Source organism: Gymnodraco acuticeps, unplaced genomic scaffold (assembly GCF_902827175.1).
Source record: "Gymnodraco acuticeps unplaced genomic scaffold, fGymAcu1.1, whole genome shotgun sequence".
Taxonomy (NCBI): Eukaryota; Metazoa; Chordata; class Actinopteri; order Perciformes; family Bathydraconidae; genus Gymnodraco; species Gymnodraco acuticeps.
Window position 1 is genome coordinate 82,646 of NW_022989891.1, and position 288,358 is coordinate 371,003.

General features: G+C 40.5%; 1 protein-coding gene across 4 annotated transcripts; it reads right to left on the bottom strand.

Moving 5' to 3' along the window:
* Positions 1-28,001: 28,001 nt before the first annotated feature.
* LOC117537615 (cadherin-18) lies at positions 28,002-211,350 on the bottom strand. Of its 4 annotated transcripts, none has more exons than XM_034202897.1 (12): positions 211,248-211,350; positions 98,808-99,361; positions 83,816-84,110; positions 78,190-78,309; positions 68,986-69,153; positions 67,676-67,863; positions 66,549-66,802; positions 60,642-60,778; positions 57,974-58,095; positions 56,198-56,315; positions 38,945-39,196; positions 28,002-28,791 (listed from the first exon to the last, which is right to left on the bottom strand). In XM_034202897.1, exons 2-12 carry the CDS (start codon positions 99,039-99,041, stop codon positions 28,286-28,288), a joined length of 2,394 nt encoding a protein of 797 aa, XP_034058788.1. In that variant the 5' UTR covers positions 99,042-99,361; positions 211,248-211,350; the 3' UTR covers positions 28,002-28,285. The 4 variants fall into 4 exon arrangements, with proteins under 4 accessions (XP_034058788.1, XP_034058779.1, XP_034058796.1 ...); XM_034202888.1 differs by lacking the exon at positions 211,248-211,350 and adding an exon at positions 119,824-120,030; XM_034202905.1 differs by lacking the exon at positions 211,248-211,350 and adding an exon at positions 119,572-119,615.
* Between the last annotated feature and the right edge of the window lie 77,008 nt (positions 211,351-288,358).

Here is a 288,358-nt window from a genome sequence, read left to right on the forward strand (position 1 = left end):
GAACCAGGAAGTACATGGAGTAAAGCCCCTTTTCTCTCTCCTGAAAGTGCACAACAGACACAGCCTGTTTTTGCAACAGGGCCTGAATCTCTGTTGAAAGGAAAATCTCCTCCTGGGATGATAGATTTGCCTCTCTTAAGCCCCTGAATGGAGGAGGGACGCTGCAAAACTGGAGTGAGTGAAATTGCATAAGCTACAGTATTGCAACTAAGCAGACAGCGCTGCTTCTCACACACACACACACACACACACACACACACACACACACACACACACACACACACACACACACACACACACACACACACACACACACACACACACACACACACACACACACACAGGGCCCCTCCCTGTCACTCTATTACGCACAGGGTACCCCTTGAGAGTCAGTTTTCAACGGGTAGGGTGTCCCATTGACTTGCATAGAGCTCCCTGAAAAAAAGAAAAGCCAGAGATTATGGAATTAAACCAAAAGCAAGGATAATTGTGTGTTATTGGTGAGTAAATAACAGTGTGTTATTTTGAAAAGAATAACAAATTAGAAGGAAAAAAAGATTTAAAAAATACAGATTTCAATATTCTGAGGCTCTGAGCCCCATTTATTTTCCTCACAGATGGCAAAAAGTCCGAAATTATACGATTTAAAATAAAAGCAATAATTGTGGCTTGATATTGAGTAAGAACATGTTTTTATGAACCACACAGCTTCCAGTCTTCCACGACCTGACCGGAGAAAAAGACGTGCTGCAGGCACGAAACACATTACCAGTAGAAATACATTGCTTTTAAAATCGTGCTGTGCAACACAAAAAAAAGGGGAACATCGTGTTGGTGAACACGAAATGCCATGAGACTGGGTTGAGTGAGCAGAGGGTAGAGTTGTCGATTCTTGTTATGTTTTCTGTGATGTATCTTCCTCATCCTCTCAGACTTTCAGTTGCGCGCGCTACTAAAGAGACGTGCTACCATGGAAACCAAACAATGGTGTAGCTGTATTAAAGTCCGAGTGGAAACAGTCCTAAGTAAATCTGATTTTGTCAGAAATCGGGAGAAATGCGGGAGAAATATGACCCCGGGAGGAAACCGGGAGAGGGCAATGAAATCGGGAGTCTCCCACGAAAATCGGGAGGGTTGGCAAGTATGTGTTAGCATCTGGTGCTAGCTTGGAGCTAACGGAGATTAGAAGCTGTTTCAACAATAAGGAGAGGGAGAGTCCTCTCCTGTCGGACTGAGAGAGATAACGTCAGCTCAGGGAGGTAAAGGACTCGCTGAGCGATTAGGTTGTAAACTTTAGTCTAATTTATCTCAGTGGGTCTCAAACGGTTTGGTCATCTATGTAAACAAATATTTCCATCTATGTAATATTAGTTGTATATAAAATAAGTTAAGAAATCCTTCCAATGTGTAGGCTACTATAGGTCAGTACAAAAATAAAAACACAGTTTGAAAGGGGAGTGATTAGTCAAATATGCATAAATAAAAAGAAATAATGCAGACTAGGTAAGATAAAGATAGGAGAGAGGAGTTTATAAATGATATGTTATTGGTTGTGAGCATATTCTAATGGTTTTTTGATTATTGAAATATATACAGTTCTGTTTCATATGGGTGTTGAGAACTGTATCCATAAATCTCTTAATGTTGCCCTCAAAGTGCACCAGATTGATGCATTCAACTTCAATTTAAAGAAAAAAATCTTCCCGGGGGTGCATGCTCCCGGACCCCCCTAGAGGATGTGAGGTCATCACAAATAAGACAGGTTCACATGGATAGGATACTAGATAAGTGTGCACACTCATTATATACACTACACATTTGTCTTGGATTTGTTAACACGATAGTCCCTAATATATTTGTAGAAAGGCAGGAAATGGAATTAAATTGAGAAAATGTTTCATTGCGGAGGACCCCCTGTTTTGTGTCCCCCCCACTTCTCAAACCAAAGTTACACCCTTGGATATCTCAGTAGGTGAATGCTCGCAGAGCATGATTGAGGGTAGTAGCCTACCCATAGAGTCCAGTAGAGGGCGGAGCCTGTGTAAGATATAACAGATATTAACGTGTTGTTTAAACACTCTATGAAACAAACTGCACCACAATTCATGTTTAGCTTCAATGTTGTTTCCATATTATGACTCAAATCTTAAATACACCAAGTCAGAGGATTGACCTTGCAACTCAGGAAATGGGATCATCTGAGGAGCAATTGAATGCACCATTGGCTTTGGTGTAGTCTCCCAGTGTAATTTTAGTTACAAATTGCTATTATTTGGAATTTCACATGTCGATACAATTATAATTGAGCCAGCCCAGTGTGTTTCATTTTGGGGAACAAACACATGGTGTCATCTATGAAGAAGTCCCAAATAAAATCTGTCTTTTTCAGCTTGGAAATACATTTTTCCGGAAGATGTATTTATGAAAACTGATATTGCTATGGAAGCAGCCTTAGAAATGTTTACATGCCTCCCAATCTTGACTGAATAAACTCAGTGAACACTGTCCTTATATGCAAATGTGTATAACCCACCTAGAAACCTCTCCATCGCTGAGTCTGTGTTCATTTTAAGTTATGCAAAGTTTAACAATTAGGTTCAGGTGGCTCCATAAACCTGGTTAGAAGGCCATGCAACATCCTGACATTAACAGTGTAATTATTCCTTAGGCCCCGGCCACACGAGGATGAAAACGGCTAAACGCATAGGATTAACGCAAACGCAATCGCAAAAAAGCTTCCGTCCACACGCAATATTCACCGGATAGTGTCTGTCCACATGAGACAGCTCCGTTTAGCTCCAACCGCTGGAGAAGCTGCAGTACATATGCAGGAGCCTGTATGTGGCCAACCCAGTCTCATGGCATTTCGTGTTCACCAACACGATTTTTAATCTATTGATTCGTGTTCACCAACACGATTTTCCCCATTTTTTCGTGTTGCACAGCACGATTTTAAAAGCAATGTATTTCTATTGGTAATGTGTTTCGTGCCTGCAGCAGCACGTCTTTTTCTCCGGTCGGGTCGTGGAAGACCGGAAGCTGTGTGGTTCATAAAAACATGTTCTTACTCAATATCAAGCCACAATTATTGCTTTTATTTTAAATCGTATAATTTTGGACTTTTGTTGCCATCTGTGAGGAAAATAAATGGGGCTCAGAGCCTCAGGATACTGAAATCTGTATTTTTAAAATCTTTTTTTCCTTCTAATTTGTTATTCTTTTCAAAATAACACACTGTTATATACTCACCAATAACACACAATTATCCTTGCTTTTATTTATTGGTTTAATTCCATAATCTCGGGCTTTTTTGGCGTCCGTCAGGAACTGAATTTCAAAATAAAAATAACCGGAAACAGACGTAGGCATTTCGAGCGATTACCCAAGATCGTCAGCTATGGTTTAAGCTCGCAGATTGGATGTTTTAGCCGCAATGCATGCTGAGATTTGGTGTTTATATGATATGAAATCCGGAAAACATTTTAAAAGAATAAAATAATTACTAATTCCGAGCGCTCTTGCTTTTCTCTTTGAAAGTCATCACATAACGGCATTGTAATACACGGTTTGGCTGCATTACATATTACAGATCTGCCGTAGTTCTTTATTTATAGAGCCCTGATGAGAAGACCTTTGGAAAAACTGAAGAAATGCCGCCGAAACTGAATACTTGGATCATAAATATATCAACAATTAAACAACATCTTCAATTTCTCTTCACACAATACGTCTCCTTGCAGTATCAACACTAATTCGGCTGACTTTTATATTTGATCTAATTCATAGATAGGTTATATTTACACCATAACGGTGCACAGCTGATATAAAAGGACTGTAGTTTTTAAAGATATTACTGATTTTCTTTGAATATAAGAATGTAAATACTGAGTCTGAAATAGTATAGCAATATGCTGTAAAATTATGTGAAAACATGAATAAAACAACACATCAGATGTTGTACATACATAAGTGTCCTACACTAATAATAAAAAGTTATTATGGGCGTGTGTACCTTGTGTGCACCGCCTAGTGGTTAAAGCATGTTATTGAATTATTGTTTTTATGTGTTATATTTGATAAAAACAATATTAAGAGTACATACTTTCATAGGGGGAAAGTAGAAGGTTTGTGATAGAAATATAGAATATAAAAAATCAAGAAGATACTGTAAGTGATCTCTACAATAAAACAGTTTAGTGCAGGATGTACAAAGATATTAATAGGAGGAGGTGCAAAACAGAAAAACAAATTAACCTTTATTTAAACATTAAATAACAGATTAAGGTCTTCTTTTAAATAAGAAAAAAACTTTGGGGGTATCTATCTACAGATAAATATTAAGCCTGACAAAGTACTTAACGTCTAATATATTGCTTTCCTGCAATGTTAACTATGTTGAAGCACTTATTTTAACTGATATTATACATATGAATTATACTCTTATGTATGTAGATAGAATAAGAAATGTGCAGAATATGACAGTTTAATGGTGGAGGTACACCAATGCTGCCTCCCTGGACATCTTCAAATCATCACTAAAAACACACCTGCTCACCCTGGCGTTCGGGCCCAAGCCCTTTTCTGGTCCCCCGGCTTCCTTTATTTATTTCTTTGGTTTGCCCGTTGATTGTCTGTTTGTTTTGTTTGTCCACCATGTACAGCGACCTTGGGTCCCGTGCTGGCGCTATATAAATATCATTTATTATTATTATTATTATTATTATTACACACATATTGATAGATGTCTTGTAATGCACTGTTGAGGAACCTGTGACCCAAGTTTTTCATTCATTGCATACACCGTAGTTGTGTATATGATATGTCAATAAACCTTTGAACATCTTGAAATCTTGAAAGGGATGTGCAAAATAGCCATAATATACAGTCTTTAACTAACTATTAGTAGAGAATAACGAGTAATGAATATACTTTATTACTCGTTTCCATTCATGTCAATTGCAGATACATGTTTAGTCTTCTCAAGCACCAACTATCAAATATCTCTCCTGATTGTTGGCACTTGACAATCACCTTCCCTGAATTTTACTCAGGTGTAACTAAAGTCTGATTTAAGGGTTGTTTATATTTCACATCATTAATCAGAATCTGCAAAGTAACTCAAATAAGTGTAGTGGAGTAAAAATACCAGGTTAACCTCTGAATTGTAGTGGAGTAGAATTACAAAGTAACAATGAGCTGTCATGTGGGTATTAATGCTGCGCATTATGGACACAAGCGATTTTCACCCATTTATTAATTATATGTTTTACATTTGATAACACCAATGTGTTTAATACTGGCAACTTCTAATTGTGGGAAAAACGAAAACGTTCAGTTGAGACGTCCCATAGAACATTTTGCGAAACACAATAGCCAGCATGTGTAGTTCTGGGGGGGCGTTCGATTCCAGTTTTGGATAGTCTGGCGTGGTTTCGTTTCATTTCACACAGCTGTTTGACGCTCGGCGTAACCTTGGCGCACTGCCACTCCAACATCCAATCCCAAAGTTTAAAGATTAATCACGGGGACTGTAGTCCTAAACGATAGCTGGGGATTATGGGTAGTGTAGTGTCTTCGGCCATCCTAAACTCAGAAATGTTGACAATCACAATGATGCTCGAAATGTCCCTTATAGGCCTACGTCTGTTTCCGGTTATTTTATTTTGAAATTCAGTTCCTGATGGACGCCAAAAAAGCCAGAGATTATGGAATTAAATCAATAAATAAAAGCAAGGATAATTGTGTGTTATTGGTGAGTAAATAACAGTGTGTTATTTTGAAAAGAATAACAAATTAGAAGGAAAAAAAGATTTAAAAATACAGATTTCAGTATTCTGAGGCTCTGAGCCCCATTTATTTTCCTCACAGACGGCAACAAAAGTCAGAAATTATACGATTTAAAATAAAAGCAATAATTGTGGCTTGATATTGAGTAAGAACATGTTTTTATGAACCACACAGCTTCCGGTCTTCCACGACCCGACCGGAGAAAAAGACGTGCTGCAGGCACGAAACACATTACCAGTAGAAATACATTGCTTTTAAAATCGTGCTGTGCAACACGAAAAAAAGGGGAAAATCGTGTTGGTGAACACGAATCAATAGATTAGAAATCGTGTTGGTGAACACGAAATGCCATGAGACTGGGTTGACGTGGCGCTGTAACATCCTCCAAAAAAAGCAACGAAGAAGCATGGTTGTCATGGTTGTCCTTCTGTTTATTCTCCGCGAAGGGGGGCCGAGGGAACCTGGGCAGAGTTTTTCGCCAGTCAACGTGTATTAAAGTTTAAATCTTCCGGACAAAATTATAAAAGTGCCGGTCAAAGGTCTTCTTTGTTATTTATTGAGCTTCAAAACAAAGGAATAACGAATCTATATAATATAATAATAAAATACATGGAGCCTCTCTTTTTCATCCTTCTCTTCGGACAGCGTCAGTGTCTGTTTCATGCAGCAGCTGATCCAGTAATGAGTGGCCAACAGTAAAAATAATCATATTTATAACTAGTTTAGGTAGTTTGAGAGGTGTCTCCGTCCTGTCAGATTAGACTTCACTCGCGTTTATGTCCATATCGAGAGAAAGATAAATAATCTGAATTCAGTGTGCAGTTTACTTTGACGCGGGGTGAGCAGCAGAGGTGGGGAGAGGCGGGGCTATTGCCTCATCATTATCAGAAAATGATCGTATAGGGCGTACACACAGAGCCGTTTGACCCCCCAGAGCGTTATATATGCCGTTCTATCCACTTTGGGACCCGTTATCGTTTCCGCAGTCGTTTAGTGCCGTATTCGGTCGTCCTCGTGTGGCCGAACGGTCTATATGACACTAAACAGTAACGCAAACGACCGTTTTCGTCCTCGTGTGGCCGGGGCCTTAGATGGATAATTGTTTATTTACAAAGGCCAGTCATTGGTAGGGTCTCGTTTAGTCCGGATAAAGCAATTTGGTTTGAAAGACACTCAGAAGCTGCTTGTGCATGCAAATGGCAGCATTCATTAATATGTCTGTGTGGAAAAGAGAGAGGTTATTACTACCAGACAGTGGGAGCCGTTATCAGACAGAAGAAAGTGAGATAGATAGACTTTTCTCTTCACACTATGCGTGGTTGATTTTATTAATTTGGGACCTTGCTTGTGGGAGTGGTGTGTTTTTCTAACAACCCCCTCCAAGTTGGTAATTGGCTGGGATACCTACTGCTGACAAGTTCTTCCTGTGGACTGTGATGGTGGGGGTGTGCTGGTAGACGAGCTAATGTGTGATGGAGTGCTAAGAACGCGAGCACACACACTCGGTGTCGTTGACATGAGCTGAGATGGCCCCCGGGACACAATGACTCATTCATCATAGTGTGTGCTGAAAGTGGGTGGCCAGACAGCTAAGAGTGTACAGACACAGAGAATCAACAGCGTAATGAACGTAATTCCACAGGAAAGCCTTGCTGCTTTATGCTCAGCTTGAAAATGTTGCAGCTGAAGTGTTAACAAGCAGAAATTAACCCGATAGCATCGATGTCTGCCGGGGGTTGACATCAGTATCAGGACACACGCTCACTCATTATATATGGCTGTATTCACAAAGCCTCAATCTTAGGTTTGTGACATTTCAAAATGAGTAATACAGCAATATATTCAGTGCTGTTTTATTTACTTCAAGTTAACAAGAGTCTGTCCATGCAGTTCAGTTCATGCAAGGCTACCTATAAATGTGGTAATTATGAGTGGGATAAAGGAGGAAATAAGGTGGTGTGGTATAATGAGAAACAAACACAGGATTTCTTTACCCAGGAGATTGCTGTGTCCTGTGAATACGTTGACTAATTTCAACCTCTGTACACAAGTTCATTTACGTAATGAAATTAACTTATGATGAGTATCTAGCTTATATCACTTATGTCAAATATTGGTACTTGTGTTTCCTCAATCTTACATTGAACACAAGTAATCAAAACGTTAAAAAGTGACACTGATGCGTCCTGAGAAAGCTTCTGTATTTGAAGAGTTGGGAGCAATAACATGTTGGTTCACTTATTTACTCGTTGAGTCATCGTTGTTTTTATAAAGCCCTCTTCAGGATAACCATATCATTACTGACAGACCACGTGGAAAACAAGGCTTTCACATGTTTTAAACTCATCAGGGTTCACAAATTGCCGGGTAAATCTTAGTGATCTATCATCCTGCCAGGTTACAGGTTTTGTCGGCAGGGGTGTATCACAATGAATCCGACTGCAGCCTTTGTTACTTCACTTTAAACCTGATGGAGTGCCTGCACTGTAATGTAGCCTCTCCTGTGCTCATACCAATTAAGAACATATTAATCAAAACTATTTTTGGTTTATGTTATCTTTCTGGTCAAACGCAGGTGTTCAATGTATATTTTATCATATATGTCTTAAAATGTTGTGTACATTTAATTTAGACACACATAACAACACATACATAATGTTTACGGTCTGCATATTGCACAGTATTTTATTTAGCAGTGTTTAAAATCAATGTACCTATTTCTGCATTTTATTGTCACCACTCTCCAACACTATTTTATTTCTGTTTCATCTTGTACTATTTTATTTATTTTTATGTTTTGAATATATTGCATTTTTGGTGGAGCCTAAGACTTCAGATTTGCATTGCCAAAACAATTGTGTAGTCAATAAAGCCTCTGAATCTTTTAGCTTAAACCAAATGAAACTGGCTGTGCGTGACAGCCAGTTTATTTCTTATTTTTTACAGTTGTTCACATAAGGGAAAATAGTGCATCACTGTTACTGCCCCTTTTTTCACTCTAGTATACAAGTCTCCCCATGCTGCATCCATAGCAGAATATTCTGTACTGTAAGTCAGCAATCTCAAAGCAGTGTGCAGGTGGGGAGCCAGACAGCTTAGCTTCACAGGCAGGGTGAAAGAGGAGACAGAGGTGTGTGTGTGTGTGTGTGTGTGTGTGTGTGTGTGTGTGTGTGTGTGTGTGTGTGTGTGTGTGTGTGTGTGTGTGTGTGTGTGTGTGTGTGTGTGTGTGTGTGTGTGTGTGTGTGTGTGTGTGTGTGTGTGTGTGTGTGTGTGTGTGTGTGAGAGAGTGTGTGTGAGAGAGAGAGAGAGTGAGAGACAGAGAGAAGGAGGGAGGAAGTACTTAAGAGAGGAGAGACACGGTTGGGCAGGAGGGGGTAGAAGAGATGGGTATTTCCAAGACCAAAAACGGATTGAAGTCGAAAAGCAAAAATAAGAGCCTGCAAAACCAGAGGGAATTTGTAAAGATAGTCATGGGGAAAAAATGATAATGGGGAAAATGTTGAGTAATTTCAAGTAAAGTCGGTGAGGCAGTGGTTATATATATATATAGCCGATCCATTGGTGTTGAGAGTAAAGAGAGGCATGAGAGGGAAAAGGAAATCAGAGTGTTCAGAGATGTGAGACAGAAAATATATAACAGTTTGGAGGGACATCACAGCACAAGACAAGTAGCCTTATCCCGGAGTGTTATCCAAAAAGGTTAGGATTGTAGAGATTGTGTTCATGTGCACTGAAAACATTTGATCAGTTTCAAAAAGTAGGGAAAGGAGACAAGTAGCAGATAAAACAGAGCTATCGAGAGCTAAGATTGAGGGTTACCCAAACGGAACTAGTTTTTACTAGTACTTTTCTAGTAACATTACACTGTAGCTTAGCATATTTGTGTCAATAAGATGTAATTCTGACCTCTAGAAATGCAAACAAATATTGGGTTTTCCTGAAAAAAAGTAAGGGACATCACAATTTTCTCCTTTTGAAATTGGTGTCATTTCAGGGATGATGTTTTCCAGATTTTAAATAACCACATTGTTATCATAATCATGTATATACTGTTTATATTTCCATGTGTCTCCCTGATCTTCATGAGGCTATAAACCAAATAATACAGCTATTTTCACCTTTTTATACCTTCCCTTAAAAATGAGATACAATGACTCAAATTCAATGTTATTTAATCACTATTATATGCACTAAGTACCTGCTCAAAAACAGAAAAAAGTATGGCTGTCAAACCAATCACAGACTATTATTGTGAATATCACGTTTACCTCTGAGAATGGATTGACACAAAGTCTCTGGGTGTTGAGAGCGACATAAGAGGAGTAAAGAGAGGCAGGTGAGACACTAAAAAAAAGAGTAGCAGTTGGTGGGGAGATCACAGCGGCAGACCGTGTCAGAGATAGCCAGTGTGCAGATGTTACAGCGAACAAAAGGTCCCCGTCCCCCATGATCTGGAACAGCTTGACTACGGCTGCCCGGGTCCTTCATGGAGTGGTCAGATGGGCCAGAGATAGATATAATAAGATGGGCTATTGTGTTTGGATGGGTCTGTGGCGAGCATGGCAGTAAAGGTCTAATGAGGCATCGTGTTCCTACAATCACACATAAATACGCTACAATGTGGCCACCTGATCGCTGCCGAGCCTGCTGGAAATAATGGACTGTAAAAACCCTCTGGCCTCAGATATAAATACTGAAACAATTGTATAAAAATAATTTATAAAGGACTGACTGACACGAAGGACCAGGCCCGGTTCTACGGGGGTGCATAAGGGTGCATTGCACCCTCAGTTGAGTCGTTATGCACCCTCATTTGAAAAATGAAAAGTGAAAAAAAAAGAAAAGTGAAAAATATTACATCCATCCATCCATCCATCCATCTTCTCCCGCTTATCCGTGGTCGGGTCGCGGGGGTAGCAGTTCCAGCAGAGAGCCCCAAACTTTCTTTTCCCTGGCGACATCAACCAGCTCTGACTGGGGGATCCCAAGGCGCTCCCAGGCCAGCGAAGAGATATAATCCCTCCACCTGGTCCTAGGTCTACCCCTTGGTCTCTTCCCAGCTGGACGTGCCTGGAACACCTCCCTAGGGAGGCGCCCAGGTGGCATCCTAACTAGGTGCCCGAACCACCTCAACTGGCTCCTTTCGACGCGAAGGAGGAGCGGCTCAACTCCGAGTCCCTCCCTGATGACCGAACTTCTCACCTTATCCCTAAGGGAGACACCAGCCACCCTGCGGAGAAAACCCATCTCGGCCGCTTGTATCCGCGATCTCGTTCTTTCGGTCATGACCCATCCTTCATGACCATAGGTGAGGGTAGGAACGAAAATGGCCCGGTAGACAGAGAGCTTTGCCTTCTGGCTCAGCTCCCTTTTCGTCACAACGGTGCGGTAAAGCGACTGCAGTACCGCTCCCGCTGCTCCGATTCTCCGGCCCATCTCACGCTCCATTGTTCCCTCACTCGAGAACAAGACCCCGATATACTTGAACTCCTTCACTTGGGGTAAGGAAAAATGAACATAATGACTCGGCAGTAGACATTACAAAGGAGAAAGCTTGTAACATGCCACCTTTTTATTGTATTATAGTTATAACAAGTAATGTTTACATATTCAAATGTCTAAAATGGACTAGATTTACGTTTTAAATGTTGTTGAGTGGTTTAAGTAATGACAGTGCATTTAATTTGGTTTCCTGAAATGATGTTGTTGAGTTAATGTTGTGGTTGTATGCCAGTAGTTGTCATATCATTTGTATTTTTTATCAAAATTCTAGCCACATTTTTACAATAGGTTTTTTAATCAATTTATTTTAACCAGATGAAGGATGTAAAATGTAATTCAGTATCTCAGGTTATCACAGAAACAAGCAAAGCAAACATTAGCAGTAGCTGGACTGCATCATAGAAACACTCATTTTCAACGTGAAACTGCTTAATTTCCTGTTTTACCGGTTTTAACCCCCAGGTCCATTTATTCTAAAGAGGAAGAGGATAATTTGGCTCTCTCCTCCTCAATGAAGAACAATACAGGAACCCTGTAATGACAGAAAATGGGTGAAGCCAACTGTGTGTATTCAAGAAGCCTCAAACCAAACTGAGTGACTTACATGTGGACATGTTTAACCATTTAAAAATTAACAATATCATCCCTAGTTTTTTTAGGACACTCCCAACACACTATAGCATTCTTCTCTTGGCTATAGTTGATCTGTAATGCAATGATGAGTCCTGCAACAGGGGCTCAAATGATATATGACCCCCCCCACCTCTCATTATTACAGCACCATTAAGATGCTACATGTCACTAAATGTGACCATAGGCCTTTTTCCCCTGTGCCGGGCTAAGAGTCACTGCTGGTATTTTCAATCTCGATTCAATGAGAGCCCATGGGTATTAGAACACATTAGTGCTTTAGTGCTGTTCGCATGCCACTGTGTTTGAACTCAGCAGAAGAAAGGTATTTCTTTCTGCATTTTTTGTTGCAGGTATGGTAATATCTCTGGACTGCAGTGAGCTGTGGTGGCTTCAAAGAGATGATGGGATTTAAGGGTCAGGTATAATACATTCACAGGTTAGTGTCAGTGCTTAGCTGCATTTATGTGATGTAGGTCTGCTATTCACAGTAACAGCCCTTTAATGTTAGCAGTAGATTTATTATTATCTCATCCAGAGTGACTACAAATCAGTTAGTTGAGTGTGTGTCCCTCTGCAAAAAGGAGCCATTGTCCATTTTTTATATGAATACACCAAATGGCAAAGTAGCAAAAAATAATCTTGATGTTCTAGTCCATTTTTCTAATAATGTATAACTTTAGCTATACATGGAAGTATATTTTGTGTCATCAACTTCATCTTATATATTGACATCTTTCAAATTAAAATAAATGCATTTGACCCTCTGGTTTTTCTGATATTGATCATCTCCAGGATGATATTTTCCCAATTTTAAGGTATGAATGATATGAAAGCATACAAAACATTTATTTCTCCTAATTGAACCTCCCTCACTTAAATCCAAAGTAGTTTACATTATCTTCACTTAGAAGCTGCTCAAAAACAACACCAACTGATTTCTACTAAATTTAGATACATAAGGACACTAAAGATGTGTCAACAGCCCTATGTAAAGCTTCTCAGAAATGTTGCTGCTCTCTTTTGGAAGATGAAATACAGGTTTTGTGTTTTCTTGGTTTGTTTGTTTCTCTGACAGGTTACTTACAGTATAGCTGTCACAAGTGAACACCAGCTGTAAAATGTGGAAGTTATTTATACAGCACAGATGGCAACGCACATATCGCTACCGGCCCGACTTAATCAGTGCTGGCAGTAATACATGAGTCCATTCTTCATATTTTCAGCCAAAAGTAAGTGTGTCAATATTACTAAGATTCTGACATGCAGATTGTCTTCAGCCCGCTGTGAGGAGTCGCATAACGCCAGGGCTCAGTTTATTGTTTTGTCAGACACAAGATGGCTTTTTAAAAAATGTGCCCTTTGTGAGTTGGCAGCCAGCGTTACGAGTCTCTTACAGGCTGTAATAGATTTTAAATTATTTTCACCGGTATTCAAATATTTTTTATTGGATTTTAGAGTGTTTTATTGAAACATATTACAAGCAGTTTTACCAGTGTTGGCTTATACAATATGGCCAGTTGAGTTGGACACAAAATGATGGGAATTTGGAGAGCCCATTCCAATCAAATGTGCATTAACCTTCTACCATTAAAGTGGACCTATCATGCTATATCTGAATTATATATTGTAGGGCCATACAACATGTCTGCAAGTTTTTTTTTCAAAATACCAAACAGATCATGCATTTTAGCCATGCCTCATTTCGCTCTATTTACTCTTTTTTAGCCCTGTTTTTGCAAGGGCTGAATCTGTGAGAAGTCTTCTTCGCTGCTTTTGTGGCAGACTACAGCGCCACCTACAGGCCTGGCATATGTACTACAGCGTCTCCAGCGCTTTCCAACGGCAATGGCCGTGGCTGTCTCCTCCTACGGAGAGTTGCCCATATAGGCGGAGCTCCTTGTTTCTGACGTCAGAGATATTTCAAATCTGTATCAGTCTGTATCAGATCCGTTGCAGCCCCGTTTTTAGAGATTTGGGTATGGAGGAAAAGAGAGAGGGTTGTGTTTTCTGACACTTGGTGAGTTCCCTGACACACCGGGGACACATTCATGTATAAAAGATGTACAAAAGTGCATTTTGCATGGTAGGTCCCCTTTAAATTGGAATTTAAAGGCAAAATAATCACTTTACAGTGTCCGGAATATGTAGAAACGGTTGAGCGAATACTCTATATGCTAGATATGGTGTGATGGAGCTGTATATATTATGTATATATATTTTATGTTAACTGTTCAGAGTATCCAGAACTAATCTATATTGAGAGATTGCTAAACAGCTCTCTTATTAGATGAAAGCTATAGTGCTAACAGCGCTAATAGTAAAAATAGTAACATTTTTCACAGAGCAAACAGTCTTAACCTTCAACATTACAAATAGATAATTGGTGTTATATTAGTGCTCACTTATCGTATTGCCAGCCTTAACATTTGTTTCATTAATGTTTGTTGAATGTCAGAAATATATAGTGTTATGCCAATTCTTGTTTCCTTGCTTCTGACAGATACAGTTTTTTGTATAAAGCAAAGCTTTTTCTCTTTATGTGTCTCACAGCGGCTTCATTCTGCCCTTTGTAATGAAAGAAACACATTTCTGTTGTACAGATTTATGTCAGCCATAAAAAAGCTTCTCCTCAAACCCGCTATAGGTGGCTTTATGAGCAACCAGTTCCCTTGTGGTGATATTGAACACATATTTTCCCATGAATGCAACTGATGAGGGCTACACAGCCAAAACAGTATCACTCTAAGTGCTACAGAGATGTAGCCCAATTATATTGTTACACTTTTATCTGCCATTTCAGTTTTTACACATATTCAAGGTTTAATTTAGTCTTCCTTTGGTCTGTGAATAGAGCTGAATGCGCTGCCTCGTGCATTGAAGGCCCTCGATGAGAGATTAGTTTCTCAGACACGTAGAGTTGAGCAGGATTCTGAGTGGGAGGCCAACATCCTGCAGTAGAGGTATAATGCAGCAGAGGAAATGAATTCCTTTCCTAATGAAGTAATCAGACCAAGGACGATGTTTATAATGGCAGCAATCACACGTCTTTATCCGTTGAGAGACAGCCAGATGAATGACATGAAACAGCCACCTATATCAGCAGCATTTAGTCTCACTTTTTCTGGCAGCTTTGATGTCTCGGTGCTTCTTTTTCTTAATCTGCTTGCTTTCAAAATATGCAGATTGGATTGCTAGCAGCTCAGTTGAGTAGAGTCAAAGATTTTAACTTCTGGCTTTGCAATGAAGGCTTTGCTTTTCGATTTTCGACTCGATGATACATACGATGCAGACGTCTATCGTAAAAATTACGCAAGTAACACATTCACCACTGATATTATCTGGGGTTTATGCAGATCATTTTACAGTTGCAGTTTGATTTGTTTCCAGCTTAACTTGATACATATAAATATTGGAGGGGAGGATTTGGCTCAGGGGGGTAGTGTGTTGATCTTCGTATCAGGGGAGCCCTGGTTCAATCCCCACTGCAGTCAGTATGACTAACAATTAGCATGTACTGTAAAAACAGATTGAACCCTAACCCATTCAAATGAAACCAAAAATCTATATATTTATACTAAGACTTCAATTTTGCTGCCAACTGTGCTGTGCGACTGCCCACATTCACATTTTCAAAAACTCCAAAGTTAAATTGACACTTTAAAGCTTTACTTTGTAAAATGTAAAGGTGATTTATGTTGAAATATCAAAGACAATCCGGAGACAGTGGATGCTCTACCATCAATTGGATACGTGTTTCCTTTTGTTCTTGTTTTGGTCGCAAACCCTATCACCTAAGGGAATACAATTTGGTGGCAATGATAATGAAAGTGTTGTATGGCAGGGTTTCATTTATTCAAACATAATATTAAATACACTTTTGCCTCGTCAGCGGGGACATGACTGTGCTAAGAGGCAGCCACTGTGATAGATCCTCATATTATCTTTCAATTTGAGATAAGATTCAACACTACTGTATGATGTTAATGTCATCCACACATCTGGGTCACAAACATCACCCCTGTGCTTTGTAATTGCAGTGACGAGAAACAATTGTGTTTCTCACGGAACACACGTGTATAAAAATGATCTTGCCTGGTTTTCCTTGGGGAAATCTTCCAAACTAGATTGTTTTGTCCACATCTGTAATTGTAGATTTTTCGGTTTCCTTCTTGCATTGTAAACATTTGCAAGATATTGAACACTTGAAGTTGATGCGAGAGAATCGTTTGTGTGATATTCCCATGACAGATGCCTCAGGCAAGAGAGAAAAAAAGCTGAGTGAAATACTCCTCACATCACTTTTGTAAACAATTTCTCAAAGCTTAACAATCACCATCCCATTTCTATCCGTTTGATGTTTCGTTCTTAATCCCTGTATATGTAACGCTTCTCATCTTGTGAGGTTCTTGTTCATTTTTCAGGCAGTAATAAAAAGGTATTATATTAGCATGGATGAAGCGCCACCAGAAACTGACAGCAGAGGCAAAACCCATCCCTAGAGGGGTCAGTTCTTTTGTATATACGTATCAATATAATGGTATTCACTTGAACCCTTATTAATTATACATGATCATGAGATTGAAAACAGCAATGTGCGTGTCGTTTGCATTACTGTACCTATGGCGTGTTATTGCAGGTTTTCACTCTGCCTGTCCCTGTTACACTTCTCAATTCTACAAATAACGAAAAGGAATTCTTCCCCCTTCTTATTTTTATTTCAAATTTTGCCCATCATATTATTTGTTTGTGGCCCAACCGTGTTGTCTCATGGAGGTAACATAAATGTGCTTTACTTTGTAGAACTGTGATGACACTGCCAAATAGAGACCCTGAACTAAACACAGGTGTTTTAAGTTATTCTGGCCGATTAGACTCAAGGCCAGAGCTTTCATGGGATTTTATTACTAATCTTCAGAAACCATTAAGAATCTAAAAAGTTTAATTTGTCCCCTTTAAACAGGGGAAGCATAACCAACAGGAGACTTAGGAGGAAGTCAATTAATTACCCCATACAAGCCCAAACAGTCCTGAGAGGCGTAATCAGCCATTAAGTGAAAACACCTGTGTGTGTGCGCGTGTGCGTGCAAGAGACACACTGCAGGTGAACAGGATGAACACGTAACTACAACATATTACCATAACATTTCCCGAGTTGATTTCTTACATTAAGACAATCATTTTGTATGACTTATTTTCGGAAATGTTAAATATGCAAATTAAGTATTATCTAATCATATTTTAGAGAATTTAGGAGAAATATACAGTCACAAATAGATGAGTGAAGTAACTTAACAACTTAAATTCATAGCTGAGATGTTTTCTTTTTGCTAAATAACACGTTATGGATGTGAAATAACCCAAACTTGCATGAAAAGCAATGTGTTGCCTTATAGTTGTCATGGAAAAATCAAAACTGTCACCATAGTTAATCAATCAATCAATCAATCAATGTTTATTTATATAGCCCAATATCACAAATGTTACATTTGTCTCAGTGGTCTTCACAGTGTGTACAGAATATCAGTATGACAATACGACACCCTCTGTCCTTAGACCCTCACATCGTACAAGGAAAAACTTCCGGAGAAAACCCACAGTTTAAAGGAAAAATGGGAGAAACCTCAGGGAGAGCAACAGAGGAGGGATCCCTCTCCCAGGACGGACAGACGTGCAATAGATGCCGTGTGTAAATTGAAAAGATAATACATTTGCAACATAGGTAGTCCAAATGTTTGGAAATGCATGTGTGTATAATAGGAAGATGAATCCACAAGGATATCCATCCAGGACCTATGATCCAGGACCACAGCCACGACTCAAGATCCAGGGCTCGCGATGCAGGACACAGGACCGCAGGATCATCCATGACTCCGGATCCCGGCGTATATAGACACCAAAAAGAAAGAAATTTGGGGAAGCTGGGTTAATCGGAACATGAGAGTACACAGGTATAGACAGAGCGAAGGAAGAAGTAAGATGTCCCCCGACAAACTAAGCCTATATCAGCAAAACTAGGGGCTGAATCTAATCAGCCCTAACTATAAGCTTTATCAAAAAGGAAGGTCTTAAGCGCACTCTTAAAAACGGATAGGGTGTCTGCCGCCCGAACACAAACTGGAAGCTGATTCCACAAATGTGGAGCTTGATAAGAAAAACAAATCTTATCCATCCAAGATTTTTCCGGCCTCAATTGCAATTTGTTTTAATTTCGTGCAGTTGAAAGAACTTCCTCTAGTTACTGTGCAGCATTTAATTGTGGGACCAAGGTCTTTCTCACAGCAGACATTTTTGATACGGCGTAATAATAGCATTAATGATGACTGCATACTACTTAAGGTAATCATATGTTTAAGCACCCTGCTCTGCGTTCCCACTCTCACAGACGGCACAATTATTTTTGTTTGATTAGTTCCACTCTGAATTTCCTGCTATGATAAGTTAAAGTAAACTTTAAGAATCCTTAAGAAAGAAACACACTGAATCAACCCAAAACAACACTGCCTCTGTTCATCCAAATGGAGTGTAACCCCTAATTTCCACCGGGTCCGTCTGCGTCGCGGCGTTCGCAAAGATCGCGGCCACTCAGAAGTTACGGCCCAGAAGCGTCTCGTCACAGGGCTCCTCTAAAATTAGGATGAATCCTATTTTTGACGCGACGCAGCTGTAAGGTAATGTCGGGCAGGCAGGAAGTGGAACGTTCAGAGCATATATATATATATATATATATATACACACACAAACACATTTTAAGTCTTTCAAGTAGGAGGAGAAATGCCAGCGTTCTCCTCCAGTTTACAGGCACTGTGTAAATTATATATATAGAATAATCAGGGCCGCCCCTGGCCAACTTGGGGCCCCAAGCGACATTGTGAGATGTCGCTTGGGGTCTTCCAAGATCTTCACCTGCACTAGTGGCCGTATCAAAGCCGTGATTGGTCAGATGTTGATTCATTGCAACGGTGTCGGGTTACACACGTGCTCCCCTTGTCTCACCTCTCACTCTCGCGGGGGGTGCGCGGAGAACTGAGCGGAGAACTGCGCACAGCAGCTGAGGCCCTCTGGGCGGGGCCCCGTGCGCAAGGCGGGGCCCCATGCAGCCTGCGTGATTGGCCTGTAGGGAGGGGCGGCCCTGAGAATAATTATGATGATGAATGCATTTTTTTACCACTAAAATACAGCAACACATATTTGATTCATGTCGTTTATAACTGGAATATTATTATTGTTATTAACTTTGTCTGTACAAAGTAGCCTGTCCAGGAAATATGCCCAAATCAACAAAAACTGCGAGCCGGCAGGCAAGACGCTCCGCTTCTGAAATGCTTCTGAAACGTGCCCGGTGGGTTATGACGCTAGAGGAAGTCGGACCAAAACCGTGGCGCGGCGCAGACGGACCCGGTGGAAACTAGGGGTTAGATATGTTTTAGGGGGTGGGGCGGATACCTTGGTTGGTGAAAAATTGTTATGACATCATAAAGTGGCCAAAATCTGATCAGACAGGTTTTTATATAAATGGATCAGGACAAAAAGTGAGCAAATCTTTTTTCCTGAAACTTTCAGAATCTCTTTCCACAGAGGGGACACATGTTTAGGTATAAAATACATGAAAAAATGGATTTTGCATAATAGGTGACCTTTAAAACTTCTTTTATTTTTTGTATCTAATCTAATATTCTTTGCCAATACAGAAAGAATGGGAGCTGGTGGCTCTACCCAGTGTTAATGATAGTATGCAGCGCTAAAGGGCACTGCTGCTTTATGTTGGCACTTCCTTTTGTTGGTGGCTCATTTGTGCCTTGGTCACCAGGTGAAGGCCATTAACTGTTAACGAGCTGTGAGGAGAGAAAAGCAGGACTGAAAACCCTTTCTCTTCTGTTTCACAAGCTGTTTTGCATTCCACAAAACACCTTTTGATGTGGGAAATCATACTGCAACACCTCTTTAAGAAGCTAGGTAAATAAATACAAATTCGAAATAATAATGATACGCCTATGAACAAGTGGATTAATTTACCAAGCCACGTTGTTTGAACACTTATGCTGCTATAATGGGAAATCTTCCATTCACCTTGAGCATTCATAATAATTGTTATTACGAATGCCGCAGTGCTTCAGAAAACTCCCCTGCCTTGTCTCCTGTCAAGGCAAATCAAAGTGGTATATACCGTATGTTCTGTCACTCATACAGCTAAATGTCAAAGAAATTCACCAGTGCCTCCCCGAAGACCTAATTATCCTCAAGACAAATGAGTACACCTGGCATCCAATCAAAGCTGTCAATGATGAACACTGGAGACTGAGCCATCCTCCCGTCTGAGAGAAATGGGCTGAAGATCAAACCTTTTTTAATATGAATTTCCTTTTTTGTGCTTCTCCAACTAGGCTAGAATTCAAGTAGGACCTCCTTCTCATGGATTGTCCTTTTGTTCACATTACAGAGAAGTGCTCCATGCTTTCCGCCATGTCCCTGACACACTTTCTGTGGTTTCTGTCAGAAGGGGCTCTCTCAGGAGTTTCCAAACATGTGTTGAGGCGTCCATGTGGCGCAGCAGTTCTCACAGCATGTAAGCTTTAAACTGGCACATTGTTAACACCCGCCACACACAAAGTAAACACAGTTAAATAAACACATATGTGCAGCGATGTAAATGCACATATTGAACAATGAGTTGAAGCTGAAGGAATCACATTTTTGGATAAAGCATATCTTTGTTTTAAACAGTTAAAATATGCCTTAGTTTAAATGTGATTATTTATTTTATCCAGACTTCTTATGATACACACATCCTCAAATAATCACAATTGTTCAAGCAACCTTGAGAAACCTACACACTTGTCTAGTGTAATATTTCCTGGGATGAGATACTCATTTGCTGGTTTGGGACTTTATTCATATTTGATTAAGTTTTGATATGTTACCGCCTGAGGGGCACAGGAGTACAGAGCCTGGAAGGTTATGAGAGTACTGTTTTTTGTATCATGCCTGCGTGATAATTAGTAATTCATTCCTTCTAATAAATAATTCCTGACCGAACCACATGCTTCAAAACGTCTTTAGGAAACCTGGGAGTGATGTCACAGCTTACCTGCTGTTTGAATCATTTTTTGCATGACTCACTGTGTACATTATTCATTTAGAATCTCACATTAATAATTGACCTGGTGTTGCTTTTGAGGAATTATAAGGAGTTGGTTAGAGAGGGAGATGTGTAGTTGTGGGTACCATCATAGATGTTTAATAGAATTACGCCCCAGGAACGTAGATCAGAACGGGGAACACTCACACTGTGCTAACAGAGCACCGGCTTAAGTTAAGCCCACAAGAGGCACAAATATTATCAAGTCAAAACACGCCTCATTAGAAATCAGCGAAGTAAGGCATGATTCCATCCACTGAGCAGTGCACTGGTAGAAATGTTGGAAGGCATTACTGATTCCATGTGTGCCGTGCATGTGGCTTACACTTAATCATTTAAACTACTGTGACTTCGACTGTCAGAACAGAAGTACCAGAGCACCTAGACGAATTGTAAATGTTCGTAATGCATCTGCAACAATCATTTGTTTTATTCATCCGGCTGTTGCCAGTAGGGAAGAAACAACACGTTCTTATTATTAGTGAAGAGCAGGGAAAATGACTTGCAGCTGCCATCACTCATGTTTCTATATCTAACAGAAGATGATAAACTTGTGGAGTAACTCAAGAGCAACGTTTTTACTTCAACTAGAGGTTCCCGCTTCAAAGCAAGGGATCTAATTAGGTTTTTTAGATTCAGGATGCCAAATCCACATATTCATGGGGGGAAACACATGCCAAATTAAAGATGGTAAATGTTGGTGGCAAATGTGCATCTTTGTATCTTACAGTAGCATTCGCACAAGCTGTGAATCACGAATACATTCCTGCATTGGCTATTTCTTGCCGCAATTGTTTATAGAATAATATTTTTGGTATTGTTTGAACGTTTTGATCTGGAGGCCATGTTGAAAACGGTCGAGCCAATATAGCCTAAGTAGGAAATGTTCACTCTTCTGATTCAGACATGTGACCTAAAACATCAATGCTTCATTACATGGAGTATAGATTAAAACCATGAATGTGTTTATAGAAGGGAAACCCCAGCTGTCGCCAAAGGTCAGTGTCTACGACACCCTCCGGTAGTGAAATGACAAATTATTTCCTTAATGACACATACTGCAGTGCCAGAAAGTCCTGTTTTGTAGATACATCGAAGATTGAACTTCACAATTTAAATTGGAGAGCTTCTGCGAGAAGGAACCCTCATTAGGGACTACTTAGTGCATTTAAACCATAATCGTTTGAGTGTTGAAACAGTCACATGATTTGCACAGATACAGTCCTTGGTGGAGAGAGAATTGCTCCTTCATTCTGCCATGGCCCATCTTCCCCTGAGGCAACACGCTGTGTTACAGAAGAGTCCTTCTCCAGGAGGACAGTGACTGTAAACCAGAGACATTAGGAACGTATTAAGGGTCTAAGCAAGACTAAGGAGTTCAGACTTGCATAGCTTTTCGTATTATTTGCTAACCATGGGGATATGTTCCAGCTAACACAGACAGTGTTTTTATGAAGCAACTTAAAAGCCTTGTTCGAGCCCTATCAAACCTCGCAGGGCATCTGCAGGGCAACCATGATTTTTTTTTTAATTGTAAGTCTAAATTGTTCAGAATGATTGAACATGAAGGGGATATGGAGGCAGAGCAAAGACAATAATGTCTTTACAGTGACCATCGATCGGAAGGAATTTTGCTTAAACTCTTGTGAGACTTGCTGCCCAACCATCTATCTTACCGATAAACACCAACAGTATTTGTGCTCTTCCTCTACTTTAAGTTTGGTGGCAGTAGTGAAAACAAGTGAAATAGTGAGGTTCTAGTGAAGGTAAGGAAGTAGAATGCCGCAAGCTAGCTAACCAGATATGATGTAACCTTCCTCACAATATCACTAGAACATTCCATGGAGTTTTCTACACTGTTTTACCATTTGAGGTTCATCTGCTGTTCTATTTATCATATATCTGTATCTTATCTAGTTGCAACCTCTTTTTCTGCAAAGGTATAATGGTTTTCCAACTGGATAATGGTTTCACCCACTAAGTATCCAAATTAACCAACTCTGAATAATCCAATCACGGTAGGGGACGGAAACAGGTATTAATTCCCATTTGCTTTTGATGATTTTATTACATTTAAGGTACAGTTTGATTAAGATGCATAGCTGGTTATCTAGAATAATAAATATATTGGTGAATATAAGAGGGAAAACGCCAGGTCAATTTCCAATAAATGCCAACTTGGAGCAAACGAGTTCCAACATTCATTTAACTTTTTCTGAAATAAATTATTACAATACTGTAGGCAATTTCAATTATCTACGTCTAGCTAACATACTGACGAAATTAAACAGTGTTCGGAGACATATAATTTGTCGTAGCCTACATTCCGTGTGCATTAAGCAGCACATGAATCCATCTTATATTCATGAAGGGGTTTCAATTTCATGATGTAGCTTTATATCAGTCACAAGCTGGTGAAAAAAGTCTGCAGCAGCCTGTCCTCACTCCCCCCTGCATAACTTTTCAAGGCTATGTAGGTCAGCTGTCTCAGTGAACATTCAAGATGTTTTAATTCCTCATTGTTTATTCTCTCATGTCATCTGAAATGATGTATTACTGCTGAGGTGACTTGTTGGGGAGACAAATGCTAATCAACACATTTATAGCCTTAGTTCCTCTTTCCCTTGAAAGCCGTCGAGGCATGTTCAGGCTTCAGCAATCAGAATTATGTAATTGTACTTTCTAAAACGACTCATTATCAAAGCTTGAATTCACAGGCATACAGCTCTCCCATTATGTCCCCTCAACAGTCATCAACTTCAGTGGAAAAACTTGTGACACTGATGAAGTCATTTTGCATCTATGAGTTGAAAGATGAAGTTTTCCAAATAATTTTTGAACAGCAAACAAACCTCTGCAACTAACCTAAACTTTTGGGTAAAACAACTTTAATGATTGCAAGCTTGAATTTTTAAAGGATTTTTAGTCTCTTTGATCTTTTATTTCCAATTCACCTTTGCATACTCCAGAGTCATGAACATTTATAATATGCAAAGCCCTCCTTCTATTAAATCATACTCGATGTGAAAGCTTCAAACCTTCTGAGAAAGCCTCTGACCTCAAACGGTAACGAAAGCAGCACTGGCCCTGAGGTCTCGGCTTACACAACCCAGTGAAAAAACAAAAAATGACTCCACAGCCCTCTCAGGCAGTAAGAGACACACATAAATCTACATCCATCCTTGACCTGCAACGCGCAATTAAATCTGTTTTGGTATGCAAGCCTGCTCTGTAAACAAAGTGCGTGATGCGTGGCTGCTTATCCAACAGATACAAGGATGTTATAAGTGAAGAGTGCGGTAAAATATCACAGGAACCATCACCACTTGCAATTGGGCTGGTGTTTTCTTAGATAATCCATTCTGCTTCTTTTTAGAAAAGATAAAACCGTAGGAGCTATTTCCCCAACACATATCCTCGTGCACCTGTGAGATATTACCCTTGCCTTATCGGGGAAACATATGGGCCGGGCTTTGAAAGATTGTGGCTCTAAAAGGCAGAAATCTTTATTCAGGGAGTGACGGTTCAATCCATGTAAACCCCTCTCGGTGTCTAACACTTATCTCGCCATTCATTTTCTGAACAAAAGCGCAATTTGGCACTCTGGAAACTTTACACCACTTTTTAATTAATTAACATCTTAGTTCATTCCTCAGTTGAAACTTGTTCTGTTAAGTGTCACCTATGCTTAATTACCGAACAAGTAACTAATTGCCGCAAGATTAGTTTTTCCAGTCATGGATGAAAAATCCCTCAACCAAACTTCCTTAAAAAGCTTTATTCGCCACAAGATTTATCTTCGACACAAATTGCATGCCCATTGGTGTGATGAGAACATGCTGTGTACAATAGACCAACACTGCATCTGCTGAGGATATTATGTTTATTTCCCGTCATTAGTCTGGCATGAAAACACTGCAGGGTAGTGTCCATTAGGGGTCACATTCAGTGCCTTTAAATCAAATAGGATCCTTAATTATATATAGTGAAATTGGCTAGTGGTGCAAGTAAATCATTCAGAGGTAGTTAATGATTTCCTGCTTCAGTGCTGTTTATTGACTGGAACATCAAAAGTCGTGTTTGGATTTTTAAACCATGCTCTACAATATTAAAGTTCCTGTTGCATGCTTAAAGGTGGGGTAGGTAATTTGGGAGAAAGCAGCTCGAGTGTGCTAGAATTTGAAAATACACAGCCGGAAAAAATCTGCCACTTCCTTACAGAGCCCCTCCTCCAACACACACGAATGCGCACATTACCAATGAGGGCACGAGATAAGTTTGTGCACAGATGGAAGGCTGACAGGCAGGTAGGCCATCCAGCTACTTTAGCCGCGCCGGCTCAGATGATTGGTCGTGCTTTTTACAGCGCCACGGCTTCCACTGATGGATTTTTTGTCAAAGCATTTAAGATATTCATTGCTATGGGGATGTTAAGAGCATTCCATGGAATATAACAAAAAGTATATCTCAAGCCGGTTTCTCAAACGTACCTACCCCACCTTTAAGGATGGATTGGTCAAAAATAAAGCAACAAGCTGAACTCCTGTTTAATACTAGAACACACAGACTTTTATAGTGTTATTTACCGACTTGGTAAAGCTTCTCCAAAGCCATATATTAAAAACACTACAACTCTTCACTCTTATTCATACTGATTGCATGTGTGAAATCAGTACACTGACCTTCTTTCACTTACACCAGTGTACAACTGAGAGGCTTTCCTCAGAAATCTCCTAACAAATGCTTTGCGTTCTGATTCAGGTCACAGAAATGGAATAATTGTCTTTATTTCTTGCCAACAGATAATTTTAGAATTTAGGGCACTATCTCTATAAGGAGGCAGCTCTCCATCTCCCAGAGCAAGTCTCCCTTTTTCCAAAACTGCAAAATTCCCAGTTTCTTTTTACAAAAATGCCCTCCAGGGCAGCTGCTCGTATATTTGTAGCCTGAGGTAAAGAAAGACACTTTAGGGGCCTGACAGATATCAGAACGTTGCAGTTTTGTGAGCAAGGTTTCTCTTGAGAGAATGAAAGAAAGATAGAATGATTTTGTAAAAAATGGGATTAGAAAAATACTGGAAGTGAAGGATCAAGACTGATTGCAGCTGCATGTATATGATAATTAATCTAAACACACTTTTAAAAATACACAATGTCCTGAATAAAAAACAAAAGCAAATAAATACTGAATGTCAGTTCGAGAACTTCTATGCTTCATGGCTCTGACTGTCTTATATGACCTTTGGCTACTGACAGATGTTGAAGAATTTCTATGCTCGTTTCCTGGTTTCAATCCAATTGTGAAAAAGAGAAAAACACAGTCATTCTGTGAGCAGAGGGAAATAATGAGCAAGAAAACGAGGAAGAAGAATGAGACGGAAGATTTTTACGAGCACAGAGAGCCGTTATGTCAGGAGCAGTGGGGGGTCTGAAATATTCATCATCTTCCCATCTTATTTCTTAAGACCAGCATCAGCATTTCTGACGCAACCAACACTGAACAGGAGCATGACAGGACAAAAGAGTCCGGGCTGGGTGGAGATGACTAATCAGAAGGTACAGAAACACTGTGTTCTGTGTGTGTGAAAGTGTCTTTATTGTTGGTGCCCGGGCACTTCTTGTTTCCTTTCAATGTTACACAGAGAGCTGAGTTGCCAAATGAGATATTAACCTCTGGTGGCAGCTACTGAACTTTCCAGACATGACCCTGTTTAACTAGATGCTTAATAGCACAAAATGAAAGTGAGTCATACCGTTTGGAGGTGAACTGGATATCTAATTCCCCGCTATGAAAATGACATCACATGGTTTTCTGGTCTTTTAGACATTTCACAAAGTCATCAATAACATTGTGAATGTGATGTTCTTACACCTGTTTTACTTGGAAGGTAACAAGGAAGTAACTACGGTGGCTGACGGGCAAACGCATTACCACAGTCAAAAACACATACATTAAGAGAAACACGCTACATGCTAGAACGATGCAAATATAAACAACACAAATGTGCCAAAAGATAAGAAACATCTTCACCAACTTGACAACAGGTACGCAGCATTTAGAAAGCTTTCACCAACTTGATGAAACATGCGCAGGGTGTGTGTTGGCACATTAGTGTTTGAATATTTACATCGTTTTTGAAAGTGTTTTGGGGCCGTTGTAGCCACCGTAAGTGACCCACTTTTGACACAAATTCAATTCATCAATACTTTTTAATATGTAGAAGTCAAGTGTTGTAGGAGTACTATTAACATGTAAAAGGGTTTCGTTGTTGAATTACAGTTACAGTTAACATCAGCACACTAAAGAAACTAAACTAGTGTAATATGCATACTGAGTATTTTCTTTAACACTCATCATTTGTCCTTGTAAGACTTCACACTAGAAAGCCTGATTGAATTTAAGCGTTGTATTCAACTTTGGACAAAGCATTGTTGTACCTCTGCACCTTCGTAAGAGTTTATACCATATCTCAGGGCCAGTGGTCCTATTGCAAGAACCTTCAAGCACGAACAAATTAATGAAGCGCAGCAGCAAGGCTGGCTCCTATAGAGGGCTCACACACACCTCTTGAATCGGAAAGCTCAGGCCCATGAGGAGATCATGGGGAAACTCCAGGGTACCAAGGTTGCATAATTTACAGTAGGTCTGTGTGCTGGAAAAGCAGATGGGTATAATGCTTGAAATGAAAATGCTACTTGTTAACGTTAGGTTGCATTGTATAATAATCCTCTGCTTGTGTTGGCTTGCCTACCCTTTTGCCAAAACAAAATGTGCCTTACAAACATGTTATGGACTGGAGGTGTCATTATTGTGCATATGGCAGGCTCAGCATTATCCTCTTCTTGGTGGAACGTACACACTTTGGAGATGCCTCCCACCATGATAATCTTAACCGAATGCTGCACTGCGTATCCATTTGTGGAGGAAGAAGACAAACTTGCAATATTTTTTCACACATCCACTCATATGGATTTCAGGACTTTATTGAGCAATAAAAAATATACACCAAGGAAAATATCCTTTTCCCCCCCATATTGTTGTTCTTCACTCTCAAAATCTGATTCGATACTTCCAGATGAATGGCTCAAATTGACAAAATGGAAAAAAAAAATAGAGCAGTCTTTTTAGTTCAACAGTTGTAAACCACCGGAACAGTTTGAAAGCATCTGTTTGTTCGTATAGTTCGCTTTTTGAAAAATGTATTTCAAACAGGAGGGATATCCCAGACTAGGCGGTCACCTCTGACTCTGCCTCTGCGTAGAGTTCTGCCAGTTTCTGGAACTGGGGCCCCCAGTTGTCTAGGTAGTTATAATCCTGCTCTGATTGTGTTCCGGGAGTGTCTAAAGGGCTGACGGAGCCCGTGGGGGAGCCCTGGCCCTCGTAGGCGTAGGTCTGGAGAGAGTCGTAAGGCGGCACGCTGGTATCCATGTCGGCCTCCACCAGTCTCTGCCTGATAAACTCGTGCACATCCGACTCGTCCTGCTCCACTGCTGCGGCCCGGTGGCTGCGGGGGAGCGTGCAGTGTTTTCTTTTCTCCGGCCGAATGTCCCGTCGGAACTTGAATTCCTCGGCGGCAGCGGGGTTACGAAGGGCGATGATGTCGAAGGCCTCGGTGTCCTCCTCGCCTCCGCCCTCATCGTCATACGTGACTACGTTCTCTCGGATGTCCTCTTCAGAGATTATAAGCGGCTCCTTCTTGCTCCGCCTCAGTGTGATGAAGAGAACCACAATGGCTGCAAAAGAGAAGCGTTTTTTGTTTCAATGAAAAGTGATGAGGATTATATCCCTCAAACATCAATAGGTTACAACGTATGAGCATTATTCCAGTATTTAACTTCGTACAATAAACTCATATGTAATAAATCTGGATTATAGTCAACAGTAAGAAAATTGCTTTTCACAAGAATTAAATTGACGAAGTGCTTAGCAGAAGACTATCACATTACAGAAACGTTGGAAGTGAACACAAGCTGACATTTTGTGCATATTTATCTATTTTTCCATCAGGGCACTAAAACTAGCCAAGCGTTGAAGATTTGGAAATCGATAAAGCACATTAGCTGACATTAGCAACGGCTGTGATGTTACTTTGAATTCAAGCTGTTGAGATGATGACAATACACACATTTCCATTATCTGTGGAACATTTCATCTAACATCCAGCTTAAACAGCCAGTGAATATCAAGTGAACATGTGACAATATATGGAAGAATATCTCATCTTTGAGTTTTACGTGGAAATAATGAGCCTGTTGTGCCACATTAGAGAAAATATAGCACAATGAAAGCTAAGTAGCTTCCAGTGTGAAATATATGTTCCAACTGCTAATGAAGTCATGAAGCCGAGGAATATTTGATGACATGCTACATACAGCTTGGAACTTGTTCGTACATCTAATGAGAGTTATCTTGAAGGGCTTTTTTTGTTAATAATGACCTTTCTGCAGGATGTTAGCAGTAACATATATCTAATGAAATGGCTTATAGAATCAGAGTACATTTGTACATCAGTGCAATATCTAAAAGGAGTTCAATATGCTGCATTAACAGACAGAGCTATATCAGCGTTCCTGCAGGGGTATGAATAAAAACAGATGAATATACACTGTTATTGAATAAAAAACTGTTATAAGGTTTATTTATATACTGTAAATACAACCCGGTATCACGGTGAGACGTGAACATGTGACGCTTTACCATTGCTGGGAGACGGGAAGATGTCACGGTTTCGTCTTTTCAAAACGTGAAAAGCGTGACAGCTACACGGTATTGTTAACCCATGTTAACCAGTGGAGAAATAACCGGAAATACCAAGCAAATGCTACCCCGACGTAATGATTTATTTTTTAATAGTCACACTCGATTACAGCGATTTTCTTGTTGCCCCAGCTGGTCGACACCTCTTTTAGCAGAAACAAAGGCTACATTAATGTATTAAATCGATGTTAATCCATGCGTGTGGATGTGGAATTAACGGACGTGACGTTGTGCGATTGAGTTGCCAAGCAACAGCTTCGGTTCATGTTAATTTACAAACTATTCAACTACAACCGTAGTTATATTTAAAAACATGTTAGAAGGCCTCACGAAATACTTTAATGCACATTAAAATGTAAATGTGAAGGAATGTGTGTATAACAAAATACATCGGTCATTAAACGAAACCGGAAACAGATGTAGGCAAGATCCTCAGCTCGATGATTGGATGTTTATCCGCAATGCATGCTGGGATTTGGTGTTTATGTGATGTGAAATCTGAAAACGTTTTTTAAAAATACAATAATACTTTATTCCGAGTGTGCTTGCTTTACTCTTTGAAAGTCATCACATAACGGCATTGTAATACACGGTTTGGCTGCATTACATATTACATATCTGCCGTAGTTCTGTATTTATAGAGCCCTGATGAGAAGACTTCTAGACAAACATGAGGAACTGAAAACGTGACGTGGATCATAAATATATAAGCAATTAAACAACATCTTACATTTATTTTCACACAATACGTCTCCTTGCAGTATCAACACTAATTCGGCTGACTTTTATATTTGATCCAATTGGTAGATAGGCTGTATTTACACCATAACGGTGCAGAGCTGATAGAAAGGGACACCTGGTGGTCAAAGCACGTTATTGAATTTAATTATTTAATTATTAGATATTAATAGGATCTCTATAAAGTATATTCATTACTCGTTATTCTCTACTAATAGTTCATTAAAGACTGTATATAATGACTAGTTTGAACATCCCTTTCAAGATTTTATAAGCTAAGGTTTATTGACATATCATATTATACACAACTACTGTGTAGTTATGCAATGAATGAAAAACTTGGGTCGCAGGTTCCTCAACAGTGCATTACAAGACATCTATCAATATGTGTTTATACTCCACCATTAAACTGTCATTCTGCACATTTCTTATACTATCTACATACATCTTAGAGTATAATACATATTAGGGGTGCACCGAATGGGAAATTCTTGGCCGAAACCGATACCGAAAATAGGAAACAGTTGGCCGAAAACCGAATGCCGAAAGACCGAAAATGATTAATAGAAATATATATAATGTATACATTTTTTACCAATGTTGTTCAGCTACCTGATTATGGAAATAGACATGATTATGGCAAAACTTAACTTAAATAATAATCACTATTATGGGTCCATAAAACATTTATTCAGCACTTTTGAATGCATACAGTACATTTATATATGTCATGTATTATTGCTAAAAAACATTATATCGCAGTCTTAGTGTCGCCAACTCGTTTCTAATATGCAAAGACAACAAATTCGTCTATGATGTATTTTTGATCAGACGAGATCTCTCCCCCGTCTGTGTGCGAGGGGGCGGGGCAGTTTACACACACGCAGCTGCTACATGCAGCGGAGCACACTGCGGAGATGGCGGAGAGAACGCGCTCCGAGGTGTGGTTAAACTTTACCCGTCTCGATGTGGAGAATACTTGTTACCATAAGTGCAATAAGAGTTTAGCATGTAAGCACGAGCAATTTGTCTAAACATTTAGCAAAAGTGCACCGCATGCAGACGGAGGAATGCACCGGGTTCGACCGTCTTTCTAGCAGCCCTGTAGCCCCATCCACGAGTAACGTTTCCATGTCAGGTGTTATGTATGCTAGCAGCAACACACGGAGTTAACTACATGATACAAACATGGGTTAATGATTAGAGGTAACTGAGTTATTTAGTTTGTTAAAATGTCAGCTATTCTGTTTACAGTCTGTCATCAGATTATTTCATACGATTTGTTAAAGGCTCAGGGCAATCTCGATGACAAGGTCAATGTCCCCCCCCCCCCCCCCCCCCCCCCCCCCACCTGTGAGCCAGCCGCGAGCATGGTCGCCGCGTCTTTATTACGTCATCACAACAACACGTTAGGTTACCAACGTAAACCTGTTCTGACATTCGGTGATATTTTTTCGGTGCTAAAACCCTTTCGGCCGAAAGGGGCCTTTTTAACCATTTTCGGCCGATAATTTTCGGTGGCCGAATATTCGGTGCATCCCTAATACATATGTATAATATCAGTTTAATAATAAACAAATAATAAACAAATAAGTGCTTAAACATAGTTAACATTGCAGGAAAGCAATATATTAGACGTTAAGTACTTTGTCAGGCTTAATATTTATCTGTAGATACAAATGTCACTGTGTGTGCTGTGTGCTCTGCATGTGTGACCATTAAAGAATCAGAATACCTTTATTAGTTCCACAGAGGGGAAATGTGCAGCGTTACAGCAGGAAAGAGCCACAGACAGCTTAGTGTTGCATATCTTACATGCGTTAAAAAAGTACTAAGTTAGAATAAAATAAACAATATGCTAAAAAAGTACTAAGTTATAATATAATAAACAATATGCTAAAAAAAAGATAAAAAGTTACATCATTTTCAAAAATACAGATCAAAAACAAAACGGCATATATATTGATTTAGTGGCCAGGTATAAATTACACAGTTATTAATGGCATATATATATAGCACATATTGCACAAAGTTGGTTTGTATTTAGCAGCAAGGGGTGTTATAGTCTGTGTTGTGGTGTGTGTAGGAGGGTCTACAAGGGGCAGTGCTGGTTGTAAAGTCTGACCGCTGCAGGAAGGAAGGACCTGCGGTTTCAAGAGGGTTTCATCCCTCCATATTCTTCTTAAAGCTTTTTTCTTATTCAAAATAAGATCTTAACCTAAAGTACTCTTTAATGTTTAAATTAAGCCTTATTAGTTTGTCTGTTTTGCATATCCTCCTAAAATAATACAATTCAATAACGTGCTTTGACCACCAGGTGTCCCTTTCTATCAGCTCTGCACGGTTATGGTGTAAATACAGCCTATCTACCAATTGGATCAAATATAAAAGTCAGCCGAATTAGTGTTGATACTGCAAGGAGACGTATTGTGTGAAAATAAATGTAAGATGTTGTTTAATTGCTTATATATTTATGATCCACGTCACGTTTTCAGTGCCTCATGTTTGTCTAGAAGTCTTCTCACCAGGGCTCTATAAATACAGAACTACGGCAGATATGTAATATTTAATGCAGCCGAACCGTGTATTACAATGCCGTTATGTGATGACTTTCAAAGAGAAAAGCAAGCACACTCGGAATAAAGTATTATTGTATTTTTAAAAAACGTTTTCAGATTTCACATCACATAAACACCAAATCCCAGCATGCATTGCGGATAACCATCCAATCATCGAGCTGAGGATCTTGCCTACGTCTGTTTCCGGTTTCGTTTAATGACTGATGTATTTTTGTTATACACACATTCCTTCACATTTACATTTTAATGTGCATTAAAGTATTTCGTGAGGCCTTCTAACATGTTTTTAAATATAACTACGGTTGTAGTTGAATAGTTTGTAAATTAACATGAACCGAAGCTGTTGCTTGGCAACTCAATCGCACAACGTCACGTCCGTTAATTCCACATCCACACGCATGGATTAACATCGATTTAATACATTAATGTAGCCTTTGTTTCTGCTAAAAGAGGTGTCGACCAGCTGGGGCAACAAGAAAATCGCTGTAATCGAGTGTGACTATTCAAAAATAAATCATTACGTCGGGGTAGCATTTGCTTGGTATTTCCGGTTATTTCTCCACTGGTTAACATGGGTTAACAATACCGTGTAGCTGTCACGCTTTTCACGTTTTGAAAAGACGAAACCGTGACATCTTCACGTCTCCCAGCAATGGTAAAGCGTCACATGTTCACGTCTCATCGTGATACCGGGTTGCAGTGTTTCCCACAGATATGAAATATATTTGGGCGGGGGGGGGGGATGCGCGAAAAAAAGTTTTAACAACATTATTTATTGAATTTTCACTCCGGTATAATCATTTTACGCAAAGATGGCACTGTTTGTCAGAGCACTTCATCCTTCTGGGATTTCATGAAGAACGCCTGTGTGTATGGGAATGCCTCTGGTGCTGGTCCATTAACTGCCAGTGTTTCCCACAGATCTGAAATATACTTTGTGGGGTGGTGGTAGCGGGGGGGGGTTGAGGTGACGTGCAACAACATTAACCTTTCTGTTGGTCGCTTGTTAGCAGACCCTTCACGCGATGGCAGAGCGAACAGGTACAGGCAGGGTCCATAATGATAGCCCTATAGTTTAAATCTACTACCCACACATGAACATATGGAAATGGGTTACTATTTAAAAAAATAAATGTATTTATTAATGTATTTAGGAACCTATCCATGTGATTTTTAGTGGGGGTCGACCTCAAATCCTCTAGGGGGGTCCAGGGGCATGCCCCCCCCCGGTAAGATTTTATTTTTTATTTTGGAGTTAAATGCATCAATCTGGTGCATTTTGAGGGGAAAATAAAGAGACTAGATCTATGGAAACACCTATATTAAACAGAACTGTATACATTTCAATAATCATAAAATCAAGGCCATAACCAAAAACATACCATTTCCAATATGAAAAAAAACACTGAAACTTGTTTATTAATTTAGTTTTGGTTCATTTATAGTTGTGAGTGTGTCTGTGCTCCTGAATCAGCCTCTCCTGTCTCCCTCCTCTCCCCCCTCTCCATCCTCTCCCCCTGCTCCTCTTTGAGGCAGCAGCAAAGACTAGTTTTCTCTCAACAAGTTTTAAAAGTGTATCTTACCTTTTTTCACCTAGTTAACTTTTTATTTATTTATTCATGCATATTTTACAAATCAAATTACATTTCATTTAGCTGACGCTTTTATCCAAAGCGACTTATAATGACCGATTACAGGGACATTCTCCCTGGAGTAACTAAGGGCTAAGTGCCTTACTCAAGGGCACACTAGTGGTGGTGTTCCTGGCGGGATTTGAACTCACAGCCTTCCGATCTTCAGCCCACCTCACTATCCATTAGACCAATCACTACCCTCTCAAATGGAAATATGTGTTTACATAAATGGTGACCACACAGTTTGAGACCCACTGAGAACTTAGACTAAGTTAACTATCTAAACACTCAGAGAGTCCTTTACCTCACCTGAGCTGAGGTTATCCCGAGCTTGACTGACACACAGAGACCAATCAAGGGCTTTGATTTATGATCTGTATGACAGTGGCCATGTCGGCAGGCCACATCATGTGGACAGCCAGTCACCCTGTGTGAGGCAGGCCACTTAACGAGGCCAGAAGGAGGCGAGATCAGAGCAAGGGAGCGAAGGATCATTGTCTACAAGTTAATCGATCGCAGATGGCGTCGTGGTCACGGACGAATAAAAAAAATATATATAAAAAAAAAATTTTATAAAAAAAAAAAAAAAAAAACTAAATGGGTCGCGAAATATACTTGGGCGGCCGTTAATATACCTGGGCGGCCCGCCCAAGTATAGTCTATGTGTGGGAAACCCTGGGTTGTGTAAAGAGCACCACAGTTCTGATCAGCCTCTGGGGTGAGATGCAACACATTCAAGGTGAGAGCTAAACAGAGAGACATGAAGGTGGTGTTGGATTAAGAGGAGGTAGAGGTAGAGGCTTTCATAACGTCAAGGATGCACTGATGCATTTGACTAATCTACTGTATTTATTCAAGCAACACATTTGTGGTATACATATTGTAGAGAGTATGGAGAGAGAGGCATACTGTAAAGCAATTTCAAAGACGACTTAAGCCTCGGAGCACACTAAAGGTGTGTTTACACCAAGCTTCAGCTGTTTAGTTAAACCCTGCAGTTGATTCTTTCTCAGTTCTCTGAGGCAGGTGTGAAAAATCCCATTCAAACTGTGGCAGAACTCATGCAATGTACCAGAATAGACTGAAAACGATAGATGTAGTCCACTACTACTTTAAAGTAGGTTTAGGAACTTCAAAACTGAACAATTATTTGTTTATTCTCCTTGTGATTTGTATCATCTTCAAATGTAATTATTTGGCCAATTTATAAAGTCTGGGTTCATACACCCACTGCTACTTCTTCATGCTTTAACCGCAGGGTGGAACCCCAAAACTCATCCCAGTAACTGCACCACTTGAGGCCATGATGCATTTCCCTCAAAACAAGAGTGGCAGTTATATAATGGGACATTACACTTGGAATGCAAGAAAGTAACATTTTCCATTAGGCACAACGATTTGTTTGACTGTTCACTTAAACACCTTATGACTAAAGTTATTATGCACACATCTACATATATTTCATTGTTCAGTGCGCTTCCTCGTCTGTGTTTTTAATGAAATGTCCCCTAACCTGCATGTGATTAAACTATACAGAAAAACAAAAACAGATTCACTTTACCTCAAGTGGGGTTGGAGAAGGTGAAAAACACAATTTCTGTGGGACAGTGCCTATTGTTTAACCAGTTATGGGAAACCAATTAAACAATGTTAGGATTTGAGAATCTGATGGGTAAATCATTGTCAGCAGAACTAGGAAATACAGAATTTTGGCTTTTCAATTAATTTCTCAGCTACTTTTTATTTGGCTATTCTTTTTGGTATGAAAATAATGACTCACTTAATACCGCCTTCATATTTAACAGCATTTCATATGCCAAACTGCAGTTTCCAAAGTTTGTGGTCTGCTTGTATTTGCTGTCTATTTTAGATTAGATTAGATTACTTTATTGTCATTACAAAAATGCAAGCACAGTGTAACGACATTTAAGGATGGTCTAACCAGAGTGCAAAACAGTCAGTTACATACACAATTATCAGAAGTATGTACCAAAATAAATGATACAAAAATAAAGGTAAATAGATGGGAAATGTATAAATAGTAATAAATACACAGATAATAATAAATACAGTGAATACAGAATTGCGCTTCAGCACAGCACACGACAACAACTAGGCAGTATGGGACAGGATATTCCCATCCACTGTGCACACCATATTGTATTACACCCTTTACATTAATGCTTCCTCGATGGTCCATTCAGGTCATTTCATTTGCCTCGCCAAGGCTGGTGGAGGTCTAACTGGTACTCACTACACCACTTATGGCACCAGACAGTATTACCCCAGTCAGCCGATATATATTTCTGCAGCAGGAGCCATTGCAGGAGTCTCATTCATGCTACATGTCTCCTTGTTATGGAAGATTAGACTGAGGGACCAGTTATTATACCATATTAAAGAGGATGTGATTACAAAAACTCACTTTTTCAGTGCACACTTACTGTATGCACATAGCTATGGGTAATTTCCTAAAATTACCTTTTTATTAAGATAAACTATATTACAATTGCCATTAGTATTTGGTCTGTGTTGGTACAAAGTCACTTGAGTTAATTCATCATATTTTTTCTTGACAATATTTGATGTTGTGCAAGTCATGTGTGAAGGCCATTATTAACTGAGTCAGCTAAGATATTTATATTTGTATCCCTTTCTGGGTTGCTGCAGGCTTAATAAGGGGGACCCATGTTAATACCAGGTGTAAATGAGCCCATTAAGTATTGAAGGTTGATACTAAGCCTTGCAGTGCAGTGAGAGAAATGCATGACACGCAAACAACTGGGGACAGTGCAGATAATAAGCAGGCGTTATCCCAAGACACCCACATTCAGCTATTTCTTTCTGCTATGAACACCAGAGATGGGGAATAATGGTCAAGTCAAATGATGGGGTATTAAATGAAGTGAAATCTGATTTATTTCGCCTGCAACCCAATGACAAAATGTGTAATATGAGGCGACAGGGTTTCAGACCTCTGTCCAGTATATGAGCCGAGTGTGAGACTCCTCACTTGTTACTGGAAAGTGTGAACTGCAATGTAACACGAAAAAAAATAAAATAAAAAGTGTGATCATATCCTGCCTCTTGCTGTTTCTCTCTCTCCATCCGAACTAGTATCTGTTGGTGATTACAGATTCAGCGTGTGTCTCTCACTCCGAACAGCGGTGATGGCCTTTTGTTCGCCGCAGCCAGAGGCTTTGGCATGGAGGAGGAAACAGCCAGTATGAATATGCATAACCTTCACGCGCTAATGTCCAGAGACAATCACTGAAGAGAGGAGGGAGAGCAGATACGCTGAGGCGTGTTGTTCGACAGTTTTGTCAAATCATGTCCTGCTGCGGTTTGGTTAGCAGAGGAAGGACATGCTCTGACAGGAGATTTGTTTGGACTTTTGCTATATTTGACCTTGGATTTTGCACCATCTTTCCAACGTCTTCCACCCCAAAAGCTGACATTCGAAGTGTCAAGATATTTTGAACGTTTATTTATAATCACTTTGGCAGGACTGGTTGCTATGGTAACAAGACTGAAGGCGTGTTTACTTGCTGCTGCCAGTCCTGCCTAATGGAGTCATGGTGCAGAACAAGTCCAAAATCAGTGTCTTTATTGGCTGTCACCACATTTCCGCATGCTTTTCCTCAGTCACAACATGAGATGTTAAACATGTGGGAGGAAGATTGAGATGCGTAGTAAAAGAGCACATATGGATCGAATTGCCAACAAATGTGATTTAAGTATAATCTGATTTCCTGATTTCAAGCCGCCTGTCTGCACATGAATCCTGGCTGCTCTTAAATCCAAGTTCCACCCTCCAACCACTGTAGGTTTATTCTTTTTCAGTTGTGTGAATCACACATTCAACCCTGCAGTCTCCATTTTTTGCTGTCTTTGTCCCCACCTCTCCTCCAACCTACTCCTTCTGTGTCCTTCTCCTCTGTCCTTCATTTCCTTTTCTTTTTCTTCCACCTCTGCCCTCTCCAACTCTTTTCACCCTCATTCTTAATTCTCCCTGTGTCCCCGCATGTCTTTTCATCCCTCTCTCCTCCTCTGCCCTTGTCAAAAAAAACCTTCCACCCTTCCCTGCTCCTCTATGGTTCACATCCTCTGTCCATGCCCTCAGGATATTTGGCCCCGGGCGCCCCCTCCCCTCCCCTGCTGTGGGTGTCCTTACTTACCCAGCAGGATGACGATGCACAGCAGGATGGCGATCAGTGCTCCGGTGCTGAGCCCCGCGGAGGAGAGGAACGCCTCGCCTTGGCACATCCGGACCTTGCCGTGGCGCTGGCACGGGCACACCCGCAGGGTCAGGGTGCTGGTGCCACTCAGAGAGGGCTCCCCGCCGTCCCACACCACGATGGGCAGCTCGTACAGCTCCTGGGTCTGCTGGTTGAAGCGCCTCCGCCTGGCAATGATGCTGGCCGAGCTGTCTATAATTATAAAAAAAAACATGTTTAGGAAAATTAGACCCCTTGGCCTAAAGGTCTAATTGTTGATTTCTTCTTTCTTCTCAATTGCGTCAGTCTGAGAGCAAAACCTGCAATTATCTTTTTCTACAAGGCAAGGCAGGTTTATTTATACAGCACATTTCAACATAAAGCAATTCAAAACATTAAAAGCAGTGCAACAGAAGCTTGATTTGATTGAAGCCAGCGGAAACAAAGAAACAGACAGACTGACATTGGATTCAAGGGTACCAATCTTCAGCCAAACAATAATATAATAATTCAATAAAGCACATTTCCCATTGTGAATTGTGCTTTTTGCTTTTGAAGTATCTCATGCTGGTTTAATTCTCGCCAAGGCTAATTCATTTCAAAGTTGTTGGTTTACTATTTGAATGCGCTGCAGAAGAGCAGTTCACCTTGGCCTCTGTTAAGGGAACATGTCAGGTAGATAAACAGAGATACAATTGCTACATTTGTAAAGAAGAAAACACAAACAAGGGAACCCGAGAGCAAGGTTTTATGAGATGATTCTGCAAAGGAAGAAGTAAAAAAACACAGACGCAACTCTTGTATACACAAAAAAGGTGGAATGGAAAGGATTGTGTTGCTTGTTGTCCTCTCAGAAGGACTTTTATAAAGCTAGGACATCTATAACATACAGACTTGACAATGTCCTCTATACCAGTGGTTCTCAAATGGGGGTACGTTGGAGCAGAGATGTTCACAAGTCTTTTTTTGCAAGTCCAAGTCAAGTCTCAAGTCTTTGGTCACGAGTCCAAGTCAAGTCTCAAGTCTCTAAAAAATAAAAGTCTCATGTCTCTTCTGGTTGTAATAAGCCTTCTATTGTCTGCTGCTATCCAGTCTGTTAAGAATACTGCACAGCTATATCTAAGAAATTCAAAGCATTTACTGTATTATTATCACTCCTATATCTATTAGCATACAGTATCCGTACTGATTAGTTGTTTGTTATATGATCACTTTAAACAGGCTATTGCAATGCAACATCACACTTGAGCTAAATGCAAACAACTTATAAGCAAAACACTTCAGAATCAGAAATCAGTATCACAAATACTTTATTAATCCCCCGCAGGGAAACTGTGTTAAAAGTACTTAAAAGTAAACATTTGTTCTGTGCCATTTTTAACTAAAAAACTATTGCTGCAATATTATCTGAAATATACTGAACTGGTGATATTAAAACATGACCTGTTCCAAAAGAGATATCTACCATTAACACCATTTACCAGCCAAATGCTGGTAAATCATGCAAGTGGCTGGTACTGTATGTTGCACACACCAGCCAAACATAACAATGGCAATCTATTGAGTGGCTGGTAACATTTCAACATTCACTAGGCTAGCCATTTGGCCAGTGGACAAACATGTTAAAATGTGACCTCTGCAACCGTATTGTTTAATTACACTGGGTCTCTAATGACATCTTTTAAGTCTACTATAAATAAACATATTCCTCTATCCTCTCACTCAAACCCAGTGTAATGGTAACCTGATAAACCTGTAACATTAACGTTACGTGATCAACAATAAACCTGTAACCTGCCTATAAACCGACAGATGTATTTATGTATGTATTTTTCTACGTTTAACGTTAGCCAGTAGATGGTGGCAGCGGAACGTAATGATTAACGTTACCGACCTTTTTTATGTCATGTCAAGAGTTGGATGTCAACGCCACTCAACGCAAACAAGTGTGACAAGCAAACATTCACTCATCTTTTCAAATATTCAGTTACAAAGCTAGTAGAAAGCTAAGTTAACATTACATAGCTGATGCTGAGCTAAACATGTTTGCTAACCGTCCATATGCGTTAATGTGACTGACCTCTCCGGGTGAGTTTTCAAGTGCCTGATGAAATTTGACGTTGTTGCACCAGCATCCTTGATTTTAATATTGCAGACTTTGCAGTGTGCGCTCCTTTTGTATGGAGGACGGAACATGACTTAAGTATAAATAAATAAATGTATGAAGAAATACAGGAATAAATAAATAAATACGTAAATTAATAAATAAATACAGGAATAAATAAATACAGGAATAAATAAATGACGAAATAAATACAGAAATAAATAAATGTTGAAATGAATACACAAATAAATAAATAAAAGAATAAATGCATACATAAATGCATAAATAAATATGGAAATAAATACATCAATGTATAAATAAATAAATAAAAGTCGAAAATAAAACAGAACACACGTTATTATATATCTTTCATTTATTTCTACATTTACGCAACATACATTTATTTATTTATGTATTTATGTGTCCGTATGCTAATGAGGTGGGCGGTCCTAACCTCAGTCTGAAGCAGGATTGGTTACAGGAGTGTGTGATCATTTCTGGCAGAGGGCTCTACTACTAACGCCTGGATAACCGCGCTGATTCGAATGCAGGAGCTTTACTGTTTAGCCCTTATCTTTATACAGCCATGGTTTATCCACAGTTGTAAGGTTTATTTATGGATATTGATTTAAGAGCCATTGGAGATCATTTACGATCATTAGCGGACCATTTAGAGAACGGAGAACCAAAAGATTATGTCCAGTTTCGTGTGGAACGATGTATAGAGGACTTGGCTCAGCTCGACATGATGTGACTTGCCACAAATCTATTGCTTCTGCCTGGCTCCAACAATTGGCGAATCCTGCTTCAGACTGAGGTTAGGACCGCCCACCTCATTAGCATACGGACACATAAATAAATAAATGTATGTCGCGTAAATGTAGAAATAAATGAAAGATATATAATAATAACGTGTGTTCTGTTTTATTTTCGACATTTATTTATTTATACATTGATGTATTTATTTCCATATTTATTTATGCATTTATTCTTTTATTTATTTATTTGTGTATTCATTTCAACATTTATTTATTTCTGTATTTATTTCGTCATTTATTTATTCCTGTATTTATTTATTTATTTACGTATTTATTCATTTATTCCTGTATTTATGTACGTAATTTATTTATTCCTGTATTTCTTCATACATTTATTTATTTATACTTAAGTCATGTTCCGTCCTCCATACTTTTGTTGGTGCCGCCGGCGTTTTGTTCGAAGTTTTTATAGTTGAACCTAATTAAAAGCGATACAGCTGCAGGTGTGCCGCCGGTCGCCATGGTGTTACCATGATGTTAATGTTAAAGGTGGGGTAGGTAAGTTTGAGAAACCGGCTCGAGATACACTTTTTGTTATATTCCATGGAATGCTCTTAACACCCCGATAGCCGGCCCGGCTAAAATAACTGGATGGCCTACCTGCCTGTCAGCCTTCCATCGGGGCACAAACTTATCTCGTGCCCTCATTGGTCATGTGCGCGTTCGTGTGTGTTGGAGGAGGGGCTCTGTGAGGAAGTGGCGGATTTTCTCCGGTTGTGTATTTTCAAATTCTAGCGATCTCGAGCCGGTTTCTCAAATGTACCTACCCCACCTTTAATACGCCAAAAATAGAAAACACAATGATTGTTCACGAGTCCCAAAACACGAGTCCAAGTCGAGTCCGAAGTCTTTTGAGCAGGAGTCCAAGTCAAGTCTGAAGTCTCTGTGTGTGCGACTTAAGTGCGACTCGAGTCCCCATCTCTGCGTTGGAGTACTGGAGGGGGTACGTGAGATTTATTTTATGGTAATGAAAAAAACATAATTAATTCATTTAAACAAACTGCTAATAGTAGATTAACTACTTTATTCAAAGGTTTACAGTAATTCTGGATAATAAACGGGGTGCTCTCTTTTCCTCTCCCTCTCCTGACAGCCCGTCAGTCTCGTGCAGCTCGCTGAACCTGTAATAAGTGACCCGACAGTAAAGAATACATATATTTATAAGTAGTTTAGCTAGTTCCAGAGTATATAAACTAGCTAAGTGTGTTCTAACTCTTAGTGTATTTTTGCTCGGCTCAACGGTCCGTCACAGCGGCGGAGCTGTGATCATGCAGAGCTGCGTGTTCTCCGTCAGCAGCAGCTGATCTGCTCTCCGATCTCTCTCTCGCATCCGGTTATACTTCACTCGCATCTATGTCCAAATCTATCAGATCTAGCTAGTTCTAGTTAATTATATGACTGCCTGCTTATCAAAGGACACCTAAACAATAAGCGTTGCTTGGCAACGGCGTGTGGCCGCAGAGTATAGCGCAGCATTATGCATATGTTTATTCTTTCACACACACATACGGGTTTTGGGCCGAGGGCGACACCGTACTTCCGGTATCAACCATTTCACGCGAGGTGCATACAGAATATCATAGTCGATTGCCTTAATCAATATAGTCAACTCTAAAATACCACATATATGCATTGGCATGATAATATTATTGTGACAAGTGGGTATTACCTGGTGTTTCCAGAAGATAGACGTAGATGCAGCCAAAATCGACCGAAGGCCACTTTTGAGGGTCATAATTCCATACATTGTACATCCAACAACCCACACAGCTCTAGTTTACGCTGGTAACGACCTAGAGCACACCCCTCAAGTCCAGAGATGTAATCCGAAGACATGCAGCGATTTCTTCGGTCGTTAATTCAGAAAAAAAACCTAGTGCGCTCTGCCTGGCTACGTTAGCTAGCTGTTTATATTAGCACCTCCAGGATTTTTGCACCTCCAGAAAAATGGCGTCTTTATAAAAAAATATATGGCGCGCGTTGCATTGTGGGTAGCTGTGACGTCACTGTGTGTGAAAGAATATGAGGGGTCAAAATCCCATGCTCATAAAATGCTCATATATATTTTTCTCTTCATTCCCATAGCCCCAACATAAATAAATATACTAATATACCAATTTTAGGAAAAGTAAGGAACTTTGAGCAGTGTGGGATTTATATTAACAGTTACACATATCTCAAAACGCAAAGTGTAATAACTGCAGGTTGCCTCGCTGTCAGAATGACAAAGATCCTCAGTGAAGCACAAGCCCATGTTTCTCACTACTGTACATTGTAAGTACAACTTATTAAAAAGATCAGTTCAATGCAGCTAATGTCGTCTCAGTGTTATTGCATGATGTTAAAATTGGTTTGCCATGAATTTAGTGATGGATTGTAAACATTTGAAATGTAGCATTTAAGTGTTTCTCAGTTACAAGGTTGTTGTTTTAATAAATCAGACACTGATGGTGCAGCGCTGTACCTCTTTATATAGGCTTTTTTTCCTTAACAAATAGTTTTTGCGCTGATCAGGCTGAATCTTTTTTTCAAAGGGGGTACATGAGTGAAAAAAGTTTGAGAACCACTGCTCTATACTGTAGCCAACGTAAGCAGCCTTGTCTCCTTCAGACTCAGATTGTAACAATAACAGATGCAAGACACATTTTGGCCTTTGATTTGGCTTAAAAACTGCAACCAAACAAATGGTCTAATTTATAACTGCAGCTGTTCAATATTTTTCTTCGCAACAGTACAGACTAAGCTTATTTCACTTTGGTTAAGAAACACACATTTTGCTAAGAAGCTTAAAGCAACACTTCACACTGGACTGCGGGTTAGCCATTAAGAGTTTGACATACAATCTTTACAGGTGTGTGTAGGCACTTAGCGAGGGGTTATCTCAGCAGGAAATCACCATGTTTATATTTGAGAAGTGTCCAAATAGCTGGATTATGGACCGCAGAGAGTATTACCACAGTACGTACTAGAAAACAGCAACATTCAAGGCAAACTGTTCCTTTTTAACTTGGCCTCACATGACTGACTGACTAGATGACACGATAAATAAACACACAAGATATTCCGAGTTGTGAAATGCTGAATCGTGCACAGGGCAACATTTTACTTCCCACCCGGCGAAAACACCTCTGCATCATTCTGCTGCTCTGAGACCTCACCTCCCACTCCAATCTCTGCTCTATCTATGAATAATTACAATGATCGACAGTTGGAATGACAACATGTACTTCAAGCTTTATTAAGTCAGACTCGCAGTATCACCGTATCAGCAAGCAGATGGGTGGAGGGGGGGGGTGTGAGAGAGAGTGCAAATTGCAAGGAGGAGAGATGGGGAGTCGGAGGATGAGAGGAGAAGAGGGGGGTGAATGGAGGAGGTTGTGTGTGTGTGAGCTGAGTCAGAGAGAAACAACCAGGCGGTGTGTTCTCCGTCACAGCCTGCACTTTGAAGCAGAGTCCCACGGCAGCACAGGTCCTTGTACAGAGCACCACGAGGAAGTGCACATCAATTACGACTAATTTCACATTCAGCCACGCTCGGCGCAGGTGGCTGCAGGAGAGCTGTGTGTTGATTAATGCCGCAGTGAGACGGGCAATCTGCAGCCTCATAAGAGCAGACTGCAGGAGGTAGCGCGCTTAACGTGTTCTGACAGCATGTGACGCTACCTGCAGTGCGAGGCAGGTAACCGCCCAGGAAATGAGGGGAAATATGCTTTTAGGAGCATTTCACACTTCATTTGAAACGATCCTGCACATTCTGATCCGTGTTATTTTGCACATCGCTAGCAATCAAATTTGGAGTCACATAAAATGGCATTAATATATGCATGTTTTGGAGGTTCTAGTCAATCATTTGGAATTCCCTGTGCACTGAGTTTGTTTGGGGCGGTGGTGGCGAAGTCGATAGGGACTTGGCTTGGCAACTGGAAGGTCACCAGTTCAAGTCCCGGCAAGACCAAGTGCTACCGAGGTGTCCCTGAGCAAGGCACCGTTCCCTACACTGGTCCCCGGGCGCCGTTCAAAAAAATGGCAGCACACTGCTCCTAACACAGGATGGGTCAAATGCAGAGAAACAATTTCCCCACGGGGATTAATAAAGTATATCAAAAATCAAATCAAATGAGTTTGTTAAGCCAGTAACTGGAAAATGACCTCAATACAATGTTTTTCACGTTCTTCAGAAGAGCATGACCACTTGGATAACTGTTTGATCTATATGCATTCCTGTATCTCCATGTCAAGATATGAAGTGAAGTGGGATTTCACAGCATGAGATTATAAAATTGGCAAATACTTGATTTCATTTTATTACTGTTATGAAAAGACAATGAAGCCGTTATAACTGCATCAAGCATAAATAAACCATAACTTCCCTTATTTTGAGTTGCAAACGATACAATAAACGAAGCCGAACAACATTTAGATTTAATGAATTCAAGAAACGTATTTTATAGTGAATGCAATTACCCTTTGACAAGAAGCCGACTCATTGTTGAACATGTGATGTGTGATTTAAAAATGGAATCCAAAAATACCCCAACAATAGACACACGACAGCAGCATCTCTGCAGACTTCACACTTGCCTACACATGCTCTGAGCTGATTCTATGTGAACCTGGGTGGGTGTGTGTAGGTGCCGTGTATGGGATTCAACACGAAGCTATTCTCCAGTTGCCACTTAGAGCACGACATACACCGTGGAGCAGAATATAAAGTTGGTCAAGTTGTAAAGGTTCTAAACTAATGTGGGGGGGTGTTGTTCAGGATGCAAAGGAACAAATACATTCCACTGTGTAGCTGCTGCAGGTATTCCTCACAAACACAGAATATATAAATGTTTGATGATACAAAACTGAGCAAATCTCTGTTTTTGAAATGCTGAAAACGGCATTCAATAACATTTTGAAATGAAAAATATTTTAATTTATCAAAATAACTAACAATAATTGTTATGTCCGACGACTATTTGATTAGTTGCAGGACGTTAATTGTTACGACGCTATCATTATTTGGTTAATAGAGACTTGTATAACCCAACAAGTAATATACCAAACAGAATGTTTGAAGAGAACAGGACAAATACATGTCATTTTTTTGCATAGTTTTGAATGTAGGTCTGTAGTGCAGTGTTGTCCAAACACTTATATATACTTTTGTGCGGTAATAACAGGCCTTTCATGCAGAATAACAATCAGCAGATTAAAGACAAATGCAGCAATCTCCTTTTTAAAAGAAGCTCCTGCATTCAATAAGGATTAGTCTGACTCAGTAAGGCTTAGTTTAACAAAACACCCCCAAGCAGTGACTACAGATAGCACTTAGTGATCGGAAACAGCATAATTACACTGTCACAGTGTGGCTTGTTTCATAAGGTTGTGTTTTGTGTATTCAGTTAATTATGGTTTGGACAGTACAGTATGTTGTGCTGTAACAATCAAAGAGGTCTGCAGAGTGCTGTTATTATTTTCCTCTGTTGTGCGGAAAAAAATTGGTTCACACCTTCCGTGATGCACACAAGGCTGCTGTGGACACACACACACACACACACACACACACACACACACACACACACACGCGCTGTGTATTCATTAAAATGTTTTTAGCACATTAAAGTTTTCAGTTTAATCGTTAGCGCAAACATTCTGACAGCCCTATCATAAACAAATATATATTTATTTATAATAAAGGAATCTTGAAATCATAAACACTGAATAACTAGGGACATTGAAATAATAGGAAGGCTTATCAAATACTATGAAGTGGAGTCTGACAATAGTTAGCTGTCTGGAAGTTTAAACGAAAGCCAGCTGCTCTGCCCTTTTCACCCAATCTATGCCGTTTCAGCACATAACACACTGTTTGGGAATCTAGCAGAAAAACAGCCTACTGTATGCAAGTCAAGTGTGAATGGCATAAAAGCTAATTAAACATCCCACATATCAATGGCTTGACAGCGCTTCTCTTAACAACGCTGATTAACTGTAAAATGATAAGGACTTCTGCATGTACACTGGACGCCTTCAGAAACCAATTGATCTATTTAAGTATGTGGGTTATTTAGAGATCGCAGCCCCTGTTTAATTGCCTTTTTAGAAGCAAATGTCATCACAACGTGACAGATAAGAAGATCAAAGATGTTTTTCGATTTTCAGTCATTGTAAAGCAATATATATTTAAAGGGCTTATACCAGAACAGGTTTGTTGCAAAGTGCTTTCCTGCAGAAGCATCCCGCTGGTTTTGCAGCTTTAGTGGTGCCTATTATGCTGAAGGAATTTGACCTTCATTTAATGCAGCACATCGAGTACTTTGACTGCATCAACTGTCTGCAAGATAACTCTGAAGAGCATTGACTTCATCTCCGCAAACAAAGATCACAGTTCTGCAGAAAGAGACAGGCCTTGATCTTCATGCGACTGGATCTGTGTTTTCAGTTTTTAGCCTACAATGGATACTCAACAATGAGGCTGATCTGAGTTTGGTAAACACACGATAGCTGTTAACACATTTGATATCTGTATTTCCTACATTCTGGTCATCTTTTCTGTGACCATTTTAATGTCTTTATGCAGATGCAACTTTTCTTATTTCAAGTTCTCCCTTCTGAGTCAACACACGTATACTATTTTCTTCCGCTCTCTTTAATTGTTTTCTTTGATGAGAATATCTCTGCAATTACAAAACTACATATTTCACATTGAAGTAGCGAATGCATTTACTACAGCATAAATAGATTATTTTTTCATAGGCATATGAATAATTGTATGAGTGTTCAGTTTTGGCCAAAACTGCATTTTGGGAGGCCCCCTTTCTACATCAAATTATTTCTATTTTCTTGAGTAAGGTGGATGTGTGTCAAGCTAAATTCTTAGACATTTTCTTGCAGGTGTCCCTGAGATATCATGTTTAGGAGAATGGGAAGGACCTATGTATAACCTTGGAAACAGCCCTAGTTCATATAATAGTCAATACTTTCTTAAACTACCAAATATGTATTTCCTTCTGCAAAATCTGTGGACAAAGCAACCCAACTCCAAGTTCCATGAGTCCCATTGTGAGCTTACTGTGAAGTGAGCAGGAAAGGAGGTCATGAGAGAGTTAGTGGTGTGAGTGACAGAGGGATTTTTGTCAGTTGCACAACAACAGAAGGAGATATTAGGCTCTGGCACAGAGCAGCTGTTGGTCCACTACAAAGAAAGAAGCAGCTCTGAGTGTGAAGAGCTTACTTTAATTATCAGACACAGGAGTCAACAGTATGGTACATTGTGTTCCTCTCTCTCTCTCTCACAAATATATTGTGAACAAAGCAACTTCTCATACCCAAGTGCAGCCGAACGCTATATGACTCCGACACCTCTTTGGAGTGTGAATGCAAATGCAGGCACCAAGTAACTGGAGATGGCAGTAGCTTCAAATTCAGGGGGATTTTGGTGTTTGGAAAAGTATGGATATGCCAAGAGAAACTTAGAGACAAGTAATTACGAATTATTGTAGGTGGACAAGAAATATATAGAAACTACATGACCTCATGACTTCACCGCCGATAAGCTAAGGGTGGCTAATGTTTGGCGTGATGATGTTTCGTAGACTCATTTAGACACTTTTTGGCAACTACTGTGTTTGTGACACATTAAAGCTTCTGACATTCATGAGTGTGGCTATACTACATATGTACAACAGTATTTTAGACTAACCAAAAATAAAGATAAACCGGAACTAGTACAATGCTAATTTCTTGGTTTTAACCTGTTAAACCCCAAGCCTGTTTTTCCGGTCTCAGGCTCGAAAATGACATGCCCAGGACAAATGACTATATCTTCACTTCTAAAAGGGGTAAATTAATAATCTTTTTTCTTAAAGCAATGATACGCCTGTGAGTTGGATGTAGAAAAGTCAGAATAAATATAGATGTTTTTATTTGAAAGTAAATTCAGATTGAACATAGTAAAAACATTTCAATTTAAGTTTCTGTCCAAAAACAAACATTACTTATAGTGAAAACCACCCTTGAATGATGGGATCGGAGACTAAAAGATTTAGGAATCCAAAGTACAACATATAATAAGTAACCTGTATCAAGATTGATGCAAAACAAGTTCAATCTGACCTTTTTAGAGAGGTTTAAAAAAAAAAAAAAACACTTCTCGGGTCATTTGGGTGTATTTGCCGTTTCTCTGGAGCCCATCAGTCACTTTTAAACCGTTAGAGCCAATAGAATCGAGGGGAAGTTCCTAAATCCATCTAAACATTACCATTGGTGAATGAGAGTGATGCGCAGCCAGCATGCCCAAAACCGGAAGCTCCCATACACTCTATATGAAAACTACTCTTATTGACATAAATGTTTGTTGTAAAAATGGTTCATATCGTCAGTTAGCTGAGTTTCTTCCCGTTAAGTGGGTATGACACATTAATAGGTGGCAGTGGCGAACCGTGTATCACAACTGGACTTTCTGTAGACACACACCAAAATCAACGTAACACTGTAATATTACAGATCAACAACACAGATACGATTCTCATTTATTCATTTTATTACATTTTATTTATATAATTAAATCAAATGTTTGTTTTATCTGAGTGTTCCAGGGTATTCTCTGAATACCTTGAAGGCCCTTACGGTTCGCCACTGATAGGTTGTTAAATGTTAAGAAGCCCTGAGACACAGTTTCGTGAATATTGTTGTGTTTTGTTCCCGCCCCCCGGGGCATGGGGTTTAACATGACTCACTGCAACAAGGTAATCACTGTAATATAATGTTTTTACTCAATAATTGTACTTTCTTTTATACATAATCTGCTGAATGTAGCATAAAGTACATGTGTGTTTGATAGAGTGGCGTTTGTGAAGCAGAACTCACTTTCCTTGTGTGAAAGCAGCTTAAAGAGTGTCCTTGATCAAGACATTTAACTGCTCCAGTGCAGCTCACTCTGTGGCCAACAGAACAAACTGGAGGCTTTGCAGGGCAGCTGCTCCCTTTCATGTGGTCAACTTACCGCCCGGCTCTGGCTCCAAATCAGAACATGCTCTCTAACAGCTCTCTTGGTTAAAGAAAGTATGCCTTATGAAGAAACGGAGAGTAAAAACTGTTAGTTACATGGCCTATTTATTCCAGAAGGACAGTTTATCCTTAAGGGAATAATTTAGACCACAATATCATTCTTAAACTTCACTTTTCTTTCTAAGTTCTCCCTTGGAAATTATAAAAGTTTGAACAATTTCTTATATCCGTGTCATGACACATCATCGTCCATCCCACATGGGATTATATCATAGATATATTTTGAGAAAAACTACATTTTGTGGGATGATATTCATCCAAACTGAAAGGCACCATTACTTAAACATGATGAACAAAAAAAACATCTATCACTCCTTCAAGAAAGAAAAGTTTCCTCCCAAATGCTTTGGGAATATTTTGCAGCAGATGGCTCTTTTGACAGAGTAAATGGTAAATTGACAGTATTTATACAGCACTTTATCCATGGTGTGTTAGTGGATCGCCGGAGCTGTATTAGATTAACATTAACATGCTTATTGTAGTTGTAAGTGCACTGCCTTGCGGCCTGTAGCACCATCCTTGATGGAGCATATGTGTGGGCTGGACCTGTATTTGACAGGAAAGGAGTGAGCAGAGGGTCGAGTTGTCGATCGCCGGAGCTGTATTAGATTAACATTAACATGCTTATTGTAGTTGTAAGTGCACTGCCTTGCGGCCTGTAGCACCATCCTTGATGGAGCATATGTGTGGGCTGGACCTGTATTTGACAGGAAAGGAGTGAGCAGAGGGTCGAGTTGTCGATTCTTGTTCTGTTTTCTGTGACTATATGCCTCACCCTCTCAGACTTTCAGTTGCGCACGCTACTAAACAGACGCGCTACCATGGAAACCAAACAATGGTGTAGCTGTATTAAAGTCAGAGTGGAAACAGTCCTGAGTAAATCTGATTTTGTCAGAAATCGGGAGAAATGCGGGAGAAATAGGACCCCAGGTGGAAACCGGGAGAGGGTAATAAAATCGGGAGTCTCCCGCGAAAATCGGGAGGGTTGGCAAGTATGAGCATGGTTAGTAGCTGCTACATCATACAGCAGTGAGCAGCAGAGGTGGGGCTATGGCTTCATCGTTATCAGGAAATGATCGTATAGGGTGTACACACAGAGCCGTTTGGCCCTCCGGAGCGTTCCGTTTGCAGATCTATCCGCCTTGTGACCCGTTATCTTATGCGAGGTCCGTTTCCGCGTTTCCGTTACGGCCTCGTGTGAACGAACGGGCTATATGAAAGAGAAAAGTAGCGGATACAACCGTTTGCGATCTTGTGTAAACAGCACATTACTATCCAGAAAGCAAAACAAACAAGGAGCAACAGCTCTGAATCAACATGGCCAGGTTGTTGGCCAAGTACAAGTACTTTTTCATTGTTAGCTTCTATTAGCTTTCCATCAAGTCCACACTGTGATTTCCTCACACAGCATATGGCAAATCAGTGAAAGATGTTCTGCATGCAATAGTGGAGGTATATCTCAACAACACCCCGAGAGAAACCAAGCGAGATATAAGATATACAATATGAACACGTGGTTTTCACAACCCTGAAAGAGATGCCAAAATAGCAGTCCTCCAATAGCTGGGAAATACATGGTGTCAATTTGGCTCCAGGTCTTATACGAAGCCTAAAAACACCCCCAAAAAGAACACCAAATATTCCACTCCTCTTCACAAAAATCCCATCACACTTCTATGTATTGGGTGTGTTCTACTGAGTTTTGTGTTAAACAGAAGCAAACTGCTGCTGAATTATCTATTCATAGCATATTTAACCCTCTCTAATGATAATGTTTTGTCCTGCAGGAGATGTGGGTCTTTGAGGCTGCATTGTAGAAGTCGATATTTGCTTCGTTTAAATTCCTCCGCCCCTCAAGACGAAAGGTGGGCAGGAGGCAGAGGTGTGGACTCGAGTCACATGACTTGGACTCGAGTCACAAATTTGATGACTTGAGACTCGACTTGACAAAATCACAAAACACTTGCGACTCGACTTGGACTTGAACACCAATGACTCGGGACTTGACTTGGACTTGAGCCTTCTGACTTGAGGTGACTTGATCATTTAATTCAGGGGTCTCCAACACGACGATCGCGAGCTGCCGCTAGAAGAGAAGACTCCCGTCGGGGAGAGCAGAATCTTCAGCCGCTCCTACTCTTGCTGAGAATCCTTGCAGGCAGGGGCGGGTCTTTATTTAGCTGGGCCACCATGCGGCCAATCATATGCGAGGACACACTAGGATCATACCATTATGTGAAAGAAGGGTGGGGGGCACAACATGTGTAGTGGTACAGGCCAGCTGCACGGGGAGACGGGAGCCGGATTTAAATGCAAGCTCGTCGGAAAAAGTCAAGAAATGAGCGAAAACCGAAAAAATAAGCAGCATCTGGCTGCTTTTCAATGATATTGGAGAAAGCAAAGCTGAGTGCAGGATTTGTAAAATGAAAATAACCTTCAGAGCAGGGTTTTTTTTTGGTAACCACTCAGGATTTATTGTCAGAGGTGGGAGAAGTTCAGACAATTAAAACAAGTTACAATCAGGGTTCCCGCGGGGTCTTAACAAGTCTTAAAAAGTCTTACATTTGATAATCTGAATTTAAGGCCTTAAAAAGGTCTTAAATATGATTTAAAAGGTCTTAAAAATTATCGGATTTGAAAGGTACTTCTGTGTTGCGATAGCGTCTAAATGTGTTTTGGGGGAAATGTCCGGGCTGCAAAGTAACCAGTACGGTAATAGCCTTTCAGTTCCCCCCAACAATTTGTATTGAATTAAATCAACATGGAACCAGTAATCACTAACTTTGTTTCCCCCGGCCCCTTATTGGAGAACACCCAGCTAGTAACCTAGCAACCAAGCTTCAGCTCATGTAGCCTATCTTCGAATCTACTTACAGATGAATATGGGGAAGTGTAAGTTCAACCGTATTTGGTTGGAAAACATCTAATTTAGTGCTTGGTTGAAACCAGTGGAGGGGAACGTGTTTGAAGCCCGCTGCACCTTTTGCAAAAGAAATTAGCGTTTGTTTTTGCTAATGCAGCGTTAGCTAATGTAGGGTTAGCTAGTGCAGCAGCTCCCGCAACAACACCGGGGGACCTCCGGGCGAAGTTTGGGTCGACGTCAACCCTAAAAGCGGAGGTGCTGTAGACGCTAAATACCGTAGATAAACACCAATCATACAACAGCAACGATGAAATAGTGTAGCCAAGGCAGCAGAGCTCTGCATATCTGAATATATGAGCTCTTGTTACACGCACACGCACACGCACACACACACACACACACACACACACACACACACACACACACACACACACACACACACACACACACACACGGGCTGCTCGATGATGGCAATAATCAAGATTATGTTGGTCAATAATTAATATCACGATTATTCATTGACTTTGAAAACATCCATTTATTGAACTTTAAAACAAATACTAATTTGAACAGTATCTTTTTAACTGTTGATTACCCTGAACGTATAATTCAACTGAAAAACCAATACAAAAATTAATTAAATGAATAATATAAAAATAATAAATACCAATAAACAAGATCAAAAAATATTTTTGGAGCGCACTTCCACAAGCTACTAAACATATATAAATATGATAAATAAAAACAAATTAGACTAAAATTAATTAGATAAAATATGTTGTAGTGCACTGTCACAACCTAGCAAAGCTAAATAATCGTTTTTTTTCGATTATGTTGTTTTCGTAATTGTGGCAGGCCAAAATCGTAATTGCGATTAAAATATGATTAATTGCACAGCCCTAACACACACACACACACATACACACTTTTTGTCTAACACGCTAATACAGTTCTGTACTTATGTTGAACATGAATACATTTACTTTGTAAGTGATTATGGGACGTATTTTTTCTTTCATATCAATTTTCCTTTATACTTTATTGCCGTGAAATAGGTCTTAAATTCTATTCAAAGTGGTCTTAAAAAGGTGTTAAAAAGTCTTAAATTTGAGTTGGCGAAACCTGCACAATAAAAAGTCCTGCATTCAAAATGTTACAAGTAAAAGTACAAAAGTATTAGCATCAAAATATAGTTAAAGTACCACCTGCAGAGGGATCTAGATGCAGGTGTTCTTTTCCCCATAGAGACCGCCTGGCTGCACATTATCCCTTGCATAAAGATAGATTGTGGGTCCCTTATAACATGTTGTACACAGTGGAAATAAACATTCTGGTTACCTTAACATCAGGGATCTTATAAATTAAACTCCTTCTGAATCAAACCGTCACGGTAGCCTTACCTTACTGATCCCTCTTAAATTAGAAAAAAACATATTACTTTACCAGCAGAGAGAAAATGGATTATTAAATTATTAATGTGACTAATAAAGAGCAGTTTGATTATTAAGTATTATTCTGTTGATCGATGTCATTACATTTGGTGAAAAGCACATAATGACTTGTTTAAGACTCATTTTGTCAAAGTTTAGGACTTGAACTTGCCCATCCTGACTTGAGACTTGACTTGGACTTGAGCGCAAAGACTTGAGACTTGACTCGGACTTGAGCACAAAGACTTGAGACTTTACTCGGACTTGCAAAACAATGACTTGGTCCCACCTCTGGCAGGAGGTGAGGGAAGTCTCCGAGTGCCACTTATATGAACACAGCCAAACTTAACTCAATATGGTCGAAGAAGGCAAGGTAAAGTCTTCCTTTGGTGGGAAGCAACTGGACCAAGGGCTAAAACAGACTTATCTCCTATTATCAAATTGATTTTTTTGATCTCTCTCACGCTCCCTTCCTCTCTCTCCACCTCACAGACCTGAGCGATGTGTACTCCTCCTCTCAGTGGGCATCTGTGATATCTTTTGGCTGAAAGCTTTCAAAAAGCCCCGTGATTGCAGACCATCTTAGCGGCGAGAGAATTCACCTGAGACTGAGACGGTTGCCATGGTAACACCCACTGTTGGCCTTGCGCCGGCACAAAATAAGGCACACCGGAGTGGGGGAGTAAAAGAGGTTGAGCAAACACGCCAAAACTTCTATGACTCTTATGTGTCACAAGACCCGACTTTGAGTAGGTCCCGGTGGCATTTGAATCTCTACATGTCCACCGGTTGACATATTTCCATTGCACCTCGAAGGTATGAGGGAAATCAGTACAGCTTATTGGAACTTGAAATGTGAGCAATGAGTGTGAAGCCCTGCCCTGGAGGCACAGTGCAAAACTCATAAGAAATGCAAACAAACATATTGATTACTTTGATTACCTTCGTTGTCCTTCAGGGTGAAGTTGGGATTAACCGGCAGTTGGCTGGGCAAAGCGAAGGAGAAGCGCTGTCCATTGGCAAAGTCATCCTTATCCACTGCAGTGACGGTCTGGATCACCTGTTGTTCAGAAACACATTTAATTAGTGGAACACTTGTCACTGATTGCATTCAGGACAATGAGTTGATTTATTGTCTGACACATGCTTCATGATTAGTTGCTCATAATTGGTCAGAGGTCCTTTAACCTACAGACAACTGGTCTCGTGTCATTTTCTCGTTGCAACACTCGGATTTCTGAACAATTTGACTTGTGTAAGCTTGCATCTAAAAATGACAGAAGTGCTTTCACGGCAACCTCGCTGCCACTTGTGTCAGCTGGTAGTTCTTAATTGGTAAACCTCAAAGTGACAGTGGGAAAGGGAGCTAGCCTTGAGAGAAAAATGACACGATAGCTTCTGTTTTAAAGGAGGGTTTTCATCTCCAATGTGAGATTTGCGGTGTTGTTGTGCTGCTGCTATACCTGCACAAGCTTCTGTCTTTCACTCTGATGTATTAGGATGCCCTTTGTGGATGCTTTTGGCTGAGTATGACAGAGTTATCTTTCTTCTAGTGTGGATTCAAAGTGAATTTGTTTTTTACATAAATGTATAAAGCTAACTGCCTCTTGATTAGTCTTTGAACTCACGATAATGGGATGTCTGGAAAGAAAGGAAGCAATACTGGTTTTAAATGCTTGCCTGAGGATACAACACCCATGGTTGGCTTCTGAGTGGTTGCAAAGTTCTGTATAATGTAAGTTTTGGTTTAGAGCGTAATGGCAGTTTAATGTGTCCTCGGTCTCATTTGAGAAATCTGTCAGCTTAGAGGACTTTCCTTTCTCTAAAACATGAATTAAGAAATTAACCGTATGCCATGACATTTATTGGTTAAACAAAATTATTTACAAATATGTGTATAAAGACGTGTCTGTACACCTCTAGTTAGCACATATCAGTGTGATTACACATTTGATTCAGACACATCTACGCACCTGCTGTTCTATTAACAGTTAACATGCTATTAACATTGGCACCGGCCACATTTAAAATAGGGCAACGTATGAATATTCTGAATCAACATTCCCATTGCCAGTAACATCATTGTTTAAGGGTTAGGGTTATATGATACAATGTTGATGTCACCTGCCAACTAATGGGAACTGAATGTCTCTGGTGTAAAATGCAGACAGATTCTAAAACATCAATTAGCAGCTCTATCTTTTCACATAGGTTGTCAGTTAAATGGCTGTATGGCATGCCACTGTCTCATTACAGACGTTAGAATTCTTCCCTCATGGGCCAAGAACCCTGAGGCTAAAATGCAACCTTGTTGTGCCTTCCCGGCCTACTCCATCATCCTTTGCCAAAGCGCCTTTTTAGCCATTTTCATGCTGCTGATTGCTCTATCTCAAAAACCTTCCTAATTTGAATGAATCAAAGACTACTGAGAGCTAATTGGAATGAGTTTCGATTGAATGCTGTCATGGTTTGCTGCTGAGATACAAATTTTGGATGAGAGATGATTAAGCAGCTCGCTCACACGCCTTTGCTGTTTCTTACTGCTCAGCTCTGTGAGGGGCCAAACTACCCAAGGAAATATTAATTTAGAGGAGAATGCATGCAGGCAGGGAGGAGAATGAGGTAACTGCACAGCGGTGGACAGATTTGAAAATGTGGAGAGTTAAGGGAGGAGAGATAGTGGTTGCAGATTGTTCTAGTTGAATCCTAGATGCTCACCTGTCCCGGCCTGGAGCTCTCACACACAATGACCTCCTCGTCTGTAGCTATTTCTGGCGGATTGTCGTTCACATCCAGCACCTGGACGGTAACAGGAACATGGCTGAGGAGGCTGGGGTTGTCTGCAGCAGAGGAGATGAAAGTCAAATGTAAGCCTTAATAACAAAGTAGAGCATCACCACTGTAATTCTAAACTGGGACACTGTGCTCTTCTCGTCGCACTGCTTATGGGTTTTTACTTTACTATAAAGCACTAAGGGACGTGAAATGCAGAAGGCAATTTTGGATATTAAAGCACATCTGATCATCTGTGTGCAGCATATTCCCATTGGTGTGCTTGGTCGTGATGCATTATTTGCCCCTTGCGCTTCACAAGCAACTCATGAGGCATGTTAATCGGAAGCCTTACATACTCTCATTTACATTTAAAGTTACAGTCTGAATGGAAACAGAATAGCCACCACTGGAATTAGAAATACATTATGGAACAATGATTTGCCCTTTGGAATACAGATGTATGATTTCAAATATACAGTATGAGGCTTGTATGAAGTAAGTACAATATTGACATAATGTGTTACATTTTGCACACAAATTATAGACAGTTATAGATTTATGCTTAAATATTGGCAAATACAATAACCTAGTCTTCCATCAGCCTAAAAACTCAACCCACCATGATTTTTCTCTACTACTACTACAATAGTACTGCCTTGCTCAAGGGCACTTCAACCTTCGAAACATTGGTGCACCTGGGTCTTTTTTAGAGAAATAACCTTTTTACAGCTTCCAGGTGTGAGTCTGTTGTCCAGTATGAGAAATAGCATGCTCGCTCAGCAAAACCCTTCAATATGAAGAAGTCGTGCAGGTGCGGCAGTCTTTCTATTAAATTAATGTTTCCAGATTTGTATTGACTTTATCTTGTGTATCAAGGTTTACATGCATGGTGTTTTGTTGGTGTCTAGATAAAGTCTGCCATTGGAACTACTGTATTATAAACAGACCGGGGTATCGCTGAGTTGCATTAAATATAGGAATGTATAAGGACATTTGCTATTGGCAATACTATGCAAGGAGTCATTATTTTCTAGATCTGGGTTTGAAATCAAATGCTGTATTGTTTATGAAGTATTAGTACTACTTAGTACAGGCTTCTTTTGTTTTTTTTACCTGGACCTAATGACAAGAGTATTTTTCTTCTCTTTTTACCATAATATGATTTTAAAACCAACAGTTAAATTCAATCATGCATTCATTTTCAAATTGGCTATAAGGCGGCGGCTAAAGTCTTTGAATTGACTTCTTTGTGTCTCTGACTCTGTGTCCTTGCTCTTTTACATACAGTAGTGCTAACAATTATAACCTTGCATTTTGACAGTGTCTTGGATTGTAATTGTTCCCTTGAAGGCTAAAGGGTGGTGGAGAGATAAAGAAACATTAGCATGCAGCACCTCTGTTGGTAGGAAAGAGATTTGCCTAATTGTGATTACAAATTAGCCAAATTACCTGATAGCAATTCTTGAAGTTAGCAGGGCCTGCATTGATTTAATTAATTTAAAATGCAGGAAAGGACATTGAAACAATTGGGACTAATTCGATGTTGTAGTTAATTATAAGAAAAATACACTGTAACCTATTTGAATGCATTCCAATAAATATGCAAATGAAGTCATTCCTCCTTGTTTTCTCCAGATGTTAATTGCTACTCCGACTATAACTAATAAGTATACTGTGTTTAAATACTGTTGTAGTTTGGATATTACTGATACAATGAATTGTGCCACAGTGCAATTGATAGAAGGTTAACAATTGACCATTTTATTTGCTTATTACGATTAGTTGACCAGATATATTTCCCAGAAATAGGTCATTTGGCGTGGAAAAAGCTTTACAAAATGACCAATAAATCAAGACAATAATCACTGATTAGTTGACTAATAAGGGGCAGTCCTTGATAATCAATTATCTGTGCTTAAAGTGTGCTTTTATTCTGATATTAAACAAAGAGGTTCGCAGTGCAGATTGATGTAGTATTTCCTTCTTCTTTTTTTAAAGTTCCATTTTGTTGATATTGATTTCATCTCCTATCTTACACGCTATGATTTTGATCCAGGACTGCTCTCTGGTTATATGACCCCCTGAGGCTGTCTTGTTATCTTGTGGGAAAGGGGTGAAACCTTTTTTGTATGACTCCAGCACCTACCATCATTTCAGAATTTGTTTTCTTTAAATCACGCTGTTGTGGCACAAAGCTCACCATGATTTCAATGCCATTTTGCTTACGATTTAGAATGTCTCCTATTAGCCCGGGGCTAAACAAGATGAGTGTGGAAAGAAAGAGCAATCTCTTTAACTGCCTCTTTACGGCAACTGGATAATAGCATTTCATGTGTTTACTACAGTCCAACATGGGTATTTAAATATGTAGATGTCAGAAGGTGAAGAGAATATCTTGTGTGGTATGAGCGTAACTCCATATCTCCTCATTAACTTACCCTATTACAAAATGTCCAAACTATTTTTATGTCCCAATGCATCAGTTGGTCTACACTTATTTACGATAAAGATGCTGCCCACTCGTGAAAAACCACAGAGACGCAGCTGGTGCATTATGTCCCCTCGCCCACTTGTAAACATTTAGTTAAAGGAAAGAAGCCTGGGTACCTACCAACCTCCGAGGCCATCACAGTTATATTGTGCCAGGACATGTCTTCTCTGTCCAGAGACTGAGTAGTCCGTATTAATCCACTGCTCTCATCGATCCTGAAGTACCGCACTCCTTCCTCTTTGCTGTCCAAGAAGTACCTATTAATGCAAGGAAAATGTAAAATAATGTATCCACTCCATATGCAAAAATCACAGTGATGGCAAGAAAAAACGATTAAGATGACATTGGATATTCTGCAGGACACTGTTAGTTGGAAGTGCCCAGTAAGCATACATTATGTTGTCTAAAAAGTGTCAAGATGGTTGGTTAAAAACTGTCCTTTTAGTTCTTAGTGCCAGCATGTTTTTGTCAATTGTTTCCATTGTGGAGAGAGTGTTTCGAAAATAGTGCTTCACCATAGGGGGTTCAAAACACTCAACACACTTTTGGTTCATATATCTTTGAATTTGTCAGAAAATTGCTACTGACGTTAGGAAATGGCCGAAAAGTTTGTTTTGGCTGTGTCTGTCCATTGTGAGCTTTCGATGTCAGACACAGACTGGATTTTCCCTCTTTGTTCTCATTGCGTCTGTCCATCTGTTGGAGCATATTGACGGGGCGGAAACTGAATGTTGACGTCGGTAAATATTGTGCTTTTATCGCGTTGACTCTGCGTCGCTTCACGACTGTCAAATTGATCAGTGACGAGCATGTTCTTACAAAGTGAGAACAACAATGTAGAACAAATGCATAGTAGTCCAAATAGAAGCAATGGGGTGATGCTGGTCTATCACACTAAAGTGACGATATGTACTCAATATATTGTTATAACACAAACCCTAACTTCTTTTTTACCACTACACATATACAGTGGTTTCACTCTTCCTCCTGTTAGTAGTTAGCAGTCTACAAGCCCAATGCGAGATGTCATTACCTTTTGGAAGCTCTTTTTAGAGAGCCACATAGCACATTATAAGGCTGTTTTCAGAAACTGAAAAATACTGCTCATTATCAGTAAACTATCCTTTGTGTTAAATCGGTGCCCTTTTCAGCCAAATAGAACTTAAATGCCTCAGAACATAATGCAAGTACTTGATGTGTTTCAGCAATGACTGGAGGCATTAGAAAACATATTTGCTTACTTATATCATACAGCAAACTGAAATTCAGTCGACCAAAACTAAGCAGTGTACTGTAAAGAACCAGCAAAAAAACAAAGAGGATGCTATTATGGTTCTGTGGTATTCAAAGTCTTATCCTAAGAACATTCATAGTTTAAACCCTACTGCTTTGAAATAGACTTTCAACACTTTTCTGAAAATACATATTTATAAGTCAGGAGCAGTTACCTTCAATATTTAATAACGACAAAAGGCGAAGTTCTGCTGGTAATGTTTACACTGTAGTAATGGCTTTCTCGCCATGCTGTTATCAAACTAAAAGAAAAGCAGCCTATGAAAGCATAGCGGAAACATTACTGCTGCTCAACTCACAAGTTCAAGCACGAAATGAGCATTGACTGTGTGTTACCTAAGTTATCTCTTAATTACCTATTTACACCTTTAATCCAACATGAATTCTCCTGAGTAATAAGGCCTCAGTCTGCAGTTAGCATGAATGACGGAAATGGTATAGGGATATTAACACCAGGATTGTATTTATTTGAAATAATGAACGTTATATTTTTTGAGTGTGTTGAAACGTACCCAGCACCCTCGGTAGAAATGTTGTCAAGATGTATTAAAGGCTCTGGAAGGAATGATAAGAGCATGAAGGCTGTTGCAGTAACAGTGAGTTTAGGGGGCAGAGAAGAAGAAAAACATGTTTTATGTCTACTTTAAAAACTTGTTGTAATTACTGCTGCTGGAGATACATCTTGGTTCTTATTGCATTTGTTTTTTGGTTGTTTATTTTCTTATTTCTGCAGAGAACTAGCTAAAAGAACACAATGTTGCATCATGCATTCATTATGTTCCAGAACAGCTTAATAGAGGGAAATATTGTATTTGTTTTGCAACAACTGCTTCATATTTCCATATGCACAATAATAGCCTCCATCTTTGGCATAGTTTGTGTAAAAGTATGCAAACATCAAGACAGCTGAAAGCCTATAGTATAGCAGATCAGAAAGACGCTGCCTTTAACACAACAACACAATTGCTAGTTCAATAAAAAACTGAAATGTAACTTTCATGGGTGTGAGACACATGTTACTCAGTTAATACAAGCTGAAGCTGACTCGAGTCCACGAAGTGCTTCAAAGTCAACTTTTCAAACGGTTTGATTATGATTATGATAATGTATAAGAGCAACCAGAGGTAATGAGCTGTCAAGTCTTTGTTAGCCTATTTAGATATCAAGACCAGACTGAGATTATATATGTCACTTCAATAAGATGTTTATTTTATTGCATTCATTGGCAAGACTTGTGATGATCAAAGAGAGCCACATACTGATCCCTGCTGCATTGTATTCTGATACTAACATGGGGAGCAGTGGCTCAGTTACTTTTTTCTTTGGGTTCAAGTGTCTGTCATGGAAATATGTTTCGTTAGCTTCCTCTTTATGAGCTGAACATTGGGAGTGATGTTCTGTAGGAATGGCCGAGGACAAGGTATCCCACAAGGAGTGCAGGGAAACCCTTTCATATGTAGATGAACTTCTTGTTTACGTCAAATCCCTCACAAAGTCTTAAGATACCGACATGATTCAAAGAGTCATTTTACCCCGAGTCTTTCTCCCATTTGAAATTGAGCTTCTTGCAGAACTGAACAGATCACCAGGACATTATTACAGGCATAAGACACTGTTCTTAACCCTTATGCAACACTAGTAACATCTGTGGCGGTTATTTGTGTTCAATCGTTTTGGCTGGGATCAATTTCCTTTTTTGGAATTTCAACTTCAGCCCCTATAATAAGCCTATAATAAACTGTTTTTCCAAAATAGCCACTCTGGCCCTTAATGATACAAATGACCATATGTAGCCACAATCAACCACATGTGTTGTGCCAAAAGCCATTACATTAACAGAATTTAATTCTATTATATCTTCAAAATTGCACCATTTATTATTTTCCCCCAGAGCCGTTTCTCATGTTTACTCTAATGGGCACAAATGGGCTATTTTCTGGTTTCTAGTATCAACATCAAAACTGTGGCTAATCAATGACATACCAAACATTTATATATCTGCTAGGGGTGCACCGAATGGGAAATTCTTGGCCGAAACCGATACCGAAAATAGGAAACAGTTGGCCGAAAACCGAATGCCGAAAGGCCGAAAATGATTAATAGAAATATATATATATAATGTATACATTTTTTACCAATGTTGTTCTGATTATGGAAATAGACATGATTATGGCAAAACTTAACTTAAATAATAATCACTATTATGGGTCCATAAAACATTTATTCAGCACTTTTGAATGCATACAGTACATTTATATATGTCATGTATTATTGCTAAAAAACATTATATCGCAGTCTTAGTGTCGCCAACTCGTTTCTAATATGCAAAGACAACAAATGCGTCTATGATGTATTTTCGATCAGACGAGATCTCTCTCCCCCGTCTGTGTGCGAGGGGGCGGGGCAGTTTACACACACGCAGCTGCTACATGCAGCGGAGCACACTGCGGAGATGGCGGAGAGAACGCGCTCCGAGGTGTGGTTAAACTTTACCCGTCTCGATGTGGAGAATACTTGTTACCATAAGTGCAATAAGAGTTTAGCATGTAAGCACGAGCAATTTGTCTAAACATTTAGCAAAAGTGCACCGCATGCAGACGGAGGAATGCACCGGGTTCGACCGTCTTTCTAGCAGCCCTGTAGCCCCATCCACGAGTAACGTTTCCACGTCAGGTGTTATGTATGCTAGCAGCAACACACGGAGTTAACTACATGATACAAACATGGGTTAATGATTAGAGGAAACTGAGTTATTTAGTTTGTTAACATTTCAGCTATTCTGTTTTATGTATGCTAGCAGCAACACACGGAGTTAACTAGGCCTACATTATACAAACATGGGTTAATGATTAGAGGTAGGCTAACTGAGTTATTTAGTTTGTTAAAATTTCAGCTATTCTGTTTACAGTCTGTCATCAGATTATTTAATACGATTTGTTAAAGGCTCAGGGCAATCTCGATGACAAAGGTCAATGTCCCCCCCCCCCCCCTGTGAGCCAGCCGCGAACATGGTCGCCGCGTCTTTATTACGTCATCACAACAACACGTTAGATTACCAACGTAAGTCTGTTCTGACATTCGGTGATATTTTTTCGGTGCTAAAACCCTTTCGGCCGAAAGGGCCTTTTTAACCATTTTCGGCCGATAATTTTCGGTGGCCGAATATTCGGTGCATCCCTAATATCTGCCATTAAGTAAACAAACTTACATTTAAAAAGGTTAACATTTTGAACATATATTCATATTTGGTAGTTGTGATTAGGGCTGGAGTAAGTTTAAATATTTGTAGACTAAGTAAAAGTGGAAAACAATAGAAATGTATAATTCCTTGTCAGATTCTTGATATTTGTAAGAGAGAGCAACTTCTTTTTATAAAGATGCCCAGAGTTTAATGCTTTTAAGGATTCCTGCGCTGCATCCTACAGCAAGGCTTTGAACTGTGGCACTATAACATGTAAAAGCACCAGATAATGACTTCTTATTGATATATTAGTAAAACCTAATCTCATGAGGAGCTTCATGTTTACAGCCACTCCATCATTTACACTGAGGCTATGCAGGGAATTCAAATTAACACAAGCAGTGCACGAAGCGAGCTACCTGTGCAGAGCGAACACCTAGGATTAGTCCATGGCCTCAGGGTAATATCAATCTTTTTTCAACAGTCCACAAGTATGTGTTTTGAATGCATACTAATGGGCTAAGCAGTTGTATTGCCTCAGGTTACTTTCAGACTTGTAGACAAAACAACCATCCATCAGATGATGCCAAATAATGAGACAGGTTCACTATGTATATTGCTGATTTTTAGAGGGTACGTGAAATGCTTAGGGCATGTAGAGTCGCAGGAACAAACAAAGGAGCTATTAAATATAATGCAGCACCATTTTCAATCTATTTAACATAATGTTTCTTATTGGTAGTATCTGAAAAGTCTGCAGTCTGAATATTAGGGAAATGGCCATATGGTGCAAACAGAAAGAAAATATTGCATATGATATTGAATCACAAATAATGCATTACAAGTGCATAGTGACACATACCTAAGTAAACCAAAGTGTTAAGAAATAGATTCCAAATGAATGCTACAAAAATGCAAATATCGAAAAGTAAACATTATCTGGGGCAGAGATATGACGTGCAAATTGGAATTTTAGTTAGACAAATATTTCTCGGAGGTAGAAATAATCTCATTAGACTTAAACCTCAAAGGACAAATCAAAGGCACCTCTGTTTTTATGCAGAAAACACATCCAACTGGTAAACCAAAATGCAGGAAACTGATTAAAAGCTGAATGAATAAGCAAGCAATATCCTGATGATTTCAGCTATGCAAAATATGGACCAACCCTAACCCTAATAACACAAATGATTGCCTGGAAATGGTAGGCTTTACCAACTAAACAAATCCAAACTGATATGGTGACCAGCCTTTTTGGACATTTCTAGATACCAATCTGGCAAAGAAAAAATATGACATTTGCGAGAGCCAATTAGTTGACAAAGTGACATGGTTCCATTGGCCGCATGAAAGACCCCTGAGCCTCTAAATAAGTCTCATAATATTAACAGCCCCCTCTCTACCCCTTTGCTTCCGCAGTGTGTGATATTCCTACACAAAATGTAGATCTTCAATTATATTCAATGATGCACAACTAATAAGAAACAGGATGCCTATAAAGCCACTGAATACTTGTAATCATTTCTGCAGATGTAGGAGTTCAAGAGTCTCACCTAACAGGACTGTTCCTGCTGTCGGGGTCTCGAGCCGCTACGGCGCCCACCTCCGTGCCGCTCGGCGAGTTCTCGTACACGTCCATGATGTAATGATCTATGGAGAATATGGGCGCTTCGTCCACGTCCCCCACTGTGATTTTAAGGGTGGCGGTGTCTTTGAAGGAGCCGAGATAAGAAAAACGAGGATCCACATGTGTATTGGTCCCCTCGATGTGAAGAGTGTAGGTCTTCTTTCTCTCATAGTTCAGAGGCTGTCGGGGAGGGGGGGGGGATACATTAGCACAGTACTAAGTAGATACACTTTATCGGGATGGAACTAGTGTAGAGAAGTGAATGCTAACTCATGGCTAACAGTATGTGTTTCTATTAGACAAATTGGACATCTTAGTGCCACGTGTTTTGACAAGAGATCCAATTATAGTGCATGCTTTTTTTTAGCTGCATATAGAACCCTCATTAATGATTTGATTTAAGTTAAACAGTTCTTCAAAAGTCATTATAAAATATCTTTTGGAATAGGATGTTTTTTTTTATTAGAGCATTACCACCCCTATTATACTGTTTTTCATCAATATGTTACAGGTCTCAGATATATACAAAACATGTCTCTGAAGTGTTTGGCTCCAAACACCAAACAGATCATTGTAGCATCCCATAATCCCCTCTGTTTCAGCCCTGTTTCAAAAGTGCTGATTCTCTGTCTTTGACTTTAGATGAAAATCAGGAGCCCCTCCCCACGCCCCTCTGAGAGATATTTAGTTAAAAATAACACAATGGTGCTCTAGGAGGAGATTCAGGTGATAAGGTGTGGGGGGGGGGGGTTACCTTGGTTGGTGATTGGCTGATGGTTACACAAGCCAAAACATCGTTATGACATCATAAAGTGGCCAAAATCTGATCAGCTTATTTTCAGACAGGTTTTTATAGAAATGGATAAGGTCAAAAAGTGAGCGAATCTTTTTTCTGAAATGTTCAGATTCTCTTTACACACATGTTTATGTATAAAAGACATGAAGAAGTTGATTTTGCATAATAGGTGACCTTTAAAGTGCATTACTTCTATCAGCTGTTAGCACACTCTGCGGTCTCTGAAAGCACACATTTTTGTTTTGTAGACAGCCTACCTTTTTGAGGCTTATGATCCCCTCTCTCGTGTCCCTCTCCGTGGAAATGGAGAAAGTGTTGGCCCCTTCGGAGTTAATGATGCTGTACTTGATGTCTGCATTGATGCCAAGGTCCTCATCAGTGGCTTTGATCTTCCCCACCGGTTTTCCTACTTGAGCCGATTCAGGGACGTACAGCTGGTAATTTTCTGTGGATGAACATTCATGTGTTAAGAGACAGCAGAACACCCTATAAACAGGACTTGACCTGCCCCGCATCGTTGTCTGAATGTTCTTCCAAAAAGGGCTACACTAAGCAACTTCATTCTGTCACTATCTGTCCCCGAGGAAATGTCATTAAACTTACTCTGCACAGTTCAATCAACATTAAATGCTTAACCAAGGTTCATAGCACTGCAATGGAGCAGATCAAACTCCGAGGCGGATGATTATTCAGATGAATTAGATGTTTTTGAAATAGTTTCTAACTGCAGCAAGACATAACAAAGGCAGAGCCCTGGGGGATTTTTCTTGATGAGACAACAAATCACAACTTTGTCATTACTTAAAATTATCATTAAAATGGAGATAATTCAGACTGCAAAACAGAAGCTTTTAATGAATGTTGGTCTCATATAGCTAATTATGGAAACTTTTATTGCAATATTAAACTACTGACTCATAATAATGGAGTATAACAGCGAGGAATGTCAAAAAGGGCTGAGAGGGAAAGCCTTAATTAAAAATGCTTTGCTCGCTAAAACCTAAAGATTGATCTAAGGTTAATCATTGCATGTACAAAACAATATATCATTTAAACACTGGAAATACAAGAAATATTGATTTTTTTAGTCTTTCAAATGAAGAGTCCTTTACAGTTCATTAACTTGTCTTTAATATGTAATAATAGCATTGTCACATCCATTTGTTAAGCATCTCCACCAACAAAACACAGTACAGTCTCCTTTTAGAAATGACTTGGTGTAATTTGACTGCCTCAGGCTTCTGTGGTGGAGGTCTGCTGCTCAAGGCCAAACTGGCTGAGAACAAGCTGATACGATTTCCATGAACGACTTGGCCATTTAACTGAATATAAACTATGTATTCAGGTTAATAGGTCTACATAACCATTACATTGGTTATTTTCCCGAATGAGCCTTCTGGCACCACATTTCTTTCTCAGGGTCTTTAAATAGAGGCTATGGTCAAACCCAGTGTAGCCTAATTATAATTCAATTAACTGTTGCTTTTTTGTTCTGTACAAATGTGAACTACAGTTTGTGTTTTGTTAGCTAAGCTGTTGTTTTTAAGTAAAGAAAAAGTATACCCACTTTGGGGGAACATTGGTGGGTTGTCGTTCACATCCGTCAGCGTGATGTTGATGGTGGTGGAGCCGGAGAGCCCCCCCACCTGGCCCGCCATGTCTTTGGCTTGGATAACGACGGTGTAGTGTTCTCTGGCTTCCCGGTCCATCTCAGATAAGGCCGTCCTGATGATCCCTGCATGAGGGAGAAAAACAAACCATCAGGTCTCTCATGGCAACGGACATTTTGCGAAAGACAATAACTACTTTGCAGACGACAGCGAGGAAAATACATATCCTGTAAATATATAGTTAGGTATTTTGAGAAACAAAAAGACAAAAACAGATGGAAAAACCTTTTCTACAAGAAGCTCTGAGAGGGAAGATAACACTGTTACTGTTCTCAAGATGTTTCTGTTATTGTACTAATATGTTACCCCCCTAAAACCTTTTTTACGATTATAGTCTTCTCTTACACACCACTTTTCTTTAAACACTAACACCATAAAAGTCTGCTTCTTGTTCCATCTTTTGTTATCCCACATTTTCATCGCCAAGGTTAGCCTTTCACCACTTTTCATTATATCTGAAATGACTATGCAACCTTGGATCGGGGCAGAATGTAACTTTCTAAGGCGCCCCCTCAATCACATTTATTACTACAATAACACAACCATGAACTTTCACAATGCTAACTCAGAGATATATTACTGCAGCTCTGGCCACGTCAGGGAAACTGTACAGAAGTAAATTGCAACACAATAGCAAGCCAAATACGGCATTTTTCTCGTTTGGGTTATTTATTGAATGTAATAGCCGCAAGTCTTGCACATTTATTTGTCTGTATGTCTTTCTGTGACATGTTAACGTTGCTGTTTGTCTATATTTGTTTTTAGGGTGTGCTCGAGGGTTAATTCGCCATCCAAGCTCCTTAAAACACAGCACCACATGGGACCTGATTTAATATGTTCTACCAGTTACATCAGTGTTCTGTGTAAATATCGTTTTTCCCCCGGGGATAAAACCCTGTGGCAACCATTGAACTTGTGTGTTTGTGAACTTGTGAACCCTGCAATAATACACAAAGACTGGCGGTGAGCGGTGAGACCTGGGAGGAAATGGAATGGTGTTGATCATGATGGTTTAAATGGACTTCTGTCGCCTCATGTTGCAAGTGGAAATCACAACAGCAGGCGACGTTTGATAAAATGGCTTTGGAAAATGAAGCAAGGCATCAGTAACATCACTATAGCCAGGAGAAAACCCTCATTTTGACTATTATTTACACCAAATTGGGTGTGGTTGTTTTCTTGCTCCACTCCCACTGGGTATTCTCAATCTACTCCCGGTAAGTGAGATGATTTTACTGAAATTGGTGTTGACAAATGTTTGAGTACTTTGTCCTGGTTGGCAAAAAATAAAAGTTTCTGTTAAAAGGCCACTCTTTCGGACTGTCAGTTACGTCAAAGTCCTAAAAATGTTTGATACCATATCACATAAGTGCTTCAAAACCCCATGCTGTGTTTGAAATAACATACTAGCATTCATAGTCAATTACTATGCTGCCAATTAAGTGTGATATTTTACCAGATGTTTAATTAACACTGTATACTCAAGGTAACTGATCATGTGACTGAGGGCAGATCTTCACTTTACAGTTATGTCAATGGTCTTTTAAGTTTCCTTAGTATAGATAACTTAGTATTGCATTTAAAATGTAATACTTTAATAGCTTGACTTTCACAACAAAATACATTTTGGAGCGACTAAATGGAGTTATATGATTTCCTTATTCTGCCAAGGAGGTAGCTAAAGGCTGTGCTTTTACAATAGGTCCATTTCCTCTTTCTTTCTTCCAGACTCTATAGACAGAAACTAATCCACTCGCCTAAGGCAGAATAATCATTCAAAGTGGGTCAAGGATCAAAGCAGCCAACAGTATTAAGATCCAGGGGATCTTAGGTTACACATCATCTGTCACACTGAGCTGGGGCTCAGGTCCCATACACCTCTAATGGACCTGAACTCATCACGAGAGAATCAAGACAAATTGAAAATATATGACATAAAGTAGCATGAAAGACCAGAATTGAAAATATATTTAGGCATTATAGACTAAGAAGAGTTATATGAGCAGAAGTTTTTGAACAGGGAGTCAGTGCACTGCTGAAAATTGTATTTGAGCGTTGACCTAATGTCAGACAATTTCTGATCACCAGAATGTAACCTTTAAAAAATAAAGTTGACATGGCGATGAAGCTTCTATGAATGGTCTGTGAATAGTTTCTGCCGCAGCATCCAGAGTGTTGTGAATAAACTCTAACCTATTGATTCCTGTTGCTCATATTTTTCTAGTGGATGATGTCTATCTAGACTTTTTCATAAAAAAGACAGAATCAGTTGACTGGTTCAAACTGAGTTTTTACATGTAAAATGTCAGTACACTGTGTGTAAATTCCCCTCTTGGATTTTTTGAGATAAAGCAAAACATTATTTAGCCACTTCTTTGGAGGGTACTTTCAAGCATATTGCGGGGATTCAGTGTGTTAGATGTATCGACTCTGGCAGTGTCTCCTCCTCGTGTGCTGTGATTTCATGTGTGTTAGTTCTCCCCATAAAAGAACAACCGTTAAATGGGGCAACAAGCTACACACACACACACAGAAATATGTTGCACAGCTATATTCACAGAAATATAGATTTACTTTGACTGCCAGGTAGATCATTCCCTGGCACTATTTAACAATGTTTTATAACAGCTGCATTATTATGTTCAGGGTTGGGAGGTTTACTTTAAATGTTTTTAGGTACAATCACTGTATAGCTACCTTTAATCAAATGTAATCTAAGCATCACAATGTAAAAATAACTGATTACTTTCTGGTATTTATGGATTCTCTTTATTTCAAATGCAATGCAAAAAAAATACCAAAAAAGGAATAAGACTTTTGTAATTAGTGGTATTATTGGTGTTTTAGGACTTATGAATTGTCACAAGCATTTTGTTCTACATTTTTAAATGTATTGTAACATTGTAATTCTGCTAGTAATCCCATATTTTTAGAAACATAACAGTAAAGTCATTAAATATTTTTTTGTGTGACCTGATTACGTAATACTGTTACATTAACCCATTACTACTCATTGTTAATGTTGTTCCAATGTATTCATTTAATTTGAAAAATGTCTTGATTTAAAAGCAATCTTAGTGGTATTATATTAGAACTCTAGGTCTAGTTGAATGATTAGCCTTATGAAATAGGAGCATCCTGACCTGTGAGGTGGTGCTGAATCCTACTTTGGAACATCCAGCCTTTCAAATGCTAAGCAGACAGTGACACACTGTTCTCAGTTTGAACTCTGCCCGAGTTGACGGGACTGATTAACACGCTGCCCTCTCCATTTGAAATGCCAGAACGACGAGTTTAACGCACATAAATAAAATATACCAATATGTCATAGGGCATTCAAGACTGATTTTAGTAGTCATCGACAATACCTTAAAAAGCTGTCTCTTTGACAGCTTGAAAATATATTAAAGACATAACCATCTTATTCCAAGTGGCCCAAATAGAAAAATGAACAAAAAGCCTGCAAAAAACACATAATGTGCGTCTATTACGTTCCCATAGAGACATTCTATTTCCAAAACTCAACATATGTCATAAAATATTCCCAAGATCTCAACACGAGCATTTCCATTTGCTATGCTGTTCTTTTCAAATGTCAGGTCTCAGCATGGAGCCACTGCGTTTCTGTCTTTATAAACTAATGAAAGTGCTCGCAGCCACTTCCCTGTAATGATACAGGCTCTGCAAACTCTATTGGAAGTACTTTGTTATTAACTTGAGTCTTAGCATTACTTAACCTGGGGTCTTTGAAACATACAGACCTTGGCAAATGGCTACACTTTCCATTAAAACAACATCAAGACAGAGGATCTGACCTTTCAAGTCTCTTATTACCCCTGTACTCATAAAGGCGCATCGCTCCAGAGCAATATTTCACAGCAGTCCGTTTTAGGGACCAATGAGCACACACTAAAAGTATTAGTTTTTATTGGTTGGCTTTGGGAATTGTCTACACTGTTGTCTACTGCAGTCATCAAACAAACAAATGCTCTGCTGTTTCGGACAATTCAAAAACAAAGACAACAGGTTTACGGTAAAGGTTTTGGGGGAAACCCATTCACAGGTGCACAGAAATGAATTTAAAATACAGAAATGGCCCCAAGGGTATTCTTTGGCGAGTATCTGAACGGTGTGTCAGTGCTTTGACACAAGGATCAAACCCCTGAACTCCCTTTCCTGACCATTCCTCAGCCGTAATACCTCAGATAGTCTCGGCTAAATCTCTATAGAGCTTGTCAGTTAATTTAGAAAATAATTGAGAGAGAGCTGAGTTCCTTGAACCTGCACCCATTTGACAGAATAAGGTGGCTAGCCTCCTCCTCACCCTCCCCAGTCTATTAGTGTTGATACCATCACACTATCCAGCTCTTTGTCTGGCTGGAAACTTCTAAAGAAGGACAATCTCCTGGGCGAACAAAAAGGATTATAGGAGATTACTGAAGCGCTCTTCAATCTCTAGCTTCAGGAATCTTGGTTTTTGGCTCATCCAATAGGATGTTATCCCTGTGTGTCTGCACTTCTGAAGAAAAGGTAGATAACACCAACGAGAGCAGCTTTCCAATTCAAATAAATCATAAAAGTAGTCCTTTTTATTTGAAAAAAGATTGTTCTGTATGGATCAAATATCCGACTGAGAACAATTGGTTGTTCTCCTCAAGATTACATTGCCAAAGTGTCAGCTTTTCCCTTGATTTAAGCAGAGGTAAGACTTAATCCATGAACGTCTTGATCTGTGTCAGCTCCTTCAAAACAACTCCCAAATCCCAGATCAGCAGAGAAATTAGCCCATTTAGAATGCAAGAGGGACCTCGGCAGTGTGGTGTGTCTTTGCATGTGTGTGTGTGTGTGTGTGTGTGTGTGTGTGTGTGTGTGTGTGTGTGTGTGTGTGTGAGCGAGTGCTGATAGGGTAGGGTTGTGGGGAACATATCGCCCATACCACTCAAGAGGAACAAGCTGACGTCTCTGTGTGTAAGTGACAAATGCACAGTAGCGATGTTAAAGACAGGAGCTATACGATCCGACTATAAAAAGGATAAATGAAGAACATAGGATGTAGTTCTGATGAGTTATGCGGAAGAGATTTTCAAATCTTGTAATCAAGTCAATCCATTACAGAGAAGGCTCATTAGTTAGACATGACATGCTAACTGTAGTCTGGTACTCCATTTGTTTAAGGGCATGCTGGGAATAGCAGAGCTTTCCGAACCAGTCAAATGTACATGCAGGCAACATTCAGGTTCAGTTAGCTAGTCTAATATGCTGTTGCCCTTGTTCATCCGCTCTAGTTATTGACCAACATTACTGCATAAGTGCAAAACATTAACAGAATCTAGCCTGTGAGCAAGTTCTGTCAACATTGAGCATCTTCGTAAAAATCAACACATGTTGAAAATATAAAGGAATAGTTAGAGATATTGGAAATTAAACATATTTATCTTTTGTGCAAATTTTGCGAGAAGATTCATACTATCTCTGATTTGTTTTATTCGTGCTAGTTGCCTGCTAGCTTTTTATTTTAATTGTGTTATTAATATTCTCAACTTACTCTCTGCAACAAAACAATAAGGGACATTGCCCACATTTTTTACCCAAATATTACAATCTATTTAGTTGATTATATTAATTATTCCAGTTTATTAGAGATTTGCTTTGTAAAATGCCGACAACATTAACTCCGGGTAGAAAGGGAGTGCAACAATTGTAACTGAATAACAAGTCTGAACATTGTATAACCCAGCCACAGACTGCACCAAGTTATTTCACTGATTAGGCTCTTCACTCTTTCAATGTGTTATAGCAGTGGCCTTCATGCTGTAGTGTGTAGTTAGAAGAAAAACCTGCAAATCAGTGTGCTTCAATAGGAACCACCTCTGAATTACATTTCACTGGTTCATATGGAACACTCTTATTTGAATCTGCACAAATCTGCACATGGTGGCAAAGGTTTGCATGCCATGTTTTAGTGTAATATGTGTGAATATTGTGTGGGATTGCCAGGTCAATTGGATTTCTTATGATATAAATGTATATCTATAACTTAATCAATTCTTACACAATTACTCTATGGAATTGCACATAATATGGCTGGCAACAATCTTATCATTCAAATTTCAATCACACATACAACTTCGGAAACATTATTAATGAAAAATAAAAAAGGCCATGTAAAAACTATGTTGGCATTTGTTTTCATCTTCCCACATTTCCCCCCTAGGCCTTCCATTATCAGTTGTATCAGTTACATTTCTGTATTTACAAAGTCTGTGTCATAATCATTTGTTTCTGCAGCCAAGTAAATCTAATCCTAAATTCATATCTCTCCCCGTATGCATGGTGCATCACACAAGCGTAGATGCATCAATTACAAGTTTACATCCATCATTGAGTCTTATTTCAAGCGGAGACTATGAGCTGCCTTAATGCTGTTCCCTGAGTTAATTAGTCTGTTAAGAGATATGACCTCAGAGTTATTTTCAGCTATTGGCATGTCCGTCTTAAAACACAGAATGTCCACTGGGATTTGCCTCTGGTTTGGTTAAAAGTATTTTAGAGAGATATGGTGTTTTGGTGTCTTGTGTGAGGCAAATAAACCTGGAAACCATCAGTTGTCCCAATGTGAAAACCAAATACCTTGGGCAATCGTCCAACCGTGATTCCTCTATATTTAAAGGGCCTGATCAGCGTCTTAAAGAGCTTTGAAAAAACGGTCTGCTGATATTGTCTGTGGACATTTAGTTTAAATGATGTAGATAACACAACACTGAGCAGATAATAATAATCTTAGTTTCATTGATAAGGCTCCTTAGGATAAGCAGCATAAGTGGTATGGTCATGGGCTGTTTGATTCTAATATTGCTAAGAAAGACAATTTCAAATGCTTATTCCATGTGATTTTAAATGATGAGACAGGGTATTTAGTTTCAATTTAGCCATGCAGTATTTATGGAATAATGTAATTCAAATACTTAAAGGAGTATTGGATGTATCAGGATGATATACACCATAACTGTGGTCAATTGACCATTCAATAACATGTCTGAACAGTCAGACAGGCCTGTCATATTGGTATCTGATGGGTTTGAGATTATGTAATCCTTACCACTTATCCAGGGGCAAACAGGTACATCTGCTCGCTGAGGATTTGGGTCAAGTCTGAGACGGTTCTTTGGGGATTCCTCCTGCACCATATGTGCCAAATGCTATCATGACCACCTGTCCTTAAACTATCTCTTTACCTCATGGATATCACTAATCAAATATGTCCCTTGTTATATCAGGGCACCACACCAAGGTCAAAAGGGAGGAGGTGGATTTGTCTGTGTGTGTTAGCAAACTGGTGTTTAATAATACATGAATTCCCCAAGATGGTGTCTCTGCAGTTTTAGCGTGCTGGGAGCCAGGTAAATGTGGATATAAGGAGGTGTAAGTAAGCTAATGCTCTGTGAGACAGATGCAGGAGCAGCTTCAGCTCCCCAGTGTTCAGCTCAACTGGGCAGAGGGCCAACATAACTGCGTTAAGACTTTGCATATTAAGGATCACATGCAAGTGCAGCTTCCTCCATGTGCGCCGTTTCCACTGACCGCTGGAGTTCCTTGTCCTAATTCCAGGGAGGAGGCTGCTTTGCCAGTAGCGAAAACAACAGCCGACTTGTATAAATGAATACTTGTGGGTGGAATGGTGTTGTGCAGAGTGCAGCTGGCTAGGCTTTCGATCACCGCCCTACTCCTCTGCACGCCCCCCACTGAATTACAATGCAGACAGGATGCAGAGTCAGCTCAAGCAAAACAAGCCATCTGACGTGTCCAAAGGCATGTGGAAAGAAAATGACTGCAGCATAATCACTTTTGCGGTCAAAAGGTGATGTTAATATTTAAACTGAAATAACATACAGTACAGTCGATTGAAGAAAAAATGTTGCGTGGCGTGAGAAAAACCCTGCTTTCATTCAAAAATTGGCATTGCTTCTGCCTCACCACACTGCTGTGAAATTGCTTCATCAATCCCCACTGCCTTTCCCCCTCGGGGCAAACTCAAAATATTCAGCAATTCATTTGTGTTGCTCATTCAGCAAAGAATTCATGTTTTACATGGGCGGCATGGTCTCAAGGGGGCCAATAGTTGTTCCAGACTCCAATGAATCAATTGTTACAAGTGAATTGTTCAGGTTAACCGACAGCAAGGGAAAACTTGGTGTCGGTCCAATCTTAGGGAAGATAGCTTTTAGATGCGCAGCTCCTCTGTCTTGGAATAGTCTGCAATTGAAATGGAAACTGAGCAATCTGGTGCCACTAAATGTTTTTAAAGCTCGGTTGGAGGCTACTCAATCGGAAGTTGTTGGTACCTGTTTATGTGGATAGTTATTGTAAATTGTAATCCCTGTAATGATGCTGTAAGATGTCCTTTTTGTTGTTCTGTTTATGTTTTTATGTTTCATGTGGAACCTACTTGAGAAGGTCTCCCTTGAAAAAGAGAGCAATGATCTCAATGGGATACACCTGGATAAATAAAGGTTAAAAAAAAAAAAACATTCAAGACTTCAGAATCACTATCGCATCTTTTTTGAGATGAAGAGACATCAGAAATAAACCGACACGCACACACACACTCACAACAACACATCATATACAAGTTATATCCCTTGCACTTTAGACTCTTTATAAAGATTTCATAGATTCCAGCAGTGGCCTCCTCAGACAATAGATGAACTTTAAAAACACTGAGCACTGCATGCCGTGCTTTTTCCCTTCCTTTAAAAACAATAGCTTTCCGAAGGCATCTCTACAAATGTCTTCTCTGACCCCTGAGGAGTTAGTTATGGCCCACAAAGAGTGCGTAGCGTGTTCAACAATATAACCGTCTTATGAGTAGCCCATAACGCTACTGCGGCTGCTTTAGCTTTTATGATGTCAGACCTGCGTCAATAACAGAACAGGATGTCCACTGAGAGAAGCGTCGGTACACATTTTTTAAAGCATCACTTTAGGAGACCAACAATAGCCTGAAGAACAACGTTATTGCAGCCATTTATAGTTGTACTTACCATGCTTTCAAGAGCATGGAGGCTGACTTTGTCTAAGCATGCAGTTACTGTATACCACACCTGTTTTGGGGTCGATGGAAAAGTATGGCTGTCCTTGTAGAACACTGTAGACTATTCTGGCACTGTTTCCGTAGGTGGGATCGTCAGCATCAGACGCAGTTACTTGCAACACCGAAGTGCCTAAAAAAAAGAACACAGCATAGTTATTTCATGGCATTTACTGACCCTCTTAAATGCTTTTCAAATGTTAACAACCCTTTTTCCTACAGAATAGCACTCTAAACTGCACTCCCAATTATGTTTTGAGGGAAATAGATTATCTCCTGGGTAATGGTAACAGTTTTAAACTTTGGGAACCAGCACGACTTTTTTGTAGTTAAGAAAAAAGATCATGGTTTGTCACAGTTTTTAAACTACGGACGTCAATTAAAAATAATAACAAGGTGGACTTTTGGTTTCACATGAAACACAAAACATAACAATTCCAGGAGAAAATACGTGTTCATCAAAGTAGACGATTTTAGCACACACTGCTGCAAGATAATTACATTGATGTGATTGAATGTGTAATGGTTCCTTCTAGAAAATAACCATGTCTGGTACATTTAAAGCAAATGAGAATTACTGTGTGCCAAATAATAAACATATTACAGAAGGACAATAAACTAAATACTTGACACAAAATAAATAAATAGAAAGTCCTCATACAATCCAGAGAAACAATTGGCAAACCAACAAACATGCATATTTATCACAAAGACTGATAAGATATGATGCCAAATAATCAAAACATCTCTTTAAGAAAGATAATAATGGGAAAATATTGTGGTTAAAGACAATTGTTTTGGTGTTCATGATTGATAATTCATATAGAAACACATTCACTTATTCACAGTGTGATTCATGTGACAGGAAAGTGGACATTATTCAGCTGTCAAACCTTCAAAGGGAGACATGAGTTACAATCCACATATTGAGTTTAAGTGGTTTTTCATTGCAAGAGATTTCAAAAACAAAGACAGCTGATTTGAGAACTAAGAGAGAGGGCTCATGTATAACTTATTCAAATACATCTGTGTAAAAGCATTTAGGCTTCAATATAACAATTTACATTTACTTAAACAACCTTGCATGCTTCATTAACCCATTATCATTGCATGATGAGTGCATTGTAATTGCCCTATCAGCGTATCTAATGCATGATTATGTGTAAGAATTAAAGTAGGATTATGTTAGGAGACATACGAGCTATATGTTACTTTACTAGGCCTGTAAATGATATGGACACAAACCTCTAGGAATAGAAATGACATTAAGCAAGTGAAATTCCATCGTGTCTCACCAGATATGACCTATTTAGTTTTCTTGGAAACCTAAAGGAGCAGCGTGAAAAGACACCTATAATGAACCATGTACTCCACTGAGTCTGTCAAACTCGCAGCAAAATATGCAGTTGGAACTATTTTGACTTTTAAATCTGGGATTGCTTTGGAAGTTGGGTCGTTTCCAAAATTGTTCTGTTCTTATTTGCATAAGTAACGAGCATGATCATTTGTGACCTTGTATGATACATATTTATATACAGCACAGACAAGAACACAAAATGTTCTATACCAGGGGTTCCCAACCCCCGGTCCGCGGACTGATACCGGGCCGCAGAGGTGTTACTGCCGGGCCGCGAAATAGCTGTGAGTTTATCGTAATATTTGCAGACATTTTTTATTTTATTTTCGCACCTATACCATTCATATTATTTCATCCAAAACATACAAAATAAATCAAAATTGGTTAGCATAAGGTCTCAGTCTCTCGTGCGCAGATAGTTACCGGTGCGCCAATAGGAAGTGGAGCACACAGGAGACAACCGTTTAATCGCAGACTGTTATGTTTATGTGGGGAAATGGCAGTGCATACATTATTTGAGATATATTTCGAACTCTTGACTTAATTTTAAGGACATTGCGGCCAGGGGTGTAAAGCTATTTTTTTGCTATTTGTAAAACCTCCTTCACTTCATGAAATGGCTGCAGCATCAGGAGGCAGCCTCTGAGAAGTGCAGCACCAGCGCGTACACACCGCCTTCACTGTGTTCCCAACTGCAGGCTGCTACGTTTCAACCACACACACCTCTACACACACACACATCGAACGGCCCGATTATTCCCCCCATTACTCGTTGTATGAAGGAAATGTCCGGTCACAAAGGCGCATGATGTGTGTGTGTATGTGCTCTGCTCAGCTCCGCTGTGTGTGTGTATGTTTGGTGTGTTTGTGTGTGTCCAACAACGGCATTTGTTTTCAAATGACCATGAACAGTAATTTACACACATCTGGCCAACTCCATAGGTTATTATGGCTGGCAAACAAGCCCAGGGGTCTCACTGACATTTCAGTTCTATCAATATGTGTACAGTGGTCCTAATTTGTTTGAATTGTATCCTGGTTTTAAATGTTGTTAATATGTTTTGGATGCATATTGGTATTTCTTCAGGCTGTTAAATACAAGCCTCTGTTGCCACCTGGTGAGTAAATATTCAAATCAGTTAAAATTGACAACCAGTCCGTACATTTTTTTTAATGTATCTGTCGGTCCTTGGCACAATAAAGGTTGGGAACCCCTGTTCTATACAACTTATCACTATATATTATCATCTTCCAGGTTTTCAAATTGTAGAAACAGATCCAGATCATTACATAATCTACCTGATAGTGCACCCACTTTGCACTCAAAAAGGACGGCATAATGTGCTTTCAATTGCTCTCAATTTACTCAATGTAAGTGTTTAAGTACAGTAAAGCTTTAGAAGGGATAAGAGCAGCATTAAAAGTGGCAATAGACATGTTTTTCGCCTTCACTCACCATAATAAAGTCATTTCTGATTGCACATTGTATTCGCTATAGAATAGTCTCGCATTCACGATGTAAAGGAATATTTTAGTCTGATGCTTAGCTGACCTGAGAAACTTCACATGAGTGACTACTCTTTCTCTGTGTGGGTGAGGGGCTTGGGGCACTTAAGGAGGGGCAATATATGCAGTCTTTGTCCTTGGTGTCTGGTAATGATTAGGGGAAAGGGCGGGCTGTTTAGACCCCTCCTTTGAAAGATATATAGAGATGTTTCTGTCTTTTGTGTTTAGAGTTAATTTTGGCAGCTTGCATTTCAACAGTGCGAGTTGCTTTGTTAATCCTCCGGCCGTTTTGTCTCTCAATAAATATCAGTGTATTGACTAAGGCGAATCCAGTTTCCCTCATTTCATGATTGGCTCAACATTGCTGCAAAGAAGTTTTTACTTCACACACGATGCAATTCTGTTGGTTTGATATTAGATATGTTGCCCGGTTCTGAAAGCACCAGACATGTAATGTTCTGGTTCTATAGTCTACTTCCCTCCAAAAGACATTGAATGTTGAACCCAGTCACATACTGTTTCCTTCAATTCATCTACTTCAATTTATCTGTATCTGAGGACCTCACTGAGTTGATTGCCGTAACCACAGGACATACTATACTTAACACAGATCAAGGCGGATAACCACCGGGAGGTTCTTTTCATCATGCCTCAGCGAGCCTCGTGTCATCCCCAATTGCAGGAATAAAACTAAAAAAGACATGTACTTGATGTGTGCTGTAATGAAGCAGCAATTAGTCAACAAGGTGTTGATGCTCATTGGGTTGAAGTAAGATGGAATACAATATGTTGATACACAGCCAGGTGTGTGTGTTCAGCAAGGACTGCCAACAGCTATGAAAACTGATTTGATAATGATATGGGTTTTATGATGGATCTCAGCAAACACCAGCAAATAGGGCAACAAAAATACCTGTTCAAGCCTTATGCGATCCTAAATGTCTTTGGATTTGTCAATAAACAGTTTTATACATACCCATGTGTGCTATTCCGCTCAATTTCGGTGCATTAGTTCCGATAACACTCATTTAATCATAACCTCTCGTCTAAACAAGCACCCGCCTCTGCCTCCGGGGTTTTGAAACCACAATTAACAAGAGATTTTCCCAGAAGTGAATTGGTTGACAGGAAAAGCAGTGATACCATCTCCATTATGTCCATTTAGAGACTTCTCAACTGAGAGATAAACAGCAGTTAGAAATTGATACTCCTTTTATCTAGCACTCTAGAAAATATGATTGTACTTTTGAATAGGAGGTATGCAACGGTAACGTTGAGTTCCTGGCACGTGCCCAGCTAATCAATTTAGACAGGAAAGAGGAACAACGCAACCAATTAGTTGCCACACTCCCAGACAGCCCTTTCTGCACTTGGGAGCACAAGTATTGACAAATGCTGGGGGATTAGTGCTCTGGGGTGTGAGGACAGTTGATTGTTACAGCCGATTTGACGCTGCAGATGCTGAATCAAAGAGGAGTTACTTTAATGGACAAGAGGAAAAGAGGGGGCGGGAAGAAAGGGCTAATTATTTTCCCCTTCACAGTCCTTGATTTCCTCCCTTGGGTCTTCAATGGTGATTGATTCTTTGTGTGCAACTGATGATGAAGTTTGCAGACAACATTGGAACTTTTTCAGCTGCAGCAGTAGCTTAGACCTACACACATATTCAGTATGTTATTATTCCACATAGAAAGTGTCAGGACATACAGTGTAGCACTCTGAAGAGATTAAGACATGTACTTGACACATCCAATTTAGTAACAAATACACAGAGTAGCACAGTTGCATGTGGCTGAGGCTTTTCTGCTCATGAATATTCATGAATTCAAGGAGCTATTGACTGTTTATAAAGAGGGCGCCTACAGGTCTATTGGGGTTTGCATATTTAATCGCTTTTGCACATTTCCATCTAGCTGCAAGAAGCTGATGAAGCTGTTTTCTCTTATATCTTTTAATAAGTAGCTCTGCATCCTTTCAGCAGCTAGAGGGATTATTTAAGACGGACAGATATGAATGGAATGCTTTCACCATAGTGTCAATGTCACAAATTATACGGTATATCGGAAGAAGCAAAAATGGCTCTGACAGCAGTTTGGCTAGCTTTTATGATTGGTCACAACATCCATATGTTCGGAGATATTGTCCTGAGAGGCAGAATCCACTGGACTGAGAACAGGGGGAGCTTTTGTTCACACGGCTAAAAACAGAACTGTACAATAAAGAAATAAAAAATAGATGTTTGCCACATGATGCTGGGCTTACGAAGAGAAGCTGTCTCAGAGGAGGTGGAGAAAGGCTTTTCTCTCCTCTATGATGTGGAGGACTCCATAGTCTTGATGGCGGGGATTGCTGTGGAGGCACTATTGAGTGCTTTATAAAGATCTGCCCACCCGGGAAACCATCACAGCAACCAGCAAACAAAGATGAAAAAGAGGACTCGGCTGGCTTACAGAAGATCAAGCCTTCCGGAGAACATTATCAAAGAGGAGACAAACCAGAATAGTGCACATGGTAATAACATGTTTGATCACAGCTCTTCCTACTAATACATTCTTGGTTCAACACTAAGTCATGTGTACATAACATGGGTACATTGATTCGTCAAAGGTCTTGCCATAAAAGTCTTGTCAGTACCTTCAGGATAAAAGGGATTAGAAACATGAAAAAGAAAAAGAAACCAAAATAACACTCAAGTTCCAACGTTTTTCTTTCAACCCATCCAACACAGGCTTCCTGCTTCTGACAATCACAATAAACATTTTTTAGCAGTACTCACCCAATTCAGACATCTCCGGCACCGTAGCTACAACGGGTCCATCTGGAAATGTTGGTGCATTGTCATTGATGTCTTGTACTTTGATGATGAATTCCGACTTTGGTTCCAGCGCCTCCTCGGTGTTGCGGTCCAAGGCTTGTGCATGCAGGACATAATGTGATTTGCTTTCTCGATCCAAGCTTTTGGTGGCGGAAATATCCCCCGTCACTTCGTCGATAACAAATATATTCCCAGCTCCATCCCCGCTCAGAATGTACCTGACGGATCCATCGCCTTTATCCGAGTTAGAGTGAAGCTGCAAACCAGAGAAAGAGTGTGTGAATACAGGGGATAGAGCGTTGAGCATTGACAAATAATTTCTTAGAGTTGTATTTAGTGTGACTCAAAGAACACCGTGCACTGATGTACAAAGGCTGCATGAGTAATGCACGGAGAGAACACTATGATTTCCATAGTAACACATTTTTGATTAAAATATCGAACATTATCTACTTTTTATCTTCTCAAATGTAATGAGCTTCTGTATATATTTCTTATATGAATGTAAATTGAATATCTCTTAGTTTTGGACTTACAAACACAAGTCAATTGCCTTGGAATATTAGACATTTTGACTGGCATTTCTCAATTGTTGGAGCCTTATCTCACACACTGATACACTTTAATATAATCTTCATCAAGGCCATCAAATATGTGCTTTTTATTATTAAATTACATGTCATTTGTTAGACGCTTTTATCCAAAGCGATTTACATACTTATTACTGTGGACAATCCCCCCCAGGAGAAATTTGGGGTGAAGTGTCTTGCCGAGAGACACAACGACATGCTGACTGCAGTGGGACTCGAACTTGCTATCCCCTGATTCGAAGTCCAGCACACTCCCCACTGGCAGCCATTTTATAGCAGTAACCTTTGTGGCAATAATGCACTGCAGGGTGCCGAGGTTTCAGTTTCACAACATTTAGGTCTCATATACATTATTGGATATTCCATCTAAGGCCTGGCTGTACCTAAGCAATCATTAACGAAATTCCTCTTTCAAGATTCAAGTTTTGGGGAATTCCTTACAAGACGCTCTGGCTCTTTCTTACCAGGAGAGAGGGGAATAAGGGCCATCATTGACACCAAGAGGATTAAGACTTTCATGTCAATTTCTCAGCTGGTTTTGTAGTAAAGTATAAATCAATCAATCAATGTGTATTTATATAGCCCAATATCACAAATGTTACATTTGTCTCAGTGGTCTTCACAGTGTGTACAGAATATCAGTATGACAATACGACACCCTCTGTCCTTAGACCCTCTCATCGTACAAGGAAAAACTTCCGGAGAAAACCCACAGTTTAAAGGGAAAAATGGGAGAAACCTCAGGGAGAGCAACAGAGGAGGGATCCCTCTCCCAGGACGGACAGCCGTGCAATAGATGCCGTGTGTAAATTGAAAAAATAATACAGCGTAGGTAGACCAAATGTTTGGAAATGCATGTGTATATAATAAGAAGATGAATGCATGAGGATGTCAACTATTAATATTTAAAAATAGATATTACAATAGTGGATTTTCACTCATGAATAAAACATGTTAAGAATCTTTTTTTTAACTTATTTTCCTCAGGGAAGTGTCACAACTGAACATAACGGAACAATCTATTGTGCATGTTACGTACTAGTTTGTTTGTGTTTCATATGCTGTGAACACAACCTTTGAATCCCAACTCGGTCTCGTCTCAAACATGATTTATGCAACTCTTTAGAGAACAAAAGATACACATACAGCAAATAAATAATGCATGTTCTGTTTGTATGGAGGCAATATGTTTCCCTCCCACAGTAATACCTTCACAGTATGGATAAGCAGACATATTATGAACATCAGTGTGCGAAGTGCAAAAAATATGTAAAATGACACCAGAATCACATCAATTAAAACCCAACTACAAAGCTGGGTCATTTTCTACTGAATGCTCATTTGAGGTATCTGTCGGGTATAATAAAGGTCTGGCAAGTTCTCCCACAACATCAAACAACTCAACGCACACACAGAGGGCAAATCAGTCAGTGTATTAGTCAAATGTATTAATAAAGAATGTTTAATTATGTGTTTGAAGTTGAGTAGGTTAAATGAATTATGACAGAGCATGGACAAATAGGAGCAGCAGTCAGTCACATTGGATTTGAATTGTTTACCGGCAAAATCTTCAATATGTGTTTAATATGTAATACATCGCATTCACTCAGGTCAAAATAAAACTTGAACACACTCTCTTACAGGGTTATTCAAAGCGTAGATGGGTAACATCAACTAAGTCTTCAGACTAAGATGACTTTTCATATCAACCAATGATTGTAACTGCTGATTTGATTAAGAGTAATTGTGATTTTGTAATATCACTGCTGATACATATAATTAGGGCGATATTAAAAAACAACATTATTATAAAATGTCCTAAATAGGACAACTATAATCCTCAATATACTGTTAGAAGTTATACTGGCCGACAATGGCAATGATAAGATTGAATTGTGTTATTTTGTTTACATAATTCACTCATCTAAATAGATTCCAAATGTACTAATGAGCTTTTTTAAATTAAGGGAATCTTTAAGCCTATAGTGAGATAGTGACCTAATTTATCTTGTTCTAAAGTTTTTAATCATATTAACTGATATCAAAATACACATAGATACTGTATAATCACAGTGAATTATTTTTCATTATCCTGCCCTACTTCTACTTGATAGGCTACATTATGATTTACATATTGTTCCCATGCAAATCTTTAAAAAAAAAGATTTTGTTATAAACACATTATACTGGTGCAGTCCAGAATTAGGACACAGCTTTTTGAAGTACAGACAAGAGCTGAAGATCCTCTCCTTTCAATGTGACCCACATTTAGAAACAATCTCCTTATTTAAAACATTACACTTTGCAACCGTTATTGACTGTTTCATTGATTGGTTGTCTGTTTGTGACGTGATGAATTACTGTTCCGGCACTGCTAATCCTGCACTGGGCAACTATCAGACATCCCTGCTGGGAGATAAGACTTAAGCAGATAGCCTGTAAACCTGCAGTGTATTATGGGTATATGTGCAGTGGGGAAACTCTTGTGTTACCTAACTGACCCTGAAACTTGGGTTTAGCCAACCCGTGAGCATTTCCCAATGAAAACAGCCCCAAAAGGTACATATTTATATTGAAAGAGAGCAGTATAGTAAACACACTACCATTAACAGAAACAAGTCATTAAACAAGTCGGACGAAGGAGGTCCTCAGGCCACTTAATCAAACCAGAGCTAGCGAACACATTTCTAATTAGAAAGCCGCTGCTGATTGCACACCAAACTCTTGATTGCACACCAAACTCTTGATGAGGGCCATCTTTCCTTCCCGCTGTAAATATCAGGCCTGTGATTAGATAAGGTTTCAAAGATCCTGTTGAAATAGCTAGTTAATCAGTTGCTACACTGTACCATTATGAATCACATCATTCAAAGTGACAAATATGAACAGGAGAAAACATCACAGCAGGGTGGAGGGGAACAATTGCTCTGTTGGCCCATTTCTGCACTCTTTGAATTTTTAATGTCAGCAAAGACATTTAGAAAATTGTAGATTACAGTGTTGGCTCTAGCTTGATGATCAATTCCTGCTTATAAATGAAATCATTTAAATTCAGAGAACCAGAGTTTCTTGACAGACCACTTCCATAACTACTACAAGGATATATCCACTTCTGTCCAGCAGCACTCAGCTCATAAATGGAATTTCGCCTGCAGACAGAGTGCTAATTTAGCCATTGACTTCTTTCACAGGAGCCAATAAATCATGCCCGGCAAAGTGTGAACCAATGGTGCATATGGCGACTACTTCCTTCAAAAAATCTATCAGTGATAAAAGTGTCAACAGGTTGCGGGCCATTACACAAACATCGTGGGCTAAAGTACAGCAGGGTCAGGCCAGATGAGATTGAAACCTATATCAGGTTGCTCGCCACTACAATCAGAAAAGAGCAATAAGGTATCATGCTAAAATAAATATTTGAGGGTGTTTTCAATGTGGTCTTGCTTGGTATTACAATCACCCATATCGTCCATAGTAGCCTATAATGGACTATCCTTGTAACCTTCAATATGTTGTGCCTGTCTACTGTGACATGTTTCCATGCTTTAATGTTCAAAAGGTGCTTAATCTTTCTCATACTGCTTGTTTGCCTCTGTCTAAAACTAGAGTCCAGTCTGCTCTGATTGGTTAGCTGGCCTGCTCTGTTGTGATTGGTCAATAATTAGAGATGTCCTGATATAGATAAATCTTACACAGAAATACTAGACAACATACGACAACCAACTGCATTAGATCTTAAACTGATTTACCTCCTGGCTTTAAGTTAACTGACAACCTTATCATGTTAATCACCATCTGTGACTGCTTGATGATACCAAATACAGGAAAAAGGCCAGTTTGAGCATCCACATTTCCCTGGACAGAGACCTCCCTCACTGCTGTTCAGAGGAGAGTTTGTGTTTTCACTTCTTATTCAAAGCTGATGGTACAAAACTGGGCTCAGGGAAAATTGCTGTTATCATTTCAACAGCAGGGCTCCATTATTCTGCAGAGGTTGCTGCTCCTGCATCTCAAATTCAGCTTTGGAATATTTTATTCATATTTAATTAAATTTGATCACCGAGAACATTTCATGACAACTTGCCTTAATGTAATAAGTGTGAATTTTGTTTCACCACAGAGCAGGCCTGAATAAGATAATAACATGCACCAGCTCTATATGATGCAATGTGGGAGAGGGGAATGAAAATGGCTTAATGTTTAGTTTATAATTAGGGCCGGGACTTTAACGCGTTAATTAAGATTAATTAATGACACAAAAATTAACGCGTTAAAAAAATTAACGCATTTTAATCGCACTTATTTTTGCACCGTGGAACGTTTCTCACTGGATGAGTTTCAGGCGTACCGATTATACTGGAGCACCAACTAACGTTCATGACTTCAGACAACAACAAACCACAGTGAACAACAGTGGGAAATGTTGTTTTAAAAAACGGACGGATGGAAGCGTCGATAAGAGCACGGTTGTGTGCAAATTATGCAAAAAGGAATTCGCATATCACCGCAGCACATCAAGCCTCAAGTATCACCTCAATGCAAAACATATAGCAGCTAGCGTGGAAGCTAGCGTGGACGTTAGCCTCTTTTATCGCGTTCACACCAAAAAGAGCCGGTACTAAAATTAGTTAATGAGAACCTTTTTACCCCCACGAAAGTCCCTGCTAGAGAGCAGAGAGCTGCTAGAGAGCAGGGACTTTCGTACGGCTCTCTTGTGAGAAAAGAGCTATATTTCTGATTGGCTGGGCGGATTGCAAACCACGCCCCGTAAAACTCCCAAAAAGTTTTGTGAAGCCGCCATTTTATTATCCTCGCATTAGCATTATTAGCATTAGCCCAGCGCAGAAACGCAGAGAGACTAACTTATGGCAACACAAAATAAACATGGGAGCGGTGGAGATGAGGAGGTGTCGGCGTTCTGGCGATTTACTCGGAAGGCTTGAGTAGAAGCTGCTGGGACTCCCAGCAGCTTCTACTGAAGCCAGTCCCCAACTCCGGGGACTTCCGGCCGGGGACTTTGGGCGGCAGTATACGCCGTGAAGTGGTTTGCGGCCTGCCAGTAAACCCAAAGCAGAAGAAGAAGAAGTGACGTCAGCGGCCCATTTGCCTAATCCACCCCCAGGTTCAAAGAGTTCTCATGAACTAAATTCTCATGAACCTTTGTGGGAAAAGTACTGCGGTGTGAATGCGCCTAATGGTATACTAAAATCCATGTGAAAAAAATTGCTTCTCACTGTTCTTAGGTCAAATATACTTGTGTATATATGCGATTAAAAATGCGATTAATTTCGATTAATTAATTACAAAGCCTCTAATTAATTAGATTAATTTTTTTAATCGAGTCCCGGCCCTATATTATAATATATGGACATTTAAGAAAATCTCTCATAGACACGATCAGTGAAGTCCAGGAAGACATGGTAATAAAGGTGAAAAAATGACCTTATTGTTTGTCATCCCCCCAAAAAAAGATTTGGAGGGATCCCTTTTCTCCACTGGGCATCAAAACAAGGGATTGTGTTTATCTCTCCGTCTCTACGGCTGACTTTATTAAAGTGGAATAGATGACAGGCATGTGGCTGGCGGCTGGCAATGCACTTCTGAGTTTAAAGAGATCAACAGAGACTCGGGCTCTGAAGTCGTCGCCGGAAAAACTCCAATCTCAAGGAGAACCTCCCTTATAATTTCATCATACGTCCCAGAGGAGCAACCCCAGAGAAAGGGTAACTTCACTTTATTTTTTCAGAAAGCTACGTGTTGTCAGTGTTTGGTGTCCGTGTGCTCATTGCCGAGAGCAGCCATAAACTGTTTGTGTTCACAAGCTAATTGGGGCTCACAGTAAAAAACAACTCTATGTTTGTCTCCGTCTACTTGTCAGGCGTCTCAGCCAATTAAAATGGAGAAGCCAAGGAAAGCAATCCTCACATCTGAAATGTATCTGCCACTAAGACAGTAATACATTAAATTGTATTTTTTACACGTGTGGTAATGCTTGATAACAAAACTAATGAAAACAAACCTGCTTTGTTACCTATGATTATAGTTTTTCTGTCAATCATTCGCTCTGTCAGATTTGATTATTAAAGTCAACTCACCAATTATGTTTTAGTAGAGCACAGAGGGAAATTTGCACTGATGAATAAGACGACAAGGCGCGAACAGCTCCTGTGGTACTCAACACAATTAACAAAATTCGAAGCAATTATTTAGTTTTCTTATGATTGGTTAGCAACTAATCTTTCCATCTCATACGAACTCAAAGAGACAAAAAGATGCCCAGAAGTGTGCACCCTGCGACTGTGATTTATTTAATCAGGTTTAACTGATTTAATAACCACACAGACATATAATATTGATGACCAGAATGACCAGAAGAATGCATTGAGATTGGCTTTCATTATGTTTGAAATTAGACAGATTTTTACCAAGCTGACTGGAACGATTAGATAAGGACATATTTTAATGATATTGTATCCGTAAAGGCCTCTTTCCACATATTTTACTATATTTAAACCCAATCACAGGGATGTTTTATTACATATTAACTATAGCCGTAACTAATTATTCATCGAGGCATTAATCTGGTGATTGCTTTCTTAATTAATCGTTTAATAATTATGGCTACAAAATGGCAGAAAATCACCAAAATGGCCATTACAATTTCCTATAGCCCGAGGTAAAATATTCACATTGCTTGTGTTATCCAACCGAAAAGTCAAAGATATTCAGTCATCATTTATGACAAAGAAGAGCATCAAAACCTCCCACTGACTACAAGGGAACCAGCATATGCATTGTATTTTTGCCTGATAAAAATACTCAAAATTACGTTTCCTTTGAATAACATGCCCAGCAGCTATCTGGTCCATCAACCATCTATACACAACAATCCAGCAACTATATACACAACAGGATATCCTACAGACAGGTTTTGAAAATATTAGAACATAACTTCTGATCAAATGCAACCACCTTTTCACCCATAATGGAAAAAACAAGTCTCAAAAGCTGAATTTCTGAGCCAAAACAACAACATGCACAATCAAAGGATTCAGTTTTGGTTTAGTAGTCACCATGCCAATTATTCTACTCCTGCCAATTTTCCTGCTGAACAGATATAGAGCTGAGTGGCCACATGGTGCTGTGATAATCAGCCAAAATGCTTAGAAGTTGCTGCAATTCAGTCATAAATCATGTCCTGTTTTAGGTAGAGTCAACCAAAAACGGCTTCATCTTTCTATGCAACTGTAATGAAGCAAGGGACATATCAACTTTTTGGAAAAGTAGTACAGTACATGACATGTAATAATAATAATAATAATAATAATAATAATGGGTTCCATTTATAAAGCACTTCATATTTGATTTCAAATCCCGAAGTGCTACAAGTAGTGAGCATGAACAATATAAATAAACATTACACAACACGGTAGAATTAATAAAAAAGCAATAAAAAAATAAATAAAATGGTGATAAAAATGTCTAGGCAAAGGCTCCTTTGAAGAGATGGGTTTTGAGGCCTTTTTTAAAAGCCTCCACGGTCTGTGGTGCTCTCATTTGGTCGGGGAGAGCATTCCACAGACTGGGAGCAGCCGAGCAGAAGGCCCGGTCTCCCATAGTACGGAGCTTAGTCCTGGGGGGTTTGAGGAAGTTGGAGTTGCTGGAGTGGGTGGTCCGCAAGGAGGTATGAGGGATGAGGAGTTCCTTGAGGTAGGGAGGGGCAGTTCCATGGACACACTGGTGGGTGAGGACGGAGACCTTGAATTCGATCCTCAGTTCCACGGGTAGCCAGTGTAGTGCTTTAAGGATGGGGTGATGTGTTCATATTTGCGCACCCTCATCAGGATCCTAGCAGCGCTGTTCTGAATGTATTGGAGCTTCTGGATGCTTTTGTTAGGGATCCCGATGAGGAGTGCATTGCAGTAGTCCAGCCTGGAGGAGACAAAGGCATGGACCAGCTTTTCGGCATCAGACAGAGTGAGTGTGGGGCGGAGTTTGGCGATGCTCCTGAGGTGATAAAAGGAGTTCTTACACAGCTGTTTAATGTGGGCCTCAAAGGTCAGATGGGCGTCCATTTTAACACCCAGGTTGGTGACTATTGAGGAGAGGGTAATGTCCTGGCCGGAGAAGTTGATGGTGGTGATGGTGGATGACCGAACCTGGTGTGGGGTGCCAACTATAATGGCTTCGGTCTTGGAGCTGTTGAGTTTCAGGAAGTTTTGCTTCATCCACGCCTGTATCTCCTCCAGGCAGGCAGTGAGTGTGGGTGAAGGCAGGGCTGCAGAGGAGGTAGGGTTGATCCGGAGGTACAGTTGGGTGTCATCAGCGTAACAATGGAATGATACTCCATGTCGGCTGATGATAGAGCCAAGGGGGAGCATGTAGAGTGTGAAGAGGGTGGGGCCGAGAACTGATCCTTGAGGGACATCACTGGTGACGTTGTGGGTACCCGACTCTGCCTCGCCCAAGGAGACGTACTCTGTTCTCCCGGTGAGGTATGATCTGAACCAGTCAAGGGGAGAGTCAGAGAGTCCGATGGTGGAGTGCAGACGATGGAGGAGGATGCCGTGATCGACCGTGTCGAAAGCTGTAGTGAGATCGAGGAGGATGAGGAGAGAGGGAGAGCCAGCATCAGCCGTCATCAGCAGGTCGTTGGTGACCCTGACCAGGGCAGTTTCTGTGCTGTGGCCTGAGCAGAAACCAGACTGGAACTTCTCAAATAGGTTGTTGGAGTTTAGTTGGTCCTGGAGCTGAGCAGCAACTAGTTTTTCCAGCACCTTTGATATAAAAGGAAGGTTGGAAATGGGTCTGTAGTTGGCCAGGACTCCCGGGTCAAGGGAGGGTTTTTTGAGACGAGGTTTGATGACAGCGGTTTTTAGGGCAGAGAGGACATGGCCAGCCTGGAGTGAGAGGTTTACGATCTTAGTGATCATGGGGCTCATGGTACAGATGTACGATTTCACAAGAGCTGACGGAAGGGGGTCCAGGACACAGGTGGAGGGCTTCATCCTCCTAACGATGCCCTCAACCTCTCGCTGAGAGATGTCCGTGAAACAGCGAAGAGGCTGGGTTGTCCCAGGCTGTGGGTCAGCAGTTGTAACTGGAGGTGCAGAGGGGCTAGAGAGGAGGGAGCGGATGGTATCAACTTTGTTAGTGAAGAAGGCGGCGAAGTTGATACACTGCTTCTCAGTGGAGTCGGAGTGTAGAGGACTTTGGGGTTTGAGGAGGTGTATGTATTGTAACACAATCTTCACAATTACATCGCCCCAGTGAAGTATACGCTGTAATGCATCCTCATACATCCTTCATCTGACCTTCAGCTATTCTTCTCTTCTGTACCAGCTTTGTCCTCTCCATTGTACAGATCCTCATAATGTATGTGCCTGGTTGGATTGCATTATTGGTGAATGCTATTTGAATTGGCTCGGTCAAATTGGGTGTACAGATCCACATAATGTATGTGCCGAGCTGGCCTTACTTGTTCCACTCATTATGAACGAGTGTGGAACGAGTTCAAGAAGGCAAACAAAAAGCACATCTCTACAAAGCAGGAAAAAAAAAGGACAAGTACAACACCTGGATGTGACAATTAAATGAATGCCAGGAATGTATTCTGTGCTGATTTAAGATTTTTTCATTTAAGCATCAACCGTATGAAAGCTGGAGGGCCTACGGGCTCACCAGGGCACAGCACATTTGTATTGATGCACCAAAGCTACAAATATCTGTACACGCATCACTGCAATCTCTGTTTATCTGTGTGTTCTTTGTTAGGATTCCACACCTCTTGTAAATCCAACTTGCTTGTAACATGTTGGTTTAAAACGATTCATTAAAGCTGCATTGCCTTGATGTTAAAAGTGGGATTCTGGATGTGAAGCGTACATTCCATCAACAATGTGCAATTTCAGTGGAGCATGGGGTGAAGAGAAGGAGAAATGAGCACTGCTGTGCCGTCATATTTGCAATTAGTAAGGGGGGTGGGTTCGGTTTTGATTAAATCTCGGCTCTTATACTTCACTCGAGAACTTAATCACTTTTTACGTGGGCGTGCTTGATTGTCTGATTATTATACCACAATTTGGCCCAGCTCCCTCCCAATCAACTCCTCTGAGCGCCCCCTTCTCCGCGATTGATTTGTAACAGTCACAGTAAACCCTGATGATGGAGCGCCCGCCTAATGACCGTACATCAAGAGACAGTGATGAGGTGAGGGGAGTGCTGGAGACGAGCCTTTGATGAACATCACTGAGATCCGCCCTAATAGTTGTCCTCTATTTTGACATCTGCGGGGAGACACAGAATGAATCGTTGTCTTCCCAGCAGGATGCAAGCGTCTTGATGTACAGTAATGAGATTATTAGAGACCCGGAAGCCAGTCTGAAACTCATTTAATGGCTCTGCCTGTAACTGCGATGTTTGAATGAGACAGAAATGAAACCATCACGTTTTTCCCTTGTGCTGGGTGAAGGAAAATTGCTTTAGTCTCAAGTGTCTAAATAGTGCAAATATATTAAAAGGTTCCAGCCAGAGGACACGGGAATGCACTCAGGATGTTATGCATGCCTGCACATGCAGCAGACATACGCTTCAAGTGTTATTTCCTGCAAATCAATGGGAGTTTAACTGTATTTCACTGGGTTAGCTTCATCCTCTACCATGTTTTGATTGGTCAAAGTGTGACCGTATCAAGGACACAGCACTACAGATACATATATATTCCAGACCAGAAAACGATGAGCCTTCGCAAACAAACACTGACGATCCAAATGACCTCAAACACAGATGAGAAAAGTCCATGAACATCTCTTTGCTACACATATGCACACATAACGAGGAGAATGAACTGAATGTACAACATGTGATTTAGAGCTAATTTAATGGGTTTAATGCATCACTCAATATTATATTAACAATAGATTAAATTAATATAATCTGATATATATTAAGTTTTGTACCCAACGTTTTAGTGTCTTTAATAATAATAATCCTTATATTTATTATAGCGCTTTATCAAAGACTCTCAAAGCGCTTTACAAATACACATTACACATACAGATCATACATGTAATGGTCATCTCCTGTGGACAATACCCACAGGAGCAAATTCGGGTGAAGTGTCTTGCCCAAGGACACAACGGCCTGACGCAGTGTGGCGGCAGCGGGTTTCGAACTGGAGTTCCCCAACGCCCCCTTGATCTGATGATCAAACGCACAGACCACTGCGCCACCCGTCCCTATCACCATATTGTTTTGGTTAGGTGTTTAATTGGCACAAAGACAACATATTGAAGGCTGCTTTCCTTCATTTATCAAACAGATATTTCTGTTTGCAGTTTCTTGTGTTTATAACTAACTGTCAGACAACACAAGCAATCTAGGGACATCATTTTGAGCTCCACAAAACTGCTTCAGGTTTTATTTTTTATATTTTCAAAAAAGTGTTTCTTATATAACATTCTAAACAGTTATGAAAAGAGGAATCCATAATGAAAAACCTTCAGTTGGAGCCCTACTACATTCATAAATATAGATGCACTCCCACACTCATATGAATGCCTCAGTGTCAGAATAAACCCTCAGAGGTTGATAAGTATTATCTCTGACATTTCCACGATGTTTTTCTATCCAACAATGCAGAGTTGTAATGTGACATCAGCTGTGAAATGCTCCTTGTTATTTCATATAACACTTCAGTGGTTTAGCATTGAAAACATCCAAATGTGCATACACTTGTTTACTGCATCGCAAATAATGGGTGGAACACTTTTTCATGTAAAGACCTTGCTTTATTTATTTTTTCCGTCTCTTCCCACTGTTGGTATTAATGTGCATGCAAGAAGACAGTTTTAGATGTATGAATAAAACATATAAGCACCTTTGTTAGAGATTGCTACTATGCGCATGCAAATGAACGTAGCATACAAGGAGGGGTATTCCTCCTGGACTGGGCTGAAGCACCCATTCTGTCAAATCAAAAGAACGTGTTTACTGTACATGTTATCATCGCACACGCCACACACGTTGGTTCCATTCAAAGACTACTTTTACAACAGCTGCACCACGTCCTCCATTTAAGGTACAGCAGGCTGCAATATATATTCATTCAGGGTTTGGGGGATTTGCAAGGTGTGTAACCTGCCGAGCAACTTCAAAGCACCACGTTGAGATGATTGACAAGAAGACGTCCACATGTCCCTTTGGGAGAGTCGGTTGCCTCCTGTCTCGTATATGGACAAGCCCTGTGCCCTACCAAAGCATTTTGCGTCTCACTCATGCACAAAGCTGTCATTTCCCAAATGCATCAGCCCCCCAGAAAGGTGTCACTGGGGATTATGGGATACCTCCTGGGGATTAAAGATGTTCTTGACAGGCTGGCTGCTTCACCTATTCCCAGCAGTCAGTCTTTGCTCTCCTTTGTATGAGAGTTGTAAAAAGTACATATAACACACACGAATGCCAAGGCTGAGTCTAACATTATGATATGTCTGAGTAATGATTGACCGTGCAGATTTCTTAGCAAACATCTGCATAAATGTTGACTATATGTAGTATTTAGAAATTCCATTTCAGTCTAGAATATTCCACGCATCTTATCATGAAACGTCTGTTTTAAAAGCTTTTTTATTCTTGGTCACAGCAATTAACAGCAAAGACTGCTCATTCGAGGCTCACTAATGTCGATAGGTTTTAATCAAGCAAAGGGAGGAAGAAAAAAAACAAAGCACAATACGTGTAGACTGCATTAATCCTCCTCCTCCCCCTCTACTGTCTTCGTCTAATTAAGGGTCATTCTGTCTCCTGGCCACATTAGGACAGCGCAAACCATTCCCCACCCTCATAATTAAATGTTTTTTTGTGCTAACCATCTGGAGACCTCATCTCTTTTAACGTGCATGTCAAATTGATTCCTTAATAATGTTTATGTGTGTCTTCTCGGTGCTTTATTATCATCCAGGATTAGCTGTTTATTTTGTTTTGCTTTCATCTGCGGCAGTCAGGCTACAGACACACACACAAATACACACACAAACAGAACAACAACACCCTTAAGATAGGACTAACACACCAGCCAGCAAACCAAACACTCATGAACTTTAAAGCAGTGGACGAATTTAATTTTAAATGAGTAACCACCTATTTATGCAGTTAGTGCATCGACAAACTGACACTTTGAACATCCTGCAAATCTTCGGTAACGTCTAATACTCTGGACACTCTGCCTCGTAGATGCTGCGGGATTGTTTTTGTTTGCACTGTGGGATTTCATGGTTCATTCACGCATCAAATAATATTAGCAAAAACATGTTTCACCAATAAATAACCTTTCTTCCCAGCTTCACAAGGACGATTTCGATTAAAACCCCAGGTGTATTCAATAAACAGACATTTGAGGTAGAAAGTGATATTTACTGTTGTTGTTATTTTTCCCTTTCACACTTTTCTCCGAGCATGTCATCCCTCTTTTCTTTCATTTTCCCTTCAAATGGCAGCGTTGTTGAAATACAGACATATGTGCAGTCAGAGGAGCGTGCTGCCTTTCTCATTCTCTTTCTCTCCGAGTGCAGTTGAGGGGATTAATCTGTGCCCGAGTGCCGAGAATAATGATCACTGCAGCAGCGGAGAAACACATTTTAACTTTTCAGGAGATAAGGGCAGGCAATCTGCAAACAGAGGACTTAACCAGCTCCATGTGGCTTATTGTGGAGCTAACAGAGAAGTCACCACCAACAACCATGCTACACCCCTATATGCACAAGCAGAAAGAATACCCACAACTATCTGTTCTGGTGTTCAGTCACTCTGAAATGACATTCATACCATTTCCTAACTGTGAGGCGCCCCGGCTTATTATTCATGTCCCCATCGCACTACTGTCCAATTTCTAACTGTGGTGGTTCATTTCCCACCAAGAGATCAAATCTGGTTGCGTTTCCCACAGACACCAAATCTGATTTTTAATTTCAAAGGTAGCGAGATGGAGAGGGCTATTCTCACTTTCAAACTTAATCCACTCTTGCAAAGCTGGCTTCCCCAAGTGGCAGACATGCTGAGAGGCCCTCCTAATTACGCAGAGAGAACGCTTTTGGACATCATGACAGGAATTCTTACCGACACGGTAATGACAGACAAAAAAAAACGAATACATTCACAAATGAGCTCTGAATTTCAACATCAGATGATAAAAATAGAGTGAACAATGCCGACGTGGCAGTCTAACTGAGTAGAACAAAGTGCTCCTGCTGTAGCCCGTTTCTCAATAAACAAGGGGAGGGAGTAAAACGCCAAGTAAGCCAAGTTCCCTAAGATCAAAAGATTATTTTTTTTTGTGAAGGTGCAGTCAGTTCAATACAAACTCCTACCTTTCCGACATACTGTGCTTCTGTTCCCAGGTGTTCTTCTAAAACAAAGAACTGGTTCCAGATCCAGCCGCGCTTCGGCCTGTGATGCACCTCCGTCTCCCCGTTGGCCAGCTTGGTCCCGTTCCTGAAAGAGGGCACTTTGGCGGGGAGGTGGTGGCTCGCCCCGTAGCACCTCTGGATGAAACAGAGGCAGACCAGAAAGGGACAGAGACAGGAGGGGGCGGATATCCTCATGGTGGCGCGTGCTTTTGTAAAGTTAATCCCGTGTTCCAAGGTGGTAAGGTCCTCCCACCACCACCACCGCCGCCACAACCAGCCACCGCTACCGTAGTCCCAGCCAAAGATAATTCTAAATCCAAACGAAGGAAATAGCCCTCCCGGTAGATCCTCTAGGGTTCATCTCCCAAAGCCGTAGGTTTAATGAGGAAAAAAAAGGAGCAAGATATATTTACATTATGGAATTTCCCAGGCTGTGAAATGCTGTGCAAACGGTCGTGAACTTCTGGTAGTTCTACCAAGAGCAGAGGTTAATCCTGGAAGCTATTCTGCATTTCCTGGGAGAGAAGGAGAGAGAAACACAGAGTAAGAGATTAATTTGATGGATATTAGAAGCTAAATGTCCACTAATTCCCTCCAATTAAATTGCAACTCGTAAATCGTTGCAGATGAGGACATGCACTTCAAACTGGTCGACAAAGTACAACAAGTATTCTAGTTTTACTATTCTAGTTGTGCGAATGATACAAACAAGTTCAGACCTGAGGAGTCGCAGTTCTATTAAAAGGTTGTCCATGCCTATGAGGTTATGGCGCTGTGTGGTGACTGATACCGCCTCGTGAGGTAAGAGTCATGTTTCAGAGCAGAGCCGGCCTGTGACTCAAAGGATGAGTTGGTTTATTAACAAACATCAGGAAATGTTTGATTTGGATGTTTTAACATGAGCGGGGCATACTGTGGGTCTTAGAAATACTGTTACTATGATAAGGACGGGCATCAAGCCACTAAGACGTGAGGATTTTAAAAAGGCAGTGGAATGGAAAAGACGGAAGGAAACTGCTTTTCTCAATCAAAATAGTAAAGATGGCAATGAAGTATTAAAAAATAGTGATGCTCTGCTAGTCTTCTGAAAGAATGTGCATTACCCCTGCATGATAAATATGTGGTCTTTAAAGAAGGGGCATTATGGAGAATCATCTAGTCTTGGGCTGGGTTTTAGAGTTGGATATATTATTTAAGGAGTTGCTGAAGCATGAAATCGCTCCTCACGGCTCACTTTTGAATCGGAGGAAATTGCAAAGTTTGACCTTGCTGTTCTGCCCTTTGGTGTGATGTCACAACTAAAGATATAACAATGCTTTCAGAGTCGAATTTAGGTTTCTGAACAGTGAGATGTGAGGCCTTTCTTAGACAGAGTGCGTAAAGTTCGAGCTTGCACTAAGGATGCTAACATTGCTAACACGACAAAAGCATTGTTGCTGACATCACCAGCTCCACCAGGCTTTGGGGATTAAGCTGATGCACTGAAACACACCTGCTGTGTGATGAAATCATCTCGAAATATTCTGAAATATGTTCAGCTCAAAGGTTGACATAACCAGATTCATGGAGCTCAACACTGCATAGTCAACATATATTAGTACTGCAAATGTGTTTGATATACAACTCAAATCTGAAAAACAATACCTCATTTCGCTTTTAGATGCAGAACAAAGTGTGTTAAAGTTTTCTGCGGAGGCTGGTGTGCAATTCTTTCATTTTTGGTTCCTTAGCGTGAGCTATTGAGTACAAGTTGAGTGAAGTCACAATGCATTTGACGTTTGACTACCAGAATCAAAAAACTGTGTCACCAAAATGCTTCCTTACAAAGAAGTCACAAAGTTGTCGAAAAGGAATTGGACTTTCGAAAGCCAACTATAAACAAGAGAAACACGAGTTAAAAGAAGTTTGGGCATATTGTAAAACTGATCATTATAATAAAGTGACTTAAAGCTGTAGCGTTGATCCAGCATTCAAAGTGCTGCAGCTGAATAGCAGCTTTGTGGGGATTATGGAGAGGACACACATATATTTGATATTTAATAGGATATAGGAGTTGACAGACTTCAAAGGGCTCTGCTCTCTATCTCACACAATGCGTGTGACAACCTTAGAGAGAAACGCTAAAACGAGGCATTAATGCAACTTAAGACTGCCACATACTTTGAAGGATAATCACAGAATATTTATTCATATCAATATAAATATTTTTACATATATATGGATTCGGATTTTCTTAGTACCACCGACTAATCCCCATGTTTGAAATACCTCTACATGCAAATTATGCTGCTCATCTATAGTTGCTGGTGATGTTGACTAAGTGCCACGGTTGTAAGTGATAATGCCAGCCCAGACAGGGGAAGGGAAGGCAAAGTCTGTTCCACATCGACTTAGATTACAGCAAAGAGGTATAAATACTCTGCCGCACACGATACACGTGTAATCTGGGGAAAGATTCTCATCTGCATAGGTAGAGCTATGCCCAAATCCTGTTTCCAAATCCTGGGTAAATGAATTAAAGTGCTGCAAAGAATACTTCTTTGAAATAATTGTTCTAGAGATGTTAAGGTTTTCCCTCTTGTTTCAATGTATTTTGATAACTTCACAGTTCAGCCACACAAGTAGTGAAGTGGCTGAGTCAGTAAGACAACAAATATGTTGGTTCCACTTTCACCTCTCTTCAATCAGTATTTTAATTGAGCTATTATCATGCTGATTCTCAGCAAAAAACATTTCATGGAGTCATAAAATCAACAGAATCCGGCTCACTCAATGGAAATAATTTCCTTCCCTTTTTTATGATGATGATATTGTTTAATGCGACCTTCTGCCCAAGGCGTGGTTATGTGTGTGGAGCGTTTAACAGGATGCCACAAAGATTTTGGCAGGCTGCATACAAAAGTGGCTACATTTGCAATTCATGCAATTCTGTTTTGATCTGGTGTTGTAAATGTGCCAGATCGTTGCACCGGATGACATGCTATGACATTACCACAGGGATCTGTCGTTTACTTCCCCTTGTACACCGTTCTGCTGCTGGAACGCTCATTAGAGCACCAAATGTGTATTATAACGCTGCTGAAAACAACAACAAATGGACAGTTTACTGCGGTTTGATCCATGTTTGCTTCTAAACTACAGGGCCCAGTTGTTTTCAAAGATGTTCATTTTAAAAAAGATTCAATGGGCTTAGAAATGAAAGTCACATACGGGTAGGTCATTCAGAAATGATGAGAGGGTGTCTGACTTGTCTGTGTTTTAAAAGCATTGCTTTGAATCATTATCATTGTATATTAACTCATTCACTGAATTACCTTAGCTTATACGTCGGCCAAAGCAAGCAACTCAAAGATTAACCGTCTTGTGGGACCTTCTGATTCCTTAACGGGGCCTATTATGAGTATTTGATTGTCCATATTTGTATTGTGTGCCTCCACTGTGACATGTTTCCATGCTTTAAAGTGAATGTAAAGGATCTCTCTTTGCTGCTGGACTGTTCAACCTTTGGCAAGGAAAACAAAGGCAGACATAAAACGGTCTCTGTCTCCTTAGTTATTCAGGGTAATAGGACAACTCTGGAATAGCGAATAGCCCACTGATGACACAGCAGGGGGTGAAATGCTTAAAGGAAAGGCAGAAAGATAATGCAAAATGAAGACAACAATCGAAACAGAGCTGCTGAGAGACGTACACCTCGATTCAGAGTGTCAGAGAGGGGCTCCTGTCCCCTGCTGCTAATAGCTAATGTTTCGGGCTCCTGCTAAGAGCTCACCCTCTGCTTTCGATTTCACAGTATCAGCTCTCTGTCGGTGTCAAACAGCAGATAGCAGAAGACTGGGGCGGGTCAAAACACATATCAGTGAACCACTGCGCTGTCCTCAGAACAAAGAAGGACAGTCACAGAGACTCTTGACTCTTCCCCTCACCTGGAAATAAAGCAAATACAAACATTTTGCAGCCGTTAATAAGACCTGTTGGTTGCCTCTACTCTCAGGTAGTGTTTTCACGATAAAATAAGAGGGTAAAATAAGATAATTTGTGACACAGCAATCTGACTGTTACACTGCTGTGAAATGTTCCTGAGGCCTGAACATGAATTTATTTTACGTGTTTGTTGTTTCAGAAGCAGCTTTTAATGAACCTGGAAATAGAATGCAAGCCTAAAAACACCCTGTGCACAGATATATGCAATATGAGCTGTAGCACCTCATCTAAAGCCACTAATACCATTTGTATTGCTTGGAAAATGTTTTCGTCTGCGCTGGAATAGAAGGCCGCTGTGTCAATAATAGCGGTTGGGTAATACAATAATAAATACAGTGAGCCAATATAAATGTGCTGAGATCAAATATTGGTGGTTTATTTGTATTATTACCTTGTGCGCTTTGTTATTGCAGAAAATGTTACAAATGAATGAGCAAGTTTACCTTATGGAATTTGATTTATACGTGTTTTTGCATCGATGTGAGAAATAACCTGTTTCAGGATAAGTACAAAAAAAAAAAGAATACACATTTTGCCTTTCAAAAGAAGGATTTCATCTAAATGAGGAAATCATGTGAGGAAATACTTTGAGTTTTGCTAGTTAGTATCACTAACAAGGGAATCACTTTAGCACATAGAATCGTTCTGTTGTTTAATTCACGAAAAATCTACAACATTTGGTTTGTTTCTATGCGACGTCTTGTTGCCTTTCTCTCAGTGTCAGTTCATTCTTACTTACGTACCTGAAGATGTTTCACTTCATACAAATCCAACACTTTTTTACACATCATTTCTATTGACATTAAGAGAGTATGCAGTGTTTCTTTCAATTCCTTTATGCTTGGATTTCCATTATATACCAGCAGCACATAAAAAACCCCCCATCTTGGTTTGGCCCTTTGAAGAATCAAAACGTATTACACTATTATACAGTCCATTATAAAAACAGCTATACCTGTGATATACTCTTCAAGTGTTGAACTGTGAATAGCAGGCATCACAGAATGTACTTTTCAGCTACTGTAAATGCTGTATAAAATAATGTATTTGTAAGAGTTAATGCCAAGTGATAATAGCCCTGTTTGACAAAATTACAAAAATGCATTTCATTGATCACTACCTAAAAAAAACACGCTTTGTGCCCTGGGTGATGTGACCCAGCTCATTGCTTGTGAAAGGAAGCAGATTAATGTGATAGCCAGCTTCACAGGCGGGACAATCCTCTAAATGTGCGGCACACCCTGGAGCTTCCACACAATTGGAGGAGACAAATAGGCTGAAGAGAGGTGCCAGCCATTCAGGAGGGTTAGCCAAGCAGTCTGTAGTATTTCTACAAAGTCATACAAAAACACCCACGGCTGAAAGGATCGTTTCAGGGTTTGTCTTTCTACAAAAACTCTCTTGTGAAACCTTTTTTCCACTCAGGTCTAGGTTGGTTTTTGTAGGCTACATGATTTAGTTATATATCAGGATTCTTTATGGAACGTTTTTTTTTGGCACATACTGTAAGCATCACCCACTCTTGTGTGATGAAGGTTTTGTAGAAAACAACAGATGTCTAGATTATTACAGATTCTCTGCTGGAGCATGCGTTGAAAGCCTTTCTCACCTTGAGAGTAGTTGCTGAGCCAGAATCTCTCCTCAATTTCAGCCCGGAAACAAACATGGCATGTTTGCAATTCCCCTCTCCTTATAGTTTCCCAAGCACTCATCTTCGATACAACTCCATTGCTATGAATTAAAATCCAATCAACTTGAGTATTTTTCCATAAGAGAATGATTTGATATATTAAGTTAACTTGAGCACAATATAACTTTGATCCCAATACATATTCTATGAATGGTCTGTCAAGGGTTAGGGTTAGGGCTCTTTCATGAAACGACAAAAAAGGAAGGTATACTTGTCTACTGTCATTTGGAAATGAGTCCATTGCTTTTTCAAAGCATTTTTTACCCCACGTCAAAATGACTACATATACTGTATGTGGTAATTATGGTGCACAAATGTTATTCAAATCATGAACCGGCTATTTAGATGACACTCTTTGATCCGTCATCTTGCAAAACAGAGATCTGGAGATGAATTCTCTTTCTTTCTGCCTTCAGTGATGCTGCTGAGAGTAATTTGCCTTTCAGGCTACAGGCAGAACAACTGTCTCAGTAACATTTTAAATGAAGGTGCAGGCTGGGAACAAAATAGAACGAAAATACTTTGCTGTCAAACACACTTGTGCTGTAGAGGACAAAAAAGGACAGTTAAAGCCCTCTGTGTAAACAGTCAAGGAGAAAACAGGACTACACGGACGCAACAATTAGTCATCCGAAGCTTGAAATGATGACATATGTAACAATCCCTGCATCTATTTGCGCTTGTAGTAACAAAACAAATGCTACAATGTCGCATTTTCAATCTTTCTCCTGCTCTTGTGGTTAATTAAACGCAATAAGCAGCAGGTTTTTAAACACAGATTAGGCCTGAAGGTAATTAGGCTCATTGCAGTAATGACTCCCACTGAGTCATGTGGGCAGGCTGGTGTGTCAGTCAACCCGTCCCACCATGTCTCCTAAAGTCAACAGCAACTTGTCCTTCCAGTAGACTACCCTCCAAACACCATCTGTCCTCACCCTCAGCTTTGATTACCTCCAAACTAAACGCAGCGCTCCTCACATGGCTCGGCAGCTCAAAGGTTGCAAAGATGAGAGCGGCGGGACTCTGATGGTTTCATCTCTTCGTGTTAACATGCCAAGTTAAACAACCTTAATTATATTTGGGAAGTACGAGTTCTCAGTTTTCTTTTTTCTTGGTGTCAAATTACAAAATATGCCTGCAATCGTCAACCTCACTATATGTTGTTTGGCTGCTTAATGAGAGTGGGTTGGAAGATGGAAAATGTCCCATCTGTTGTGTGTTTAATGGCTGGATTCTTGAGCTCCAATCATACAGTGGGAGAGCCAGGATGGAGCAGACAGCACCCATCTGCTGGCCACTGCAGGGAAAAAACACTGTTTTTCAACTCGCATCAACATCATTTAGTTTATTTCTCACTGCAAGCGTCCTCACAAGGGTCCATCAGCATTATGCACAAAATAAACTGATACATGTTGGCCGAGGGGCTCAAAGTTGCGATCATTCATCAATTATTGATTGATCTGTATATTGTCTTTCCTAATCAACCCATTGATTCTTTGGCATATTGCCTTTGTACCAGTTGGGGAATGTAACAAAGTATATTTACTCAAAGTACTGTGCAATGATGTGTTGACTATTTCCATTTTTGTTCTACGTTAAAATAAAATACGAACTGGTTAGCTGGTTAGCAGAACCTACACAATTGGCAGATAATATACTGTATTAGCCTCAATAAACAAGTAAGTAAATTCTAATTTATTTGTAATCATCTATATTTTTTGGGATGTTTTTTTGAATTTATATTAGATATTTATACATTACCTACTTTTACCTCTAATACTTTACTTTCATTTTGCTGATCATCCTTACTAACTTTTACGTCTTAAGGTCCTCACACACCAACCTACACCAAAGAACACGTCCCGACGGAACTCACGTCACCCAGGGTTGGGAGGGTTACTTTGTAAATGTAATCAGTTACTGATTACTGAATACATGGCTCTGAAAGTAATCCAAATACAGTTACAGTTACGTGTCTTAAAAAACGTATTCAGATTACTTTTGGATTACTTTCTTTTTCCATCACAGATGGGTATGTTTTGGTGAACAGGAGACATAAAAAGCAAAAGGAAACTGAACCTGTTTTTACTGTTTTAATGGCTTATCAAGAGCACAACTAAAACGTAACTTCTGAAACGATGTAACAACATAATAAACTTTTTGGGGATGCAGCTTGGGATGTGAGGAGTGAGGGACACGGCTTAGAACGGGCGTGTCGCTCCTGCCAGTGTTGGCACACGCCAACACTGGCGTTAGCGAGGTTGGCGAGGCTGAGTTAACCCTCCCGTTGCCTCCTGGTGCTGTAGAGATTTCATGAAGTGAAGGAGGTTTTCCTGTGGTGTCGATATCGCCACAATTTAAAACGCAGACTTTTGTTCCTCCATGTTACGTTGTTATTGTTTCACTGAGCAGACCCGCGCATTTTTTTCAAACGCTCCCTTGGTCCATCTGCGGCGGTAAAAGTTTTTGTGCGCTGTGATGATTCGGCTGTACCTTTTAGTAATGAATATTAAATGTTGTGAGGAAATTTTTCCACCAATAATTCCAATAAGTAATTCAAAATGTATTCACTTCAGGTTTACCAAAGTAACTATGATCAGATTACTCGTTTTTCAAATGTAACGCGAGCTGAATACAGTTACTTGATTTTTGTATTCTGATTACGTAACGCCGTCACATGTATTCCGTTACCACCCAACCCTGACGTCACCTCACGTCTCCTGCGTCTTGGCCATGTTTTGGACTGGAACACACCGCAAAGACTTCAGCCGACGGCCATATAGCACGTATGAACTGCGCATGCGTGAGTGGAAATAACTCTCCTTACCAGCAGGTGTCTGTAGTGTGTATTCGTCATTCAAAAGAGGCAACAACCGGAAGACAGACTGCGTTGTACACCGAGAGAAGAAGAACAGACTGCGTGATATAAACAAACAACAAATAGCGTGTGCGTTCCATTTTCACTCTACAGCGAGAAGCTCACGGGGCTTTCCCGAACCTGTGTCGAGAGCTGGAGTTAAATGAAATCTCAGATTTGCCTTCTTAATAGTTTGTTTGGGTCCCTCACTTCCGTTTTGCTTCTCATGCACTGATTCGCTAAGCTGACCAGCCAATCAGAGTGATTTCTTTAGCCGACAGCCTCCAGATTCAACATGTCGAATCGCCGGCGGAAGGTGTCGGCTCGGCCGAAAAGACACAACGGTGCAGTACACACCAAGACACACCAATCTGAGCAGGGCGACACGACGCTCATCGACGGCCAGACATCTATCGACGCCAAAAATGGGCTTGGTGTGTAAGGACCTTAACAGAGTAATTTGAGGTTGTGGTATTGGTACTTTTACATAGTTAAAAGGATTTGAATACTTCTTCTGACAATGCTTAGTACTGTAAATGAACCGTCAATTAATAAAGTTCTTGATATAGTCAGTATACTCAATGAATACACTTGGATGAGCATGTAATACTTTTGGGGTTTAAGTCTTGCTCTATCAAGTAGTACAAGAGACAACGGCGGATTCAAAAAGGAAATACATTTGGCTCACCTACATAACTCAGTTCTCTTCATGCCTCAGAAGTCTAAATTCAGGTTGAGGCTGGAAGATTTTGGCAGGCCTTTCTGTTTAACACATGCTAAAACACAGAGCAGGTGGGCTTTGCAACAAGCAAAGGGCCCTGTGTGTTCTCATGCACAAAGTACGGCTGAGGCTATTCGCATTAGTATTTCATACACAGATAAGCTTGCTTTCTCTCTGCCAGGTAGAATCCCTCATGAGTGGATAGAAGTGCGAGAGATTTGGGAGGTTTCGCAGATGCTCGCCATACTGATTTTCAAATGCCTACAGAGACTTGTGGGGAGTGTTAGGAGCAACAAATATGCCCACCTCACTGTGCAAATAGAGAATAATCTGGTGCTGTAGACAGTCTGAGGGATGTGTGAGGAGGGAGTAAAGTATGTTGTGTGGGCCGGGGGGATAATGGTGTTTTCATGCTGACATTTATTTTTCTTCACATCATTAACACAGAACTAGGGCTGCAAGATTTGGAGAAGAAAATATCGAAATGCAATTTCGCCAAAGTCATTGTATTCACAATAGTGTATTAATCAACCAGACAAATACTTTTTCTTAATTCTGTAGAATATGTTTTCTGAGAAATCTCTGGATGACCACAATCCTTGATTCTGAATGCTATATTCCCATTTGTTTATCTGTATGCCGTAACGCAACAAAGAAAACAACAACCGAGCTAACTTGTTTAAAAAAAGCAAATTTTAAGGTAAACGCAAATCTTGACTTCCTTACTAATGGGATTCTCACAATGTTTCACCAGTGGTGTTACCCTGATTCTGTTTTTGTAATTGTATTCTTTGACTGCATTGTTTTGATATATTGAGTTGGGAGTTGGTTATGTTCTGATTGCTATAATGGCGAATGTTTATGTTCTCCTTCTTTTGTAAGATAGCTTAAACTCAAAAACGAGTTCTGGTATAAGCAGGATATTGAGCTTTAAATTGGGCTCCTGGCAACGGATATTCGTTTAGGCCTATTGAGATTCATTTCCATACATGAGGAGGCGTCTGACACGTTGGCACATGTGTTGACAGTTTGGCAACAGAGCTCTAGCTGACGAACTCAGTCCTCGGGGCGAGGAAGCCGGCAGATGTTGCTACAAAGTGAATGGTTCAATCCCAATCCTGGAGACGGTTCTTAAGAAATCTGCTTACACTACTTCAACTGCAAAGGGAGTACAGTCAGTGTTGACTGGCAGTATGAATTATGCAATGTTTTCCTTAAGAAACAGTGCAAATGTATCAAAATAGAAGCAAAGCAAAGAATCATATCGAAAGCTAGAAAAATGAGGCAAGAATGATTCTATTTGCTGGGCCATTTTCTGATACTCCACCATCTACATGTATATAGGCACCCTTCAAATAGAAAATAGGTTGCAGAGTTATTCAAGCAGCATTAACATTCCCGTTGTGGTCTTCACTCTGGCGGACAGCCCCCCTGCGGCTCGCCTGTCTTCCACCTCAGATCTGTGAATCAGTAGGGACGCCTCGTCCATCTCCCCTCCTCTCACTCTCATAAAGCGTCGGTCCAATTAACATCTCTCTCACATCTCAGCGTCCAGGCGCTGCACGCGAAGGGTGAGCAGGTCTGACAGGCGCACGGCACACTGATGTTTTATCAGTGCCACATATCAGGGTTTCCTGCGACACCTACCACTAACTGACGTGACTCGCCTTTTTCTCTCTGTCACGATACTGCATTATTTTAGTCTATATTCTTTGGAAAGGAGGTACTAAATCTAAGGTCTGTCAAACACTGAAGGTGTAAAATATGCTGCATCGTTTTTTATGAAACCCATTGAATTCCTAAAGCCCTAAACCTAAATTAAAAAGCAATTTTGCTTGTGCAGAATTACAGAACATTTTAGTGCAAACCACTCAATACCTTTTCAGATTTTTCAATATTGTAGATTAAAACTAGTAGCGACAGAAACTGCACCATCACCTTAGTTTCAACTCAACAGTGTCTGCTACTTATATTCTGCTGAGCTCTCCTAGAGGAACATGCTGGATGTCTACCAGTTTATTCTGTGTACACTGTTGAGTATAGAAGTGTTCGGGAAACGCCTGAAGCCTCCAATGTGAATCTATTGGGGGATAAGTAGGATAAAAGATGTGCCCAGGTGAATAAAACATGAAGGAACTGAAACCTCCCGAATGGGACCAAAAGGCATACCCACCACCCCGATGCTTCCAAGCAGAGAACACAATAAAAGACTGGGAGGCAGCCCCAAGGATCCTCCGCAGAAACGCACAGCGATTACATAATGAAAGTTCATCCTTAAGAGCTATTTAAAAAAGGCAAAGTCTCTGAGCAAACACTTGCAAATGTAAGATGGAAATCCAACTCCATTAAGTATTCATGCAGCATATTGGCAATCAAATGACTTTTTTTATGGCTTGCAAAGACACTATTCCCATAAAACGGTTACAAACCTTCACAAAGAGAATATTCTCATCTGTCTGCAGCTGCATTTCTTTATATTATATATAATATTTCCCTGCTACATCACAGTTTGAATCCTCAGCGTCTTTTTACTGTCTACATTGTAATCAAACACTGCTGATTGGAGGCATACATTTCTTATTTTGTATTTTAAAATTATTTTCAACAACCACACAATGTTAATTTGGAGTGTAAGGCAGAGCGGTGCTTCTACAACAAATTAAACAGTGATGTTTTGCAGACTTGTTGATGTGAAGCATATTATAAAGTTATTTTGCATGGCTGGAAAATTGTAAGCGCCCCCTCCTTGAAGGTGCGGAAATAGATTTTAAGCATGCAAGTCTTGAAAAACACAGAAATTCAATAAAAACAAATATTGAAGGTAAGGTAAAAATCCTTAATGCTTTCTTAATTTAAATTAATTAACTTATAGTATCCAAATAGGGACAACTTTATTGATTGTTTTCATGAGGTCCAAATTACAGTGTCATAATCATTGGCCTCATAAATATGCTTGTCCACGATGAAAGCCAGACTTCCTCTCCCAGTGCTGAGTGTTCTTTAAAGAAACACTTGCTGCACATTTGTCACCGACAGTGAGAGTGGGAGATGAATCATTCTAATGTTGCTTTCACCCATACTGAAGAAAGTCAAAGTGCAATAATGTCAGCATGATGCAGACTGCAGTGTGTCCCAAAGAAGGAAATTAGAAAATCAAAAAAAAGGAACCGCTAGATGACAATATTCTAAACGTGGGGAATTAAATGTACATGTATCTTTCTGTGGATATTATGAGCCAGGTTGCTCTGTTGGATTTTAATCAAGACAACTCTATTCTAAATACATTTGGTTTACCTGAAAGCAAACTAAATGCCTCCAAGGTGTTCTCACTCTCTGCTTGATTAGGCTTTTCCACCACACCTCCAGAGCTGATGATTTCATGGAAAACACCTTGCAGCTCTCACCAGCTATTCCCTGATTGCTGTTTGTCTGATGCTTATTTAAGCCTCCTGAACCTCCTGGCCTATAAGACAATGACCACAACTTTCACCTCTCATTCCTACACTGGGACTTTTTAGTGCAGGAACTCAAGTGTTTTCAATATGTGTTAACCCAGAGTAGTAGAACAGTTCATGTTCTAAAGGTTTAGAATGGGTCAATCCCAGAGTTTTAGTAGTAAGGAGGGGATCATTTATGCAGTGTAAAATGCCATAGGTTTAAGGGGGTCCCAATGTGGTTTTGGGGATCTCCCTTTCCTGTAGTGTGTTATATAGGTTTTGTGCATGTAAACATGTCACGGTAGAGGCACAACATACAATTGTGAAACCTGAAAATGAGCATAATGGGCCCACTTTAAGCAAGTAGTTTTAACTACCAACCTCCAACCCACAGCTCATCATGTCAGCCCCCAAGCAGTCATATGTCAATAATATGTCCCATGAATCTCACTCAACAAGTGACAGATAAACTGTTAGATGAATGTCCCGTAGATGTCACGCAATAAACCCACACAGTGTGAAGTCAATCAGATAAACATTTGTTGAGAAAATCTAAGGACATGCATACTGACTCTTTCCATTAAAAATACATGATGGGACTGAACTGCAAAAGGTGCAATATTCCCAAGAGGGAAGTACAATTCTGGAAAGCTCAAGAACAATGTTCAGTATTGACCTATGAAAATAATAATTTCCCCATTGAAGGACAATACTGTACTGTGTGTTGTGTTTGACAACCGGGATATTTGATAAATATAAAGGAGACAAGCACTTTATTGATAAGAGACCATTTCAGTAGCGGACAGGATTTGCCACGGTCTGATCAATGAAGGTACTTGACTCCAAACAATAATGTCACTGCAAATCCTTACGGGAATCAGTTTATCTGGAGACCCAGTCATGTGAGGCATACGAGAGGTGCACGCAGGAGAATATCATAAAGGATAGCAGAACATAAGTTAAATGTCAATACCATTGCATCTGCAGGTCTTAAGTGGCAATGAATGTGCAACCGTTTTTATCCCTGTCTACTATTCCCTTAGAGATATATAAGAAAAACACAGATTTTCTTTCAATTGGTCAATGTTAGGAAAAAATATCACTCGACACCAGCGAGTAACACAGGGGATTAAAGTAGCAACCTTAGAGAATGTTTTAGCTTGATTTGTGTTGCAAAGTTGGTACAAAACAGTGCTGCACTTTCAATTATTTAAGGATTTACATTGCAATGAATAGTCACATCACAGGATGTGTGATGCCAGGTAAGGCAAATTAACTCAAAAAGGCCATGCTACAACCTTTTGCTGCTTGTTACAAAAGAACATTTCTTTGACTAATTTACGAGACAAGTCTAGAACATTATTATATGTATATATTATGGTAACACTTTATATTAAGGTACACAAATTAACCATCAACTAGTTGTTAATTAACATGCATATTAGCAGTATATTGGCTCTTTATTAGTCATTATAAAACACTTATTAATGCCTTATTCTACATGACCATATTCTACAAGTAATAAGCCATTAGTTGAGAGTTGTTCCGCATTAACCCTCTAATTAGTGCTTATTTTTTGCAAGTAAGGAACTTATTGTACATGAGTTTTGGTCTTAATATGCGCTGCCCAATATGGGCCTAATAAGGCAGTAGTACCACAAGAATAGTAATTCTCCCATAATAACACTTAACAAATATAATCTATTCTTATGTAACAAGACCTGAAACTACAAGTGTTAATTAAGTCTAAACAACTCAAAATTAGCTATTTATATCTAAGAACATGTTCCCTATTTTAAAGTGAAGTCTTGTTCATAACCATTAAGCTAGTAGTTTGACTCTAATTAGGTATTTCTATCTAAAATATGTTCCCTATTCTAAAGTGAAGTCTTGTTCATAACCAATAAGCTAGTAGTTTGACTCTAATTAGGTATTTCTATCTAAAATATGTTCCCTATTCTAAAGTGAAGTCTTGTTCATAACCAATAAGCTAGTAGTTTGACTCTAATTAGGTATTTCTATCTAAAATATGTTCCCTATTCTAAAGTGAAGTCTTGTTCATAACCAATAAGCTATTAGTTTGACTCTAATTGACCTGAACAGGTTCCCTATTCTAAAGTTGCCTCCTCTTCACACTTTGTAAATACATAGCACACAACTACTGAAATTAACCTCAACAGTACATGAACAAAGTAGGCACACGTTGACATATCTGTTTTATTAATGAACCACTAAAGGGAGGTTCAGACACATACATGTACCAAAACATGTCAAGTTTCTCCAAGGCTGAGAACATATATGCAGCCTGTACTTTTAATAAAAACTGATTTTTAACAGAGTTTATGTATTTGTGATCATACTGTGTGACCTGCTTGTATGTTCTTACACAATAGGTGTACTGTTCTCTCTGTGTTGTCTCAGTGTGAACATAGATTAAACAGCCAGCCAAACTCTTTTGAGAGCCAGGGAATGAGCAGCCATGCTCCTTTATTGACTTATTTGCAGTCCACTGACATTCAAACGGAGTGAAACTATAAAAAAAGAAGTTACAAGGCACTTAATGATCTCATACATGCAAGTGTAACATACACAGATGAACACATTAGGACCGCTTAGTGTAAACAAGGTAAACATAGCTAATGCTAGCTGTACAATAAGCATGTATACAGGCTAGTATGGCTAACGCTAGCATGTATGCTAACGCTACCGTGTATGCTAACGCTAACGCGAATGCTAACGCATTTTCTCATTGAGTTTAAACATCTCCACATGTCATCACATAAACACAATACATGTTACTAATCCTTACAGTGTAAGTGTAAGGCTCACACTTACACTTACAGTCATTGCTTTCTGGATGTCTACTGCCATTATATTCCGTTCACGTTCTCCTACTTCCTGTACCCGGGTCTAACCTTCAGTACACATTTTACAAAAATATAAATGTGCAAATATGAAACATACAGGTCAATATCACCTTGCTATTGGTAGCTGAACTGTCAATACCCCAAAACATGGGCTAATTAGTGCTATAAATAAGCACTAATTAGAGTGTTATTGAGGAAAAACTCTCAACTAATGGCTTATTACTTGTAGAATATGGTCATGTAGAATACGGCATTAATAAGTGTTGTATAATGACTAATAAAGAGCCATTATACTGCTAATATGCATGCTAATTAACAACTAGTTGATGGTTAATTTGTGTACCTTAATATAAAGTGTTACCGTATATATTATACAGAAGATTTTGTTGAAATACTTTAGCTACAGAAAAACAAATGTTAAACAAAACAGGTACTTGTCAAGTGCCTCTCTTTTCCTCTCTATCTGCGATCTCGCCCCCCGCTTTCCTTCTTCGTCCTCTCTCTCTTCTCACATCTCTCTCTTCTTCTCTTGCTCCCGTATCTCTCCTCTCTCTCATGCTCTCTCTTCTCTCTCCTCTCTCTCTCTCTCTCTCTACTCCTCTCTCTCTCTCCCTCACGTTCTCTGCTCCCTCTTCTGCTCCTGCTCTCTCTCTCTCTGTCTCTCCTCTCCTCTCCTCTCTCTCCTCTCCTCTCTCTCTCGCGCCTCTCTCTCGCATTCCTCCTCTCCCCTCTCTTCTGCCGTGAGAGGACCCTGACTCTCTGACTGACTGGACTGACTGACTGACTGACTCTGACTGACTGACTACTGACTGACTGACTGACTGGACTTACTTACTGACTGACTCACTGAATGCTGACTGACGACTGTACTGACTGCCTGACTGACTGACTGACTGACTGACTGACTGACTGACTGACTGACTGACTGACTGACTGACTAGAGGACTGACTGACTGACTGACTGACTGACTGACTGACTGACTGACTGACTGACTGACTGACTGACTGACTGACTGACTGACAGAGAACCCCTGGACTGTCAGTCTTGGTTGGCAGAGAGACAGTGAAATACCATATTTGGTATCTGTGGGAGAGACTGTTGATGTTTGGATGAGAGCATGATTCATCCTATGAATGGCCCTTTGACTGTGCTGTTGGAACAATAACCCACTGTTATTGTTCCTGTCTAGTCTGCTAGTGATATGATAGAATCACTATGGAGGCCATCACCATGTAGTAGGGCTGCTCAATTAATCGTATTTTAATCGCGATTATGGCTTGCAACGATTACGAAAACAACGTAATCAAAATAAAACGATTATTTTTGTATTACTATTATTTTTTTTATTGGTTTTTCAGTTGAATTATACTTAAAGTTCAGGGTAATCAACTGTTAAAAACATACTGTTCAAATGTTTGTTCTCCAATAAATTGATGTTTTCAAAGTAAATGGATAATCGTTTTTAATAATCGTGATATCAATTATTGACCCAAATAATCGAGATTATGATCAAGCAGCCCTACCATGTAGCCACCTGGGGGGAATCATCTCTGCATGGACCATTGATGCATCTGGCTTGCTACAAAGATACATAAGGCACAATCTAGAGATAGCACCACTATTACCTCATTCACACCAACGGTGTTTCGGGGCCGGTTCGGAGCTGGAGCTTGAAAAGCACCGGGTTTTCCTCTTCACACCGCGGCGGAGCAGCCTCTTAGCTCCGGAATCCGGTTCGTTTCAAGCACCAAAAAATTGTCCGGCCAGAGCAAAAGCATCACATACGTCACGCTTATGTTGAGGCGGGGGCAGGGGCGGGATCAACTCCTGAACAACAACAAGAAGCCGGCGTTTTATCCAGCTTGTACACAACGATGGAGAAACTTAACAAGCAGCAGTGGTCCACTGAAGAGACCAGCTACCTACTGGGAATCTGGTCTTCCGAAGAGGTACAGAGGAAGCTGGAGCACAATCGGCCATTGTTGTTGTTGTCGGTGTGAGCTGTGAGGGGTTTCCGCGCGGTTTGTCTTTGTGAAGCAGGCACGCAAACGGTTACGTCATGACGCAAACGATGACGCAATGACGCAGCACCAGTCGGACTCTGGGCGGTGTGAAAAGAGCCTCCGATAAACCGAAGAACCGGTTCTGAACCTGAAAAGCTCTAGCACGGAGCTTGAACCGGAGTTGCGTTGGTGTGAATGAGGTATATCAGGGCCATTTAGTAATCCACCTTGATGATGTTGGGGTTGTAGTATAGGAAAACAAGCATCAGATGCAAAGATGCTAAAAATACTTCAGTGCAACGGATAGCATCTTATAACAGCCTCCCTTAACTCTACACCTTCAGTTTGCAACAGAGGATTTCTGTTAGTCACCAAGCCTGAGGCAAGATAGAAAAAAAATAAGCCTGACATCATCAGTGATTTCCCAGTAGTAGACTGTGCATATACTGTAAGGTTGCCATGGCCTGCCTATAGCCAAATATTACTTCTTTTTTGTTAGTGTTACCGTTTCTAAAACCCAGAGCAACATAGAAAAAAACGACAAAAACAACCTCCCAGCTAGCACTGACATAAAACTGAAGTTTATAGGTCTGGCTATGCGAGACGACATTATTGCATGTTTTCCCACTGGTTATGTATAACGTTTCACTACAGTAAGCAAGCTAGGTTAAACACAGAGAAATACCCTTGGCTCGCACCCAAGTGGACATATTAAAAATAAAACAAATTCCCGCCACTCATTCATTTTGCAAGACCAAGAACAATTGTCATTAGTTTAGATAAACAGAAGAGTGTTTTGTTGCTCCGAATTATGATTTTCTTTGACGAGACAATGCTAAAACTAATTTCAGAGAGTTGGATAGCTATTCAGGACCATGTTCTCAAACTACTCCAGAGCCACATACAGAACCTTCTGCACTTTTAGTTAAGTGCACCTTAAAATGAATGTTAATATGAACGTTAACTTCTACTTCAGGCCTTCAAGAGAGAAAACCTTTCTACGTACAAATGTTAGCGTTAAGTGACTTCATACAAACTTTTCAAAAAGGATCATTAATGTTATTTATATGTGAAGTTATTCCACAATGCTTAGGTATACATACAGTTTAAAGATGTCTGCTCTGTTGCAAGACTAGCATAATACGTGACTGATAATCGCAATATATTTTATACTTGAGTTGTGTAACTAGCGTTGAATCAGGAATGCAAGTAATTAACATGTTCAGTTTGGCCTTTGTGCATTTATCATAATGTCAACATCAAACACAGTTATTCGAACACAGGACGCCCTGTTGCTGCTTCAGTTAAGATTAATCACTGTTGAATTAGCTCAGTAACCTTTTCCAACAAAGAAACATCCACAGGCTTGAATTACACGCACACAATTATGTAAACAAAGACTATCTAATAAAGGGTACTGAGGCCACCTTTGGCCTTTCAACACATTAGCAGTTGGCCTTGGATTGCTTTCAGCCAAGAGCTTTTCTGTGTTTAATAGGATTCAATAGTGGAATAGCCTGCAAACAGTGATGCAAGTTTATTATAGTATGTAGTATGAGTGTTTTAGAGTGCTATTGTAGATTTAATATTTGTATTTTCTCTGTCAGACTGACGGAGCAATTTGAAGGCCTCTCTTAGCCATGCTAACTTGCCAATGCCTTTCGTCCTTTTTATCAAAACAACATCTAAATCCAGAGAACCATTACTCAGAGCTCCACTTCCAGACTGCAGCTTGCTGTCTATGTTTTTTGTATATGTTGTATACCATTACAACAACATATCAAATTCAAACACCAATGACTAGGCTTCTTTACAACTTGGAAAGCTGCGATATTTTTGGTTGAACATGTCAATGAGGTGTTGATTTCTGCTCCCAAACCTAACACGCACTGCGTTATGGCTTTTAACGTTACATGACTAACCCTGCCTCTGCAGTTGTGATGGTTGATACCAAGTAAAGATCGGTAATTATATAGTGCTGCTGCTGTTTCATCTTCCTCGCTTGATCATGTGAAATGTGGGAAATGTCAGTGATAATGGCTTATACATGGGAATGAATTAGCTCTGAAAGGATGGATGACGGATGTTCAGCAGGGGGCCTCCTGAGGCGTATGCCTTCAGTACATGCCAAAAAAGCCTACAGGTATGTGGTGCATAAAACATAATGTCACCCTGCTAAAAAATCACCAATGCTTACTAACTGAAAGATCATGTAGGACATTTATCAAGCACACATTAAAGCATTTGCTGCGTAAATGTTTCCAAATGTGAAGATTTGCTTCAGTAAATGGAATCTGGAACATTGTAATGGACTATTTTTACTCATTCCTGACATGGTGTAGACTAACTAATTAGTTATCTGAATTGACCGATTAAGTAATTATGAAAACGTTGTTTTTTAGCCCTAGCCCACCATAAGTGGCTAAATAAGAACTGCTACAGCATACATGTCCTCAGGCCCCAATTAAAGAAAAAAACATTATGAATTTCCCCCACAGCACTGTTTCTGATCATACATGTAAATAACATGGATTTATTCAGGTCTGCAAGAGCCAATGATTCATATAGAGTCATTCTAAACTATTCAGAAACATACCACACAGCTTCTGCTGTAGCCCAACAACATGCCAGTGAATCACACGACCCTTGCCGTCCTTCTTAAAATGTGCGAACACACCAGGGAGGTGATCACCTTGCAATAATAATGATTGGCAGCCATAACATTGTTTCCTAATGCTCACCAGAAGCCCATGAATGCAACATTAACAGGGACAGCTGAGCATCTGTCACTTGGCTTTCTGAACACACGCCTGTCAAAGCATTCAGTCTTTCAACTCAAAACGCGTCTTTGTGTTTTCCTCCCTCTACAGAGAGTGGATGTTGGAGAAAAAAGCTCGACTTATTCAGAGGCTGCAGTCAGAGTGGACTCTGTTTCCTGCAGTGCGCGTAAATTCGGACTGCCTACCCTGGTGCGGCACACGCATCAGAAGGATCGGGTAGCCTCCAACTCCCACTCTGTTACAGCAGTCTGTCTATCATTCATAACTCCATCGTGTGTGCAAAAACACCTTAGGATAATCAAACTGAGACGCACAAGAGCCAAATACGCTCATTATAGCCCCAGCATGAGTGAGAGAAAGTGCACACGCTTTTGCTGCTCCTTACCTTGCCTGCTTTTTTCTTCTCACACCATTATTTCCCGGGATGCCCATTGCAAACGCAGTCAAACTCACCGCTTACGAGCGCGCGCACATGCCCTCCCGCACAAGTCTCCTATTCATATGCCAACAACACAGTATAGGCGGGGGCACACGCCTGCGCAACACTGACAGTTACGCGCACAGGTGCACATTCAAAAACTTACACTCTAATACGGATAACAGCTCCAAGCAAAACAACTTAATTCCTCTCTCTTACCTCTCCGCGTGAACTCCCCTGAACACACATGGCAGCATATTAAAAGAAAAGGCACGCGAGTTTGAGTTTGTTCCTCATTTATCTTTCGCTCCGTGTCTCAGGTGCAAAGTAAAGCTTCCTTCCTCTCCGGGGCAGAGCTTCACTGCAGGGCTTCCAGAGAGCCGATACTCTCCCTCTCTCCACAGTGTGTGTGGATGTGTGTGTGTGCGTCCGAGCCGGTGCATGTGTGCGAATCTCTCCTCCGGAGCCTCCTCCAATCCTGCCCGGCTACTGCGGCGGCTCAAGCCGAGGAAGGCATCTGATTGGTTGGTTAACAGATCAATCCATGGCTGTTAGGCTCGGACCGGCCTCCGCGTGCCTCCCCTGCCTCTCTGTATCTCTCTCTCCATTATCTCCTTCTCCTGCTCTGCTCCTGTCTTCCTCTGTTAACACGTGATTATATAAGATAGTGATCAGGAAGCGATACGTTATCCTTATCTCATTTTCTTACACACACACACACACACACACACACACACACACACACACACACACACACACACACACACACACACACACACACACACACACACACACACACACACACACACACACACACACACACACACACACACACACACACACACACACACACACACACACACACACACACACACACACACACACACACACACCACACACACACACACACCTTCCCTGGCTGTCCCAGTAGGGTAGAGAGCTTCAACAGGGAGGAAAACACACACTCTGTATGAGCTGTACACTATATGCTGCACTGATTCTCTCATTTAAAAACAGGAAATACATTTAAAAGTGTTCCACTCCAATGACAATAATGTTAAACCAGGACGTTTCAGAACGTGTTTATGGGGATGGCCTTTATTCTTCCAAAATTACATCCCATTCTTCTGTTTACAAACAAATATGGAAATCAGGGATTATATATTTTTTAGACACAGACTAACAATAAAATATTTTAGAGAAACAAAGTGTTTTCAAGGTTATCTAGTTTATATTTCTCAGTAATGATTAGAGATACTTTCATCTTTTCTGAATCACCATAAACAATGCACAGACACCAATTACTCCAGTGAGAAGAAGCGTAAGAAGAGTAAGGTCAACACTTAAAAAATGTAATAAAATATTCTAAAAATGCAAGTTTAATTTGATAATTTGCCTTCAACACTTATAAAGAGTAATTAGCATACTATTTTGGGCTATTGAGAGGCAATTTAAATAGCACATTATTCTACCTTTTAAAAATGATTGTGTTGAGCACTAAAGGCTCTTTATCAAGTCAAACAAAAGAACTCAGACGTATAAAATAAGGATGCTAGTGGAGCACATGCATTGATCCCCCCCTATCAATTGGATGTGAATGGATGTGGGACTACAGTATCCATATCCTGCATAGTATACAATATCTTCTGTTCACAAAGAAAAGGGTGCGTCTGCTGATGTTTTTCAGGTGCATATGATCAATGAAGAATGACATTTTGATTTGAATCATGTTTCGAAAAGGCTTTGCAGTGCTTACTCAAATTCAAAGTTGTATCTGCAACCATGTACATCTGTAAATATACTTCTCAACTGTATTTACATCTGGTGTCACTGACAGCCTTTCAATAAGGTTTGGAGTCTGGCTATAATCTGTCGGAGGACCTTGCAGCATGGACAAGCTATTCAACAATAAGTGCAAACCTTTTTTTTTTACAGCAAAGATGTTCTACAGGAACATGGTTCACTTCACAGTCTCCCAAACACCAGGCATACCTGCTTTGAACATAACATTTTGGTTTTGCCGTGCAGGAATATCCTATAACTAAACCAAAAATCAAAAAGTTAATGTTTGATATTGTTGGACTTTGAACTCTGTGGAGCAGAGGGTAATGGTATTGAATGTAATGTGCTGTGTAGCTACTCCCACATGTTGCCAGGATATCCCCCAACATGTGATTATACTTTGAGCTTTTCCCTACACCTTCCTCTAAAGGTGTTTTAAGCCCACAGTTTCCTCACTTTTTACATTAATGTCTGGTCTCAGCTCTGTCAAATCCGCGGAGAGGCAAAATGTATCTAGATTTGGCTTTTGGCACATTTTATAACTGTTAGGACCACATAAGGGCTATTCAAGTGCTCACACTGTGAATTAGCTGCAAATAAAGTACTGATTGACAGATGTCTCTTTCCTAATGTTAGTAAAAAGTATTTTTGTACAAATCTGACTGACATGGACATGAAGTACCATCGTTTGGCTGGTTAAAACTGTTAGCACTGTTTTCACTGTTAACTCTCAAATTCTAACACCATTTTCACCGTCAGTAAATCTGCTGCTACATGCTTTCTTCTCTGCAAGGCAACACTTACATTAAAAATACAATCATCTGCTGCAACCAGCACTTTGTTTGCTGCTGTTCCAGTTTCAAAGCCCAATTACACTGTTTGGAAGTCTCTCTGCAGGATGCTCTCATCCTTTGACTTTCACTCTTTCTGTCTCTCGCCATATCTTTCTGTCAATCATTTAGTCATTCTGTCAGTCAGTCCTTCTCTTTCTACCTCCATCTCCTCTCTTAGGGGAGAGAGACACACACACAGAGAGAGAGAGAGAGAGAGAGACTCTTCAGGACCAGGACGACTTGTTAGTGCTCACCCATCAATTAGGCAGCAGAGGAGACATGAAGAGAATGGAGGGTGATGCGTCATGGAAGAGGGGGGGTGAAGGTCTATAAACTAAAGAGTGTGCTTACTAAGGAGACAGATTAGGCATCAGAGCAGGGGATGCGGGATGAGAGGCAGAGGGAAGTGAACATGGAGAGGCAGGGGTCTCGAAGACGTCAGAGCCCACTGCCTCCAGCTCCATCTATCATCCAGGCCGAGTTCCTCCTGCCAACACATCTGTGTGTCTACTCCACATCCAGAGCTGGCACACAGCTACAAACACGCGCTACAGTGGATGTGCTCAGTGTATTACAAGATAAGTAATGAGTCTCCTTGAAACTGCAGATGAGTATACTCATTTTTAGAAACACACTTCCTGATATTTTTGTTTGCAATAGGGCCAAACGTCAGATGCTCACTGTATCTTCATAGATCTGTTCAGAAGATATCTTGTGAAAAGTTATGTTCTGTAACTTCTGGAGGTGTTTTAATTGTTGGCTAACTTGAACCAGGCTTTTTGAATGAATTGCAGTGCAATACTTTCACAGCGGGGATCCTAGACTCTGGGGGGCTGCAAGTAAAGAAACCTATTGAGGCCTTTGTATGTTAACATTACAAGTATGATTGCCTGTGTCACTAAAAAGGTAATTTATGAAAGGTTTAAAGTTATTTTGCACAACTTTTGAGTATTTTTAAGTGTTTTAATGGCATACAATTACCCTAAAGTGTCGCCCATTATAAGAGCTGTTTGAATTCTCTAGATTACAGGAAAGGAGCTTCAATGTTTCCCTTTGTATCTCCTTTAGCATCCTTTTCCTATGTCCTGAAGAATTAAGGAATTAAAGGTCACCTATTATGCAAAATCCAAGAGACTCTGAAAGTTTCAGGAAAAAAGATTTTCTCACTTTTTGTCCTGATCCATTTCTATAAAAACCTGTCTGAAAATGAGCTGATCAGATTTTGGCCACTTTATGATGTCATAACGATTTTTTGTCTTGTGTAACCATCAGCCAATCACCAACCAAGTTAACGCCTGTCCACCTTATCACCTGAATCTCCTCCTAGAGCACCATTGTGTTCTTTTTAACCAAATATCTCTCAGAGGGGCGTGGGGAGGGGCTCCTTATTTTCATCTAAAGTAACAGACAGAGAATCAGCACTTTGGAAACAGGGCTGAAACAGAGGGGATTATGGGATGTTACAATGCATGATCTGTTTGGTATTTCGAGCAAAACTCTTCAGAGACATGTTTTGTATATATCTGAGAGCTATAATATATTGATGAAAAATAGTGTAATAGGGGACCTTTAAGGAAATACCGCAACCCTGGTGTGTCGCTCCATATGTTTTTTGTAGGTACGAACAGTGCATTAGAACAGCCTAGACTATTGAGTAGTTGATGGGAATTCATCATGTTCTGTTCAAAGTGTGTGGCACACCTCAGGCCAACAATCAATATTTCAAATCATGACCTTTTCTCAAACCTTTCTCAAGCATTGCATGAGCCAGATGATATTTCACTTCCACATCATTGTGTCAGAGTTTAATCATCACATCATTGTTCATTCTTTCCGTGATAAGTTTTCAAACCACTTCATTTTGCGAATGCATCAGAAAATAATTTAAATTATTGATTGGATGAGCATGGCTGGGGTGTGTCACTCTAACTGATAAAGCAGAGAAGAAGTCCCAATCAGTATTCCACAAGCCACTGTGAGAACGTTTTGATTGGTTTGTTTCTCATCTGTGGTTATCAGCACACGAGGCATAGACCTGCCTAGACTCTCTCATCAATGTATTATGCCACATCCGATTCTTTTGAATACTGTCAGACTCTGGACATCATCCAGAAAACAATTCATTAGACAGACTATGAAGATATACTGCATGTGTTACAGCGGAAACATCCAATGTAGGTAGAATACTTCATAGCTGTCATCCTCTGTGAATCACACTCAACTTCCTGTCAATTATCTGACACTATCACGTTACACACATTCTCACACATTTACTTGCAGGAAGAGCATTTCATTTCAGTCTGGGTTTGATGCAGGACATAGTGTATGCATTTACAAATGATTTAGTAAAAAAATAGTAATCAAATAGTTGTGTACAAACCATTAACCCCTAGTGACACTGGTGCACAGAGCATAGGTCTCACTGATGGTTTATTAGTGAGGGTCTGGAGAGCCTTTTTGCACATATAGTATATGAGTCTGTGAACACAAATGCCTTTTTCCTTACAACAAGCAGCACAGTGCCTACTGTATACGGGTTACTCAAGTATCAATCCAAAGGGCTATTTCTCTGCATGATGTCTATTTCCTCGACGTGTTTCAGTCTGACAGGTTAGTGAATCATTTTGCCAGGGGGGCTAATTGCAGAGGAGCCTTTAACGACACACTGGGATTACAATGTGTTCTCTGTTCAAGTTAGCAAACTTCAGAGGACCTTCTTTGGGATTTTTAATTTTTATGAAATGGTGCAAGGCAAGCTGGTTCTCTGGACCCTCCATATACAGTATAAGAGATATTTGGTCAATTAATCACAGCTAAGCAGAACTGAGGGATTATGCACTTGAGTGAATCTCATTTCAAGCTGCTGGTTCGGGTGGGTGTGTGCAGGGGAAGTGCCGTGGACACAGACAAATGGGTGAGGCAGCGGGCTCTGCCGGAGCTGGGAGACACACATCAGCAGTAGGACTGGGAATTTGTTTGCCTCCCGCAGCACTTCTAATTTATGTGTGGTTGATGCACATCAAGGTTACACCGCATCCCACCATTACAAATCTATATACTACTCCTCCCTCAGTGGAGGCTACAGCGAGCGCTGTTACCCCTGAGCACTTCCTCCGCCAAAACAAACTGCTGCTCAGGAATCAAACAAATAGCTGTTTTTGCTGCATGCTTTTGAAAATGCAGACACACGGGCGGGGAGTCGTGCACATTCCTTTATTTCAATTATATATGACATCTGAGTATTTCTAATACTGTAGGATACTTGCTGCTGTAGGCAGAATACTTTTTCTTATACATACAAATATAGAGAATTATTCTTAATTTAATTCCAATTTGATATAATTACGGCAGACATATTTGTTAACTTTAATTTGCAAGTAATATAAGTATTATTTTAATATGCAAATGCTGTAATCAGTTTGTTTCACCTGTTCTACTAGAACCATTGGCAACAGCTACCATCCCACCAACATACCCTGATAAAATAAAACAAAGAAGTTTAAACTCCTGTCTCCTGGTGGTTTGTGGCTCCAGTTTGAACATTCATCTCCAACACTAATGCATTAATATAAACAGCGGATGATTATATTCTATCGAACACAAGGTTTTTTATATTCCCAACCCACATTTTATGCTCATTAATTATGAATTTCCAACATCTGATTTACTATACAGACACAAGCATTGCCTGGTTGGAAGGAGGGGAGAATGTCAAAAGTCAATCTGTTTTACACAAGGGGAAGTTTACAGCAATCTTGTATTCACTATGGAAAGAGTGTTAGAGTAAATGCCATTATATCTGATACAAAATAACACCATGTAAATGGAAATATACCCACTGACCACAAATAAATCAATGCTATGAGTCATTGACTTTCAAATCCACATTTATTTGCACTCATGCCTAAAGAGGCATCATGGTTTTGAGTGAAGACAGAATACAGGAAATGGTGTGAGTGAGGGAGACGCTGTCAGGAGTTAAAACTCTTAATGGGCCGAGTGACTGAACAATGAACGTCTGATAAGGAAAACAAGAGGAGCCATTAAAGAAGTGGGTCAAAGTATTTAATTTCTTATCACAGTACGGCAAACTTTACAATAAACTGCTGATTGGTTTTAAGAAGGGCTGCAGCTAATTCTCATTGTTGATGAATCTCTTGATTTTTTGTAATAAATCAATCCTTTTCACAAAATAATTGTTAACACAATGCAATCTTGTCTCAAACTATATTCATAGCAATGTCAAACAACAATGTGCTGTTTAGAAAATGAAACACCATCCAGGGTTTAATTCGTATGCACTAGTCTACAAAGATAAACATTGCAAGTACATTTAATCTATGCAGCAATTCTATTTTTTTCACAAAAACATATATCAGTCGAAAGCATTTATGCTGACATAAACATCATTTTTAGGACACAAAAATGAAAACACGGCAAACTGTTTAAGTTGACACCTTCAAGTAGAAGGTTCTTCACAAAGCACTAAGACTGAGAAATCAGCACATTGGAGAAGTGGCAGATATAACACCTTCCATCATGCCAACAGCTTGAATGAATATCCATGCGTGGTCTTCATGCAAGGAGATATTGCACATAAAAGTATTCATATTTGTTATTAATATGTGTATTTCAAAGAGACATTATGTGTCTATTACAGTGTTGTATCTTCACAGTCTTGGAATGTCTTGGATTACAAATAATGCTGTCCCCTGAAATGTCATTTGTGCTCATTGTTGTTTATCGTCCACCCTCTTCAAATAATGACTTCTACACCACATTGAAAAATCTTCTTAAAGCATGTGATTTAAAAACAGAAGTATTACTGCTTGGTGACCTGAATTTTAAGTAGGAAAGCCCTTAAGAAAATCACAGATAGTTTAGACTTAACACAAATGACAGAAGGACCAACCAGAATAACCTCATCCTCACAGACACAAATAGACTTAATATTAAGCAATAAAGTGTGTGGATAAAACCTTTAATTTCATCACTGGACTATCTGACCACAACTTAATATTAAAACTCACAAAGAAACGGTTCCACAACTCTTACAAACCTAAGAATACCGAAAAATGTGTTTGCAAACTTTGAGCAAGCTGTGCAACAGACTGACTGGGAAAGTATGCTAACTGGGAACAGTGTAGAAACAGACAGCCAAATGTTTGCGACCAAGCTACATGATTTAGTGGAGATGTTTCCCAGAGAAATGAAAAGTGGAAAAAAAACAAAACAATGCACTTCCTTGGTTCAATACGGACATATTGAACTTGATGAAGGAAAGAGACTTTGCACTGAAAAGAGCATTGAAAACTAAATTAACTACTGACAGGCATACACTGTAGGTTTACTTCATTACGTAACAAAGTAACTCAAACAATCAGAAAGGCCAAAGCCAACTTCTTCATAACCATAATTAATGAGGCAAAAGGTAACACTAAAATAATTTGGGAACAGATTAAAACCTTACTGGGAATCAAGCACAGGCCAAAAAAGCAGCTAGGACTAAAAGAGAATGCATGGTAACCTAGTGCAAGACCCAGAACAACTTGCTATAGCTTTTAATAAATATGTTATCAACTCTGTAGATGAGATTGCACATATATAACATATTATCAAAGTCGACGAAAGTAAGATGTCTTTTAGCATTCAACCCATATCAGAATTAAAAACCAAAGCAATTATCAATTATCTTAAAACTTCAACAACTAAGGACACGTACGCTATGGATTCTGCAATGCTTAAATCACTGCAAGATTACCTAGTCTGCCCTCTTACCCAAATCATCTATTCATCTGTATTACATGGGACATTCCCAAGTGCATGGAAGACTGCAATTGTAACCCCCATTTTCAAGTCAGGTGACCATCTGAACATCAACAACTACCGCCCAATTAGCATCTTACCTGTAGTATCCAAGGTGGCTGAGAAGTGGGTGTCAGAACAGTCAATTTCAACTTCATCCCATGCAGTTTGGGAAACAGCCAACTGTTTATACATGAATGCCATGATCATGTCACATCATACTGTCTCACAAGCTGGGGGCAAACACACTGAAGCCACTAGCAACCCTGTACAAACAAACCCTCAAAGTACTGGACCAGAAACCCCAACAGCTCCCATCACTGTACCATCCGCAACAAGCATAACATCCTGAGTTGGGAAGATTTAATAAACTATAGGAACATCGTTCTGGTGTACAAAATCCTGCACAATACAGCCCCTCCACCTCTTAACTCATTGGTTACTCAACGTAACAACACCAGACGGACCACTAGAAGCTCCACACGTGGCGACCTATCAGTCCCATTCAGGAAGGGTACTTTTGGTCAGTCATCATTCTCGGTCACAGCTATACAAAACTGGAACTCACTACCCACTCAAATCAAAGACATACATACACATACCACCTTCACAGCTCACTTAAAAACATGGTTCACTAAGAACTACACCTGCACACTAGTCTGTGTTGAATATGGCGTGTGTGTTACATGTTGTGATCATGGATGTTGCCCCTCGTTTCTGTTATGTGATTGTGATGTGCTATATGTGACATGTACTGAGTAACGTGTGTTGTTTATTGTTCTCTGTTATCCTTTCACCTGTATCTACTTGTCTTTCATCCTTTTTATTTTATATTTTTTGTATAACTAATGCTGTTGATATATTGTGATTCTAAGGGTGTCTATTACCATCTGGCCGGGGACAACAGCTGGAAATTAGCCATGTCGGCTAAAGCTGCTCCATTTACTGTTTTTTGTGACAGTTCATCGATGGGGACTGTCCACGACACTATACATAAATAAACTATACTAAAACAGTCGTGACTTGAAATGTATTAATCGTGCATAAAAAAGAGGCTGTTGATGGTTTACAATAACCTTGAAAACGTTATCATGTACTAGAAATAAGTTGTCATTCCCATTCCACCTGAAGGCTTAACTGAGAGGTCAAAGGTCTCTCTGTAGGACACAATGACGACCTTGATGAGTGTATTTGAGAAAAGCAGATACAATTCTCTCTTTATTCCCTGTTTACCTCCTCCAGAGCTAGCTTTTATAAGGCTCTAAATATTGGATGCTTTTGAAAATATCTTCTAGGAGCTGCAGAAATAATGAGTGAGAAAGGAGACTTTCTTTTATATCTAAGAACTGAATCTATACTGTATCAAATGAAATGTTTTTATAGTGCCCAATTTCACGAAATGCATTTGTGTCAGCAGGGGACCTTACACACACTACTCTTGAATAGATCGACAAACATGAATGACAGCCCTAAACACAAGCTTCTGCAAAATCAAAAGTCTTAAGCTTACGAGAGGATGTCTGCCTCCTAAAAAAACGTCTACTTGGCTCAAAGTACGTGTGTTTTGGTCCGGAGCAGATTTGAATAGTGTGGACATGGCCCCTTAACAATATATATGTAATCTTAACACTACAGCATACCAACATACTTCAGACAGACCTCCAGATTTATAAACCTGTTTTTGTGCATTGGCTTTCCCCGAATGAATGCCACTGTTTTCTAATGGTGTGGAAGTACATTACCGACTCGCAGGACTTCAACCTGAACATCAAACAGGTCTCGGATCAAGTGGTATGCAGACTGCAGCCAGAATTTATCTCCCAACAGCAGTGGCCAAACTCACAAATGCTCCGGAGGCTGAATGGGAGCTAATCCCTGCAGCCAGGTCCCAAAATCTGTTTGGAAAGACTTTCCAAAAGAGTGTACTGAGTGGCATGTGAATATATCATTTTGGAAAAGCAGGTCGACATTCACATGGGGTTTGACTTCCTAATTTGTCTGGGTGGCCATAATACTCTGACAATACAGTGTGTGCTTATCCCTTTATCCAAAAAGTATAAAAATACTGTTATTTTTGTTTGGCTTCACGTTGAACATACATACAGCCATAACATATTACTAAAATAAGGTCATGATAAAAGAACAAATCCAAACTTTAACTTCATTTTAAAGTATGTTTTGCTGATAAAAAAACATCCACTTCCATTTAAGTAAGAAAAATACAAATCTGGACTTTCACTAAAATGTAATTATATTCTGGTACTGCAGCTACTTGATGTAAATGCAACTCCCATCACAGTTCTTTGTTAAATAATTTTAATAATTGTAGAACATGTCGTCATTGTACTTATTCCTAGTCAAATCAAAGGTCACATTGCTACTTCTGTAACACTGTATCCCAAATTCTTACCCATTGATACGTTGAAAAAAAAAGTCCCTGTTCCAGTTATAGTTTCTGTCTGACAAGACTGAAATGTAGCTGAGGATGAATTATTTAACATCTCACGAAGGTGTGGTATACACCATTAGCTACTGTATGCGATGTTGTGTGAAGCATGCTGTGTGATAATGCAGGCGGACGGCTTGCTTTCTTTTCTCGTGTTTACATGAGAGTGAGTGAGGTCACATTTGCAGTCAGATGAGGAAATGATAACGTCACAAAGTATACATGTTTTGCAGGTTAATGTTGGAGACTCTGCTCCACTGTGGGCTGGTGCCTCTGGCAGCGCCTCTGGAACTCTGTCCTCTCATGCATGGAGATCTCATTTATATAGAGTCGCAGAAACCAATCCGGACGGCTCAAAGACTTCTGTCCCGCTGAGACAGCAGCTGAAAAAGTGCCACTTTAGAAAATTGGATTAAAAAATATATAAATCAAATTCTGGAAAGTTTCAGACAGATTGTATTTTTTTTCCTTATTTTAAAATAAACTTTGGTTAGTTTTAATTGTCCTCCGACTAACTTTCCCTGAGTGTATTTATTTTCTGCTTTTTGTTGTATTAATGGCCCGTCGGTTGTTGCTATCGTGTTTCTGTTATTCTATGGAACTGTTCAAGTTGTAAAAAAGCATGTAGTCAGCTAACCAACTGTATTTTGCATTACCACATATTGAATAATACATACTATTGACATTGCAATGCAAAATTATGATCTATACAATATTTGATTACTCGCTCCTTTCTAATAAGTATGAAAAGAAAGCAGTGATCCAAAAATGGCTGATGTGTACAAAACAACAGCCTCATAAACGGCCACAAATGTAATCCACTTATCAACAAACTGGAGTGAGGTGTTTCTGACTGCAGGGCAGGAGACTGTTTGTCTTCAACACAAATGCACAGTTAATGGGGATTTCCTTGTATTATGCATGAATGTGACGATAAAAAGGTTAGATAAGTAAGAACAAAGACCTTGCTCTGCTGCTAACACGGTAAAAAGCACGACTCTGGATTTGTATTGGTACGGCCATATTTTAATGGGCCTCATTACATCCAAAGTAATGAGTGTGCATGGTCATGTAAAGGGCCCTAACACAGAGTTACAATCACAGAATATGAGACTATTTCACACAATATAAAACCCCGTCGTGCCAACAGTGCTCTCTCACGATGAGCCATATGTCAGACATTTGTCAACTTCATTGCCTGTTAATGTTTCAGTTAACCCTTTCTAAAGCCCCAGTGATGAGCATACACAAATACATTTGCTAATTTCAGGAAATATAATAGATAAATCAGATTACTCATTCTTTTCATATATAAATACGATTAGATTGATACATCAACATCATATTTTTAACATCATCCAATTGAAGGCATGGACATATACACTGTACAGCCTCTTGTATAGAGTATACTGTATTAGAATTGTGAATAAAATATGTTTCAATATGAGGATCAGTGCAGTAGAAATAACTGCTTTATGCTCACACAAAGTGAAGGAACTTTACCAGGATGAAAAGAGCTTATTGTGGCTAATGTTTTTTCAGGTGAGAAACCTTCCAAAAACAAACAGAACTTCTTAAAGCTACCGGAGGACTGATTTGAGGAATGATGGTATCAGACAAAGTTACTGTTTGCAGAGAGAAAGTCACTATCCTGAGAAGTCACTGCCGGAGCAAACAGCACAACAACCCATTATCCACTCGACACTACTTTAGCCTTTATTTGGAGCAAGTAAGAAAGTGTTTTTGGTATTTTACATCACTGATAAAAGATCCAAAACAAAATGCCTCTCAATTTAAATACTATTAATAAAAGTATGTTTGTTATTGTCACTTCGTGGCTGCTGGTGACTGCCTTTGAATCATTGATGTGATCAATACTGGGTCTGAGCGCTGCAGCTGAAGATGAAATCTTAGTCGGAACTTTAATATCAGGGCAGGAGGAGTGACCACAAGGCATTGAATCATCCATAATAATAGCTGCATGAGAGACTGCCTGGCGGATGATGGTCAACATGTGATGCATTAGGAAGGACGCTTCAGAAGAAGTTAGCGCTGGAAACATGGATGCATTTCATCTTATGGGTCAACAACCTTGTAATGCATCCAATGATACTGTAGGTTTCTATGACTTAGCAACACCACAAAATGCACATGTCATACAGTAGCACACATGTTGTTTAACCTGTGCTTCTATAACAAATCACTGGGTTAATGCTAGCCAATGATCATGGTAGAAAATAGCATTTCTTACCAAAGCAGCAGAAAAAGATTAAATCAAATATTAGAAACAAGAGGTGAAGATGACAGATTTACTGAATGACTACACTCTTACAGAGTTCTGCTAAGGTTGCATGAGAACTACAAAGATGGAGTCACAACAAAGATAAATAGATCTACGATAAATGATGGTTGTGGGGAAATGTCTATAAAAAACTTCTGTGTCTGTCTGAACCACCAAATGGTTCCAAATAATACTTTCATATTGTTGGCAATAAACAATTTTGCCACATTTTGGTTTAAGTAATGTTTGCAACACAATGGAATATAGCTAAAACACGGAGACGTGTATATACTGTATATTTACTTTTTTCATTTGTGTGCTGGATTATCACATACAGTAATACAAATTATATATCAAGGTTCAAGGCTTTTATTAGTAATGCGTACATAGCTACAGTGTATTATGATGATGAAAAAAATCTGAACAGTACAACACAATAAAACAGAAAAAATTGTGCAAGTAAATACAAAAAGAAAAATAGTGAAATAGTGGAATAGTCCAATAAGAGTCTATATGCAAGTGATTGAATATGATATATTAGATAAATAATTTATAAATTGCAGCCAGATTAATGTTGTAGATGTTGTTTCAAAAGTTCAGATATATATATATATGTGTAAATATATATATATTATATATATAATTATATATATATATATATGTAAATATATGATATATGATATATTAAGTAAGTAAGACAAATAATGCATCTGTAAAGATCCTTCCATTGTTTATGTTACACCCTTATACCCAAACCAACAACCAAAACTACAACATAAATGGAACCCAAACATAACCTCTTTTGATTGTAGTTGTTAAAATTGTGAGGTCACTAAAAAAACGTATATAGTATTTAACATTATACTATGTCATATTTAAGTCTTTAGAGTGGTCAGTTATGATTTGAATATGCTTTTTGAAGTGCCTATGTTTACACTAGATAGTAGTGTAGATATACACTGAACAAAATATAAACGCAACACTTTTGTTTTTGCTCACATTTTTCATGAGATGAACTCAAAGATCTAAAACATTTCTATATACACAAAATAACCATTTCTCTCAAATATTGTTCACAAATCTGAAAAAATCTGTGATAGTGAGCACTTCTCCTTTGCCGAGATAATCCATCCCACTTCACAGGTGTGGCATATCAAGATGCTGATTAGACAGCATGATTATTGCACAGGTGTGCCTTAGGCTGGCCACAATAAAAGGCCACTCTGAAACGTGCAGTTTTGCTTTATTGGGGGGGTCTGGGGGGGTCCGAAAACCAGGCAGTATCTGGTGTGAGGGGTAGGGGTAGGGGTAGGGTTAGGGGTAGGGTTAGGGTTAGGGCAGTGTTTCTCAAACTTTTTCATACCAAGGACCACTTAACCAATAAAAAAACACTCGCGGACCACCTAACTCCACAAATATCCAAAAACACATCGTTTTTTACAAATCGCCTGAAAATTGTACAAACAAGTGGCAACATGTGTGATGAAGGTGCTTATCTGGGCTATATCATGCAATCGAAAGTGAAACTTAAACTCGTTCCATTGCGGAGATATTCCCGCGAGAGTGCGAAAAACTTAAATACATGTTTTTATTTCAAATGTGACATTTTATCAATATACTCACGGACCACTAGGGGGCGCTCACGGACCACCAGTGGTCCGCGGACCACACTTTGAGAAGCACTGGGTTAGGGTAATGTTGTGAATCGAGTGGCCCATGGTGGTGGTGGGGTTATGGTATGGGCAGGCGTATGTAATGGACGACGAACACAGGCCACTCGATTCACAACATTACCCTAACCCTAACCCTACCCCTAACCCTACCCCTACCCCTCACACCAGATACTGCCTGGTTTTCGGACCCCCCCAATAAAGCAAAACTGCACGTTTCAGAGTGGCCTTTTATTGTGGCCAGCCTAAGGCACACCTGTGCAATAATCATGCTGTCTAATCAGCATCTTGATATGCCACACCTGTGAGGTGGGATGGATTATCTCGGCAAAGGAGAAGTGCTCACTATCACAGATTTTTTCAGATTTGTGAACAATATTTGAGAGAAATGGTTATTTTGTGTGTATAGAAAATGTTTTAGATCTTTGAGTTCATCTCATGAAAAATGGGAGCAAAAACAAAAGTGTTGCGTTTATATTTTTGTTCAGTGTAGATAAAGATATCATGTTGATTTAAGTGGCAAAGGCTGCAACATCAGGTTCAAATTCATCCAGAGATCATTGTTGCACGTCATCTTCTTCCTTCTTTCTATTTTAATCTGTCCTCAGGCAAAGACCTCCACAGAATTATATACAAACAATAATCGATATTTGGTTTGTATGTGTCAATTCAAAGTTCACCAACATTGTATTACAGAAGATAAGGGTTTCAAATGTCGTCCACATCTCTCAGACTTTCAGTTGTGAGGAAGAAAGCTCTTCGGGGACCTCTGTGAGGAAAAGGTTCAGTGATATTTATGGATGGATTTATGGATGGTGGAAAGTCATGGGTCAAAAGGTTTCACTCTCTGGCAGACAGCGTTCACCACAGGCTCTGTCTGCACATCAGCTTTACTAGGCTATACTATTTTTAAACCCTTAACCCTATTTGATAGATATATAAGCTTGCGGAATTAGATGTTGTATTGCAGCTAACTTTAAAGAACATTTTCTCTGTTCATGAAGCAAGGTTAAGCTCAAGAAAGTGAGCCTATTTTGGGAGAGGGTTGACAGATATCCAACACTCACTAAACATCTCTAACTGAGGTGGAAGGGCATTTCATTTGTTAACAAGATATGATCTAGTGTGTTAAGTCTAAAATGACAAAATGAAGATAATATATAGTGACAGTTTAAATTGCAGTACTTTACTTATTTACATTTTTTTATTGTATTATCCCTGTGTGAACTCTTGTCTGTACTGTCCTGTATTTCACAATTTCCTCTGTTGCTGCTTTAAGACCTGAATTTCCCTACGGCAGGGGTGTCAAACTCAAGGCCCGGGGGCCAAATCCGGCCCGTGACTTCATTTTATGCGGCCCCACAAGAACTTGCAAAGAATATAAAACGTTTGTTATACGGTTACAGGCTGATTTACAGAAGCACGTTGCCCATAAACTACATGTCCCACAATGCATCTCTCATTTGACTTTTTTCTCAGAATTCGACTTTTTTTTCAAGATTTCACTTTTTTTTTTCTTTTCGACTTTTTTTTCAGAATTTGGCTTTTCTTTTTAAATCATCTTGTGACATTCTCACTGAAGAGACTTGCAATTATTTGCCCTAGACTTCTGCTTTCAGACCTAGCTAATTATGAAGTTATTACCCTATCCGATAATAATCCAATACAGAGGCAATCATGTAATATAATACATTATTTTATATATATTAAATATTTATATATGTATTTTATATAGTCTTATATTTACAACCGGCCCTTTGAGTGCAATAATGCTGATGTGGCCGTGGTGAAATTGAGTTTGACACCCCTGCCCTATACGGGATCAATAAAGGTTCATCTTATCTTACTTTCTTATAATTGCAGGGATACATGAGGATTGTACCATTAAAGGGACTAATTAGAATAATGTCCTTTCACCACTGAATACCCAGTCAGCCGCTGCCCAAACAGAGACAATCCCTTAAGGCAAGAGGATCATTTTCAATATCTTCTACCCCCTCTTAGACGGGTAAACGCAGTTAGTTTGTAGACATCACTGGCACAGATCCAAGGTTCGTTTTGGTAGTGAGCTTCTCTCATTATGCTGAGTCAGGAGCGTTTGATAGAACTCAAAGTGACAAGCGTGCTTCCCAGCACCCCCTAAATGTCTGAAAGGGCCGGGGCGAGCTGAGAGGAGCCTGAAGCGTGCTGTTCGGTGGAAATCCACACTGTCAGATGTCATTCTCGTGAAGAGGAGGCAGACATCTGCGTATTTCGAATTGTCTCGGACGACAGGATCAGAGGGCCACAGACAGGAAACAGTGACAGGAAGGGATCATTCAAAATCTCACAGGAAACACTGAATCCTTTTAGCACACTGGACTTTAAGTTTATCAAATAAAACACCAGAATGTTCCTGTTTCTGATGAGAAACATTGCTATTAGGGTTGCTGTTTGACCCATGGCTGCTGTAAGTCTTACATCAAATAAATACAAGTTCTACCCATTTATAGTCTAATTAATGTTTATGAGTGTTCCTGCTTTCACATTTGTTGAATAACACACTTAAATAATTTGATTATTTCCGCCAACAGAGCAGCACAGCCTTTATGACATTTCCCTTTTAATCTGCCCTGACTCATTTCGAGCCCACGTTGTGCAAGTTCCAACTTTTTCAAATTAACCACATCATGTTATGAACAGAGATAGCCGGTGCCTTTGTCTTTGCCTGCACACTCTCACACACCTGACCCTGAACAGCAATAATCTGCAAGTAATGGGGACAGGTGTTTCTATTCAAACACCACACACTATTTGGCCATCAAAATCATTCAAGACCCATTATTACTTTTTTTAAAACAGAAAAAGAGTATATCAACAGAAACTATATTTTATTCCAGTTTGGGTCCCCGAGGCATTGTCAAGTTCTGACTTCAATTTCAAACAACAGTTTTGAATAAAGCTTCTTGTGACAAAGCCAGCAAAAACGAAAAACGGGAAATATAAATGACTTGCTCGTTAGCCCAGAGTAGATTAAAAAAACTATAGGTTACTTACGTAACCCCAGTTCTCAGAGTAACATGAAGTGAGATGTCTCACTATGGGATGCGCCTCATCGCGGAGCAAACAGAAGCATCAATCTCATTACGCCAATCCTGATTGGCTGGAGATCTTTACGTCAGCGTCAGGGAAATCACCCCCTATAAGTAGCTTGCGCCACAACGCATGCGCCATTCAAAATAAGCACCTCTTCTCGCTTCACCATAGCAAGGAGGGCCGTCTGGTGAGACATCTCACTTCATGTTACTCTGAGAACTGGGGTTACGTAAGTAACCTATAGTTCACATTCATAACACTCCGTTCGATGTCTCACTATGGGAAATTGTAGCTCCCGTATTGCCAGACGAGCTTATCTCGAAAATCACCAAACCAACCAGAACTAAACAGGTAGAGCTCTGACTCAACCAGGTGCCCAGCACTGCTTGAGTCACACTGGGAGCAGAACGTCCAACCTGTTAGGAGGCAGACAAAAGTGAGCGGCGAGGACCAGCTCGCCGCTGCACCAATGTCTTTGATGGGAGACATCCTGGACAGAGTCGAAAGAGCTCGCGGACCCGAGGGTGCCTGCGAACTCTGACTCGTATGAGCCCCAAAGCAATTGCTTCCACAGACCAGTGGGAGAGCCGTTGCTTAGTAACAGGCTTGCCCTTATAAGGGTTAGCCCAGGACACAAGGGGTTGGTCATTATGACAAAGCACCCTTGATCTGTCCCTGTACGTGCGTGAAGCACGGGCTGGACATGGCAAATCCGGCCGCTGTTCCCCGGAGGAATACAGTGGCGGGGAGGATGCCTTAATGTCAAATGTGGTACCCGAACCGACCGCCTTAAGATAAAGGCAGGGTCAGGCTTCAACCACACTCTGTTTGCCCCAGGGCAAACAGAGTGCATGAAAACTGTACAGATAGTGCAAGAGTGCCACTGGCTCGCTTGGCAGCTGCCAGGGTCAGCGTCATGTCACACTGTATTTGTACCACTCACGGGCCAGGCCCATAGAGCCAAGCGCTCTGGGTGTGGGTGAAAGATCGCCCCCCCCCGCTTGGGACAGTATGTCCCTGCGTAGTGGGAGCTGCCATGGCTGCCCGCACAGCAGCTGATATATCTCCGCTAGCCAGTACATAGCTGGCCAGTGCGGAGCTATCAGGATAAGTGTGTGGCGTTGCTCTCTCACTCTGGCCAGAGTTGGGGGTATCAGAGCCAGGGGTGGGAACGCCTACAGACGGCCCGGGGGCCAATTGTGCGCGAGTGCATCCACGCCTAACGGTGCATTTAGATCGCGCATCGAAAAGAACAGCTGACACTGAGCGTTGTCTTTCGATGCGAACAGATCCACCGCGGCTCTGCCGTAACGCACCCACAGCTGGCTCACAATCCTTGGATGTAGAGTCCAGTCTGCATAAAGTGGTATACCTCTGGACAGTAGATCTGCCCCGAGGTTCCTCACTCCCGGTACGTGCGTCGCTCTCAGAGAGAGGAGACGCCTACCGCTCCAGAGGATAAGTTTGCGCGCCAGTGTGTGTAACTGGAGAGAACGCAAACCCCCTTGGCGGTTAATATACGATATTGTGGTCGTATTGTCTGTCCTCACGAGGACGTGATGTCCCCTGAGGAAAGGCAGAAAGCGTTTTAGGGTGAGAAACACCGCTAAAAGCTCCAGGTAATTTATGTGCGCTCGCTGGAGGTCTCTGCTCCAGAGACCCCTCACCGGGTGACCTTCATAAATACCTCCCCAACCTGTCAGACATGCGTCCGTGGTGACCACTTTCTGTGAAAGGACAGCACCCATAGGCACACCTCGTACTAGAAAAGTCGGGTGCAGCCAGTGGCGCAGTGCCATTACGCATTTCACAGTAACCATAACTCATGGCGCGCGGGGTTTAGTTTTAGGGCGGCCACCCAGCGCTGAAACTCCCTCATGTGTAAGCGTCCCAGTCGTACGACCAGGATGGCTGACGCCATGAGCCCCAGCAATCGCAGGCATGATCTGAAGAGAACATGTTTGCGCAGCCGGAAAAGAGCGAGACAAGCTCTGAAAGCTTTCACTCTTTCCGCTGACAAGCGAGCTGAAAAGGGCACCGAGTTCAGGTGTAAACCCAGGAAGAGTATAGTCTGCGCGGGGCACAACATGCTCTTCTCTGTGTTTATTATGAAACCCAGGTTGAGCAGGTGCTTTACGAGGACATTTGTCTGCGTAACAGCCTCCTGCTCCGACTGTGCGAGAAGCAGCCAGTCGTCCAGGTAGGTCGCCAGGCGAATACCCTGTTGTCTTAACGGGGCTATCGCGGCTTCCGTACATCGTACAAACACCCTTGGACTGAGAGACAGACCGAAGGGGAGTACTCTGTATTCATAACAGATCCCCTGAAATGCGAATCTCAGATATTTCCTGTGTGGGTAATATACTGGGATGTGAAAATACGCATCTTTCAGGTCGACTGATGTGAACCAGTCGTCTTGTCGCACGAGCCGCAGCAGAGATGTGTGAGTGAGCATTCTGAATTTATATCTTCTTAGATATTTGTTCAGAGCCCTCAAATCAAGTATTGGCCGAATTCCGTTCCCTCCCCGTTTGGGAACGAGGAAGTACTTGGAATAGAAGCCGCCCTGACTCTGCTCGGTGGGTACAATAGATATAGCCCTCTTTTCTAGGAGAGAGAGAATCTCTTTCTCCAGAATATGGGCTGACTCTCCTCGGGCCTGCGAATGCAGAATGCCCGAGAAGCGAGGGGGTGGTGACAGCGAATTGGAGTCTGTAGCCCCGTGTTACTGTCTTGAAAACCCAAGCAGATGATGTGAGCATCTTCCACTGCATGCTCCTTAGAGCCAGTGGAGATGTCACATCTCTTCCCCTCTGAGTCTCTATTTGTTGTGTTATGGGGCCCTCTAGTGTCTGAACACAGTGGTGCCCCCTTTCGACAATCCCCACCGACACTGCGCATGCGCATGACGGTGGTGCCTTCACAACCCCAGCCGGCACTGCGCATGCGCGTGGCGGTGGTGCTTTTAAAACCCCAGCCGGCACTGCGCATGCGCGTGACGGTGGTGCCCTCACAGACCCGCCTGTAATCCGCCTTTTGAGAGATGCCGTAGCTGCTCTTAGAAGGGGAACAGTTGACGGGCTGTTTATTGGTTTTATTGTTTTTCTTATCATTTTTTTTTTTTTTTGAGCTGCGCCCTCAGCCTGAAGCCTGGATGCGTCAGCGGCAAATGTTTAATGACAGAGGAACAAACAGATTTGTGACATTTGTTTTTGCGGACTTGAGGATGGTGTTGAGGCATCTCTCGAGGCGGCGGGAACACATTTAGAGCTGGGGAACTGTGGACTTCCAGCTCTGTCACAGAGGGGAGAAGGAGGGGAAGTCACGCCGCTCGCTTCTTCTTCCTCGCCTGCTGGCCGAAATTCTGGGTTGGCTGCGCCTGAGCTGCAGCCGGAACCGGAGATTTTCTGGGCCAGCTCGCCCTCGTCTCCAGCCTGGGCTGGGGACTCGGGGCGGGCTGCGACCTCTGCGTTCTCGGTGTTTTAAACCGAGCAGGGTTCAAGGCAGCTTGGGCGAAGGACTGCTGCTGCGAAGGCAGCGGCTGGACCCTTCGAGGGAGGCAGAGGTGGAGTGCCTCGTCCTCCCTCTTTTTCGACTCACACCTCTTTTGCATGGAAGCAAGAGCGGAGCCGAACATTTCCTCGGGAACGATGGGCATATCCAGCACATCCTCCTTTTCCCGGTCTGGGAGGTTGGTGAGGTTGAGCCATCTAGCTCTTTCCTGCACCACCATGATCCCCATTGCCTTACCTGTGGCCTGGACGGCGCAGCGTTGGACACGGAGACAGATGTCTGTGACCGCTGCCATCTCGTCCAGAGTGGCTGCCCCCGGGTTACCCGACAGGTCCTCGCAGAGCTCCGCTTGGTAAGCGGTTAGCAGCGAGGCCACATTCAGGGCCCTGGCGGACAACGCTGCGGCTTTGTAGGACCGTTCAGTCATTGTCGACTGAAATCGGTCCGACTTTGCCGGCAGCGTGGGGTTCCTGCTTGGTGACGGGCCCATCCTCGGTAGGAGGTGGGCTGCTACCAGCGGTTCCATGGGCGGTATGCGGAGCAGGCCGAGCTTCTCCATTCCGTCACAGTCTAGGGAGGAGGCACCCTGGATTGGGACCTTGTTGCTGAAGGGCCGGTCTCTCCACGAGACCGACACCTCATCCAACATCTCCGGGAAGACCGGAAGGAGTTGCCTCTTTGTCCGCGCTGCTTGGGGAAAATGTTTCCCTTCGTAGCGGGACCTGGAGGTCTCCTTGGCCATTTCAGGCCACGGGATGTCGAGTCTGGCCGCAGCGCGTTTGCACACGGCCTGCAGGTCCATACTCAGACAGGGCGAAGCTGGTGTGCTATCGTCTGGGAGAGCATCCCTCGCTCCAGGCTTTGCAGCCTGAGCCGATGACATGAAGATGTCCTCTTCATGTTCATCCGACTCGGACAGGAGGAACACCGAGGCGTCCTCTTCGTCCTCGTCGTAGTGAAGCTCAAGGACATCCTCCGCGGGTGAGACCATGGTGAGGTCTAACCGGGAGCCCCAGCTCGGTAAAGCGTGGGGTCCCGTTCCCGCGTGTCTTGCCGCCACCGGGTCCCGGCCTGCCGCCAGGGCGCGGGAATCCGGTTCTGCGGCCATCTCAGATACTGAGCCCCAGACCGACATGGAGAGGGGTTCACTCTCTGTGGCAGATGTCCCCGCGTCTTGACTGCCGGCCGGCAGGTCAGAGGACATGGGGCGTTCCTGCTCCGACAGGCTAGCTTGGCGTGCTAGCCGTCGGCGGAGGCTCTTTACGGTGAAGCGGACACAATGTCCGCACGAGCCGGGGTTGTCGATAGCGCCTCGGGCGTGTTCCAGCCCGAGGCAGGACGAGCAGACCTGGTGTGTGTCTGTGCCCGAGATCTTCAACCCGCAGCCGCAGAGTCGAGCCACCGAGTCCCTGACTCCTCTGGTGTGAGGGAGAGGGGCGTCCATCTTGTTCGCCTCGTGGCGTGGAGAGGACCCGCTCTCAACAGGTAGGTTGGGAGAAAAAGAGGTAACCACCCTGTCCTCAATCCGGAGAAAAGGACGGTGTGGGTCTTTTATTCCCGGAGAATACTGACTGGTGTGGCAGTATGCTCCTTTTAATCCTTTCCTCCTCCATGGGGAAGAGAAAAGAAAAGACTTCCTCGCTACCGTGGTGTCGGTAGTGAGGGAGCAAGCTAACGCTAGCTTGAAAAAAGTCAGACCTAGCTTACTTTCCGGGGAAAGAGAGCGGCGAGGTCGATTTCAACAATAATTAGCGTTAGTAATTACCGTCTTCCTGCGAAGCAGAAGGAGTAGCCGGCGAGCGCCCGTCAACCGAAATGGATATTTGGGTTCAGTCTGTGGACCGTTAAGCTTGTCCGGCTACCATAGAGATGTGCTCTGAAGCGAGAAGAGGTGTTTGAATGGCGCATGCGTTGTGGCGCAAGCTACTTATAGGGGGTGATTTCCCTGACGCTGACGTCAATATCTCCAGCCAATCAGGATTGGCGTAATGAGATTGATGCTTCTGTTTGCTCCGCGATGAGGCGCATCCCATAGTGAGACATCGAACGGAGTGTTATGAATGAGAACTAAAATGATGAGGAGGTAGAGTTGCAAATGATATTTTTAAATTCAAAATCAGGTTATTATAATATGAAAAGCATAAAATGCAAACGGATCATAAAATGATAACAATTAAAAAATAACGAGCTCTGAACGGAGGCGTGTGGTGCAGTGGATTGTGCGTTGGTGTTGGGATCAGGGAGTCACAGGTTCAAACCCCACTGCAGTCAGCATGTCGTTGTGTCCCTGAGACACTTCACCCCAAATTGCTCCTGTGGGGATTGCCCACAGTATTGAGTATGTAAGTCGCTTTGGATAAAAACGTCTAACAAGTAACATGTAATGTAATGTAATTTAGTGAAGCTACGCATGTAAAAAGTCCAGGTGTTGGAAATAACTACAGAATACTTCTTCAATCCTCAATTTTTTTGAACACAGCATTCTTCAATTTTTTATTTTTATTTATTTATTTATCCTTTATTTATCCAGGAATGTCCCATTGAGATACAAGATCTCTTCTTCCAGGGAGTCCTGACCAACACGGCACACAACAAGTTTCAACATAAAACAAGGGCATTAAACAAAAAACATACAATTCAAATATAAATACAGAAGGCCATTTGTGCAGTGGCAAGAAGCATAATCACATCAGCAATAGCATCAATCAACACTGTGCGCCTGCATCACGCCAAATGTGTAAATTACAACACACTTCTTTGTTAGATATCTGTTTTGTTCTGGCGTGTGAACAACATTTTCATTATAAGTTTATACCCACAGATAGGAAACTGAACCGTGTCAACACGCAAAAAACACAGATTTTAACAATTCTAGGAATATTGTAGAAATAATAGATATAAATAAAACTCCTGTGTTATGCATAAAAAACATACTCAGTCAATCATTAAAAACTCATTTTCATTTTGAGCAAAAGTCTGGAGCAAAGAAGACAAAAGTTATCTTCATATACAAGTTTTCAACATTTACTGTGCAGATCAGGCATGGTTTGAATCTGCTATAAACAAAGATTCCTTTTGTCCTTCCGTCATGGCTGCTCTGGCACAACACACTCTTTTTTTCCTTTGAGAGTGAGGCTCCATAATCTTGGAGCAACAAGTTGCTCTCCCACTGTGAAGTGAGACTCTTCAAAATGTTTCAAGCTCCTTCATGTGTTCAGGTTCTGCTTTAGTTTTCCTCTCCCACACAGTGAGTTCCTCAGGAGGCGGCACTCATAATGTTCTATAACACCTAAGAAAAGCTCTCAATGCATAGCACACATTTACAAGCCAAAAACCCACTCGCATAATAGGGCCCCTTTAACAGTGACAGTCCACATTTAGAGATCGACACCTGTGAAAATTATAATTGTTTTAATGTAAAATATGCTTTCCCTGCATAAACCAAACTGTAAGCAACTGAAGCAAATATATGAATGTATATGTCTTTGGTGTTTTCCTTCTGATGAACTCAACAACAACCTCCCTTCTGCTCCTGTTTGTGGGCAAATCATTATCTAATGAGAGCAATGTTTGTGGAAGCTGAAAATAGCTCAATGAATATTTTAAAAGCCATAGGCTCCTCAAGCTACTATTTACGAAGAGCTGGTTTGACTTTGGTTGAAGAAAACATATATTAACAAACAGTAGGCTGGGGGGCAGTCAGCACTTGTCACTTCCTTTCCTTGCATGTGGTTGATTTCCTCTGTGCTAATCTTTGCGAGACAGATCTGGGATTAGAGAATCAGGAGCTATCACCAGGTAATCCTGCTTGTGTGTCTTGCTGGCAGAGGTCAAGCATGTCAGCGTCTGCTGCTAAATATGGCCTCCAGCCGGCTGCTGCTGAAAGGCTCCGGGAATCTGGTGGGATAAGCTTCTCACCCCCCTCGACAAGCAGTGTGTGTAAGTCAGGTCAATGAATAGCGGTTGGTCCACTAGTAGATTTCTGAATACCTTTAAAGTCTATTTGCAATCTCCTCTCACTTGGGGTTGGTTGACCCTTTTGTAGTTCCACAAATCTGGACATAATTGCTATACTCACAAGGGCTCTAAACATTTAATAACATGTAATCAATGCCTGATATTATGAGATCAAACGCTGCCCTTTCTGCTCCCTCTACACAACACGAGCATCTCTTTCAAACATAAATTTCAAGAGGTCACTCCTTATACTGCCAGAAAGATCAAGAGTCAACATCTCACTCGAGGGTGTCACACAGACCCCGAGACATAACACTTGAAAACTGGAGGAGATCAAGACTGGAGCATTACAGTATCTTGGTTGTGAACTCAATGCCAGCTGCCGTTGCACCCAGCCCGATCAATATTACCCATAACCCCCCTGCAGCGATGTTATGTAACACAGATACTGGATAGCATCCTTACCTGAGGAGGCAGAGCACTTCACCTCCAGGTTCATATAGCAGCTGAAATAAATCCCTTTCCCTCAGTCTGCAACATCAGCTCTGGGAAAGTATGTTCCTGAACTGCCCCTTTTCAAGGATAACAAATAACAGAACAGTATAGGGCACATTATAAAATATCATATTACAATACGATTGCCATGTATTGTATTCCCAGATGGAAGCTCTATCTATTCAGGAAGCAATATTAATCGTCCCTGAAATATAATAACCTTTGACGATTCATTCATTTTCCTAAAAGTTGTTTTCCATAACATTTAAGTCTGAGTTGAGTTAACAAATCTTTTGGTTACCGTAGTAACATTAATGTTGGTTTATTGCTACAGGAAATGCTCCTTGAGCAATACAGCATAAGAGCAACTGGAGTATCTACAATGTGATTTGATTTCAGGGCAAACATTTTGACCTTCTTCACAAACAATAAAATATTTATAGAAAGTTAATTGCAAAATTAGTTTAAATGAATTATGTGACATTATTACGCTTTTAACCAAAAAATATAGGTTGAACTTTTGTCATATCTTAGTCAGTTTCTTTCCGAGAGGGTTAATCACATATTCTTTAAAAGTGGCAGCACACCATCTCAGTGTAATTACATCATGCAATAACCTCTGACTCAATTGTAATGAAAACTGTCTATCCGCCTATGAGGCCAACAGAAGTCCCTGTCTGCAAACACCAAACTCCACAGTAAGAAATGACTTCCAAATTAGAGATTTGTGTAGTAATCACCCAGCACTCCATCACGCTCACTCCAAACAATGCTGCGAGAGGTGGCCCACGGAGTCATTTTCAATCTGTTCTAATACATCCTTTTCTTTGTGAGGGCAACATCTTAATCCCTTCGCTCATTAAACTGTGTAATGTGCAATACAATTCTCATTCCGGGCACAGAAGCGGAAAAACGTTGACTTTTGAGTCCAGCGTTACTTCAGGGATGGTAAAACCCCACATGGGCAGAAGCAGGTTTATTGTAAGAATGCAGTGTGTTTAAGACCATCCACTTTTGGGGCCTGTAAATACCTGGATAATCCCTTTTTATCAACTCAGGGACATAAAGTTGTGACACCTTAACGCAAATGTGTATGCATTTATCCTGTCTTGAGTCTGTGCTGCTCCACAAAAGGCATAAATAATGAAAAGATGTTTCAAAGGTAGTAACATTTAGCGACATGTTCATCTATCTTTTAAATGGTTGTGTTTGGCTTCTACATTTCTCACTGTGGGATAAACATACATAATTAAATATTAAGATGGATAGTGGAAGGTGGCACAATGTCAGAACTTATTTAAAACACTTTATTTTCGTCTGTAATGGAACGATTTGTCTATCACATCGAACTACAGTCCTGCCTCGGTCACAAAATGGCAATCCATCCTGAGATATGGAATCACATGTCAAATATAATGCATCAGGACACAAACGCACTGTCTCATCGATCCAGTCACAAGGGTGCGGTAAATTGTTCCACTGTACATTATAGCATAACAAGAAGAGAGATGCGTCACCATCCTCATCGGGGAAACCTCCATTATATGTCCCAGAGATGGTAATTAACAAACTAGATTTTTAATCTCTGTTAGCCTGTTTAGGATCCTCCAGACAGCCTTTGGTCCAGCTGCCTCAGATTTTCCCCGCTTGCATCGCCAACACTCTCCCCAGGGCTTTGCCTGCTCCAGACATTTCTGTAGGAATGCCTATGCTTCTGCTCTGTCAGTCCCAGTGATCTTCAGGAGGAATGGCCCGGAAGAGATAAGGTAGCCGGACAATGAGCATGTCCACCTGGCGAGGGGGGACGCTCCATCACGGTGCCCAGGGTTACCTAGGTGTCAGCAGCTCTCCCGGTCCGCTACATTGACGAAGTGCCATATCCTTTATGGTCCCTGGCAGATACAGAAGACCTCCTGGCACAGGAAACGCTGCTGTCCGATTTTATTCAAAACTCACAGTCCAAATTTCAAGCTCCACTGAGCAAGAATGTCACGCAACAAGGACACAGTGTGACAGTGTGAAGCACCTGAAACCGGCCCAGGAGAGCTGCAGTGCTACGACTAAAAATACAAAGTCTGGACCTGCAGTTTAAGGACAAACCTGCGTAACATACTGGAAACTAATGTCTATAAACAGACACTGCATTCAGATGTACTGGAAAGTAATTTGGTAATTTGGTTTGTCGTCAGAGCAGAGTTGAACAATCAAGTGTGAGCAGTCCCTGTTTGAGAAAGCAAACGGCGGAAATAAATTAGCTTAGCTTTTTATAAGATACTTTTATGAGCTAGGCTTGTGAAACAATCCGGTTGTATTATTGGCACATTGGCCAATAATGAAAAATAAATAAATACAAAATCTCAATTCTGTACGTAGCACAAGGTTTGGCTTATTTAATGCTCAGGACATTTTATAATTTATTCAAGTAGTATTCACCAATAAAGTTTGAGTAGTCCCTGTTCAAGAAAGGAACAACATTTGAAAATAACCCCTGAGTTATCATCTGAAGAAGACTTTTTATAAGCTTAAAATGAGCTTGTAAAACAATACAGTTGTATACAGCATGTGATACATGATTGTCATTTTGTCTGGATGCATGTCTAGGTGTTTTAGTTTAATACACTTTGAAATAAGTGCTGGTGTTAGTTATGACCCCCAGACATATGTGAGGACAAACCTTTTATAAATCTCCTGAAGTTCAGTGAGCATTCTCTTTGTCCGGAGAGAGATGGGCCCTCAGGATTAGATGTTGGTAGTGTATTGATCACCTGGCATTTACAACTTTTAGATTTTTTCTCACAGTTCTTCTAACATGATGCTTTTTATCCGTCCAGACGGAGGAGAGAAAGAACATTAGATACCATTTTGTGCCGAGCCAGCATTACAGGGCGTTGGATATGCAGCCATTGTTTTTCCTTTTGATTTCATTGGCTCATTTTTACACAGAGTGTGTACAGTAGCCAGGAGGTGATTTCCAAACAGGCACTCCAGTGAATATAGAACTAGGACGGTAACATTATATCCTTAAAAGAAATCCGGTTCCAAATAACTGAAGTGTACATTCTTTCGTGAATTGTATATATCAGACCTTATTGATTTCTTCACATAGTATTTCCTAAAAAACATCATAAATGCCATTCTGAAAATTAGAGGACTAAAACTTCCCTGTCATACTCAAGCTTAACCCTACCGTGTGTCTAGACTTGTGTGTTTTTAAAAGAACATATCATGACTTTCGAGCATATGCAGATGTCCCAGGTGCAAACACACAAAAAAACGTTCTTGATTCATATCAACCCTTTGCATTTAGAAAGTGTATCCACTCATTCTCCACTATCCAGGACACTATAAGAAAAAAGATTGTCACAAAACATGTAAAACCTTGGGAGATATTACTTCACTAATGGACTTATTCTCTTTTTTATGTGACCAAAGTTGTAGCTAAGTAATTCCTGAGACGTGCAATCCTTTTTCTACGGTCGTGGGGAGGGGGTGTTAAAAAAAGTGTGGCCCTCTGCTTAAATCACACCAGATGGCCCAAGAAGCGACACAAGAAGTAGGTAATCTGGATTTATGACCTTGCACATATGCTGAGTGCAGGGGCATCTGCTGTGATGAAAATGGCAGCTATTTTAATGAAAGCAGGAACTTTGTGTTGAATTCTCACAGAGAGAGGGGGCAGTAAAATTACAGCACATTACAGCGGCTCAAACGGCACCGTGTTTGGCCTTGCAATCATAGAGCAGCTTTGAATCACTCTCACAAAGGAACTCACCGTGCTGCTTCTTTACAGCCCTTTAAAACATTTGTGCAGTGAAAAATCCAATTCATTGTAACAAAATCACCATCATCATCATCATCAGCATTTACCGTGTACAGCAGCTCTGAAATGCTCTTTGAGACTGGTGTTGTGTGCCTTATATCAGCAAGTCTCACCAAGGTATTACCCAGACTCCCTCACTCCTGCTGCTTCTTCATTCAAATAAACAACTGCCAGGTGCTGTTAACGGAGAGGGAAGGGGATGATGAGAGACAAATAAGATGTGTTTTGCAGAGAGAAGTGCAGTGAAAATGTCAACTTAAAAAGTCATTTAATCTTGTTGTCGCTTAAAAAGCAAATTTTTCTTGTAGCTACCTCTTCCAAATGTTACAATAAAGTAAATCGCCTAACTTAACTCTTCTCTCTATTATTGTTATTTGCGTGTTTTAGGTTTTTTGTTCTGCTCCGTGTCAGGTCACGACACATTGATCCACCAGCATTTACTCGAGTTACACAGGAGCAGCTGAACTGATTTATTTCTCTGTCACCTAAATCATTCTGCTTTTCTCTCCACAACGTTGCAATTTGGTATGACAGCCATTACATGTAATCCTCGCTGGGAGACGAGGGAGTTTTGCATCAACACTGAAATAGAAAGTGAATCACAAGCTACCTGATGAGGGTGTTGCATGCAAAATGACAACTTGTTCCACTAAGAACTGACAACTATGATACACACGAATGGTAATGACCACTTTGCTCCTTTGGGAGGACTTTTTATACATGATACTAATGTTACTTTGGGGCGTGGAAATAAGATCCTCAGAAGTCAGATAGCTCTTTTATTGGAGCCTGGCGGGGAGGACAGTGAGCTCTCAGTTTGTGCATTTGAATTGTGCTTAAAGCTTAAGCTTTATGACTAATTTGTTGTTAAACGACTCAAACACAAACACATTCAGTTGTTTTCCTGCCCCCTCATCAGGGGAAGCGACAGACACAACATCATGCATTTGATCTGCGATTGTTTGATTTAGAAAGAGGATGCCTCAATCAGAACAAAGCCAAATCCTCATATGTGATCAGAGCTGTCAGCCTCAACAAACTAATTTCCCCACATTAACTTGTGAAACAATCTGGGCTGCGAGGTAAATTAAAATAAAGATTTTTTCTCCATCCATATTCGCACAATCCAATATGAAGCCTTTGTTATAGATTTTCTGCTAAATAAATTACCCCGTATGTGAACTGAGGCACATTATCAAATATAGGAGCCAGGTAAACTAATCCTTGCTTGCACTGTTATATTCCAAGAGCAAGCACAGCTGACACAGGAAACGATGAATGAATGAAAAGTGCATTGATAAGACACCTGAAATTATTTTCTGAGGGAAGATAAGGGCCGCATCATGTGCAATAACTTTGCAAACCTTTCCAATTTCATTCCGCAGCCATTTTTCTTTCCGTTGCCTTCAAATTCACACTTTTCTGCATAACTTTAAGCTGATTGGCACCTTTGCATGCGTACCAACATAATTAACCCCTAAAGATTTCATACTTGTAGATGTCATACGTCTTTGATCACAAAAGCTCCGTTTTGAATTGTGTTTTCCTTTGTGGCCCTGGAGAACTGGGTCCACATACTCGAGGATTTACAACACATCAGGAATATTGGTAACATTTCTCTTCTGCTACGCAGTGAGCTGATGTAGTGTAAATTAAAGGAGCTCAGTCGGGTCCTATACTGACAACACTTTCACCCTGAAAAGTGATCCACGGATGGCAGGTCGTGAATCTTGACCGATAAATACCCTTGGCCCTATCAATTCGACGCAGCCTTCTCCAGTCAGACGTGCTTTATGTGAAGCTACTACAGGAACAACAAACTTGGATAGGAAACTGTGTGTTTTCCTGACATAGAAAGGATCTGGTTGTCATCCCCTGAAACTGCAAAACTGAGTCATAAAGCTATCCAATATAGCCATCCATCCTCTTTTTTTGCACAGCTAGAAAATGTAATTGAGATGAGTCTAATGCACTATGTCCAAATGGTAGCCAAGTGTTTTAACATTTTGTAATTTTCCCGAAAGCTGGCTTGTTAAGATTGCTTTAGCCACTCAGAGCCTGTCGGACACGCCTCTTTCTTCCATCGATGATAAACTCGAGTGAGTGTGAAACCAGATTTTTTTGCCTCATCTTGCATCAAATGTCATTTTTCTTTGCTCCCACATTTTGCATACATGTCCTTAGCCATTCCGCCGTATCCTTTGCTCTTTCACCCTCTTTGAAGTGAAATGACTGATCCAATGCAAGCTGTGCAACTGACAATCAAGCCAAGTCAATTTGATTTAATTGGTTACAAATTAACTGTGGAACCAGCATCTCAAGGCACTTTAACTGTGGCATTTCTTCCTCTCAGTAAAAGCCACACACTTGATTGCGGGAGACGTACACAAGCATCCATGGTAACAGTGGCGGCGCTAGGGGGTGACCACTTGGGCTCAAGCCCCGGATGTTTTCTGAAAAGCCCCGGATGTTTCACTTAAAAAAAAAAAATTAAAAAAATTGTATTTAAATTTTTTTAAAACGTCTCGGGAGTAATGTGCAGTACCGGAGTCCACCAGAGAGGCAGCCACTGTGGGACATTAGCCTGCGTACTGCGTAGCCTGCCCTGAAGAAGAAGTGATCCTTCCTAGTGCCTGACGAGTTTTAAGCTAATAGCCTATACAGTTATGGATATTAGAAAGTTATTGTCATTGAAGCAGCCGGCGCCACAAGCTGCAGCAGCAGCAGTATCAGCAGCTGACAAAAATGTCATCACCAGCAGTCAAGAAATGGATGATGTTTCAGGTTTGTTAATCTAATGGTGATATCTGCACTCTGGCTGACTGAGTAAGAAGTGAAAAAGAGTGATGTAACGTTAATGTTATAGCTAGTAAACATGGAGTAACCACACTAAGTATACCCTTATATGTTAGTATGTATACAGAACATGACTAAAAATTATCCTAAGATGTAACGTTAACCCTTCATAACTCAGTCTACTTTTAAGATACTAAAATAACGTATTCCAATTTTTATTATGTTTTCACGCGTGGAATTATACCGGCTCTCGTTTCAGTACACATAACAACAGAACTGACAGGCAACCCTCTGAATCAGACTCCGATTGGCTGTGACTGCATCCACTCAGTGTCCGATTCAGAAACGTGACTCTTACACTCTTTACGTCACAAACAAAGATGGTGGATGAGAATAGATCTATAAAACGATAAGCAATGCGCCAGAATCAAGGTGAGACTATCCGCATTCTTTAAAACTCTACGCACTCTTCGTTTCACCTTAATAAGTAAACGACTATTTGAGTGAGTTAAGGCATTAGTTTGCTTCATTAAAGGGTGTTAATGAGTGTTCTCCAGTGCCTTTTGTCCGCTTTAAGGTGTTATTAAGGTAGGGTTAATGTTGCTCTCAAAGTGCACCAGATTGATGCTTTCAACTTCAATATTTAAAAAAAAATCTTCCCGGGGGAGCATGCCCCCGGACCCCCCGAGAGGAGGCGACGACCCCCCCTAAAGGATGTTCGGTCCACCCCCCACTTATAAAAAATAGCACTGTACCCCTGCACCCCCCCCAACCCAACGACTCCTGGGCTAAGCCCCGGATCTCCTACAATCCTAAATCCGCCTCTGCATGGTAACCACTGTTATTATCAGCATGGCTTTGCAGTAGCCTACAGATTGAATTACACCTTTCTTCTGATATTTAAGTAGGTGAGTAAGTAAGTAACATTTATATATAAAGCACTTTTCAGAGACAAAGTGCTTGACGAAACATTAAAACATCATAGGAATCATAAAATAATAAATGACCACACAAGCCACGTGTTAAGAAGTGCTAAAAACACAAAAACACAATAAAAAAAATAGGATAAAATAAAGGCACACAGGTTACCCAAACAGGAATGTCTTTAAATTACTTTTAAAAGAGTCAACAGAGTCTGCGGACCGTAGGTGAGCGGGCAGTGCGTTCCATAGCTTAGGAGCCGCGGCCACGCACACTCGATCACCACAGGTCTTAAAGTGAGTACATGGGATAGACAGTAGACTGAGCCTGTTTGACCTGAGGGGCGGGCTGATGTATATGGATGAATTAGATCAGCCACATATGCAGGAGTCTGACTGTGCAATGCTCTGTAGGTGAGGGTGAGGATTTTAAACTGGGTCCTATAAGCTACAGGGAGCCAATGAAGAGATCTGAGTATTGGGGTAATGTGGGACCATTTATTTGACCGGGTGAGAAGTCTAGCAGCAGCATTCTCGACTGCCTTCAGACGACCAAGAGCAGACATGCTGAGAGAGGTGAAAAGTGCGTTGCAATAGTCAATGCGAGACAAAATAAACACATGTATTATCATCTCTAGGTCAGCCGTTGAAACTACAGATCTCAGTTTACTAATGTTTCGTAGGTGGAAGAAACAAGATCTGGTCAGTTGCCTAACATGGGTGTCAAACGACGCGGATTGGTCAAATAATACCCCTAATTTATGTAGTTTGGAGTGGGCAGCAGAGGAATATGGTCCAATACATTGCAAAATCATGGGTGCAACCTTTTCTGGTGCAACAACCAGAACCTCCGTCTTATCAGCATTGAGCTGTAAGAAGTTTTCCGCCGTCCAGTCCTTAATAGCACTAAATTATTCTAAGAGCCTAGATATCCTAAAAGCCTCACTTTAATGACAACAGCATCACTGGCATATGCTTGAAATTTCCGAAAAAAGGGTGAACAGGCTGCCATACGCTGATGACCCAGTGGCCCCGCTGCTACAAGCTGCGTGGGATAGCAGACGGCTAAATTAGAGCTTGATGCAAAAAGATATACCCTCCCTAAAGAGCCTTACTTTGTACTGACAATTTGTTAATCAAATTAGAGGATGGATTCTGAGCTGAACATCTGGTCTTTGTAATAACAGTCATTATTAAGCTCTACAGTGTAGCAGATTATTCCAGCACCTGAATCGCTCATGTTCATATCCCAGAATATATGTTCATTGCTCATGATGAGCAACATGATAAATCGTTGTGCTCGTCTTTCACTTTGTCTTTTCTTTACCCTCTGAATGAATTTACTTTTATGTATGCATCTGCACAAAATGAATCGTATTGTGGGAGACGGGACACTTCAATCTTGTGTCTTGTGAGATGCCCCTCGGAGAGCTTATCATCACTGATGTATAAACTTCAGTGTAACTTAATGAAAGCCATTTTTCCTCTCCTTACTGTGCGGGACATAGTGCATTATGTTCAGCCTCGGCTATCATTTCCTACATACAAGCCTTATTGTTCCTTCCAGGGGAGATATAGCAACTCTTAATAAGATACAGCATGCTCCCTGCTTCCAAATAGCCATTAACCTCGCAGCATCCATGTTCTTTAAGACCATAGTGTTTGTATTAAATCCAGCACTGACTATTAAAAGGATAGAAAAAGCATATTTTAAGGACACGGTAGACTGATTAAAATTCCACCAATGTATATTTCTTTGTATTCATTATCATGATTTACAATCCATGAACATTTCCCTTTGCTTTTTTTCATTTGAAAAGCAAACATTTTTTAAAGTCACACAGTAATTAGATTTGTATTAACAGTGGCATTTATACCACAGGCACACCACTGCTAATCATGTGTAATTGGTTAGCCTGCATTGCTAAGCCCCTATATACACAGTACAGTACATGTTCACTTCATTTGTTGGCATTCAAAATAAATCTTCCCAAGGTTATAATGTTCACTTGCTAATTACCTCCAAAATGAAATAACCATTGGAGTAATTACATTTTAACCACTCTGTTTTTCTTATGTTGCATCAGTAGCGCACACTGGCAGTCATCAGGGGACTTACAGCTGGGATTACCAAAGTAAATCAGAAAGCTTCTTAGCCCCAGGACCTATGACATTTCTAGCATTCTGAAATGTGTGTGTATGTGTGAGTGAGGGATTGTTTGTGCTGCAGAGAAGCATGCTATGAAGTCGGTAGAGTGTCTCTCAATGAGAGCAGTTGTGCTTTGGGATTGTGCTATTAATTCCTCTCCCACTGATAGATGCCATCTCTTGCCACAAGCTGCTGTGTTTACAGTGTGTTAAATCAAGAGGTCTCCTAATAGTTTGCTCCACACACAATTTGGCTCTAAAGTCTCCAATCTTGCTAATGGCTTCACTGTTACTGTCTCTCTAATGTTGCTTCTCTATTTGCTTTAATGGGAAATAAATAAATAATGTGGTGCTTTTGCTCTCATTGTAAAGACAGGCTCACAACAAGAGGCTTTATGAAATACTGAAAATTACATTCAAACAGACCTTGTGCACTTCAAACTACACCCCACTTCTTGGCGTAGCTAGGCGGCCCTTGTATTGTTATTTTCAGCATACTCAAAACGTATATTTGGGTACATGAGACAGAGTGTTTGTTTGTTTAGAAAAGCAATATGCAATTTGAGACTGTTGTTCTCCTGTGTGGCAATGTATCATTTTTTAGGTCAAAAAAGTTCAGTATAACAAGGGAAAGTGGAGAATATCAGTAATTTAGGAATACTAGAAACAAGGGTGGTTCAGTCAGAAAATGTATAGAAACAATTGTTTCAACTTTTTGAATGCTTCGGCATCTAGAGTATACTGTGGTTTTCTAATGACCAAAAAAATACTTAATTTGGTTCATCAAAACTCATGTAACAAATGCCAGCAGTGTGTATTAGATTCCTATTCAATGGATTCACAACAAATGAGGTGATTTCTCCAACACTAGACCAGATGTTTGTTGTTTCTTTTCTAAACAAACATTTTAAGCATTTCTGATCTGGTGTCCCTGTCATCTCAATAGCACCATTGCGAACATTTATCTAACGAATGGAACGAGTAATGGATGATTGATGTTTGACGCATCCATGAGTGGCGAGTGTTTTCGCACCAGAGTGACGTCAATTCACAGCGGGGGTTAGCTGAGGTTCTCTACGGCATGTTTGTTTCGTTTTTATGACAGCACTACTTGATGTCTTTGCAGGTATTGATTGTTCCAGGGCTAAAGAAAGGTGCAACGCTTTAAAATAAGTGTCATTTATTGCAGCACTTTATCTCCTCTACACCCTTGAGATGAAGCACAACAAAAACAATCAAAGCCCAACAACTTAATTGCTTGGTAACTCGGTACATATGATATCTTGATGGAAAGGTTAGAGAATGAGTGACCGAGGAGGTCTGCAGTCACGACCCTCACTGTGGCTCCAGAGATGATCCCCACCATGATCCTCCTGTGAGGGTCATAGGAGTCAGTGGATGAGGCTCTGTCGATTTGACCTTCTCTGAGCAATGTCTGCACCATACACAGGTTTGAAAGGCAAACAGGCCCCTCTGAGTCTCTGATTATTGGCTAAGAAATCATCAGAGTGACCGTTGTTTGCTGTCATTCCATCAGCATACTGATTCAATTCTGTAGTACCACCCTAGTGCAAAGAGCTTTCAGAATCATCATAATCGGTCTGTTTTCACACAAACCACATGACTGCAGAGGGAAACCAAACTAGAGCACATTAGTATGAGCTTCAGAGGTTTTCTCTGGGTTTTCCAATGTGGTGTGATGGGACTCGCGTTCCGACAGCCCCAGGCCTCGAGGGCTGAGCTGAGATCTTATTGACATGGAGCTCGCAGCTTTACTGTGACCGCCACCGCGGCGGCCCAGCTGATCACCAACCCTGCCACAGAGATACAGATGCCAGTGTTTAAGAACACAGCAGGGAGCAGTGCAGATAAACCAGAGCCCGAGAGTGAAAGAGAGGACTCTTGTTCCCTCTATCAAGAAATTGAATTCAGATAGACACAGAAGCCACTTGAAATATACAAGTTAGAAACTATGTTCAGACAGGCATCTTTCTTTTCATATCACACTAGTTGCTCAAATAAAAGACAGGCTTTGTGAAATCCAATTTATAAGACTAAAATGAAACCACATTTGTCGATTTGAACATGGTACGCATTAGAACTGAAGGAGCGAAGAAGTAGGCGAGCCATCAAAAGAAACAAACACATTGGTGCCTGCCTACATTTCACTTCAAAAGCCTCTCCAGCTATCTTTCTCGTTACTGATGTTTGCCTTCCTCACAAATGCATTCTGCATCGTGAACATGACAGTGAAATTGCTATGGCATCTATTTTTAATTATTCTTTATACAGTACACAGGGTCACTCATTTCTGGATCTACTTCACTCAGTTGTGTGCTAATTAAGGTGCTAATTTGGAATGGAATTAAAATGAGTGTTTTACATTTGATAAATATCTATCCCCAGATTGCAATAAGGTAAGAAAACCAAGGCAAACAAAGAAGAAAGACGAAATGTAACATATTATTCTTGAATAATTTTCGATACTAATGTAATCATGTAGCAGTTAGAGACAGAATATCTGTGGATGCTAGCTGTTGATGCTTTCCCGCCAACGATTAGCCCAACCCAAGGTTGCACTTCCTGTTTCTTTTTTGCTCAACCATTAGCATGGGTTGCGGTCGGATAATCCAAAAATCAGCTCCTAAATTCTAACCCTATCGTCTATTCTTTGACCTCTGAGTGAAACGTCACGGGGTTAAGGGATAGTGGATAGGAGAATTCAAAAGGATGTAGGAGAAGAGACTGCGGTACTTTAGAGCAGTGGTTCCCAAACGGTGTGCCGCGGCACACTGGTGTGCCGTGAGGCAAGTCCGGGTGTGCCGTGGGATTTTGTGACAACCATACGTTATTATTGCAATATACAACTACACAAAAATAATTACTTTTTAATTTACTATATCAATACTTTGTAGGTTTATATGTACGTAATATGCGCGACTTGCGCGTCCACATCTCCACGTGCAGTGCTGCATAAACATGGCTGAGTCAGCGATAACTCTCGAGGGGTGGAGGTATGCCCATTACTTTGAGTTCGTCCGAAGAATAGACAGGAATGTGAGGGTGAGGTGCAAACTGGTTCCAGGCCAGAAGCTGTTATCCACTGCTGTAAACACCACGTCAAACCTCAACAAGCACCAGCAAAGAACACATGCTAAGGTGAAGCTACCGCACACGCTATTTGTTGTTTGTTTATGTCATGCAGTCTGTTCTTCTTCTCTGTCTTCCGGTTGTTGTCTGTTTTGAATGACAAATATACACTACCGCCGCCTGCTGGTAAGGAAAGTTATTGCCACTCACGCATGCGCAGTTCGTACGTGCTCGGCGAGTAAAGTAACGAGTAAAGTAACGAGTTACTTTATGTATATAGTAACGAAGTAGTGTAATATATAATATATTACATTTGTTTAGTAACGACCCCATCTCTGGAGTTGGCGTTCTCTACTCTGGTTTACATGAAGAACAACAGGAGGTCACGGCTCTCTGTTGAACAGGACTTGGAGTGGCCCTCTCCTCAGTGCCACAAGGATAAACAAATTCTGCGCGCCCCGACAGGCACATGTATCTCACTAATTTGTAAATCGGCAAAATATTTACAATAGCACATGTTTCAATGCTGATTGCTGAAATGTTACATTTATAATTTGTAGTTGTACCATGGACAATGCAGCTTCCTTCCATAAAGGCTTGCCCAGCTGGGAGGTTCACTTTCTGATCCTGATCCTGGCCTGCTGCAGCAACCTCAGCCTTCCACCTGTGTTTGTATTTTCACAAATAGAATAAAGGTTTCACAAATCTCAAACTGGGTTATAAAGAATCTTTAGCCTCTCTGGGATAATCCAGTCCAGATTTGATGAGTCTAGGTCTAGTGGTTTTAGACCAGGACCTGGTCTAATGTGGTCTACATGTGAAAAAAGCACTGAAATCTCACTTTTTGTATTTTCACAAATAGAATAAAGGTTTCACATATCTCAAACTGGGTTATAAATAATCTTTAGACTCTCTGGGATAATCCAGTCCAGATTATATGAGTCTAGGTCTAGTGGTTTTAGATCAGAACCTGGTCTAATGTGGTCTACATGTGAAAAAAGCACTGAAATCTCACTTTTTGTATTTTCACAAATAGAATAAAGGTTTCACAAATCTGAAACTGTGTTATAAAGAATCTTTAGCCTCTCTGGGATAATCCAGTCCAGATTTTATGAGTCTAGGTCTAGTGGTTTCAGATCAGGACCTGGTCTAATGTGGTCAGGATGCGAAAAAAGCACTGAAATCTCCCTTGTTTGTATTTTCACAAATAGAATAAAGGTTTCACAAATCTCAAACTGGGTTATAAAGAATCTTTAGACTCTCTGGGATAATCCAGTCCAAATAAATCGGCTATGCAGCGATTTAAGAGGTTCAAACACGGAGGATTGTTCGCTCAGCGCTGTAAATTAAATGTCCCTTAACTTTCCCCTTAACTGCCGAATCGGATGCTCTGAATCGGAAGCCAACTTCAGCGTCGTTTAATTTTTTTATAGTCCTGCCTGAGTTTCTTTATTTTTACCCGGCATCCGTGTGCACTGTGCACGATTCCCAGCTCAAGTAGCTTTTGCGAACATCGCTCAAAACATTTGGAGTTGGGAACTGCTTTCTGTAGAAGCTGCTGCATCCTGTCCTCGGAGTAAATTGCCAGAAGCGCCGACACTTCCTCATCATTCCACCGCTCCGGTGTTGTAGTAGGCCTACGTGTGGTCATAACTGCTTTAAAGTACAAAAAAACTACTCGCTCAGATGTGGTTTTGTAGCGAGGAAAAAAATGGCTGCCTAACAAACAAAAATCAGAGTCTAACGGGGCGTGGTTTGCAATTCGCCCAGCCAATAGAAATAGAATAGAAATTGGCACTCTTTTATCACCAGGTTCGTACCACCTCTCAGCAGGGACTGAAAATGGCCAAAAGAGTTCCCGGCACTGAGTAGTCCCGGCGGTGTGAACGCGACATTATTGGTACTAACGGAACTAAAGAACCAAAGTACCAGGGAAAGTCCTGCGGTGTGAATGCGGCTCTTTGCCTCATTTTTAATTTTGTGACCTGTCTGGTTTAAATGAGTGTGTTGCTGCTTTGATGAAGCCTAATTTGATAAAGTTTAAAATTAATTTCTGAAATATTTCGTTAATAAATATTTCATGAGTAATATAGTTGTCTTTGTCACATTTTATTTGGCATTAGTAAATAATTATGCACATTTACAGATAGTTTACATGATATGAGTGATAACACGTGTTATAAGGGCTATTTTGCACAATAGGTGTGCCTTGAGATTTTTACTTGTCCTTTGGTGTGCCTTGGGCACAAAAAGTTTGGGAACCACTGCTTTAGAGAATCCGACTGCACTTTCACTATCCGACGTGTTTATGATGCGCCAGCGGACGTCATAAATGTGCGTCTGCTGCTGTGGGGAAACTATGGAAACTACAGTTTTCTATACAACGGACTACAACATGGATGTATAATAAGAACGATGGAATATACTGTAAACTCATCTAGAGACTCTGCACCGTGCTCTGATGCTGTTGCTTTATGCTTTATGAACGTGGACAACAGAGAAACATATTCTTCATGACCAAAGTTGGAATTGAAATAAAAAAGGAAAGTGAAACTTATGCTCGTCACCCTCTCCCTACGTTAATACAAATGATCCCAATACGTATGATTGTATGAACTATGAAAATATCTTAAAATCAATACAAATGTATTTATTATAAACGTTAGTCCTTAACATCTATCACTGTGTACATCACCATTCAAACATCTTTTAAAAGTTGAACAAACCCCACACAGCTCAGTAAAGACTGTGAAATGTTGACTTTATTTGATCATTTCAGTAAAAACTAACGTTCATATTTCTCTTTTTGATTATAATACTGATGAACGTTTAAAACAAAGCACTTTGCCAACTTACCACATACGTTTTAAAAAGCTTAATAAGCACCGTAACTTTCATGATATAATTTCTCGGTCATAATCGGTTGTTTTCGTGAACGGCCGAATGTTGTGTGATGGCAAATGCTGCGGCCGCAAGGCATTGTGGGGCAGCACTTTCTCCTCTCCTTTCGTCGAGGGAGGTCCAGTGGTTCCTAAGCTAAAGGAGGTTATAAAGGAAGTTTGAAACCTCCTTTCCTTTCATTTAGAGAATTCGAACGGCACTTATCATGACTGCCACTGAGGGACTTCCGGGTAATTTCACTCGGTTAGGAAGGTTCCTAAGCTAAATGGACTATTCGACTGCAGCCATGGAATAGTAGTATAGCACAAGCAATGAGCATGACCCCATGAGAGAGGGATGATAAACAGAACAACAGCCAATGCTTGAGTAGCATGCATCTGGGAAAGTAATGTATTCCTACTTAAATTCTAAATCCTTAAGTAATAAGATGTTATCACGGGGATAATGATGATTTTAATTCTTAGGGCCATCTGAAAAATCTTTTTGCAGTGTGTGTTACTAGATAATTATCAACCCCCTACCCTTCTGAATGTATTTACTTGTATTATTAATTGCTTGATTAATTTCATTCCAATTATGCTCACAATTGTGGTCTGCTATTTCTTAAGTTAAAACATAATTAGTATTACATTACATGTCATTTGTTAGACGCTTTTATCCAAAGTGACTTACATACATTCAGTACTGTGGACAATCCCCACAGGAGCCATTTGGGGGGAAGTGTCTTGCCCAGGGACACAACGACAAGCTGACTGCAGTGGAACTATCCCCTTGCTATCCGCCTGATTCGAAGTCCAGCACACTAACCACTGAGCCACAGCCTCCCACACTGACTGCTTTATAGCAGCAAGTGAGACATATTGCCTAAAAAGCAACTTGTTTCAAAATACATTGATTATTCTCTCTTTTCATCTTGGCTTTGCCTAATGTCTTTACATGTCCGCAGAGCTCTTACATGAATGCATACAAATCTATTAGGTCGATATTAATCTGTTGTCGTCATGTAAATGAAATATTCAACCTAACACACTTGACAAAATGGGCAATGTTCATGACAAAGAGCAAACTTGTCTTTGCTCGGCTTCTTTGTACTGGAACCAGCCATATTGCACTGAGCACTAAGCTAGACACAAAGAGAAACATATATTAAAGGAGACAGAGTAACATTTTTAACACTGCCAGTAGCCTCAATAGACCAGAATGTAGAGACAAGTTGTGTTGCATTTTACACTCTTCTCCCAAAAAGATATAACCCACGGCTGAATGCATGCTGTCAATCCAAGAGGCTCCTCCAATGAACTGGAAATTCTGGGACAGGTTGGGACACACACACACACACATTTTAAAAGCCTAAACAAATCGGAGGCGAGGTGTTCCTCTTATGATTGGTTATGAAAATGGCCTTCACTAAGATAGTAGTCAGATAAAATGGAACAAAGCTTGTGTTTATCTCAGCAAGGCCTTCACCTCCCCTTCTCCTGGCTGTTCATTCCCTGTAGTATAGCAACAAACATCTAAGAGCACAAAGAATCCAAAGGACGCCAACGACTGCTTTGAAAACCATTTTAATTATCAATTTCATCTTCTTTTATATTCAAATCACCAACACCATTTGCATGCATGTTTAGTCAATTTGGATCGAGTGATTGACTGAGTTTTGTGGTCATACAGAAGACTGTGATGTGCTAAAATGATGACAGGGCCTTTCTGCCTGTCGGGAGGAGCAACATTTCCCATTAAGTTGTGCTGGCTCTGTTTCACTTGATTTGATTCAATATGCAAAGGCCCTTTGAGAAATCAGACAGTCTGTAGGGTGTGTGCCATGGTAATGTGGCCCTGAATGAAAAGCATGATTATGAAGAGGATAATACAGAGCACACGGCACATGATGAACTCTATCCATCCATCTACCCTCTTTCTCTCCTCCTTTAACCTTCACCCCTGGCACGTTTCCTTCATTAACCGTATTCATTAGCCTTGACCTGGAACAGCTGTATCCACAAGTGTTACATAACACTATGTCACATATTTATGTAAAATACATGTATTTCCGACAGATTTTCTACACTGAATAGACCACAAAACTCAGTCAATCACTCGATCCAAGATGCGATACGTGTTGGAAGTTGTGAAAATATGACATTATATATCAACTGTTCAGTTTAGCAAACCTTTGTGCAAATTCTAGACACGTGTTAGTTTTTTTACAAATGTGCTATAAGATATTGATTTGAAAAAAAGTTATATGATTTCAACAAAAGGTCGCTCGACACTGAATTAATATGTCAGCATAGCTTTATATGAAATATTCCTAACTCATTATTAAGCAAATAAATCTAGTACATCAGGAATTAAAATGATATTATCTTTATTTTTAAATATATAAACCGATCACCCATTTTTACTTGTTGAGAAATAACTGCAAGGCAAAAAACATCAGGTAGGATTTTCTGTGAAATGGCAAGATGGGTGGGAAGAGGGGGGGACCGGCTTTTTTTCTTTCTTTGTCTTTTCTTTTTCTTTTTGTATTGTCTATATTGTCTATAATTTGCATCTGTATAAGTCCCTTTTGTGAGGGCAAAAAAGAAAAGAAAAACAACAATAAAAAGTTGGTCACAAAAAAAAAGACATAACTGCAAGGCTAGTGTATTACATGCAATAGTAAAAGCAGAAATTAAACTGCCAACTAAGTATATGTTTGACCTAATAATTGATAGTAATTTGATGTTATTTTCATTACTGATTTACATTTTCTCCAAAAAATGGTGTCATAACAGGAAAACAAGTCCTTCTGGCAGAAGACGTTATCCCACAAAAAAATAAATGAAACCGCTCTGTATTTGAATTTGTTTATGCTATTGTTGCAATGGCAGCAACATATACTGTTGAAACTCACAAACCTAATATGGTTGCTTGTAAAACACGCTGTGGAAAGTCATCCATAAATACCATTGCATTTGCTTCCAGAGTGAGCACCTCTCACAACCGTCCTGTTCTTTTCAAAACGATCCAGCTCTGTAAAGCAGAGGCTCCCAGCGGGCCCTTAAACTGTAAATGTTTCCACAGTGCCAAAGTGTGACATGCATTCTCACACAGCGCACGGCGTTACACTGCAATCAATGATACGTGGTGGTTAGGTGAGCAGGTCCTTCACACCGGCGGAATATGAATGGTGTCGTGAGGAGCTACGACTCAGCAAGCCATATCAGGTGCAGGTGGAAAATGCTACTTTAAAAAAAAATCATCCTGTCTTCCTGCAAAGGCAAAATTGATTAATATTGTTGCTTTGGCTGATAAGTAGACACTCACAACAGCTTGAAGCACAGACATACAACCGACATACAAGTAATAGCAGGTGTTCACAAACATCCTTTTGAAATTCAAAGTGTTTCATTTAACTGCCGGAATGACTTTCCTTTGCCTTTACATAAATGAGTCATATTTCCATCTGTAAATGTCAATTCAAACAGGTATATAGCTGTGTCCCTGGGTGCAGTTGTTTTTCTGCGTTCCTGTGGCATTATGTGTGGGAAAATCAGATACAATATTGCATGTACTATTTAGTTTATTGCCCCCTAGCTTGTGATTGCTACTTCATCCTTTGTCCACACTCAATTTCTCACTCAGTTTTAACAATGTCCCTCTGAAAGGCACTTTTTTAACACCTAAATATTTCCACCTGTATGAACATATTAGGTCTTTTGAACACTTGAACATTTGACAGCTCTGTGAGAGAAAAAATACAAGCTTGTGGAATGTCTGACTACTGCAACCAAACTTGATTTAACCAGAAAACCACTTGATTTACAGTTTTTCTATTACATGGAAGTCACATTTCTATAATGTGCAATTGCAAAATCTTTTCTCTCAAAAACGACTGCTGTGGTACTTTATTGTAATTTCATACATTTGATGTGAAGCACACACTGGCTAAAATGCTCTCGATTTCCTAATAAACTCTACTATGGAACAGAAAGCAATTCACAGGACACACACAATTAAATTAAAGTAAACTGGGACTGCTGCAGGCTTATTTTTCTTTCCTCTCCATCAACTAAAATTGTATTCACCATCTGGTCCCTCAGGCTACTTTGAGACATCCCTTCAGGAATACTCATATGTGTGAAATTTGGATTACTAAACTCTCTTTAATCACTCATTTAATTCCTAAGACCATCATAGTATGCCTGCTAATGTCTTTTAAATCTACATGAGCTGAAATGACATGGCTTACATCCTTGCTGACATGTTGGGAATTTATAAGCCAGTTTCCACTGTATGTGCTGCGATTAACTTTGAAACATGTTTTTTGGGAGAGTTACAGTAGAGGCACTTTTTATTTTCTCTATGCTATTCAGTACTGGCTTATTCTGAAATATAAAGAGACAGATGTGTGGGCTGAGTTACTTTGAATAATGTTTCATACATACACATGGCTCCACTGGCCCAATTTCGCTCTTTGATCTAAAATTGTTCTGATGGCTTTCTGATAGAAAACTCTTCCGTCACAATTTTCAAGAACCAAGCAATGCTACGTTGATTTCTCTAAAATAAACAAGTAAAGAGTTTCCTGTTCAATAATACAACCTTTAAAGCTTTTGTAATGCCTTTCATTACCTCAAATTCCTCTGACACTAAAACAAGGCAGGTCTAATAACATGAGTATTTAGGACCTTGATAAGAAGAGACATCGAGTTACTTACTCCCCTCAACAAGCACACAGCACAACAATGCTGCCTCGCCTTTATTTGCTAATTCATGAAATCAATGCTCCCTCTTAAATAATTAAAAGCCTTGCTACTTGCAGGAAAAATGTGTCTGGATTTGTTGGCGTGAAAGGCCACATCACATGCAACCTAATACTCCAAAGCAACCCGTGCTGTGTGTGAGCCAGCATACACTTGACACACATTACACTACAAATGTTTCACATGTTCACAGACAAATGCACATGCAGTGTTCTCATTATCACATGCAGACATGTACTAGTATATATTTGAATATTTCTGACCCACAACAACAAGCAAAACTATACTAAGACCTCCAAAATGTCCACTGTTTTCCCGAAGTCCCTGGTGTGTGGGTGTGTAATAATGAGACTTATGTCCACTGTTGGATAGGAAAACAAGTATACACACACACTGCGGCTAAGGTTTGTAGATCCTAGTCTAAAGAGCAACACAGATCTCTGCAAGGATCAGACAATGTGTACACTTAAGACTTTTGTTTTACTTGGCAGCCATTGACTTCTATTGACAAACACAACCTCAGTTCACCTTGTTTTGCTGGGAAACTTTACATGGATCCATACCACTGCCAGCAGCTGGTTTTTTCAGTGGTCTGAAATGTGAACCCCCTGCAGTAAGACATCATCATGCACCTCCAAAGTAACGACAACCAGCAGCAGGACAAACAGACAGCTTCAACATTCTAGACACGTTTTCAACTTCTGTAACATATGGTGGCAAAGAAACTTTCTCAAATACTTCTTTGATGTCTCATGCGGCAGATAATAATTTGTGACATAAATGTGCATCCCATCCTGTTTATAAAATAGGCACCAGGTAGAATAAGTTAACATATATAAATTGTTTACTCACTTTCTATCTTTTCTGCAAAGTCTCCTGGGAAAACTAATGTAGCGTACTGTACTTTCAATGGTCGTGAAGCCCACCAGGTTAAAGCACTTTCATGTGCATCATCAATGTACATACTGTGTTTTCTACGGAGCCCCCTAGGAGAAGGAAAAAATGATGATTGTAAAGTCATGTTGTTTGTATTTTTACAACGTTATGTTCATGAGTTATTGATCCGCAAAATTCGAATCTGTCAATAACTCAGCTCAGAGGGACGTGCATGTCCCCTCGCTCTGAGTGTTCTCTTGAGGTGTCTTCACTTATGTGAAACCCTTTATATATACAGTCTATGTGTGAAACCTGTGCCTATTGCCAAGCACTGATGTTATATCTTTATATTTAAGGCCAAGCTCAAAGTAAAATCGATGAACCACTCCATTGTTGTGGTTTCTGTGTTGCCGTAGCAGCCGAACTGACCAGGAAGTACTAAATGAAAAGTGTTGCGAGATCTCGCAAAGGGGTTTTGCGAGATCTCGTAAAACATTTTTTTATTTTACTTTTTTTTCTTTCTTCTCCATGTCCCCGGGGGCTCCGTACTAGGGGGCTCCGTAGTTTTCTAATATAGGGAATGGGAAATCTAATAATATATGTTGGTCTCCATGGACCACACTTTCCTGACCAACAAGCCTAGCCTGGAGCTTATTGATTTCATATGAATACACATTATATTCTAATGTTGGAAATATCATCAGGGCAGTGTACATAGAGCTAATGGTAATAAGACATGTCTTTATATAAGATGGTGGTGATGTTAATTTCACTCCTCACTGGCAGTCAGTGTTTATTTTAAAAATGTTCTGGTAACAGAGAAGCATCCAAATGTATTTAAAACCCAGCAGCAACTCGTCAAATATGTTTGGACATCGATTTGACAAGACAGTAGCCTAGGCAACAACAAAAACATGCTTGTTTCACAGAGATGATATCGGCCATCTCCGATGTCTCTCTTTTATCTCCCTTCAATTTGGGTAAAACTCAAGGCTAGATTTTGGACCTGGCTATTAGTCAACGTGGTGACAGATGGCAAACTCGGGATGTATTTTCATGGTTGAGCTGGTGCTGCAGCTTTGTGACTGAGATTTCAAAGGAGTGACATTAATCTTCCCTGTGTCTTTCACTCGGCCAAGGAACCGGTTCAAGGTGGAACCAAAAGAAGACAGAAGTCCCAGAAAATGATGAACCAGCATTTTCACGCATTCTACAAAGGCACGATTCAGGAAACAAATGCAGTGAAACACACGGCTCAATACAAAAATATTGAGCATCCATTTTGCGTTGGAAGAAAACCAAAATGTAATAAACCATTCTACTGAGCCATTTAAAGTGAAACAAACATTTGGGCCATAAATCATGAAGAAGGTGCTTTTTTTCCTAATGGTGTAAAGCTCAAGTGCAGTTTTGCCCAAATTCTTGAAAAGTGGATCTATATACGCAGGTGGCTAATATTCCCAGAGGTGATCAAGTGATTTATTACAATCCTGGAGATTTGATTAATATAATCCCATGAGAAGCTTCCAATGCCATATATTGGGAGGACATATATCCCCTGATAATACTAATCCCATCATTTCATCCATTTATCGTTCAGAGTTAAACACTTCTGCTGGTTTTCTGGACGCAAGATTCCCCCAGTTTTAAAATGGAAGGAACAAGAGGAATGTGTCAAGCAATATTCTGAATCCTGTTACATCAGATGTGGCAATAATGCATGGTGTGCTCTAATGAAGCTATTGCTATGGAAACAAGGTGGAACTTGTTTATTTACTAATTAAAAATACTTTCAATATTTATTTAATATCAAAAGGCAATAATAAGGTGATAAACTTAAATAACTAATGATAGCTTTAAAAAGCTGTAATTGACTGGTTTGTGCAATTGCCAACCTCCCCATGATGAAAGGCAGATCCAAGTCTTTAATGTTTCCTTTTTTTTGGTAGACTGACTTACTTAATGACTTACTTAAAAAGGTACAGGTTGGGGGGGGGCACAGTTGCAGAAAGCACTCAGCTCCCTGGAAACTCCTCTTAATGAGCAGCACTAATGAAATATGATCAAATATCCTCCCACTGAATACCAGGTCGCATAGGAATCATCTATCTTAAATGTCAACAGTAAACAAACCACAAACAGACCTTTTGTGCATTAGCATGTTCACTGAGCATATACTGTGGGTACACTATTTAATCTAACCTTGATATCTACAGTATTCAAATGTTAAGCTTCATGTTTACAGTTAAACATACCGGAGAGTGTTACATCTGTTGGTATTTCATATCTCATGTGTGTGTATCATCACTGTTCCCAGTCAGAAAGATCTTCCTTGTTCGGAATAAGCAGGGCATGGTGTTCCTGCCACTTTCACTTAGGCTCTTCTCTTCCTCACCACAATGACTTCAGACACCTGAGTGAGACATTCACAGTTCAAGTATCCTTTGGCGAAACCTTGGGCGCTGCACTGATGTAGCCTTGGTTGACAATGATGGATGCAGCCGTCAAGGGGACTGACATGTTGGGCTAAATTACATTACAGTCAAACTATTTTTCCGTACCTTTCAAGGCTAATGTTTCAACGAGATGAGGCACGTATCGTGGGAATAGTCTCTGTTACACAAGGTGACAGTAGCAGCAGGAGCAGCATACAGTTTGTCATTGGAATTAATTATTTAATAATTGACCTCTTAGCTTCAGATTATGATGAAGTTTAGCCCTAGAGCAGCTGAAAGTTCAATCACACTTTCAGCTTTATCAGTTTTAAAAGGTCAGCCTATGAAAGAAAGACGTAATATGAACCTTCTATTGAAACCATTTATAATTACAGAAGCATTGTAGCTACCTAAGGTGAAGAACAATACGTTTCACTGCTTGTTAACTACATCCTCTATGCTTTCATGATGCCAGCATGAGACATTGAAGGATGGATAACTGAAAAGGCCAAAGGGGCCAAAGCGCAGGGACCCCTTACCATGGGGGGCCCTAACCTCAGCTGACCTGAAGGTGAGGTTGTCTCTTAGGGACAAACTTGTCCATTTAGCCAGGAATGAAATCCAGATTATTGGGAAAAGCATTCTGAGAAAAACTCAGTCATTCTACAATCAATCTAACATGTAAAAAGCTGAACATTCTTGATTGAAAGAAGGCATGAAAAAAAAAAATGGTTCTATAGTACTATAAATTGTTTGAATGTGCTTTGTTATTTTTCTCGCAAGCTAATCAGAGCAGAATGGGCTTTTTCAGAAGCAGAGCTTAAAAAGAATACAGGTAAATTCAAAAAGACAGTATGAGAAGTGTTTTTTAGACATGAAAGTATGAATCTTTAAATAAGCAACATACTTCCTGTTTTAATTTAAATACGCTTGTAGAACTGAGCCCTTTGGTTTGCTTTGTGTTTGCTATTATCAGACAGTTAAAGCCACCACAATGGACAATTACGTTTTGGGGAGTTCTTTTAATTTGCTTTCTTGCATGTGTGTGAAATGTTAATATTGACATTACTTTGCAATGTATGTAAATTCTGCAGCCAAAAGCCAGGACAAAGTTAGCCTAGTTTAGCTTAGCTTAGATTAAAAGGAAACAGCTATACCTGCCCTGTCTGTCTGATTAAAAAGGGAAACATCTGTGTCTACTCCATAGTGATATAATCAATCATAAAATGTGATAATCACTGAATGATTTCGCCTTACTAAATACTAATGATACTTGCTAACATAAGATGTGCATCAATAGTTTGTTGCCATGGCATCTACCACAATGTAAAATCAGCATAATTCTAATGAGACCCATTTTGACCCAATTAGGAGTGGATTAATGATTGGTGTAAAATATTTCATGGATTGTTTCCTCTCGTCTGAATCAAGTCATCGTGCAATATGATTCTCTCTCTGAGTTCTACTTCATTCTCTATGAAGCAAAAGGGTGCTCATGTTCAGCGGCAGTAAAGTCTGCCCTCATTTGTGTTGATAGGTGTAAGGATGCAGTGTGAGAGTAAGCAAGAGGGCACTTGAAAAGGGAGAATTAAGTGTATTTTCATGTTATTATGAGTCTCTTATCGGTATTATTTTGCAAGTTCAAGCTGCAATGTTTTGGTGGCCTTTAACTCTGCCTGCATATCTGATTAGTCGGGTTACTGCTGCAGAGGAATATAAATCTGAAAAAAGTGTTCAGCAACGCCCCTTCTCTCCCAGCAACATAACTCACATTTAGGTCATATTTCACTATCTATTATCAATGCAACATTTCAAATCCCTCCATTCAGCCACTCCTGTAATTCCTGAACACTACTCATGCACGCTCATTGGCAAGGCCTGTTCCGTGATACAGTTTAGTATCACAGTCCGGTGATCAGGAAATCACACTCGGTATTGCTCATACACAGCAAGCCCACAGGCTGTTTAACAGGGTACAAAGTTACGCATGGTCATTACATTTCATTAAACAAGACAAGGTCAGCAGCCTGGGCAGAGGGATCTGTTTTACTGCCATTCGAGGAACTCTGCGCCGCTAAACGGCAGTTGACCTTGTTGTTGTATGCTGACAGACAGGGGCTTCCATTCCCACCACACCGCTCCACTGAGGGAGGGGGGATTCGCTGCTTAGCCATGATAGGGGATGAGCTCCCACTGTGCATGCACAATGTCACGGTTTTGACGCTTGATTACAATATTATTAATATCTCCACCCCACTGTGTTTTGGTCAGTGGAGCCCTAAGCAGCCAAATGGCCATGTCAAGAGTCTGCGCCTGGCCGGCTAACACAGGCAATTGTGGAAGGTCATGTGTTAGGTCACGCTTCAATAATGTCACAACAGCTCTGAGGATTGTGTCAAACCTGCGGTGGGAGAACTTGGAAAGTGCATCATCTCAGATACTGAAGACTCAAATGATAAAAACACTTTACAATGTTATCTCTGCAAAGGAGGTCATGTTTTCTGTCCTGTTTGTCTCATCTCTTTGTCTGTGAGTGGGCATGATATCTCAGAAACTACTTTACAGATTTCAGTGAATTGTTAGAATACTTTAATAGATAAAGGTTGCCTTTGACACAAAGTGAATTTGCAACCAAGTTTTAAATGAAACATGCTTGAGAACATTTAACAAACCTTCTCCACTAAATGTTCACTTAGGTTTGACTAAACTAACCTTTAAGGACAACACAGATTTAAAGTCTTTAAAGAAACCGGAATAAAAATAGGGGAGGGTTTCACATTCACAGTTCCAAGAACACAGAGAAAACTGCATTTACACTTTTGATGTCAACTGTGTGTTAGGGTTAGGGCTAGGGTTGTAAGTCAAGTGGATATTGTTTAATCATCAACATGGTCATTAATCTCTTCAAGTATTAAAGCTCTCACAAGCTCTCTGAGTTTTTTGTAATGAATCCAAACCACAGCCTTGTGTTATCTACCATCTTGTTTTGTTCTTCCTACTCTTCCTTTTTGCTACTAGCATGAGCTTTACAGTTCATAAAGCCTAACTCCTCTTCTCATTTGAGAGCAGAGCAAGAGAGCATGCATTACTTCTGAGTCATGTGAGAGGATTAATAACCTTATTACTCATATTTGACATGCATAAAATAGACGGCTGACCTTCTTTTAACCTGTCTTCAGCAATAGATTGAGGGTGTCCATTAATTGAATATAAAGGAGCTTGGATGTACTGTAGGCTCTTGCGTTTACCTTGCAGTAAATGTTATCCCCAGTTAGTAAAAGGAATATACTTGCTGTTTGTGTGGGGACCGTCTCATTTATGTTCCCTAAGTACGAGCTGCAGTCTGATGATGAAAGGCATCACATCCTCTCAGAGTGGAGTGTTGGCCAACTTTTAAAACCTGCACCATCACAGCTTCCATTCAGTGAAGAATCCCACTTCCACATATATATGAATATATTTTGATAATAAACAGTAATTACTGGAATAATATAGAATGTCAGGCAAGCTTATATCCATCCATGTTGACTCATTCAATTCATATTCAGAAGTTTGAACCACATAGTAACTGTTAAGATTATATAATGATGAGATATCATCATCAGCAGCTTTTATTTAAAGAGACTCTTGGTCCATTATTAAAAGACATACTCAAATATAAATAAAAAAAGGCAGTTATAGCAATGTTTCCACAGAGGTGACTGGTATCGTATAGCACTGAGACACTATATGTGACTATATACACATACTGGCTTGTACCCCATTATTAACTGGAATTCTATCCTAACTTCTCTTCTTCTCTCTAAAATCTCATGGTCACTCCCTCAAACTGTTTTCCTCTTTTTCAGCAGAGGTTATATTTTATCCACAAGAGAGCGATTATTTAGCATCTCCATCTCTGCTGTCCTCCTCCCCACAGCCCTCCTGACTCGAAGCCACTCTCCTTTGTCATTCTAATCTTTTCTTCTGGCATTACTACTTTGTTTTGACCTCCAGCCTGTGTGTGTGTCTGTGGAAGTGCATGCACGTTTGATTTGTAGAATTGTCTCTATGGTTGTCGGTTAAAGCCATTCGGTGAGGCAGGAGGAGACGGAAGCAGAGTTTGTATTCTTTTTCATGGCTCTTTCCCTTTCCTTATTTCCATAAACAATGTGGGGTTTTCAATACATGCTTGTACAGTTTGGTAAATCTGCAACCAGATGAAATAGCTTGTTGTACTAATTTGCAAGGATTTTGGATTAAGAATTCAATACTGCAAGAACATGGTATTCATTAAGTGTGTGTCTTTATGGGTGTTAGTGTTGTATTTGGGCATTTCCATTCTTGGCTCCGGCCCTGCTCATGTGCACCTGATCTGCTCCTGGCTCCGCCCCTCCTGGCTCCGCCCCTCCTGGCTCCGCCTCTGCTCAGGTGTTTCTGATCTTCACTAATGGCCAATATAAAAGGAAGGCTCGAGGAGGAGGACCTCTTTCTATCCCTCTTTGCTTAAGCTGCCAGACACTGCAGCACTCAATTATCCTTAGTTGAAGATTTTACACACTTTATTTTCCTCCCCATGTCTATTTATTGTTTCTGTTAAACATGAAGGATCTTGTAGTCGAGTTTTCGTTGCTTTATTTCTTAGTTTAGTTTATGAAGGTGGTTTTGTGGTCTTACGTCCCCTGGTGTGACTGGCTGAATTTCCTTCATCTTTTTATTCTCATTGGCCAGTCCTCCAGACTTTTAAGGTTTGATAAAGATTCAATAAAAAGCAGGTATACAGAAAAGTATTTTTTATAAACTCTCTCGGGTTTGAGTTGTCCAATATTCGTGTTGTGGTTCACAACTTGAAAACAGTCAAATAAACCTTTTACAGAACAGATTTGTATAAAAAACTGTTCGCAAACTCCAAGTAAACTATTTAAAATAAGACAGAAAGCTGGATATTTAGACCATAAAGGAAAAGCTATCAAGTCTAAAGAGACGGTGAAAACAGTGCAACTGCACACAAGATCTTGTCAAGATAAAATGATAAGAGAAATTCAAAACAGTACCATCCACACTGCTTATGATTGACATCTGATAATATAGAAACTACAGTGTAAAAGCACCACAGCAAATACAGCACAGAGAGGAAGTTATAGTCTCCACAAGTTCCTGCTGATCACCACTTTATCATGGGCTACAGTACGTAATGTAACACGTTGTCATCCAAATCACAGGAACACCCACCATCTTCTGCTGTGTCCACCAGCAACAGCAGATAATTACCTTCAATATTTCACGTACGCTGTGACAGTAGGTCATGACCTGCTGCAGCTCAGGGGAAAAAAATCAAAATTTCTCAGCTCTGACAGATCATAAATCAGCTGCTACAATCCATCACGATAAAAGGTGAGACCCCGAAGGAAAGTTCCTGAGAGGGATTTGACTTATCGCTGTTTCCACGGCAGCTTGTTGAGTTTGAGCTATTAGAAAGAGGCCGCTTTTCTATTCAGGTCAAAAGTATTCTGTATTTTGGTGACATCTGGTGCAAAATCTGGTGTCTCGATTGGCATTCCAAGGATCAGCTAAATGACCCAGACAGAAACTTATGATGTACTCTGCTTTTCAACAGTTTGTATTCAGGTTATTCCGACTTTTACCAATGCCTTACAAAACAAACTTTGGTGTGCAACTTATCAACAGTGATATCGGCATTGCGATATGGTTGCAATCGATATCAAAATGTTTGCAGATGACCCGAACTTATTGACTATAAAAAACTTCACCCATCTCTAATTTTTTTTCCAAATTGATGAGCATCAATACATGCTTTTGGGAAATGTTCCCACAATATGGGGTGAAGCCTGCGAGCTAGTTCAGGCAGTCAACTCGAGCACCAATGATACATTAACACGTGACGCGCCTCGTCCCTCTTACAACCAACCAAACACATTCTCCTAAACATGCCGCTCTATTTAAGCTGCCAGGTCTTCCTGCCTCTGCCTCGCTATGCTGCTGCCACTGCTGTGTTCACTTGCTATTGCTACGTTCATGTTCCTGCTGCTGTGTTTCACATTGCTGCTACTTGCCTGCCCCCCCACCACCCCAGCTCCACCCCAGCTTCCACCCGTAGGCTCGGGGGATAGTTATCTAATCATCACTCAATGTTCTTTGTAAATCTGTGGAGTGATGAGGCCCGAGCATAGACGCCAAACTCAAACTATATGCTGCTTATAATAAACATATTAAGAACACGTGAGTTGTCTGACTGAACTATTATAATCAGGCAGAAAAGTGTAAGCAAGGTCGCGGATGTTCGGCGATAAGGCAGTCTGCGTTCAAGCCTTCAAGTTATTTTTTTGTGGGCATGGTTTTTAGCAAACTTTTTAGGTCATTTCTTGATACTTTGTTGGAATTATAATATGTTTAAAAATATCATTGCATGCTTTACAATTTTGATTTAACTTCATAGTAACTAAGCTACATTGCCAAAACCATAAACAACACATATGGTGTCCATATAGTTTTGGCCATAAATGATAGAAAGTTAATGCAAAACTGCATATAATCAACGTGGTTGATGGTTGTGTTGCATCATTGATTTGTACTTGATACAACAACATGCACATTACGATAACTGATGACTGGGCTTGATGTTTGGTTGTGTAAGCAAAGGCATCAACTCGCCTTTGAATCAAAACAAATGCGTTGTTACATTTCAGCTGTCCATATTTATAACAGCAATGTATAAAAGCAATGCACTAGTGGTGCTAAATCGCAACGATACAGTTGAAAAAACAACCTGATCTCACCAGAATGCGTGACTCCACCACGACTCCTTAACACCGCATTGCGTGGTGGAGTCACGCATTCTGCTCCATTTACGTGTCGGCACCACGCAAAAAACCCCAATGTAAGTGAATGAGGCTCCTTTGTCGTGGTGCACACACGCATTTCTACAACAACGTCCCGCAGTGAGCTTTTATTCTATAAAAACATTTTTTAAATCTACTATTAGCTTGTCACGGGAGGCTTTTTTATTTTATTTGTATTCATAATAATTTTATTTTTCGTCAGAATGTAAAATGACATTAGTTAGTTAAAGCTTTGAAAGGCGCCCCTAAATAGAATACATTATCGTTATTATTTATTATCTGAAACGATGTAATCACTTTTAAAACTTTTCCCAGTTACTTGCCCCATGCATTCGGCAGCAGCAGGCCATTCAGTTAGATTTGATCCCGTTATGAATGTCATCATTTCGACAATAAATAAATGCTACATAAACGTTATCTTCCACGTTTTATCTAAACATCTCCGTTTCTACCTTCCAATATGTTTTGAAAGAGAACTCTCTCTCTCTCTCTCATCTGCGTGCGGGGCGGGGCCTCACGGACACGCTGCATCTCTCGCTCGCAGATACGCTGCAGCGCTGTGCACACGGTTCTGCCGGTAATGAATATTACATTGTGAGGAAACTTTCCACCAATAATTCCAATAAGTATTCACTTCAGGTTTACGAGAGTAACTGCACTCAGTTTACTCGTTTTTTCAAATGTAACGCCAGCTGAATGTACTGATTTTTTTTCCTTTCTTTTTCTTCCGATTACGTAACACCGTTACATGTATTCCGTTACGACCCAACCCTGTGTAAGGGTCGAGTGCAAACGTTTTCGTTAAAACTAGTACCTGAGTGCAACGGAAGTTGAAGCTCCTGTGGCGGAGTCTTCCAGAGCCTGGAGGCGAGCATCGATAGCTATCATGGAGCTAGCCAGGGATTGCAGGGAGCCGGCCGCGCTACTCTCCATAGGGGTGTGTGACGCTCCCGGACTGGCGAGCCTGAGAAGGGGTGGATTTTTTGGAGGGGGACGGGATCCTGGAGGGCTCGACTTCCTGCCCTTTTTTTACCTCCGCGGCTGCGGCCTCGTCCTCGCCCTGCTCTCTGGGAAGCTGGCTGGAGCTGCTGCCCCGGACAGGGGAGCTACGCTGGAGACCTGGTCCGAGAGCTATCGCCGCTGAGAGAGAGTGAGGCCTGGGGCTGTGGGAAAGCCCTGCTGCAGGAGCCGGGCGATGAGGAAGTCTTCCTCTGTTGATAAGCCGCTGTGGGGAGCCGAACCGGGATCGGAGACTTCCAGAGAAGGTTCGTGTTCCGAATTGTCCGAGTTGGACATCTTGAGCTAGTTGTTTCTTACGGTTTTTCTCACGAGAAGCAGTATTGTATTGCAACTACCATTGCGTGTGATCATCTGCAATGACAACTGACAGGGAGGAAGAGCAGGTATTTAAGGCATTTAGCATGTGCAGCGATTGGCTGCTGAGGCATGACGCCCTCATATTTAATGAGGGGGGAAGGGAGCCATAGAGTGACGTGTGAGTGACTCGAGTTAGTTCTTCCTTATTGAACTTGCGCTAAAGCTTTCATTAGTTACGAATTTTTGTTCTCAAAAAACAGTGCATTGTGTGTAATACAACTGTGATTTTTATTAAATTAGTTAGTTTTTAAGGAAGGCCAGAGCTTCAGCTGTGTCAAATAGATTGTTCCCTTTAGTTAACGTTATTTAAAAGATAATGATCTTTATTGTATTACGAGCGTCCATTCCCATTGGATAACGGAGAATTTTACACCCGGAAGTAAGTATTCTCCTTACTGTCGATTGATTTTACAGTGATATCTGAACTACTCATCAACTCAAAAACACCAGATTATCCTTGTTAATTACACAACATTGATTGGTTTAAATTGTGTACAATGCTTTTGTATTTTTGCCCTTCGATTAGGAGAAACGAATATTTTTTCGGAGTTTTTGGATGGCAGAAGACACTACACTACCCAGAATCCTCAGCTATCGTTTGGGACTACACCATGTGCTTAGCTTGACAAACCCCGTGATCAGTCCTCAAGCTCTGTGATTGGTTGACCTCCAACTGCATTCCATATGAAAAAACATACAGCCTATGGAAAAAACACGTTTCGTAAAATATCAAATCATACTTTATTCAGCAGTGCTTGCTTTACTCTTTGAAAGTCATCACATGAATGCATTGTAATAAATGGTTTGGCTGCATTAAATATTACACATCTATCGTAGTTCTTTATTTATCTACAGAGATCGGGCATCAGAATAGACCGGAAACTATTCTTTTACCGTTCTGTTTTAATTTCACAATAAAGTTAGTAGTAATAATCTGTTTTGATATTATTGTTTTTTATTAACTACTAGACCGCTGGGTCAGACTGTTAAGACCATATTTTCGGTGTTGCTGTGGGGTTTTTCCATCGCTTTTGTGTTACAAATATAAAAACAATAACAAAATATATCCGTCGTAAACTAAATCAGAAACAGCAGTATATTTTATTTTGTTAACACTGTAAACTTTTTAACCCAAACCACCTACTGGTTAAAGCACGTTATTACACGTTTGGAGTAATTGCAATGCAGGTAGATTATGTTGCTTTTTAATGATTGTTTAAAATGCCTTTTTCTTAATGTCTTTCATTTTTGTAAAGCACATTTGAATGTGTTATATTTGATGAAAACATTTAAATATTAAGAGTATATACAAAATAGTGGGAAAGTAGAAGGTCAATGATATAAATATAGAATAGAAAATATCAAGAAGATACTGTAAGTGATATCTACAATAAAACAGTTTAGTGCCTGATAGGAGGATGTGCAAAACAGACAAACTAATAAGGCTTTATTCAAACATTAAAGAATACTTTAGGCTAAGGTCTTCTTTTAAATAAGAAAAAAGCTTTGGGGGTATCTATCTACAGATACATATTAAGCCTGACAAAGTACTTAACGTCTAATATATTGCATGGTTTGTTTTGGAACTTGACAATCAACTTTCCTGCAATGTTAACTGAAGCACTTATTTTAACCGATATTATACATATTTATTATACTCTTATAAGATGTATGTAGATAGAATAATATATGTGCAGAATATGACAGTTTATGGAGGTACACACATATTGATAGATGTCTTGTAATGCACTGTTGAGGAACCTGCTGTGACCCAAGTTTTGCATTCATTGCATAACTACACCGTAGTTGTGATATGTCAATAAACCTTTGAAAATCTTGAAATCTTGAAAGGGATGTGCAAAATATCAATTATATACAGTCTTTAATTAACAATTAGAGAATAACGAGTAATGAATATGCTTTATACGGATCTGCAGATAAATATATAGTCTTCTCGAGCACCAACTATCAAATATCTCTCCTGATTGTTGGCACTTGACAATCACCTTCACTGAATTTTACTCAGGTGTAACTAAAGTCTGATTTAAGGGTTGTTTATATTTCACATCATTAATCCAAATCTGTAAAGTAACTAAAATAAATGTAGTGCAGTAAAAACACCACGTTAACCTTAAAGAAAGATTATCAAAGACCCCCATCACCCCAGCCACAAACTGTTCTGTCTGCTGCCGTCTGGCAGGCGGTACCGCAGCATCCGGACTAAAACCACCAGACTCAGGGACAACTTCATCCCACAGGCCATAAGACTATTAAACACCTGATATTTGAAACAACATCCATAACATTCATCTGGCTGCTACATAGAAATTATTTATCTAATATATCATATTCACAATGTAGTGACTGCTTTGTTGTCTTTTGTTTTCTTAGTTATGTTCTCTTTTATATGTGTGTGTTATGTGTTATGTGTAACGTTGCTAACTTCTTGGCCAGGTCAGCATTGAAAATGAGATTGTATCTCAATGCTTCTATCTGGTTAAATAACTTTAACTAATAATAACTAACAAGTGATTGGAATCAAAAAGATTCCAATAACTTGTATATAGACTCTTATTGCACTATTTATTCTGTGTATCTGTTTTATTGTGTTGCACTATTGGAGGAGCCTGCGACCTAAGAGGGTGTGGGGGGATAGGACACGTTCGATTCCTGTTTTGAATAGTGTGCCGTCGATGGGTTTCATTCCATTTCAAGGTGCTTTTTGAAGCTCCGTGTAAAATTCGCTCACTGCCAATCCAACATCCAATCACAGAGCTTGAGGACTGATCACGGGGTTTGTCAAGCTAAGCACATGGTGTAGTCCCAAACGATAGCTGAGGATTCTGGGTAGTGTAGTGTCTTCTGCCATCCAAAAACTCCGAAAAAATATTCGTTTCTCCGAATCGAAGGGGAAAAATACAAAAGCATTGTACACATTTTAAACCAATCAATGTTGTGTAATTAACAAGGATAATTTGGTGTTTTTGAGTTGATGAGTAGTTCAGATATCACTGTAAAATCAATCGACAGTAAGGAGAATACTTACTTCCGGGTGTACAATTCTCCGTTATCCAATGGGAATGGACGCTCGTAATACAATAAAGGGGACATGATCATTATCTTTTAAATAACGTTAACTAAACGGAACAATCTATTTGACACAGCTGAAGCTCTGGCCTTCCTTAAAAACTAATTAATTTAATAAAAATCACAGTTGTATTACACACACTGTTTTTTGAAAACAAAAATTCGTCACTAATATAATTTTTACATTCTGACGAAAAATAAAAATTATTATGAATACAAATAAAATAAAAGAAGTCTCCCGTGAGTTACTACAAGCTATATATTAGATTTTAAAAACGTTTTATAGAATAAAAGCTCACTGCGGGACGTTGTAGAAATGCGTGTGTGCACCACGACAAAAGAGCCTCATTCACTTTACATTGGGGTTTTTTGCGTGGTGCCGACACGTAAATGTAGCAGAATGCGTGACTCTACCACGCAATGCGGTGTTAAGGAGTCGTGGTGGAGTCACGCATTCTGGTGAGATCAGTTTTTATCACACATTCACACTAAGTGTAAATGAATGCACAATGTACTTAGATCGTATACAGAGCAACATATATTTTTAATACCCAGACCATGCAGTGTTTTTCCTGATTTGAAGCCGCTGGGAAATTCAGTTACTGGCAGACTGAGTGATTGTCACTCATCGTAGACTGAACCTAACAGTCAAGAGGCTCCGGAGTGCAATGAATCAACAAACAGAGCCATTCTTCATGCAGATGAAAATGCTTTTGTCCCTGCTTATGCCTTTTTTTATTTTTCCTCCCAAGAGTCCAAGTGATTTCTACTTCCTCAATCATCCACTATGTGCATAATGTACATTATTGATTGTTGCCCGTTGGCTGGTTTCATTTTTAAAGCTGCATTGGTAGATTCAGATGTTGATAAGGCTGCAAAAGCAACTATTTCCAGCAGGTTGTTATTATATCTTAGTTTAAAATGATGGGTTAGATGATGCTGTCAGAGAACATAATTGTTGACCATTGTTGTTGATTTTATAGTGAACATTGTGTCGTTTAATATTTATAACTGCAGGTACACAGTTTAGTCGGAAGCTGAATGTAATGAGAACAGTGTATGTAAAACGATGTTCATGAATCATTCTGTTATGTTCTTGTCCTTATGGCGACTGAGATTGCCTATTAGGAGCAGAGGTTTGCACATCGGGTGAAAATCAATGGCATTGAAAAACACAGTGGGTGTTCACTAACGTATATGCCATCACAGGGTGAAGCATATATACAGTAGTTACACAATAAAGTTCCAACAAAACAGTTACAAAAGCAAAGTTGCACAATTCAGAGTCCGAGCGAGGGACTAATTTAATGCAAGATGGCCATGAGATCAGCCCTGGAGGCTTTTCACATAAAAAGTCCTGCAACTCAATAGAATATTTCACTGGACTCAATGGGGGGTAAATTGCAACATCTTTCCCAAACCTAATTGTTATAGACTGGTGCAGTGATGGCGTATTCTTATAGGCCAACCCTGAACTTATCATCGCAAGGGCTCCCTTAACAAAAAGCAACATTTGTCCACAGGATTTTGGATGAGTGCAGAAAATAATATGTGACAAACACATTTAGAGGAATACACTTCACATATTAACACCACTTTTAATATTATTTAAGTGTAAATGCAATCATCAGAAGCACAAAGCTAACATGAGGCTATAGTTTAACAGCCAGATAAACTCCCTCCGTACATCAAGACTCTGAAGACGTGAAAACTTTGCCCTTCAGGTTTATTATTTTATTTACATGCAAAAATATGCACAATGTATATCGATCAACATAGCTTCAACATGAACTAAATTGCCTCATTATATTTACTGTAAGCTTTTTTTTTAATGTATTTATTGTAATTCTAGAACTCAAACAGTTATAAATGGCATCATATTTTAAAAGTATAATAAACAATACGTACCTACGATGCAATCAAAGGCAAGAAGACGTATGCAGATGTTAATGGACTTCTTTAGATACAATAACACATTGCTCACAGACAGAGCTATTCTTTACCTATTTCCGACCTATCTAATGATCACCTGACACACGTCTGATGATGTCATCCTGACTCTTACGACCACGACCATAAAATGTAAACAAGTCAAGACCAAACTTAGCTGTAACAAAACAGCTATAAAGAAAAAACGCGACAGTCACATGACTTCCCGTCACCACCACTAAGCAAAAGGCGGCTAATGTTTGTCAGACATTGACAAGTGGTGTATCAATAAAGCCCCTTTGTATTGTATTGTATTGTAGCCTATTGTATTAACTGACAAATGTATGTCTTTAAAAAAAACCTCTTCAGCTTGTGTTAAGGACAGTCGTTATTTCAGGCCTCTAACCAAACACTCGTACACATTTTTTGAGACGAGGGAGGCAGAAGTGATAAAATGCTAACTCCCGGCTAAATACTTTTATATAAGGTTTAGCTACCAGTTAATATCACTCAAGTGACTTTTTCAGACTTTAAACTCCAGAGTCTCAGAAGACATAAGACATTGTGTTGTTCAGTAGTAGCCAAGGCTAGCACATTAACGTTAACATACAATTGTGGCCCTTCATTACTGCATTGGGAATGTACCATCCCAATCCCTCAAATTCAATAATTTTACTGATTTGCATTAATAGTGTTTTTCATGTTTTGAAAGCTTGTTTAAGGTTAAATTCAGAGGAGTTACACTGAATCATGCCCTGTGAAATTGTCTTGATACGTACATTCAGAATAGTTGCAGATGAGGGACGGTTGTACATTTTAAATAGTGATTTCCTTCCTTTCCCTGCTCATTATTTTTGAAATAATCAGTTAAACAGTCAGGGCCAGGTAAGGTGAACTGAGAGGTAAAAATAAAATACAATGTTCTGAATTGCTGCTGAAAGAAACCTAAGAAAGATTGAATGGCACCACTCCAAAATGTTTAGCTGCTGCAGTCTGTATTTTCCACAAACACAGAGCACACTAACCTGTTCAGATTTGTGCGGTAACATGTCTTTTTCTCTATAAAATGTAATGTTTCTTTCTTTCATTTTTATTTTCATTTCCTGCGCAAGTCAGCAGTGAGATGGTGATCTGCAAACCTCCAGACTCCTACGAGGACACTAAATGTAAATCCAAATACAATAGATTTGAAAAATACAGGTTCTGCCTCAGAATGCAGGAAATTATATACCGTGTTGCTTTTCCACGCCTCTAATGTTTAAGTGCTGCATGACTCATAGAAAAACAAGTTGCATTTTATTCATGATGATTGCATTCAAAGACGGGAAATAAATTCCCATCGGATACATCATACTGTCACATCAAGAGCCTGCAATTACGCAAAACACTCGCTATGTTATTGATGAAGTATTTCAATATTATTTATTTATGTACAAAAGTGAATTTGTTGGTAGCAGGCTGTCTAGTTAATCTATAATGATATGTCTTGCCTTTTATTGAGGACCTAGCTTATAATTATCCAGTACTAGTGGTTGAGTTCTAATTACTTTTGTAATCAATTCAAAGTTTTCTCCCGTGTCAAGTAAATAATAATCCCTTGCAACACATGAATTGATCAAATGATGTCAGGTAGTCTAACTTTTTCAGTTTACAAGGGCCCTATTATGCTGTATTCCCTTTGCTGTAGTGTGTAATATAGGTTTGTAAGCATGTAAATGGTCTGCAAAGGTGCATTTCTCTCATTGGACACCTGTGTTTACTTCTGTAGCATAGTGACATCACTATGTTACAGTCACACTTCTGTTGGCCAGCGCTCCAACACATTGTAAGTGATAGGCTAAGCATGGACACATGGTACAGTATAGGCACTGTTACAGCCGCTACTTTCGTTATGCCATTAACTCTGTTTGTGTGTGCATATGTAAATGAGCTGTGCAGTTCCTCTGCTGTCATTGGCCGTCCCGACCTCGCAACATCCGCGGCGATTGGACTGACGTCATCTAATCCCCGCCTGCTTCTGCCACGTCATCCGTGGGAGGAGTATAAAGGCCGGGCACGGACATCATTCTGGAGGCTCTGTATTGTGGGACAGATGCCTCAAGCCCATCATTGTGATACTGCCATCTTCTGTGATTCCTTAGACTGCCTAGCAGTGTGTTCAGTAGGGTTTCTGTGCGAGTACACTGATTAGCAGTGTGTCGTAGTGTTCTGTGTTTAGTATAGGGTTTGTGTGTGTGTGTATTGCTTAGATCCAGGTTGCTTAGCTCCTGTAGAACAGCATTTAGGATTATTGACATTGTGAAACCGCTTAGACCCAGGTTAGTTTAGCGCCTGTAGATCAGCATTTGTGGAAGTATTGCTTGCACCCAGGTGATTAGCACCTGTTGATCAGCAACAGCTGCGTTCTCACACAGCCTTGTTTTGTTTATTGTTTTGTTCCACTTTAGAAGTGAGGTACTTTTCTTTTCTGTTGTATAATACTGCGCAACTCTCTTTTGGAGTTCTCCTTTTGTTAACTAGTAACAGTTTGGCCCTTTGTTTGTGTCAAACTGTTTGTGTACATTATTGTGTTCATTTTTTTGGTTAAAAATAAACCACCGGTAACATATACCAATTCCAATCTGGTCGTGTCGTGTCCCTTTGGTCCCCCTAACCCAATAGGGAACGTAACAGGCACAAAATACCATTATGAACCTAAAAATAAGCATAGTAGGGCACCTTTAATCTGAGTTTCCACACCTTAAGAATGTTTTAAAGTCATTTCTAAATCTGCTGGAATCTCATACTCCTTATTGTAAAATTAAAAAAAATCTGGGTTTGTTCCCACCATGTCATATTTGTTTCGAGGCAGGTCTGTTTTGTCAAGGCAACATCATCAGATATATTTCGCCAAATGTTTGACTCAGATGACGTGAGAGTGGTTGAAGAGGGAGTAACACATGATTTCCTCCACGTGCAACGCAGCCTACACCTCCACGAATTACAACTGCGATGGAAAGCCAAGGGCAATATATTTTATTTCCGCATTACACTAAAACATATTGCATTGCTCTTCAATACTTAACTGTTAATATTTTCCAAAGAAGAGGTCAAGCCCAGGGGAAATAAAAAGAAAATGCATTTAGTTGTTTGAAGTGCTTAAGTGTTTTATTGCACTTGGAAGTTGACCAAAGGGTAAAAGTGAGCATTATTTTAAAGCCAGCGTCATAGCAATACATCATATAGATTTAAGTATTATGTTTGTTATAATGAGGGAGAATTGCTCTGTTTAGTGAGCTGTTATGGTAATTTAAATGTATTACATATTTATCAGGACACAGCTGGAAAGTATATACAGTGCTGAGCCAATTTGTACTGGATGTATTGAGAATATTTAACATTTCCTTAAAACAAAAAACCTTTTGTATGTAATTGTGTGGCGCTTTTAAATCTGAGACTCGGTGAATAGGAAGAGGTTTGTTCATTATGAAATTCTGAACTCATTAGTGAGGTAAACACATTGCCATCAGGTCTTCATTTAATTTAATTCATTTGACCACAGCTATCTTCATGGTCAAAACATGAGTCTAACGCTCAGCCTTTAACAAGGTATAATCCTCTCACAAAAAGATGTTTCTATATTTATAAAATCTTAAAGTGATGGAGTTTCTTTTAGGGGTTTTGAAAATAATCGTTTCTACGATGCATTGCGATGCGGACGTGGACGATTCGGTATCGATGCAGTGACGGAAGATAATCGGTTATAGCGTAGTAACGTTGCTTCCTGATTTTCCGGCCGCGGCTTTACTATAACGTTTTTTTTTTTCTGTCACTTTAATATCAAATCGGTCGGTGACGCAGAGATCAGGGAACAGACGTGACAGCGGCACAGCAACACCAAACACGGAGCAGTCTGCTTTATCCACCAACACAAGAACACCAGTCCAGAACCAACAGCAGAAGGACCCGCTCTGAATCACTCCGTGTCGCTGAGGCTCAGGGATTTATGTTTTTCAAAAATAATCGCGTTACAATCATGTCAGGTTTTTGGTGGATTTAATTAAGTCTTGGATTGCAAAGTATGAATGTCCTCTAGCAATTTTCAGACGATATATACGTGTGTAAAGTTTGTGAAGGCAGGAGGAAAAAAGCTTCCGCGATCACCGTCTCCTCTCCGTTCCTCCAAGCCCCGCCCCCTCTCTGAAAATAATGAGTGATAGGCTGATAGTGACCCGATAGAAACTTTATTATTCACTTAATCACTGAGATATAATGAAGCTAATTTAATCTCATACATTCATGGGATTTATGTAACAGTAAGACAGAGAATGTAAGTGTGCACCCACATGCAGTATTTGTGTTTGTATATGCTATTGTAAATACTCCTTGTCTGCTGTGTTCAGACTCAAGTCCTGTGTGTGATGCCACATTCAGGACATTCAGTGCTAGAAGCTGCAGCTAGACTGCAGAAGCATTATTTTTTTGTTTTTGAGGATGGAACAACTTCACACACAGATATAGGTAGGCTAGACCTATACAATTAATTTATTTTGGTTTATAAATGAATGTCAAGACTTTATGTTATTGATTTCTGAAGCACTTTCTAAATAATAAAAAGAGAGTTCATATGTATTTACTGCATGTATGCATTGATGAAAAATAAGCCATGTGCAGTAATATAGAAAATTGAGGATGCAACGCATTGGTATGAATCGTGATGCATCGGGATATCGAATTGAATCAAATCGTTGACAGGATAATCGTAATCGAATCGTGAGATGCACAGCCCTAGTTTCTTTACATGCAGCACACATTTGCACAGACAGAGCGATATGAGGACGATGTTCCATCAGGAATCATGCGCTGCTGCAGTAAATAAACCCCCCCACAGTTTTATGCTTTCACTGGCGACTGTGATACAAAGACCAACTGGATTATTATTAAACTGCTACGTCCGAACAAAAGGGAGGATTGTTATCTCCGAAGACTGGGATCATCATCATAAAATCTACGGAAAATATGCTGAAAACAGCTACTTTCTTTGACATAAACAAGGTAATGGGGCAAATAATGAAATGATAAGGACTAAAAAAACTAATGTAGACATTACATCGAGCCGTTCCAGAGATACAAAAGGTAGATCTGAAATCCTTAGTCCCCGTCTGTTCAGCACCTCAAGCTACATTTTAAATCCGAATAATTTGATTTCTGTGTTTGAAAAACCTAACAATAACCAGGCCATGAGATTTATTCCGTTTTTTTTTACTGTAAAAAACGTATTTTTTGCAGTAAAATCTGTTTTATCTATTTGTCTATCAGTTACATTCTTGCCATTTGACTACCATTCGAACACACTATCCTAAAACACACAAAGTATTTAACATTTGATTGATTGATGCAACCATTAATATGATAGCTCTTGGGTTTGAATACAAATCAAACAGAGCTTTAATAAAGAGTTTGAACAAGTGTGATACATGGGTAACATAAGGGGAAAACAAGGCCTCTAGTGAAATGAGAAGGATACAAAAACAAATTCAGACATCCAGGACAAAATCCCAAAACCTTAGGCTCTGGCCGTTTCTCAATCTCGAGGATACTGGCTTCCAAGCCAATATTTCAAGGATGCTACGTCATCGAGTGCTACCGAAGGACTGTTCCAATCTCCAGCATACTTGGAATTCCACCGAGGCTGCGTCCTTGGTTTGGGGGACATTTCGAGGCTGCACATGGGTAGACTTTGCGTCCTTAAAATCCCCACAATGCTTTGCGCACAGACCAATTTCAAAAACCCTTGCGGAGAATGCTGAACCAACGCAGCACACATTTAAATGTAAGTATGTAGTGGCGTAGAACATGTTACATGTTACATTTGTTTGTTATCACCAAAAATGTGTTCCGTGAAAGTAAAGCAAGTTCATAATTAGATAGACATCGTGAGGTATTTATTTTCGGTACAGTTTATGTTGAAACCGTTACGGCCCGTCCACACAGCGGCGTGCGTTGAAGCTTCCAACGCTTCTGCCCATTCACTTTGAATGGGGTGACGTCACTTTTAGCCGAACTGCATTTTGGGAAGCGACGTGGAGCGTTGCTGGCATAGCTGGCGTCAAAAGTTGAGCAATGTTCAACTTTTGACGCCTCGACGGAGGCGTCAGCCAATGAAATCCCGTTTATTCAAATCTGCCAGTACAAGCTCTAGCCAATCAAACCGCGTGTATGCTGGGAGAGACTACGCAGGTCATTTCCTCATATTCAAAAAAATTGAGGGAAAGTTCATTGTAGCGGTAGTGAATCACCCGGTGCTGTATGATCAGTCTCTGTTGATCTACCGGGATACAAACCGGAGGAGCGAGGCATGGAGGGAGGAGGCAGAGATAGTGGGTGAAACTGGTAGGTTTTCGCCTGTTTGGGGATTTTATATCCAGTTTACTTCGTTTTAACATTGCTATTGCTTTGTATGTCGGGGGCGGGAGATTCATGTGATTGGTTGTTGGTCGTGTTGCTCGCAAAAAATCCCCAAGCTTCAGATACGCCCACCTCCAAGCGTCAACGCACGCTGCTGTGTGGACGCTCCGTTAGAGAGAGTGGCACACTTGTTAGTCTGTTCCATTCTTCTTCGTTTTCCGTAGCCATGGCTTGGAAGTATACTTGCTTCGTTTCTGAAGGAAGTGACTTGGAAGTACGCGACTACCAAGCCAGCATCCTCGCGATTGAGAAACACCCTCTGTCTAATCAGGGTCCTCCCTAAAACATACTCAATATGTATTTCCACTTGACTAAATAATACAATCATAAAGACATGGTTTTTAACTTAAAGCAAGAGTGTGAACAATGTGATACACAGAGTATGTGTAATGCAGCATGGATTCTGAAGATTCAAGAGTAATAGGAGGGGAAACATTAATGTAGTTTGAAAGGAAAGTGTAGGTTTTTTGTGTTTTAATTAGGGATGCACGATAATTATCGGCCCGATATTAGGAATTATGACGTCATCCCGATAAACCCGATACCAGTATTAATATTACTATTACTAATATTAGTATTAGTGCAAGGGTCTGCAACCTTTTTGACCAAAAGAGCCATTTTGCTCGTTTTTCCAAAACAATTTTTTGTCTGGAGCCGCAAAACATATTTCATAGTTTTTTATTGTTATATCAGACAAAAACTACAGTTTTTTTGCATTTATTAGGCTATTTATTACATGATATAAAACTGTTAACCTCTAATAAGAAACACATAACTCTTATAAGGAGAATTAAAAATAATACACAGGCCTACTTTAAAATAAATTAAACACAGCACTTGGGGAGTCCTCTGCACATTTGAAGGGAAAAAAAATATTATTAAAATGGGCCCACTTTGAAATAAATAAAACATATAGCTGCACCCTAAAAAGAGTTAAAGGTAGGGTAGGTAAGAATGGAGAAACCAGCTCGAGTGCGCTAGAATTTGAAAGTACACAACCGGAAAAAATATGCCTCTTTCTTACAGAGCCCCTCCTCCAACACACACGAACGCGCACATGACCAATGAGGGCACGAGATAAGTTTGTGCACAGATGGAAGGCTGACAGGCAGTTAGGCCATCCAGTTATTTTAGCCGGGCCGGCTCAGATGATTGGTCGTGCTTTTTATAGTGCTACGGCTTCCAGAGATTAATTTGTGTATGTATTTATTGTCAAAGCATTTAATATATTCATTGCTATCGGGACGTTAAGAGCATTCCATGGAATATAACAAAAAGTGTTTTCTGAAATAAATTACATACCCCATTGAATTATGACTGAAGATCGTCAGCTGTCTTCCTCTCCCTTGTTGTTCCTCGATACGTAAAGGCTGCACCACCGTTGTGACAACTTCTCTCTACATATCAAACATACCGGTAAACCAGCATCGTTTGCTGTGAAAGCATATAACTCTGTCCACACAGAATTAAATCCTGTGTTCCTCCGGTACTTTTCTTTGATTTATCCATAGTTCGCTCATCGAGCCGGGGGTCAGGTTATTCGCCTCCAAGAAAAGGCGCTCGTGCGGGACCGTAGCAGGATGCGACGCATATTTTAGTTGACCTAATTAAAACCGTTTTGTTTTTTATTTATGTGTCACAGTATCACCTCAAAATACAAGATACGAAACATTTTCATCCATGCAACAAAATATAAATTGTCCTACAAATACTTTTATTTTATTTCCTTCTTATTTTTGTCTAAGCTCAAGGGAGCCAGAGCAGAGGGCTTAAAGGGCCGCATGCGGCCCGTGGGCCGCGGGTTGCCGACCCCTGTATTAGTGGTTTAGGAAGAGGGGAGTTTTTCACAAATCCAGCGCTCCCTAACTCGTGAAGCCAGGACAGTAAACAAACATGTCGTCGGTGGTATGGGCGTTGGAGCTATGTGCAACTCAAGGCATATGCTCGAACCGGAGCTGCCTGGACGCTGCAATCATGTTGCGCACTATCCGTGCTGAGTGTGCTGACTTTTCGTACAATGTCCCACTGTCTGGCTTCCTGCATAAAGTCAAGTGCTCGGCGCAGTTGTGGCGAAATGTCGCTCCTCTGTTTTCATTTAAACAGCTCCGTATATCCGTTAGCGCAACTAGCTAGCACCAGATGCTAACAACAATGCACGTAAGGTCTCTCGCTCGCTCGCTCGGGCCACACATACACACACCCTCCCGTTCCTCCAGATGGCCAGTCGGTGCCTGCCGGTGAGCGTGGAAGTGTGGTCTGCCACAAGCGGGCGACAGGAGCGGGGCTGTTAGCATCAGCTTGTAGATGGTATTTTAAACTCGATGCGCTCTGAAACTACGGGGCGGCCGAGGAAAAAAAATACACATGCGTTAATCGCGTTAAAATAATTAATGGCTCACATTTTTTTTTGTTATCGGTATCGGTCTTGAGAAGCAGGAAGTTATCGGTATCGGTTTCAAAAAACCAATATCGTGCATCCCTAGTTTTAATACAAGAAATACGTTATATATTGCATTTGCTCTCCACAGCTGAGAAGTAATGTCTTTCAGATCGCTCATCATCTTATGTCTGAAAACACTGAACGCTGTTTGTTTAGTGGCCGTTTAAGCTTCACTGGAGATTGGACTGACATCAGGCTGAATATCCAATGACAGAATTTCCATTTTTGAGGTGAACTAGTTCATTTAAACAACTCTGTAACATCTGCCAGAGCTGAATGTATATGAACGCATCGATTGGTGCGAGGAAAATCAATCGTCTAGTCGTTGTGGTTTAAGGTGACACAAGGAGAAATGTGTGCTGTCCTTCAACTCCTCAGGTAGCACAGAGGAGGGGACACTACACCGTCAAATCTGAATCAAAGTACAAGACAGACATCAGTGAAGCTGTTAAAATGAGGAAAATCATTCTGGTGATCTTTGCTGCTATTGAGCTAAAACAAAGGCTGCTGGGAGTGAGCGATCAAAGATATGGTTCTTTCCTTCAGTCAATCAGTGACGAAAAAAAACGATTATCTGTTGAAGAACCAATGTGCCATAATATGCTCAATAAAGTGTTACAATAGTGTTGTATTTTGACACTTTGGCTTTTCAAGGAATGGCTCACCTACATGACAATTGTGTTAAAAGAAAAATGGTGTCATTTGTGTGGATCTATGGTGAACAAAAAAAAACAAAACACAGATAATTCAAGTAAATGAGGGCTGCTTTAAATTGCTGCTACATTACTGTATACTACATGTTAATCTAATCCATCATTCTCTGAAAGGTTCATATTTAAACAGTTGAGAATAGAAGAATGATTATGATGAAATAACATTTATTGTTATAATTAAAACTTGAAATGTTGAACTTGCTATTCAAACTAGTTAAAGATTCAATTTAGGAAGTACAGGCTAACAGAAGCAGAGTAATCGACTTTCAAATGGTCGCTCCATGGGTGAATTATTCCTTTAAATTTATTTACAGAGCCTTTTTGATTTCCAGAACATGTGTGCTTTTATTCACGGTAATGATTGTTGACTTTCTCCCGACAGCAGGAGTCTGCGTTTATGTAGAACAGGTTAAGTCTTTACATAATTATGCCGTTGACTCTGATGTCTTTTTTAAGCCAGTTTTTAATGTTACTGAGCACATTTTTTTTGGAATGGAGAACATCTCTCGCATGAACCCAGCTGGGACTTTACAGTGTTATTAGTGCAGGATGCTGTGAGAGCAAATGAGGCTCGCCAACGGTTTTTAAAATGCCAAATATCTGCCTGGCAGCGACGGCAAGTTCCTATCCTGAGGGACATGTTGCATGGCAGGCTCTCAGCCATCTGTGAATAGGCGACCAGCTTATTTAATTACTTTTTTAATTAGGGCCCCTCTCCATGTTCTCAGCCAGCACTTTTTCAACTGTCCAAGCTTCTAATAAAGCTCCCATGCAACCACCACACAGTACGTGACATTATGTAGAGGCAGCAGCACAGTATGCACACTCATTGAAACACATGTAAAGACAGCTTTTCTTTCTAATGTGTTTCATTCATTGTCTCACTTGTTGGACGTTATACATTGAACAAATACCCTCAGGATGTTTGCAGTGCTCCACGACTTCAATCCTAAAAGATGATGTGTATATAACATGGTATATACACATAGTTTAAAATCCAGATGTTTGGCGAAATAGATCCGGCAATTCTGTTTTAGCAAACAAGTTGTTTTAAGTTCTTGCAGCTGTGTTTAATAGCGTTCATTCTTAAAATGTAAAATGCAAATATTGGGGGTACCGTAGAATGGTATGTAATGTTGCATACCGCTAAAATGATGATATTATGATTATCTTATTCTATAATCTTTTATTTCAAATGACTTTTTTAGGAATTGTATGCCTTGATTGACTCATCTACAGTAGACGGATGACAGGAAATAAGTAATTAGTATTCATTCTCTATTGTATCGTACATATTTGGTCATTTACTCTTGTAATGTATATGACACAAAGGATCAGAACAATTTAAATTATTAAAATGTCTTTTTTCACTTTTGTGTATGCTTTAAAAACAAAGAAGCAGCATGACAGTTCTCGCTTATTTCATTTAAAAGTGCAATAAGCGAATGTTGACTGTATATGGTGTTGAGTATGACACATTCATGTATGTTATTAATTAATATGGTAACAATATGCAATGACAATAACATCAAAATAGCTTTTTAAGATTTCATTATCTTGTGTTGTGATGGAAACGATTTTCATATCTCGTTCTTATATCGTGTTTTCTATCTAAGTTCACCGGGTACAAATAATATTAGTATTGATACTGTGTTCTGGAGACATCACTGCTTGATGTACTGTTACATTGCATGATTATGACACCAATTTCCAATAACCTTGTCGTAAATAACAATGCGTGTTATCCCCCAGATTGTTTAAGTGACTTTTATATGCAGAAATACAATCAATCTAGCTACGAGCCAGTCACAGTTTTTAAGTGTTTACTTACAAAACGTATACAGATAACTAGAAACATCATAATCATTCAGTGAAGTTATGATTCTTGATTTAAGGTATGGTGAATAATTGATTATTAACACACATGACTCGCAGGTCTATTTGTCTCCACTGCTAGGAATGTAGATCTCTACTTTAAAAAGGAGGGTCAAAAAGTCATTACTATGGTAATGCGATGCAAAGGCCAGTGGCAAGGAGGCAACAATTGATCTTGAAATTGACATGCTGTCACAATGACTGGTCCCCACTCCATTGAGATAAACAAATGCGCCGCCTAAAAAAAGAATAATCAATTCTGTATTCTCAAGCCCGAAAGTTGGTAAAATGATTATTTTCCATGAAGTTATCAGATTGAAAAGTAAGTACACTGGGAAAAATGCCGGGGCTATTCAAACTACAGTGAGGTTTCATATTTATGAGAATGAGGGAAATCAGTACATCGACCTCGGTAGTTAAACACGTTTCAATAACTATCATTGTTTTCATTTGTCTGAGGTCAATGATGGCGCTGCATATCAAAGCGGAAAGCAATAACTCAAATTCATCTTTTTTTTACCGACTGGAAATCATAATTTATCTCTAATGTGTCTGTATTCAAGCTGTTTCAAGGTCGATGATGGAGCTGCAATCTCCAGAGACTGTAAATAAATTATACATTAAAGGTGGGGTAGGTAAAATTTGAAAGTACACAGCCGAAAATAATCCGCCCCTTCCTTCAGACTTCTTTACAGAGCACCTCCTCCAACACACATGAACGCGCACATGACGTCAACAGACTGGTGAAAGTGGCCGCCTGTTGCTGGCGAGTCATTGAAGTACTGCTGCAATGCACGCCCAATGACGGCACGAGATACATTTGTGCGTGCACAAGATGGAACGCCCCGGCTACATTTTTATGGATTTTTTGTCAAAGCACTTACAGTAAGATATTCATTGCTATCGGCATGTTAAGAGCATTCCATGGAATATAACAACAAGTGTATCTCGAGCCGGTTTCTGAAACTTACCTACCCCACCTTTAAGAATTAAATATAGATTGTCATTCGTGCATAAGAATACAAAATAACTTTTGGTGTTTTTACCTTGCTGTTAAAACTAACTAATCTTAGCAAAACACATGCATCGGACATCATTTACTCACATGGACACTGGAATATAAGCGCATATCTGTTGTCAAGGTTCTTTGTCTTTGACGGTTTGAATACAAAAAAGCCTATATGTTTTATTGACAAGAGCTTTAGGAAACTGAAATATCTTTTTAAGCTGTCTGTGACACAAGCCATCTGAGAGGAAAACAGCGTGGAATATACAAACACGATTTGATATTGCAATCATTTGTGCAATGTGAGAATTCATGTCAAAAGTAGACTGTAGAGAATAGAAAAAAACAAAGCACCTACTTGTTTTGGACATTTTGTGCTGCAACTTAAGGAGCAACGTTTGTTAAAGCATTTCTCATTAAGACTTAACCTTAGTGTGCAGCGTGGAGGTCAGCGGGTGCCCATTGATGGTTCACGCAGGGCTGATTTAATCCCTGCATCAGACATGCTGAATTTTAACTCACATTGCAACCAAGTTGCATCATGTTGAAGAATAATTTCAGGTCACCGCTGTGGATTTGATTAGATATCAGTTACGGTACCCCTACATTTGCATTTCACATTTTAAGATTGAAGGCAATGCTATTAAACGCAGCAGCTGAGTCTAATAAGCTTGAATTCTCTCATCACCAACAAGCAACTAGGAAAAGTCCAAGAACCAAGCATGTGTGGGAGAAACAGATGACAATGAAAGATGGCCATAGGGACCTTTCCTTGAGCAATCACCAGGGTTGAACCATGCCTGCATAAATATTGTATGATATAAATATGCGGAACAAAGCAAATTCTCTTTTGGTAGAGTGAGAGGAATGAGTAAGTAAGAGGAATACATTCCTCCACAATGAAAGGATTATTTGGTGGATACACAATAGGATTCTACTGAGGGGAGCGGAAAAGTCTGACTGTTCAAGTTCATGAAAATAAAGTTTTCTGCTGTGAGTTAGGCTTTCATTTAAAAGCAAAGTGCTTTTAAAACATGGCATAAACTTTGTGACATTAGCTGAGATTGTTGCATCTCTAAAATAAGTCAGATTGTGCACAGGTAAGGACACTAAGCACATAATGATGCATTTAACAACAAAAAATAGTGGTGAAATCAGGAATTTGTATGTGTTATTTGATGCAAACCGTTAATACAACCTCTGTCTATTTTACACGGTGACGTCGTTTCACTTGCTATTTAAATGTAATATGACTGTTCACTTCTTGGCTTTATTAAATGTGTCCACGAATGTAACACACCCATTAGAGTTCACTAGCAAGTCTTTAGCAATGCATTGAATCACTTTGTGAAATATTCAAATGTCTTTTGGCAATTTTCTTTTATTAAGGCCTTCACCTTGATGGAACTTAATCAGAAATGACTGACTCGGGTCAAAACCTGCCACCTTTAGTCATTTCAGATGTCTGGGCTTTTGACTCATTTATTGCCCCTGACATGTTAAATGAAGGCACCTCACAGCAGGGGTTTTTGGTAAAAATGGATATTCATTAAAGTTCATTCTATGGCCTCGAGGGAAATCAACAGCGATAGAGTCAAAGGGCTTTAGCGTAATCCAATCTGCCCGCATACGACTAATACAATGGGTAGTGCTTTATGAGTAATAAAGTGGGAAATATTTAGGCTGCTCAAAGACTTGAGGGGGCAATCATTGAACTGCGAAATGATTCAAATTGACAAAGACCCTCCGTCTTAGAGTCCTCACGCACATCCTGAGTCCCGAACCCCAGTGTGCCTCAGGTAGGAAATGACTTAGATTTTAAATTAGTTCAGAAAGGGACCATCATTTCTTTGCATATTTAACAAAAAACAGCCAATCAAGAGTGCATTATCTCTATAAACTAGCTTAATTAGTTAGACATGCTTAATTAGCATTCATAGAACACTTATGAGACACACTTAAAGGCATTGTTCCTGAGATAATACTTAATCATAACTACTGTAACCTTGACTTTCACGTTCATATGTCTGTAACGGACGTTCGTCTGACTCACAGACCACTATTAATGAGGCCATTTTATGTCCAAATAATTAAAGCGTGGGTCATCAGATTCCTTTTCCTACCCCAGGTCCCCGTAGCTCAGAAGAAGAGTTTCAGAGAAGCATTATCAGCACTGTGAGGGCAATGCCCCTGATTTATAATGTTTTATTAAGATTATAGTTGGAAAGAAGCCATAAAGCGTTCAGCTGGCCCGTACCTATTAAAGGTGGGGTAGGTCATTTTGGAGAAACCAGCTCGAGTGCGCTAGAATTTGAAAATACACAGCCGGAACAAATCTGCCACTTCCTTACAGAGTCCCTCCTCCAACACACACGAACGCACACATGACCAATGAGGGCACGAGATAAGTTTGTGCACAGATGGAAGGCTGACAGGCAGGTAGGCCGTCCAGTTACTTTAGCCGGGCCGGCTCAAATGATTGGTCGTCCTTTTTACAGTACTACGGCTTCCACAGATGACTTTTGTTTATGGATTTTTTGTCAAAGATATTCATTGCTATCGGGATGTTAAGAGTATTCCATGGAATATAACAAAAAGTGTATCTCGAGCCGGTTTCTCAAACTTACCTACCCCACCTTTAATGGTTTTTCATAAGGAAACTCTTTTACATTAGTTTACCAGTGAGAATAACACTTTCAAGTTCAATGTAATATTATACAAGTTTGAATATGGGTTTCATAGGTAATTATTAATTCAACAAAATGTAATGCTCTGTCTTATGTATTATTGTGCCTGTCAAGAGGTGTATTGTCTCGGCACACTACCACTTAAAGGGCTTCTCAAGTGGATGCTGCTCTTTTTCTTTTTGTTATTCAAGGGTGGATTAAGCTTTTAAGAACGAGGGCTTTTTCAACTATTAGTCTATAAAACACGTTGGATTAGTGTTTACACTCTTTAATTCATATTGGAAACATACAAATAAAAGCCTACCAGAAAGGCTATGTGCAGTCATATACGTGCCAAATACCTTAAGTGTCAGTCAGAGTTGGGTGTAACGCGTCACTGTAATATTACTTTTGTAGGTAACGGAGTAGTGTAACGCGTTACTTTTTATAATTCAATAATCACACTACACTTACTAACATTGCCCCGACACCTATGCCCGACACGCGTTACTTTGTTACTTACTAAAATCAGTCATAATCACACTGACAGACAAGAGGGGTTTCCGCCGTAGGTTTATATCATGGTTTATATGTACGTAATCTGTGCGACTTGTGCGTCCACATCTCCACGTGCAGTGCTGCATAAACATGGCTGAGTCAGCGATAACTTTCGAGGGGTGGGAGGTATGCCCATTACTTTGAGTTCGTCCGAAGAATAGACAGGAATGTGACGGTGAGGTGCAAACTGTGTCCAGGCCAGAAGCTGTTATCCACTGCTGGAAACACCACGTCAAACCTCAACACACACCTGCAAAGAACACATGCTAAGGTGAAGCTAATAGCTAAGGACCCCCGAACCCAGAGTGAGGATGTTGTGAGTGCGCCGCCGCCGACTCTGAAGCAGCAACAATTAGAATTTGGAGGACCGGTAACCAAAGCAAAGATGGACAGGCTTGTAGCATCCTTCATAGTAGAGGAACATGTTGCCCATTTGCAAAGTGGAATCACCATCGTTCAGAGATATACTGCGCAAAATACAGATAGCAGGAGACAGAGGACAGCCACGGTCAGATAGGAAAACATTCAGGAGCTATCTGGATCAGTCTTATGCGACAATGGAAACTGAACTAAAGAGAGCATTTGAAACTTTAGCAGTCTGCGCGGTCGGCCTGTAGGGAGGGGCGGGCCGGCCCTGCGAGTAAAGTAACGAGTAAAGTAACGAAGTAGTGTAATATATTACTTTTTTTAAAAGTAATATATTACTTTTTTTTTAGTAACGACCCCATCTCTGGTGCCAGTACTAGAAGCGAAGCATTCATCTCCAATACAATGAAGAATTTCCCCTCAAAATTGAAATCTATCTATTGTTAAATGATGAAAAGCACAAATAATACCATGACAACCAGGCTTATTGTTGTACATCAATAGTTGTACAAAAAAATAAACACCAAGAGACATAAACTAGACCTACATTTCCTTATAACTATGAACAGATACAGATGTAGCAACTGGGCCTGAATGTTCAGCACCATGGACAAAGCCACTATATCAAAACCGGACTTGATGATTGCATCTCCTTGGATAGAGACACACTGGGCAATCCCCACAGGAGCAATTTGGGGTGAAGTGTCTTGCCCGGGGACAAAACGACAACGATGAAAGAGGCCAGTTTTCACTAACAACAAGACAAACTAGTTACCTTCAAAATGACAGTACACCCTCACAGTGTTCTGCTTAGTCTACCATTGATTACGCTGGCATAGATCAATCAAAGATTTATCTAGCAGAGAAAATAAGAAACTATCGAAGTAGATATTGTCTAAAAATATCTGGATGTTTGAAACCATATGACCCTGGAAACCATAAAAACCCCGGAGAGGAGAAGTGGTGATTACTCCCTAATCACTCACTAATTGAGGGAGGGGGGTCTCAATTCCTGACATGCTGACATTTGAGATACACAATTACACATGGCTTTATTACAACATGTTATTTATCTGACAGCAGATCATAAAATAAATGGATGGTTGCCCTACAAATCTTTATGATGCCATATAAATACTTACGTTCATAGATGCTATAATCAGCATGTTGCCCCAGAAGATCGCTGACGTGTTCACACTCTATGATGGGATTAGAGACAGAGAAACTATAACAACAGACTCTCAGTTCATGCTCCATGTTGTAAAACACACTGTGGGGCAGATGGAGCAGAGGTTCCTGTACATTAGAGACACATGCTCACCTTTATCACACTCAACCTGTTCAAATGTACTCGTATGCAGAAGTCAATGATGTGTCGGCTACATTTAAAGAGAGTGGGCCATACATAACATGATGATTTTGCTTGAAACCCATGAATGATTACACATCAGCACTAAATGCAAAGGAAAGACTTTGTAAGTGGTATACTTAATAAATGATTGTGTAAATGTGCATGTGTTATATCCTGTGAAATAATGTTGTGTTTGGGGTTACAGGTTTCACTGCCGTGTACTCTGACAAAACCTTTAATTTATAATATGTATATATTATACCAACCAGTGGTTTGGACTTGATTCACACAATTGGACTCAAGTTACAGATTCAATAACTCGACAAAATCCCCCAAATACTCCCAACTGGACTTGAATTTTAACACATATCGTGACTTCACTTGGACCCTACATGGAGACATCCTCAAAGCCCAAGGATTGAAAAATATGGGGCAGGGCAAAAATGTTTCTTAAATCATCAAAACATGCTAAATGAACTTTCAGTAGTACTGAAATAAATGATGTGATGGCCTTTTACCTACACTGTTTTACTGTATGGTTTTTACGTGCCCCAAGAAAAACAAATGCCTCCCCACACCATCAATTTAAAACACCCCAACACTATAATATTTATTCATCTGAGGAATGTTTGCTGAGATTGCATTTTTGTTCTCAGCATTGCCCTGCTTCACAATCACACATACTGTACTTCTAAGCTCTTTAATAAAAAAGCACAGTCTTACACATTACAGTGTACAGTGCTTGAGGCCACTGAGAGGCTCCAGCATGGCACTTCAGGGACACATACCTCGCACAAGAGCATTTGATTCACTTCTCCCATTGCAAGATTTTAGAGAGAAACCCCGTATCTCTCATCTGTAAACCTCCCGCTATCTGATGGCTCTATTGAGATGCTTTGCTGGCACTATTTAAATGTTTCGTTCTTTAAGTAGCGATACATAGAAGACAAACAGCAGGCCACAATGAGTCTTTGGCACGGTGGAAACCAACCAGATTGCCCCGGTGGCTCTGCAGCATGTAAAGCCAACACTGCTACAGTCAATAGAGGAATGGATGAGCTTGCACAGAAATGACTGGCTTATTCTTTTCAAAAGGAGGGATGCCCCCTTTGAAGATGGTCAGTATCTCCCTGAGTGTGTCCTAACTAGGGTTGCAAAATTCCAGGAATTTTCAAAGATCGAAACTTTCCATGGGAATTAACGGGAATGTATGGGAATAAACTGAGAATTTTTAATATTGAAGATTGGCTCTTCATAGGGAACTTAAATATAGTTGGGGAAAGTATATTTTAGCATAATCTTGACTAAAACAAACTTTTAGTCAAGTACACTTGAATATCCATGCCATAGCACCCTGCTTACTGCATGGCTATTGAGACCACACCCCCTACATGCACTGTGCATTCCTCCATCACATGCACAGATGAGCAATATTGAACTCAACATTCCTGTTTTCGTTCTTCAATGAAACAAATAATTGTTCAATAAAATAATTAAAACTTGTTCTGTTCTACAAAAAAAAAAAAAATCTGTTGAAATGTCATGTTTTTTGTTTAATTTTGCATCAAATATTTACAAAATTCCCAAGCTTAACTTCCCATGGAATGTTACCGGGAATGTTCCGCCCCTTTGCAACCGTAGTCCTAACCAGTACCTGAGGAGTCCTTCCCCCTCAGGTACTGTCTAATGGGCCAGTGATGGATTCCTCCTTGTCCAACCTGCCAACCATGGGACGGTTCAAGAGTTGGTAGTGACTGATATTTCTCTCCAAGTTTACCCAGGTCGTGCTCACAATCAGCAGATGTGCTCACTAAGTAGTGATTCTACCACACTCTGAACAGGATTGCACTTCAGAAAGCACAATCATCTTGCAACTGTGCAATTTTGATGTCATCAAAAAGTCCAGAACCTCCCCACACCATCCTCAAGGAAATGGCCCGTTCAGCTAAAACAACACTCATCAAACCACAGAGAGGCAGTCCACCTTCTCTGTCACATAATACCAGCAAGAAATACTTTTCCATCCTGTTCAAAGATGCAAGGATTGCATTTCCATATATGCTACACAAGAAACCCATGACAGAACACCAATGAACCAAATCAGTAAAGAGTTTTTGAATGTTCCATCAGCAGGAATGTAAACAACAGCAAACATAAACTATGGTAAATTCTCTGGGCAGTTCATGGTTGACATCTTTAACATTAAAAGCTTGACAATCAGAATCAGAAAAATGAAATTGGTCCCACAGCGGGGACATTTGCAGCGAAGGTACATTGCACATACTGTACAAGGCAAAAGGATACGAATAGAAAGGCAAGCACACGTCAACAATTGTTAATAAATTGCGAATAAATTAAAATGTCATTTTGGCTGACATCTATGGAGCAAGGCCTCTGCCTTTAGAGATATGATTGTTGTTTGTCTAGATGAATTTCTAGCTGCATTTATGTTCATATGCATCAAGTCAAATATGTAATGGGCACTACTGACATATTTAAAGGTCTTAGAGATGCAATAAGTTAAGATTTGAGGGTCCCATGGCACACAAATGACCATAATATATCTGCAGGGTTTGATAAGGTTGTTAATCACCAGCAGTGATCAGAGAAATCTCACTTCCTGGCTGCTAGCGAGCCAGGAAGTGAGATTTCTCACTTTCCAAACTCACTGCCTTTACTGTGGGAACAACCTCAGCTGCTCTCATACTCTCAGCTCAGTGATGGATGATGGTGTGAGTGCCACAAGAAACGTTGCTCCCTAGCCAAAAAAGCAAAGGGAAGAATATTAAAGTATTTAGCATTTGATATATTCCCTCTTCACTAGATGTGTCTGTTATCCACTATAATTAATGTGACTTGAATATTTAATTCAGGTGCAACTCTGTGCCATAACAGTTCAAATGTCTTCATTGATAGAAAAAGCCAACAAAAATACGAATGACTTTGTGCCGGTGTGAAGGAGCATGCTCACTTAAATGTTAAATGTGTGTTTTCCTCGGTTCATTATGACCCAGGACGCATTCTCTCGGTTTAATGAGTAGGTAATTCCGAGTGGCAACAACAAGCTGGTTGATATTTATCAAAAGCAAAGGGCCTAATAAGTCATCAAGGGAAATGTCAGAAGGGAGCCATAACCTTTTAGAGGGGCTAACCTTTGAGGCTCGGTGGCATGATATAGAGTAGTTTGGCGGGAGGTGGAGTGCTGAGTAATAATGAGGGCGGCTGTAGTGTTTGTAACAGAAATTAACTTTGGGTTAATGATCAGAGCGGGTCATCCAGGAGCTCCCTAGAACAACAGAGCTGCAGAATCGAGAAGCATTGGTTTTATGCACAAAACATAATGATAGAACGGGGCGGTCAGTAAATGCATGGTATCAATCTTGTGGTTTTGTCAATTAAACCCTCGAGGCTTCTTTAAGATTCAGATCAGGTTTGTGAGCGGATTTTAACCGAGCTGCTCTTGTTGATTTGCTCACAGAAATCGGTAGAACAATTTGCCTGTTTTGCGCTCAAACACCCACAAGCACACTCTGCAGGATTGAAATGTATCATCCACTCCACGATTCCCATCCCAACAGCTGATGGTAAACACTTTCTTAATGATATGTTGGGTCTTCCTCACACTCCTCTCTGTGAGCTCCAGCTTCGCCTGCATGATGAAGCATCTCGCCCCGGGTTTAAGTCATAAAAGTGAAGCTGCTGGGCCAGAAAACCACATTTTCTGAGTAGGTAATCATAACCATTAATCATGCTGGCACACTCCTCTTTCCCATTGGCCAGAAAGAATAGGTCATGGCTAAGGACTGCACCTCCACACTGGCGGTGAATATGCATCCCCTTCCACACACTCAAGGCCATTTAGGCTGATTTGTCGCGGCAGTGCCGTGGAATTACCTGAGTTGTGTTTGTCAAAGATACAACATTAGGATAAAGTGGGAATGTAAGAGCGGAGGCTTTTCTAGCTCTCTAACACTGTTATGAAATTGTCAATTTTAATGGCTAGCAATTGAGATACTCTTAGGATATAAACTAAGAGGGTAAAAATAAACTGAATTTATTGGGGTTATGTCAAATCCAAGCTGCTCAATTACTGCATTTGTCACAACTGTATATCATTCAGAGAATTCTGTTGCAGTATATTATTATAACATACAAACATACAACCTGTCAGATTAAGCATGCATCATGTTTACGGCTACTGGCTGTGAGAAGTGCATTAATGTCATGCCATTTTGGAGCTTTTGGTGGGTAATTGAGTTTTCCTGTGACATGTGTTAACATTAATGTAAGAATGAGATGGATTGTTAGGTGTGTGCATTGTTTCCTCACAATAACATGAACAACATCTACAATACATCTTGAATAAAGGGAAATTAAAGCAAATCATTCCCCTTCAATAACAAAATGTTCTTCTTGAGTGGAAAACAGACATTTCAAGATTGACAATGCAGCGATTTGTTTTATGTCAGTATGAAGAGAAAAAGTCAGGCCACTCCACAAGATCGACAATCGATCCATGAGGACTCTCTACGCAAGTTCAATTACCTTAGGAGAAAAGGGACACTTGTGTTCAGGAGAAATAAGGATCAGTTGTTGCATTGCATCCTAAGCCTTTATCATTTCCATGTTCACAAATGCAGTTTTTCCACTATTCCACGATTCTGATTAAATGAGGTCACACATACTGTAACTGTTTGCTGCACTCTCCTACATTTTGGAGCCAAAAGAGTTGTGAAAAAGCCTGTCTTTTAATCTTTCAAAGGAGAGTACTGATCGCTGACAAGCCCCGATGCCGTCAAAATGTCGTCTATGACCTGATACCAAACTGCTGACAATATTGCTGACATACTGTGCTAGTACTGGATAATAACTTCCCTCATGTGGAGAAAATAAATCACGGAAGTAGCTATAACATTCAGGGCTAATTTAGAATTGGATGCAATTTAAAGAGAAATACTTTATCTCACCGGTGCAGCATTTCAGATGTCAGCGGTGCATGTAAAATCACCTTGTGCTGTCGAGGCCTATCGTGACAGCTGTTATGTTTGTTGGACAGGGTTGAGTACCAGAATATCACCCTCTTCTTCATTTTTTTTGTATTTAAAAATAAATGCAATGTCCTATCTTGTATGTTTTTTTATTCTGAGCAATGTGTGGTTCATACATGATGGGCCTATACGTAGTCCTAGCCTGTAATGCTATAGAAATGCTTAAAGTATGCACGTCCACGAGAAGAAATGATGTGAAGATGATACCTACCTCATATTTTTCGTACATTTGCAGTTTATAGTTGTACTCTATGATAAAATCCCTGTTGAGCTGGACTATTTTAACTAGCAGGAGGCACACCATTTAAGTTTGAGTGCTGTCCCCACAGAGGCCTGAAGCAGTCGCTCTCATTCTGTGAACACATTCAAAACAAGTGTTTATAGTTGAGCCCAATCTGTCAATGTCTCAATGCGTCTTGTGAAATGTTAATGAAATAAACACGCTTGGATCAAAATATTTACATCCTTTCATGTCGACACAATTGAGACGACGACATGTGCCGAAAAGTGCCAAACCCAAACCCCCCCCCACACTCCATTTGCTTTATATGTATCCCAAATAGTTCAGTGGACATTTCTGTCTGCAGATGAACGATGGGGAAACAGCTCCACTCCACGCCTGATTGGAAAAGCAACAGCCAACGATTTCTACTCAACCCAAAGTGTTAAGGAGGACACAATATGCTTATTTGAAGTTCATATTTGTATTTTTGGCCTCTACTGTGATATGTTTACATGCATTAATGTTCAAAAAGTGTTATAATTCTCTCATACCGCCTGTGCTGCAGCACCTCTTTTCACCCTCTGTCTGAAACCAGAGCCCAGTCTGCTCTGATTGGTTAGCTGGCTGGCTCTGTGAGCCGCTTAGAGATGTCCCACCCCTTAGCCTATCATGTACAACGTGCTAGTGCTAGCGAATAGAAACGTGAGTGTTGCATAGTGATGGATCTGTTATGGAAGTAAACAAAGGAGTCCAATCAAGGCATTTCAGCCTTCACAGACCATTTGCATGCACAACAAACTATATGGCACACTACAGGAAAGGGAAAACCCTAAATAGAATGACAGAGCCTCTTTAATGCCCTGCAGATTCAACCGATGAGAGTGTTAGACTACCTTGGTGGAAATCTGTGCAAAATAATCTTCTTATTGATGTCTGTTTTCTTAAAAAAAGCTTGACTGAGACATACAAAGTAAAGTGGCTGGAAATAAATCAATTAAGAATGAGAACAAATAATTACCCTCTCGAACTAAGAGATTAGTATCCAAGCAATATCTTATCACCTTCAGGTTATAGGAGGAGATTAGTATGGACTGTCTGAAGTGGGAGACATACAGCAGAAACGTACTTACCGTCGTGAAATGAATCAATAAGTATCAATTAAATCAGACCAGCCTGTAAATATCAAAGGTTGACGTGGAATGTTAACAAAATATAGAAAAAGTTGCCACTAGAAACTCCTAATGTGTTGAGTGTGCCTTAAAAACAGGATAAAATCACCTAGTGTGATGATTATAACCTAAACATAGGCTCAGCCGCTGAAAGTGTATTCAAAATGAAGGCAGCATCTCCGGTTTGCCTGTCATCGCTTTGTTAAACCTCCCCTCAATATTTTTTTTTATTTCCAGGTCACTAATGATGAAGAAATTCCATCAAAGAAATCATTTAAAGGGCACTTCCTGGGAGGATGCTGAGACGCTCCCCTGGGAGACAACTTTTAAATCTTATAGCAGACACAACTTCAAAGGTGGAGCACATAGCAGGCTGCACTTCTATCACTTTTTTTTTTTTTGGTTTTGCATTGTCGAGGCTTCAATATATTCCCTCACTTGTTACTTACAATGTATGTTCCCATTCCTATTACTTTAAATGTATAAGTCATTCACTTGATTTTGAGCAGAATGCACATGTACACACACAAACATACATATAGGTTTTTCTAAGCAAATTGAATTTTCAAACAAAAGAAAATCATATCATAGGATCATTTAAGCGTGTCTGTCGAGTGAGCTTCTATTTGTGACCTGAGTGGAAGGAAAATAAAATAATGAAAGTTATTTGAGCACACGGCTTTGCCACCAGTCTGCTTATTGTATTCCAGTGTCAGGTAGCAGCTGTGTAATCACATGTATCTGCTAGAGGCACTTTTAATCAACAGCTACTGTATATGGAAAGTGCAACAATAGCATCCTGTTAACTCTGAAACCAAGATTCAGACCATCCGTTGCTAATAGCCCTATTCAAACAAGAGCAGCATTATGTTATTAATATTAATGAATTACGCCTCAGCCTCTGTGTTTTTTTCCGCATAATGACATTTCCTGATCCTCTTGTGGCCTGGATACAATTGTGCAAGGTCAAGATTAAATCATTTATCAATGGCTGATTAAGCAAAGCAGAATGTGTTGTTGATGGAAGATTGCACAGAAAGTACAATTCACAAACATTAAAGCCTCTGCAGATCTATTTTAAAAACAGATGTGTTTTTAAGTAAGGATCACTGAGTCTGGCAGAAAGCATCTTTTGATATGGACAGGAAGCCCTTAGACCAGGGGTATTCAACTAAAATTCAACGAGGTCAAGTTAGAGAAAATGTCCCCATGGAAAGGTCCGGAACATCAAAGTTCTAAGTTGCTTTATGAATTAGGGTGATATATATTGAAGTAGCCTGTAGCTTTATCAACGTCTGCATGTAATCAACAGCTGACTGCCAAAGAAAGTACAATTCAAAAACAACAATATTTATTGTCAATTAACATTTAACTATGGATATGTGTAATGTTCCTCTCGGGCTGCATTTAAAAATAAAATAGGAGAAAAATAAATAAAATAGCTTTTGAAAATGTGTGCATCTTAAAAGTGCTTAATTTTAGATAAATAAAATAAAGTGTAGCAGCAGCTTGAGTTTCCCTTTTTCTTTGTTAACCGTTTCACATAATGACTTAACAGCTTCAGCCGATTATAGAACAATATCAGTCTTTACACATCATGACAATTGAACAGTTTTAAAGTTTCTCTTTCTTTCCATCTTACTTTGTTTTAATTCAGTGCGAGAATTGAGCTTGAGCTTGTCCTGCCAGGAGTTTAAATCTGGGCTGTCAGGGCCATTCTCATACACACATGCAGCCATGCAGGTGCTCATTGGTTAGCCTGGAACGATATTTCGTTTTAATTTTGATCCTGGTGGACTGATCATATTGGGCTCTGAGACTGCTTATTTTTTGTGAGCTCAGTTCTGACTTGAGAGGGAATGTTTGGTCAAACACTCTGAACAAATGAGACACACTGGTTCTGTGCTCCCAGTGGGCAGGATGAACATGAATGAGTCCACTCAGGATTAAAAGCTCTGTTCTCACTGTTCACTTTCCTCTTCTTGGAGAGCGCCATGTGTAATTATTTGTCTCTCCCTGTCTGCCACTAACACGCCTGTTCACTCTCCTCTCCGCTTCTCTCCCTGTATCGCTAATTATTCTCTTCACTCACTTTCCTATCTGCCGCGCTCTCATCTCTTCTTCTGTGTTTCTCTCCCTGTATCGCTCACTCGCCCCCTGTCGGCAGTGGTTCAAATAGAATCGCCCCGTCAAAATTGAATTCCCCTATTAATGTATTGATTATAGGTCCAGGTCCGTATAGGTTGGCGTCTGGGTCCGGATCCGGACCGCCTGTTGTCGACCCCTGCTTTAGACCTTTTGCGACAATGTTACACCAGTTCCGCTTCTCTACAAGGTAAAAGCAGGGATATTTACAAATAATTATTGCATGTGAATGGTCTGCAAGGGCTGAAATCCCAAAGTTCCCTCCCACACATGAAACGCCACCTTTTTTACTTCAATAACATAGAGAAATTACTATCCAACACTCCCGCTTGTATTGATTAGCGCTCTTAACACATTGTACATGATAGGTTAAGGGGCGGGACATCACTGAGCGGTTGACCAATCACAACAGATCCGGCTAGCTAACCAATCAGAGCAGACAGAGCTCTGGTTTCAGACATAGGGTGAACAGAGGTGCTGCAGTATGAGTAAACGTTCTCATACAAGCTTTTTGAACATTAAAGCAAACCAAAAAAAAAAACAGCAACCTTTTTTCTGGTGAAAACACTTGTGTGGATTCACAAAAGAGACACATATTGAGAAGTTTGTCTCAGATTTTGCTTCTCGTATTTGACTTGCGACAGTGTTATTATTCCTTTATTAGCAGAATTTTGCTTCATCATCCATCAGACATTGGCAACATATATTTAACCTCATATCAGTCTGAAGCTCACCAACATCAGAGCTGCTAAAGCTAAAAACATTTATCAGGGTGTGTAATTACATCCAGGCGTCGTCATGTACTTTCGCAAAAAAACACAGGAAATGATGTTTCTGTGGTTTGAAGTTAAGTTTCCGCATCTAAAAAGGTGCAACTTGAGTGATGGTGTTAAACGGCTTTACAGAAATACGACAACATATTGAAGATAGAATTATTGACAAGTCTCTTTCATACAGTGCTTAAACGACAGAAGCAATAGCAGCTTGGCTCAAAATATGTTTTCAAAAACAAGAGAAAATCTTGATTCAGACGAAATTATTAAAAAACCATGTCGAGTATACTTTACTTTATAAAAACACCAGCACCTCAGCCTTTGACAGTGCAGTTCACCGGCAGTGTAAGGCAAATTAAAGTGTTTGATAATGTCCATAAGAAAATAAACCAAATCTGTCAGTGTTATGCCACCTGCTTTCTCATGAACAGTTTTACACAGCCAATACAAATATTTGAGTTGTGTTTTCGCTGCCTCACTGATGTGTGAACTTCTTTGAAATCCAGCTGTTTTCACAATCTTGAGTCAGACTTCAGCTCCAGTGCACCTCAACACTCTCTCATGTAGCAGCACATCAGCAGCCAGTCTCACTGAGATATTACACATTCTCCGCCTGTCTTCCTTTCGCTTTTTCCCCCTCTTCATCATCCAGTTCTACACCTGCTGCATTATATAACAAAAAAACGTCAACACGTAAAAGAAATAACTGGAAGGTATGCCACAGAATATCAAATCAATGCACTTGCTTCTGGCCAGGTTTGCTCATCAATCACTTCATATTGCTCTGAGTTCAGTGACAGAAACAGAAACTCCCTCTTGAAGACATTAACCCTTGCTGGCATGTCGTTTTAGCATTTTAAGAAAAGTTTCAGACACTGTTATGTAATGTAGCACACACAATCCACCTTAAATTGGCAATTTTTTGTATTTGTAATTAAAACCATGAAAACAATTCCTTACTGTGTTAGAATGTACACGTGTAGACATGCAAGACACCGAAGATGCACCATTTGAAAACAATTTCTGATCAAAGGTGTATGTATGTACAATGCAGCCAAGGCATATATCTCAATAATGAAACCCCAAGTGTAAAGCATAAGTCTGCAACACGATGCCTCCATGCATCATTAAATATGAAACAGGTTCCATCCTGTTAGTATGCTTCTGTCTGGCAAAGCAACACAGTCCAGTTTCCCTTGAGCTCCACCAAGAGTCCAGTGATTGAACTCACATGATAAGCTCCGCTCCTACTCTTTATGAGTGGATAAAGGTAGAGCAGCCTGCAGTGTGTGTGTGTGTGTGTGTGTGTGTGTGTGTGTGTGTGTGTGTGTGTGTGTGTGTGTGTGTGTGTGTGTGTGTGTGTGTGTGTGTGTGTGTGTGTGTGTGTGTGTGTGTGTGTGTGTGTGTGTGTGTGTGTGTGTGTGGTCTAACATTACTATACTTGTGGGGACCTAAATCTGTTTACATGGTCACGTGTGGGGACTGGCTTCCCTTATGGGGACAAATTGGAGGTCCCCATGAGGGGAATCATTCATTTTAGGGTGAAGACTTGGTTAGGTTTAGGATTAGGGTTAGGGTTTGGGTTAGGCATGTGTTGGTTATGGTTAAGGTTAGGGTAAGTCTCCAGGAAATGCATGTAAGTCAATGTAATGTCCCCTGAAGTGATGTATACATGGTATGTGTGTGTGTGTGTGTGTGTGTGTGTGTGTGTGTGTGTGTGTGTGTGTATATGCTTGGATAAGTGTCTCACATTGAGACATTAAACTTTATTGCATGCCAACGACCAACGCTCCAACAATTTCTAATGTAGCCCCTGATGTGTTCACACAGATTTTTTATTTTTAGTTTTTTTGGCTGCTTCACTTAACTACCATAGCAACACTTTCAAATATCATCTAGTTGCAAAACAAAAAACGACGCAGTAAATTAGGAAGCGAATCAGCCACAAGACTTTAAAAGATGCATGCAGCAGTCATATATTTCACACACCACAAACTCTGCATCACATGAAGGAAAAGTAGCACTTTGTCTCGCCCTCACCTTGCCTGTGCAGCCTGACGTAGAGTTCCAGATGGGTGGTTCACAGACGACTGATACTTCAGGTTGTGGATGCTCTGCTGGAGTGCACACGGCAGTGAGTAGCAGCACCAAGAGTGGAGGGGAGGAAAAGAGACTGGGCGAAGGAGCAAATGCTGAATTATGGATTTGGAGGCGGGGGAGAGAGAGGGATTCCTCTGCAGCTCTTACTCCCCAGATCGCAGAGTGTGAATCATCTTCTGCATGGATCAAATGGCACCGTCCACTGAAGGGCTGGGTCTGCGCAGTGAGCAGAACAGAGGGTATCTTCCTGGGCTGGGAAGGGGGGGGGGGGGAGTTATGCTATATGAGAAGCAGCAGAGCTCTGTTACAGTCAGTATGGAGAGCCATTCTTCAGCTCACAGCCAGCATCAAGCTAAACCAATTGTCTGTCTTTTACTGTTGCTCTTTTCCTGCACACATGCACACAGATTAAATCACAGTCTGTCTGATGAGTGTACATTCTCACTGTAGCTTCTCTTTAACCAGACAATCAATACCTCGGGTTCTTTATGGCAAATGCCTTTCAATATCTAGCCCTCTTCCTTAAACGATTTATTCTCTCCTCATCCAGAGTCCCTAAATCAGTTTCTTCCTAGTGTTCGCACCTATACTTTTTCTTCATTCCTTTTGATATTATCCTTTCTAAATTCTTAGCTGACCACATTTGTCAGACATTAGGTAAAAGCTCCCTTTTGTTTTCTTACAGGGATCTAACACACTCATGTCATGGCTACAGAATACGATACACTATCAAATACTTCATTGACCCTGTACAATTTGTTCTAGACTCTGTCCTGCAGCTCCAATGGAGATACAAATCGTACATACTACAGAGCAAACAAAAAAGGACGTTAACATGTAAAATATGTTGTATGGACATGTAATGACAGGGTGGTTCAAGCCTTCTATTTTTTCAGTTTGTTGGTATTTCTTGCTTAAAAACACAATTGACATCATGGTATCAAGTTCTTATATTGCCTGATTACACATCAAGCAGTATTTAAGCATATTTAATCTCAAAATTAGTTATCAGTGCAAAATGGTCCCCAAAATTGCAAAAGTAGAGGTTCACAGTTTAAGTATACAACAAATGCGTAATGCTCAATCTCTCATTTGAAGTTTGAGCAAAAAATAAATGGGTTACACAACTCATTTTTGTTGGAAGTTCATCATTACGAATGACTTTCTCCATATGGTCATTCGACTCATTATTAATATAAATATATTGATTAGTATTGCTTTAAGTTAGCAAACTAGCTAATTCACCAACCAGCCTGCATACATTTGCAAACAACACATATTTAGCAGATCCACTCCTGGTGCAGTATTTAATGTTTGGTCCATCCTCATCTGCTGCCTAACAGTCACCATCTGGAAAGTAGTATTCGCTTAACTGCCCTGGGTAAACCTTCATTAAAACCTCCTCAAACATCATCTGGCTTTGTCTGAGTTTATAGTCCTGAAAAGTGTCTGTTAAACTGGTTCGTATTTGGAGATCCTTAACACAGATTCCCCTTTTAATAGCAGCCTCAATGGAAACTCAAACATCACCCAGACAAAATCCAAGATAAAGTGCACTGCTGCCCAATCTAGACAAAAGCTTCTCTTGTTTCCAACCTAAGGACACTCTATACTTCCATCCGTAATCATTAAATGACATTTAATGTAATGTTTGTACAGACAAGCAGTGCTCAAACCAGTCTTCATACAGCTTTCCTGCCTCCAGTTTGCTCAGCGAAAAAGCCAATATATAGTGGAATAAAATTAATCATTTTCTGCATTGATTGAATGTCTCAACAGACTCAACACTGTTTAGAAGCAGTGCATTGTGGGGGTTACTGCTCTCTGTCTTTTATCTCAGAGCAACATTCAGCTTTGAGAAAATAATATCTTATGGTTGATGGACAAGTTTTAGCTTGGAGTGCATAGGGACATCACAGCATGGATGGAGACAAATGACAACTTGCAACCACTTCAATTCGGTTGCATTAAAGAGATTTTTTATTTTCTTTCAAAACAAGTTCAGCAAACATTAAGAATCTCAGAGATGTGTTGTCCATAGTGTAGCTGCTAAGCGATAAAAAATGTGTACAATAATCATTTTCAAACTGAAGGCTTCCAGGGGCATATCTCTGTTTTTACATTGTTGTCTATCGTATGTGTATTATTAACCTGATATTCAATATTTTTAATTTCATGGTCATTAATAAAAAGGTATATCTCTATACCGCTAACTTCAACATACCTGTAGTCCTCAACAAAGTGACAGGAAATGGGAAAAACATCTGAAATCGTTCTTAGGTGTTATTCATGCTGAAAGACACACATCCAAGTCACTTTTACCAAGCTTTAATCAGTTTTCTGTTAATAACCATGAGAGGTTTCCTAGGTGACTGAGCTGATTGCAATCTAAGAGACCTTGTGTTGGACACGAGCTTATTGAATACCAATAAGAGAAACAAGCGTCCTGTATCCACGCTCCATTCCAGAAGAGAAACCATTGATGCAAACTGGTTCTTTCTTCATCTCGATCTATATGATTACTGTGTTGCCTCTTCAAGTGTGCATCATTATATCGACGGCACTCAGGAGCATCTGTCTCCCTCCGAGCGTGGCCCCCAGATTGAGCTTTACACCTGGGTTTTCGTCCCTGTTAGTTTCTGCCTTGTTGAACCCATCCTCAGCTTCTCCTGGGCTGCAGCTACTCGCCATATCACTGTCAGAGGAAGAGGGTGGGGGTGGGTGGGTGTCTGCTGCTGGGCCAGCCATGCGTCTGTAATCATTCTGGCTGTTGCGGTGCTGATTGGTGCTCCTGTGTCGGGCCCCGCTGTAGGTGAGTGATCAGCCGTTCTCAGGGATACACAAGTCTGCCGTTGATCAATTGCCCCATTAATCCAGCAGCAGAAAGGATAATGCACAAGCGAACAGGGATACAGGCTGCAGCACAGTGACACAGGCACGTGTTCTCACTTTGCAGCCGTGTAAAACAACCCCTCAGGTCGTTTTAGGAAAAAAGGTGTTACACGGATGATGTCCTCTAAGGCCATATGCATAATGTGCTACCTGTGTTTGAGCTAAATATAACTGGCAAAGCTCTGAATATGCACCAGCGGGTTGACGTTGAAGATAAACATTTAATCCATCTGGGACATGATCTACGTAGATCCAATTCTCACAAAGGTTGAGTACATTTCAAGAGAAATCCAACTGTTTGTCTATGCAAACAATGGAGACTTAAGAGGTTTACGATAGTGTACATCTTAAGGCTGAAAGTATTATTACCATTGTTTACATTTCCTATTGCTCCTTCTCCCTAACAAATTTGAACAAATCTAGCTCTGAAAACATTTAAAAAATAAAGAGAGTGCCATAATCCCTGCAGCTTTTTGTATTCTTTCACACACAGTGACGTCACGAGCTACCCACAATGCAACATGCGCCATATATATATAAATACGCCATTTTCATGGAGGTGCAAATATCCTGGAAGTGCAAATATAAACAGCTAGCTAACGTAGCAAGGCAGAGCGCACTAGTTTTTTTTTCTGAATTAAGGACCGAAGAAATCGCTGCATGTCTTCGGATTACATCTCTGGACTTGAGGGGTGTGCTCTAGGTCGTTACCAGCGTAAACTAGAGCTGTGTGGGTTGTTGGATTGCCCTTACAGACTGCGTCAATTTTGGCTGCATCTACGTCTAATTTCTGGAAACACCAGGTGAATACCCCACTTGTCACAATAATATTATCATGCCAATGCATATATGTGGTATTTTAGAGTTGACTAGATATTGATTAAGGCAATAGACTATGATATTCAGTACAGGAACCTTAGCAACACCTAGACGGTGTATGGCTAAACCCTTGGCCTGCTTGCACCTCGCGTAAAACGGCGGATACCGGAAGTACGGTGTCGCCCTCGGCCCAATACCCGTATGTGTGTGTGAAAGAATCAATCAATCTTCACTCCATCAATTTCAACATTGATCAGAAAAAAACGTAATCATGCGAGTGATAAAATGATAATTCTTTTTGAAAGGATTTTTCGCTCCGTGTCAGATCATAACCAAATAAAGACAACATATCTGACAGTGAAGCTGTTACAAACATCAATATGAGTTGTGAGGTTACCGACTATTGCTTTGTGAAAGTTGAATTGCCAAATATGTACAACTTTTGAGGGGACTAATATTTATAAAGCAACAATAACGCACTGCAACTGCAATCTTCGGAAACCTAGTGTTTTGGCAATTGGGTATTTTTTTATTTAAATGAGAAAATTCTCTTTTGGGAAATGTTAAAGTGGTCAACTTAATACAGCTACTGTAAGTGTATTGTCTTTAAGAGCGTCTTAACAAGTAACATGTAATGTTATGTTATTTTTCCAAAATGTGACGGCAGATAGACAGGTAAGAAAGGTAAGAAACACTGTCCCTCTGGAACTCACTGTTCTATCATTTATTTATAGAAAAGCCATGCTTGAGTTCCCGACATGTTTATTGTCCAGCCAAGGCAATAAAATAAAAAATGTAATATTGTACATTTTCATGTATTGTTGAAATGAAGACAATATCGAATTCAGAAATTCTTTATTACTTCCACTTGAGGAATATTTAAATAGTTTCATTTGCCTTAGTACCTTCAGCTGTAGGTGGCTCCTCAATATATTGCATTGCATTAAGGGATATAAGTGTCCATCACACTCCCACTCAACAACCAAGCCAATTTAGTCTGCATAGCCCTTAGTGACATCTTCAAGTGCTTCATTCTGGTACACTTCAGAGTGAAGCACTTCATATTCAAACTAAGAGAGTTTCTACTTAAAAAGGGAAAGGTCAGAAGTGTTAAGATTTACCTTAATGCCATTTCCTCTCCACTGAGTAAACAAAAGTATGGTAATGCTTGGGAAAGTACTGTACGTCAGCCCTTTTCTATGATTAAGTAAACTGACGACCACTGACTAATGTTAAGTGACATATTCTAAGGATAATTAATATTAACCTCAATACACAACAATAACAGTGCAGTAAGGGGTTAAACCCTAACCAAATTCAAAATATATGTTTTGTTATCTCAAATCTCTCTTAAGAAGGCCTTGAAACCAACAAGTCCTCCAACTCATACGACCAAATAGGTTGATTGTTCAAGCCCTTATTACGACCAAATATGTCATTTATTCAAGCGCTTAATACGACCTATAATCACGTTTAAAAGCTTTCGACCTCTAATGCTCCCGTTGATTGCAAACATTACAGAGGGTCGTTTATTCACAAATAACCCTCTCTGTAAAATCCTATATTGTAGGGTAGTTTGGCCATTAAAACGCTTTTTGATTAGATTTCTAGCGAGAAGTGTACATATTGTACTTTTAGAATCCACGTCCAGTCGATATGTAGGATCTATAGTTTGATAGATATTACGAAGATGATTTGAGGTATGCGGCATCTTCCATGTAAAGTTACGGGGTGAAAACAGTATTTCCGGTCTCGACGTTTTCATGATAAAACAAATGATCAAAAGATTTAACAGTGATATCTGCATTACTCATCCACTAAAAAACATCAGTTTATCCTTGTTAATTATACGACATTAATTGGTTTAAATTGTGTACAATGCTTTTGTGTTTTTCCCATAGGTTTTTCTCTTTCGATTCTGAGAGACACCTTTCTTTTTTCAGAGGTTTTGATAGGCTAAAACATCGATTGTTTTAGCCGCAATGCATGTCGGGATATGGTGTTTATAAAGATAGCCTACGTTATTTTCCCCTGTGCAATTCCAGTCTCACATCTCACAGCACATCGTCATTAACAAATACCGGAAACAGACCGAAAACATTTAAAAAAAATAAAATAATACTTTATTCTGAGTGTTCTTGCTTTTCTCTTTGGAAGTCATCACATAACGGCATTGTAATACACGGTTCGGCTGCATTAAATATTACACATCTGCCGTTGTTCTTTATTTATAGAGCCCTGATGAGAAGACTTCTGGACAAACTGGAAGAAATGCCGCCAAAACTGAATACGTGACGTGGATCATAAATCTATCAGCAATTAAACAACATCTTCCATTTCTTTTCACACAATACGTCTCCTTGCAGTATCAACACTGTGAGGAAAACTTCTCTCACAAACACCAATTCAGCTGACTTTTATATTTGATCCAATTGGTAGATAACGGTGCACAGCTGATAGAAAGGGACTTGTAGTTTTTAAAGATATTACTGATTTATTGAACTACCTTTCCTCTCATGCAGTTGACTGTTACAGGTCTATACAGGTTCATGGTACAATGCATAAGCTTCAAATCGAGAGACTGAAACTGTATTTTCCTTTACCGTTCTGTTTTAATTTCACAATAAAGTTAATAGTCATTATGTTTGATATTATTATTACACGTTCGATTCCTGTTTTGGACAGTGTGCCGTTGATGGGTTTCATTCCATTTCAAAGTACTGTTTGACGCTTGGCGTAAACTTCGCTCACTGCCACTCCAACATCCAATCGCAGAGCTTGAGGACTAATCACGGGGTTTGTCAAGCAAAGCACATGGTGTAGTCCCAAACGATAGCTGAGGATTCTGGGTAGTGTAGTGTCTTCTGCCATCCTAAACTCCGAAAAAATATTTGTTTCTCCGAATCGAAGGGGGAAAATACAAAGCATTGTACACAATTTAAACCAATCAATGTTGTGTAATTAACAAGGATAATCTGGTGTTTTTGAGTTGATGAGTAGTTCAGATATCACTGAAAAATCAATCGACAGTAAGGGGAATACTTACTTCCGGGTGTAAAATCCTTTAACTGCCTTTAATTGCCGCGTCACAGCTGCACGCCAAAGGACCCACGGCGGCGTGCGTTGAAGCTTCAACGCTTCTGCCCTTTCACTTTGAATGGGGTGACGTCACACTTTACCTATACTGCATTGTGGTTTATTGTTGTTATAATAAAAATGATTATTATTACTATTAAAGGTGGGGTAGGTAAGTTTGAGTAACCGACTCGAGATACACTTTTTGTTATATTCCAAGGAATGCTATTAACATCCCGATAGCAATGAATATCTTAAGTGCTTTGACAAAAAATCCATAAAAAAATGTCATCTGTGGAAGCCGTGGCGCTGTAAAAAGCACGACCCGGCTAAAATAACTGGATGGCCTACCTGCCTGTCAGCCTTCCATCTGTGCACAAACTTATCTCGTGCCCTCATTGGTCATGTGCGCGTTCGTGTGTGTTGGAGGAGGGGCTCTGTAAGGAAGTAGCAGATTTCTTCCGGCTGTGTATTTTCAAATTGTAGCGCACTCGAGCTGGTTTCTCCAAAATTACCTACCTCACCTTTAAACAAAAAGCATTTGAAATACAGTCAGTAGCCATCGTCATTCCGATGTGGGGGGAGTGGTTTTCACCATCATTATCAACATTATATATTTTTTAAATGACTAATATTAGCCTAAAATAAAGGGGACATGATCAAATAGGAATACAATTGTCTTTTAAATAACGTTAACTAAAGGGAACAATCTATTTGATACAGTTGAAGCTCTGGCCTTCCTTAACAACTAACTAATTTAATAAAAATCACAGTTGTATTACACACATGTTGTACATTTATTATCTTTTCTATTTACACACGGCATCTATTGCACGTCTGTCCGTCCTGGGAGAGGGATCCCTCCTCTGTTGCTCTCCCTGAGGTTTCTCCCATTTTCCCCTTTAAACTGTGGGGTTTTCTCTGGAAGTTTTTCCTTGTACGATGAGAGGGTCTAAGGACAGAGGGTGTCGTATTGTCATACTGATATTCTGTACAAACTGTGAAGACCACTGAGACAAATGTAACATTTGTGATATTGGGCTATATAAATAAACATTGATTGATTGACAATGCTAGTTACTACAAGCTATAAAGTAGATTTTAAAAACGTTTTATAGAATAAAAAGCTCACTGCTGGACGTTTTTAGAAATGCGTGTGTGCACCACGACAAAGGAGCCTCATTCACTTTACATTGGGGTTGTTTCCGTGGTGTAGACACGTAAATGTAGCAGAGTCCGTGACTCCACCACGTACTGCGGTGTTAAGGAGTCGTGGTGGAGTCACGTATTCTGGTGAGACCAGGTTGGTCATGTGAGTATATATTAATGCTGCCCATTATGGACACAAGCAATTTTCAACCATTTATTAATTATGTTTTAAAGTTGATAACACCAATGTGTTTCACATCCCCTAAACCTCCAGGGATGTATACAGTTTAATACTGGCAACTTCTAATTGTGGGAAATACGAAAACGTCTTTTAAAACTACAATTCCCAGTAGAGACGTGCCATAGAACATGTTGCAAAACACACAATAGCCAGCATGTGTAGTTCTGGGGGTGGGGAGGGCTGGGCTGGACCCGTCCGAGTCCAGTTTTGGATAGTCTGCCGTGGTTCCATTCCATTTCAAAGAGCTGTTTGACGCTCGGCATAACCTTGTCGCACAACATCCAATAACAGAGCTTGAGGACTAATCACGGGGTTTGTAAAGCAAGGTGGATGTTGTAGTCCCAAACGATAGCTGGGGATTCTGGGTAGTGTAGTGTCTTCGGAAACTCTGTAGTGCAGGGGTCGGCAACCTTTTTGATATGAAGTGCCATTTAAAAAAAAAAATGTTTATCAGCGTGCCAACGATCGAGAATTATCAACGGGGGGGGGTTGAGGAGCTTGACGCTCGTCAACTATCAGCAGGAGGGCGGGGGAGCCTCGCTGCGGGGAAGCAGTGTGTGGACCTGTCAGTGCAACTTACATGATGCCGAATTTAACAAACACATTTAAATAATTGGTTTAAACGGCATAATAATAAGGACGATCGTCCGTTCTGTGATTCTCCAGAGCACACATGTTATGATATTAGGATCATGCAGAGTGAGATGAGATCGCTGTTCCTTTAAGAGAGAGAGAGAGAGAGGGGTGTGGCTTGTGCATGTGTGTTTGTAGATGGTAGAGCGACAGTGAGGGAACCTATGGAGAGAACTATAGGTTACTTACGTAACCCCAGTTCTCAGAGTAACATGAAGTGAGATGTCTCACTTCATGGGTTGCGCCTCATCGCGGAGCAAACAGAAGCATCAATCTCATTACGCCAATCCTGATTGGCTGATGATCTTGACGTCAGCGTCAGGGAATTCACCCCCTATAAGTAGCTTGCGCCACGACGCATGCGTCATTCAAAAAAAGCACCTCTTCTCGCTTCACCATAAAAAAGGAGGGCCGTCTGGTGAGACATCTCACTTCATGTTACTCTGAGAACTGGGGTTACGTAAGTAACCTATAGTTCTCATTCATAACACTCCGTTCGATGTCTCACTATGGGAAATTGTAGCTCCCGTATTGTCAGACGAGCTTATCTCGAAAATCACCAAACCAACCAGAACTTAACAGGTAGAGCTCTGACTCAACCAGGTGCCCAGCACTGCTTGAGTCACACTGGGAGCAGAACGTCCAGCCTGTTAAGAGGCGGACAAAAGTGAGCGGCGAGGACCAGCTCGCCACTGCACCAATGTCTTAGATGGGAGACATCCTGGACAGAGCCCAGGATGCAGCCAGACCCTGAGTCGAAAGAGCTCGCGAACCCGAGGGTGCCTGCGAACTCTGACTCGTATGGGCCCCAAAGCAATTGCTTCCACAAACCAGTGGGAAAGCCGTTGCTTAGTAACCCTTATAAGGGTTAGCCCAGGACACAAGGGGTTGGTCATTATGACGACGCACCCTTGATCTGTCCCTGTACGTGCGTAAAGCACGGGCTGGACACGGCAAATCCGGCCGCTGTTCCCCGGAGGAATACAGTGGCGGGGAGGATGCCTCAATGTCAAATGTGGTACCTGAACCAACCGCCTTAAGATAAAGGCAGGGTTGGGCTTCAACCACACTCTGTTTGCCCTGGGGCGAACTGAGTGCATGAAGACTGTACAGATAGCGCACTGGCTCGCTTGGCAGCTGCCAGGGTCAGCTTCATGTCACACTGTATTCAGATTGTACCACTCACGGGCCAGGCCCATAGAGCCAAGCGCTCTGGGTGTGGGTGAAAGATCGCCCCCCCCGCTTGGGACAGTATGTCCCTGCGTAGTGGGAGCTGCCATGGCTGCCCGCACAGCAGCTGATATATCTCCGCTAGCCAGTACATAGCTGGCCAGTGCGGCGCTATCAGGATAAGTGTGTGGCGTTGCTCTCTCACTCTGGCCAGAGTTGGGAGTATCAGAGCCAGGGGTGGGAACGCGTACAGAAGGCCCGGGGGCCAATCGTGCGCGAGTGCATCCACGCCTAACGGTGCATTTAGATCGCGCATCGAAAAGAACAGCTGACACTGAGCGATGTCTTTCGATGCGAACAGATCCACCGCGGCTCTGCCGTATAACGCACCCATAGCTGGCTCACAATCCTTGGATGTAGAGTCCAGTCTGCATAAAGTGGTATACCTCTGGACCAGTGACGTGCGGTGAGGTTCATGGCTGGTGAGGCACTGACTCTTTCAGAGTCAGATTTACAAATATTATATTCTGACCTTAATCGAAATATTCTGTTATTTTCAAAAGCTTTTTTGGTCTGATGTTTCGATTCATTTTAAACAGACCGTTCAACAAAAGGATACCCACAATCTAAATATTGGATTGTTCTTTCTTAGTAAGAACCAATTTTCATTACCAATGTGGTATTACCTTGACTTGAAGATGAAGTCCATGCTATCCTTCTGGACAACAATCTCCTCAAGTCCTCCTTATCTTCCTCTAGTTTCAAAAGTCTAGTTGTTGTTCGCGTCTATACCGTCTCTGCGTAGAATAACAGTAGCAACAAGGACCTGTGGGCTCACTTGCGCCTCCTTCAGTGCGGCAGAGGTTATGGCTGCCTCCCCTGGTGCTTTTTTCATTGCCGTTGTACGGCGAGCCTAAATATCATATATACGTGAAATAAGTTATTTAGAGACCATGGATGGCGAGGTTAAATGTAATAAAGGGATCTACAAACATTACATTGGTGACCTACAGTGAGATGGTAACAGGCATGCGCTTAGTGCCCGCTTTCCAGACAGTTTCTGTGGGGTGACGCATTCTGAGGTGAGGCAGAGCTCATCTGTGCCTCACCTTACCACACAGTAACTGGCTTGAGCGCGCTCACAAAATAAGTGCCCGCGCTAGATTAGTGCCCGCGCTCCAGCAAGTTACTGTGGGCTTACGTGAGGCAGAGCTCGTCCTTGCCTCACTCCTCATCGCTCCAATGTAGTTGTAGCGGAGCTCGGCAAATTTGCTGATTTTGACTATAAAAAGCGATTGGAATCAAACATAAATCACATTTACAACACAGATCAGTGGAGACATTTTATTATTATTTAGTTTTTCTTTAGTTGTTTTTCCGTTACATTATAGTATGGCCAGTCTATGAGTATGACAGGTGAGGCTCTGCCTCCCCTGACTGCACGTCGCTGCTCTGGACAGTAGATCTGCCCCGAGGTTCATCACTCCCGGTACGTGCGTCGCTTTCAGAGAGAGGAGACGTCTACCGCTCCATAGGATCAGTTTGCGCGCCAGTGTGTGTAACTGGAGAGAACGCAAACCCCCTTGGCGGTTAATATACGATATTGTGGTCGTATTGTCTGTTCTCACGAGGACGTAATGTCCCCTGAGGAAAGGCAGAAAGCGTTTTAGGGTGAGAAACACCGCTAAAAGCTCCAGGTAATTCATGTGCGCCCGCTGGAGGTCTCTGCTCCAGAGACCCCTCACCGGGCGACCTTCATAAATACCTCCCCAACCTGTCAGACATGCATCCGTGGTGACCACTTTCCGTGAAAGGATAGCACCAGTAGGCACACTTCGTACTAGAAAAGTCGGGTGCAGCCAGTGGCGCAGTGCCATTACGCATTTCACAGTAACCATCACTCTCTTAGTTTTAGGGCGGCCACCCAGCGCTGAAACTCCCTCATGTGTAAGCGTCCCAGTCGTACGACCAGGATGGCTGACGCCATGAGCCCCAGCAATCGCAGGCATGATCTGAAGAGAACATGTTTGCGTAGCTTGAAAAGAGCGAGACAAGCTCTGAAAGCTTTCACTCTTTCTGCTGACAAGCGAGCTGAAAAGGGCACCGAGTTCAGGCGTAAACCCAGGAAGAGTATATTCTGCGCGGGGCACAACATGCTCTTCTCTGTGTTTATTATGAAACCCAGGTTGAGCAGGTGTTTTACGAGGACATTTGTCTGCGTAACAGCCTCCTGCTCCGACTGTGTGAGAAGCAGCCAGTCGTCCAGGTAGGTCACCAGGCGAATACCCTGTTGTCTTAACGGGGCTATCGCGGCTTCCGTACATCGTACAAACACCCTTGGACTGAGAGACAGACCGAAGGGGAGTACTCTGTATTCATAACAGATCCCCTGAAATGCGAATCTCAGATATTTTCTGTGTGGTAATTACATTACATTGCATTTAGCTGACGCTTTTATCCAAAGCGACTTACAATAAGTACATTCGACCAGGAAGACACAACCTTGAAGAAAACAGAATCATATAAGTACATCAGGTTTCATAGAGTAATATACTGGGATGTGAAAATACGCATCTTTCAGGTCGACTGATGTAAACCAGTCGTCTTGTCGCACGAGCCGCAGCAGAGATGTGTGAGTGAGCATTCTGAACTTATATCTTTTTAGATATTTGTTCAGAGCCCTCAAATCAAGTATTGGCCGAATTCCGTTCCCTCCTCGTTTGGGAACGAGGAAGTACTTGGAATAGAAGCCGCCCTGACTCTGCTCGGCGGGTACAATAGATATAGCCCTCTTTTCTAGGAGTGAGAGAATCTCTCTCTCCAGAATATGGGTTGACTCTCCCCGGGCTTGTGAATACAGATAGCCCGAGAAGCGAGGGGGGGTGACGGTGACTTGGAGTCTGTAGCTCCGTGTAACTGTCTTGAGAAACCCAAGCAGATGTCGTGAGCATCTCCCGCTGTATGCTCCTTAGAGCCAGCTGAGATGTCACGTCTCTTCCCCTCTGAGTCTCTATTTGTTGTGTTATGGGGCCCTCCAGTGTCTGAGCACTGTGGTGCCCCATTTCGACAATCCCCACCGACACAGCGCATGCGTGTGGCGGTGGTGCCCTTACGGCTCCAGCCGGCACTGCGCATGCGCGTGACGGTGGTGCCTTCACAACCCCAGCCGGCACTGCGCATGCGCGTGACGGTGGTGCCTTTACAGCTCCAGCTGGCACTGCGCATGTGCGTGACGGTGGTGCCTTCACAACCCCAGCCGGCACTGCGCATGCACGTGACGGTGGTGCCTTTACAGCTCCAGCTGGCACTGCGCATGTGCGTGACGGTGGTGCCTTCACGACCCCAGCCGGCACTGCGCATGCGCGTGACGGTGGTGCCTTTACAGCCCCAGCCGGCACTGCGCATGCGCGTGACGGTGGTGCCTTCACAGACCCGTCAATTGTCTGCCCTTTGAGAGAGGCCGTAGCTGTTCTCAGAAGGGGAACAGTTTATTGTTTTTATTGTTTTTCTTTTAATTTTTTCGAGCTGCGCCCTTGGCTCGAAGCCTGGATAGGTCAGCGGAAAATGTTTTATGACAGAAAAATCAACAAGTGTGTGACATGTGTTTATGCGGACTTGAGGATGGTGTTGAGGCATCTCTCGAGGCGGCGGGAACACATTTAGAGCTGGAGAACCGTAGACTTCCAGCTCTGACACAGAGGGGAGAAGGAGGGGCTGTCACGCCGCTCGCTTCTTCTTCCTCGACTGCTGGCCGAAATTCTGGGTTGGCTGCGCCTGGGCTGCAGCCGGAACCGGAGATTTTCTAGGCCAGCTCGCCCTCGTCCCCTGCCTGGGCTGGGGACTCGGGGCGGACTGCGACCTCTGCGTTTTCGGTATTTTTAACCGAGCAGGGTTTGGGGCAGCTTGGACGAAGGGCTGCCGCTGCGAAGGCAGCGGGTGGGCCCTTCGAGGGAGGCAGAGGTGGAGGGCCTCGTCCTCCTTCTTTTTCGACTCGCATCTCCTCTGCATGGAGGCAAGAGCGGAGCCGAAAATCCCCTCGGGAACGATGGGCATGTCAAGCACATCCTCCTTTTCCCGGTCTGGGAGGTTGGTGAGGTTGAGCCATCTAGCTCTTTCCTGCACCACCATGATCCCCATTGTTTTGCCCGTGGCCTGGACGGCACAGCGTTGGACACGGAGACAAATGTCTGTGACCGCGGCCAACTCGTCCAGAACGGCCGGTCCAGGATTACTCGACATATCCTCACAGAGCTCCGCTTGGTATGCGGTTAGCAGTGAGGAAACGTTCAGAGCCCTGGCGGACAACGCTGCGGCTCTGTAGGACCGTTCAGTCATGGTCGACTGGAAACGGTCCACCTTCGCTGGCAGCGTGGGGTTCCTGCTTGGTAACGGGACCATCCTCGGTAGGAGGTGGGCTGCCACCAGCAGTTCCATCGGCGGTATGCGGAGCAGGCCGAGCCTCTCCATACCGTCGCAGTCTAGGGAGGAGGCACCCTGGATTGGGGCCTTGTTGCTAAAGGGTCGGTCCCTCCACGAGACCGACACCTCATCCAACATCTCCGGGAAGACCGGGAGGAGTTGCCTCCTTGTCCTCGTTGCTTGGGGAGAATGTTTCCCCTCGTAACGGGACCTGGCGGTGTCCTTGGCCATTTCGTGCCACGGGATGTCTAGCCTGGACGCAGCGTGCTGACACGCGGCCTGCAGGTCCATGCTCAGACAGGGCGAAGCTGGTGTGCTATCGCCCGGGAGAGCAGCCATCGCTCCCGGCTTTGCCGTTTGAGCCGATGACATGAAGATATCTTCTTCTTGCTCATCCGAATCAGACAGGAGGAACTCAGAGGTGTCCTCTTCGTCCTCCATGTAGTCTAATTCCAGGACATCCTCCCCGGGCGAGACCATCGTGAGGTCTCGCCGGGAGCTCCCGCCTGGTGAGGCGTGGGGCTCCGTTCCCGCGTCTCTTGCCGCCACCGGGTCCCGGCCTGACACGGCGTGGGATCCCGGTTCCGCAGCTGCCGCTGTTAGTGAGCCCCAGACCGACACAGTGAGGGGCCAGTCTCTGCGGCGGACGCCCCCGTGTCTTGATTGCCAAACGGCGAATCAGTGGACATGAGGGAGTCCTGTTCCAACAAGCTAGCTTGGTGTGCTAGCCGTCGGTGGAGGCTCTTTCGGATGAAACGGGCACAATGCCCGCACGAGCCGGGGTTGTCGATAGCCTCCTGGGCGTGTTCCAGCCCGAGCAGACCTGGTGTGAGTCTGTGCCTGCTATCTTCAACCCGCAGCCGCATGACCGAGCCTCCGAGTCCCTGACTCCTCTGGTGTGAGGGGGATAGGCGTCCATCTTGTTCGCCTTGTGGCGTGGAGAGGACCCGCTCGTAACAGGTACGTCGTTGAGAGAAAAAGTGTTACCAACCCGTCCTTAATCCGGAGAAAAAGGGACGGTGTGGGTCCTTTGTTCTCAAAGAATATTGACTGGTGTGTCAATATACCTCTAATCCTTTTCTCCTCCGTGAGAGAGAAAAAGAAAAGCGTCTTCGCTAGCTAGCAACAGGTGCGTAGCTAGCTTGAGAAAAATCAAAACCTTACCTTACTTTCCGGGGAAAGAAACGGCGAGGTCGATTTTAATACTAACTGGCGTTAGTATTACCGTCTTCTTGCGAAGCAGAAGGAGTAGCCGGCGAGCGCCCGTCGACCGAAATTGTTATATTTGGGTTCAGTCTGTGGACTGTTAAGCTTGTCCGGCTACTATAGAGATGTGCTCTGAAGGAGAAGAGGTGTTTGAATGAAGCATGCGTTGTGGCGCAAGCTACTTATAGGGGGTGAATTCCCTGACGCTGACGTCAAGATCACCAGCCAATCAGGATTGGCGTAATGAGATTGATGCTTCTGTTTGCTCCGCGATGAGGCACATCCCATAGTGAGACATCGAACGGAGTGTTATGAATGAGAACGTGTGTATGTTTCTGGGGGAAGCAGAAAAACAGAGGTCTGTGATGTATTTTGTGAAACAGAAGAACAGCTAAATAAATACAACGGCCTCCCAAGAAGAGCTCGCCTCTCTCCAGTCATTTAAGCTAAAGTGGGTTATTGAACCTGAAGCTTGTTGCTTCTGCCCTCCTCGACTACGGTCTGGGAGCCGACAGGAAAGTTCAACACACAGATGGCCAGTCCGCCCCTTTGTAGCATATTATTTCGATGAGAGATGAGCAGATCGCCACTGGGCTTTCAACTAAATACACAGCCACGCAAAAACTGCGGTATTTGTACAGCTCCTTATGGGTAGGCAGGCCTACTGCAATTTGTGAAGTGGTTTCCTCCGTGGTGAAACGATCAGCAATACACCACAGAGGAAAGCGGCAGAAAGTCACATGGAGTTAAAGAGAGCGGGGCTGCGTGGCTTCCTTCTGCAGGTATGGAACGCCATTTGCGCCATAATTCGCGCGTTTATTCGCGCGTAGTTTCGCGCGGATTAACGGGGAGGTCCATTTATTCGCGCGAAACTACGCACGAATAAACGGGGTGGTCCGTTTTATAAACGGGGAGGTCCGTTTTATAAACGGGGAGGTCCGTTTAAGTTCAAAGTCTCAGTAACCAATTAGTGAAGAGCAAAACCAGACCAAAGCAATCTGTAGATGAAAAGTTCCTGACATTGTGAGGCTGTAAATTGTACGTTATTCCAGATTCAGGGGACTATGTATTAATTTGGCTTTCAATATAATACATATATCAATCTATATAACCTGCCTTCATTGTCTTTTAAAATAAAATCGCCTTACCTTACCTTACTGAAGTGAAGGGTATTTATGTCTCCTTAAATCACCTTTTAAATGTACTTCTTATAACATGGCATGGTGTAACATATCAAAATGTTCAGTCTCTGGTCTTGCTAGAAATGCAATGTCACTCACCTTAGAGCACTGTCTTATGAGATACTTAGCTTTGAAATCAGATTTTTGGAAAACTTAAAAACTCTTGTGAAAACACAGATGTACTCATGTCATCCATTTTTGTTGGTGTTTCAGATGTGGTTTACCAACGTTTTTGGTTCACAAAAGTAGTGAAATATATGAATTACACTATAGGCCTATATAAATGTGTTGTTCATGTCTAAAATGAAAATGTGTAAATTAGAATTTGGAGTAAAATAGTTATATCACTCTACTTTCACCACAGAAAAGTTACATCAGGACTGATTCATGCACAGCTTGAAATGCTATTAATATCTGCATGAAGTTTAAAAAATGCTCTTGTTTCTTTTACTAATTACAATGCTTTTCAACATGTATCTATCCATTTTCATTCAGTCTTCATACGCGATGCTGTTTCTTGGTGAGCTTGACAGTAATTCTTGACTCCAATGAGGTGAAGAGGCTACAATTAAGTTTATAATGTAATCTCTGGATGTTCTCAGACATCTAGGATATGTTCTTGTTAGTACCTGGGCATAATGTGATAAAATACTCCGACTGACTAATTGTGATACCACTTTTACCTACTGATAATCTAAAACCTAGCAACGGATCATGTAAAACTCTCGTGAAAATATAATGCATGGAATTGGTCACGTTTTCAGGTTCGTTTATTTCTTTTTAAAAACTGATAAAGTTATACATTTGGTGTTCTAAGACCTGGGATGTATGTCATACACGTGTGCCATGGCATACACTGGGAACTACACTGTGTTGTGTGTCCACTTGCACTTCATCCCCTCGTCACCCTGTTTGTATATAAGTCCTGGTTTTCTGTCCTGTTCTTGTCGGTTCCTTGATTGTCTATGTCATGAAGTTCTGTTTTTTCCGTGTTTGTTGTTACTTGAGTTCCTGTTCTGCCTGTTAAATATACATTTTTGTTAAGTTTTCTGCTGTCTCCAATCTCTGCATTTGGGTCCAACCACTCCTTGCTTCACATGACAATGATTGATTTGTACTATATATCGAATTGCTATTTTTGCTATTTTTGCCATAATTGTATTGTTATTAGTGCTTTTGCAGGGAATTATTATTATTATTATTACTTTAAATCTCATAGATATTAACACTATTATACATATGGCTGAAATAATCATCATCATTAATTGTTTTGTGATATTATGTCCCTCTTATTTTCATATATATATATATATATATATATATATATATATATATGTGTCCACTCTTCCTTCACAAGCACTATATCAATATATAATACTATTCTGAAGCATGCAATGAAATAGAAGCAGAAAATGCTGCAGTGTTTGTGATTAACCTTTGTATACATTTCTGAATAAGTCTCACGGTACGTCCACACAGCAGCTTTTCAAAAATCTTGAAAATCTTGGAGCTGGGCGTGTCTGAAAGCGTGGGGATTTCGCGACCAACAACCAATCACATGAATCTCCCGTCCCCGACATACAAAGCAAAAAAACCCGGTTCTTCTCCACTATTTCTTTTAACATTTTGAACATTTATGAGATTAATGTCTATGGTGCTATTTTATGCTACATTCCATGCTGACTAATGATACTGTCTATGCTTGATAGCAACGAAGTAAACTGGATATAAAATCCCCAAACAAGTGAAAACCTACCAGTTTCACCCACTGTCTCTGCCACCTCCCTCCATGCCTCGCTCCTCCGGTTTGTATCCCGGTAAGTAAATAGGGAGTGGTCATAAAGAACCGGGTGATTTGCTACCGCAATAACTAACTTCTCCTCCATTTTTGTGGAATATAGAAATGAACTGCGGGTCTGGTTCTCCCAGCTTGCACGCGGTTTGATTGGCTAGCGCTTGAACTGTCAGATTTGCATAAACGGATCTGATTGGCTGTCGCTTCCAGCTCAGCCTCAAGAGTTGAACATTGTTCAACTTTGGAATCCTGAACATCCTGGAAATCCTGGAAATCTTCGCCTCGCCCCCCCACAATGCAGTTCGGCGACAAGCGAGGGAAAGTGACGTCATCCCCATTCAAAGTCAATGGGCGGAGACGCGCTGGAAGCAGTGGACAAATCGCCAAAAGCTGCTGTGTGGACGGGCCGTCAGAACCATTTTGTGGTACAATTAATTTGATATGGTTGGATATAGTTTTCAGCTGGAGCAACACTAATACTAATACTGAGGCTGATACCCTCCCATTTCTTTGCCGTGAAACGCAGAAGACAGGCTACCACCTTCATTTGAGGGTGAAGTGTCTTGCCCAGGGACACAACTACATGTTGACTGCAGTGGGATTTAAACTTGCTATCACCTGATTCGAAGTCCAGTAGGCCTACACTCCACTGAGCCACAGCTCCGCATTAAATACAAAGATTAAAAGTCATTCAAAACAGATAATAAAAAAAGCTGGAGAGAAAAAAATTCCACTCCGAGACTCGAACCCAGCCATCTCGAATGTCTGACCCACACTAAGAACATTACTCTACAAGCCGATTGTAGTCATTTTACACCCACACAGTGCATGGTCGAAGTGCGCATATTTTACGTACTTAATCATGGGCAGTAACTACAGACCCATAGCATTAACATCACACTTGTGTAAATTGATGGAGAAGATGATAGTGTATAGACTTATCACATGTCTTAGAACAAAGAGGGTTACTGAGTGGAGTCATAAATGTTGTATTTAATATGTTAATATATTGTCTAATGTTACACTTCACACAAGTCACGACTGTTTGCAGTTAATGTCGTTGCCGTGTGTAACGTTAGTTTATATAATGTGCAGCGCTTCAAACAGTGTGCTGCCTTAAAGGCATTTTATAATGTTATAATTTGTTTGCGGTTCAAAAAGTCACCACTAGGAGTGCTAATGGTATTGTTATCTTTAAGTTCGCCGTTCTTACTTCCGGTTTAGCGTTAGAGAAACGGCATCACAGACAGACGACAGATACATGGCAGCAACTTTCCCTCTGCTTCATTAATTTCCCCTGTTCAACAGGTTAGTAGTGTGTACACAGATTATGTCATATTTCGATCTAAGAAGTGTCTTTGAAACTGTTTTATGTGTAGTTTAATGTCATTCTCTGAGCTACGCTACTAGCGTGTGGCTAATGTCGTCCGCTAGCTTCTTTAACACTTCTTTTGCTCCCTGAATAATGTAGCTGTAATATGTGTATGAGTCCCGTGCACTAGTCTGGCTTACTTTTCAAGTTTATTCTGTTTGTATAAATATGTGAAATGCTGGTCTGAGGTCATAATTGTTCATATTATTTAAATGCTAATATTGTGCCTGTACACCAGCCATGTTAAAGTGAGTACAGTCGGGTTGTGTGTGTTATCTGTTATCACTGTATTATATACTGTAAATGAAAAAGGCTTTAATCCTTCATGAAAGTCATAATATGGCATCTGTATTTATGTCCATTTTTGATTAGAAAACGAAATGTGTCAGACATACAGTTATTTTAATTGGCTAAATGTATTTTTACATTCTCAGTTAGCTTCAGGCCTCACTGAGGAGAAGTATTGAGGTAGAAAGCTGGTGAAGCCATTTCCTTATATTCTGTTTGCACATATAATAAAGCTGGTTGGCAAGAAGGAAGTCATATTCATTCGACCACACAACACAGAGATACATAAATAGAGAACGGATATAATTTGTAAGTGAATTTATTAATGTGTTTAATAAATTCTGGCTAGGACAACCACACAAACGGCAGCAACTTTCCCTCTGCTTCATTCTTTTCTCCTGTTCAACAGGCTTATTATCCGATTACTATCTCTGCACAGCGGACTTGTAACACTAGCAGCAGTGGAGATGGAGCATCAGAACCTGGAGAATACAACAACAACAATGATCCATTTGAAGATAGGTAAATATTACAGTAATAGTGTACTTTCATTGTGTGGGTGTAACATAGTTAAATAGGTTGTAAGAGAGAGAGACTCCTGTCCCACCTCCCCATTTTATTTTGAGTTGTGCATTGTTATTTGTGCTTGAGAAACATTCCACTTGAACTTTATATTTTAATGAACTTAGTAATTATTGTCCTACATTTCTTTCCGATTTCACAGCTGCCTGGGCCTAGCAGCAAGAACCTCCATCTGTGCCTGCACCCAGGTCAAGATCTACCGTGGCTCAAGGGCCTTCACCAGAGCCATCACCACCAAGGACCAGAGGACCAGCATCACTACAGCAGCCTCCATCTGTGCCTGCCACAAGATTAAGATACACCTCGGTACAAAGGCCACCACCACAGCCATCACGATCAACCCAGCCAGCAAAGAAGTCTCACCTAGCACACCTCCCTCCCGCCGACACAGCCACCATCACCCCCACAGCAGCCAGACCCACTGTCTTGGAAGACAGACAAAGACCATGGCACTGCTCCCCCTGTCTTTACCTTTATAATGAATAAAAGTTGGTTGAGAAAGTTCTGATATTGTCAGGGTTCGTACAGTCATTAAAAACCTGGAAAAGTCATGGAATGCAATATTTTTCCCAAAGTTTTGGAAAAGTCATGAAAATATAACTAAAGTTGCATCAAATATAATTGATATGTTGTCTAATCGCCGAAATAGTAATACATACTGTATCGTATAATGAAACGTAAAATGGCAACTGTGGCAGTATTTCGCTGGTGAGAGATGTTTACAATCACGCCCTCTAGTCTACAGGAGCTACTATTTGATATAAAGATACCAGGGAAGTGCAGTTTCAACAATGTATGGCTTCTAAAGAATAAGTACCAATTGTGGTTATCAAAAGACATTGACCCAAGACGTGCTAAATGCAAACTGTGTTGTAACATATTCAATATTTCGAATATGGGCGAGGCAGCGCATGCTAGCCACATGAAAGAGTCATTTAAAATCATTGGTGAAAAAGTGTATGAACCCTGTATTGTAAATATTGAGATTTTACAGTTTCTTATGTTAACATAAATAGTTGGTTGAAAAAAAAAGTTGTAATGCTCAATTTGTATTTGTACACATCACATGAACCTCAGTATGGGATATGAAGTCATGAATCAGTCCTGATGTAACTTTTCTGTGGTGAAAGTAGAGTGATAGAACTATTTTACTCCAAATTCTAATTTACACATTTTCGTTTTAGACATGAACAACACATTTATATAGGCCTATAGTGTAATTCATATGTTTCACTACTTTTGTGAACCAAAAACGTTGGTAAACCAAATCTGAAACACCAAAAAAAATGAATGACATGAGTACATCTGTGTTTTCACAAGAGTTTTTAAGTTTTCCAAAAATCTGATTTCTAAGCTAAGTATCTCATAAGACAGTGCTCTAAGGTGAGTGACATTGCATTTCTAGCAAGACCAGAGACTGAACATTTTGATATGTTACACCATGCCATGTTATAAGAAGTACATTTAAAAGGTGATTTAAGGAGACATAAATACTCTTCACTTCAGTAAGATAAGGCGATTTTATTTTAAAAGACAATGAAGGCAGGTTATATTAGTTGATATATTTATTATATTGAAAGCCAAATTAATACATAGTCCCCTGAATCTGGAATAACGTACAATTTACAGCCTCACAATGTCAGGAACTTTTCATCTACAGATTGCTTTGGTCTGGTTTTGCTCTTCAGTGATTGGTTACTGAGACTTTGAACTTAAACGGACCTCCCCGTTTATAAAACGGACCTCCCCGTTTATTCGCGCGAATTATGGCGTTCCATATGGAGGTAACGGGGAGACGCGCTCTGGCGGCGGTGTCGTTCAGGATCCGAAAATACAATTTAAATATTTTGCACACTTATTCCACTTATTCCTAGTGTGCCACTGGTTACGGTGCCAGGGGTTGCCGACCCCTGCTGTAGTGACTAAACTCCGAATCGAAGGTTAAAAACACAAAAACATTGTACACAATTTAAACCAATCAATATTGTGTAATTAACGAGGAGTAATTAGGGTTGCAAAGGGGCGGAAAGTTTCCGGGGAATTTTGGAAATATTCGATGCAAAATTAAACAAAAAACAAATGTTTTTAAGTAGCCTAGAACAGAACCATTTATTGAACAATTATTTGTTTCATTGAAGAACGAAAACAGGAATGTTGAATTAAATGTTACTCATCCCCCCCAACCCCACTCATTAAAAAATGAACAAAAATGCACCCCCCCACAAAGTCCCATTCAAAATGTTAAATGAAAAGAGCCCTTCTCCCTCCAAAAAGTCCCATTAAACATGCACGATCCTCTGCATTTTGGCTAAACCCTTTCAGTCAATGGGCTCTTCCTGGGCCTCATCAACATCCAACTCTGAGTCTTCCTCTTCAGTGTCACTGTCCAGCCTTGTTGAGGATGGCTCTGTGTCACACAGCAGCTTTTCAAAAATCTTGAAAATCTTGGAGCTGGGCGTGTCTGAAAGCTTGGGGATTTTTTGCGACCAACAACCAATCACATGAATCTCCCGCCCCCGACATACAAAGCAAAAAACCCCGGGGATTTTATGCGAGCAATATATATATATATATATAAACTCCCCAAACAGGCGAAAACCTACCAGTTTCACCCACTGTCTCTGCCACCTCCCTCCATGCCTGGTTCCTCCGGTTTGTATCCCGTTAATAGTTCTGGTCGTAAAGAACCGGGTGATTTGCTACCGTAATTTCTCGTTTGGAATATGAGGAAATTAACTGCGGTCTGGTTCTCCCTGCTTACACGTGGTTTGATTGGCTAGCGCTTCTACTGTCAGATTTGCATAAACGGGATTTGATTGGCTGACGCTTCCACCTCAGCTTCAAAAGTTGAACATTGCTCAACTTTTGAATCCTGAAAATCCTGGAAATCTTCGCTTCGCTCCCCCACAATGCAGTTCGGCGAAAAGCGAGGCAAAGTGACGTCATCCCCATTCAAAGTCAATGGGCAGAGAAGCGTTGGAAGCGTTGGAAGATTTGTTTAAAGCTGCTGTGTGGACGTACCGTATGCTGCGTTCACACCGGACGCGATGCGAAGATTCGCTTCGCTCGAGTTTCACCGTGGCTGCCAGCTGTGTTTACTCGCATCATTCAAACAAGACGCGCTGGCTCGGGAGCTACAACTACAACAAAATGAACATATTTTACTGTGATTAAATTGTAATACACGTTTCTAAATGATGCCGAAGTAATAACATACTGATACCGGTTAGTAAAAACCATGAATTAATGCTGTGACAAGCCTGCAGACAAGACGGCGAAAAACATTTTAAAATGCTTGTTTTCTGAATTAAGATCGGGTCGACCAGGCTAAGCTAACGTTGTATATGCTCATTTCACACTCATAACAACGGCCTACAGACATAAATAAACCAGCGACTGTATTCGCCATGACACAGACAGTCTGTGGTTTGTTCTTCTTTAACTTTTGTCCAGTTTCTGAACAGATATGAGGAGCTGTGAGCTCTGTGTGCTAACAGCTAACGACTGATGTTTTCTGGTTGAATGTTAGTGACGGCAGGCTGAGATCCTCACCTCTGATTGGCTTCCGCGAGAACACGTCACGTGAATTTGACGCTCGAGTTGAAAAAATGGAACTCTCGCGTTTGACGCGGCACCGTTCAATCGAGTGATTCGTGCCACGTCCACCGCTTCATGCTCACCGTCGGAGCGAATTTGCGTCTGTCCGCGTCTCTGCATTGACTTTATATGTAATCGCGCCGCCCCCAAACATCGCATCGCGTCCGGTGTGAACGCAGCATTAGGTTTGCCCGAATGCCAACCAGTTTTTCCACTCTCACATTTGTGTGGTCTCAATAGCCATGCAGTAAGCAGTGTGCTATGGCATGGATATTCAAGTGTACTTGAATGGCATCTGTTTGTTTTAGTCAAGATTATGCTAAAATATACTTTCCCCAACTATATTTAAGTTCCCTATGAAGAGCCAACCTTCAATTTAGAAAATTCCCAGTTTATTCCCGTGGAAAGTTTCCATCTTTGAAAATTCCCAGAATTTTGCAACCCTATGAGTAATGCAGATATCACTGTGTAATAATTTGACAGTTTGACATCCGGTTTTATTATGAAAACTTCGAGACCGGAAAAACTGTTTTCACCCCGTGAGGGTTGACGCTAGCTTTACATGGAAGCTGCCGCATACACGTTCTCCTGGCGAGACCTCAAATCATCTTCGTAATATCTATCAAAACTATAGATCCTACACATCCACTGGACGTAGATTACAAAAGTACAATACACACTTCTCGCATACATAGGTACACATGTACTTGGCAAATGAATAATAATAATATATGCATATTTGCATATAAACATTGTGAACACTTATTTTCAAGTGACTTTTTTTACATTCATATGTTCACGCTGTGGTTTGAAACTGCTTTTGAATGTTATTAGGCATTTTCTTATGGAAAAATTAAGCTGTATAATCAACACATTTTAATAGATTGAGTTTTTTTTAAATAGGAGTTGAGTGTTCATATTTACCAACACCACAGACTATTCGTAATACTTTTTTTTGGGATGTTATTATTTTTTGTAGATTTGTTGAGTACGTGTTTCCCCATATTTCGGAGCAGTAATAAAGGTAAGGGAGAAATAGACTGTTATAAAGAGTATCTTTTCTTCAAGAATGTTCTTAGTATGATACAAAATACCTATTGTTTTTGACAGTTTAGTCCGTACATAATTTATATGGTGCTTCCAATTGAGTTTTTCGTCAACAAGCAGTCCTAAAAATGTACATGCACCAACTTTTTCTATCTCTGTATTGCAAATCCGTATAATGCAGTCATTTCTACTCTCAGATTGAATAACATGTAATTTGTTTTGGCCACATTAAGGGATAATTTATTAACTGCAAACCAGTTACATAGTATTTTTAATTCTGCATTCACAATTTTAACAAGATCGCCAAGATTATGATGGGAGCAGAGAATTCAAAGTTCAGGTTCAGCCTCAATATATTTGGGGAGAATTAAAATGAGCCGTCTTTATTTGTAGACAGCCAAGCCCTCCTGTGTTCGCAGTGGCATTTTTATATGTACAAAAGTGGTGGGGCACAAAACACGTAGATGTCTATATATAAGCTTCTGCAGTGAGGTTCATGGCTGGTGAGGCACTGGCACTGACTCTTCAGGTTTACAAATATTATATTTTGACCTAAATCAAAATATAATATTATTTTCAAAAGCTTTTTTCGATTAATTTTATACAGACAGTTCAACAAAAGGATACCCAACAAATGTAATTGTATCATTTAAATATTGAATTGTTCTCTCTTAGTAAGATCCCATTTTCAATAAAATTGTGGTCTTACCTTGACTTGAAGATGAAGTCCATTTGCCTATCCTTCTGGACAAAAATCTCTATTACTTTTTTGTAAAAGTCCTCCTTATCTTCTTGTAGTTTCAAAAGTCTATCATAAATCTAATCGATAGATTTATGATTATAAAATTATAAAAGTAGGGTAGACATGTGGATATTATCCGGCTGAACAAAATGTACATTTATCTACGTTTCCCACAGATCTTATTTTGAGCTATTTTCTAAAATCCCATGGAGAAATATCATTGCTTTTTTGTGGAGGGAAGCCATGCGCAGCTTACTTCCTGGTTTTAGGACACGTCTCTCGTCTCCTCTTCACACACACCACACTTTTCGCGGCACCCGTACTTACAGCCAATCAGCTCTGAATTATGTGAGATGACGTATGGTGGGGATGGCAGCTCAGTGCCCCTATGGTCATTATTTGTTTGCCACACACATTAAATAGGACAATACTCTGAGCATGCGCAGTGTAGTTTTTACAGTCACCATTCACTTAGACAGTGAGAGGGAGGGGCAGGATCGGGTTTTGTCCCACATGGCTCTAAACAGCTCAATAGGCTCACACTGTAGACACTAATTAGAATAACACAGACAATGTACAGACGAATCAGATGATGAACCATGATCTTAAAATATATTTTATATATTTTGTTATTTATTTTTTGCATTTTTTTGAAATAATTATTTGTAATACTTTCTGCTGACACTAGGTGGGGCTGCCCCTAATGACCAGTCGCCACTGTGTGTTCGGTGAAGCATTATATGCTTACAAATCCATCGGATATAAACACGACTAAACTGCAATGATAGCAAATCTGTGGCTTGGGTTTTTGGGGTAATAAAGTCCAAATCACTCATTGGCTGACAGCCAATGAGTGACGTCTGAGGAAGATGAAAAATGTAAATTAAACATTGTTGAGAAAATGCTGCATCTCTTGCATTTATTGACATAGACGAGCCTTATTGTTTACCTTTTTAATATCATTTTTTGTAATTTTCAATTGCTTGGTTTTCATGAAATTAGTCTGTTTTCCTATTAAAGTGTAACAGATTGATGCATCTCCACAGATCATCTTAAAGGCTTCGGAATCCCCCCCATTGTAGTTAAAGAACTGTCAAAACTAGGGCCCCCAAAAAGCTAGAAACGGCCCTGAGGAGGACAGGTTGCTTGAAACCCCCTGTGTATCTTTGGTGACCCGACCTAATATGTTGCTTGCGCAGGTGTAAGGTGTACCTTACTTTCTTGAAAACAATGTCTTGCAGCCTGTAAACAAACAACATCAGGGATCATCAACAAATCCCTGAGCCTCCCGTAAGGCCTTCAGTAGATATAACTGTGATGAAACCAGTTTCTTATCCTGTGATGCTGTCACTCTCTGCTCTCACAATGCCAAACAAAACAAATCTAAAACACTTGTTCTGTATTCACTTCATGACATATACTGAGGGTTTGACCTGATGCACTTGCATTGCATACCCTAATCCTACCAGAATAAAGCTTTAAAAACATACAAGAATGTAGCCCAAAGTTGTTAGAAAGGGATGGTGAAGGACGGTAACTTCTTGAAGGACACAGTCATTTACCTTCCCCATGGCAGTTAGTGATTAATGGCAAGAATTGTATATCAGTTCAAAGAATTCAGAGTGATTCAAAGGCTTTATTTATCGTATTCAATACAGGCGTACGTTAATACTTTTTTGTCAGATCAAGTCTGACATTGTTCTTGCATCACAGTGGCTCAATTTTTCAACATCAAGAAGGAAAGATGTGAACACAATAATAACAAGTTTAACATACAATTGTGATCACACAGCTAAAAAGTTGTTGTTGGCGATAGAAAACCCAAGTCTCAGGCTCCTCCAACAATGCTACATACAATATACTTAAAGGTCTCATGTCATGGCCATTTCTACTGATCATAATTCCATTGTTGAGGTCTACTAGAATAGATTTACATTGTTCCAAAATCACATTGGTTTTCTCATACAGCATCTCTGTATAGTATGTGTATTCACTCTCTGTCCTAAACGGGATTGGTTACGTCACCATACAACGAGGCGTTGCAGACCATTTACATAACGCACGGTACAGGTAATAACCGGAAAAGCATGACATGGGACCTTTAACATAAAAAGACAAAATTACTGCAATACCAGCCAGCTCAAACCTAATGCAACATTTGCAGTTGTTAATAAAGAAGATTGTAATGAGTCCATTTGATGTTTGTTTACAAGCCCTGTTTCGCTTGTAATTGGGAAATGTGAATCCTAATTAACCACATGCAAAGTAATAAAACCCAAACATTAATCAAATCATAAATGTACACTTCAATGAGCAAACATTTATATGTTAACAATTCACAACTTCTCACCTGATGCTTTTTGTTTCAGAATGATGCTGCCTCATGAGTCGCTGCAGTTCCCTGCGGAGCTGATGCGCAACTATCCAGGAGGAACACACGAGTCACGTCTAAGTAATTAATTAAGAAGATAAAGCTGAGCAATGCACTCACTCATTAGCCGCACAGTGACTGGGCATGTTTGGCCCTCTCCATGGACATCGCCAAGGTCACTGTGTGCAACCGCTGTGCTCTGTGAGCAACATCTTGTGTACTGATTGCATTCCATCAGGCATGCCACCACCAGGTTCTACAACATTTGCCAATCATTACAGACCTGAATAAACACAATGACAACGAATGTTACAATATTTAGGGTGTTTTTTAAGGATGCCAAGCACAGCACATTCTCCCTTTATTGTCATTTAGCTTTATTCAGAGGTGGGAAGTAGTGGAGTACAAATACTTTGTTACTGTACTTAAGTACATTTTTCTGGTATCAGCAATTTACTTCATCACTTATTTTTCTGATTACTTTTTACTCTAACATTTTTAATACAAATACCTGTACTTTCTACTTCTTACATTTTCAAAACAGGCTGGTTTATTTAGTTTTAGTCATTGCGTGCCCATTGATTTGAACGCGATCCGTGTATCCATCATTTCCTGGTCTTCTCTAAAGAAGAGGGACCAATGAAAACGTTGTCATGTTGCCGTTGTTCAGCATCGAAACATTCATTAGCTAACAATGACATTATTGTTCTATTAATATAAAGGGTGGTCAGGTACTCTTTAACAGCTGCTAGTTATTGGTACTTTCTACTTAAGTACATTTCAAAGCCCATACTTCTTTACTTTTACTTGAGTTAAGAAGTTTAGTCAGTACTTCTACTTGAGTAAAGGATGTGTATACTTTTGCCATCTCTGGCTTTATTGTACGTCTTGGTATTGACTGGACACTTTGTCTGACAGTTGCTGTCTTCCAAAGTGTAGGGTTGGGGTTAGGGTTTAAATGTGATTATTGAATTGACAACTCTTTGAAAAAGTAATTATACTTTCAGAAATATTGCAAGCCCAGAATCCTCATATATGAGGACTTTATGTTGGTCAATTAAATATCCACTGTGTGGGTTTTGGACAAATGGATGGACACATGGTCATTGCGTGAATACAGTACAGAGTGCAACATTTTTGTATTCATGCATCTTTACAACCACTCACTCACTGTATGTGACAAATAAATGAATCCATACAAAGCGGAGGAATAATGAGTGAAGGAGTAGGACACTCTACTGCTCTCTCCATCACCCTGTATCCCAATCACCCACGATGATTGAGGCCAATCAGTGGCATCAGGGCCTACCTCTTTGCTCTCGCTGCTCCTCCATTTGTGACCCATTGTATAAAGCATTAGCCCGCCACCACCAAAGCAACTCTCCATGTAGAATCATCCCACACTACGCCCGCACCTAATTGAGGTTTTCTAAATCCTCCCCTCCCTACCTATGGCTCAATCAGGCCAGATTGTATCATCCATAAACATTAGGGCTTTTATGTGTGTGCGTTTTTGTGTGTGAGCTGGTGTACTGTATGTGCATGTGAATACCGTCAGGATTGCCGAAAGGAAATCAGCTTTGAGATAATAGATGTAAAAAAGAAAACCTGGGCATGCACAACGTGAACTATAAGCTTCGTAGTTAATTGATTTTCATGACATTTCCATAAAAATACATTTGTTTTCCCAACTTATCACCATATTCATGAAATACAATAGGGGTTACATCTAAATTCATTCTTGAAAGGTCTTTAAAGGGATAGTGGAAATCCGCGAATTTTGGGTTTAACTTATGTATTTGTATTAAAAATAAGCATAATAAACAATTTTTTTTAATTTCATGCGCCTAGTTTCATTTTATTTTCAATTTTACTGCACCTTCTCAATGAAACAAAATACTTCGGGAATCGTCGGGAATCTTCGGGTGATGACGAGAGCAGAGGAAGACGGGCACAAACAATGGCGGACATTCAATAGCATTTGCATGTGAATAGCCGACCTTTATTATGGTGAATAGATGTGTTTTGTATGGCTGTAGTGCGACAGCAAATGCAGAGAATGGCGTATCGACTCATGCGTTTCCAAGAAACCCAGCCATTCGTCGTCAGTGGGTGAAATTTGTTCAGAAATGTTCACTATAGGTAATACTATAAGACGGCAATACTTTATACCGAGTATATTGCCATAAATATGATGATTGATTATCAGTAAAAAATTCTACGTCACACAACGACATTGGATTAACCTTGAGATGCTTTTTATTCCGTTGAACACAACTTTTGATCACAAATCAAAAAAGGTAAGACGTAATTATTGTAATATTTTTGGAACCGGATGTTGTTTACTTTCTCTTTTCTGGCTGATAGCTCCAGGAATTCGAGGTCTTACAGTGATGATGACATTACATGTGTGGAATCTGTGGAGTCTCAGCTTTAAATCGTATATCTTGTTTGTGCAGTTAAGATAGTAATAAGAGCATTTCCACCGTGTGTTGTGTGTAAAAAAGCGTTAGCATTAGTTAGCATTGTTTCGCTCAATGCTAATTCAAAGGCTTGGTATCACTCTTGTGTTTTTTCATGTAACAATTGTTCTTATTGTCAGTTAGCGGAGTTTCTTACCTTTAAAAGGGTATGAAACATTAATAGTTTCATAAATGTTAAGAAGCCCTGAGACATATGAGAGAAAAAAAACTGTGGGAGGGGTCCACTGGGGGGACCTTCGGGCTTAACTGGTTAATGATTAATATTTGTAAAGGCTACAGGTGATCTTAAGATGCGTGAGCTATGCTTAGGGACCTACCAGTCAAGATTATTTGTGCGTAGGGGTGCATCATCTGGCGCCTGGTCCTGGTCATCCTCGCCATTGCCCATGCCGTGAACCATCACATCGGGCTCGGGCTCGAACAAATAAGGACGTAATGGTCCATCGTCTGGCTCAATATTCTCACCATCGTCGCTTACTGAACCGGATTCAGATTCAGTTCCTAAAACGACATTTTCATAGGAAAGCCGAGAGGATGTTTCTGACTCACTATCATCACTGGATACCTCGTGCAATCCTTCTTCTTTGTCTGGTATATTTGCCCTTCCACGTTCATTCTGCATAGACGCCATGGTTTGTTATCGTATCGTCTTCCTAAGTTTTCGTTACTTCCGGTTTGGCTGAGTCGAACATTTAGTTTCTAAAAAACTTCGGGGAAGCTGCAATAAAGTGCTTCTAACATGCGTAAGGCAATTATTATATTTTTTTAATCAGGTGTGATTGTTTTGGTACGTAATTATGCTTGTATATAAGTTAAAACAAAACGATTTGAGGTTCCATTTCCACTATCCCTTTAAGTTCCCTGTCCTCAGAACCGTTTCTGCTTCAAAAGTTCAGAAAGTCATTGCTGCTTCTTTTCCTGCACGGCCCAGAAATTGATGGTTAGATAATGTTGCCTGCTGCCAATGGAAATATAATTCGTTTCAGGAGGTGTTTTGTCCTAAACCAATACTATAATTATTATAACATTGACCCAGTGATGACACTAGATAAAGAGTCAAGAGATCATCACAGTTACTACAATTCATCAAAAAGAAGATGAGATTCCAACAATTAGAAAAAGAAAAAAGGCATAGGATAACCAAAGGGATTAGATTCATCCTCTGGAAACTGTAAACACTTTTTAAAAAGGTTCTCAGCAGATCTTCCAATGGTCATCAAAGGCAAGGCAAGGCAAGTTTATTTATATAGCACTTTTCAACACAAGGCAATTCAAAGTGCTTTACAAAAAATGAAAGAGATTAAGAAAATGGCATTTAAAATCAGTCATTAAAAAGAAAAGCTAATAAAATAAACATTAAAAGAAAAAATACATGGATAAAAGTTACAGTGCTGTCAATTAAACATTAAAAGAAAAAAGTACATGGATAAAAGTTACAGTGCAGTCTAAGATATGAATAGTTCAATTAAAAGCAGCGACAAAAAGAAAAGTATTCAGCCTGGATTTAAAAGTAGTCAGAGTTGTAGCGGACCTGCAGGTTTCTGGGAGTTTGTTCCAGATATTTGGAGCATAATAACTGAACGCTGCTTTACCATGTTTAGTTCTGACTCTGGGGACAGAAAGCTGACCAGTCCCTGAAGACCTGAGAGATCTGGATGGTTCATAATTTAGCAGGAGGTCAGAAATGTATTTTGGGCCTAAACCATTCAGTGCTTTATAAACCAGCAGCAGTATTTTTGAAATCTATTCTTTGACACACAGGAAGCCAGTGTAAAGACTTCAGAACTGGAGTGATGTGATCCACTTTCTTAGTGTTAGTGAGGACTCGAGCAGCAGCGTTCTGAATCAGCTGCAGCTTCCTAATAGATTTTTTAGTGAGACCTGTGAAGACACCATTGCAGTAGTCGAGTCTACTGAAGATAAAAACATGGACAAGTTTTTCCAAATCCTGCTGTGACATTAGTCTTTTAATCCTAGATATATTCTTTAGGTGATAGTAGGCTGATTTAGTAACTGTTTTAATGTGACTGTTGAAACTCAGGTCAGAGTCCATGACTACACCTAGATTTCTGGCTTTATCTGTTGTTTTGAACATTGCACACTGAAGCTCAGCGCTAACTTTTATACGTTCTGCCTTGGCTCCAAAAACCATTACCTCAGTTTTATCTTTGTTTAATTGGAGAAAGTTCTGACACATCCAGTCATTGATTTGTTCAATGCACTTACTCAGTGTTTGAATTGGAGCATAGTCTCCTGGTGAAATTGTTACGTAAATTTGTGTGTCATCTGCATAGCTATGGTAACTTATTTTGTTGTTCTTCATTATCTGAGCCAGTGGTAGCATGTAGATGTTAAAGAGAAGAGGCCCCAAGATGGAGCCTTGAGGAACCCCACATGTCATATTTGTCAACTCAGATGTGTATTTACCTATAGAAACAAAGTTGTTTCTGTCCTTTAAGTAGGATTCAAACCAATTCAGAACTGTTTCCGAAAGTCCCACCCAGTTCTCCAGTCGGTCTAGTAATATGCTGTGGTTAACAGTGTCAAACGCAGCACTGAGATCTAATAATACTAACACTGAAGTTCTGCCACTGTCTGTGTTTAAGTGGATGTCATTAAAGACCTTTACAAGAAGTCAACGTTTAAATCTAGACCAAAGTGGCATATGAGTGTAGTCTTTCCTAATACAAAAAGTGAACATAGTCACCGTGGCATCATCCATTGTTTTATGGGCTGTTTTCTGGAAACCATCAGTGACACATCAGAACATTATTTAGCAACCAGTAGAGAGAGTGCAAGTTTAAAAGCACATTTAACCCTTACCCTAACACTCATTATTTACAATTTGCTTTTGTCTGTTAACTAAGTGAGCGTGTTTGTGACTTAACTCAGCTAATGTAACAAGCATTATGTTTTACTTCATCAAAAGTAACATTCGTATAATTTAGATAAATGTCTACAAAAGTGTCATAAATTAATCACATGTTCCAAAATAAATCCAAAACAATAAAGTTTAAATACGAAAGGGAGAAGCAATGCTAATATTACTTTATCAAGCAAATATACATCCAGGGAAATTGTTGATGTTAATTTACCATTGACAAGTGTTGAAATCGTTTGCAAAATGGTTACGTGAGAAATGTTAACCAAGTTATTAACGTTATACAGAATTTGGAATAAATAGAGCTACTAAATCACGCAAGGTTTATGCATGACCAGCTTGGTCTCCGGAAAAGTGCCCATTCAACCAAACTACATTTCTAGTTAGCTGTTCGTGTCTGTGTAAAACCAAAAGTCAATATTGACCTGCAATAAATGTACATCTGTAACACACATACTTTTATTTTTAGAGCTAACCCTGTAGTGTTGTTGCCTCATCCAAACCAAGTAGTTTTGTTGCATTTTTTTTATTTGTTATGTTTTAATTTACAATGTTAACCATTTGGTAAAATGTATCACAATTATTTGGAACAAAACACTATTCAATCCAAACGTAAATGCAAACATTTTGTAGGAGTAGCAAGTTGAGCATGAGGTAAAATATGGGCAGATCTTTGTTTGTCCCTTAGACCCTCCCTCTTTTTGGCATTATTGTTGTACTACAGACCTAAATAAACAAGTTATACATTTTATTTTGGTTGATATGTTTCCAGCTCCAGCTGAGATGTTTTTGCCTCACTTATTTTGCGCTAAATTCACAATTTGATAGCTGTTTTTCCTGCTTATGTGTGCTTATTGGGTTGTCCCATTGGTCTTGCAGGTTATTCGTGGGTGGGGCTGCCAAATCAGTTCAACTGGAGGCACCTGGGCCCAGAGCTCCTCAGGCATAAAAGCTGCAGCAAGTCAGTTAGGAAGGCTTTTGTCCTGAGCTGCATTTGATATCTGTGTTACTTTAGTTCACCAAGAGCCAAACGGAAGACGAGACACATTATGATGGCCTTGGAAACCTTAGCCTTGTTCATATGTTTTTTCCTCTGGCCATCATTGCCAGTTTTCAGATGTCAACGTTTTCTTCTCTACCAGCACCAAGGCCATGGGCTTTGTGTTGTTTTGTTTGTTTTCCCTCAAAACACAAGTCTCCCGCTGTTTAATGCACTCACGCTGTTTCATTCACCACTGACAGTTCTGACATTTATACGCCTCATTGCACTCATTATCCTTGCTTTATTCATTTGTTTGGATACATTTGCATGAGCCTCTCTCCTCTGTTATGGACAAGGAATCAGCAATAAGGTCATACATTAAGGGTTCCAAGCAGTGCTTTTTAATCATTGGATACTTTTCAGTCAAACAATTGTGTAACTGCAACAAGATCACACATTTGTTTGTATGAATCATATCTGGGTATTATCCATTAAGAGGCACAATAAATGACGTGCAAATTATCACACCATGAGTAGTGCTTTGGGATAATTTTCTATCCTACGGAGTAGCTGATTGCAGATAATTGCATTCACCTTGAGCCCCCAGGAGTTAATCAGTCCCTGATCAGATGCTGGAGTGTAAACCAGCAGACTGCTAGAAACATGTGGACCCAGAGTTAGAAAGACTCGCTCTTGAATCATTAACTTACCCGTTTTGTTTCTGAAAAATGTGCACCTTTTATTTGATTGACAAAATAAGCAGCTGGAAAGTGCATCTGCTGTTTTATTTGATGGAACCCTACTTGAAAAGGCAAACGTTTTTGTCAAAAAGTCTTGACTTTAATTCATTTAAAAATAATGGGATCTTTTAGAAACATGACGTTTAAAAATCTTATTATAAAATACTACTTTCTTTTCTGTGAACATTTCTGCTAGGGGTCCTGAATATTTATAGGACTTTTTGACCACTTTGTCTCTTCTTTCTTTTTGAATTCCTTTCGGTTGCATTTAAAGACCACCTAACACAATGAAATCCCCATGTTACTTGAAGAAAATCCACAAAATGCCTAACTGAGTATTAATCATAAACTGCTACTTTGAAATGTACAGTCTTTCAACACCTTTTTTTGTCACATGTTACGTAATTCAAAAATCCAGTAAAGCTTATGCAGGCACCATGATATTGAGGAAGAAGAAATAGGCTTTTGATGAGGGGGACTTTAATTGAAAGAGGCATGGAAAACGCAGTACTAAGCCAATTGTTCCACCAAGGCACTGTGTGTCAAAGGAGAATCTGCTGGAGACTGACTGACAGCCGCTGTGTTCCCATAAAGATATATCTTATTCAAATGCTTATGAAGCTCAGCGCAAGTTTAACCAGGAAGACAGTCTTTACTCATTAATTTACTATTTCTATCTATACTCTCTCTCCTCTCAATAAGTGATCGGGGGCGTCACTCCCCAACTCCTCATGACGACATCCGGGACTACTGCCCATTAGTATCATTAAAGTGGCTATTGACGCCGTTAACATGTATTACATATAAAGTTATGAAAGAGATAAGGAGGAGAAAAGGCATGTGGAAGTAAGCAATGAATGTAAAATGTCGAAATCCTCCGTTTAACGCAATATCGGACACAGAAGAACGAGGGGGAAGTCTCCTACGTCACCACAGCCCCTAGAGAGGAGGAGCAAACAGCCAGCAAGCGGGAAGGAAGAATGCTTGTGGGCTCTCTTGGACTCGGCCGACCACTGCGAGAGGAAGCTGCAGCCTTTCTCTCCTCACCTGAAAATATTCTGCTTGTAATATACCCACGCTTTTTAAATTAAAGTACCCATTTGAACCTTCTCAGAGACTCCATTTAGTCTCCTTTTTAAAGCTTCTCTCCTGGACGCGAGAATAACGAACACAGTTAACAGCTTTTGTCAGGGAGCGTTTCTGAGCGGTGTCTCTGATGGGAGGGAGAGAAACTCCGATGATCTTCTCTGCTGTCCTGACCACTCTCTGCAGAGACTTCCAGTCTTTGGCGTTGCAGTCTCTCGACCAGATGGAGATGCCGCTGGTCAGCACACTCTCTATGGTTCCTCTGTATAGAACGTGGTGAGGATGGGAGGGGGGAGCTGTGCTCTTCTCAACCTGCGCAGGAAGTGTAGGCGCTGCTGTGCCTTCTTAAATAGTGATGTAGTGTGAGTGGACCAGGTCAGACTGCTTGTGATATGCACCCCCAGGAACTTGGTGCTGTCTGTAGTCTTCACTGCTGTGCCGTTGATGTGGAGTGGTGGGTGACAGTGCTTTTTGTTCCTGAAGTCGACAATGATCTCTTTTGTTTTATCGACATTCAGGATCAGGTTGTTGGTGTTACACCAGTCTGTCAGATGTTTCACCTCCTCCCTGTAGGCCTGTTCGTTGTTGTCCCTGATGAGTCCCACCACTGTTGTATCGTCCGCGTACTTTATGATGTGGTTGGTACTGAACCTGGAGCAGCAGTCATGGGTCATCAGGGTGAAAAGCAGTGGACTCAGAACGCAGCCCTGCGGGGAGCCGGTGTTTAAGGTGATGGTGCTAGAGGTGTTGTTACCGACCCGAACATACTGGGGTCTCTCTATTAGGAAATCCAGCAGCCAGTTACACAGGGGTGTGTTGAGTCCCAGGGGTCCCAGTTTGTTTACCAGATGCTGGGGGATGATTGTGTTGAATGATGAGCTGAAATCCAGGAACAGCATTCGCACATGGGTGTTCTTCTCCTCCAGGTGGGCCAGGCTCACATGGAGCTCAGAGGAGATAGCATCCTCTGTAGAGCGGTTAGGGCGGTAAGCAAACTGGAACGGGTCAAGTGTGGGGGGAAGTATGGAGACAATATGGTTCTTTACCAGCCTCTCAAAACACTTCATCATGATGGGGGTGAGTGCCACAGGCCGGTAATCATTCAGGCAGGTCACTGAGGATTTCTTTGGCACAGGTACAATGGCTGCCATCTTAAAACATGATGGAACAATGGCCTGGTCCAGCGAGGTGTTGAAGATGTCTGTGAGGACATGGGCCAGCTGGTCCGCACAGTCCCTGAGCACCCCGTCCTGGTATACTGTCGGGGGGCCTGCTGCCTTCCGGGGGTTGACTTTCCTCAGGGTCCTCCGAACTTCAGCTGTGTCAAGGCGAAGTCTTTGTTCCCCCTGCTTGGGGACAGCTTTTATTGCAGTGGTGTTATTAAGTGCCTCAAAGCGAACAAAGTGATTATTAAGGTTGTTGAGAAATATAGTATCATTGTCACAGGGTGGTGGAGCAGCCTTGTATCCAGTGATGGACTGAATGGGCTGTCCATGGGGTCATGGAAGAAACTCTGGATTTTTTGGCTATGGGCGAGCTTTGCATCTCTGATGGCATGGTCCAGGTTGGCTCTTGCTGTTCTAAGAGCTGCCACGTCACCAGATCTGTAAGCCAAGTTTCGTGCTTTCAGCACATTACATTACATTTAGCTGACGCTTTTATCCAAAGCGACTTACAATAAGTGCGTTCGACCAACAAAATACAAACTTGAAGAAAACAGAATCATATAAGTACATCAGGTTTCATAGAGCAAAAATATTTCAAGTGCTACTCAACTGGCTTTAGGTAAGCCAGTCCTTTATTAGTATATAAGTGCTTTGTTAATAGTTCTATTGCTCGAAGTGGAGTCAAAAGAGATGAGTTTTCAGTCTGCGCCGGAAGGTGTGTAAGCTATCTGCTGTCCTGATGTCAATGGGGAGCTCATTCCACCATCAGCAGAGCATGAACCTCCATATTCATCCAGGGTTTCTCATTGGCACGTGTGGTTATGTTCTTGAGGACAGAGACATCTTCCATGCACTTCTGGATGAATGCAGATACAGTCACAGCATACTCCTCCACATTAATCTGTAGGTTGACAGTTGCGGCCTCTTTAAACATGTCCCAATCTGTGCATTCATAACAGTCCTGCAATGCTGACATGGATCCCTCAGGCCAGTGCAGATCGCACTGTACCAAGCTCTGCAATTCAAGGAATCGCTGGAAAAGCCAGCCGTAAAGGGGAAGAAACAGCCCGACTTGGGTAGACTGTGTCAGCTGGAGTATTGATAAGCAAATTCTCAGCTGTGGATGACGTCACCGGAGGAGCAGTCTGTAGGTGAGTAACAAAATGATTCAATTGTGCAGCCAGTTGTTGCATCTGTGTTGAGATGTTTCCTTGAAACTCTGCCTGGCGTCCTCTCAGCTCTTTTATTTCCTGGGCGGCTATGCCCAGCTGTTCCTCGTGGTGAAAAATCTTCTCTGACAGGGCGGCGTGAAGCGTTCTTGGGTCGGCTGGGTCCATCATGGTCAGTTCGTTCTGTTATGAACTCAGACACTTAGGATGTAGAACCCAATTGCACGACCCGGGAGACAGAGGTAAAGTATTGGGAAGATACTAGTGATGGCAGTTTGACACTGAAGCTTCGAACGGAGCTTCAACCCTGGACTTCCTATTCCATAGAAGCAGTGCTTCGAAGCTTGCTTCAAATCACGTGACATATGACGTCCGAAGCAGCAACTGCTTCAAATCACGTGACATGTGACGTCCGAAGCAGCAACTGCTTCATTTCCTGAATGAATCACTTGACTGTTTCGCGGTCCATTCACGCGATTCAATGCACTGCCTCGTCTCGATTCTGACAGGTGACAGGTTGAAACAGTTTCAAATGTGAGCGCTTCAACACTTTATGACCGCTCTAAACAATGCGCAATGTGTGGGTTGTTGTCGTAGTTTGCGTTGTTGCTGGTATTGCATTTGAATTGTAGTATCATTATTGAGCAAGCCAGGAAGAAAGATGGGTCGTTCTGGCTCGGGAAACACTTTGAAATGTGGAGAAGTTGTGAACAAAAAGACAATAATATAAAAACAGTTCAATATTTTAAGGAATAGATAGCCCAGTGGGTAGATCCGGCGGCCCGAATGCGGCGATGTCCTCCGCAGCTGGTTCAAAGCCCGGAATGGATGTATTTTAATCATTGCTTTTCAACTTTAAAAACTGATAAAAGGCCATCTCCTCCCAAAAAAATGTCCAGCACTCTTTAGTCTCTTCTCAATAACCCAATACACACAATTATCAATCTTTAATTGCAAATAGAACATGATAGTCAGTCTTAGTGTGTATGTATCGAATATTTTTCAAGGCAAAGATACGTTAAACCCACTGCAGCCTTGCACTTCGCCAGGAGAGGTCGCTGTAACTGAAGCTTCGAGAAATGAACCTATTTCCGACACAATTGTCCAAGTGGTTCGATGCTTCATTCAAAGCTTCATTTTGCCATCACTAGAAGATACTTTATTTTCCAAAAACAGCAAGATGAACAACAAATGGTCACTATCGAATCTCTAGCAAAATGAATGCGCTCACGTAGTGAGGAACAAAAACTTTACAATAGCACAAAGAGAGCATAGACCTGAGCAAGAGACAAGACGAACTGACACTGAACACTGGGGAATTTAAACACATTACAACAAGACACAGGTGAAAACAATCAGGGGCGGGGCTGACGCTGATGAGGGTGGGAGACACACACCAGGATAGGAAGTGGGAGACAGAAAATGGTTAAACAAAACATGAAACATGACAAGACTCAACATTTCTGTCGGTGCACAACACTAACTCCTCTTCAGGCCAACTACCAGGATGGAGAACTTTCATGTCATGTTTTAGCTGATTGTCCCGAGCCTCCCGGCCTTGTAATGGGCTTTCTCTTGTGCTGACATGAGGAGGTTGTGGAAGTCATTCTGTGTATCAGATTCTCTACCATACTGCGGAAACACTGACCTGCATGAATCTGTACAAGCCTGCCATTCTCACACAGGGCAACACCCTTGAAAGATTTCTCAGCTAGAGCTCTATGAACTGTAGTCATATGTGGGCCAGGCATGGAGAGCATGGATTCAAAAACTCGTATTTCTCGAGGTAGCAGCCTATCTGCTGTAGGCAGTGTCATCTCTCTTTTTTGGAGTTGCCGAGAGAGGTCGCTGAGCTCTGTGTGCGCATCGTACATCAGTCCCAGATTGCTGACAAACGGTGCAGATGTGAGCACATCATCAAGGCCCTTGTACTTTGCTCTGTCTCTGGAATCCCTGCTCGTGTCGTTTGCAGCATTTGAAAAGTGATCATGAAGCACTCTGTAGTTTTCCCAGACTGCTCTGACGGTCCTTTCACTTGAAGCTACCCAGCGGATGGACAAAACACGCCCGATCACCAGGAGACGCTGTCCGACTGCTTGTGCACACTGCGCTAACTGCCTCAGATTTTTGGGGGAGGCATGGGAACAATGAATAGAGTTTATCAAAAAAGTTTTGAAAATGATTGAGCCCTGAGACCTCCTTGACCACATCCCCAACTGCCAGCTCTAGTCGATGATTCGAGCAGTGCCACACAAGCAGGCTTGGGAATTTACTACACAACTAGCAACGCCTGTTCTCTTCCCTAGCATTACTGAAGCCCCATCACATGGAAAATAAACTCAACACTGACCTAAAAAGTCCTCGTTAAAATGTCTTCCAAGACACTCCATTAAAGCCTTTGTGATGTCATCAGCAGTTGTTCCATCCAACTCGATCAGCTCCCAAAAAAACGTTTCGGGCTCAGCATCAGCTAATGCTGAGCGTAGACACACAACAAGCACAGTTTTACCACTAATAGTGGTAGATTCATCGACCAAAACACAGAGTTTTCTTTTGTTTTACCTAGGGATGTCAGGCGCCTTGTCATCTTACTTCCTGTTGAAGAACTAGTGTGAGCCCCTTGGGTTAGAAACCAGGAGCTCAAGTGGGAGGTGTCGAGACGAAAGTCAATATTGAAAGAAAAATAATAATATCTGAGAGAAACGGACGGAAAAATAATTAAAGCGGGAGCCTGACTGGCAAGCTGCACATAAAGCCCAAGTCCACAAAATGGTTGAAAGAGGTGCAGCCATCAAACTCACGGACCAAATCAAGACCAACTGGAAAGGACCAGTGTCGTACGTAAGCCACTTAGTAGCACCAAACCCTCATTCAGTGACTACACCAGTACGGCTTGTATGGAACAGCAGCCAGAAGTTCAGAGGCAACACACTCTCACTCCCTAAGCGTCCAGGAGCGACGTTTGGTCAGTGTCCGTGGCGTCCAGTTGTGACGCTCCTAGGCTCCTTCAGCGTCATAAAGGGACGCAAATAGCTTTCAACTGATTGAAATGTATTCCCATCTGCGGCGGGATTTGACGCTCATGGAAGCACGGCATTCGTTTGTGTCGGCTGCCCTTAAAGGCAATGTGAGCGTCCATTCCCATTGGATAACGGAGAATTGTACACCCGGAAGTAAGTATTCCCCTTACTGTCGATTGATTTTACAGTGATATCTGCACTACTCATCGACTAAAAAACACCAGATTATCCTTGTTAATTACACAACATTGATTGGTTTAAATTGTGTACAATGCTTTTGTATTTTTCCCCTTCGATTCGGAGAAACAAATATTTTTTCGGAGTAATGGATGGCATTAGACACTACACTACCCAGAATCCCCAGCTACCGTTTGGACTACACCATGTGCTCTGTTTGACAAACCCCGTTTTTTTTCACCATTCATTCCAATGGCTGGCGTCTATGTCACGTGATCTTCAAATTTCTCCCTGCAGAAAAAGAAAACATGGCCGAACTTGGTTTTATTCTCGGTGGAAAATGCCTATTTTAAAGTTAGTTTGGCCATTAAAATACGTTTTGATGTCATTTGATGCGAGAAATATGAGTTGTTATTTCAGATTATGTGTGCAGTGGATGTCCATGATCTTTAGTTTGCTAGTTATTACGAAGATTACTTCAGGAAAACACAACGTTTTCATTGTTACCAAGGTGGTTGCTAGGGACGCTGTTATCGATATGATTTCTGTTATGTTGTGTAACTGTTTAATGGTGTTATCTTTATTGCTACCCCCTTCCCCGTCAATGTATAGTGTTGGTCCACAGCGCAAACATATTAGTTTAACAAAAACCGCATCTAAAGATAGCCTACGTTATTTTCCCCTGTGCAATTTCAGTCTCACATCTCACAGCACATCGTCATTAACAAATACCGGAAACAGACCGAAAACATTTAAAAAAAATAAAATAATACTTTATTCCGAGTGTGCTTGCTTTTCTCTTTGAAAGTCATCACATAACGGCATTGTAATACACGGTTCGGCTGCATTAAATATTACATATCTGCCGTAGTTCTGTATTTATAGAGCCCTGATGAGAAGACTTCTAGACAAACATGAGGAACTGAAAACGTGACGTGGATCATAAATATATCAGCCATTAAACAACATCTTACATTTCTTTTCACACTCCTTGCAGTATCAACACTAATTCGGCTGACTTTTATATTTGATCCAATTGGTAGATAGGCTGTATTTACACCATAAAGGTGCACAGCTGATATAAAGGGACACCTAGTGGTTAAAGCATGTTATTGAATTTCATTATTTGTATTGTTAGATATTAATAGGATCCCTATCAAGTATATTCATTACTCGTTATTCTCTACTAATAGTTAATTAAAGACTGTATATAATGACTATTTTGCACATCCCTTTCAAGATTTTCTAAGGTTTATTGACATATCATATAGGCCTACACAACTATGGTGTAGTTCTGCATTGAATGAAAAACTTGGGTCGCAGGTTCCTCAATAGTGCATTACAAGACATCTATCAATATTTGTGCATACCTCCAGCAATGTTAACTATGTTGAAGCACTTATTTTAACTGATATTATACTCTTATAAGATGTATGTAGATATTTAATCTCCGGCCTTGTCAGGTATTGAACAATCAATAAATAAAGAACACAGAATTGTTAAATATAAAACACAGAATTTGTGTGATTATACTAAATGATTTACAAATAAACACCACTGCATATTTACAACTGTTACACATGCTGATGTAACGCAAATGTTCCAACTTGGGATCAATAAAGTATATCTTATCTTAAGCTGATCGATGGCTACTGCCATATTTGCAAAATTTGCCTCTGAACCTTGACAAGTGCATGTTTCAGGCTTATCAATTAATGTAATGTAATGTTATCAATTAACAACAGGGGTCACAAACATAAGACCAGCTGTTAAATAAAGCTCTTCTGACCTTAGCTGGCATGTGTGTATATATATTAATGCTGCCCATTATGGGAACAAGCAATTTTCACCCATTTATTAATTATATGTTTTGAATTTGAGTGTTTCCTATCCCCTAAACCTCCAGGGATGTACACAGTTTAATACTGGCAACTTCTTATTATGGGAAATACGAAAACGTCTTTTAAAACTGCAACTCTCAGTAGAGACGTGCCATAGGAAAAATATAAAAGCATTGCACACAATTTAAACCAATCAATGTTGTGTAATTAACAAGGATAATCTGGTGTTTTTTAGTCGATGAGTAGTGCAGATATCACTGTAAAATCAATCGACAGTAAGAGGAATACTTACTTCCGGGTGTACAATTATCCGTTATCCAATGGGAATGGACACTCACATTGCCTTTAAGGGCAGCCGACACAAACGAATGCCGTGCTTCCATGAGCGTCAAATCCCGCCGCAGATGGGAATACATTGCAATCAGTTGAAAGCTATTTGCGTCCCTTTATGAAGCTGAAGGAGCCTAGGAGCGTCACAACTGGACGCCACGGACACTGACCAAACGTCACTCCTGGACGCTTAGGGAGTGAGAGTGTGTTGTCAGAGGAGTAAGCATGAATGACATTCTACTGAAGGGACCTGATGTTCTTAGTCCGATCAGAGCTGTTATATTGAGGTTCAGAAGAGGTGTGCATGCAGCTCTGGGAGACATACATAAGATGTACAACTCAGTGTGGCTGGAGGAGTGTGAAATGCATATGCACAGATTCCTCTGGAGAGACAGTCCAGAAGAAGAGATAATTATGTGAGTATCACAAGAATGGGGACAGACCAGCCGCTTGCATTGCACAGGTGCAGTGGCGTTTCTATATGTACAAAAGTGGTGGGGCACAAAAAACTTAGATGTCTATATATAAGCTTCTGCAGTGAGGTTCATGGCTGGTGAGGCACTGGCACTGACTCTTCAGGTTTACAAATATTATATTTTGACCTAAATCAAAATATAATATTATTTTCAAAAGCCTCTTTAGTCTGATGCTTCAATTAATTTTAAACAGACAGTTCGACAGAAGGATACCCAACAAATGTAATTGTATCATTTAAATATTGAATTGTTCTTTCTTAGTAAGATCCCATTTTCAATAAAATGGTGGTCTTACCTTGACTTGAAGATGAAGTCCATTTGCCTATCCTTCTGGACAAAAATCTCTATTACTTTTTTGTAAAAGTCCTCCTTATGTTCTTGTAGTTTCAAAAGTCTATCATAAATCTAAATGATGGATTTGTGATTCGAAAATTATAAAAGTAGGGTAGACATGTGGATATTATCCGGCTGAACAAAATGTACATTTATCTACGTTTCCCACAGATCTTATTTTGAGCTATTTTCTAAAATCCTATGGAATAAATCTCATTGCTTTTTTGAGGAGGGAAGCCATGCGCAGCTTACTTCCTGGTTTTAGGACGCGTCTCTCTCCTCCTCTTCACCTGCTCTTCACACACCACACTTTTCACGGCACACGTACTTACAGCCAATCAGCTCTGAATTATGTGAGATGACGTATGGTGGGGATGGCAGCACTATGCCCCTATGGTCATTATTTTTTGCCAAAAACATTAAATAGGAAAATACTCTGAGCATGCGCAGTGTAGTTTTTACAGTCACCGTTCACTTAGAGTCTTAGACAGTGAGAGGGAGGGGCAGGATCGGGTTTTGTCCCACATGGCTCTAAACAAACAGCTCAATAGGCACACACTGTAGACACTAATTAGAAGAACACATACTAAAACAGCAATTTACAGACGAATCAGATGATTAAACATGATCTTAAAATATATTTTATATATATTTTAATTTATTTTTTGCATTTTGTTGTTATCATTATTTTAATACTTTCTGCTGACACTAGGTGGGGCTGTGCCCCTAATGACCAGTCGCCACTGCACAGGTGGCTATGCGAGAAACAGCCCATGTTTTCCCACATGAAAGAGGAATGCAGAGTTCTTGAAGAGGACAGCTATGTGGACGACCTCTTAACCTCCCATAACAGTCAAGAACAACTGGAGAGGATTACAGAAGGAGTGGAGGAAATACTGAGAGCTGGTGGCTTCTTCCTTAAACCATGGTCTGGTCAAAGTGGGAGGCAATAAACTGCAACAGCACTCCTGGGAGGAGGCAAAGCAACAGCTGAAAGTAAAACTCTCATCCTTCCAAATCAGATGAGAGAGGAGGACAACAAAGCCCTGGGAATCGGGTACAAAGTGGAGGAAGATAAGCTCAAAGTAGTATTATTCATGCTGTTTCAATCATATTAGTATGCATGAAAAGTGACAGGTGGGCCCGACCCAAATTATGCAAATGAGCTAAGTCCCGCCTCCCTTTGTTCGAGATCCTTTGATGTGAGGGGTACAATTATGCAAATGAGCTAAGTCCCGCCTCCCTTTGTTCGAGATCCTTTGATGTGAGGGGTGAGGTGTCATCACACATAGGTGTGAAATGCCCCCCTGTGTAGTGCCTTTGTTGTCTAATCCTTTGATGTGAGGGTTGAGGTGTTATAACAGGTAGGTGTGATTTCACACCGGTGTGTTATAAGCCTCTGATGTTAATCTAGGTGTCTCTTTGAAGTTATGCGTGAGACTGTCTCGCCCCCGCCCCCTCACAGCCCAGGCCTCTCCCCCTTTCTCCACCCCTTCCTGTCACACGATATGAGGCCAGAAGATAGTGGGGGGTGGAATTAGGTGAAAAAAGAAATCCATGCAGACTAAATAAAAAGCCAGTCATTTCCACTCATCAAGTCAACTTTAAAAAAAAAAGAAAAATGTCCAAGAGACGCATCGATATGGGTTTAATCAGCGAGATGCCTGTGACAACTTACCGCCATCCGTCCGGAGCGCCAATCAAGAAACGGATACAGTATCTGTGCCGGGTTCAGACGCTTCCAGCCGAAGATCTGTGCACAAACTTATCTCGTGCCCTCATTGGTCACATGCGCGTTCATGTGTGTTTGAGGAGGGGCTCTGTAAGGAATTGGCAGATTTTTTTTTTCGGTTGTGTACTTTCAAATTCTAGCTCACTCGAGCTGGTTTCTTCAAAATGACCTACCCCACCTTTAAGTACAATTATCACGCACACGCACACGCACACGCGTTGGAGTTGGCCTTTGATGTGAGGGTTGAGATAAGCCTTGGATGTTAATCTATATGTTGATTAAGACACTCTCTGTGAGGTGAGAAGCGAGGGGATGGAGTTAGTTTTAAAAAAAGAAATACGCTCAATCTAAATAAAACAGCCATTCATTTTCACTCACTAAGACACAAAAACGTTATCGTCCTCTCTAAATTTGATTCAGGGTTTGTTTTAAATGATTTGTGCTTGCTAAGGGTGTTTCTTTTTACGTTTTTGTGAAACTGTTAACTACAAGGAAGTCTCTGTTTGCAAAGAGGGTATTCATATTAATTTAAAAAAGATCTTATTTAGGTTTTAATAGTGATAACTAAGGATATTCTCTTTAGTTGTAGGGCTTGTGAACAAAGAAAAGCTGTAAACACTTAAAATACATATAATCAACAGTGTGAGGGTACATTAAAAATATTCATTTACAGACATACAAGGCTTTGTCTACTGAAGATCAATGCAAGGGCAGAGTTTCACTCTGTGGGGGGACAAAAGAAGCATTGTTAATCACCTGGACAAAGGACTCTTTAAAGCAGAGATACCATATGCAGACACATACCTGAATATCAGCAGGAGAGGACTCTTTAAAGTAAATACATTATAAGGTTAAAATAAGATATATATGTGGTGGAATTAGTTTAAAACAGTCACCTTACACTTTTAGTTGTCCTCTCTAAATTAGATGTAAGTTTTTTTTTAAATGATTAGTGTTAATTAAGGGCTATTGTTATTTTGGTTTATAAGGGGAAAGGAGTTCAACTTTAAAAATTGCACAGGATCATTCTAAGAAGAGTGCGAGGGCTAATGAGCCAGCACCATACCTCCTCTATGCATTTTCTTGACCTGTATCTGATCTTGAAAAACTCTCTTGTTAAAAAGTGATGAAGTATGCAGTGTAAGCCAGCCATCAGTGTACAAAAACCTCCCCACTCTGGAGTTTACACACAGCATACCTTCTGCGACAAGTGCTGATCTAAGGCTGCAGCCACACGAGGACAAAAACGGCCGTTTGCGTTACTGTTTAGTGTCATATAGACCATTCGGCCACACGAGGACGACCGCATACGGCACTAAACGACTGAGGAAACGATAACGGGTCTCAAGGTGGATAGAACGGCATACGCAACGCTCTGGGGGGTCAAACAGCTCCGTGTGTGCGCCCTATACGATCATTTTCTGATAATGATTGCGCAATAGCCCTGCCTCTCCCCACCTCTGCTGCTCACCTCCGCGTACCCCGCGCGAGGAAAAAGAGAGGCTCTGTGTATTTTTATTATTATATTATATAGAGTCGTTATTAATTTGTTTTAAAGCTCAATAAATAACAAAGAAGACCTTTGACCGGCACTTTTATAATTTTGTCGGAAGATTTAAACTTTAATACACGTTGACTGGCGAAAAACTCTGCCCGGTTCCCTCGGCCCCCACCGCGGAGAATAAAGAAAAGGGCAACCATGACAACCATGCTTCTTCGCTGCTTTTGTGGAGGAAGTTACAGCGCCACGTACAGGCTCCTGCATATGTACTGCAGCTTCTCCAGCGGTTGGAGCTAAACGGAGCGGTCTCGTGTGGGCAGACACTATCCGGATAACTATTGCGTGTGGCCGGAAGCTTGTTTGTGATTGCGTTTGCGTTAATCCTATGCGTTTAGACGTTTTTGTCCTCGTGTGGCTGCAGCCTAAGTCTGATCTTCAGTGATCCTCTCACACACTATCCCTCAGAGAGCCAGACAGACTCGTCCCCCTGTAACGCTCCCCTTCAACAGGTCTGATGCTAACCCCCAACACAACTAAGGAACTCGTTTTATTTTAATGGCCTAGGCAGATTTTGGCTTTTTTCTCTTGCCAAGATACTTTTAGACACACTTTGAGGTATGCAAAACCTTAAAACTAGAAATGAAGTACACTGTCTGATTAGATTTTTTCTTAAAGACTGTTTCTCTAAAAGGCAAGTTTGTGATTTTAACACTTTTTACTGACACTCGGCAGATTTGTGTGTAATTCTCTCACAAAGGAACATTAAGTCTCTTACTTTTTGGATAGAGTTTTATGTATGACAACTTTACAACTGGTAGAAAGTTAAGTACTTTTTCTTAACAGATTTTCTTTAAGACTGTGACTCTTAACACACCATCCCTCCGAGAGCCAGACATACTCATCCCCTTTTCAACGCCCCCCTGCAGCTGCTCAGGTGTGAAACTCCCATACAGAATGTCAGTCACTGTGTAAAACTTTTATTTTCTTAAAGACTGTGACTCTAAAAGGCAAGTTTGTGATTTTAACACTTATTTACTGACACTAGGCAGATTTAGGCTTTTTTCTCTTGCCAAGATACTTTTAGACACACTTTGAGGTATGCAAAACCTTAAAACTAGAAATGAAGTACATTGTATGATTAGATTTTTTGATAAAGACTGTTTCTCTAAAAGGTAAGTTTGTGATTTTAACACATTTTTACTGACACTCTGCAGATTTATGTGTAATTCTCTCACAAAGGAACTGTACGATATACTTTTTTATGTATGCAAAACCTTAAACATTTTTGAAACCAAGATACTTTTGTGATACACTTTTATGTAGGAGCATTTTACAACGGGTAGAATGTCAATCACTTTGTAATATTTTATTTTCTTAAAGACTGTGACTCTAAAAGGCAAGTTTGTGATTTTAACACTCAGTTACTGACACTAGGCAGATTTGAGCTTTTTTCTCTTTTCTTGTGTTACTAAGATACTTTTAGATACACTTTGATGTATGCAACACTTAACAACTGGTAGAATATGAAGTACTTTATAAGGAATTCGGTTTCTTTTAAAGGCAGATGTTTGGCTTTTTTCTCTTGCTAGTTGTTAAGTGTTGCATACATCAAAGTGCTTTTTTCTCTTGCCAAGATACTTTTAGACACACTTTGAGGTATGCAAAACCTTAAAACTAGAAAATGAAGTACATTGATTTTTTTCTTAAAGACTGTTTCTCTAAAAGGTAAGTTTGTGATTTTACCCATTTTCACTGACACTTGGCAGATTTGTGTGTAATTCTCTCACAAAGGAACTGTAAGATACACTTGTTATGTATGCAAAACCTTAAAATGTTTTTGAAAATAAAATACTTTGTCTGAATATATTTTCTTTAAAGGCACTTTTTTTTATTTTAACGCTATTTCAGTAGAACAATCCAATTTTGTTGACATCAAGGCTTTTTTCTCTTTTCTTGTGTTACTAAGATACTTTTAGACACACTTTGATGTATGCAACACTTAACCCTTTGGAGTCCTTGGCTAATTTGGCCGTTTTCGCATACTTTTGATTTGTCTTACTAAACTCCATTAAGAAATGTTTGGCATGTCAATGTTTGGTGTCTTTTTTTTAAGGACAACCTCACCTATATAACCTGATAGTTATTTCCTTCATTTTGAGATACTATATGAACATTTTGGACCCAAAATTACAAAAAAACGTAAAAACGGATTTTGAAAATGATATCATTTTGTATATAGGTAACACAAACATGCACAACGAAACAATTTGAAAGCTGGAAATATATACATGGGATGTCACTATGATAATGTGAAAGTTTGATTGAGGTAGCATGAACCTATATATACATTTTATGAACAAATAACAGGTGTATCCATAAGCGTTTTTTCCTCATTTCTCAAGTTCTGTCAACAGTGACACAGTAGGCACAACAACACATTTAAAAGCTTAAACCCTAACCCCTTGCTATAATGAAAACAACAGTTTTTAAATGTAAAAACCACTTTTTTTCTTTTATCACACACAAAATCAATAGTTATACCAGGACCGTCTCCAGCTTAGAATTCCCCAGATTACTGGAAATATCATGGAGTTTTTTCACTTCAGTCAAAATATTCATGTGTATGCTGTTTTCGACACAAAGATGCATTACATCTACAAACAATGAGAGCACATGATACACTTTTGATGTTTGTTTCATTTCTGAGATAATGTTACAGAATGTTTCGGAAAATGAAGATTCCAGGACCACTTTAAATGTTTCGTTTACAATCGTTTCCCAATGACCCGGAATAGTACTGCCAGAACGAACGATATCCAAAATGTCTTCCAGTTTAGAAAACTTCAGCCATTCTTTTTACACAGGGGTCACTACTCATTCTGTTTTCAATCATCCTCATCACCTTATTAAAAGGGTATTGACTACATTATGATCAATATATACAAAGTGTTTTGCATAGTAGTTTCCCATTTGTATTTTACTTTAAAGAAAAGTCAAAGTATCTAAAAAGAAAATCCCCCGGCTGGTTATTAGTCTTCTTCTTCTCCATACAACTCGGTAAGGATCTTTTCAAGTCTCTCCTTGAGGCGTCTGCAGTTTTTAAGATTGTGCAGAAAAGCCTCCGAAGCACCTCGGATCCTCCGTTCATTCTCGCAAATGCCTTTATCAATAAGACTCTGATCAATCACAGTAATGAAAGCTTTAGCGCAAGTTCAATAAGGAAGACCTAACACGAGTCTCTTACACGTCACTCTATGGCTCCCTTCCCCCCTCATTAAATATGAGGGCGTCACCCCTCAGCAGCCAATAGCTGCACATGCTAAATGCCTTAAATGCCTGCTCTTCCTCCCTGTCAGTTGTCATTTGCAGATGACCGCAACCCGCCTCCTCCCCTCTCGCCTCCAGTCTCCTCCAGGACAAAGCTAAACCTTCCTTCTTCAGACCGGTCTCACCTACTCAGCACCACCACCAGTGTCTAGACCCCGGGGATTTCATCGGAGCGGTGCTTTCCCTCCTGAATGATTATCTTGCAAACCGGGGCCTAATCGCCAAACACCATTACATTCTCCTGTTGTATTATCATGGCAATCATTTCATTCATATGACGTGTAAACAATAAATATGTAATTCTTACATCACGTCTCTCCGGTTTGAAATGAAGTTGGCGAGCCAAAGTCTTTTCATTAACGCGTTGTAATTGTTTCTGAAGAAGAAATCGGGCATGTCATTCAGACAATCGTGTTGCCTCTGGCCGGGGTGACTGACTCGGCATCCGTTGCAGATTTCTTCTCTGTACCGATACAGCACCCTCTCCAGAATATGAACCAACTCCGATTTCACTGTGTCCATAAACAAAGACGTCTTGGCCCCAGGAGTAACATCAGCAGCAGTAGTACTGCAAGATTCGGGTGTCCAAAATGGTGGTGATGATGGTAGTCCAGGAGTCTGTTCCTGGCTGCAATTCGCGGGGGGAGTCTTGGTTTTTCTCAGATCAATGGCTAGTTTACAACGGTCATCTTAGTGGGGTCCTTCATTTTAGATGATTTGCTGAGTGGAGGGTGGGACTTATTGCGTTGAATGGGGTGAGTCATCTGTAGAATTGAGAGTTTTAAAAAAAGTTCTTTAAGCTTTGTAGCTTTTTTCATCTATCATTTCCAACCAAGCAGCAAGAGGTCAAATTTAAGAATAAGTAATAGTTTGTCATGATTTTACGGAAAAAGTCAAAAGTATAGTTTGTCAGAAAAAAATATATATATGGAAAAGTATGTTGAAAATCACAAAAAAGAAACTCAATTCATTACAAATTAATGAATATTTTACCCAGTTATAAAGTTTTGCATCCATTAAAGAAAACCCCATTCCTTGCAAAGTACTTCATATTCTACCAGTTGTTAAGTGTTGCATACATCAAAGTGTGTCTAAAAGTATCTTAGTAACACAAGAAAAGAGAAAAAAGCCTTGATGTCATCAAAACTGGATTGTTCCACTGAAATAGCGTTAAAATAAAAAAAAGTGCCTTTAAAGAAAATGTATTCAGACAAAGTATTTTATTTTCAAAAAATTTTCAAGGTTTTGCATACATAAAAAGTGTATCTTACAGTTCCTTTGTGAGAGAATTACACACAAATCTGCCAAGTGTCAGTGAAAATTGTTAAAATCACAAACTTACCTTTTAGAGAAACAGTCTTTAAGAAAAAATCTAATCAGTGTACTTCATTTTCTAGTTTTAAGGTTTTGCATACCTCAAAGTGTGTCTAAAAGTATCTTGGCAAGAGAAAAAAGCCAAGATCTGCCTTTAAAAGAAACCGAATTCCTTATAAAGTACTTCATATTCTACCAGTTGTTAAGTGTTGCATACATCAAAGTGTATCTAAAAGTATCTTAGTAACACAAGAAAAGAGAAAAAAGCTCAAATCTGCCTAGTGTCAGTAAATGAGTGTTACAATCACAAACTTGCCTTTTAGAGTCACAGTCTTTAAGAAAAGAAAATGTTACAAAGTGATTGACATTCTACCAGTTGTACAATGCTCCTACATAAAAGTGTATCACAAAAGTATCTTGGTTTAAAAAATGTTTAAGGTTTTGCATACATAAAAAAGTATATCGTACAGTTCCTTTGTGAGAGAATAACACCTAAATCTGCCGAGTGTCAGTAAAAATGTGTTAAAATCACAAACTTACCTTTTAGAGAAACAGTCTTTATGAAAATATCTAATCATACAATATACTTCATTTCTAGTTTTAAGGTTTTGCATACCTCAAAGTGTGTCTAAAAGTATCTTGGCAAGAGAAAAAAGCCAAAATCTGCCTATGCCATTAAAAGAAACCAAATTACTTCATATTCTACCAGTTGTTAAGTGTTGCATACATCAAAGTGTATCTAAAAGTATCTTAGTAACACAAGAAAAGAGAAAAAAAAGCCAAAATCTGCCTAGTGTCAGTAAATAAGTGTTAAAATCACAAACTTTCCATTTAGAGTTTGATTCTTTAAGAAAATGTGTTCAGAAAAAGTACTTCACTTTCTACCAGTTGTAAAGTTGACCAACGTAAAACTGTATCCACAAGGAAGAGAAAAACAACGAGAGAAAAAACTAAATCTGCATAGTGTTAAAATCACAAAACGTGCCTTTTAGAGTCAGTCTTTAAGAAAATACATTTGTTACAAAGTGATTGACATTCTACCCGTTGTAAAATGTTTCTACATAAAAGTGTATCATAAAATTATCTTGGTTTCAAAAATGTTTAAGGTTTTGCATACATAAAAAGTGTATCTTACAGTTCCTTTAGGAGAGAATTACACACAAATCTGTCGAGTGTCAGTAAAAAGTGTTAGAATCACAGACTTGCCTTTTAGAGAAACAGTCTTTAAGAAAAAATCTAATCAGACAGTGTACTTCATTTCTAGTTTTAAGGTTTTGCATACCTCAAAGTGTGTCTAAAAGTATCTTGGCAAGAGAAAAAAGCCAAAATCTGCCTAGTGTCAGTAAATAAGTGTTAAAATCACAAACTTGCCTTTTAGAGTCAGTCTTTAAGAAAATAAAAGTTTTACACAGTGACTGACATTCTGTATGGGAGTTTCACACCTGAGCAGCTGCAGGGGGGCGTTGAAAAGGGGATGAGTATGTCTGGCTCTCGGAGCAAGGGCGCTGGAAGCGGGGGGCCAGGGGGCCAGGGGGCCATTGCCCCCCCCCCCACTTTACGGCCCTACCCCCCCCCCCCCCACTTTACGGCCCTACCCCACATTTTCGCAGCAGCGGATGCTGCGGAACACTGTACACATCCCGTTTAAATAATTCCCCTCTACTCTAAAGTCGCATCTAAAAAGAACGCCATCTGATCTAGCTGTGTATATTTGGTTATTTTTGATTGTTATATTCAATCTCATTAGCTACAGGCATTTTTGAAGCTTGTAAAGGGAAGAACACAGCTCGCCTCTCACTCGCCACTCTGCTCTTCCACAGCGCCGCTTCCCCTCCCTCCGCTGACATTATGAATGTAAGGCACAGTAATCATAGATAATACCGCAGGGTCCGTTACAGTTTGTTTTCATATGATTTCAAATAAACAAAGTCTTGGCTTTCAGAATATTAAACTTGTTTCGGCAAATTCATATGATAAAAACACCTTTGAAGCTTAACGGCATAATTACAAGCGGAGAACGGAGTAACTTGACGTCACAGCAAGCATAACAACAGCCGGTGTTTCTCCTGAGAGTTTTCCCCGGGAAACAAACGCAAAAATACACAAACACACACACGTATACACACACACACTCGTGAGCTCCCCCCAGACCAGTAATCCAAACGAAAATATCTTCCCTCCGTACTACTTTGATCATTTGCTCCGCTAATGATCAATCAGATCGATCCAGAAAAGAGGAAACTTTAAAGGCCTTTTTCTCAAAATGATGACTCGGTGACAGTCATTATATAATGTGACATATTTTGCTTAATATAGTACAAAAACAATCCTGATATCATTAGAAAGCTAGGAATCTCCTCTTTCCAACAGTGTATACCACTCAAAATGTGTCTTCGGATCAATGCGACTGATTTCGATGGAGCAGGTCACTTTGCATTAGGTAAAATACAGCAGGCACACATAACAGGAAGAATATGTACATTTTAATCCAATCAAATAGGACATTGTCACACCATTCAAATGTATCCATGTACATTACAACCAATAACAAAGCTTAGATGTGTTTATTTGTTACGTTGTTTACGTTATTTGTTAAGTGTGTGTCAGCCGTTAACCTAGATAGATAAACTTGCAAACATGTCAGAAGAACCGGCGCATAAGAAAACTAAATACAGTCAGACTAAGCTGAAATTCAACAACTTGAATGTCACATCCCTGACATCCACAACTCCGGAGCCTGGTCCTTCAACCATAGAACCAGCGCAGCCAGATGAACCCCAGCAGCAGCTCTGCGGCCGCCGGCATCATTGAACCGAAACGGGCTGGTTCCGACTGCATGGAGGTTTGTTGTCGGGACATTGTGACGGGCCAATAAAAGCTTATTTGGGCACAGAGAAAGGTACTTCAATGCAGAATGGTACAAAAACTGAGAGTGGTTAATTATTTGCAAAACCACTAAACGAGCCTTATGTGAAATATGCAGATGTGCTGCTGTCAAACGGCTTGTAACTTTCTCCAAATGTGGAGATGACAGCTTTGTAAATACCGAGTTAATAACTGGAACTTTTCACAGAGCTTACTTCAGTCAAACACCAGTCAACATTCAGCTTGTCAAACAAGAGCGTAGCAGGAAAAAAGAAGAGATGGAGTGAGCAACTTCGCTGTCATATGTGGGCTGGTCTGTATAGTTTAATGTACAGGAAAGGAGTGAGCAGAGGGTTGAGTTGTCCATTCTTGTTCTGTTTTCTCTGACTATCTTCCTCCTGAAGACCCTCTCAGACTTTCATTTGCTCACGCTACTAAAGAGACACGTTACCATGGAAACCAAACAATGGTGTAGCTGTATTGAAGTCCGAGTGGAAACAGTAACATTTGGTTCGTTATGTTAGAATGAAACAAATCAGATTTAGTCAGAAATCGGGAGAAATGCGGGATGGTTGGCAAGTAGGCTATGTCACATACACGCACTTTTTGGCCCCCCTACTTCTGAAATGAATCCGGCGCCGCAGTCTCGGAGGGATGGTGTGTTAAGAGTCACAGTCTTAAAGAAAATCTGTTCAGAAAAAGTACTTAACTTTCTACCAGTTGTAAAGTTGTCATACATAAAACTCTATCCAAAAAGTAAAAGACTTAATGTTCCTTTGTGAGAGAATTACACACAAATCTGCCGAGTGTCAGTAAAAAGTGTTAAAATCACAAACTTGCCTTTTAGAGAAACAGTCTTTAAGAAAAAATCTAATCAGACAGTGTACTTCATTTCTAGTTTTAAGGTTTTGCATACCTCAAAGTGTGTCTAAAAGTATCTTGGCAAGAGAAAAAAGCCAAAATCTGCCTAGGCCATTAAAATAAAACGAGTTCCTTAGTTGTGTTGGGGGTTAGCATCAGACCTGTTGAAGGGGGGCGTTACAGGGGGACGAGTCTGTCTGGCTCTCTGAGGGATAGTGTGTGAGAGGATCACTGAAGATCAGACTTAGATCAGCACTTGTCGCAGAAGGTAAGCGGTGTGTAAACTCCAGAGAGGGGAGGTTTTGGTACACTGATGGCTGGCTTACACTGCATACTCCATCACCTTTTAACAAGAGAGCAAGTATATAAAACGTTATTTTGGATATTTTACACATCAGCAACAACAACAAAAAAACATTTGATTTTAAAAATAAGCTAGATACAAACACATACAGTTTTAAATACATATATACTCACTTTCCACAGGGAATGAATCATATGGGATTCCACCAAAATAGTTAATCCTCTCTAATATTCCAATTCGTATTTGGTTCAGACTTTCCTGAACTGAGACACACAGAAAACAAACAAAAAAAGATTTGATTACAAATCTACACCACATTATTTGTACATAGAGGGGTACTTTTCCCAAAGCTTCTAAATCATTACGAGCCATAGTGCTGTTACAACATAACATACAACAGATGCACAGAGGTTGTTTAACACACACCAAGCAGCATTAAATAATTACATGATATTATAAAATAAAATAAAAAGTACTTACCAGAGTTTTTCAAGATCAGATACAGGGCAAGAAAATGCATAGAGGAGGTATGGTGCTGGCTCATTAGCCCTCGCACTCTTCTTAGAATGATCCTGTGCAATTTTTAAAGTTGAACTCCTTTCCCCTTATAAACCAAAATAACAATAGCCCTTAATTAACACTAATCATTTAAAAAAAACCTTACATCTAATTTAGAGAGGACAACTAAAAGTGTAAGGTGACTGTTTTAAACTAATTCCACCACATATCTTATTTTAACCTTATAATGTATTTACTTTAAAGAGTCCTCTCCTGCTGATATTCAGGTATGTGTCTGCATATGGTATCTCTGCTTTAAAGAGTCCTTTGTCCAGGTGATTAACAATGCTTCTTTTGTCCCCCCACAGAGTGAAACTCTGCCCTTGCATTGATCTTCAGTAGACAAAGCCTTGTATGTCTGTAAATGAATATTTTTAATTTACCCTCACACTGTTGATTCTATGTATTTTAAGTGTTTACAGCTTTTCTTTGTTCACAAGTCCTACAACTAAAGAGAACATCCTTAGTTATCACTATTAAAACCTAAATAAGATATTTTTTAAATGAATATGAATACCCTCTTTGCAAACAGAGACTTCCTTGTAGTTAACAGTTTCACAAAAACTTAAAAAGAAACATCCTTAGCAAGCACAAATCATTTAAAACAAACCCTGAATCACATTTAGAGAGGACAATAACGTTTTTATGTGAATGGCTGTGAATGGCTGTTTTATTTAGATTGAGCGTATTTCTTTTTTAAAAACTAACTCCATCCCCTCGCTTCTCACCTCACAGAAAGTCATTTTGGAGAAACCAGCTCGAGTGAGCTATAATTTGAAAGTACACAACCGGAAAAATCTGCCACTTCCTTACAGAGCCCCTCCTCCAACACACATGAACGCGCACGTGACCAATGAGGGCACGAGATAAGTTTGTGCACAGATCTTCGGCTGGAGGCGTCTGAACCCGACACAGATACTGCATCCGTTTCTTGATTGGCGCTCCGGACGGATGGCGGTAAGTTGTCACAGGCGTCTCGCTGATTAAATCCATATCGATGCGTCTCTTGGCCATTTTTCTTTTTTTTTTAAAGGTGACTTGATGAGTGGAAATGACTGGCTTTTTATTTAGTCTGCATGGATTTCTTTTTTCACCTAATTCCACCCCCCACTATCTGCTGGCCTCATATCGTGTGACAGGAAGGGGTGAAGAAAGGGGGAGAGGCCTGGGCTGTGAGGGGGCGGGGGCGAGACAGTCTCACGCATAACTTCAAAGAGACACCTAGATTAACATCAGAGGCTTATAACACACCGGTGTGAAATCACACCGACCTGTTATAACACCTCAACCCTCACATCAAAGGATCTCGAACAAAGGGAGGCGGGACTTAGCTCATTAGCATAATTGTACCCCTCACAGCAAAGGATCTCGAACAAAGGGAGGTGGGCCTTAGCTCATTTGCATAATTGGGGGCGGGCCCACATGTCACTTTTCATGCATACTAATGTGATTGAAACAGCATGAATAATACTACTGCTCTACATGTTGACCTCAATCAACTTCTCCAAAAGGAAAAAGAAGATGAGAGTGGGAAATGATCTCCTCCTAGAGCGAGTGAGACCTGAGACACCTAACCCACTGAGTAGACGGGAACTGCTGACCCAGGTGGCTGGACTTTACGACCCAATTAGCTTAGTTACACCTGTCAAACAGAAGGGGGCCATCCTTGTCAGGGAGGCATTCCAGGAAACAGGTGTTTTGTAGAATAACTCACAATTTATCATTTGAATTATAATACCCTGAAAATGGAATGTGACTGAATTATTATTAGAAATAATGCAATGAGGCATACAAAATATTTGTGATTTTGTTTGCATGTGAACTAACATTTGTTTGTAAATAAATAACTGCTGAGCAGAAAATAAAGACAAAAAGAAAGAATCTGAGTTGTCCAAGCGTCCTCTGTTGCCCTCCAGCCTCTCAAGTTTGGGCAAAACACTGAAAACAGGCCAAAACCCGGAAGAACTTGACACACACACTCGGCTGAACGTTGCGAGGCTCGCTTCTGCGAGGAGCGGGACAGTGTGAGCTGGCTCACTGGTGTGGGGTCGGCGAGACAGCGGGACACGCAGAACTCAGCCTGAGATCACACACAAACTCCCAGCCAGGCTGCGGGTGTGTGTTTCGGGCTGGGTTTCGCTGTCTCGCAGACGGCCACTGGGCTCGCAGGGAGGGGGGGGGGCAGGAGCTCCAACAAGCCGTTTTGGACAGAGAGTGAATACACATACTATACAGAGATGCTGTATGAGAAACCAATGTGAGTTGCACAAAAGAAAATATTGCACAATATAAATCTATTTTAGTATACCTCAACAATGGAATTATGATCAGTACAAATGGCCATGACATGGGACCTTTAATATTCTCCCAACATATTGTGAAAAAATATGTAGCTGCATGTTTCTTTTCTGCAAGAGTTGCTTCTGCGAGGTCAGTCATTAAATGAGATGGCAAGGTCACAGAGGAGGAAGGTAAATGGGAGGTGGGATGGAAACAACCATGGCCAGCGGAGCTCCTACCCTCACACCTGACCTTTGGCTGGGAGAGGCTTACTGTAGAAATACATCCCCCCCCCCCTTATACCTGGGATTTACAGAGAAAAACAGCTTGAGTTTCTCATCAGTACCAAACAAGAAACCCCAGCCTCACATATCATATGAAGCCATGCACTATATCAGATAGCAGTGATGAATAAATATAGACTGGGTGCTTCTTAGTACAGGTGCATTATTCACTTTGGGCTGTTATCTTATACAGTGGGCAAGCAGTGGATCCGCGCTGTGATTGGCCTGCTTCAGAGGACATCCCAGGCACACAGCAATCTCAAAATGGATCCCGGGGAATATCATCCAGGCAGAATGAGGATTTGAGGCGAGGAGCCAGGAGATGCATCTGTGACTTTCAGCTGGATCCGATACCCCTGATGAATAAATATAGGCCTGCTGTTCTGGGAGAAGGTGCTCTTTTCACTGAGTGAGTTTTGTTGTGTACAACCCATGCAGGTACACAAGTTGTTACTAAATATGTATCACCCTGACATGTAATCGTGATTAAAAATGAAAAAAAAGGTGTACTGATACATTGCTCGAAGTGGCTGTAACTGCATATTCAGTAGTGGAAAGTAAATGTACTATTATATAGTATAGTACTATTTTGACTTATGTATACTTTACTGGAGTATTTACATTTTATGCTACATATTTTTTACTTCACTACATTTTGGAGGCAGATTCATACTTTACTTTTCATTGTTAGTTTGTTTCCTGATATTCTGACATCATATGATGCAATACTGTATTACTTTTATAAACAGTATTTCTCCTTTAATTGGCTCCACTTTGACAAGGTAAAACATTAATATCATAGGACATGTATTTGTTAGTGATAAACTAGATTAATATTGTTTTGTATACCGTCAAAAGAGTATTTTTAGTGGGGTATTTTAAGATAATATTGCTACTTTTGCTTAGTTAAAGAATGTTCTTCCACATACATACAGCCATAGCTTTCCTTTGTGGACACTGCATGAAGGAATGGATGGTTGAATGTACTGCTAAAGAAAGATGGCTGTGTACTTGTTTAATGTTTGATTGCCATCCCACTTCCACATAGTTGCACCTGGTGATTTAAAGTCAACTCGCAAACATTGACCCATTGAAACAAGTCAGCAACTGCTTATTGCTTTAACTGCTGACAGATAAACCAATACATTGAAGTCCATGCCGCAAGCATCCTCTACAATTTAATACATTTACAAATGTTTGCAATGAATCTGAGCCAACTAGAGTCTCATCTGAGGTTATGACCTGCATTGTGGAAATATTACAAACATTCAGCAACATTTCTACAGCACACAGTATAGTAGAAGGACCATTTTCTGTAAAGTGTCTCTACTGTAGGCTATTTTTATTATATGTACAGTACTTTGGCTCGACCAAAAATCGTTTATAAATGTGCTATATAAATAAAACTTGATTTGATTTGACAATTGAAAGCAATTGTTTACAGTACTAAAGGCCAAAATGGTTCTGATATACTATATATCCCAAATAGGCCTCTTATAAAATGAAACCCTTTCTTTTTAATCCTATCACGTTATCATATGTCATTCTAAATCCCTTCTGGGAGAGGTATTTCGTGTCATCAATCTTAGATGACATTATCATCACAACAAAACACCACTCTGCCTGTCAAAGGTGCGGATGGATTTTGTGATCAACTTTTTGAACTCAACACAAAACTGAAAAGGTTGGGAGCTGATACAATTCCTACTTCCTCCCATCTCGGCTGTAAATGTTATTTGTGTGCCTTCTTAATACAACAGATGCAGGTTCATACAGTAGTACACACTGGTTATTGGTACATCCCTGCTGTATTAAAGAGCGCTAATTCACAACTCCAACAAAATGCTCTACTTTTATTAACACACTGTTGTAACAAAATGACCCAGTGGCATATTCAGGTCTAGACTAGTGAGAGTTCTCTAGAGTTAGTACAGAGAGGCGGCAGAATGCAGGACGAGTATTCAAATTGAAAACATCCGTCGAAGTTTAGGATGACCGAGGGATGGGACCACGGATAGTTTTTAGGCCGTTGATGGCCGGAGGTGCTCGTGTCATGGCTGCAGGGAAGGAGAATAGCAGACCAGTGAACCATTACTTCACAGGGGTCCCACAACCACTTGCTTGATGATCTCCTCCATGTTGGAAATCCCAAGCTGCAGCCACCACCTGCCTACTAAGAGAAGCTGCAATGCATAATAAATGAGATAGCCCGCAGCCACATAGGCATGCCATGTGTTTTAACCTGCATCCTTTTTCCATTTTTTGTTAAGTATGTTTAACAACTGGTATGAAATAAGAAATTGGTCTAAAAAATACAAATTGGAGATCACATCCCAGTAACGATTTGTTAAAAGTGTCTTAATCAAGGCTTTCATTTAAAAACACATTACACAAGTCACTACATGGGGCCGTGTTTGACATTTAGGACCCTATATTCACCCTGTTGCCCGTTTTGACAAGTCTTTATTGTTATTATAACACCAGAAATTTCAATTGGCTTTCTCTTTCATTTCAGCTGAGACACATGCCATCACTTGTGCTGTGTAATGTAATAAAGTATATATTTAAAGTACTTTAATTTGCCTTTTTGTTGGATCCACTCTCTCTAAAGCCGTCTTCAATTATTCCGTATCAGGTAATGATACATTTCCCAGCAGTTTTACTCTGAGCTCTTTGTGGGAAATAATTGGTGCTTATCAGTTGCTAATAATATATTTGTTGGCATATCAAGGTCTGGAGGTTGGAGGTTTTTTGTGTGGTCACTTTTGATCTACAGGTTTTTTCCTCCCTGAATTCATGAATACTTCAAAAGCAGACACCTCTTGATGTTTTTTTCTTGTTTGCTATGGAACCCCAGCTGTGCAGGAACTTTTTTCTTCTTCTTTTAATCTCTCTATACAGCAACTTTCAAGGCTTTCCAGTTCCTGCTGTCCAGCATGCTTTGCAATTTATCATCATATGGTTAGCCTCTGCAACTGAACTGTCACACGCTCATATGCTTCATGATATTTGTTGCATAATAAAGTGGGAGCAGAATGGATGCAGACATGCAGTATACAGATGTTGCATCTGTTTCTGGCAGAGGAAGCTGGGCTCGTGGTCTGTTCTGCTGCGATAAACTAGATAAAGATGCAAACCAGCTTCACAAAGACTCACAGCTCTGGCCTGAGCACAACGATTAACACACAAACACAACAGTCTTTACAATGCAGCTCGAAATCCTTATTCACACATCTAAACATAATCTGACAGGCCTCTGTGCGTTGGTATGGAGGGATGAAATTATTTATTTTGTTTGCATCACTGTGTGTTTAACCACTGTATATGAAACCTCACCATGCTTGAATGGTTGGTAAAAACCTCACTTCTATTGAGAAGTGGAGTTTTAATTATTAAATGTGTTTGAATTTGGTTTTGAAGAGGAGATAGAATGAAGTGGACCAACAGGAAGTGGATGTCCTTTGTTCTCCAGAGACCCCTGACAGGTTTATGTTTAATTGATGAAGCTGAACTGAAATAAAATAAAAAAGGAGTTTGAAGTAGAGCTGGACATCCAGAATGGGTAAGATATGATGTCCATGAGCAAATGATAAAATGTGGTGGAGATTAGTCTTCCAACCAAAAATGTATCCACACCAATACAAATAAATAATTTCTTATTGACTGATATTTTAAAATACATCCTATATAAAACTAATGTGAAAAAATGAATCATATCAATGAATACAATTACTTTATGTTGTGATTGATTTTCAAGGAAGCACATTCTTGTATTTTCTGCTGCTCCATTGAACCCTTATGGCAGACATTTATTTTGAGCTCCATAAAATCACTAACTGTGTTCATACGTTGTGACCCATAAATAGGCACACTGGTGAGGATACAAAGGAACACGAAATCCCCCCAAAACACTTGAAATTAGAGCGACCATCCTTCACCAAGATGACCCAGATCCAAGCGCTCTTGACAGCAAAGTCCCTGCTGGAGTGTCCTTGAGCAAGACACCAAATCCCTGATGGGTCTCTTCGTGGAAAATAGGACCTTTTTAAAAAGGAATAACTTCCCCTGTGGGACATCATAGCATCAAAGACACAACAAGACATCTAGGTGAAAATATGTATTCTTTTTAAATGTGTTATGTTTTAAGATTATACATTTTGATGCACTCATTAAAAATCTACTTTCAAAAGAAGAATTTTAGTACATTGCCAACATGTTTTCCTGTTATTTCCAGCACAACCTGCAGAGATCCAAGCCCATCAATCTTTTTTTTCTTAAAGGTGTCACCACTTAAACACTTGCTTTGTCTTTTGGGGGTGAAAATCGTTCATGTGTTGTATCAAAGTGGGAAAACTATCCGGCTATTTCATTGTCATTCTGTCATTGGATTGGAAAAGCATGTCTCCACAGAAAGGATGACCTGCTGTCATCTCTGTCACTCACAGTCCGTGGAGCTCTTATTGTTATCATCAAAGGAAGGAATGCACAGGAGGATGTTGCCTGTAATGCTGAGAGACTTCTGCAGAGCACTCACACTGCCAATATTTAGTATGTTCTCAACCAAAACAGCCTTTTTTTCTCTTATACATTGGCTGGGGGCTGTATCTCAGCTACACAGGCTTATGTTGTATTTAACCGACAGTTGGAAGTCAGACAGTCACAGATGGTAGGTGGTATTTACAGCCTCTGTGCATTAAAGTGATCCAACATGAAAACAAAAAGAACAAACATGGATGCCCTTGAGTTCCCAGCTCCCCAAAAAAAGATAATTCACTGTTTGTAGCGAGTGTTCATGTTCCTCACAGCCCAATAAACTCCTCAAACATTCATATTCTCCACAACTTTTCCAATGTTACGTTACAATTACTGTTACTTTGCATTAAAGCTTAATATTTTTCACCCTGATGCCACACTGACCACCTCTCCAAACACAGAGTCTTATTAACTGTTGAATAGAACCAATTAGGAATAAAATGGTCCCCTAAATTTAGTTTCAGGCAAAAATACAATACGGTAATTGCTTATTAAATCTAGTATGAATAACAGCTTATATCATGTCCATTTGCAGACAGGGAGAAACGTGGAATAGGTTTAAAGTTCATTCTCATTTTAGTCAGTCGAAAATCTTTAAAAATGCAAAACTCTGAAGATGAATACATCACTCATTAAATATGAGTTTTGCATGAGCAGAGTTTTTGGACAAATTGGAATTACTACTGCAGGAAAAGCAACAACATTATCAGTATTATAATATGCTATTTAATTACTTTGTCAGTAGTTTAAAAAGGCAAAATGAGTAGAATGATGTACTTTGTACTGGATTCACACACAAATAATCCCTTTCAATCATCACCTATCACCCTAATAGATGGAAGCGGCCTGGAATTTCTCTTTTTTATATGTGTTCGGGACATTTTGTATTGTTAAAGATGTAGTTGAGTTCCTCAAATATTATTGCTTATATTTTCATTAATTCTATTTTTCATTTCATTGCTATTCAGTTTTCTTCTTGGTATCCTAACTCATTTCCATGAATCTTAGGAGGAAGTTCATAATTCTGATAACATTCTGCATAGTGAGAATAGATAGAGGAAAAGTGTTGTGCCTATCAATAGGGGGACTGCACAATAGTTATATTTACTCAAAATAATTGGATTCAGAACATCAGATTTTATTCCAATTTGAAACAAAGCTTTCCGAGGTCATCCTTAAAACTTTGAATACAAATGAATGTGCAGGGTTAACAGAGTGTGTTTCCCCTAAACAAGACAAAACAAATAAACAAGAACATTTGAGAGCTTGGTGGGGGAGAGCTCAGTATTCAGCTGCAGCACTGAGAGTGTGTTGGTTTCCAGCACTTTAAAGGAATGATTGATTTACATGGCAAGCAGCGTATTCAGAGCATGTCTTCCCCTGTAGCCAGATTTATGATGGTGCGAATATGTAGAGGTCAAAAATGCAAAACAAGAGTGAATTTAAAACTTGGAAATATTCAGATTCAGACCACATTTTGGAGCTGTATAAACATACTACAAACTGAAAAACATTACAGAGAAGTTCTAATTACTTTTCCCTGCCGACTCTGAAATATCCTTCCAGTCGTTGGCTTGCAAGACATATCTTTCATCTTTTTGCATTTATATTTCAGGCTTCTGGCTGCCTGCTTGAGCAAAAATATGGAATTTTTAAGCAGGTAGGAGGTTGGTGTCCATCTTAAAATAAATGTGGTTGATGAGTAATACTTAAAATATGGGGCAGCCTTTTTAAGCAAGTGGGTCAACAACAAGCATCTGAACTGTCCCAGTAATATAGACTTTGAAGCATCCAATGTTATCACCTGACATCAGCTTCTTTTTATATCATTTAATTAGTAAACTTTCTAACGTTTTATTAACCAATGTATTTGGGATGAGTATCAGTGGTCATACAAGAAGATGTTGAACTAAATAATTTCCATCTAAAGCCAACATTCCCAACCATGGTTAGGTGCACATTTCAGTCAATAATTAACCATGTACATTTCAGCAACCTTTAGCACCCCATCTGAAGCCATCAGCTATCTTAGGCTTCTTGCAATCATGACTATGTTTTTAATTGTGCATGGTTGTTGGAGAAATTCAAAATACAAATCTTAGTAAGTCACTGACATGACTAGCTTGTAGGACATGGTAAATAATTGGAGAAAGATAACAAAAAATACATAATTTAACTACAAATCCAACACATTCTCACTCCCAACTCGGCCTATGTTGATGTTATGTCAGGGTCCCTGTCGTCACTTTCCAACGCAAGGGGGGGCCCTTTAGCGTCGAGTTTCAACTATCAGGGAGTCCCATTGACTTGCATAGAGCTCCCTGAACGTTGGTAATAGACGAGTTGGGATTGCGGCGAAATGTTCTCCGCAGATCCATTCTCACAGCGTTTATCAAACTTTTTCTTACTCAATATCAAGCCAAACTTATTGTTTTTACTTCTTTATTTTAATTGAATAATTTCTGACTTTTGTTGCTGTCAGTTACGGCCCGTCCACACAGCGGCGTGCGTTGAAGCTTACAACGCTTCTGCCCATTCACTTTGAATGGGGTGACGTCACTTTTAGCCGAACTAAATTTTGGGAAGCGACGTGGAGCGTTGCTGGCGTTGCTCGCTTCAAAAGTTGAGCAATGTTCAACTTTTGGCGCCTCGGCAGAAGCGTCAGCCAATGAAATCCCGTTTATGCAAATCTGCCAGTACAAGCGCTAGCCAATCAAACCGCGTGTATGCTGGGAGAGACTACGCAGGTCATTTCCTCATATTCCAAAAAATGGAGGGAAAATTCATTATAGCGGTAGTGAATCACCCGGTGCTGTATGATCAGTCTCTGTTCATCTACCGGGATACAAACCGGAGGAGCGAGGCTTGAAGGGAGGTGGCAGAGACAGTGGGTGAAACTGGTAGGTTTTCGTCTGTTTGGGGATTTTATATCTAGTTTACTTCGTTTTAACATTGCTATGGCTTTGTATGTTGGGGGCGGGAGATTCATGTGATTGGTTGTTGGTCGCGTTGCTCGCAAAAAATCCCCAAGCTTCAGACACGCCCACCGCCAAGCGTCAACGCACGCTGCTGTGTGGACGCTCCGTTAGGGGGAGAGTAGGGGCTCAGAATACTGAAATCTGTATTGTTTCATTGTTTTTTCCTTCTAATTTTGTATTATTTTCTAAACCACACACTGTTATTTACTCAACAAATAACACACAATTATCCTTGTGTTTATTTATTTGTTTGATTAATAAACACAAGTTGGAGTCCGTCAGGACCGAGGGTCGGAGCAGCTCATAGTAGTTGCTTTAGAGAATTTTACAACCGGAAGTAAGTATTCTCTCCGCTTTGTTTGACAAACCCCGTGATTAGTCCTCAAGCTCTGTGATTGGATGTTTGAGTGGCAGTGCGCCGAGGGTTACGCCGAGCGTCAAACAGCACTTTGAAATGGGATGGAACCACACAGGGCCGGCCCTTGGCACTGGCGAACTAGGCGCTCGCCTAGGGCGCCAGATCTGGAGGGGCGATGCGGTGGGAAAAATAATTTAAAAAATATTAAAATAATTTTTGTAATGTTTATTCTGCCCTTGATGTAATACATTTACATTAATAATTTAATAAAGTAAACACCCTTTGCTCCCCAGGCGGCAACATTTTGCATTTGCCCTGTATGATGTGCGCTGTAAGTGATGAAAGTGGGGGATGTTGACTTATCAGGCGCCCGCAGCTCACAGCCGGTCACCCTTGAAAAAGAGATCAATGATCTCAATAGGATTCACCTGCATAAATAAAGGTTGGGTAAATGAAACAGCCAAAGGGCGAGCGAGCCTCCGAGCGAGCAAGAGAGAGAGAGCGCGCATCGGTACCACGGATTGTTGTTGGATTGAGGCTGATAACTACAGCTCAGTGAGGTAAAGGACTCTTGAGTGTTTAGATAGTTCACTTTAGTCTAAGTTATCTCAGTGGGTCCCAAACGTTTTGACCACAATTTATGTAAACAAATATTTCCAAGGCACTCCTTTATAATTATTAGGATAAATAACAACAGGTTTGAAATCATTCCAATGTATACTATAGGACAGTAAACCAAACATATCGTTTAAAACTGGAGATATTAAAAAATATGCATAAATAAATGTTAACTAGGTAAAATAAGATATGAATGAACAACAAAAATAAAATAAGTTACATTCATTTGTTATGTTCACATACTTATTTGATTATTAAAATGTAAACCGATCTTTTTCATATGGGTGTTTTAGAGTTGTACCCCCAGATCTAGTCTCTAGTAATTCTGCTCAAAGTGCACCAGATTGAAGCATTTTACTTTAAAATGTTAAAACAAATCTTTCCAGGGGGGCATACCCCCGGACCCCCCGAGAGGATGTGACGTCCACCCCCCAATTAAAACATGTTCATACAATACTGAATACATTTGAAACCTTCTTTATGTATATAACCAACATGTCAATACGTTTCAGTTGTTGTAGTGTATTGGTCTTTTGTAGAGATTTTTCATTTATTCTTTATATATTCTATTGTGTATTTCTTGGAGGGGGGGGGGGGGCACCAACTCATAATCTCGCCTAGGGCACCAAAATGTCTAGGGCTGGCCCTGGAACCACGGCAGACTATCCAAAACTGGATTTGAACGGGTCCAAACTCACCGCATGGCGAGAGGGGGCTGACATGTTAGGGGTAAAGAAGCGAGGGGCTGAAAGCAATGCCAACCAATTTTGTGTAAAGGTGCAGTGACACACTATATCTCCCCCGATTCACTTCTATGAGAAATGGGGTAACACGTAACTGCCTCTGGTTTTAAATTGACCCTGCCTTGTTCGTGTCACGTTCAATCTGATTCACCGTCGACATGTGGAATTGCAAGGCATCTTGTAATGGCTAGCCAGTTGTGGCGAGGAGGCTCTGCCTACCTATTCCAAAACAATAATTGATTATATCCTTGATTGTTCAACCACATGGCCAAAAAAAATCAAGCTAGTACTGTAGTGCAGAAGCTGTGCCATTTACAACTGTTTACATTGCATCTGCAACGGCTAACCACAGCTATTTATTTTTCTGACAATTCCTGAGCGCTTTCAAAATCCACAGAAGAAAAGCAATTCAAAAGGTAAGAGCAGGCAAGAGAGCCACCACAATTATCACAATGGCTCTCATTAGCTGCTGTTACTCCCTGAGCTGGCCACTTAGCATTGCTCACCTTTTTAAGAAGTATTTAAATGTATTTGGTCGTCAAATCTAAAACAGGAAGGGCTGGACATAACTGTTACTCTAACTGATTTTTTCAACATCTAGACACAGGTACATTATGACATAATATGTATTGCAGATATTGTGAATTAGATTTCCCTATTATTGAATTATCTTTATTAACATGTTTTACAGAGTTAAGAATATTACATTGGTTATTGGGGCCCTAGAGCCATAAATACAACCGTTTTATAATGTCCCCTGAGGTAGCCTACTCCCACACTTTAGAAGACCATCATTGCACCATTTATAGATGTGATTCTGTGGTCGGTGGAGTTATAGGAAAACAAGTCAAAAATGTTTTCTGCTGGAGGGGGAAAATTAGGATACATGCTTTAATGTGATAGAGACACAGGAGGGGGACCAAGCCTGGTTCAGCAAACCCCCATAAAAAGGCAAAGATGACCAAAGGGTGAATAATTCAGTCTCATGCATAACACATGTATTTCTAACAGTATTAACAATGTCTTGCTTGCACAGTAAAATGTAATTGAAGAAAATTTGAGAATACCTTTGAGACATAACTAATAATATTTTCCACAAATCCAACCCTTCCTTTAAAAAATGTATTAAAAATGGATATCCTAATTTTCGGGCCAGTTCTGTGGCACAGCTTTATCATTCATCACATAAGCATGCTTTTTCAAAAAGGTAAAGTCTTTGTGATGCACTGGGCATCAGGGGCGGCGGGTAGGCTACTGCAGGCTAGGGAAGGCTAAGCCTTCCCAAATATTTGTGTCACTGCATGCAAGAAAAATATAATGTATAATGTTTGTGTCTTTGACATTAGCGCTGCTATGCAGCCACCTGTGCCCTGTACTACTACGAAGCCAGTTCAACAGACCCTGGATACGTTTGAGTTATGATATTTTAACTAACCCTAACAAACGCGCTCTCGCTAAACGGTCATACGACGCTGGTTATCAACTCGTTAAATCAAGCCAGGGTTTCTCTCTCCAGCTGAGAGCTCGTTCACGTGAAAGGGGCGTGGTTAGCAACATTTAGCAGCGTCATACTTCATTAATGAAAAGTAAACTAATATTAGACAAATATGAACTTTAAACATCCATGACTTAAACATATAATCCAGGATACAAGCCACATAGCTGCACCTGCAAGGTGAATACAGCTGGTAAAAGAAAAAGTGTCTGAATGTGCACAGTTTTATGATATTGTGACGGAATCAGCTTCAAATGCAGGGGTCTAGACTAGTGAGAATTCCACCTTTATACTCTGATGCTGCGTCACAAGTGCAAGTCATCCTGCCTCGGTCCATGGTGCCGAGAGTTTTGGAACAGCTGCACAATGTTTCTACTGGAGGTCATTTGGGGGTGCAGAAACTCCAGGGAAAGGTTAAGGACCGCTTTTATTGGCCAGGATGGTTTAGAGATGTTACAGTATGGGTCAAGGAATGTGTGGATTGTGCTTCGCGTAAGACTTCAGGAAGGCTGCCATGTGCTCCGTTACAGCCATCAATTATGGCTAGACCATTTGAACGGGTGGCACTTGATATCCTTGGTCCTCTCCCAGAGACGGCTAGTAAAAATAAGTACATTCTGGTTGTTGGTGATTATTTTTCAAAGTGGACAGAGGCTTTCCCACTCCCCAATCAGGAAGCATGCACCATTGCCAAGGTTTTGGCAGCAGCATGGGTTTGTCTCTTTGCTGCCCCATGCAGTATCCACTCAGACCAAGGACGCAACTTTGAGTCCACAGAATTATGTGAACTGTTGCATATCCATAAGTCCCGCACATCCCCAGTCGGATGGGTTGATTGAGCGTTTTAAATCGTACTCTTTTGTCTATGCTGGCCCTGTTTGTGGAAGATAATCAGTTCAACTGGGACACTCTTTTGCCTTATGTGATGTTGGCTTACCGCAGCAGTGTACATGCTAGTACCTCCTTCACTCCATATCAGGTCTTATTTGGACGGGAAATTGTCTTGCTTGTTGACATCATGCTAAATGTGGACAACCAAAGGTCATTTGCCTCAGTGAATGAGTATGTGTCTAAACTAAGGGAGACGTTGTCTACTGTAATAGAGGCAGTAAAGAAGCACCAGGCTAAGGCATCAGAATGACAGAAAACATCCTATGACTTCAGGGCTAATTTCCAATATTATTCTGAGGGGGAATTGGTCTGGGTGCGGAATAAGGCTAAGAAGCGTGGGTTATCTCCGAAATTGCAGAGGAGGTACAAGGGTCCATTTAGAGTGGTGGATAGGGTAACCGAAGTGCTTTATAGGCTTGTTCCAGTAGAGGGGGGTCCAGAGGGTGTTGTCCATTTCAATCGACTTAAGCCCTTTACCTCTTCTTTAACAGCACCATCACCTCCAGCTTCTGGGTCCAGAGTCGAGGGACAGATGAGTCCCCAAGCGGGGACCAGTCGGCGTCCTCGGGTCCAGTTCGGTGTCAGTTGGGTCCACTTTCGCCAGCCCACCCTGAAGGCCCCGGCAGGAGGGAGGACACCACTAACAAGTCTGGAGGACCGGGACCCTGTGAGGGAGGACCGGGACCCTGTGGGGGAGGACCGGGACCCTGTGGGGGAGGACCAGAATCCTGTGGGGGAGGACAAGAACCCTGTGGTGGGGGACAATGGACGAATTGTAGGAGCCTCGCAAGGAAGCCTATCCGCCGAGGGACCAGCCTCTCTTTCCGGGGGCCTGCCTGGTCCTCCAGCGACATCAGACGCGGTGGCTGTGTCTGAGTCTCCAAGGGAAGAGTCGGTTGCACCGTCGACAAGGGGTGGACGTTCGGGCCGACAGCGGAAGCTACCGGTGTGGTCTCGAGATTACGAGATGGCAACGTAGTGACTCGAGGACGAGTCTTTTTGGACAAAAGGGGGGAAAGTGTGACGTGAATGCGCCTGCATGGGCACTGATTAACTGAACTGAAACAGGTGTGTTAATCAGCGGAGGAACTCACAGCTGGGAAACTGACAGCGGAGAGAGAAAAGGCAGTGGAGAACTGTGAATGGAGGTTGGAGGACGCTACATGTGACTCGGCACTCTTTTGGGTGGGAGGGTGTCGTTCGCAGCGGATAGAGCTGCCGGCGACGAAGACAGCCAGACAGGAGAGACGTTAGAGTGTCAGGATCGGGAGGCCTGTTACCTCCTATAGATAGTCAGGGCCGGGGTTTTAGTGAGTGCGAGCCGCGATCCCTCCTTACGCACGGCGGTGCCCAAGCAACACGGACACCAGCTGTAGTGACTCAGTTCACGTCGTCCAGCGAAGCCGATCCCCGGGGAGTTGGACGGCGTGCCAAGCGTAGACCCCGGGGGGGGGGTCTCGCCAAGTGGCGAGTTACGTACACCCATTTATATTGTTGTATGTCTGATTTTAGAAGTATTTTACAGTGTATGGAAGGAGAGCAGCAGGGGAGAGGCTACCACGAATTGGAGCTCTCGCCCTAAATTGTTGGTTGGGTCATTGCAGTGTGTGTGTGCTGTGTGTGTTCATTTTGCCTAGTTGTGTGCCTCCGGCAGAGGGTGTTTGCATGCCGTGTTCTTGGTGTGGTGTGCCGTGTTAAATGCTAGTAAAACTAGCCCTGCTGAAGTGTATTTAAAAGTGGACTCCACAGTCTAGTGGGGGTTTCTGGTGCCCCGTGGACTCGCTTCCTCTTGTTCTCTCATCTTACCAATTAACTGTGTTGTTAAAAGAAAGATTGCCCTATATCTTGTACAAAGCTGCCTCTGTATTTATTGGAAGGTTCTGACAAAGTGATAGTGTTTCCTGCCACACCTGAAGCGAATCCAACATATATTACAATATCACTAAAACACGATCTGACTTTAATTACATTTGACTTGAGTGTTTCGTCAAACTTAATGTATTGCTTAAAATAATACTTCTGCATACAGTATGTGACACTGTAAGTGTTGCACGGCCAGATACGGCTCGAGAAGCTGACTAAGATAAGGACATATGATAGATTATGATATTATATTATCGATGATCTGATTGATGATGTGATATGAATGATAAGTGTGACACGTCGGCGTCTTCTCTTCATACGGCAGTTTAAACTGTATTTCCTTAAGTTTAATAGATTTAAACTCTGCACACTGAGCTCTGATCAGGCGGTGCCCGTGCTTTCACTGAGTTGATCTCTTATAGACGCCGCGGCCGGAGGCAGGCAGCATCAGGTAAAACAAGTTATTTAGCCTTCCCAAACCTGAGCCTCACGCGCCGCCTATATGCTGGGCATCATACTGGCAGCATTACCCAGAGGTAATTGTTTTAAAAGCGAAATTCCCAGAAGTCATGTCATTTAATGTCTGCAAACCGCACTCCTGTGATCACTTTAATAGCAAAGGCTGGAGTGGATGGAACAAACGGAGTGACTACCCAATGAAAAACATTTAATATTTAATTTGGGCAAATTGACATGGTCTCATAGCAGGGATGGGAGGATTTTAAACATGCTGTAGCTCTTGGGAAAAATAACTAAATATATATATTCTTAACTGCTTTGGTAATATTTTACATACAAAATATGCCTAGTGCAGCTTCAATGAAGACGTTATAGTCAATCTGATTTATCACAATATAAGGAACATCTCAAAATATGCTGATCAAACCGCTTTAAAATAACAGAAGAGTGATTTATGTGTAGTGTAAGCTAGCCAACTTTGCATATAGCTAAACCAATTATACTCTCTTGATTGTACAATAAAGAGAAAATTGAAACCGACGCAAAATATTAAAAAAAGGACGAGACTATCAATCATCTGAATGTCCATTTATTTAGTGCTGCGAGAGTTACATTAGCTATGCTGCTGCAGGACGTGACCAGGCCCGCCTTAACCTGCCATCAGGCCCTGGGGCTGATGGTTTTGTAGGCCCCCTATTTAAACAACAAATCAAAGTCATTTATAGCCTCGGCAGGCTCTGTGATCGCACTTCTCCACTCTGCTCTATGCGCGCCTGGTCCTCTCCTCCAGATGAGTGACGTATCGGGCCTCCCTCATGTATTTGTCCGGTTGCCGTTGGCTCCCCTCCACGTAGCAAGTCCTCGTCGTCCTCTCCATCTCCTCCAACATCCCTCCTGTCTGTTTTTTCTCTCCCGCTACTCCATCGCTATCAGAACCAGACGGCCTACTTGGCTCCGAGGCCCCGCGGTACAGAACTCATCTGTGCTTCCTCCTCATCCTGGCCTACAGGTTTAAAATAACCTGTAAGCTTCGGCATTTTTTGTAATAGCTGCTTGTCTCGAAACTCCTTTTCCCTCAACAATTTCCTTTTCCGAGCGCCACTCTCAAACTTTTTCTTCTCAAACTTTTTCTCCTCAACAACCTTCATCTGTCACTCAATCACTCGCAATTTGAATAAGTCACATGTGAAACATATTCTCATTCTGATTGGCTGTTAGGTGGTGCCCACTGACTGTTACGGAGTCATCTCTGGAATCCATCGATCTGATTATTAGCCGAGCAAATGATCAAAATACTACGGAGGGAAGATATTTTCGTTTGGATTACTGGTCTGGGGGAAGCTCACGTGTGTGTGTGTGTGTGTGTGTGTGTGTGTGTGTGTGTGTGTGTGTGTGTGTGTGTGTGTGTGTGTGTGTGTGTGTGTGTGTGTGTGTGTGTGTGTGTGTGTGTGTGTGTGTGTGTGTGTGTGTGTGTGTGTGTGTGTGTGTGTGTGTGTGTGTGTGTGTGTGTGTGTGTGTGTGTGTGTGTGTGTGTGTGTGTGTGTGTGTGTGTGTGTGTGTGTGTGTGTGTGTGTGTGTGTGTGTGTGTGTGTGTGTGTGTGTTTGTGTGTGTGTGTTTTTGCGTATTGTGTTTGTTTCCCGGGGAAAACACTCACGAGAAACACCGGCTGTTGTTATGCCTGCTGTGACGTCAAGTTACTCCGTTCTCCGCTTGTAATTATGCCGTTACAAGCTTCAAAGTTGTATTTATCATCTGAATTTGCCGAAATAAGTTTAATATTCTGAAAGCCAAGACTTTGTTTATTTGAAACCAGATGAAAACAAACTGTAACGGACCCTGCCGTGTTATCTATGATTACTATACGCTTACATTCATAATTTCAGACGGAGGGAGGGGAGTGAGTGGCGAGTGAGAGCTGTCATCTTCCCTTTACAAGCTTCAAAAATGTATTTATCGTGTGATTTTGGAAATAAAAGTTTCATATTCTGAAAGCCAAGACTTTGTTTATTTAAATGTTTTTTAAAAACATCCGAAATAAAAAACTTTTTTTTTGTAATTTACTTTTTTTATTTTTTTTATTTTATTGGCTCATGATAGGCCCCTGATCTCCGTAGGCCCCTGGGCTTCAGCCCAGGTAAGCCCGTGCATTAAGGCGGCCCTGGATGTGACAGATAATTCATATGGCTTATATATTAAACGCTGGATCTCATTATGCATTGGCTGTGTTCAGCCCTATAAAATGTACGTGTTTGAGCAAAGTGGAGTTCAAGTTCAGCTGCCTATTCTATTCATTTTGGACCAATTACATGTTCATGGAACTTTATTGCTCTCACAACAATCACACAGACGCACTAAATATCTGAGGAGTTTGTGAGGCATTTGTTCAATTTGTTCTTTTCATCCATTATTTTAATACCCATTTGTTTTTTCACGGTTTAAAGCATTCCAGTCTTTTGTTTCTTTTAAAACACTTCTTGATAAATCTGTCTAAAAGTGCTTTGGAAATGGATTTGACCTAATTTGTGATTTTCCGATACGCTCGGTAAATTAAAGTGAATCAGTTTATTGAAGGATAAGAGTGCGTAAGGATACACGTGATTCCTTCATTCACTGATGTTGGATTTTCTACACACCAGGTCAACTAAAACACTGATGAGAAAGGTTCAGAAAAGATGCAACATATGAGTTATTTTTCTACTCGACAAAAATCCAAATTAGTTTTCTGAGTTGATGTCGGTCGAGCCAGTGTCACCTTTAATGCAAAATCCACTTTTTCGTGTCTTTTATACATAAATATGTCTTTCAGGAAAAAACATTCTCACT

Excerpts from the sequence above, each read along its gene's own strand:
- LOC117537615 (XM_034202897.1), bottom strand. The coding sequence starts at position 99,041 with ATGAGGATATCCGCCCCCTCCTGTCTCTGTCCCTTTCTGGTCTGCCTC. Across the intron at positions 60,779-66,548 it reads AGCAGGAACAGTCCTGTTAG|GTACTTCTTGGACAGCAAAG; the intron begins GTGAGACTCTTG and ends TTGCATTAATAG. Across the intron at positions 58,096-60,641 it reads TGTGATGGCCTCGGAGGTTG|ACAACCCCAGCCTCCTCAGC; the intron begins GTAGGTACCCAG and ends CCTCTGCTGCAG.